The sequence below is a fragment of the Amphibalanus amphitrite genome, unplaced genomic scaffold (assembly GCF_019059575.1).
Source record: "Amphibalanus amphitrite isolate SeventyFive unplaced genomic scaffold, NRLGWU_Aamphi_draft 000193F_arrow, whole genome shotgun sequence".
NCBI classification, from domain to species: domain Eukaryota; kingdom Metazoa; phylum Arthropoda; class Thecostraca; order Balanomorpha; family Balanidae; genus Amphibalanus; species Amphibalanus amphitrite.
In genome coordinates, this window is record NW_024881688.1 from 221,972 (window position 1) to 498,389 (window position 276,418).

At 53.4% G+C, this 276,418-nt stretch overlaps 12 protein-coding genes and 2 long non-coding RNA genes across 22 annotated transcripts; 8 read left to right on the top strand and 6 right to left on the bottom strand.

Moving 5' to 3' along the window:
- The first annotated feature begins 241 nt into the window (after positions 1–241).
- Positions 242–13,260, top strand: LOC122384559 (protein KIAA0100-like). The gene is made up of 14 exons (XM_043372099.1): positions 242–324; positions 1,989–2,189; positions 2,566–2,685; positions 2,899–3,306; positions 3,660–4,076; positions 4,352–4,615; positions 4,917–5,132; positions 5,439–5,582; positions 5,804–6,625; positions 6,879–7,046; positions 7,222–8,177; positions 8,586–8,856; positions 9,186–10,397; positions 10,717–13,260. The coding sequence occupies exons 2-14, from the start codon at positions 2,082–2,084 to the stop codon at positions 12,181–12,183; spliced, it is 6,573 nt and encodes a 2,190-aa protein (XP_043228034.1). The 5' UTR covers positions 242–324; positions 1,989–2,081; the 3' UTR covers positions 12,184–13,260.
- A 453-nt stretch (positions 13,261–13,713) lies between these two features.
- Positions 13,714–21,912, top strand: LOC122384573 (microsomal glutathione S-transferase 1-like). Its single transcript, XM_043372111.1, has 4 exons — positions 13,714–13,990; positions 19,679–19,814; positions 20,089–20,319; positions 21,583–21,912. The coding sequence occupies exons 2-4, from the start codon at positions 19,686–19,688 to the stop codon at positions 21,670–21,672; spliced, it is 450 nt and encodes a 149-aa protein (XP_043228046.1). The 5' UTR covers positions 13,714–13,990; positions 19,679–19,685; the 3' UTR covers positions 21,673–21,912.
- Positions 16,604–19,179, top strand: LOC122384572 (galactose mutarotase-like). The gene is made up of 2 exons (XM_043372110.1): positions 16,604–16,786; positions 17,489–19,179. Exon 2 carries the CDS (start codon positions 17,498–17,500, stop codon positions 18,563–18,565), a length of 1,068 nt encoding a protein of 355 aa, XP_043228045.1. The 5' UTR covers positions 16,604–16,786; positions 17,489–17,497; the 3' UTR covers positions 18,566–19,179.
- Positions 21,906–25,522, bottom strand: LOC122384571. The gene is made up of 2 exons (XM_043372109.1): positions 24,559–25,522; positions 21,906–24,362 (listed from the first exon to the last, which is right to left on the bottom strand). The coding sequence occupies exons 1-2, from the start codon at positions 25,516–25,518 to the stop codon at positions 22,344–22,346; spliced, it is 2,979 nt and encodes a 992-aa protein (XP_043228044.1). The 5' UTR covers positions 25,519–25,522; the 3' UTR covers positions 21,906–22,343.
- Positions 25,523–28,527: 3,005 nt separating this feature from the next.
- Positions 28,528–31,631, top strand: LOC122384593 (transient receptor potential channel pyrexia-like). Of its 2 annotated transcripts, none has more exons than XM_043372158.1 (2): positions 28,528–28,657; positions 29,430–31,631. In XM_043372158.1, the coding sequence occupies exon 2, from the start codon at positions 29,441–29,443 to the stop codon at positions 31,349–31,351; it is 1,911 nt and encodes a 636-aa protein (XP_043228093.1). In that variant the 5' UTR covers positions 28,528–28,657; positions 29,430–29,440; the 3' UTR covers positions 31,352–31,631. The 2 variants fall into 2 exon arrangements, with proteins under 2 accessions (XP_043228093.1, XP_043228092.1); XM_043372157.1 differs by having other exon boundaries at positions 28,562–28,657; positions 29,414–31,631.
- Positions 31,632–42,702: 11,071 nt separating this feature from the next.
- Positions 42,703–59,470, top strand: LOC122384569. Its single transcript, XM_043372108.1, has 4 exons — positions 42,703–43,115; positions 50,211–50,493; positions 53,839–54,043; positions 57,125–59,470. Exons 2-4 carry the CDS (start codon positions 50,220–50,222, stop codon positions 58,629–58,631), a joined length of 1,986 nt encoding a protein of 661 aa, XP_043228043.1. The 5' UTR covers positions 42,703–43,115; positions 50,211–50,219; the 3' UTR covers positions 58,632–59,470.
- A 3,479-nt stretch (positions 59,471–62,949) lies between these two features.
- LOC122384554 (putative sodium-dependent multivitamin transporter) lies at positions 62,950–80,530 on the top strand. Of its 3 annotated transcripts, XM_043372092.1 has the most exons (13): positions 62,973–63,118; positions 63,867–64,004; positions 64,349–64,570; positions 66,987–67,110; positions 68,441–68,469; positions 68,559–68,630; positions 69,387–69,502; positions 72,902–73,172; positions 74,069–74,215; positions 75,070–75,288; positions 75,640–75,866; positions 76,538–76,718; positions 78,268–80,530. In XM_043372092.1, exons 2-13 carry the CDS (start codon positions 63,894–63,896, stop codon positions 78,349–78,351), a joined length of 1,803 nt encoding a protein of 600 aa, XP_043228027.1. In that variant the 5' UTR covers positions 62,973–63,118; positions 63,867–63,893; the 3' UTR covers positions 78,352–80,530. The 3 variants fall into 3 exon arrangements, with proteins under 3 accessions (XP_043228026.1, XP_043228027.1, XP_043228028.1); XM_043372091.1 differs by lacking the exon at positions 68,441–68,469 and having other exon boundaries at positions 62,950–63,118; positions 68,530–68,630; XM_043372093.1 differs by lacking the exons at positions 62,973–63,118; positions 68,441–68,469 and having other exon boundaries at positions 63,765–64,004; positions 68,530–68,630.
- Positions 80,531–80,775: 245 nt separating this feature from the next.
- LOC122384553 (serine/arginine repetitive matrix protein 1-like) lies at positions 80,776–86,843 on the bottom strand. Its single transcript, XM_043372090.1, has 3 exons — positions 86,758–86,843; positions 85,000–85,303; positions 80,776–84,672 (listed from the first exon to the last, which is right to left on the bottom strand). Exons 2-3 carry the CDS (start codon positions 85,297–85,299, stop codon positions 81,043–81,045), a joined length of 3,930 nt encoding a protein of 1,309 aa, XP_043228025.1. The 5' UTR covers positions 85,300–85,303; positions 86,758–86,843; the 3' UTR covers positions 80,776–81,042.
- Positions 86,844–87,625: 782 nt separating this feature from the next.
- LOC122384544 (chromatin modification-related protein eaf-1-like) lies at positions 87,626–166,155 on the bottom strand. The gene is made up of 13 exons (XM_043372075.1): positions 165,959–166,155; positions 147,711–150,071; positions 105,859–105,980; positions 101,080–101,209; positions 97,070–97,173; positions 96,106–96,283; positions 94,892–95,017; positions 94,055–94,172; positions 93,038–93,191; positions 91,804–91,930; positions 90,888–91,058; positions 89,492–89,574; positions 87,626–88,356 (listed from the first exon to the last, which is right to left on the bottom strand). Exons 2-13 carry the CDS (start codon positions 149,733–149,735, stop codon positions 88,164–88,166), a joined length of 3,531 nt encoding a protein of 1,176 aa, XP_043228010.1. The 5' UTR covers positions 149,736–150,071; positions 165,959–166,155; the 3' UTR covers positions 87,626–88,163.
- Positions 166,156–175,371: 9,216 nt separating this feature from the next.
- Positions 175,372–186,575, top strand: LOC122384545 (mannose-6-phosphate isomerase-like). Of its 2 annotated transcripts, none has more exons than XM_043372077.1 (7): positions 175,372–175,508; positions 176,271–176,609; positions 177,511–177,652; positions 180,342–180,521; positions 184,180–184,353; positions 184,797–185,008; positions 185,420–186,575. In XM_043372077.1, exons 2-7 carry the CDS (start codon positions 176,292–176,294, stop codon positions 185,624–185,626), a joined length of 1,233 nt encoding a protein of 410 aa, XP_043228012.1. In that variant the 5' UTR covers positions 175,372–175,508; positions 176,271–176,291; the 3' UTR covers positions 185,627–186,575. The 2 variants fall into 2 exon arrangements, with proteins under 2 accessions (XP_043228012.1, XP_043228011.1); XM_043372076.1 differs by lacking the exon at positions 175,372–175,508 and adding an exon at positions 175,761–175,791.
- Positions 186,576–187,732: 1,157 nt separating this feature from the next.
- Positions 187,733–189,620, bottom strand: LOC122384546. Its single transcript, XR_006257057.1, has 2 exons — positions 189,192–189,620; positions 187,733–188,114 (listed from the first exon to the last, which is right to left on the bottom strand). It is a non-coding gene; the product is annotated as an uncharacterized LOC122384546 (long non-coding RNA).
- A 9,648-nt stretch (positions 189,621–199,268) lies between these two features.
- On the bottom strand, positions 199,269–200,705 carry LOC122384575. Its single transcript, XR_006257061.1, has 2 exons — positions 200,116–200,705; positions 199,269–199,748 (listed from the first exon to the last, which is right to left on the bottom strand). It is a non-coding gene; the product is annotated as an uncharacterized LOC122384575 (long non-coding RNA).
- A 14,910-nt stretch (positions 200,706–215,615) lies between these two features.
- Positions 215,616–258,206, top strand: LOC122384591. Of its 4 annotated transcripts, none has more exons than XM_043372155.1 (6): positions 215,616–216,247; positions 235,524–235,729; positions 238,853–239,008; positions 239,389–239,516; positions 241,212–241,362; positions 254,628–258,206. In XM_043372155.1, exons 2-6 carry the CDS (start codon positions 235,608–235,610, stop codon positions 255,004–255,006), a joined length of 936 nt encoding a protein of 311 aa, XP_043228090.1. In that variant the 5' UTR covers positions 215,616–216,247; positions 235,524–235,607; the 3' UTR covers positions 255,007–258,206. The 4 variants fall into 4 exon arrangements, with proteins under 4 accessions (XP_043228090.1, XP_043228089.1, XP_043228087.1 ...); XM_043372154.1 differs by lacking the exon at positions 215,616–216,247 and adding an exon at positions 224,510–224,648; XM_043372152.1 differs by lacking the exon at positions 215,616–216,247 and adding an exon at positions 224,533–225,015.
- A 3,187-nt stretch (positions 258,207–261,393) lies between these two features.
- LOC122384568 (matrix metalloproteinase-24-like) lies at positions 261,394–270,104 on the bottom strand. 2 transcript variants are annotated; one of them, XM_043372107.1, is made up of 10 exons: positions 269,901–270,104; positions 268,460–268,580; positions 268,097–268,207; positions 267,013–267,190; positions 266,384–266,678; positions 265,920–266,228; positions 265,213–265,548; positions 264,787–264,904; positions 263,619–263,671; positions 261,394–262,669 (listed from the first exon to the last, which is right to left on the bottom strand). In XM_043372107.1, exons 1-9 carry the CDS (start codon positions 270,012–270,014, stop codon positions 263,637–263,639), a joined length of 1,617 nt encoding a protein of 538 aa, XP_043228042.1. In that variant the 5' UTR covers positions 270,015–270,104; the 3' UTR covers positions 261,394–262,669; positions 263,619–263,636. The 2 variants fall into 2 exon arrangements, with proteins under 2 accessions (XP_043228042.1, XP_043228041.1); XM_043372106.1 differs by lacking the exon at positions 263,619–263,671 and having other exon boundaries at positions 269,901–270,084.
- Between the last annotated feature and the right edge of the window lie 6,314 nt (positions 270,105–276,418).

Genomic DNA, 276,418 nt, shown 5'->3' on the forward strand with positions numbered 1-276,418 from the left:
GCGTTCGTTTGCTCATTCATTCATTCATTCATTCATTCATTCATTCATTCATTCATTCATTCATTCATTCATTCATTCATTCAGCTCGCCTCAAAATGATAAAAACAATTTCATGTAAATTGCGTCATAAACTCTGACGTAATTCACACAACATAAATACCACAGTAAAAATGCTCAACCTTGAATCGGTGGACGCGGCATAAGCGGCGCAAAAGAAACTTCTATTTGAAAATATTATTATGAAGATATTAAAATTATTCTGATTTATTTGTTAGTCAGCGGTCAGCAAGTCAAGTAGGTATCCTGAATCATCCAATTTAAATGGTATGCTAACATCAACATCTGCTGGTCAGTGGTCTCTCATATTATCTGGGCTAGCATAACAATAAAGTAAATAAGTAAAATGTTACGACGGTATACCTATACTGCCTTGATAAGTTGATACTGCCCTTGGATACTGCCTTGGTTACGACTGCCGTAAAATGCAAGTTCCTCCCTATGTCCCTATGTGCGATGTTTAATGAAAGTGAATTTTCATTTTTCGACTAGAGTCCGGCCGCAGCGGGCTTTCAGTTAAAATCAAGCTGGAAGACGGCTATTATTTATGAATGTTAGCAGGGAATTCAATGGCTGAAACGGTTGTCCTTGCATTCATATAGTCAATAGCTACTAATTTCACATTCCTGCTACGCCCATCTTCTTTCCGTTTCTGCTCGTATTTCAAAGCAATGTACGAATACAGTCTACCTCAACAGTCAATTGTAATAATCTTGTTGAAAGTTCCTACAGAAGATTGGATGGATATTGACAAACATTTGTTTCAAATTTAATTAAATTCCATCAGTAATGTGCTTCTGAATGCTATTGAAAAAATGAAAATGGTGATCTGAATTGGCAATTTATTTTCATTTTGAAATCAAATAAAGATCTTATTTTTCACATTTTACATAGGCTCATAACTCATTTTATATTTCTCAACTATCAACAATATGTGCTAAAAATGCCATGCTAAGAATGTCATGCTAAAAATATGTTAGAAATGTTAAAAGTGCATTAAATATGGCTATGTACCTAGGTAGAGTTGAGGAATTTTAAAGCAGTTTCCACTTCCTGCATTAATTTGAAAACACATACCTACCTTACCTTACCTTACCTTAGGGTATTGGGATATTTAGGCTAGTGCTTAACATGTCCAAATTTGTTAATTGATTCATTTCTAATTTAGATGCATTTTTACATGGCTGGCTTTTTTAGGACATGGGAGTTGGGAGGGTGGTGTTTGAAAATTGAAACCCTCTGGGCCTCTATAGTGTTTTGGCATAGGCGCCATCATATATTTTTGTGCAGGTTATTGAAATTGTAATATGGGTCACATAGTGTCAGGTCAACCTATCCTGACTGACCGGAGGGCTGTTCATGGGCTCTGTGTGCGATCGGACCGCACACAGCCTCGAAGCTCCGCCCACTGCGTCCCTACGTCAGCCTTCCGTCACCGCACACAGCGATCGCTGTGGCCGGTCGGGACTGGCCACAGCGGACCGTCCACCGCACGCAGCCGTGACGTCAGAACCGCCTACCCATCCCCTACCCCCACGCCTGCTGGACGCACCGCACACACCGCACGCAGCAGTGTGCGGTGCACGTGAACACTCCTCTGAGTGACTGAGTCTCCTCACCTTATGATATAAAATGCTTTTCCTGGCTAGCTATTCAGCAATTACTTAGGAGCTTTGGGCAGATAGTTGAGGGTAACAAGAAAAATGAAACATTTAAATACCTATCTCATATTTTTTGTGGTCATGACCTGTGCCTGTCTATCTGTGAGGTCAACTGGACCAATTTTGGTCAAATGGTCAGCCCCTCCTTTATGAGTCCGTCAGAAAAAGCCATCCTCCCTTCCATACAAAGCTCATGGCTACTAAATAGTTATTTGCTCAGGCAATAGAAGGCAAATCTTGTTTTTAATCTAAGCATACGTCTTCCACCAGGTGACAGAGTTCTGTCAATCACTACAGTCAAGAGCATAATTTGATAAGAGATCAGAACTAGGCTCTCGGTCTGTGTGAGTCCCAGGCGCCACCATGCACCTGGGCTCGGTGGCTCTCTGCCTGGTGGCATTCTACTACGTAGTGACCCGGCTGCTGCCCCAGCTGCTGTCATGGCTCCTCGTCTGGCGCTACAACCTTCAGGTAAATTAGCTGATATTCAATATTTTCAATCTCCATTCTCTATCGATCAGCACAGTTCGCTGTCCTCTAAGTCTCAAGCTGTTTTTGGTTATTATCTGTCTAATAACGTCCTAAGTGCACTCGTTCGTCAACCCCGTGTTTATCGCACTATCTCGATATATTTTCGGAAACAAATGCCTAGATATTTCAATCGTAAGTGAAGAGAGTGTCATGATGTTAGTTCACCGTCGCTGGCTTGTCATTGCCGTTTTTTGGAGCTGCCGTTTTCGTGGCCGTTACCGTGGTAGTGTGTCTTTCCGATGCCGTAGAGCGATGTACCGGCGCTCCTGTCTCCAATCCCTGACGTTGCCTCTCGATCCGGTCCCGTTCGCGGCAGATATCTCTGGGCAGGATCGGCCTCCACCCGCTGTGTGTGTACCAGCTGAGCCTGGAGTGGGGTCCGGTCCGACTGACCGCCAACGGACTGACCATCACCAGCAGCCTCGTCAACAGCCAGGTGAGCGTAAAGGCTGTATACATGCTGATTGATCCAGCTGGTACGTTTGCGTTCACGATACGGTACGTCGCCGAGGTCGGACGTTCGTGGATAGTACGGTTTTCGGTTGATAGTTGGGTAGTGGACATTCTGCTAACGTTTGGCGGTTCTATATTTGTGTTAGGTATATAGAGTATATTTGTGTATAGACTGTGTGTCTGTCTTTGCCCACAGGTCCACCGACCGCTGGCGCTGTGTCTGCACGGGGTCCGTCTGACGCACACCGGGGCCGCCTCCCCCTCCCCCTCCCCCTCCCCCTCCTCTCCCTCCTCGGCGGGCCGCTCCTCGGCCTCTGCCCTGCTCTCTTTGGGCCAGTTTGCCGGGGTATACGTGTACCAGGCCGGCGCCGAATGGGCGGTGGGCGGGGAGCGGCGCGCCCGCCTCCAGGCCGCCCGGGTCACCTTGGAGGGTACCAGTACCATAGACAACGGACTGATGCTGGTGCTGCGCGCCGCGGCGCTGTGTGCGAGGCTGGACGGCGCCGCACCGCCGGACGGAGAGGTGGAGGTGGAGACGGGGGACGGGCCGCCGCCGCTGGCCCGGCTGACCGCGGAGCTGGAGCTGCAGGCCACAGTGCAGCCGGTTAGTAGGGACGGAGGGAGTAAGGGGAGGATGGGAGGGCGCGTGAGGACGGTTCTTCAATTTGTTACGTCTTTTTCGCCATGCTTATATTCGGCTATATTTATACACCCTTTATTGCAGTTAAAAAGTACTAGCATAGAATTGCTGGAGGAAGCGATTCGTCTCCTTAACTAGTGGTTGTTTGCGAGTTTATGGGTTGTTTTGGTCATACAGCATGTGTAGTGCTGCGTTCAAGCTTGTTCCTTCGTGTTATTCTTCCTTGCATGTCATATCGCTCACTAGTTTTGATGACGCGTCAGCTGACACTTTCCTTATCAACGATCGGTACCTAATACCACCCTCCCTACTGCCAGGGAGACGAGCCGGACCAGCGCGGTCCGCCGCCGGCGCCCCAGCTGACGGAGGTGTCCGTGCGGCTGCTGCGGCCGGACGTCCTGCTGTCGGACCGTCTGGTGCCGCCGCTACTGGCCGCCGCCTCTGAGCCGCGCCCCGGCCCGCCGTCTCCTGTTCCCTCCCCTCCCCCTCCCGCCGGGGTGGAGCGGTGGCGGTGGCTGGCACCGCGCGTCCCCGTCTCCGCGGCTCTGACCTTCTCCGAGCTGACTCTGACCTCGGAACACGGGGAGCGGCGGCTGGCCTCTCGACTGGGCACCTGCCGACTGGAGGCGAGCAGCGCCCCGCGACTCACCGAGGCCAGCGCGTCTCTCAAACTGGAAGAGCTGGGGGTGGAGACCGCCGACGGAGCGCGGCTGGCCTCGCTCGCCAATCTGCAGGTGAGGGTGGTGGCAGCCGACAGGTGTGGGGTCTTGTGTGCGCTTTGTTGTTTCAATTTAAGCTGTGTGATGCATGGCATGTGCCGTGTTGAATTATGATGTCAGATGTGATGCTAGAATAAGGATGTAAGTACGGCAATCACAGTGTTGTAGGTAGATCCGTATCGTCGGCTGTAATAACTCTTTATTGTTAGTCATCGAGTGTTATTCCTGTCTACTGTTATCTGACCGCTGAGTTCTGGGCTTGCACTTGACGCCTCTTTCCCTCCCCTCAGTTGTCGGTGCGCGCCGACGACCTGGAGAGCCCGTCCCCGTCCCTGGAGGCTGCGTTCGGCGGCCACACGCTGCAGCTCACCTACAGCCACGAGGCGGTGTCGGACTGGCTGTGTCGGCTGGGGGTGGATCCGCTGCGGCGCCGGCCGCCCCCGCCCCCGCCGCCGCCGCCGCCTCCGTCAGCGGCTGGTCGCCGCTGGAGGCTGAGACTGGACGCCGAGCTGTGGGACGTGGAGACGTGTCTGCTGCTTCCCGCACTGCCGCCGGTCAGTGGAGAGAGATTTGGGGGAAGGGAAGATATAGGCTTCTGCGGCATTGGTTATGTGTGGGAGAGCCGGTGGGGTTTTCAAACGGATGTAGCGCGTTCGGAGATCAGGTGGGGATGGGCTGTCTAGAGGGGACCGAATGATAAGTTGGTGCTAATGTCGGAAATTAAGTTATAGATTCACCCCAACTTCTTTGAGGGACCTAAGCTTTCACGCTGTCTGTCCAGGTGATGGCGTGTCTGACGCACGGTAAGCTGGGCGGCAACCCAGTTCTCACCTCTCACCCCGCCCCTTTCACCAGGTGATGGCGTGTCTGACGCACGGTAAGCTGGGCGGCTCGCCGGCCGCCGGGGAGCTGGTCCTGGAGACGCTCACCTGCTGTCTGGGAGCGGCCGAGCCGGCCCAGCGCCGCCACGTGGCTGGTGCTGCGCTGGTGCTGGGCGCCCTGCTGGTCAGCCACCGGCGGGCCGCCGACGGAGCGCCGCCCAAACTCGGCCTGCTGCTGGAAAACCTGCAGGTATGTGGTAGGCTGGAGGGTGAATTAGTTGATGGCGAAATTACAGTATGATAACGTTTGTACGTTTGATATCAGTATTATAAGATGTTGAGAGCACTGCTGTTGTGTGCATGTTTCTATTCTTGCGGGCTCTCAGTAATCGTTCAAAAACCCACGATAAACTTTCGTGTTGAAACAATGATTCATAAAATATGTTTGTTAGGCACAATTTTCCTGATGTAGGCGGTATCGCTTGCGCTGATTTTCTACGGCCAAACTCCCTTGTTGCCGGACGCATGTTAAACTGGTATGTCGTCCGCTCCTCAGCTGGAGGCCAGTGAGTCGGCGGCTGCGCTTGCCCAGTTCGCCACTGACTCGGCACGGCGACTGCTGCCGCCGTCCGACCGTCCGGTCCCCGCCGCCTCGGCCACCAGGGGATCGGCCGCACAGCCGACGGACCTCAGTGTGCAGGTAGGGCAGATTGGTACGGTAGTGGGTCTGAGAGTGAGGCAATCGGTGAGGCTGCTGAGCAGTCTTATGGCCAATACTTGCGTCCTCGCCTGTGGTGGACAACACTTACCGTTACCCCTCTGTCCCCGGATGAAGTCTGAAAGTTAAAAGTAGTTTTGTCGAGTTCCCGCGACCGCGACTTGTCGGGACCGGCTCTGACTCCCCTCTGCCGTCCGTTCCAGGCGTCCAACCTGACGCTGCTGGCAGTGACTGGAGAGCACTGCTCGGCGCTGCGGCTCGACTCTGTGAATGGTGACCGGACGGCCGGCCTGCTCAGCTTCGTCGTGGAACGGGCGGCGGTGAGCGCCGGCCGGCCGACCGCCGCGCCGCCGCTGCCCTGCAACAAGGGCGCCGCGCTGCCCGAGCCCGCGCTGAACATAGCGCGGCTCAAACTGCGGGGACGGACGGACGGAGAGCTGACGGTGTCAGTGAGGGAGACGGCCGCGGGCCGGTGGAGTCCCACCGCTCACCGGCACCTCAAAAACACAGCCGACTGTCTGAGGAGGTGGGCGGCGCTGCTGAGACCTCCCTCCCCCTCTGCTACCCCCGCTGCGCCAACCGCCGGTCCGCGGCTGACGGTCCGACTCCGCGCCGAACTGTCGGTGGACGCCGCTCTCTCCGACCACTGCCGGTTCGGTCTGACCGCCTCCGAGCTCTGCTGGACCCGAGACGGCAGCCGGGCCTGTCTGACGGCCGCTGCACCGAAGTTTCTGTTCGACGGACATGAGATTATAGTACTGCGGGGTCTGAGGGCCGAGAGAAGCACGGCGCACGTGGCGGCGGCAGCACGGCGCGCGGCGTGTGAAGAGCTCCTCCTACCGCAGAACGACTGCTGGGAGGTGACCATCACCAGCCTGGAGGGCTCCGTGCCGTACGGATACGATTTCTCTGAGGCGTGGAGCGAGGAGCTGCTGACGACGGTCCGGTGGCTGCGCCGATTGCACGGGCGGCCCAGCGGTCCGGCCAGGGAGGACGGACCGCTGCCGGCCGACCTCTGCATTCAGGTACGGGCGGGGGGAGGAACATGGTGGGGTCCCGATACTGAAGTGTGTACATGGAAATGAGTTCAGAAGATTAGAATATCCACAACTTTGGATGACATGGACTGTTACCCTAAAATGCCACAACTTTGTGCTTTTTACTCCTATAATTATGAATCGCTTGCGGCAATGCTTCTGGTCTTTGCCGAGTGTGATGTACAACATGTTCATTGTGGGTGTGCTCCATCTTTGAGAGAACTGGTTCGTTTCTCTGCAGATCAAGCAGCTCTCGCTGGAGATCTGTGACGACCCGTTCGAGGTCAAACTGCGTGACAATTACGAGCTTCTGGAGGACGAGTATCACGAGAGCGTCAAACGGCGACAGACACTCGACCTGAAGATAGAGGAGCAGCGCCGCATCCACGGACTTCTGCAGGCCAGAAAGGTCAGTCAGTATAGATATAGGTATATCGGCAGCTGTGTGTAGAGAGTCACTGACATGCATTGCATTCATATCACGGATCTGTTCTGTTTCGCTGTTGTATTCCAATAGGTCGTGTTTCTTCATCCCTCTGCCGCTCAGGACGCCGACGCTGACCATCCTGTGTCCGCCGCCCCAGGTGGAGAGTCTGTACCAGCAGCTGCAGCAGCGGGACGCCCAGCTGTTCGTGCAGCGCGCCGCCCAGATGTACCGCAGCGGCGCACCGATGCGCACCCGGCTCCTCCTCTGGTCCATGGAGTCTCTGGAGTTCTGGGCGCTGGCCGACCCCAGTTTTCACGGCCGCGCCGCCTGTGTATCCGAGCTGCGCCGCATCGACCCGCTCTCCCCCTGGCCGGACGACGAGCCGGCCTTCAGCACGCTGTGGTGCCGCGAGCTGGTGACCAGCTGCCAGAGGTGGACGGTGACGCTGCGAGACTACCCGCAGCCCGTGCTGGACGTCCACCAGCTGCACCTCTGGGGTAGGATGGTGGGCGCCGAGCAGGTGGCCGTGCCGCGCGCCACGCGTCAGCTCCCCGTCCGCCTGCAGTCGCCGTTCGAGGACGACCAGGTGGACAGGTCGCTGATGAGTCTGAAGTACTACTACGACCTCAGCTCGGACGTGGACCAGCTGGTGGCGGCGTACGGCCCCTGCTGGGAGCCCGCCGTGGCCATGTTTAACCTCTGCCTGGAGAAGGTGCTCCGCCCCAGCACGGACCCTTCCCCTCCGCTGCCCTGGTGGGACAAAGTGCGCCTCAAGATGCACGGCCGGATCACGCAGAGCGTGCGGCAGCTGACGCTGCTGTTACACGCCTCGCTGGACCCCTACAACACCACCGAGGAGATGGAGCTCACCTTCGCCGACCTGGTCACCGACTGGACCGACGGCAAGATCGTCTTCAAGGGCGACCTCAGCGTCTACGTGCGCACCGCCAGCAAGTATGACGACTGTCGACTGCTGTTTGTGCCCGGCCTGAAGCTGGCCTTCAAGTTGGACTGGCTGTGTATGGGCGACCCGCGGGATCACCACGCAGTGATACCCTGTGCCCGGGATAAACTGCCCGAGTACTCGAGCAACCAGGAGCATGACTCGTTTAGGTGAGAGGACACAGGTGGAGGCGGGGCACCGCGGTGCGCTTTATCACTCCCACTCACAGGAATAACTAGGTCGAGGTAGATATGTGCATTACGGCTAGTGATTTGCGGTGGAGATCCATTGTAGGTGATGATATATCCCAAAAAAGGGCACTTACAAAGGTTCTTTGATCACGTAAACGGCTGGTATTGAGTTGAATCTAATGCAAGCTATTTACATGAAATGATCTAAATAATATATTGAAAGTGTACACTACATGACGCTTATGCTAAATTGGGTACATTTCGTGGTTGTTTTGAGATCTTGGTCTTGAAGTTCTACTACTGTTATTATTTTCTCACGCTGTATGCTCAAGTGCTAACATCTCAAACGACAGCGATACGCTGACGTCTCCGTCCTCTGTACCGCAGGGCGTTCCGGTCCCAGAACCTGAACATGTCCATCTCGATCGAGACTCGGCCGCTGACGGCGCCGGCGGCCGGCGGTCCGCAGCCCGTGGTGCCCACCATGCTGCTCTACGGGAGCACGCTGCGCTGGTTCGAGAACCTCCAGTTTATCCTGTCGGGAATGACCCGGCCCACACGGCGAGGAGCGGTGTTTAATAATGTCCGGCCGCGAAAGGCGCAGCTGTCGAGACACTACAAGTGTGTGAGACTGTCGCTGAACCTGCACGCATTCCAGGTGAGTTAGGCGAGCAGCGTGTCAGCTCGCAGTGCTTAGCGACTGGGTTCCCTAGGGAGTCTTATTTGTAATGTACCAGATATTTCGTGAAATGATCAGCATGGCGGTGATGTGCGAGAAAGACTCGCCTCCGAAGAGCAGATGGAAAGATATGCCTACAGCATCTGCACCTCAACGCTCTCCTTCAGTCATTCTCTTTTCCCAAGTGCCGTAAAATGAAAACGCAGCCATATGCATGTTTTGCCTTAGCTTCACTTTTTGTTGTGCGCCTTGTTGTTGTCCCTGGACGCCCTCGTTCCGCCATCTGAAGTGCCGCTCCCCGCCCCCAGGTCTCCTACTGGATGTCGTTCACGCGCCAGCACGGGCTGGACATCCGCGGCGGCCGAGTCTCGCTCAGCTCCGAGCACCGCCTCACTCTGCGGCCCGTCTGTGACGGCCTGAGACACCGACCGCGCGCCTGCTGGGCCATCGAGTACCTCAACTGCGAGCTCAACGACGCGGAGGTGTGGCTGCAGAGCTCCCTGCGGCAGACAGAGCCGGGGACCGCGCCCGCGCCGCCGCCGCCCCCGGCAGACGCCGGCCTCGTGGCCAAGTGGTTCTTCCTGTCAGTGGTGCGGGTGTCATACGGGAGGGCGGCGAGTGTGGCCGATACCACGCGCGAGTGTCCCACCCACCGGCTGGTGGTGCACAACATGAAGGCAGCCTGGACCAAGGACAACCGAGACGCCGGCTTTGCGCTGTTCGACAGCTTCACCAACAACCAGCAGCTGAAGCGGAACCTCTCCACCGCCGCCCTCAAGGGCATCACGTTCGACTCGGGCTCCGGAGGGGCGACTCGGACCCCGCAGAAACCCCCGCGGACGGGCTCTCTGGACGGCGCGGCGGCGGCGGCCACGGGCGGCCTCAACAGCTCCCTCTCGGCCAGCACCCCGTCACCCATGTCCCGGCTGCAGTCGGGCCAGGCCGCCAGTATGCTGCAGAAACTGATCGCCGAGCTGGGCGCCGCGCCGGTGGCTTTCAGTGAGGACGCCGCCGGCGGAGAGCTGGACGAGACCGCGCTGCGGGGCGTGGCGGCGTGCCACGCCACAGATGTGCTCCATAACAGCTGGCTGGTGGAGCTGGTCAACTGTCAGGTCCTCCTCAAGGGCATCGAGACACGCGGCTACGTCATCATCACCTCCTCCAAGAGTCAGGTCCTTCAACGACTTCACCGGCCCGTGTGGCGCGATCGAACACTGGTCAGTAAGACCTCCTGGGTGGGCCGGCTGGACGGCATGCAGTACTACGCCACGGTGAGCGCCGGCCACCCGGCCAGCGACCCGGCCACCGAGAACATCATGTGGCTCACGGTGGACAATATCGAGGAGCGGGACGATGACGACATTAGGGACGTGCCGGACCTGGTCGGCTCCGGTCAGTCGGTCGGCGGAGTGGTCACGGAGACGGTGGGAGCCGCCGGAGCTGACGAACACGACAGCATTCAGCTGCAGAGGGTGGTGTCACGGTGCCGCTGCGAGTTCTTCTATGCCAGCTACGGAGAGGTGAGCGGGGGCCGTCTCCGGGATTGGTGTCCAGTCTGTGATGGCTTACTGAACTGGCTCTAAAAATTGTTTTAAAAGAAGTATTAGAAAATAAAAGATCTGTCAAAACATGGCACTGCCAGTACTTGCAGTACCGGTACGATTATTTCCGTGGAAATTTCATTGCTGCTATCACTAATGCCGCAGTTTTTTTCTCGAAATTTATCAGATTTAACATGATCAATATGACTTATTTCAGGTACCATCCCTCACTTATTGATTCCGTGTAAAGCTGGCCTTTCAACTCGCAACTGACGACGTGTTTGTCTCTCTCCGTCAGGTGTCTGTGGACCCGGACTCTGTCGAGTCGATCCCTCCTCTGCCGACGGCCCCCTCCCAGCTGTGGCCCGGTCAGGAGGAGCCGGTGGACGCGCTCACCGTCACCCACCACGACCTGAACGTGTGCACCAACAGCCTCCAGTACGCCATGGTGCTGGACATCGTCAACAACCTGCTGCTGTACGTGGCGCCGCGGCGCCGCCAGAGCTCCGACCAGCTGCAGCGGATGCGCTTCCAGATGCAGCTGTCGGCGCTGGAGGACCAGCGGCGGCCCATCCAGCAGCTGCAGAACCGCTGCAGAGCCATGATGTCTGAGATCCGGCAGCTGGAGAAGGCCACCTACCAGCTGCAGCGACAGCGGGATGAGGCGCCAGACCGCGCCGCGGCGGTCCGGCTCCAGGCCGAGATGGCGGACAAGGAGCGCCAGACGCTGGATAAGAAGGAGCAGCTCAGCGCATCGGCTGAGGAGCTGGCCATGAGGATCCACATCTACAAGGAGACGCAGCTCTCCAAGACGCCCAAGCCGGCGGCGCGGAAGGGCGACGCGCAGCAGCCGGTGTCGATGATCCGGACGGCGGAGGTGTGCATCCGGCACGCGCAGTGGCGACTCACCGAGCCGGACGGCCAGCTGGGCCTGGCTGACCTGGTCATCAGCAACTTCCAGTACACCAAGCACACCAAGAGTGACGACAGCGTGGAGCACCTGCTGGAGCTGGGCTACATCAGCATGTCGAACCTGCTGCCGAACCCGGCCTATAGGGACGTCCTCCAGCCCACGGAGACCCAGAGCGGGATGCCGGTGGACCGGCAGCGTTCACTGCGCGTCTACTTCAGGGAGAGGCCGCCCGTCGGAGGCATCAGCGTCAAGGAACACCTCGAGATCAACATCACACCCATCAACATCGGCATGACGTACCAGTTCTTCAAGACGATGCTGCGCTTCTGTTTCCCGGAACGTGACACGGAGCATCTAGAGGAGGACGTACCAGCACCAAAGGAGAAGCTCTCCAAGAAGGAAAAGCGCAAACAGAAGAAGGAGAGCAGCTTCTACGTGGCCATCGAGAAGGATGACGTGGAAAAGATGAAGGAGCGCGCGCAGAACAACATGCTCTTCATCTACATCAAGGTGCCCGAGGTGACGGTGCGGGTCAGCTACAAGGGAGAGAAGGAGAAGAACCTGGAGGATGTGCACAACTTCCTGCTGACGGTGCCGACCCTCGAGTACCATAACGTCACCTGGACCTGGCTGGACCTGCTGCTGGCCATGAAGAACGACACCAAGCGGGTTCTGCTCTCGCAGGCCATCAAGCAGAAGCTGCAGATCGGCGGGAGGGGAGCGCCGGGCGCCGAGGAGCCGCCTCATGATGAGGAGGACAAGGCGAGGCTGCTGTTCGGGTCCATGATGGCGCCCGGCAGTGAGAAGGAAAAACCGGCCAGGAAGAGCTTCTTCCACCTGCACAGGAGCTAGGGGAGGCGGGAGATAGCCGAACTCGAGAGACGAACCGAGGTCGTGAGAGCGGGTCTGGTCTGGAGAGCCAGGGTGACCTACATTGGGTCTTGGATGCTGCTCTATCAGTGAGCTGTGCTTACTGGGGATTGGATATTCCCCGCCATAGCCAGTCACTGGCGGTAGTCAGACTGACTTCTATTCGCAGCTAGTCACTGGAGCACCGGTGTGGAACCGAACGCAGTGACTGGAACACTGCACCGAGACTGGAACACTGGTCCTCCGCGGAGAAAGAGCGATCAGGCAGAGTATCCAGAGTCCTCCCACCCGAAAGGTAATGTTCCTTTTTCTCCATAATCAATCTTTTGCATTCCTCTTTTTTCCAAGACGGCAGGTAACATTGTCTTTTCCCGCTCTGCACTATTTTCCAGTATCTAACCGTTGGCCACAGTAGTCCAAGTGGCGTTTGACCGTCCTGTTTCTGAGATTTTGAGTCAAGTCGCGCGATTAAGTGCTATTTTTGCTGTTGGTCAGTTTGTGATTGATGGAACAATGTGTTCACTCGCTGTTGGAGAGGTGTGATGTGTTCCTTCTCAACTGGTAAAGGTCAGTGTTTACCATCGACGCGTGCTGCTTCTTGGTCACTTCGTCACTTCACAGCACTGCATACTGCTCTCAAAGCAGCCCTGACTGCGGTGCAGCCATACTCTCGATACTTGATACTTGATACCGCAACTGACGGCTCCTTTTCAATGCGCTATTGGCAGACGTCCTGGGCTCTCTAACTATGTTTTGTCCCTCTGATAACCGTGAATAGCCTATTAGTTCCTGCGCGAGTTATAACCAGTGACACTCTTGTCTTTCACCGCTGCTGTCAGCTGTTTGTTGCGTGGAATCCGACGCTGATTCAATAGCTGATGACCGAATGATCTGTAGACGATCGTGTTATGTTATTTTGATGCAGCTCTTTTGAGCGTGACTAATTATATCGTATGCGATATATGATACCTATGCTGTGTGACATTGATGTTGGAACGTTAATGTGATCGCTGCAATCCTCGATCAAGTCAAAGATTAAAATATATATTGTGCAATATATCTGAAGTGTTTATTGCCCTTTAAAATTAGTTAAAAATTAAAATGACAGTGTCTTCAGTAATGAGCGCTGCCCTTTGTTGAGTAAGCATAGGGCCGAACATCCTGGCCGGTCCTCCGCGAATGCCTGTAACCTGTTTGGGAATTATGAAGGTCTGGACTATGGAGGCCCAGCATACTGAGACGGAGGGCATTGGTCGTGAATTGTGATAATGTCGTTGCCGGTATCCAAACTGGCGACAGGGGCAATGCAAGCAGGGGCACCAGCAGCTCCGAATGACCGGCGACCGCATCCATCTGAAGGCCACCGTTTGGCTGTGGCGCTTTTTCTGGGTCTAGATTGGAGGGTTGACTGTGCTGTGTGGTGTACCCCTTAATCTGACAGGTTGGTCCTTTTCTCCCAGCCTGTCGCCTCCGGATCGCCCGAACGCCTCCTGTCCTCCTCCCCTCGCTGGGGGCGGGGCTGCCTCTGCTGCCTTTGGTCCGAGGCCCGCGCCCCTCGCTGGGGGCGGGGCTGCCTTTGGTCCGAGGTCCGCGCCCCTCCGCCGGGGGCGGGGCCGTCCGCGCTGCCGTCGCCGTCGCTACTACCGCGACTCAAGGCCACGGTCGGTCGTTCTGCGCGTGCGCGCAGCGACTGCCCGGCGTCGGCCGCCGACGCTGCCTCGTTGAACGCCGGTGACGTCGGGGGAAGGAAGGAATCTCGCGACTGCTTCCTGAACCAGCACCTACAGCGGTGAGTTGAAACTCGGGCGGGTCTGGGAGTTGATGCTCGACTGTTTTAACCCGCATGTATTATGCATTTCCGCTGTTGAGCTGTGCAAGGCGTGTAGCCAATTTTTTGCGCGTCACTGGGCTCCGACGGAAGCGGCCCATAGCAGCGGCCGAGCTACGCCTGTGGGTGGGGACGGGCCGAAGGGTGGCTGTCAGTGGGCACTGGGCAGGTCTGAGGGCGGGAAGTGGCACGGATCGCGGAAGGCTTTCAGTCCTCTCACTTTTTTTAAACGGTTGGGATTTTTATTGACTTGGATTTTACCGTGCGCATTTTCCGGATTTATGCTTTACCGGTAATTGCTGAGCAGCTTTGGCCTGCTTCCTTAGTGCTGAATAATTTTAGCTTATCAAATAGGCTTAAGCCTACTAGTGAGCTTTTGCTATTTTCGGTCATCGAATAGTGTCATGGTCGAATTTATTTATTCACTCGGACTAGAAACATGGGTGGTAAATACGCCCTAGAAATACGAGCGGATGACGAGCTCATGCTTCACGTTCCTGTCAGCGTCTCATTGTCCAACCTCATCTCATGGTGATCCGCTTCAATCGCCCCTACCCCCCCCCCCCCCCCCCCCCCCGTCTCCCCGTCTTCCGCCCGTCATGGTGAATGGTGATCGTCGTGTACGACTCAGCGCCGACCTTACCGCGTGGCTCGTAACCGTGACGCTGCACAATCGGGCCGGTGCGCGCCGAGGAGTGTGCGGATAAATCGAAACTCATCGGGGGAAATGGTGAATCGCTCCTTTGGGGCATGCCTTCTTTCTGACGGACAATGACTTGACTGGCCAGGCGTGTATCTTAAACGTGGCTGTAAGCTAGAAGAGACATCTATTGCCAACGACTCTCTATTGGCAACAGACAAAAGTGCAACGTAAGATGATGTTATCAATGTCTGTCACTGGCCACAGAACGTTCCCCGAAAATTTGTTCGCTCCTCCGGTAATCGCGCACCTTCCCTGTAATCGGTATTTGACCCCCCCCCCCCCATGGTCTACCGTACATGATTTCGGGCGGGCGCTTTCACGGATCCATTGTCGTGTCTATGTAAGGACATTAGGAATAATGCGTGTTTAATAACTTACCCCCTCATTTACCCCTGTTCGCTAGCCAGCTGTGCCGCCGTTTGTCGACCCCTAGCCGACTGTGACTGACAGGGTGGCGGGGCTCATTAGCGTCTATAACCAGTCGCTCAGAATAGTCACGGTACCCCTATCCACTCCCCCATCCCCCAGAACACCTGTACGGACCAGGCGTGGGACGGGGGTGCCCGCATAGGAACACACTAGTGTGCCGCGTGGGCCCGAAAGGTCTGACTCATCTTCCTCCCCCCATATCGTCCCCCGTGGTGTACCTACCGTGTAGCAGCGGATGGTATCAGTATTCGATGGGACGCGGGAGTTTGGAGTCTGCAACATGCATGCACGATGGTATGCACGCTGAGGTGCATCATTAATTGGAGACGTTGTGTTTGTTTTTCCTCAACCGAGCTGCTCTATTATAAACACAAGGTGGCTCCATGGTCGGGAATGTTTATGCTACAGCTGAAACAAAACAGATTGCTACCGAGCATAGCAACGGGGTGACTTTTTGTCTATACTCCTACGAGACTGAGAAATAGCTATGAGCTATCTGAATGGTAATTTTCAGGTCTGACGAGCTCTCATTTTTGTTTATACATTGTTCGTTATGTCTGTCATTTGCGTAGTTTTCAATCGTGCTAATGTTATTCGAGTTGCCTCGGCATGTTGCTTTTTTGTGTTTGATGGGTGGTGAGGGATGGCTCAGTTTCATTGGGGAGGTTTGGTTTTATTGCTCGGTACGTTTTATGCTTTGCTCCCTGCTCTGTTTAGTTTACGATGATCAAGAAACCTATTTCAGTGTCTATTCGTATTTGCAACCTAGATGACTTCATAGGTGAGTAACCTGAACCTTTCTTTGGTGTGTGTTCATTTTTTTTTTTTTGTAAAAATGTACGCGGTCGGCACACAAATTTGTTTATTTTCTGACCGCTGTCAGGTTTCTGTCGTACTTCTGACAGTCTGCCAGTGGCACATTTCAATTTCATCCGGCTCTGTAGCGTGTTCTGTGCCTCTACCGGCCACTCCCCATCACGGACCCTCCTGGCCTGTCCGCTCACTGGCCTGGCTGGGTACGATAAGTACCGGCGTTATCGGTCGACCGATACCCCGACACGGGTCCTGTATCGATGCTGGGGAGGGGGAGGGAGGACACTAGGCAGATATGGGGCGGGGCGGCGGGCGGAGCCACACCCCCTCCCCTCTGCCCCGCCCGGGAGGCCGGGTCATGTGACAATCTCCTGTGTCAGAATGAATTACCGTCTCAGGCACGGATTGTGGATCGAGCAGCACACTGCTCCCGGCCTACCTGTGGCTTTGTTCTGGTTTAATTCATGTTTGGATGGCCCGCTGGCCCCTGTACTCGAGTGCCCGGGTGTCTGGTCCGGTCCGGTCCCGTGACACGACTCTCATGCCCCCTTCCCCCTTACCGTGCCCCCGCCGTGCCCCCTTACCGTGCCCCCGTGCCCCTGTCTCCATGGTCCCCCACACCTCAGTGGTGGTGTATGTTGACACAGACCGTCAGCTGACGGCGGCCGGCCGGGCGGCGACAGCGTCCTCACAGCCCCCAGAGGCTGTTTGAACAGACTCCCAACACAGTGGCCCGCGTAGCGTCAGTGGAACAGGAGCGTGCGACTGTGGTGGTGGAGCATTTGGGAGGGACGCTCTGAGCTGATCTAGAGGTATAGATACCGTCTCAATCTCATAATTGTTATTAGGATGTTATTTTTACCAGATAAGTCCTTTTTATATGACTGAAAACTATAAGTGTTTAAATGCTACTTTGTATGATGATGCTAAAACAACACCAATATCCGTGTTTGTATAATGCTGTCGCTGTGTAGTGTGTATGTAGAAAGTACCTATATTTGCTTGCGATTAGGTAATGGCCTTGGCCTGAATGGCGTGCCCTCTCTAGTTTTGGTAACGGTGACTGCGCGAAGCAGGAGGCACTATCGGTGTCTCCTCTCCATCGTTAAGCTACTCGCGAGCAGCTCTCCAAATCGATACTACTGCAATTGGACTCAGATCCCTTGTCAGTGTTCTGGTCCAAAGGCTTCAGTTGATCGGTTCTGCTCCTCTCATTATCGTCTTTCGATAGTGCAAATATCACCAATGTTAACCGGTGCGGCTCACTACCATATTACACAGATGAGCCCTGTTTTTTTGCTGTCTGTCTGACCTGACCTGACCTGACGCAGACCCCGTTCTCTAACATGACCTGACCTGGAGGACCTTTCTGCTGACCTCCGAATACTAATCCGTGGCCAGTACGCTGACCGTTGACGGTGAGCTAACGGTGACTCTGACCGTGACCCTGCTGACCTGACCCGCGACCTGACTGACCGGTGACCTCTGACCCTTGACCGTGTGGCTGTCGACAGGCCGGCGCCATGACCACGGTGGCGGAGGACAATTTCGGCGTGTACCGCACGGCTAACACGAGCCAGCCGGTGCGCCGTTTCACCCTCTCCAACTCTGCCGGCACCGAGGCCCAGGTCATCAACTACGGCGCGCGCCTGACCTCGCTCAAGGTGCGCGGCCGCTCCGGTCAGCCGGTGGACGTCGTGCTCGGCGAGGACACCTACGACGGCTACCTGGCGGCGACGAGCCGCTTCTTCGGCTGCACGGTCGGCAGGGTGGCCAACCGGATCGCCGGGGCCACGTTCACGCTGAACGGTCAGACGTACCAGCTGACCCAGAACCGCCCGCCGCTGCACCTCCACGGCGGAGAGCGCGGCTTCGACCGGCAGCTCTGGGGGTCCCATGTGGCCGGAGACAGCGTCACATTCACCTACATCAGTCCGGACGGCGAGGAGGGCTACCCGGGCCAGCTGACCACCCACGTGACCTATCAGCTGACCGAGGACAGTCAGCTGGTGATCCGGTACCAGGCCATGACGGACCGGCCCACCCCGGTGAACCTGTCCAACCACAGCTTCTGGAACCTGGCGGGGCACGGCGCCGGCCGGGACGCCCTGCTCCGACACCAGGTCACCATTAACGCCGACACTGTACTGGAGGTGGACGACGCGTGTCTGGTCACCGGCCGGCGGCTGCCGGTCGCCGACTCGGCGTTTGATTTCCGCCTGCCGCAGCCGCTCGGGGAGGCGATGGCGGCGGCTCCAGGTGGCGGATTCGACCACAACTTCTGCCTGGAACGGCCCGAAGACGGCGCGGTGGGCGCCGCCGCGGCGGTGCACAGTGCCGACACGGGTATAGCCATGGAGGTGTTCACAGACCAGCCCGGCATGCAGTTCTACACGGGGAACTTCCTTCCGGCGGACGGAGCCCCTGGTAAGGCGGGCGCCACCTACAGCCGGCAGGGAGCCTTCTGTATGGAGACGCAGAAGTTCCCGGACGCTGTGAACCGGCCTGAGTTCCCCAGCACCATCGTTAACCCGGGAGAGGTCTACCAGCACACCTGCATCTACAAGTTCTCCGTCCGTGATGTCCTGTAGTAGGTAGCGCTGCGATCAGTCTGGGAGGGCTGGTGTGTAGGTGGCGCTGCGAGCGATGTGCTTTGTAGATGGCGCTCTGGGAGCGTGTGGTAGTGAATTCCTGCAGCCTGCGAGATCGTGGATGCTCAGCTTGCCAGTAAGTCAGCTCAACTAGGAAGAGGGACTAACCTATCAAATTCAGTAGCTAGTCTTGCCAGCTGGTAGTATGGTTCCCAAGTAGACGCATCACCTAGAAAATATAGCCATCGGTCGCTTTGACAGTATTTTAGCTCAGGTAACCTGGTCCGCTCTTAGCTCGTGTAACGTGGGAATGAAAAGAAATTGTCACTGGCGATTTCGGTCCTGTGTTTCAGGAATCGTGTTGTAATCAGACGAAAATGTGCTTTTTGACTTGCTTTTTGATCACTGGTTGTTGTATTTTGGTCATGAGGTCGGACACCTTACGCCCGTTCCCGATTTGTGGAGTCGCCAGTCGGCGGGTGTGCTGGCTCACAGTGCGATTGTCGGGCATTTTTGTGAGTGTTCAGGGAGTCAGCCAGTTCATAAGTGTGCGTACTGCGTATGTGAAACGTCTGCCTGCCAACGTATTGTACAATACATACAAGTGACAGAAATATTGTTTTTCATACGGTGAGTCGATGAGCAACGGTTTCAAGAGGGAGCGGATTTAATTGTTGGAATAAGTCAAAATATTTAGATTGTCGTTTGTCCGTCTAAATATTTACTAATTAAAGTGAAACAAAGCAAAACTGGTTTTGACGCTGACCTAACTTGATTTATCTGCTGAAAGACGATATGTGTGTGCCGAGCTTATTGAAGTTAGGGTCTGAGGGCTAGCCAATTATAGACTTTCACGCCCAAGTCGAGAGCAACCACACACAGTCAATATACAGCCGATATCAACGATATACAGCCGATGGCTCGATTTTATTGTGTAATCACTAATCATGGCCTCTGGCCTCAAGAATCCCTTTACGTAGGAATTGCCGCAAATGAATAAGTAGTAGATGCGCCGATAAACCCTAACAAATGTATAAAAGAGCGGTTTTAACGACAGTGCAGTTCCATTCTCTGTTATCGCCTGGACTGACCGGCGCTCTCTCGTTCCTGCAGCTCCGCGATGGCCGGCCTCGGTGACCTGAACATGTCGAACCCGGTGTTCGTCACGTACCTGTTCTACGCGGCCGTGCTGGGTCTGAAGACCCTGTTCATGTCGCTGTTCACCGCCCGGCACAGGATGGGAAACAAGGTGAGGCGGGCCGGCTAGCTAGTATGGCTTCTAGCTAGTATGGCAATGGGCATCGTTTAATTCGCATAAGCTTAACTTGTTTTATCCTTTGATGTTTAGTTTCATAATCTCGTTGCGATACGGCCATATTGCTTGAAGCACATTTGCACGTACCGGCTGCAGTTCAAAGTGTCTATTTTTATTACCTTTTTCTCTCGTCAGCCCATAGCTGTCTCGCCCTTTCCTCTCCCGAAACCCTCTCTCACAAACCACCCCTCGTCATTGCTCTCACCAGGTGTTCGCCAACCCGGAGGACGCCAAGGGCCTCCAAGGCAAGGTCAAGTTCGACCACCCGGACGTGGAACGGGTGCGGCGCGCGCACCTGAACGACCTGGAGAACGTGCTACCGTTCCTGATACTGTGTCCGCTGTACCTGGCCACCGGGCCGGCGGCCGCCACGGCCACCACACTCATCAGGGTGTTCGCCGCGGCCCGGCTGCTGCATACCGTCGTCTACCTGAATGTGGTCAGTACTGGGGAGGCGCTGAATGTGGTCAGTACTGGGGAGGCGCTGAATGTGGTCAGTACTGGGGAGGCGCTGAATGTGGTCAGTACTGGGGAGGCGCTGAATCTGGTCAGTACTGGAGAGGCGCTGAATGTGGTCAGTACTGGGGAGGCGCTGAATGTGGTCAGTACTGGGGAGGCGCTGAATGTGGTCAGTACTGGGGAGGCGCTGAATGTGGTCAGTACTGGGGAGGCGCTGAATGTGGTCAGTACTGGGGAGGCGCTGAATGTGGTCGGTACTGGGGAGGCGCTGAATGTGGTCCAGGTCAGTACTGGGGAGGCGCTGAATGTGGTTAGTACTGGGGAGGCGCTGAATGTGGTCAGTACTGGGGAGGCGCTGAATGTGGTCCAGGTCAGTACTGGGGAGGCGCTGAATGTGGTTAGTACTGGGGAGGCGCTGAATGTGGTCAGTACTGGGGAGGCGCTGAATGTCGTTAGTACTGGGGAGGCGCTGAATGGGGTCAGTACTGGGGAGGCGCTGAATGTGGTCAGTACTGGGGAGGCGCTGAATGTCGTTAGTACTGGGGAGGCGCTGAATGTGGTCAGTACTGGGGAGGCGCTGAATGTGGTCAGTACTGGGGAGGCGCTGAATGTCGTTAGTACTGGGGAGGCGCTGAATATGGTCAGTACTGGGGAGGCGCTGAATGTGGTCAGTACTGGGGAGGCGCTGAATGTCGTTAGTACTGGGGAGGCGCTGAATGTCGTTAGTACTGGGGAGGCGCTGAATGTCGTTAGTACTGGGGAGGCGCTGAATGGGGTCAGTACTGGGGAGGCGCTGAATGTGGTCAGTACTGGGGAGGCGCTGAATGTGGCCAGTACTGGGGAGGCGCTGAATGTCGTTAGTACTGGGGAGGCACTGAATGTCGTTAGTACTGGAGAAGGTAAGGGAGGGGTAGCGGCAATGGCGTGCGTATGGTGGGCGCTGGTTGGGGGTCTGACGAGAGACATGTTTGGTGAAGTGGGTACTGGCTGTGTTTTTGGGCCAAAAATATAACTGGCTGGAGCTGGAGTTGCGTGTGTTTATGGGTGTTGGGGTAGGGGGAAGGAGTAGGGGAGACTTAAACTGTATGTAGACCTGCATGTGGTTGGAAGATGTTAATGTTTATTTCGTTTTGACGGTGAGAGTGATTTTGACGGAAGGGAGCTTGATATTGCCGACAAGCACCACCAAGTTTATTGTCGACTAAGAGCCGATTCTGACCGATGGTCCGCCCCCGCTCCTCAGGTGCCTCAGCCGTCCCGTGTGCTCTGCTTCACGGTGGGTATCGTCGTCACCGTCTACATGTGCGTCCAGATCCTGCTGGCCACCATGTAGAACGGAGCGTCTGAAGCTGAACGGACAACCGTGCCAGTAAGGCTCCCCAGCCGCTCCAGGCACTACTCATAAATCTACGCATCGAATTATACGCCTGGCCGAGAATCGCGCCCGGGGCCAAGCTACGCTCATGGATTTATTGATTAACCTTGTGCAGCAATGTGTTGAGTCTATGTGTTATCGCTTATGAAGAAACTACAAATGTGCTTGCAATAAAGACGAATATATATATTATTCACATTTTAACTTTGAAGTGCCTACGTGCGTTTTTTTTTTTTATTTTGTTCTCCATTAATTTGTTCGAGCCACCGCGATCGAAACACCGCAGTTTCCCTGCACGTTGTTGGTCACTTTCAGTTCCCCTCGATCCAAGCTAGCATCATGCCTCCCTCTTGTGAGATCTCTCCGCGCTGCCAGCTAGTTCTGATGGCCATCCAATACTAGGTACTACATGAACTGATCGTAATTGCCTGCTTAAAGACATTCAAAGTGATAGCGAAACTGTAGTTATTAACGGTAATTTGACAATCTGACAAATAATTCAAAAGACGTGTAATTAAAACGTTGGACCAGACAAACCACAGCCGGATTCTTACGTTTTGTCCTCTCTAAACACCGGTTACCATCACTGAGCCCCGTCCCTTCTCGTCCTGCCGCTCCTCGGCCGCTCCTCAGGTACCGGGCATGTGCGGCAGCTCGTCGTGTGTCCCCTCCCCGGTGACCAGCACGCAGACGGGATCCGGCAGGCAGGGCCCGCTCAGCTCCAGTGTGGCCGAGTACAGCGCGCAGCTGGCCGGCGCGAACGTCAGGCTGACGTGCTGTCGGGCGCGCGGCGCCAGCACCCCGAACTCGGGGCTCAGTCGGAAGGTGGCGGCGTCCGGTCGGCGTGGCGCCAGGCGCGTGCTGCGCCGCCGGCTCAGCCGGCTGGCCACGGAAGTCTGGGGGGAGGGCAGGCGGGCCACCAGCCGCGCCGACCAGCTCAGCTCGCCGATCGTCGGGTTGGAGATGTACAGCCCGCGCTTGGCCACGTCTCCTACGGTGACCTGTTTGAACTCGATCAGCTCGACTGAGACGCGCAGCGCCGGCAGCGCCAGTATACACTCGACCGGGAACGCCTGGACGTGCGAGTCCATGTACTGGAGCACCAGTTTGGAGCGGAACCGGACGCGCTCCTCGCCAGAGTCGGTGGTCAGGTGGACGACTTCCACCTCCCGCAGACAGAAGTCGGCCGCCCGCTGCTCGGCGGTCATCTCCGCCGACCGGGAGCAGAGCAGCTGCTGTAGGGAGGCGGACGGCCCGGCGGCGGCGGCGCCCAGGTCGGGCTCGGAGCGGGCCCTCGCCCGGCAGCTGCCGGCCGGGTCAGAGCCCGGCTCGGAGGGGGCCCGCTCGGAGCCGGTGAGCAGCTCGGCGGAGCGCGTCTCCTCCTCCATCGGCGCGTCGTCGGCCGGCGGACAGCCGTCACTGGCGTCCGACCAGTCGGGGTCGTCCAGTACCTCCACCTCCCCGCCGGGAGAGAACCGCACCCGGCGCGGCTCGGTGAGTCGCTCTGTCAGACAGAACCGCAGCAGGGCGCGGGAGAACACAAACTCTACCGTGAGCTGGGTGTGGCCGCTGTGGGGCACCACGCACCGGCCGGGCCGCTCCACGGCGCCGCGCGGCGAGGCGGCGCGCACCAGCATGAACGGCAGCGTGGTCCAGCAGATCACCTCCACATCCACCTGGTGTTTGTTGTGTATGGTGAGCCGGGAGAGGAGCCGGGCCACCGAGCGGCGCGGCCCCTCCACCAGCGCTGTGACCGGCGCCACCATCCGGACGGCCTCCTCGGCGCCGGCCAGCACCGGCGGCGGCCGGAACCCGACCGCGGCTGTCTCTGGGTAGGCCACGGTCAGGTAGGCGGAGCGCAGCTGGGCCCGCAGCTGCACCTGCAGCGGCCGCCGGCTGTAGCCGTCCCGCCGGGTCACCAGGCCGCCGGGTGGTGCGCGGTCCTGTTCCCGCAGCGAGCAGTGGGCAGTCAGCCAGGCGAGGACGTCCACGGGCCGCTGACGGCGCTCCCGCTCCCAGCGGGAGGCGGCCGGCGGCAGACAGACCGGGTGCAGCTGCAGCAGCACCCAGACCTTGGAGCGCGCCGGTACCACCGTTACCTCCGGAGTGACCGTGTAGTACGCCTGGCTCTCCTGTCCAAACACCGGCCGCAGTCCGAGCCGGAGCGTGTCGCTGGTAACCCTCCACTCCCAGAGCGGCAGCAGCGGCTCAAAGTCGGCCCCCAGCGAGAGGAAGGCGCAGAACGGCGGCGGCCGCTCCTCGACCGGCGTCTCCAGCGCCACGGCCATGTTCAGCTGGATCGGGCACGGCGACACGTTGTTCAGACACAGGTGTCTCTCGACGGGCGCGCCGCCGTACAGCTGACACCCGAACCGCACGTGGTTGGAGCCGGTGTTGACGGCCAGCAGCGGCGAGCCGGTGACGCCCACTCGGAGGTCCACCGTCAGGTCGGGGATGCCCTCCCCTGAGACGATCAGCTGGTCCGAGTACCAGCCCCACATGTCGGCGCAGCAGAACACCCGCACCAGGGTCTGGCTGTGGGCCGGCACGGCGAACCGGGCCGGCCGGACCAGCAGCGCCAGACCGCGTCCGTCCGAGAGCAGCTCCGACCATACGTCCTCCCGCTCCAGGTCGTTGATCCGGCGCTTCTGCAGGACGGATGGGGGGGATTGGTGGCAGTGGTGACGAGGGACTGCATAGGCGTGTGTGACTGTGGTCATCAGAAATGCCGCAACTGCGGTCAATGCTCGATTACACCGGAGTCAACGGATAGACATTCCAGCTTATCACCTCAACTCGCCCTTACTCCCTCCTCAGCTCACCCCAGCTCCCAGGTCAGCTCACCTCGACCGTCATGGGCGGCTCTCCGGCGCACCTCTCCTGCTGCAGGCCGGGAAAGTTCAGCACGCGCGCGCTGCACTGCATCGTTATGGGCGTGTTATTCCTCACATGTAGCTCCCGCACCACCACCGAGTGAATGTCCACATCGTGTCCAAACAGCAGCACCAGCGAACCACAGCCGGCCTCCGCCGACTCTACCAGCTCCCACTCGGCCACCAGCTCCTCCACCGTCGGCTCCGGGGTCGGAGCCCGCTCCGGCTCCGGCGGAGGCGGCGGCTCCGGCTCCGGCTCCGGTTCAGGAGTCGGAGGGCGGTCCTTGCCCTTCTTCTTACCCTTCTTGGCAGCCTTTGGTGACTTCTTTTTGTCCTTCTTTGATTTGGGTGACGGCGGTGGTGTGGGTGGTTTCTCTGGCTCCGGCGGCGGCTGGGCGGCCAGTCGGGCGGCCTCCTCCTGCGCCTCTCGCTGCTGCTGCTCCAGCTGACGGCGCCGGCTGCGGCCCAGCACCTGCCTGCCCTCGCCGAGGTCGGGCACCCCGGCCGGCCGGTACCCCCAGTTGGGCGCGATATGGACTGACGCAGACAGTGCCATCACCTCCCCGTACAGCGTCAGTGGCGCGGAGAAGGAGCGGTCCTCCAGCCAGCAGGGGATGCAGTAGTAGCCGTACGGGCCGGCGCGCAGACCGGTGATCCGCAGCTCGGACACTAGAGTGGCCCAGGGCAGCAGTACGCCGCTGGCCGGCTCCAGGGTCACCTGTACCGACTCACTGGCCGGCACCTCCCAGCGGAACGGCACGTCCATGTCGCAGGTGCTCGAGACGAACACCATCATGGCCACGGTGCCGCCCAGGTAGGCGTCCAGCTTGTGGAAGGCCGGGGTGACGGACAGCGAGAGGTGGCACGCCTCGGCGCCGATGGAGACGGCGCTGCTGCGACTGCTGCCGTCCACTCCGACATCCAACACCATGTCGTAGATGGCCGGAGCCGGCGGCTCGAACGACACCGTCAGCTGGGTGCTCTCGCCGGCCCGCAGCAGACCCGAGCACGGACTGACCGAGAACGGGTCCACCTGGCCGTCGAACCGCCAACCGCGCTCCGCCGGCCGCACCGGGGAGCGCTCCACGATGCGCGCCGTGCGCCACTCGAGCGGCAGCTTTGTGGGGTTGGTGAGGGTCAGCTGCCTCTCAGACCGGGCGCCGACGCGAGTTCGCGGCATCTCGAGCCGGTGAGTGCTGATCTGCAGTGCGGGCCCGAGGAACGCGGCCACCACGGGCAGGCAGACGCTGCGGCCGAACCGGCGGCTGGTGCAGCGCAGCTCGGCAGTGAGCTGCAGCTCGCGTGCCGACCACAGGGTGACGGTGAGCGGCAGCCGGCCGCGCGCCGGCACCTGGCCGCTCTGCGGGCTGACGCTGACCAGCAGGTCGCCGCGGCGCACCGTGCACCACTCGAACGGCGCCGCGTAGTCCGAGTCGTTCACCACGGTGACTGTTCGTGAGACTCGGCTCCAGAAGGGCACCGGGTCGGGCAGACGCAGAAGCGGCGGCTCCAGCCACAGCGGCAGCGGCTCGCAGCGGCACAGAGTCTGCACCTCCAGCGCCAGCGCGTCCCAGACGGGCGGCCGGCCGGCCGGCGGCACAGAGCGGGACCGGGCCGGCCGCCGGCGCCGCGGCGCGTGCAGGTCGAGCGGCGCCGGCCGCTGCAGACAACTCACCGAGGCAGAGCGCCGCGCCGCCGGCCGCCGCTCCAGGCGGGACAGCAGGCCCGGCCGCGGCCAGCCGGGCTCGAAGCGCACATCCTCACCGTCCAGCCCCGTCTCCGGCATGTTCTCGAGCAGCAGGCTCCAGACGACGCGCCGCTCGCCGAGCCGGCCGGTTGCGCAGCTGAACGTCACCCCGACCTGCTCGAACGGTCGCAGCGTGCCGCGCGCCGGGCTGGGGCGGGTGTCGCTGCCGGCCGACACGTCCGAGGCGTCGTGTCCGTAGGCGTCCAGGGCGCTGGGCCGCGGCTCCCAGCGGTAGGTGAGGGGCACCCCGCTGGTGTTCCTCAGCTGCAGCGAGCTCCGCACCTCCAGCCGTGGCAGGGTGTCGGGCAGCCGCAGGAACCACTGGCAGTATTTGTCAGCGCGCTGCCCCACCGCCGGCTGGTGGAACTGGCCGCTGGCGGCCACCAGACGCGCCGCGCCGCGCACACCGCTCCCACACACGGTCACATGGCGCACCTGGGCGTTGTCGCAGACCAGAGTGAGCGTCTGCCGGTGCGGGCCGACCGCCGCCGGGATGTAGGACACCTCCAGCTGCACGCTGTCGCTCGTATCCAGCGTGAAGTGGTCGGGCTGGACGGCGAAGCTGGCGCCCTCCAGGTCTGGCGCGAGGCCGCTGAGCTCGGCGGGCTCCCCGGGCCAGGCAGAGCGGCGGAGTACTCTGAACTGGCCGTGGCCGCCCTCGTTGGTGACGGTGACGAGCCGTCTCTTACGGCAGCCTACCAGCGCCTCGCCGAGCTCGATGGTAGCGTCCATGACGAGCACGGGAGGACGGTGACTGACTAGCAGCGGCACGGCCAGCTCGCCGAGCGGAGTCACCACCAGCAGACGGTCGCGAAAGGTGCGTCTCCGGCGCGCGCGGAACGCCAGCCGAGCCTCCAGTGAGAGACCCGGCGCCAGGGTGCACTGCGCGCCCGGGAAGGTGATCTTAGTGAGCTGGAACTGGGGTGTGACCGGCGGCACCAGCCGCAGCCACAGCAGCGAGCACGACACGTTTTTGACGCGCAGGCTCAGCTCGTAACTGCGGTTCACTTGGAAGTTGTCGAGCCGCACCTCGGCCGGCTCGGCACGGACCACATACGCCGTGACGTCCCTGCTGGCCGCCGGTCGTCCGGCCGACGCGCGGCCCAGCTGCGGCAGGATCATCTCCAGGCCGACCAGGGAGCTGCCGCCGGTCAGCGGCTTCCCCCCGCCGCTCTGGGGCTCCTCGGACTGCCTGCGGCGCGGCGCCGGCTCGGCCGGCCGCGGCGGCTCGCGGCAGAAATCCTCCGGCACGAGGAGCTGGTACTTCCTCAGCGCGGACGAGTCCAGCTCGGTGAGCAGTTTGGTCTGTCGAAGTACGTCCAGTGAGGGCGCCGGCGGTGCTCCGTCGGCCGCGGCCGTCGAGCCAGCGAGCCGGGCGGCGCGCGCTCGCAGCAGGTGCTTCTCGATGCCCTCCAGGTTAGCCCGCGTCTGCACGTAGTCATCGCGCAGCGCCGTGAGCTGGTTGACGAAGTCGGCGTGCAGTGGGTCCGGCTTGGTTGGCAGGCTGGTCTCCAGGCGGCCGATGAGCGCCTCGTCTGCAGAGCTCTGCCGCCGGTGCAGTCCGTACAGGTGGCTCAGAGTCGAGGACAGGTCCTGACTGCCGGCCACCAGTGGCCGGGGGATGTCCGGCCGCGGCAGGTCCCGCTCCATGGCCGCTGAACGCTGGATACAGGTGCAGCGGCCGCCTACAGTCCCTCTTGTTTACAAAATGACTTCATCATGGGCTCAACCATATCACCTCTCCCCTCTGCCTGACGTTCAATCGGACCCAAAGGAATATTTTATTTTATTTTTACTTAATCATTAATTGCTTTTATTTTATGTTAATTGACCAATTTGAAGCTAAATGCAACTTCTTCGTGTCTCCGTTTTCTTATGGGCGTCAAAATGGTCAAACTGGCATTGCGCAAACCCTTGCGCAAATCTCACAAATAAAGCGCCAAAAAAATAGTTGTTAAGCAATTTCAAAATATGCACGTGCCTACCATTCGTGGCTACCTGATTTAAATTCGTTGGATTTTGTAGCGCTAGGATAATTTTGAAATCATAGCTCTCTAGCGTAACCTGTGGTCAATCACTGCTCCAACCCCAGCGTCCCTTGGTCCGCCTCTGAGTTCGACCTCCCGAACTCGTGCACCTGGGACCGCCACTGATCGCCTGATGCCGTGTCAGACGGTGGGGGGATGTCCGCTGTGGGGACTGGTGGGGTGAACAGCACAGCCAGAGGCGGGCTGGGTCAGGTCACTGTCTGTGGGAGGGCCGCGTCAGAACAGCGCCGGGCGGCAGAGCAGACGGAGTTCGGGGAAGGGGATCGAGTGAACAGGTGGGTAACGCTTGATATTGTTGATTTATTGCCGTGTGACACCATGCAGTCGCCAGCGTTTGGTGGCAATACTGTGTGTTCAAAGGCAGTACCTTGTGTTTGGTATGAGTATCGTATGGTTAAATGCAGTCAATATTGTCTCGTGTCGGTGTCGTGTAGAATAATGCAGTCGCCAGTGTTTGGTGTTAGTGGCCTGTGAGCTAATGCAGTCGCCAGTGTTTGGAGTGTTAGTGACCTGTGAGCTAATGCAGTCGCTAGTGTTTGGTGTTAGTGTCGTGTCTTATAATGCAGTCGCCAGTGTCTGGTGTTAGTGTCGTGTCTTATAATGCAGTCGCCAGTGTCTGGTGCTAGTGTCGTGTATTATAATGCAGTCGCCAGTGTCTGGTGTTAGTGTTGTGCGCTAAAATGCAGTCGCCAATGTTAAGTGTTACTTTCGTGTGTTAGGTATAATGCAGCCGCTATTGTTTGGTGTTACTGACCTGTGAATGCAGTCCCCATTGTTAAGTGCTACTGTCGTATGTTTTAATGCAGTCGCCGGTGTCTGGTGTTATTGACTTGCGGTAAAATGCAGTCGCCAATGTTGGATGCATTCCTCGTGCTGATTAGTACGTATTTTAGCCGCCAGTGGCTGATGTTATTGTTATGTGGTCTACTGGAGTCTCCAGTGCCTTTGTGTCTGCCGTTGCTGTTACCCTCCTTCGTTGCTGGACCGAACCGGCCGTACCGCCACCGTCTGTCTGTAACTGACCGCCCCAGTCTCCCCCGGCCGCAGTGCCGTCCGCCATGGATCCGGACCGGCGCGGCTCGAACCCTCTGGTGGCCGAGCTGCGGCCGCTGCTGGCCGGCTCCCCGCCGCCGGCCTCCGGCGACTCCCCGGCCCCGCTGCGCGCCGCCCACCTGCTGTACGAGGCGCTGGTGGCCCGCGACCTGGAGCGCTTCTCCGTCCTGCTGACGGCCCACTCGGGCCGGCCGGCAGTGCTGGATCACTGTCACGGAGACGGCTTTACCTGTCTGCAGTACGCCTGTGAGCAGCGGCTGGCGGATTTCGTGGACGCCCTGCTGTCGGCCGGCGCTGACCCGTCAGTGGCCAGCCCGACCACCGGCCGGACGGCGCTCCACTGGGCGGCCGCGCGAGACGCCGCGTCCATCACCGCCCGCCTGCTGCGCGGGGCGCCCCAGACGGAGGTGAACGCTGAGGACGCGGCCGGCGCCACCCCCCTGCGGCTGGCGGTGCTGAGCGGCGGCTGGTCGGCCGTCCGGGAGCTGCTCAGAGCCGGCGCCGACGTCAGTGTGCGCTCCGACTCGGGCCGGCCGCTGCTGCACTCGATCCCCGCCGAAATTCTGGAGGAGTTCCTCGACAGCTGCGTCTACAGTAACGGCCGCTACGTCACCGACCGGGACTGCTGCATCCGACTCGACTACCGGCTCATGTTCCCGCGTCTGCCGGATGGACGCACGGTGTTCGAGACCGCGGCGCTGTTCCATTTGTCCACCTCCCGCGAGCACAGACACCTGCTGAGGCACCCACTGGTGGAGAGCTTCGTCGACCTGAAGTGGTGGCAAGTGCGGCCGTTCTTCCTGGCTGATTTGGTCTACTACGTGCTGTTTCTGTCTCTGCTGACGACTCTGGTGGTTCTCCGTGCCGAGGAAGGGCCGATGTCGACTGGCTCGCGTCTCCAAGGCCTCCGGTGGGCCACGCTAGCTGTCACAATCCCCTCAATGATCACAAAGCTCGTCCAGCTGACGGCGGCGCCCACCCGCTACTCGCTGAGTGACCGGAACGGTCTGCTGAAGATCCCGCTGCTCCTGATGACACCCGTATACCTGGGAGCGGACCTGGAGCGCGGCCAGATGCTGCAGCTGTCCGCCATGATGATGCTGTTTGCCTGGCTGGAGCTGTTTGCACTGCTCAGTCGTGTGCCCGTGTTCTCCATCTATGCACGGATGCTGCAGACAGTACTCTGGCGGTTCGTTTCGTTCGTGTTCTGGTATATGGCGCTGATTCTCGGTCTCACGCTCAGCACTTACATCATGTTCAAAGAGCGGAGCAGCACCCGGCGCCACCCGGTTGTGGCCTTCCTGCGTCCGTTCGTCATGACGATGGACAAGGTGGATCTCAAGTCACTACCGATTGACAACGACGCCTCGCTGCAACAGCTGCTCTTCATTGCGCTGTTCTTCGTCATGACGGTGACGCTGACGAACCTGGTGAACGGCCTGGCCGTCACAGACATCGCCGTCATGCGGAAACACGCGCGCATCTTCAGCCTGGTGAGCCGGGTGCACCTGCTGGCCTACACCGAGTCGATGATGCTGGACGAGCCGTGTGAGTTTCTCGGGCAGCGGCGCTGCGGGGCGGCCTGGTGCGTCTCCGGCCGGCCGCGCGGCCGCTCCTGTCGGCCCGGGTCCTCTCAGTGGCCAGTGCCGCTCTGCTGGGTGCGCGGCGCCCGCTCCTGGCTGGCGCGGGCCATCCGGCTGCGTCTGCGACTGCCCGAGGGTCGGCTGTGCCTGTACCCGAACCGCTGTGGATTGGAGAAGGCGCTGCGGCGCGGCCGTCCCCCTCCCACGGAGCCGGCGCTGCCGCGCTGCTGGCGGTTCAGCACGGAGCTGGTGGCGGCCGCGCGGCGGCTGGCGCTGCAGCCGACACCGCGCGCGGCCTGGCGGTCCGCCTCTCACGGCTGGAGAGTCGCCTGAGCGGCCAGCCCGATCACGGGCCGTGAGCGGCGGCACGGGAAACGACTCACGGGCCGTGACTGGTGAGACGACACGGCCGTGAGCGGCGGGACGAGACACATACCGACGTTTTGGTGTGTTCATCCGTCATGACTTGTCTGAGAAACGATGTTCAGCACTGGAGTTCCAAACAGCTCCCTAATTGCTACCTATTTATGTGTGGCTGTTGGTATATATTTTTTACAGCGTTTGCATGGTTGGTGGTCTGTTATTTTGCGCAATAAATGGATTTTCAAAGAAATGGCTTTGCTGTTATTCGAGATGGGTTTGATCACAATAGCACGGCTGATTCACGATAAGGAACATCGTTCCCTGCACGTCTCGCTCTAAAATCAGTGCGGCGTCCAGCCCTCTCCGGTATCCAATATCACGCGCTAATGGGTAGCACGTGCTCCCGGCTCCTGTCGGTCCGCTGATGGCGCCTCTAACGGGCCATCTCCGCCGGTCACCCAGCGGCGGCGTCTGCGGCGCACCGGAGCCCATCAGAGACCATTGTAGCGCGCTCAGAGCGAGTGCAGATGTCGCCGCACTAGTCACGTCTCCCAGTGTCGCCGATTCGCTCCCGGAGAGGAGGAATAGCCGATCGAGCCGCGCACCGGTCGCCAGCGCTCGTCACGTGCTCGCTAAGTGTGATGGATGCAGTCGGTAACGGTGACGCGTCGGGCACGACGTCAGTATGTGTGTCTGCGTGAGAGGATGTGTGTTCATCCCAGGCTCTTCGTGATCATTGATCAGCTCATTCCCAGCCCATTGCCATGATCCTCAGCTAGCGAGTGCTCCAAAAACAAGCAAACAGCGCCGATTTAGCACTAGTAACGCGTCATTATACGCACGCCTGTCGGTGCGTCCGGCGTTTGGTGAACAATCGCCTGGATTATTCACGCGGATGGTAATGTGCGTAGTTGCGTACTGTCCGGAATACATTACCATTGCATTCCGCGGGTGGTGGGGTCGGCGGGCGCACCTCCGCTGCCGTGGTTATGGTGGGAGGTCGGTCACCCCGTGCGCGGGCAGCTGCACCGACACGCACATGAACGGGGGCCGAGGTCAAACCTGGGCAGTGCCGGTGGCCATTGTTAAAAATAACTCTACTTCTTTCGTTTTTTTAGACTGTTTGGGCATCGTTTTTTTTTATACCACACCGTCTTGTTGCTCGCAGTAAATGAATGCATCTCATCGCCCTGTTCCTCTTGATTACCACCGTTTATAGTTGTCATACCCTCCATTATCCCAGCGTCCCGCAGTGTTATTTCTTCCGCCGTCTTGCACCGTTTTAACGGTCACTTCCACCGTCCTTCTGTCCAACATCTCCGCATTCCACAGCCCTTATTATCCATCCCCTCGTGTGATATACCGTCCTCGGCACCCCACCCTCCAGCCGAGTGGAATTCGGTCGCCCTGCCTCGCTCTGCCGCCGGCAGTGGTCAGCCCTCCCTCCCCGTCTGCTGACCTGCAGTCACCAGACAGTGCAGGAGCAATGTCCGGTCAAACGGACCGGGCGGGGCCGGCTGCCGCTGGTCCCAGACGACGTCAGCTCGGTCACAGGAAACCACAAATCGGCGCTGAGTAGCTGTCGATGCTTGAGTAGCTGTGTCTGAATGGATGATTGGTTGTTTTATTTATATTTACCAGCTATTTCATGCCACTAAAAATGAACAAGATTTTAACGTAAGAATTGCTTTTTTGATATACATGCTTATTTGGTCTCCATTTATTTTCCCCTATTTCACTATCTTTTTCCTCCTATCTTTATCTTTATTTACGCTACCTTCAATAATATCTCTCCATCTATCCACGCAAACTGAGACTGCGCCTCGCACAATGGTGTGCCGAGCGGTCCCACACCAACACAGCGCCACGCACAGTTGTCTATAGCGTGACGGGCCAGCGGCGCATCACTGTATGTACTGTCCACATACCCACTACCGGTGACGAATGCCGCAGCCAGGCCCGACCATTGTCCGTCTCTAACGGCAAGTGTGGACCCACATTCGGCAGTTGACAATGCTCCCCGGTCACGGTATGGAAGGCAGCCAGTGCGTGCGCCGTTCTTACCGGTCTCTCAGAGTGCGGTTCTGGACTTACGCAGCTGTCTCATTCTGCGGCCGTTTTGCCGAATACCGCAGAGTCGGCCGGCAGGTTGCCCGTCGAGCGGTGCACTAATGGAAATTAATGGAGGGTAACGGACGGCGGGGATGGTCCGTTCGGGAGAGAGACTCCGCCGGAACCGACCCAAAAAGGCTCTGCATTTAGCCATAGTTGGTCAGATCGAGATGACTTTACTGACCAATTTAGCAAGGATCCGCGGCGGAAGTAGAAAAAAAATAGCAACCGGATAATTATTCGATGCACTGGGGGGGGGGGGGGCTGTGCTCATGCAATACCTTTATGCACAGGCAGAAAAATGTTTCACCACAAAAGCTAGCAATATAGGATGAGAAGGTAACTATAGGAAAACTAGCTATAGGAAGCTACATGAGTCATCGAAGCACCTATGGGATATTTTGGCTTGGATCACATGTGGCCGACTTAGAAGCTGTGGAAGAGTCAACAAACATATAATTTTATGATTGGATAGCCGATGTGGAAGCTGGAATCTGTCCACATTAGTCCGAATTATGTAGTGAGAGGAGCTGCTATCCTTTGACAATGGGCTGATAGAGCTGTTTATGTTTGCCCACACCGGAAGACAAAGACGTGTTAGCCGTTTTAGCACCGTTGTACCTGGCGCCGCCGTAAATCATGTTCTCAGACTATGGGAAGCTAAGATCGGCGCAATATTTTGTGGGAGCTTCCCATCGCGGCGGCGCCGTCCACCGTTATACCAGAGTGTGGAACTGCACCCTCACCGGGCCGGAGGCGCTGCGCGCCGGGCCGGCCGGGCTCCGAGTGCCTCCGCCGGGCTATAAACGAAGTAGCGGGGACCCGAAATCAGTGCAGTGGACCACGGGAGCCGCTCGCCTGCAACTCATGCACCAATTACCCGCACGGAATGTAGTTTACCTAAAAACTTGGGAAGGTAGCCTGGGTGTAGGCGTGTACTTCAAAGCGGGTTCAGTAAACGAGGCAGACGAATAGTCGGTTTGGCTTATTTGGCCCGTTATAAATGTGACTGACATCCAAAACTACCTCATTATATGATTACACTGAGAGTGAGTGAGCCGGCCACTATTACTCAGACTGTTGTCGGCACATGGACCCCAGTATTACCACTGCATTTGCCGCCCAGTGAGCGACCACTCCTCCTGACCCATGACCCGAGCACCGCTATATCCCAGCAGCCTGAGCTGGGGTCAGCCCGGCCGGGAGGGCGTCACCTTTCACACCGGCAGCGAGGAGCGCTCAGCGGAGCCGGCGGTCGCCACCGGGTCAGCTTCCGTCTGGGACGGTGTTCGAGCGTCACGGGTTAGCTGGGAGCTGTTATACCAATGCACAGTTACCGTCCAATACATGACTACACGAGCGACATAGGGGACGACTGGAGGCTCCGTAGCTTGTGGAGATCCAGTCACTGAGCTGTGCTGGACTGGAAAGGTGATGAAATAGCCATCAGTCACCGATCACCACACACCAGCGAGCGACCACTACTGAACTATACCGGACATATACATACACGCATGTCACCAATAACAGAGCACGAGAGAGGGCAGTGACGCGGGGACAGTGACCGGTCACCGAGAGCACTGACCGGTCATCGGTCACTGGAGGCAGCAGCCTCGATCATCGGTCACCGAATCTGCCCGACGGCTGGTCACGTTCGCAGCAGGTGGACGAGCCGCATCGCCGGCAGACAGTCGGCGAGACAGTCGACAGTGCAAGCCGCCAGTCGACAGACTGGATAGCAGTCGGCAGTGCAACAGTCGACGGACGGAATAACCGTCGGAAATCGCCGCGACAGTCTGCGGCCGGGACAACAGTCAACAATTGAACGATGTGACGCCGCCGAGACAGTCTGCAGTCGGCCGTTCGACAGGTCTACAGTCAGCCGCAACAGTCTTGCACGAGCACGACTGCATGACTGATGTGCCTTGTCACTGCCCTTTGGGATCCGGTGAGACGGTCAGGTCACAGCGACTGCTTCGGCCGACGGTCTTCCGTCCATCGTTCCGTCGACCACTGTCAGTCACAGATGGGTCACTGAACGATGCAGAGGCTGGCAGGGAGATGGTTATCGTAACCCGGAAACAATCTGAATAAGCCCAGTATGCGGACGACGAACTGCTAACAATAGCTGGATTTTTTCGTTTCAGGACGTCTCGCAGTATTCACAGTTCACACATTTTTTCTTCAAAAGCGATTGCAATGTCTTTTAACGAAGAACAAGACTCGCTGGATAAATCGAGCCAGCGATTTTAGAGTTTTACCCAGGATGAATATGTATGTAAACAGCATTCAATTTATTACTTGTATAACTTACAAAAATATTCGCATCATGATAGCAAAATGCTGCTGTTTTTTCCTTTCTCTAAGGACGTTCAAACGACATTTATCAACTTGTGATCAACAGAGGGACACTTGTGTCACTGTCATCAGTTCCGCCTCGTTTTGCGGAACAGAGATTCCTTCACATATCGTCTTATTAAAACGGTGTGTTCATCAAGCCCATCGGTAGATGGTAATGGTCGGACCAAAAATGAGAACCGATAATTTGTTCCCTCGGTAAAAAAAAAACTTTGGAAGTAACTTGCCTACCCGACACGTCTGATTGCTTGCATAAAACACGCATGGTAAAGTACCTAATGGGCACATGCACTCAATGAGAGATGGTGTTTGATTTTATTTATTTGCGTGGCGAAGATAATATAATAACCTTGTGTTACCAAAAGCAAAACATCGTAGGCAACGATTCTTCTAGTTACGTGAACTCTAACACAAAAATAATGTGGCATCTAAATTACAAAAGCCGTTCTCATCCATAGAATTTGCACCATGAAAATTCGTGTGAACACTGTCGAGTCCCAGTGCTCCCGAATCCCTAACCCAAATTTCACCAGTTCTTCCTCCAAAGTCAGCCGTGGGATGACACAAATCCCGTGAATCGGTCCGTGGGACGCGCGCGCCGTCTCACGGCTCAGTCAGCGCCGCGGTCGTGTAGCCCCCCGCGGCGGGAGGTCGCCGGCTCTGGGCCGGCCTGCTGCTCGTGACACAGTGAACCCGGTGGCCGCGGTCGGTGGGAATCCTCGCGGCCGAGCGCGCGTCACAAAGCGGCCCGGACAGACCAGTTGTACGGGTGTCCCCGCAGCGGCGGCGGCAGCCTGGCGGCGCGCAGGACGTCACCGGCTATAGCCGCGGTCCGATCTGGACTCCATCTGAACCAAACCAGTGCCCGGTCTGTACCTCAGTGCATCGGCTTCCGAAGTTCCTGGTCGGAGTTGGATTGCAGGCGGAAATTAAAAAGGTTTTTTTGCTAGATGGTGGGACTTTGCAGCCAAGAGAAACTGTCGAGTTTGTTTCTCACCATACTGTTATTCGATATTTATTTTCATATTATTCTTATGAGAAATGGTGTGTCATACGGGCCCATCAGTCCTTGGCTATGTCATGGCATGGCCGTCTACCGGTCTCGGTCACCGGTCTCCGCGGGCCATCAGTCTCCATTCGGGTCGGCCGACTGGCAGGCCGGGGCCAATTATCACGGCATGCTGTCCAGAATGCAACCCCAGGCTGCACGGCTGTCTGTGTCCCAGGCGACCGGGCCGCTCAGAGGGGTCATAACTGTTCACAGGTCACACGACGGGTCAGTGACAGCAGCGGAGGCGTCCGAACGGCCGCGGTCACACCAATGAGCAATGACAGGTGGTAGAGAGGTGGTGTGGGCATGGGTATGCGTTCCAACATTCAAGATCTATTGTAAAACAAATCAACAAAGCATCTTTCCTCATTACCCGATGATTGAAGCCCCGCTTGGTGGCAATACCTCGAGCTGCTAAGCGTTAATTAAATGAGTCATGATTTCACCGGTATTCTAATCCCACGTCTCGCGTGTCTGAAGCTACCGTAATGTGTAATTCCCACGTAGTGCAGTAATCAGTGTCCAAACTGGGCTAATCCATCTCCGGCGGACCGGTACCGCACTGTTTGCGTTCCGCGCCGTCCGTCACGGACGATCCGGGCGGATTTGGCGCCGTGTTTTGTCAACTCCGGGCGGCGGTGAGCGCCGGCCGGTCCTCCGCGGGCGGTGGCGTTGACCGGAGAGCTCGCGGAGCCGCCCGTGACAGAGCTGAGCCGGGAGGAGCCCCGCCGCTCGTGTCACGGCCCATCTCAGTCCGGTGGTCAGACACGGGGTGTGCTCCCACAAAGCCGGCCCCCGCACAGTGATGCAAATGGGGTTCACGAGTGGCCATAAATACCCAAAAGTCAAGTTCACCAAACCGAGTTAATTGCGATATGGCCGAGTAGACAAATGTTTAGGGCATCTGAAATCACATGGTTTTCATGTTTTTGTCAAAACCGGCCTCGTGTATAATCGTCAGAAGTCGTGACATTTTCTAGGTCGTAAAATGACGGTCAGACACTCGCAAGTTCAAACGCCGCTGGTTTGCGTTCATTTCGTACAAATTGAAAAAATTATGCATGGGAATGATCCCCAAAGCCTTCTGCTTCTAATGCCGGGTCACAAAAAGCCGTATCTCATTCACTTTGGCGGTAATCTGACTATTTATCATCATGTTGCAATCGCAGTTTTTTACTAAGAAAAAAATGCTTTCGTTTCACCTACAGCACTTAACACAGTGTGTGCCCGTTAGTCCACCATACCATAGCCTTCCCTAATCATTTCTGAGTCGCATCGTGAAAAAATTAAGGCGCTAGCACAGGGCTGACCGGCGCTACAGAGGTTTTTGTCCGGGCGGTCGGGTGCCGCAGTGGGCGCGCAGTGGGCGGGTGGGTGCCGCCGCGCGGCGTCAGGGCGGCGCGGCGGCGCGGCCGCCCGGGCCGCCCGCTGCGCCGCGGCACCCGACCGTGCCGGACGAAAGCTTCTGTAGCGCCGGTCAGCCCTGTGCTAGCGCCTTAATTCTTTCACTATGCGACTCAAAAATGATTAGGGAATGTTATGATATGGTGCACTAACGGGCACACACTGTGTGAAGTGCTGTAGGTGAATTGAAAGCAAATATTTTTGGTAAAAAACTGCGGTTGCAACATGATCACAAATAGTTAGCTCACCGCCAAACCAAAATAGATACGGCTTTTTATGACGTGGCATTAGAAGCAGCTGGTTTCGGGGATCATTTTCATGTATAATTTTTGCAGTTTGTATGACATGAACGCACGCTAGCGGCACTTGAATTTCAAGTACCTGACAGTCATTTTACGACATCGAAAATGTCTCAACTTCTGACAATCATACACGAGGCCGGTTTTGACAAAAACATTAAAATCATACTTTTTCAGACACCCCAAACATTTGCCTGACTGACCATATTACGATTTATTCGATTAAGTGAACTTGAATTTTGGGCCTTTTTCGTATTTATGGCCACTCGTGAACCCCATTTGCATCACTGTGCCCCGCCGGGACGGACAGTAGGCGCCGGACGGAGCGGCCGCTCGGTGACGGTGTCGGACTCCGGTCACAGCGGGGGAGCCGGGCAGCCTCCGGAGCTGCCCGGGGCTGGTCACAGATACAGATGGTGGGCAGAGCCAACCGTGTGTGACCGATACGGTGCCCACAGTCAACAGTGGACTGCACCTGAAAAAAGGTTCAGATAAAGAAGCGCTGTGATCCAGTTTCGACAGTTACGCAATGGGTCATGCAGTAATGCAGTATTATTTCAGACGCGAAACCTGATGTTCCAGGATGCAGTGTCACAGAGCAGCGAAAAATGTCCGTTTTTCTCCCAGCAGAGCTGTGAACCAGCCTCGACGGTTGTGTAGTAAATACCGCCTGACTCATTGGCGGGTTCGACACTCGAGTCGCAGTATGGTGCTAAAAGCTTGTGGAGCCAACAGTTGCCACGACGTTCGGCGCCGGGGGGGGGGGGGGAGGGGCGGTGCTGGCCTGCGCCTGCCACCAAAGCACAGGCAGCTGTTGGCTGGACTCAAACACGGGCGTCCATCCCGGCACACCTCTCGGAGATCCACAGTTATACCAACAGTCGGATCAAAATAAACTGAGGAGATGAGGAAGGAACGACCAGAGAAGGAACGAAGGAGAATTGGGAGCGACTTTTCAGAGGAAAGCGAGAGGAAAAAGGGAACTGACCGGACCTGCCCCCATGGATTCGTCACATTTTTGTCTTAGCTTCTGTTATGCTCACATGCTCTGTAAGCTTGTGATGACAGAACAATTTTCCACTTCAAAGATAAGAATCTGTAAGGTCATTGCCATCTGAACCATGTCTAACACGTCATTACGCATATTCTTGAATACATTAACTTGGAATTGTCCGCGTGCTTCCGATAGTTATATCCGTATTCCCCTAGCCAATTGTCCGGTGTTACCGGAATCCGACTCACTGCAGTCTCCGCGATGTGATGACGCCACTCGTCGTGCGTTGCAAGTTCAACATTCTTTTTGCAGACATACACGCGTATTCTTACGGCCGCTACATTAGCATACCGGTCTCGGCGGATGTGAACTAAGCCTGTTTTGGTGTTTGGGGTGGACCACCGACCGGCCGGGGAGGTGGAGGCACTGCGGCGGCCCGTTACACTCGCGGGTACACCGTCCGGCGCGCCGGAGGTCCCTCCTCCCGTCCGTCAGCACGTGCGCCTCCGCCGGCCACCGCGCCGGCTGCAGGGAGCTGGCCGCCGCTCCCGAGCAGCTCCGTCCGTCCACTGACCGCGCCAATCCGCCGGTCATTGCTGCCTCGTTGAGATGTAGCGGTCTGATCAATGGGTGGCTGAGACAATGCTCCGATTGGAGACCTGTTAAACGGTATCGGAGAGGGGTGATGTTGGGCGGTGGGAGACTGAACCCAGCCGGACCAACAACCGTAACTTCAGACTGCGCTTCACGGCTGAATAGAACATTTGTGTCCAATCGTTTTACAACGGTAGTTACATTTTCGCAATTATTTTACCAGGCTTCACGGTTCGTGGTGCGTTTGGTTTGCTACAGTGCAACTGATTAACACCTCTAAATAAATCCTAAAGTGAGCAATAATGCTCTAAGTCTCGTGCTACTACCTGCATGAAACACCAATCTAATTGCTCGGAGTGACTCCGCGGGGCCAATTCCCTCGTCTCCAACACAGTGCCCGGTCGTAGATCAGTCTCGAGATCGTCACCGGCGCACCCGTGACGCCAGTTCGATGCTCTCTTCACGGTCCAGCGGCGACGGCGGCCGCTCCTCCGTTCCGCACTGGAACGACAATGGGACTTCTCGGACCGGACCGGGTCCGCACGGGTCCGGACCGGGACGGACTGAGACGGCATGGGTCCACGCTGGACGGCATTGGGCGGCGGAGAGGCCGAACGGCGGCCCATAGGACATTCTCGGATGGCGCAGACTATAGACCGTTATCCACGGCGGCTGGGACGGAGCCAAGGACGGAGGGGCAAGGAAGTCGGCCGAAACGGCATGATGATGCAAATAGAAATGGCGTGCGTCTTATTAGGCGCTGGTTTCTTCGATCAACACTAGGAGCTTCTTCGGCTTATAAACTTAGAAATATCAGATAATGAGAAAGGTACTCGTATTTGCAGAAATCGTTGCATGTTTCCTTCTAGGCACGTTTTAAGCGTGCGTGCTGAAGCCCCGGTTCAACCATCAATTCATAATCACATATAACTCGCACTTACTGTCTCTCCTGTCCTGCCCCATCCTGTCTATCCGTCCCGTCCCGTCCCGTCCCGTCCCGTCCCGTCCCGTCCCGTCCCGTCCCGTCCCGTCCCGTCCCGTCCCGTCCCGTCCCGTCCGTCCCGTCCTGTCCGTCCCGTCCTGTCCGTCCCGTCCTGTCCGTCCCGTCCTGTCCGTCCCGTCCTGTCCGTCCCGTCCTGTCCGTCCCGTCCTGTCCGTCCCATCCTGTCCGTCCCGTCCTGTCCGTCCCGTCCTGTCCCGTCCTGTCCCGTTCCATCCATCCTGTCCGTCCCGACCTGTCCCGTTCCACCCCATTCGTCCGGTCCCATCAGTCCCGTCTCTCTCGACTCCAGCCTGGGAGCCGCCGGCAGCTGTGCGCGGTGGGATTATGACCGCGCAGCCAAGCCGTGGCAAATGATGTAACGCACGGGTGCATCGCAGACGACGACATCCGAGTGAAAGATTCGTCCGACCACAACTGGCGCATTCCAGCAGTGCACCGGCACATGGAGTGCATCAGATATGCTGCTATTTAAAACGAACTGGAAGTAGGTACCAAAAAAAAAAAAGATTAAGAACCAAAGACGTTGCTCCACGCAGTTCATTGTTAAACGATCTCAGTGATAACATTGTCGTTCGTTAATTCAGTGTCCACTTCTTATTGTAGGTATCTAGGCAATAATTCACAAAATTGTATCCTATTGTTATGACGTAGTTGAAAGTTTATAAGGAGTAAGGACACCTTTTGCCACTTAGCTCGTAATAAAGGGACGTGTCTGACATGCTTAAAAATCAGTAATCACGTTTCAAACTCGATCGAACGTCAGCCTTATCATTATTCAACACCCCAAAAACTAACTTGCATCGGATAAAAAGGTAGGGTCAACACTCCGCGGCATAGGTACCTACATATGAAAACAGGTTGGTAATAAAAACTCGGGCACCTTTAGACTATCCAAGCTATTTGAAATAACTGCTTATCAGCTGAGAAAACGTCTGGGTTTAAAAATATCGACTCTCACGGAAATGAACCATGACGTTTGCTTTAAACACATTTTTAGTGGCACTCCATTTTTGTTCGTTTTGTAATTGTAACAGTTCCGTCACTTTGTTTACATCGGTCCCACCCCACTTCCAGTCGGCAGGTCCTCAGCGTCCCCTCCCGTCCCGCTCTGACCCATATCCTCCTCCCGGTTCCGCTCGAAGGTCGCCACTCGTCCCTTTCCGCTTCCCGCGCCACCGTCACCGCCGAACCACTGTCAGCTATGTGCCACCGAGCGGTGCTCATCATTAGCACGAGGTAGCCGACCTCCTCGACACCCGGGGCCGCGCGCAACAACGGCCCACATGACACAGCGGTCCCCGAGTCACCGAGACCGATCGGCATGGCAATGGGTCCTGGGTGCGTTTAATGAGACGCCAGCGTGGATCGATGCGCTCATCGAGTACCTGAGATGGTTTCGGCATTTTTCGGCGCTGCAGAAAATCGGTCAGCGCCCGATCATGACTTCCTGAACTCTGTGAAACCTTTGAATCGGCTGACATTTTTACGGCGCTGCGGTGATCTCAGAGTGGCGGGGTCGGCGGCAGTGACCCAGAGGGCGGCGTGGCGGCGCATTCCTGGCGATTTCTCCCTGATACAGGCCGGTCGGGTCATACCTCCGCTGCCAAACCAGCTGGGCCGCCCTGCCGGAGCGGCGGCCGGCCGAGGTACCGCCCGCATACCTGGCGGCGCGGCCGGCGCGGCGCGCGGGCCCTTGTTGCGCGGCGGCCCGGCGGCGGCGGCCGAGTAAAACAGGTGCGCTGCGGTCGGTAGCCACCACAGGCCGCTGAGTGACCGTGCCGGGCGGATCGGCAGACGGAGACGGAGACGGAGACGAGCGGAGAGGCACAGACGGACGGCTGACGGCTGCGGACCAGCAGCCAACCAGACTGCCACCAGCACTGCCCGTAGGGACGAGAGAACGCCCAGAAATAACTCAGGTCAGTCACGTGTGTAGCAGAAACGGGTGACCAATTTCGTTTGTATTTATATTTGTCTCTACTTATAACGTTTATTTCTTACTCCTTAAAAGTTTTCATGTTGATAACACGCGTTAAAAATAATATCCAAAAATCATATTGAACAGTGTAATGATTTGTTTCTAAAACGATTTGCTTATTGAATCGATGAAAAACATCATTACCAAGGCATTGGGTCGTGGGTGCGTTTAATGAGACGCCAGTGTGGAGTTAAAGATAAACCGTTTACCAAGTTCCAAAGCCATCAGGAAATCCAATGCCATATAATACTTATCGTAGGACAAAAAGTAAATAAAGTAAATGAATTATAAGCTCTTCGTCTTTATGCCTCCTTTTTTATGCTCATTTTAGTTTGTACGTGATGTTTTTTTATATCGTAATTTACAATAAATTATTAAATAATATAAAATATAGGGATAAGTAAGGGGATTGCAAGAGTTAAATGGGTCGAATTTGTGGATAAAAGGCTCCCGTAGTAGTCATCATACCGACGCATTCTCATTCACTCCAATTCGATTGAAAAACAGCAATAAGAAAATCTAAAAGCTTATTGCAAGCTACATAGTTACCAGTTAAGGTTGGGATAGATGAAAATCATATATCAAAATATGCATGTGAATTTTGTTCGTATATTTTCAAATATGCTGGGGAGCTGATTCTGTCGGCACCGTTTAATTTCTAAGTCAGCATCTCCGCCCGTTGAGACTTGCATCACCATGCTCGGTCGCTCGGTCCAATGACCTCAGCCTCCATCGACCTGTCCTCGAGTGACTCACCGCTGCACGATGGTGGTGCCTCTCCGTCCGACCGCACCTGCTCTCCGCCCGCATACACGGACGGTGGCGAAACACGCCTTGTCTTTGTTTTATTCCGACGAAAACAATCGGCTAAAAAGTAATTCATTTAGCGAGCTTGACCTTCAGTCATGACCGGAAGGTATTCAGTTGGAATAATCGTGCCCGTGGGCCGACTCTCTCGGTTTGATCTGCTGGGTCTGAAGGTGCGGCAGGGCGTCAGACGGCTCCGGAACGGGTGTGAGTGTGGGGGGGGGGGGTCCAGGTCACTGACACGGGCGCAGTCAAGGTGACGGAGGGGGCGACCCGCCTGCGGCTGATGTGAGGTGGGCTATATGACGGACGACATGTGACGTCATATCAATGTCATCATCGTTCGGGCGACGTCACCCGTCTCTAAATATGCGTGGCCTCGTGCCGCAGTGTGACCGGTCGCTCCCTGTCGCGGAGATGTCGCGGTGATAGCCGGCAGTCGCTCCCGGGCGGGGCGGAAACAATGCCGGTCCGGTCCGGATGTTTTCGTTCCGTTCCGTGAACTATGCAGGCGGCGACAGTGGCCACAGGTCAACGGTAGAGGTTTAGGGAGCATCTTATCGACATCTCACATCGGATGTTTACTGAAAACAATGCGCTGAAGGGTCATTTATTGCCAGAAGGTCTGGGTCTTTGACAATCAATTGATCTCACTATCTCACTATGTTCATACCTATCGTGCTTTAGGCTCTTCACTTAATCACGATATCGGCAATAGAGAGAGTTAATTAATTGTTGTACTGGCACTTGTAGGTGAGTGAGCTTGCAGGCTTAATAGGTATCAATTTGTTGCAAAGTTGCAAAATAACGTCAGACTTGGAAGGGCGATGCTACATACCGATAACGTCTCATCATATTTCCGCGAACATCTACAAAACCGTTCCAGTCACTGCTCTTGCAGAGCCTCGTGGGCGATTCCAATTACATTTCCGCGCGTGAAGAGACGCCTCTCGGCGCGTTACGCAAGGCCGGTCGGCGGATTAGTCAGCGCTGGGATGGGCAGTTCCGGACCCACGGAGACCTGACCTGTCGGGGTTTAAATTACACGCGTCGGCGCATCTCCCTCACAAGTGGTCTGACCTCTGCTGGCCAGAACAGGCTGGACGGAGTGTCATTCACCGAGTCAGGGTCCTCCCCAGTCACTGTGTCACCGTAAAAAGTACAGGTGGAGGGGACCTCACGACTCACGGCGGTAGACCGTCGCCGGCCTCCATCGAACGGCATCACGCCTGTTTTCCGATAGGTACGGAGTGGTTTGAGCGATTAAGGCGCGTGTGAAAAACATCCGCTGCGGCCGGGCTGATGTCGATTTATCACATTTACTGGTGACGGGGCGTCAAGTTCACGCCCTCCGCCGTGCCGCCCGGACAAACAGTGGCGGTACGGTCACCGACCCACCAACCACCGTGCCGTGGTCTCGAGCCAGAGATGTGAGGCCACGGACCACCAGCCGTGGTCCCGGGCCAGAGATGTGAGACCACGGACCACCGGCCGTGGTCCCGGGCCAGAGATGTGAGGCCACGGTCCACGGCAAGGGGCCGCAGACCATAGATTATACGAACAAGAGCTTATTGACATAAAGCACTGATATGCTGGCGCAACTTGCGCATCACAATCTTCTGGTGATCTTGTGTTGATTGTATTTGCTTTGGTGATGCCAAGGTTTCAAAGTCACGATCCCCATCACCCCTTTTGTCATCGCGTGGCCACGCGACACGGCTGATTGGGACCGCACGCGGCCGGCGACTGTCCCCTGCGGCAGATAACGGCGATCGGCCCGCTACCAGCGGTATAAGGGACAGATGGCCGCGGCTCGGCGGACTGAGGACCGGCCGCAGCTGGCGGCAGAGAACTCACGCGCAGACAGAGACGGTTGGATGGAGACCGAGACTTGTGTTTGGGCCGCGAACGGCGCTTCAGCTGTGATGGTGGAGTGAGTCCTTCGCGTGATCGGCTGGCCGCTAGCGCTGCTGAGAATTTCCTGCATTGCACGTCACTTTGCACGCCCGGGCAGTTAGATTTCTGGAAATATGATGCCACTTCAAAGAACGTGGTCAATATTATCTTGCATAGCATTGTATGCGTGCTGCAACTTGTTGCAAATAGCAGCATGGTAAAATATCGAGACTTGGAACAGCTCCAGTTTTAGCAGCCCACCCGCGCTCCCGTTCACCAGCGCACGTGGTCGGTGCCGGGACAGGCACGTCTCTCGGCCCGGCTCGGCGCACGAACGGTGGCTTCACTGGGGCGAGACGGGCTCGCTGGCTCGGAACACGGCCGAAAAACGATAGCCCGTCTCCGTGGCGGAGTTCGCACGCCGTCACACACGAAACGGCACGGGAAGGAAGGCCGGCGAGCGACCGAGAGATGCGTGTGGTGACCGCTGCCGTGGCTGGACTTGGAGGGCAGTGCTACCGGTGCCAAAGAAAGATGGAACCGGCGAACACATTACAAAGACGTCTGTAAGAACCAGCAAAGGACGAGAATCCATATATGCATAACGCTAAATAGTTCATAAGAATGTAGCAACCACACACACGCATCACTTGTTTTTGTGTTGTGACGTGTTGTGTCGAAACCGTTTGTTACCGGCTGGTAAACATCCTATGGTATGTGTATCGGCGTCCGACCGGCACCGTCAGACTCACGGCTGGCTGGGTGGGAGGGTATCATTACCCCGCCCCGGCCACGGTCCTGACTGTAATGAGACGGCCCGTTACCGACCACCGGTATCGACCGTCCTTCTCCGTTACCGATCACTGGTATCGACCGTCCCTCTCCGTTACCGATCACCGGTAAAGGCCGTCCTCGTGTGTCGCTCGGGCCAGCAGAGCGGTACGGAGCGCTCCATCGGCCACGGAAGGAGAATCTCCGTGACAGAGGTGCCAGCGCGGACAGACACCGTCACAGGCTGACATCCAGAGACGGGTGGAGCCTCCGCGGAACCGAGCCGCTCTGATCTGTTTATGTCAGGTGCTGGCAAAACACATTACGATCCGACGCATCGCTTCAAGATAATCCGTCAATTTCGTTACGCTTGACAGACCACGCTGCAACACATCATATAATGCAGGTAATGTGCAGATAAAATCCCTGTGTCACCCCAGTGCGCGCAGTAGGGCTAAATGAGGCTTACTTGCAGTATTTGTGCGCGCGAGGCTGTCGCGGTATGCACTCCTGCAGACCAGCAGGATGTTTGTAGCGGCACACTCACCGACCGCGGTACATTGCGGCACGGTGTCGGCTCTGGGACCCGCCGCAGGCGTCTGAGCGGTACTGCCAGTGGGACGGCGCCGACCCTGCCCCCGGGCCGCCTCCCACGGCTCCCACGTGTCCGTTAGATGCCTTCCGAGGCCGGCACGGGCCGATTCGGTTCCGCTCGGCTCCAGCCAGTAACCGCCGGCTATTCACACACACTCGGTCTTGCGTCATGTCCGATCCACCCGACTGTCGACGCGGTGGTTTGTCTTCACCGGACCGGAGCGCAGCAGCAACCTGTTCCGCTGGCCGTGACTAAGGCACGAGCTGGAGAATATCTGAGACATTCAGTGTTGGCATGCCGCAAAGATATGAATACCCACTCACGAATATCAGGCATGTGGCCGATAGGCTGAGCGTCCACCGGGTATAATCTCAGAGAAGCCTGTAGTCTATGCGTTCCTTGTAGCCTGTTGAAATTCCATGGCGTTCAGTCTCCGGCCTTCTGTCTTCTCTCAGTCCCGTTGATCAATCACTAGTCTCCACGTCAATTCGGTATTTCCCCCTATATATCGGGTCACATCCGTGTCAGCGCCCTGACTCAGCCGTTCCCTCAGTCCCGGCGCTCCGTCCGCCGGTATGTCTGCCGGCGTCCGGCGGGTCCCCGCAGTCTCCGGTGGGATGTACCCGACCTCAGACACCTCTCTGTCTGCAGGTCACTGGTCTGACCCACAGCTGATTCACTGCCCTCACCCCCTCAGTAACGGTGACCGGCATTGGACGCCGGCGGCCCTGCAGTCAGTACGGCCCTGCCTCTGACCTGTCTGACCCGGGCGGCGCCCTCCGACCGTTACGGGTCGCCCGGCCGGTCTCAGTATGGGTCACACGCCGAGACCAGCACGGAATGTCGTAAATATAGCGGCGGGGCGGACCGGCCAGCGCTGCATGGGGTGTGTGGTGAGCGTCTGGAGCGACCGGCTCCGCTTCCGGGCGGGGGAGGGAGATTCCCAGACACGAGCCGGAGGATTGACCTACTGAGCGGAGTGGGGCGAGAAAAAACGGCAACAGCTGGGGATTATCCCTCTCTGCAGCACTTGCGGAGCTGCAGCGACTGGAAGGAGAAGTGTTAGCAGGGAACCGGATCACATGGCTTAAGAGGAACTTAGTCTTTCTGTTTGTCCAGGAAGTTATTTTTTAACCAGCTCAAAGTCGCCTTACTGTTATCATGCATTGCGTATAACGTTTATCGGTATAAAGGCTTTATTATAAAAGATTTGTGGAAATATAAGGAAATATATGCCCCAACCGCGAGCGTCACTTAAAGTCATTCAGCCATAACGGAGTACTGTCGACAACCGTCACGGACCATGGGCGAAACTAAAATCCGGCAGACGTGGGCCGCTGTTGAGATTTGCTGGCGCGGCGACCAGTCCGTGTTATCGCCACATTAGTATTCTGTTGCTCCGCTGCCGCTTCTGTGCCAAGTCGCCGTGACTCCGAGAGGTGCTTCCTGGTGCCTCTGCCCCCGCCTCACGACCCGTGGGCCGCAGCAGCCGTCGGTCCGACCCGCCAGCTGACCGCGCCGGCCGCTCGTGGGCCCTCCCTGAGCGGGCAGCTCGCCGACGCTGTCCGTCGGCAGCACCACGCGCCGCGCCGTAACGGTCTCCGCCGCGACGCCAGCGCCGCATCTGTCGCGCCGCCGGTCAAGGTCAGCGCGGTCGTTGACCCCGTGTGGGAGAGTCAGACCGCCGCCGCCGCCGGCACCGGCCGACGACGACGCCGGATTCGGTTTTAATCAGCGTTAGATTGGCGGGGTGGTGAATTGGCTAAAACCGCGGCTTCACCACTAACGAGAGCAGATCAGCGGCGCCAGCTGCGGCCGAAACGCCGCGCCACCATCCGCGTCCCCACCGCACCGACCGAGCCATGGGCGACACGCCGAGCGGCACATCTTATTGTTGCACGCTGTCACGGTGCGGTTTTCACAACCAGAAAAACGTGCGCTCACCAGTGCAGAACCGCGACATTGTGAAGGATTGCGCGCGCCGCTGGGATCCGCCGGCCGGGCAATGACCGACAGTGACCTGCTCCGGTCCCTGCTCCGCCGGCCTGCATGGCAGCCGAGCGCGAGCGGCAGATACTGCAGTGCGGCAGTGCGCGGTAACACCACGAGCGGCCGCCGGGAACTGCAATGGTGAATAGGGCTGTAACCGACCGGCCGGGAAACTGTCGCGATGGAGATTGCAGTGTCGCATAGGGCGCAAACCGGCCGGCAGCGGAGACTGCAATAAGGCAGTGCGCAGTAACACCAGCAGCGGCCGCCGGGGACGGAGCGGCGGCGGAGACTGCAATGCAATATAGGGCTCTAACCGAGCGGGCACTGGAGACTGCGATGCGGCAGTGCGTGGTAACACCACGGGGACAGCAGTGGCGGGGGCGGTGTGGCGTGTCCAAGTCGCGGCCATTTGTCTAATTAATCGGACAGCCGCGCCGGCTGAGACGGCGGACGGTAATGGCTTGCATCCGGCGGGGGAGGGTCGGTCTAGAAGGAAGGAGGAAAGGGAAGGACACGGGGCTAGTGTGGGGCATATGGACGACCTTGGCTGGTCCAACGACATGGAGCGCCTGAACAGCCTCGAGGCTTTGAGGACAAATAAAGGCTCCGTCTGAGAGAGATGTAACAGAACAAAAGGAACAGCGGATTAAAAGCCGTTCAGAAACTTTTAGTTCCAGTCGGCCATAAAAGCTGGATGTTGGAAGCTATTCAGCCCACCAATAGCTAGCTCGTAAAAAACTGACAACAGTGATCTATTGATTTAAGAGCCAGATAGTTATAATTCAAGTGGAAATCAAATTAATTTGGATGTATGCTTTTCCCAATAAAATTAATCAGTAGTTACTTGATAATAAACGTTTTGAATTTGAAAGACTGCTGGTTTAACATTTTTCAGACGCTTTTGCCACCTCTTAGTCACGTGCACCGTCTACCGTCTGCCCTTCTCTGACCATCTCCCCCCGTCTCTGCCCACAGCGCCCGACGATGCGCTCCTGTATACTGCTGGCTCTGGTTAGCTGGGCCGCCCTGGCCGCCGCCCAGACCGACTCCTGCTCCGACGAGGACACCAACTTCGAGCTGGTGACCGGCTACGTCTACAGCGCCCCCTCCGACATGCTCGACTCGCGGGCCGGCACGCTGATGCTCGCAGAATGTATCGACATGTGTCGGCAGAACGCCAGCTGCCAGGCGTTTAACTACGAGACCGGACTCTGTGTGCTGATCGACTCCAACGCTGACGCCAATGAGGACGAACCAGGTGAGAAAGAGGAAACGGTGAGAGGGTGAGAGGATCTTACATCACAGAGAGTGAAGTCTTATCTCATCGAATGTGAGGTAGGAGACTCGACATACGATCTCACTTTAGCTGAAATGAGAGTTCAGAAGTGGGCTTGAATTAGTAATCATTCCTGGGGGAGGGGCAAGCTTGGGGCAGCTAAGGCTCATCCTATGGGATTTTCTTAATCGTCCTTCCAGCGTGGATGATCGATAGGCGCCACCTTTGTGTCAAAACTCTCATCTCGCCGTGAGACCTATTGTGTCCATGTCGGCACGACGGGCAGCCATGGAGCACTGTCGGCTCCTTTGATCACCTACAAGGTGAGATAAGGTCCTTTCCCGGCGGGGTTCGTCCGTCATTTGGCGAACAGCGTGTCATCTTGGTGTGATAAATCTTCCACGATGGTGTTCGCCCCTGACCACATCCCGACTATTACCGGGCCTAATGATAACAAACGCAGACGGCCGTTGGAGGAGCTCGGTGGGCCACTTACCTAAGGGGTATACGATCGCAAAAACGCCATTAAACAACCTCCTTAATCACAAATCAGCGCAAAACGCATGAGAAGATATGTCCAAGCTAGTCTGTGTTAGCTCAAAGGCACGCACACACCTTCGCTCTCTTTGGTTGCATCGACCTGTCACGAGGAGGCACGCAGCTAATCACCGGTTTGCGTGCCTTCCTCACGCGTTTTGTTCCTCGGCGCTCGCCTCGCATGCGACCTTCAGCTGTTCAGTATCGTCCGCACGTGACAACCACCGGCGACGGCCGTCAGTGGGGGAGACGGACGGTCAAACCGACCGACCGGGACTGCCCGGGACTGCCCGGGACCGGTCGGACGGGTCAGCGGCCGGCGCCGGATCCCGCCGCCAGCCTCTGACCCAGTTCAGCCTCCCTCCTCCCACCCGCTCCCCGCCCGGCGCGTAAAGAACCAGACAAACGACAACCATTTCCGAGCGGCGGCCGCACATTTTTCTCCGTGGCGTGACTGAGGAGTGACGATAAAGGAAGTGTGCGGGTGGTGAGACAGAACAACTGCCCTCTGTTCTCGATCCTGTTTCTGAATATGACGGTGATCTTGGCGGCACGTGAGGCTCCAAGTGGTGCGTGCATGCTGGACAAAGGGTACAAATTACGTCCAGCAATTACACGTACGGAGAGACGCCGAACAAATGGAAGCTGACGCTTCGCTTGCCAAAGTGCTCCTCATTACTCGTTTAATTTCGGTCGGCACCTGTCAGCGGGCAGCGTTTGACCTTCATGACGGGTGTAATTAGACCCTGGAGCGGCTCCTCTTTAGAGCTTCTGCCGCTGGTAGCCAAATGCCGCCTCTCCCGCCGCCAGACAGCGGCGGCCGAGACCTTGCAAGGCTCTGCGGCCGCCGCTCTCTGTATCGGCACAAACCAGCCGCGACTCCGCCGAGAGGTGGTCCAATCTGGGACGACCACGAGTGGCGGGCCACGCTCGAGCGCTCTGCCGCGGCCGGCGGCGGCGCCTCCGGTGGCCCCGGGTCGTTGCAGAGCGGACGGTAGACGGTGGACGGCGTCACCAGGCATTGACCCGGCCGTCGGGACCGGCAGATGGCGGCGCTCAGACCACATGGCGCGCCGGAGAACCGGTGACCAGCCGCACTCACACACAGAGAACGGTGATTACCGAGCGGGAACAGATGGTACGGAATCGGCACGAGGAACGGCAGAGATACGGGGAATGAGATAGAGGCGGAGCCATTTAATGGAGCTTAATGCAGGCATGATAGTGCAAGCAAAAGTCATCACTTTTAACTCATCAACACCTGATTCTGCATTCACGCGAAAGTGACGACGTGGCAGTGACCGTGCAGAGGCATTGACTGCAAATTGCAAACAGATGTTTGCGCCAGCATCTGAACGCATCTATAGCAGCCTACTGCCTTGCAACACTCACTCGAAGCTGAAAGCTGAGACGCGCCAGTTCTGTCGAACCATATGCAATATTCATCTGAAACATGCATGAACAGTGCGCCCTGACTCGGATCTGTATCGCATACATTAGCATAGGTCACGGGGCGAGCAGAAGTCTGTCCGGTGCCATCCAATGTCAGGTACAGAAGGCAGCGTGACGTCACGCCGTCTCGGCCGGATCTCATGAGGTCACCTGACCCGCTCCCCGACCTCTCCCGTACCTCAGCCCACCAGCCGCCCCGACCACACGCCATGGGTAAAATATGGGCATCGCCCGCTATCATCACGGTAAATGCCCATAAAGAGCGTAACCAACGCACAGCCTGGGGGTATTTATGAGCCCTCCCTCCCCTTCCCAGAGCGCCGGCCGTCTGAGGTCACTGACCGCGACCACAAACACAGTAGACATTGTGTTGAGCTGCGGCCATTGTGTCAACACACAGAGTGTGGGAGTGTTCCGCCCCGAACGGCAGAGGCCACTGCTCCGCGCCAGCAGAGGCATGCGGGTGTGTGCACTCTAACCCATTCGGCACGGCAAACACACACAGACACACAAACACATACGCAATGGGATCCAGTCATGGCATGCCACCAACTCGCTTTGGCTATGAACGCATGTGCTTTCTCCTTCTTTCTCTCTATCTCCTCTTTATCTGGCACCCACCCACCCGCTCGCCTCATTCACTAAATGAAAATTGCGAGAAAATTGTGTTGTGAGCCTTAGCCTCCTTCACAAAATGCCACACATTATCTCAACAAGAGCGCATAAGAAAGATACCTTCCCCATATCTCCAAATCCCAAGCTCCAGCCTTCACACTCATGCGTTCACTGTAGACGCTAATGTATGCGGCTGCTCCCGCTGGGCAGCTCCGATGCTGTTGGTTCAGCAGTCACCATGGGGTAGCGTCGCCCCACCCGGTCAGTCACTGCATTATGGATGGGTTACACAGGCGGTGACGGGGGCCAGCGAGCCCGCTGAACGGTCCCAGTGGTCATCGGTCACGGGGTATCGGTCAGCGGGGGTGATCGGTCAGATGATCCGATCACTGGTTTTACAGTGCAGCAATGGCGGAAATATGTAAACGATGCCACGTTCGCCATGTTCAAGCCACGGTCAATGACCTCTGGTGCGGCCACTGGAGATTTACTTAACCAGCCCGTCAATGCAGCCAACTGGTTTAGTCGGAAGTTGGGATGCTTCGGTCACACATGCCATTGATAGATTTGTGAGGTTTAATGTCAACGTTGCCATTCCTCGTTTGATGGGGATGATGTCACTCGCTGATTCGTCACCACTGTCGTGTCCAGCTACATGTAGACGCTGTGTCTGATGCGCGTGCTGAGCTCACCACTGACCGGTCTGCCGTCTGTGTGTTTCAGAGGCTCTCACCGTGTCCCAGTTCCCCGTCTTCACCATGTACGTCCAGAAGATGTGCTACGCCGGCGCCCCCAAGTGCAGCAGCGCGTGGGCCTTCGAGCGCGTGCAGAACTTCACCCTGGCCGGGGTGGAGAAGAAGTCAGTCCCGGCGACCAGCCGGCTGGACTGTCAGAAGGCCTGCCTCAGCGAGACCGAGTTTGTCTGCAGGTGAGAAGCGGCACAGATCTTCCACCGGTTCCTGAAGTAGCTGCCCTGCCGGTTTGGGTGAACTCTCACCCACCTCCTGTAATAGCTGCTCAGGGTTAGCGGTTCTGCGGGATAAACTAAAACACTCGGCCTAGTTCTGGTTAGGACTGTTATTAACGAAATAAGATCATGGTAAGTTTCACTACTCCATTATCCTTCCGATAGAAATTACCACCCTCAACTCAAGACTCGTCCGAATCACGCGATAGAAATTATAACGTCACCTAATGCCCTTAATCTTGGATACGGGCCCGAATTTCCCACTGGATATGAAACATGTAGTGGTCCATCAGAAATAATCGGGGTCCAAAACAACGCATTAGATAAAGCTGGCTGTCCGTTTCGACGAGTCTCACGAGTGGCTGCCTTCAACAGTTGCAAGCAAAATGTAATCGTTTCGAGATAAAACGACATTGGCGTTTAGCCAGCCCAAGGTCAAGTCGCTATTACCCGGGCGTCCCATAACTCGCTGTGGGGTGTTATCATTTGGACAGCTGGTCACGCGAGACCCATCCAATCGGCTCTCCAGCGGCCGTCGCTCCTCTGCCGTCTCGGCCGAATGATTCTAGTGGAGAGACTCCGGGAGGAAATCCCGGCCCGTCGAGCCGCCCGCCGGCTCCCCGGACGGTCATCACGCGGTGGTGGGCGTCCTATCGTCATCAGTCACTTCACTGTGACGTCATCAGTCCGCTCGGGTCACTGAGGGTCACCGACCGGCCGGCCAGTGCCTCAGCTCCGACCACCAGCACAGAACCTGGCTGTCCAGTTCCGTGGGAGTGGTCCGAAGCCGCGCTAAATCTGCGTCGGACAGGCCTGTCTATTTTGGGAGGTCGTGTGAGAGCTCCGTCTATCTGTTTAACTACGCCCTCAGTACGCGGGGAAGTTGAAGATAGAAGGAATCTCTTGTTTGGTCGAGTAGGATAAACATGACAGTCACCGTTGGACGAAGAAAACAAGTGCGCTGACCTCAAGTTACTTGCAGAGTCTGTGGTTACTCTGGTCATCCCCACTACATTGTAGGAGAAGAATGCACTTTTGTGTGACAGTCAGAGTCACCATTGTCGCGATGACTCCGCTGAGTGTACACTACAGTGGCTCCTCGAGTCATGTCGGCTGCTGCCGGATATACGACGCTAACCGACCGGCGGTGGGGACTACCTGTTTGGTGGAGACTCCAACGAGGCATAGGGCGCTAGCCCGATTGACGCAAGGACTGCAACGTCACATAAGGCCCTAACCAGGAAGCCAGTAGAGAGACTTCAGAGCGGTATAGGACCCTAACCAGCCATTAGGGAGACTGCAGCGTCACATAGGGTACTTCTGACCACCCGGAGCGGAGACCGCAACGTCGCATAGGGCACTAACTGGCCTACTGCGGAGACTGCAGTGTGGCATAGGCCTCTAACTGGCCTACCGCGGAGACTGCAGTGCGGCATATGACACTAACTAGCCTGCCGGGGAGACTGCAGTGCGGTATAGGGCACTAACCACCCGGTATGATACTTCTATGTGGAGACTGCAATGCGGCATAAGGCTCTAACCAGCTGGTGCAGTGAAGAGACTGAAATGCCGCATAGGGCTCTAATCAGCCGGTGCAGTGGGGAGACTACAATGCCGCATAGGGCTCTAACCAGCCTACCGCGGCGACCGCAGTGTGGAGACTGCATTGCAGTGTAGGGCACTAACCGACCAGTGACGAAGGTCGGAGACTGCCAGTAACCGCCGTCCCGCCCTTTTCGGGACCGGGCTACCGGGACCGAGACCTCACTGGACCGGGACGAAATGGGGACCATGTCCGAACAGTTAACTGGACCGGGTCCAAGCGGGGAGCGGGACCGGGTCCCAGCGGGGAGAGGGACCATGTCCTGAGCGAGAAGACACGCCCAGAACACATGTCTATCGGTACCGTCTAACGGTGAATGGCTGACCCTCGTTAGAGCCTCAGTAAAAGGCGACTCGATAGCCGCAGTATAGGAAGACTCTCACCCGTGGTAACGGCCCGCCAGCCCCACCCCGCTGTAAGGCTGGAGAGTCGGACGAGACGAACAGGTGGATGACCGCAGCTCGGCGTGGACGGGCCGAGCGGCAGCTGTGTGCGGCTCGGCCCAGCTGTCCGACCGACCGCTCTCCGTGACTGACGGTGGGGAATCAGACCACAACCTGGGCAGTCTGTGGGTGCCACGGCCGCCCCGAGCCGGCCGCGACACGTAACGTCACGCCGCGTGACGCCTCGGCCGAGATGTGACGCTGCCTGACCACCCTGTCACGCCGACCGCCGGGTCATAACGGTCACTGCCGAGCCAGTACCCAAAAACAGCACCCCGGGCGCGTGCGGTGGCGGGACGGGCTCCTCCCACTGCGCGACTTATGCACGGTGTGTCACATTGATAAATCAACAAAACAACGAGAATGCAAGACGAATACGAAAGAGCTGAGTCAGACTTCTGAGCGGTCGTCAGGCTTCTGAACACGGAGTGTTCCTAACTCTTATGTGACCGGTTTGGACGGGTCATCCCTCCCGCTCCACACGGTCGACGGGTCACCCGGTGCCTGTCGTTGACCCCGGCTCATCGTCCGAACGGTAATTTACGAGCCATTGTCGCCCGCGATGCGGAAATTGTTAGGCACGCGCAGCCGACCAAGCTTTACATTACGGCGTGATGGCGTCGTTAAAGTTGACCCGCGAGGTGTTGTCCATGGCAGGGGTGCTCGTAACTTCATTTGTTGGGGAGCTATTGTGGTGTTAATTGTATGATGGTGTCCCATATTTTGCTAATGACGGTGTGTCTATGGAAGTGATAACAGTACACCATTGTTGAGAGTATAGGAGAAAAAGTATTCAAGCGGCATACTTCCGGCAAGGGTGTCAGTGGTACCTATCTTGCTAAAGTGTAAAGTATGTATCGTGCTTTGGAGCCTCTCCCTCCTCCCCGGGCCGGGAAGAGAGGCTGGCGGGTAGCAGCCTACCCGCTCCGTGTCTCACAGCGCCCTCTCTGCGTCACCGCCCCAGTGTCTGACGGCGCCCTCTCTGCCCTTCCCCAGGTCGGCTGCGTTCACGGCAGCGGACGGCACCTGCTCCCTATCCGACATGGACCGGCACACGACCGCCGGCATGGGCGTGTTCCGACCTGCCGAGGGCACCGACTACCTCGAGAACAACTGCATCGAGGAGCCCGTGAAGCTCTGCGAGTTCCAGAAGATCGACGGGCGCATCCTGAAGACGGTCGACTCGGTGCACCAGGAGGTGGAGTCAATTGAAGCGTGCCGTGAGCTCTGTCTGTCGGCCAGTTTCCGCTGCCACACGTACGACTACAACGATACCGGGGACCAGGTGTGCCGGCTGAGCCACCACGCCGCCTCGACGCTCACCCACATCCAGGAGCCGTACCTGGAGATCCCCGGCTCGACCAGCTACGAGCTGAGCTCGTGCTACAACGTCACCATCGACTGCCGCGCCGGAAACATGGTGGCGCGCATCCAGACCAGCAAGATGTTCAACGGCAAGATCTACGCCAAGGGCAACCCCAACACGTGTGTGACGGACGTGGACGGCAGTCTGCAGTTCGAGCTGTCGATGAGCTACACCGACCTCGAGTGCGGCGTGAAGAGGGTCTCGGCCGGACAGTACCAGAACGACGTCGTGCTGCAGCACCACGACCGCATCGTCACCTCTGCCGACCTGGGTCTCAGCGTCCACTGCCGCTACGACCTCAGCAACAAGACGGTCAGCAACGACGTCAACCTGGAGGTCAAGGGCGACATCCAGCCGGTGCTGGAGGAGGAGGCCGTCGTCGACTCGCCGAATGTGCTGATGAGCATCACGGACCCCAACGGCAGCGAGCTGCAGGCGGCCTCTGTCGGCGACCCGCTCAGCCTCCGCTTCCAGATCATGGACCCGATGTCGCCCTACGAGATCTTTGTCCGCGACCTGGTCGCCATGGACGGCTCCAATAGCAACGAGATTCTGCTGATCGACGCCAACGGCTGTCCGACCGACGAGAGCATCCTGCAGGCGCTGCTGCGCGTCAACGGCACCAAGGACCTGGCCTCCGCCTTCGACGCCTTCAAGTTCCCCACCTCGGACGTGGTCCAGTTCCGCGCCATGGTCACGCCGTGCCTGCCCCGCTGTGAGCCGGCCATCTGCGAGACGCGCGACTACGCCGGCACGCTGGGCAAGACGGAGAGCTACGGCCGGCGCCGGCGCAGTCTGGACCGCGTGCGGCGCGACGCCTCCGAGGAGGAGCTGCTCGTCGTGCAGACGATCCGCATCGACGACAAGTACGCAGCGCGCCGGCGGACGGCGGCCGAGGAGCGTCCGAGCCTGGACGGTCCGCGGGTGGAGGCGGCCGCCGACGGGTTCTGCGTCAACACCATGGGCCTGGTGGTGGGCAGCGCGCTCTTCCTGCTGGCTCAGCTGGCCATTATTGCCGCCTGGATGTACGGCTGCCAGCGCCGGCGGCGCTCCAAGCTCGAGGAAACCTACCAGGACAACACGGCCAGCAGCCTGGCGCAGCTGTACGACACGGGCTACTCGGCGCACCGCGCCTGAGTCGCCACCCTGCCGGCCTGGGGCACTTCCCCAGGGTATTCGACAGTGGCTCAGCCACCAGCCAACGTGCCAGCTTCCAGTACAACAGCCGGCATGGCGGTCTCCAGTCCTGCTGTTCTCGCAGACTGAAGTATACCGCGTGGCTCCCAATCTGGCGCTCACCGCCAATTCTGCCAGATTGAAGCCAATATAAATCATTCCCGCAAATCCATCGGTTGCGATGGGCATTTTAGCATAATTTGGGACAACCTTGTGAATCGATGGCATTATTTTTACCCGATCACTTTTGTGAATATCACCAAAGCGTGTGAGCTGAGAGTCTTGCTTGGGAAATCGGTGTGCTGTTAGTTTTTTATATTCGGGAGATAACCCATTTACCAGTTTATGCGCGTTCGTATTGTCTTTGTCAGTATTTAGACCGACAACGAATCTCCCTGTTTGTTTCAAATTGTAGACGGTCTCCCGTAGTCTATAAACCGTTCTGTGTGAGTGACGGACGTCGGTCGGGCCTCAGTTCTGTGATTGTGTGGCCTGACTGCGGTGAGCGGCAGTGTGTGAAGAGTAGGACGTGGTTATTCAAGCCCATCGGCCAGGCGCTGCTCCGTCCGCGCCCCGCGCGTGTCGGACCAGCCGCCTCGCACCGCTTAAATGCACGCCCTTGTTTGTGTGCGAGCGTGAGCGTGACCGTCGAACGGGCTGCTCCTCTGTTCTGTGAGAGAGACACACTGTTAGTTGACCTCAATACCAGTGGCATTATTGATAGTGATTTTTTGTATTGTGTCTATTTATGTTCTGAACGCTGAGCTGCCGTTCAATACAGCTGATAAGATATTATCTTACATGAGTGTTGTTTTGGTGAGACGGCATTCCTGGATGAGTCGGCGAAGATAAGCTGATTTCGACTTAACCCGCGCGGGGCTGGGGGGGGGGTAAATTTTACCCCCCCCTCGCGAATTTTTGCGATATCTCAAAAACGGCGGCGCGCAGCGCCGCCAAACTTTCAGTACCTTTTCCTACATCAATTTGACACGTTCCCTGAAAATTTGAGCGAAATCCGTCGGAAATTTTTTGAGAAATTGATGTTTTAGTGACGTCATGTTCGCCATTTTCGCCTCAAAAACGGCAAAAGTTCAAACGCCGCTAACATCTTCATTTTTAAAGGAATCAAGACGTAACAAAAAAGTTTATACGTAATTTTACTTTGTCTATCAAATGGCTATCTCGGTTTTTTGAAAATTTTGGATTTTGGCCTAAATTTTTTCAAAAAACTGACTTTTTTGGGAAAATCATTATAAAATCCAAAATTTTGAGTCTATCAAAAAAAACGGAATATATGTCAGAGAAGTGGTCTATGTGCACCTACATACCAAATTTTAGAAGAATCAGTTCAAAAATGTGGGAGTTATTCAAAATTTTATGACGTCACGACACACAAAATTTTTGAAAAATGACTTTTTTGGAAGTTCTAGACCTCGTACGGAAACAAAAATAGCACCATTCGATTCGCCGTGAAAAACTGCATCAGATAGACACCTTTTTAGGCCTTAACCCGCGCCCCGTAGGGGGGGGCCGAAACGGCCCCCCCCTGTCCTTTTCGGTCGATATCTCCTAAACGGCTGGAGATATCGCCACCAAACTTTCAGAACCCCTCCGGGCATCAATTTTACACATTGTGACCAAAAATTTTTCCAGAGGCTATGATAGGTTGGCCACAAATGACGTCAGAGTGACGTCATGTTCTGTCATTTTCGACCGAAAAAAGACCTTCGCGAGAAGACCTGTCAGGACTACAGCTTTGAAGATACAGAAAAATGATCAAGACATAAAAGGTGTAGAATTGACAGGGCTACAAAACTGCTATCTCGAATTTTTGAAATTTTTGAGTTTTGACCCCCAAAAATCAAAAAAGCATTTTTTTGGATATATTCGTCAAAAAATCCAAAAAGTTTTTTGAATTTCGAAAAAAACCGGAATATATGTGATAGTGCCTACCGTCTTCTATCTACATACCAAATTTCAGATCGATACCTCGTTTTTTGGCCAAGTTATAGCGAAAAAACTGTTCAAAAATGATGACGTCAAATTTTCAAACTCAATTTTTGGCAATTCTAGAACTCGTAGAGAAAAACGAAGACCACCATTAGACTCCCCGTGACGAGCTGCATCGAATCGATACCCATTTTATGCAAAAATATCAACTTTGAAATTTGACCTAATTTGACCTGACCTTGACCTGACCTTCACAAAAACGTGACCTAGGCTGGCCCCAAAGGCTGCCTAACCCACATAATCGCATTTGTCATGTAAAATGGACCATAAAACATGTATCACACGACACATTCATATTGTGACCCCGGTGACCTGACCTCGCTGTGACCTGACCTGGTATCAGTGACCTCAGATAGCAAGGTATGTGTTTGACGAACAATATACCATCGATGGTTTTCAATAAATTACCAATTTACTTGCTTTCACAGCACATTTCTTGAGTTGCCTGTGAACGGTGAAAATCTGACCTTTGACCTGACCTGTGACGTCATCGGTTTGACCTAGGTCAATGAAATTTGGTCACAAGGTAGTTCCCGGGTGGGGCTATCGAACGCCGTTTGAATTTTGAAAATCCCTACGGGTGGTAGGGTCCGCCGGTAGCCCTACGGGGCGCGGGTTAACAACCAACTTCAAAATTTGACCTCACTTGACCTGACCTTGACCTGACCTCGACCTGAAATTCATCCAGAGGTGGTCCATATCACTTATTGAGTGTGCCTATTGAATTCTATGAGTAAAATGACCCATAAAACATGTGTCGCACATGCCCTTTTATATATTTTGTTTTTTGGTGACCTGACCTGACCTGACCTGACCTTGACCTTGACCTCTGAATGATATTGTATGCAACGAATATTGTCTTGGTAGCCTTAGAACACGTTTTGGGCGATCAGTCTCAGTCCATGACTCCATTCTTCGGCAACTACGGTGCAAGGCCGATACTGTAGAAACTTGCAATTTGTACCCTTGACCTGACCTTGACCTTGACCTCAAACTTTAAATTAAGTACATGTTTTTAGTATTTCGTGATGAGAGCTTTCGATTGGCGTTTGAATTTTCCAAATCGGACCATTAGTTCGGGAGATAACAGGGGGGTAAAATTTACCCCCCCCCCCAGCCCCGCGCGTTCGGCTGGAGACCCCAGCCCCGCGCGGGTTAAGTAGTTAAACGGTCGTGGAGCTAGGTGCTCTCTAATGCGCTAATTCATCTCCGGACAGTCGCTGAGATGGTCCTGTGTCAGCCTGACCTGAAAGTCGATATAAAATATGGTGGAGGTGACTCCCGCAATCGCAATGGTCGAAGTGAACTCAGCAAAGAAACTATAAAACGTTGTGCACTCTGCACAACATCAACAAGACACGATAGTAGGGAAATCATGGATTGGCACATTGGTTACAGCAGGTGGGCTTTTTAGAAACTTAAACCTATAGGTACCTACTGATATAGGACCGGGCCGCCGCGCTGGCCGGGAACTCATGCACACTGGCGCACGAGGCATTAGGCAATAGCAAACCACTTGGCCAACATGGGATGAACACTGGAAACATCATGACACATAAATATCACCACAGTAAGAAAACCGCAATAAGATAACGCACACGAATTTGTCCTATTTCTATAACAGCTAGACATTAGACTGCAACGCGCGAAGAAAGCAATAGCACGGCAGGCACGGCAGCAAGGAAACTGCAACGGCGCACATGAAAATATCCCATTATGATATGGAAATCGCGATAACGCATCGACGTGACAGTAGGGGACGCAGAATCAAGACTCTGCAGTGATTTGTAATTAGTTTGCTAACGGAAAGACCCTATAAACCACAATATTTCAGGAAATGAAGCAGCAAAAGCAATCAAGGCGTCGTCCAAACCGTCCAAACTCCAAAGGCGCTGTTTGTCGTTTCATACGGGCCAAAATAGATGCGGGCAGCCTCTTTCCTGATTGTGTTCGCTTTATGCAAAAGATGTCAACGCAGACACTCTGAAAACAAGAGATGCCAGTAAATTTCACGGCCCTCACACATTTTTTATAGTTGTTTTATTTATTTGCAATAGAGGTTTTTGATTCTATGTGTTGGTTTTTTTATTTATCTAGTTCTGAATGAACCAAAATACGAATTTTAACTAAATTGATGTAAAATGAATGCAAATAATGAGAAATATTCATTTCAAAGTTTTTGACTTAAAATGGGCATCTCAAATGTTCAACAAAACAATCAGCGCATGAGCAGTGGACGGGAAATATGAACACATGCCCTAAAGCATTTATGAAAGGCAGCGAAGCGCTAGCTTGAGCGCTAGGGGATGATTCAGGTCATTCAGGTTCATTTCTCGCCTTTATTTCGCGTGGGCTGCTTGTGCTGGTGGGAGTCGACAAATTTTATTACAGGCTAATAGGAAGCAGGGGTTGTGGTGCAGAGTGAACCTGAGGCCAAGGTATGTTAGGAATTGTGGTAGATACCGTGATTTTAAAGTTTTGCGGATCAAGTTTATTTTGGCCTAGTTGGAGTGCATTTTGTAACCATTTTAATACCAATGTATTGCCTTTAATAAATAGGACAGCCACCACATCTACCTGAAGCCAAAATTCAATGCTTCAATTTAATGTTTGTTTTCCTTGTGAAAAATAATTAAGTGATAAAAGGACAAATTTACGAGTCACTTGAGAATTAAGATGCCTAACACCAGGCTCCTCATCCTTACATTTTTGCAGGGACTGTGGTACCATAATGACATTAAAATCTAGACATATTTTACACACAGGGTCCAGGGATCAGGATGTGAGTCAACCCTGATTGAATCAAATCCAGGCTTATAACTTTCAAAACTTTGACTGTCCATTGACCATTTTCCCTGATGTGACTGATCCTGATACTGATCACTGACCCTTATTGACCTTAACCAACCCTTACTGGCCTCACTCTCACAGACCCTTATTGCCCTCACTGTTCCTGTTTGATGTCACTAACCCTTTATGACCTCACTGACCCTTATTGCCCTCATGCTAAACCAGAATTGGCCTCACAGACCAGTTATTACTTATTACCCTCACTCTGAAACCTGTATCAACCTCACACTCTACTGAATTTGCTAACCCTTATTGACACCATAGACCTTCTCTGACTCTTATTGATCTCACTGACCCTCAGAACCCTCACCATAAATCCTTGTTGCCACTTTCCAGGGGCATTGGCGGTAACGGCCCAGCACCATGTCTCTCTTCACGGCCGCCGACTATGTGGTCTGCGGCATGATGCTCTCCATCTCTGCCCTCATCGGCGTCTACTTTGCCTGCACCGGCGGCCGGCAGCGCAGCCAGGCGGTGAGTAAGGCCTCATTACAGGTGGCTGAAGGACTGGATACATGGAGTGATTTGTGTAGAAATGATTTGTCTGTTTGGAAATGAGATTAAGTTGTTTTTTTTTTAATCTGTAGGTAAGGAATTATTGAGAAAAAGTTGTGTGTGTTTTATTGCTTATGTTGTTTTATTTCGCTTGTATCTTGCTTTTTATGGCGCCTTGTCTATTTCAGTTCAGTATATATCTGCTCTGTGTATTTCTGTCAACATATTTCTGTTGGCACTGGCAGCTGATGGTAAGTGCCACCCCTGATCAGTTTTAAGTTGTCTCTGCCATCTCTGATCATTCCTCCCCCTGTATTCCCCAGGAGTACCTGCTGGCTGACCGCAGTATGGGCGCACTACCTGTCTCCTTCTCCCTCCTGGCCAGCTTCATGTCGGCCATCACGCTGCTCGGTGTCAGCGCCGAGAACTACACCTATGGCACCCAGTTTGTGCTCATCAACGTCTCCTACGTCATCGCCACGCCCATCGCGGCGCACTGCTACCTGCCGGTGTTCTACCGACTCTCCGAGTACTCGGTGTACCAGGTGAGTTCTACCACTGCTCACTGCTACCTGCCGGTGTTCTACCGACTCTCCGAGTGCTTGGTGTACCAGGTGAGTTCTACCACTGCTCACTGCTACCTGCCGGTGTTCTACCGGCTCTCCGAGTACTCGGTGTACCAGGTGAGTTCTACCACTGCTCACTGCTACCTGCCGGTGTTCTACCGACTCTCCGAGTGCTTGGTGTACCAGGTGAGCTGGTGAGTTCTACCACTGCTCACTGCTATCTACTGGTCTTCTACTGACTCTCAGCATGCTCGATGTGCTGGTGAGTTCTACTGACTGTCGGAGTACTCTGTAAATCAGGTGAGTTCTACTGCTGCACATTGCTATCTGCCGGTCTTCTATGTACTTCTACCGACTCTCCGAGTACTCTGTAAATCAGGTGAGTTCTACTGCAGCCCACTGCTAGGTATCTGCCGGTCTTTTACCGACTCCCCGAGTACTCGATGTACCAGGTGTTGTACCCATAGAGATAGTCGTACCTGCCCTTGTTCGACCGACTCTGTGTCGGTGAACAAGGGCAATAGAGTGTTCGGTCTATTAGCTAAGTTCTACTGTATTCTGTCATAGTGCCATTGCGGCCGTATTCTGCCATATTCTGCCGTGATAGCAGTGACAGCCGTATTCTGCCGTATTTCGCGGCACTTATGCTGCCGTATTCTGCCGTGATGGCCATATTCTGCCGTGGTGCCCGTATTTTGCCGTGATGGCCATATTCTACCAGGATGGTCGTATTTTGCCGTGATGGCCGTGTTCTACTGTGGTGGCCGTGTTCTACTGTGATGGCCGTAGTTTGCTGTGGTGGCTGTGTTCTACTGTGATGGTCGTATTCTGCTGTGATGGCCGTGCTCTAGTATGGTGGCCGTATTCTGCTGTGGTGGCCGTGTTCTACTGTGATGGTCGTATTCTGCTGTGATGGTCGTGTGCTACTGTGATGGTCGTATTCTGCTGTGATGGCCGTGCTCTAGTATGGTGGTCGTATTCTGCTGTGATGGCTTATTCTGTCGTGATGACTTCCAGTCACCTGGCATTGGCGCATTACCCTGGAATAGCCGCATAAACAGTGGCAGCCGAACAGCTGTCACCTGTTCCCCTCCCTTCTTCCTACCTGCGTCACAGACTATCACTAATCACACACGCCCGCTGGGTGGGGTAGGTCACCCCCCCCCCCTCCCCGCCCCGGACGGCTGCCAGTGCCACCGACGGACGGCTGACTCCGATCCTGCTGGGGGGGGGGGGGGCGGGGGGACGAGTAGACTGTCTGACCCAACACCACGGTCCGGTACCACCTGATGTCATCCTGCTGGGCAGGAGTCGCATGTCGAGGGCAAGATGTCGCAATGACCGGCATCCGAGCCAGGCGTGACTGAGATTGGTGGCCGCGTTAGGGTCCAGTACTGGGCTCGGATTGCCGAGATTTGAGTTCGCCGAAATGTTTATCCAAGGATGGCTATATTTAACATCTAGGGAATGTAAATTTGGCTATCTAGATTATGTAAGGACATGCACTTTTCGCTGAAACCGTGACACATATGTTCAGGGACACGGCGAGTTCGGGAAACATGTGGCTATGGGTGACTATAGCGAAAGTTAAACCGCTATTTGCTTTTGTCAGAAATGTACCATCTGGCCCGCTTTGTGTTTGCACTGTCGGGGCCCCTTCCTCTCACACTCCGGCTGATGTCAGTCGTCCAGGACCCCCCCCCCCCCCCCTCCCTCTCCCCCGCCGGACCGGGCATTACACGGCGTCTTCATATCGCCTGTCCCGACACAGATGGTGCTGAGGCAGCTCTGTAAATGGGATAGACACTATTTATACGATATGCTCTCCTCTGTTACTTCCAATATGTGTATCTTATTGACAACGATCCAATGGACTCGTTTGCGTTTAACTGTTGGTTCTCTGTGAAGGCATCGGTCTGAAGTTCCTCGAATGTTTCTGAGCGGGTCGTGACATCATTGTGTACTGTTGATCGCGTTCATCAGACGGCTGTGAGACTGCTGCTAACGGAGCGAATTCCTCGTCCCTGGCCCACGGAGTTATGAAATGTCTCGTCATGCTCGAGTGGAATGCAGCATCAGCCAGTGCTCCTAGAATGTTAGTATGCAAAGGCACGCTTACGAAACCGGCGCTACAACGAATGTTATTTCGGTCAACGTGTGCTTTAGCATCAATGTTATTTGCTGAATTTTGCATAACGACAAACGACAAAGCAGATTTTCGTTTGATTTTTATTTTGTGAAGCTCTTTGTAATGTCCTTCTAGTTTCTACAACGAGTGAGTTCACCTTTCTTCACCTTTCCATGGGTTTCGGTGCCTTTTCCTCAATCTTCGCACAAATATCGATACTGTAGTTGTTTCGTATGGTTTACCTGTGTTAATTTGTCTCCGTTTCAGTACCTGGAGTACCGGTTCGGCACGCTGACTCGGATGCTCTGTTCGCTGGCGTTCTCGCTGCAGATGATTCTCTACATGGGGGTGGTGCTGTACGCGCCGGCCATTGCTCTCAGCACGGTTACAGGTACGGCCCGGGGTGATACACCTGGGGACGGGAGACAGCTGGGGGCGCCGCCGGGCCGGGACACAGCTGGGACGCCGTACGGCTGACACAGCCTGCCTTACACAGCTGGACAAACAGGAAACACTGCTCACATGGCGGTTACTATGGATATGTTACGTAATACCACATCGAGTCGCATGCTTTGAGTCAGAGTCCCTGACTGTATGTTGGCGCACGTAATGCGGGATTTAGTCCGTACCGTGAGTCGGTCTTCTGGCACGGATATAAGGGCACGTGACAACAGAGTGATGAAGCCTGCATTGTTTTATTCAATGCCTTGTTGACTGTACGCGCATGTGTTTGTGCGTATTTGATCCTCGCACCTTTGCGTGGTCAGATAATCGTCAGCACGTGTTGTACGGTCTATTATCGATCCGCTCAGTGGGGCCACTTAGGACAATAATGAACGTCCGCTCGCTGACTCCAGCAGCTGGTCGGAATGGAGCGAGCGCCGGAAATAGATCAATAGGTAGAGGTACCCTTTATGCACGTAAGGAGACTGAAACCAGCGGCTTCAGAAAGCGAAAGTTTTTCGCGTCGCAGTTGGACTATTATCACATTCCGTCATTGTTTTGCAATCGGGTGGAGTCACTTTCCTTGTTCCTCGTCAAAGCAGCGTTGATTTTTAAGGACAGTCGTGTTGCCGTAATGCCGTATTTTCTGCGACACATGTCCATTGTTTCCGAGTATTAAATGAACAACACCACTACCGACTCGCGTTGGTCGGGCCGGGCCGTGCTGCCGCGCTTCTGCGCCTTTCCGTGCCTCCGGTCGGAATAGAGGTTATCTCCAGCCTCCCCCCTCCGCTGTGTATTCCGTACTATTCCGTGTGCCCGCATCAGCACCCTCTGATCCACGCTGCGCTGTGTGCCCGCGCACGGCCGTACCGCCCGACACAGCAGTCTGTGTACCGTACACGTGCTCTTCGCGTGCCTGACGGACCGGCAGAAATGCACAGTCATCGTGCGGGAGGGATTATTGGGGGATTTGTAGTAAAACTGGAGTTACCCTTTTGCTTGTTTTCTTCTACAGCTAAACAGATGGCATGCTTCAAATGCTTCATGTTGTTTGGGTTGGTATATTTACGAATACATTGTATCAGTTATTTTCAATGTTGATGCATAAAAGCGTGCATTCGGAGCGTTAAGGCCGATCTAATCCAGTGTGACTAAAATGACGGGTGGCTGCGACTCTGTCTGCAGGTATCAGTCGGTGGCTCTCTGTCCTGTTGGTTGGTCACCTTCTAGGTTTCTACTCTAAAATATCCTCATCTGACCGGTACTGTTGGCAGGTATCAGTCTGTGGCTCTCTGTCCTGTTGGTGGGTCACCTTCTAGGTTTCTACTCTAAAATATCCTCATCTGACCGGTACTGTTGGCAGGTATCAGTTTGTGGCTCTCTGTCCTATTGGTGGGTCTGGTCTGCACCTTCTACTCCACACTGGGAGGCATGAAGGCCGTCCTCGTCACCGACGTCTTCCAGGTAAGACTGTCTTCGTTTAACCGGGTATGGGATGAACCTGATTTGACCTCGGGTGGGCGTGAACTGACCTCAGGTGAGTCTGACCTGACCTTAGGTAGACCGGACCTCGGACTGGTGTGACTTCATTTTACCTTTTCATGACGCGGACGATACGCGTACTGGTGCGGAGACAAAACATTGTTTTTCACAAGATAAGACACGAGTTGGCGAGAAACGACCTTTTCCATGATCTTGGATAGTGCGGACAAAATGGAGATGGGTCTGAGGTGTCGCCAGATTTGTGGACGGGGATGACGCCGGCGAGTTTCCAAGCGGATGGGAAGATGGAGGAAAAGATGGAGTGATTGATGATGTGAAGAAGATGGGGTCCTATCACAGCAAAACTACGCACAATCGCGAATGAGAGCAGAGAGCTGCGTTATGTCAGTGCTAGCATTTTCCTTTGGTTGTTGCCCTATCGCTGTCCATGATTTTAAATTTAATCGCCATGCGGTCAAGAATATACTCGTCGTTGCGACAGGTATGTCAGGCTGCTCTTGCCGCTGTGTTTTCATCCCCAAACTGACCGTTCGCTGTGCGCCTTGCTATTCTCCGCAGACCCTGCTGATGTTCGCGGCCATATTCACGGTGTTTTGCCTAAACTATAGTTAACTCTGCCCCTTGCTATTCTCCTCAGACCCTGCTGATGTTCGCGGCCATATTCACGGTGTTTTGCCTAAACTAATAGTTAACTCTGCCCCGTGCTATTCTCCGCAGACTCTGCTGATGTTCGCTGCCATATTCGCGGTGATCGCCGTGGGCTGTGTGACCATGGGCGGACCGGCAGAGATCTGGCGAGTCGCAGAGGAGGGAGGCAGGATCGAGTTCCTCAAGTGAGTTCACATTTCACACTCTAAGGCACTCTGTAATTGTATGGGCACTGGATAGCCTGATGTGGTGAAACGCCCGCCCCAAAACTCATACAACACACCGTTCTTTCCACTTTTCACGGCTCATTCTGCCTTTTACAACTCTCTCCCGCCTCATCAGCTCGTTTCTTCTGTTCCTATTCCCCACCACAGCCCCGTTTAGTGTTTCAGTTCGCATCGCCGTCCCGATCACCATGTTCTGTCGTCCCCAACTTAGGCTTTCCTACGCCGGCACTGTAAGATCTGAACCCCAGGCTCCCCGGAAATGCCGCCTTATGGACCAGTATTATAGCTTTGTTTAGACTGTCGCGGCTGTCTGTGAGGGTGTCCGATTACATCTGAGAACGTCTCACTCTAACCACGTGGTGGTCTGGGTGGGCTGTTACACGTTACGGGTACAGTCGTGTACAGGTTGATGGTCCCCTACTCTTTATCCACCGGGTTCCTATGGCTCAGCATTGGCAGCAGCCGCCTGGTACCGGTAGGCTGTGCCGCATGACCGGAGAGTGAAGCGGCACAGTCTACCCACGCCGTTTGACATCGGCTCGGGTCGCCGGGTGGAGCGCTTTGTAGACCAGCTGTCACGTCAGACCAGCGCGAGGGGAGGGGCTCGTCTCGGTGGTTGGCGTGGGCTGGGGAGTGGTGTGGGGCGTGTTGGTGGACCATGGGGGCTGGGCGGGTTGTGTGGTCACTTGCTGCATTGCACATTTTGCGTCGCTTAACAATTGCATTCCTGTTTTTGCTAAGCACAATGCACGTAAGACCCAGCGAATATAATTGACTTGTGCATTGTGCAAAACGTGATTTGGCACGGTATCGAGGCAACCATAGGTCTTGTGCCACATATATGCATGATATTTAGGCAATACGCTTATGAAAATGGTAGATTGATCCTGGATGTCAATTCGTATGCTAAATGTCGACATGTAATAAATGAACGAATGAATCAATCAATCAATCAATCAATCGACAATCGACATGTAGATATAAAACCGTATAAATGGCTCGCAACCACTAAAATCAAACCAGATCCTAACTCGGAAAAGTAGCCGGAGCCCCGCTGAGGCTCGAACCGGGACTCCACGTTGAAAGTTTTGCCAATGATCCATCATCATTCCACCAAGCTAGAGCGACCGGCACCCGAAACCACAAAAACATTCATTGACTTTGCTGCCGACCTCCCGGCCCCGCTGCCCGCCCGGCCAGACTTTGCCCCGGCCGTGGCCACCATCCGGTGTAGCTCAGCGTAGGAGTGCTAGACTGTCAAACTGACCGATAGTGAGAGGCCCGGTTCGAGACGCTTCGCGTGCTGGATGTTTATTTCTGTGTCCGAGGCTATGCGATTAGTCCACTTTTCAGAAAGATTATTTGGTGACAGGTCTGTTTTCTTTCTTTGCTGCAATTCATGAGGAGACCGTATGGACCCTTACCTGTCCTTCCGCACCCCACTTGGGAGATGGGTGTTTGAACCCCCCTGGGTTTTGTGAATGTGAATTTTTGGAGGGTGGATTACGATCGGTTCTATGCGACAAGTGACCACACACACCCAGCCCCAGGTCCGCTCACTCCCTCCCCACATCACCCCCGCCCCACACCACACTCCAGCCCGCCTCATCCACCGAGCCGAGCTAAATAGACAGGCCTGACCTTTACCCCCCCCCCCCTCCCCCAGCCGGTGTAACGCAGCGTCCGGTCAAATCGCTCTACCAGGCGACCCGAGCCGGTGTCATACAGTGTGGGTAGGCTGTGCCGCTTCACTCTCGGGTCATGCGGCACAGCCTACCGGTACCAGGCGGCTGCTGCCAATGCTGAGCCATAGGAACCCGGTGGATAAAGAGTAGGGGACCATCAACCTGTACACGACTGTACACCACGCCTCTTAGTGAAATCGTGAACCGAACGAGATCATTGCTGGTACCGGGTGGTGCCGCTTAATCTGTATTTGTGTATGGTTTGCTGGTGCTGACTTGGTACGAGAATAGGCCGTGCACCGATACTGTTGGGCCCAGGGCTGCGGAGTCGATGGATTTTCGGCGACTCCGACTCCGACTCCGACTCCGGCTTTCAAAAACCAGCTCCGACTCCGACTCCGACTCCGGGCAGAATTGTCGACTCCGACCGACTCCAACTCCCGACTCCGACTCCGCAGACCTAGCAGGGCTGCGGAGTCGACAGATTTTCGGTGACTCCGACTCCGACTCCGGCTTGGGTTTCTAAAATCGACTCCGACTCCGACTCCGACTCCGGTCACAACTGTCGACTCCGACCGACTCCGACTCCGACTCCGACTCCGACTCCGACTCCGCAGCCCTGCTGTTGGCACTGCGTGTGTCTTAGTTTTTGTCCGAGACTTGAATCCAGTACGATCCCAGGAGATTCAGATGTTTTCCCAACAAACACAAATGATACAATGTGCCAAAACAGCTGCCTCAGTGAAAAACACCGGCAATGAAGCAACGCGACAGGATGGTTGGTTCTGGTCAGGAATGTTGTTTCGACATACTATTGTCAGAGGTTGGAAATGCAACAACGAGCTCCACGATCCGACTAGCCACGTCATTTCTTATCCATTAATGCGCGGTCATGCTCATCACTATGGTACGCTAGTTCAGTTGAGATTTTCGTCTTCACACAAAGGCAGCTTTTCATAAGTCACGCATGGTGATGGGACTCGCACATTTACTTGTAGTGTTGTGTATACCATGCTTCTGTCTTCACTTTTACCCGTGTAACTCAATATGCATCGTTTGTCGGATCCCACAACGGCCTTAGTTATACGCCGACTAAGTGGAGCACCTAATTCATGTACCGTAGTGACGTGTTGTTACTGGTTCCAATCAATGTCGCCCTACGTCGCTTATGCTTTCGTCGACATTTTATAGTATATACATCTGTACTAGCCGCACCAATCACATCTCTATTCTTCTATCTTTGACAGGATTTCTCTTTTGACCGAATGTTCTGACCCCCCCCCCCCCCCCGCCCCCCAGTATATCCCCAGACCCCACGAAGCGGCACACGGTCTGGTCGGTGTGTCCATCTGACACCCCCCCCCTTAGTTATATACTTAGTTATACGCCGACTAAGTGGAGCACCTAATTCATGTACCGTAGTGACGTGTTGTTACTGGTTCCAATCAATGTCGCCCTACGTCGCTTATGCTTTCGTCGACATTTTATAGTATATACATCTGTACTAGCCGCACCAATCACATCTCTATTCTTCTATCTTTGACAGGATTTCTCTTTTGACCGAATGTTCTGACCCCCCCCCCCCGCCCCCCAGTATATCCCCAGACCCCACGAAGCGGCACACGGTCTGGTCGGTGTGTCCATCTGACACCCCCCCCTCCCCCTCCCCCAGTATATCCCCAGACCCCACGGAGCGGCACACGGTCTGGTCGCTCGGTCTGGGCGGCGTGTTCATCTACCTGTCTCTGTACGCGGTGAACCAGGCGCAGGTACAGCGTCTGCTCTCCGTGGGCAGTCTGCGGCGCGCCCAGCTGGCGCTCTGGATCCAGTGGCCCATCCTGACCTGTCTCAGTCTGAGCACCTCGTTCGCCGGCCTGGTGGTGTACGCTCACTACCACGGCTGTGATCCGTTCGCCACCGGAAAGGTCAAACTGCCAGACCAGGTGGGTGTGCTTCCTAATCTCAGAAAAGTGGAGCGTTCAAAGTAAGGCATTTTTGCGCGAATATTTTGGGTTAGTAAGCAGTGTGTTGCAGCTACATAGCGGCTTGAGATGCTCTAGGATAGCTGCTGATTTGTAGCTTCCTGTTGAGAAGTAAGAATGTCTCAAGAACAATTTGTTTTCATGTTATCAATGTAACTTCGCGGAATATGATAACCAGCTCGCTTGTACCCTCTTGTATGATCCTACCCCGTACCCGGCTGTGTGTTGATACTAGTCGATGGCCCATGTCTGTCCGTCCATATCTCATGACTCACCGTCTGTCTGGCTCTGCCGCGCCGTGCCGGTGCCGGTGCCGGTGCCGGTCCCAATCTCAGCTCACTGGTCCGGTCTTCACTCCGCCGCCGCCCCCACAAAGCGTGCCCGCCGACACTCCACTAACACGCCCCAGTGGATGTGTGACCACAACTTAGCGATAACGTCAGTGGTGAAGGCATTGCAGGGTGGGTGCTTTCCACGCCGCCCGGCAAATCCGCCCAGTCAGATAGTCCGAAACTGGGCGGTGTTATCATACGTGCTTGTATTTGGTCAGAGAATAGGGTGATTCACAACACATGGCGATGCAGACAGTAAAGCGAGCCATATAAGATGCGCAGTTGTGTTTTCTGGTTTCCTTGCTCCGTTTTCTATCGCTCTCTCACTCCTTTCCCATCTTTTTCAGGTGTTGCCTTATGATAAATGCTGTTTAGTTCTATTGTCCCGTATTCCGTTCCCTCGGCCTTCTCACATTCCCCGTTCTGTTCCAGCTGCAGTGCCCCGTTTTGTGATGGACACCCTGCTGTGTTCTCTGGCCCCGTTGTGTGGTGCGGTCTGACCCTCGTTTCTCTCTATCTCTCCAGCTACTGCCACGTTTTGTGATGGACACGATGCGCGACATTCCCGGGCTGCCCGGCCTGTTCGTGGCCGGTATCTTCTCCGGCTCCCTGAGCACCGTCTCCTCGGCCGTCAACTCACTGGCCGCCGTCACCGTGCACGACTACGTACGGGTGAGTGGACCGCGGCCGGCGCCGGGGCACGCAAACTGACTCCCGCTGCTGCTGCTGCCTGGTCTACTGTTTTCTAGAGTCAACTGGCTGGGTCATTCTCAAACGATATCGCACCTTTGTTCGAGATGCCAACTGGCCAATTGGCTCCGTAGCAGCTTTGTTCAACTATACTCATAACTGATTGCTCGTCTTCCTATGTGATATCTCCTTAGTTTTGTTTGTTTGTTTGTTTTGTTGGGTTAGGCCCTTTCGGTCCAATGAGACCATTTCAGAGCCGGAAGGATGATAGGATATAGGGTGAGACATTAGTCTGGGCAGGCACCCTAGTGAGTCGCCGGGGCTGAGCCGATCCAGAGGCCAGACCATCCAGCCCCAAGGCACTCACTGCACCCGGCTACTGGGTGCGCTCCCTCGGGAGCAGCGGTGCCGCTCCAAGGGAGCAGCCCGCATGAGATAAAGTTGCCTGTCCAGCCCGGAGGGGGTTTCGGCGTGGAGGAGAAGGATTTCAGCATCCTGAGGATAGAAGCACGGAACGGTGATATCTCCTTAGGAAGCCTTTCGTGGTTCGTCTTGCTTTATTGATCTACGTAGAGTGTATGGGGTGACCTACGTTGCATCAGGCAATGTAACCCGTTCAGAACTCTTCATTTGACCCACCTCATATCTGTGCATCTGTTTCCGTGTCGATCCAGCAGGCCGCTTCCATTATAACCTGCCTTGGTTTGTTGCAGCTGTTTCCGTGCTGGTCGCAGCAGCCGGCAGTTTAACCCCCCCCCCCCTCCACAGCTGTTTCCGTGCTGGTCGCAACTCGCAGCAGCCGGCAGTTTAACCCGCCACCCCCCGCCCCTCCGCAGCTGTTTCCGTGCTGGTCCCAGCAGCCGGCCGAGTGGGAGCTGCCGCTCACCAAGCTGCTCTCGCTCGGCTACGGCCTGCTGTGCCTGGCCGTCTCCTACCTGGTCTCCAAGGTGGGCGCCAGCGTGCTGACCGCGTCTCTGACCATATTCGGTGCCGTGGGCGGCCCCCTGCTCGGAGTCTTCACCCTGGGGATGTTCTCCACCGGCGCCAACCAGCGGGTGAGATACCGGGAGGGGAGTGTCGGGTGCACTCCAAATGCCCGTTGGTCGTTGAGGGTGAGATAGGAGCTCTATGTAGACCATTATTAAGGAAGGGTCCATTTCCTTCGATTGTCGAGTGCTCATGAGGCTGGGGAATGGATGACTGATTAGAGGATGGGTAAGCTTTTGCTTGTTGTATGGGAGTTGGAATTAACGACCGTCTGCAATGCAATGACTGGAGTGGGGGTGTTGAAATCTTACGTCAAAGAGATGAGTTTTGACTTGTCTGGGAGCTCGATTGAACAACACGATGCGTCCTCTGGTGGTTGTTATTGGCACTGTTTTTACCCAGGCCCCCCCCCCCGTCAGGGCGCCGTGGCCGGTCTGCTGGTCGGCCTGGCCATCAACCTATGGATTGGGTTCGCGCCCAAACCGCCGGCGGCCACACTGCCAGTCACCACCGACCTGTGCCGGAACGACACCCACGTGGCCGGCGTGGTGCTGCCGGCCTACGATGACGTCATCGACGGCAGCAGTGACGTCATCAACGCCACGGCCGCGCTGGTGGAGGGCGCCAGTCCGCTCACCGACGACAGGTCAGTGTAAGGGGTAACTAACGACAGGTCAGTATCAGGGGTAATGGGCGCTGGTGGAGGAAGCCAGTCCGCTCACCGACGACAGGTCAGTATCAGGGTAACGACAGGTCAGTATCAGGGGTAACGGGCGCTGGTGGAGGAAGCCAGTCCGCTCACCGACGACAGGTCAGTATCAGGGTAACGACAGGTCAGTATCAGGGGTAACGGGCGCTGGTGGAGGAAGCCAGTCCGCTCACCGACGATGGGTCAGTATCAGGGGTAACCACAGGTCAGTATCAGGGGTAATGACAGGTCAGTATAGGGGGTAACTAACGACGGGTCAGTATCAGGGGTAATGGGCGCTGGTGGAGGGCGCCAGTCCGCTCACCGACGATGGGTCAGTGTAAGGGGATACGGTGGACTTTGGCAAAGTGGGACAGGGTGCTAGTTAGAGTTGCAGGGATGTGTCAGTTGGAATTTGTTTCACTGTCCTATCCATGGTGTATGTAAATAAAGCTTACATTTTTCTGGCATTTGAATATCTGAGGCCATCCGTGAACTAAAATGTCAGCTTTCAGTAAATGCCATTTCTACTCCACCCAGTTTATCACTTAATCTGACGCCGATCAGTTACCTGCACCTGACTCGGCTACCCTCCCGCTCACCCCTCCCCGCCCCTCTGTTTATTTCAGCGGCTCCAAGTACCTGTACCTGTACCGCCTGTCGTACATGTGGATCTCGATGGTCGGGTTCCTGGTGACGTGCCTGGTGGGTCTGCTGGTGTCGCTGATCGGTCCGCGCCGGTCACCGCCCACCCCGCCCGGTCTGCTCAGTCCGCCCGTGGCCTGGCTGAGAGGGAGGATGGAGCCGCAGGTTAGTCAGGGATAGAGAGGAGGTCACATAGAAAAGAGGAGTGGTTAGTGAGGATAGGATAGGCTGGCAATACCCAACTCCCATAGAGTAAGACAGGCTAGAGGTGTCATGTGGGAGCCTGGGCACAGCGCCATCTGTGTGGCGCCGAGTAAATAATGCTTCAGTTGCGCTGAACTTCTGTGTTTTACGTGGTAGGTAATGCTCTGTAATGCACCTTTGCTGGCCTGTTAACCCGCGCCCCAGTGGCGGTCTCAGCCAACTTCGCCCTAGTGAGGGGGGGCATATGTTACCACCCACCTCTAACTCAAAAACTAAGAGGGCTAGAAAGACGCGGTAAAAAGCAGTCGATAGCTCTCAATGCGTACGTTTGAAAGTATTTCAAACATTTTTCACCTTAGAGCAATATTGGGGTCACCAGAGGTCATCAAAGGTCAAAATTTGCCAATTGTCATTATATTTTTCAGAAAACATGCCGCTATCTCAGGAACTATGGTAGCTAGAATAACGCAGGGAAAAGCAATCGATAGCTTTTGAACTCTTCTTTTGAAAAGGTCATTATCAATATTGACCTCAGGTCAACGGTTTGGCCTCCAGAGGGCAAAAAGTCCAAAAATAGCTGTTTTTACGAAAAGTGTTTTTCGACAATAACTTTCGACTACAAAAAGCCACGACATTTCTATTGCCAGAATCGTGTTCCTCTCGCCGAGACGCGTCGAATGAACTGTAATTTGACCTTGAATGGTCAAGTTGAAAATTTGACCTCAGGTCAAGGTCATGACCTTACCGGAAAAGGTCATGTTGCATATCAGTCGATGCGTCTCAACAAGGCAAACACAATGAGACCATCCCCAGCGTTCTATCTCTTTCCAATCGCGAGTTATTGGCAAAAAACTGTTTGTAGCCTCAAGTGACCTCGGATGACCTGTCTAGAGGCTATCAGCAAAAATGACACCTAGGTCATCACGAGTGGACTAAATCATTGTGATTCTGAAATATTTGGACTGTTCCGATGCGTACACACGGATCTAGAGGCATTTTCATTTTTCTCCATTGACTTGTAATGGAAAGGTTTCGCCACTGACCTGACCTTAGGTCACGGATATAAAAAATCCGAGATATACAAATTGTAGGCGCCTATAACAGCATGCAATCCACCAAGTTTGAAACCTTTCTGACAAACACTGCAGGCTGGACATGATTGCAAACTTTTTTTAGGCTTGGTCAGTTAACTTGACCTGGTGACCTGACCTGACATGACCTGGGGTCAAAAATTTCACACATTGTCCAAAATTGATGTACCAAAAGCTACCCCAAGCGGCGCGGCGCTACGCGCCGCGGTTTTTTATTCACACGCAAAAAACGCGACAGGGTGGTAACATATGCCCCCCCCCCCCCACTGGGGCGAAGGTTAAGTGTCGAGGTGCACCTCATGTCTAGCCAATGGTAAAAGGTTGGTCATTCTCTGTCGTATGTGTCTCAGGCCTCGCTGCCCTATCGATATGCCATTAGATGTATGAGTATCCCTGACTGATTGTGTCTGCTGTCTCAGGACTCGTCACCCAGCCGTATGAAGCTGAACGGCAGCAATGTCGGCACGGAGATGGACCAGTTTGAGGCCAAGACCTGGCTGTGACCGGGCGCTGGGGCCGCCTTCGACACCGGAGGAGGAGAGGGTGATGGAGCTGAGCGCCGACCCCAGTGAACCGTACTGATGGGTCGGCGTCCATCGGGTACCAGCACAAAACTGCGAGAGACTCATCAGCGGCCATGTCAGACGACAGAGCGAACAAGGACCAAAGAACGTGGTGAGAAACACTTGAGTGCCAGGCTGCTCGGAAAAGAGAAACTCAGAATGGTAAGAAAGTCATAAGGAAAAAACTCAGTGGTAAAAAACTCAGCTGTGAGAAGTGGAAAGTGAAAAACTCAATCGTTGAGAATCTCTGAGCGGTGAGAAACGGGCCACGAAAGGCATTACCGTGAATCTGTGTTTCACCGATAGGACCTGTGGTGTTCATTCGGTGTTTTTTTCTGAGACAGTATTTGTTATTTGTTCTGAATTTACATCGAGTTATGTTTTGTAGCATAAATTTACCACGTTTTGAGCTTACCGGTTTTAATTATTTTGAATGCAGGCCATTTTCGCGCGTTTATGTACTGTGTTCTTTGTCAGTATTTGTGTACATTTATGTGCTAATGTACGGCAGCAGTGAACTGCTTGCGGCGTCGGCGAACGCTGACAGCCATTTGTTGTAGGCTTCGCTTCACCGTTGTTTGTTTAGTGGATACTGGACATATTAACCTACACTGGTGATAAGCGGGCTGACGGGGCTGTACCGGCGGTCCCCGCTAAACTGCTCCCGGTAAGAAACGTCGTGCAATTAGAAGCCGTCCTGCGGTCCTCTTTTGGCCGCACTGACTTTTGAGGCACTAACCAGAGTGTCGTGGGAGTTGGAGTTGTCCGTGTATGATGTCGGACTCTGTAGATTGTCCCATCCCCGGGCCGGACGGCGCGGCACATTGCGTGCCTGACCGGGCCACCCGCGTTGTTGGTACGTTCGCGCTGTGTAGATGTGCGTGACCCCTGTCTCGTGTGTCGTCTCCCTCTGTCTCTTTGTGGCGTCCCTCGTTATGGAGGTGTTAACCCGGTGAACCTGTGATCTGTGCAGCTCTGTGGACGTGTCCCACTGGTCCCCTGAGAGCGGCGCAGACCGGGGGTCTAAAGAGATTGTCGACGGTCAGACCCGGATGTTGCCGATACGGGACACCGGTGTTACGTGTTATGTGTAGCCTGGGTGTTACGTGTCGCGTAACTCGGATGTTACGTGTCACGTTACTCGAGTGCTACGTGTTACAGCACTCGGATGTGTTACTTGACCCGGGTGTTCCTGCTATGTGACTCGTGGGTGATTTACCAGGCCCCTCGGAAGAAGCGCACATGTCGCTGTTACAGATCACCAGTTGTATATTTCGTCTGGTTCCAGTCAGTGACCAGTAATTGGAGCATTGCCCGCGTTTCCTATATTCGCTCAACAGGGGCAGTCGCTGAACGACACGGTACCATTTCGATAGCGCCTTCCGTGCATCAGGAATCTTGTGAAAGACACCCCTTTTATACTGGCTTCCATGTCGTATGCCTGTCACCGACTAGCTACCTTGTTGGACTTTGCCTTGTTTCGTCTCAGCTATCTCTAAAACGGTGCTGGAGATAGGGCTGTCAAATTATCGAGAAGCGGTCGTGAATTGTCACTTCGCTGGCAGCCGAACGCAGTAGCAGTGTATACCATCTACTGCAATAGTTGTGTGAAGAAATGTGTGGTTTGAACGATAAGAGCTTGATCAGTGTGGCCATTAGACTGTGTTTTCGGTCGCTAGAATATGTTTTGTGATTATGCGGTCAGGTTTGTCTAACGAAGGCGGCTGTTTTGATTGGGCTAGTATTTTGTGTTCCGAGTTGGGTTGTCGAAACTATGCCATTTTCAAATTATACATGACATTTTCTCCAGTTCCGATAAGCAGTGTTTGATCTGTGCTTTCTTTGCAACCAAATCAGATCACATTGAGAGTGTTTAGTGCGATTTACGAATCTCATTTATTCGACATATTTAGTTGCAATGTATTCACGTGTGCAATGTGCGATCTGTCGGGTGCTCACCGTTGTGCAGTGGGATTACTGAGCTCCCACTTTCGCGCCTCTGTGTTTGAGTGCGGCATTTGTACTCAATGTCTTCCTCAGCGTGCCCGCGACGCGCCGAGCGCCGTACATATCTGTCGACTGGTGTGCCATTTACGCAATACAGCCACTGGCGTGTAAACTGACCCTCTGGGTGGCGAGAGAGCGACGGTGGTCTGCTGAGTTTGACCTGACTCGGCTAACTCGTGGGTGGCTGGTGAGTGGATCTGCCGTTGTTATGAAGTCTCACTGACTGTGAACTAACTGTGCTGATTCAGCAGCGGGGTGGTCTGGACTGTTTCTGAGTCGTATCCTCATATATCAACAGCTCACCCCTTTTTTCATTCAGACTGGTGAGATCCAGATTTCATATCGGTTATCTCACCGTTCGTCGATAACTGTGATATTTCAACAACAAAAAAGAAGACATCGCGCGGTTCCAGATATCCAAACCAACTCTAGACTACACAGACCATTTTGACGGATAGACAAGATATAAAAACAGCTGAGATTTGGTGGGCATCACTGTCCCACCCAGTACATCAAACAAATCACGGGCGTGCTTCGGTTCGCTCGTCATTTCCCACCGCTGACCGCACCTCTCTCTGCCCCCAGAAGCGGCAGCGGCGCTCCAGCTCGTACCGTCTGTGTCGATCACCTCCAGAAGGGTCGGCGCGGCGCGTCCGCCCTCTCGTGATCTCCGCCGTGCCGACCGCTCTGCCCGGCCATCTGCGCGGCTCTCTCGGCCCGTCTCCTCAGCAGTGAGTCCCGCCTCCTGCCGGCAGCCCGCTGACCGCTGTCCAGCCGGCGGCGCAGCTCGGCAGCCTCCCCGGAGCTCTGCTGGCGCGCCACCCAGCTCGGCTGACCGTAGGCGAGCAGGCGGGCCGGCGGGGCGGCTAGAACGGGCGGCTCCCAGACGGCGACCGTCCACACAGCACCGCCGGAGGGCGGGGAGGCGCGGGGCGGGCTCTCCGGGGCTGGATCAGAGGCCGGTGCGGGGCTGGAGTGGGGACAGACGGCGCACCCGGAGCAGGGTGTACCCTGGGAGCAGGAGGCGCTCTGCTGGCACTCGGGAGCGCATTGAGAGGCTGGAGGAGCTCCGTTGGTGATCGAAGGTGTTCCATTGGTTATGGGTACACCATTGGCCTTAGAGGGTGCACCTTGGGTGCAGGAGCCCTTCCTTGGACAGGTAGGAGCACACTGGGTAGCCGAAGTTCCACCCGGAGTGCCACTTTGTTGACCAGTCGGCACTCTCCCTGTACACTCCGGACACTGTCCACAGCCGAGGGCCGTCTCTGCCGGTGTGCTGACCCCGGGAGAAGTCTGCGCTGACCGTGACTGTCCGGCGGACGGCCCGGGTCGACAGTCTGCCGGGGAGGCGGACCGGGGAGACGTCTGCACACCCTGACACTGACTCGGGGAGGGCTCCCGCCGCGCCAGGGCTATCGCCAGGTCTCGGTAGCCGACGGTCGAGTGGCGAGCCAGGGCCAGCGCCATCTGCTGGTACCCCACCAGGGCCATATTCGGGGCTGGGGTGGGCGGCAGGGCCACGGTGCTGGTGGGGGTCAGCTCGGGGGAGGACTCGGGCGCAGAGTCAACCGGTGACGGCTCCTCAGTCGGCTGAGCTATCGCGTTTCGCGGTGTGGGGGTCGCTGAGGGGACAGGTCTGGCAGCCAGCCGGTCCAGCTCTGCAGCAGGCCGCGCCGCGTCCGAACTCATGGACGAACTCCGGGAGGTTCTCCGTATTCTGGCTGATTTCGGTGGAGATCTTTCCCTGGATGTGGACGGTTCTGAGTCGTGCGATGAGCTCAGAGTTGCCTGCAGTTTGGCTCTGAGCGTCTCAGCCACCGTCGCCATCTCGTGCTGGATGTTGGTGAGGTAGGCGGGCAGCCTCCCCAGTTTGGTCCCGGGCGGTGGGACGGACTGCGCCCGGCGCTGACTCCCAGTGACCTCGGAGGTCGTGTCACGGCGGCCGCGCCGGTCCTCCGGTGGAGGGGTGCTCCTCGGACTGAGACTGGGACACTCCGCTGGTCCGCCCTCCGGGCTGACGGTGGCTCGCTCTTCTAACGGACCGGCGCCATCAGTCGTCTCCTCTGCCTCGTTAGCACAGTGCGCCTCGCTGTCTTCGTTTTCTAGGGAGCTGATCGCGGCTCCAACCTGTTTATCCGGCGATGTTGAACGCGAGGTAGTTGGCGATTTATCCGGGCACCCTGCTCCCGAAGTGCTGGCTATCTGTTTATCCGGTGATCCTGCTCTGGATGTGCTCGGCTGCCTGTCTGGAGACCCAGCTCCTCCTCCCACCGCTGATGTGCCCGCTGCCGTCGACCCGGTCCTGTCTGGTGGACTACTGCTAGTGCCGGCCTGCTGTCCCTCCCGCGTCCCTCCGCTCCCCTCCCCGGCACAGCGGCGCGGCGTCGGGCACTGGGACGGTCTGGGAGAGGGCGACCTCGACCCGCCGGTACCGTACTCCCTCTCCAGCCTCCTCTCCGCGTCCTCCAGCATCAACTTCACGCAGCGGGAGGTATTCAGCAGCGGCACTACGTGGTCATCATCCGCGGCTTTCTGTTCGGGTGCTAACACCTCGTACGGGTCGGCGCCGCAGAACTCCTCGTCTCGGAGGTGCTGGGCGCGCTCATCCACCTCGTGTAGGAACTCTTTGAGAGATACCTCAGCCACGGTGGCTCGGCGGCGACTGAGCGCTCGCCGGTCGGCCGTCGGGCCGGCAGCTGCCTCCGGGCCGGCGGTGCGCTCAAACCAGGTCGGATGGTGAACCTCATGGTCCTCCTCAGACGGAGGAGGAGCGGCGGCGGGCGGTGGTTTGACGGGTGCCGGTAGCGAGGGACGCCGCGACTGACCGGTCGGCAGACCCAGCAGGCGGCTGAGCAGGGAGCCGCGCCGCCGGCGGTCGGCGGCGGGCGGCGCGGGCGGCTCCACGCGAGGCGGAGGGCAGCTGGAGGCCCGCTGGGTCGGAGATGACTGTCTATCGGCGCTGGGGTCGACCTCAGAGATAAGCGGGGGCACACGGGGCTCCTCTGCACTGGGTTTCGCTGCCCTTTCGGAACAGGGCTTCACTGGGTCTTCTGATGCCTCCGTTACTGGTGGAACAGACACTTTCTCCTCAGTTTCTGCCTTTGGCGGAACAGGAAAGTCCTCAGATACCACAGCACGCTCTTGGTCCTTATTACCCTCCTTCTGACACTCTTCGCCATGCTCGGCCCCGCTGGCTGGTTCTTCTCCGGACGAGGCCATCTGCTCCGATCTGCGTCTTCTCCGCTCGTTCTGAACACACCGCCGGGACACGGACACTTTCCTGGGCCGAATCTTCTCAGCCTGGGCGAGCTTCAGCAGGAGCTGCGCCTCCAGCGCGTCCGGCACCTCCTCCTCACTGGACGAACTGCTGATCGGCGACTGCTCGTGCAGGTGCTCCGTGTACGTTTTGGCGTCCACCTTCTCAAACTCGGTCACCACCGACTCCAGGAAGCCCCAGTGCTCTGTGAGCGGCGCGTCCAGGTCGAAGTTGGTCCTCACCAGGTCCCAGTGTCGGGCGGCCTGACTGCGGTCGGTGCCGGCGGTCTGTGCCGCTGACTCTGAGGGCTGTTCGGGCGGCTGATCGGCCCGCAGAGCGGTGCTCGGTCTGCCCCGGGACAGCCGCCGCAGCCAGCTGCGCTCTCGGCTCTGCTCTCGGCCTGTCGGTGCTCCGCCGCTGTCCGACGACTGTCGCCGCTGGGAGGAGCGCCGCCGGAACCTGGCGAACGTCAGCCGGCGCGGCGTGCCCAGAGAAGCGGCGCGGGTCCGAGCTGGTCTCTGAGGACTGACCGAGGGACTCGCGGTCCGGTCGGCGCTGGGAGATCCCGCCGGGACGACATCGTCCTCCCATCTCACCGAGTGACCCGGCGGTACGGACTTAGACCGCTCACACGCGCCCCCCGGGCCGCCGTCTGGCCGCGTCTCGCCCTCAGTCGTTGCTCCCTCGCCAGTCACGTTAGTCTCACTCGTCTCGGGGATGTTATCCAGGAGGCTGACGCGCCGCTGCGGGTCCAGCACCACGAGCTCCTCGGTCGGCCATTCCGTGTCTAAATCACGGTGATTCGGTAGGAACGGTCCCGAACCGACGGCCGCCGGCGGACGATCCTCGGAGGAGCCGAAACCGAGCCAGGCGGCCGGGCCATGAGGAGACCGTGAGCCGTTCGGAGACCGGCTGAGGCGGGTCTGTTTGGTGGAGCCACGGACTAGGCCGGGCCGCTGGTCCCGCAGGTCGCAGATCTCCCGGAACTGGGGCCGAACCTGCGGCGGAGGGACAGATACAGCGCTGTTAGACAGGTTACAAACGCACGGACAACGCCCAGTTTCCCGGAAAGGAGACATTGAGCTGCATACCTCACCCCTGTCAAATTAAACATGACACTGGTCCAGTGGTCACATGAATGAACAATGCGCTTGCATTTATGCACCTCCTCATTTCTGAACACTTGTTTACATATCCAGATAGTCATATCTATTGACCGGCCACCGTCAACTTAGCAACAAGAAGCGTTAAGGTCCCTCGGCTGGCGTGCCTCAGCTACCGTAACCCTTTGAATATGCCCAAGGGAGATGACACGGTTAGCTTACCAGTTGTCGGACGACTCGATACTGCTCTGCGGTCGGTGACTGTGAGGGTGGTTCGCTCGCCGACTCTGCAGTGACTCCGCCGAGCTGCTGAGACTGCTGAGGCTGCTGCTGAGGCTGCTGCTGAGGCTGCTGGTCCGGCGGCGGCGGCGGCGAGGTCACCTCCTCGTCCCCCAGAAAGGCGGCGTTGTGGTGTCCGTGCTGCGGCGGCGGCGGCGCGGCCGGCAAGGCGGCGCCGTGCCGCCGCGCCGGAGCCATGGCGCGCCGCTGCAGACACTCGCAGCAGCCGAGCCAGCCGCTCATCCCCCTGCCGGAGGCGCCGGGCCCGCCCCCTCAGATACCGTATCGGCGCCCGTGCGCCGTATCGCGCTCTAAGCCGTCGCTCGGTAGCTCAGGCGACGTGATAGGTGTTCGGTCAACAAACAGGCCGATTGAAGTGCATAAAATTTGAGACGGAAACATGCACTTGAAGCATTTCGAATTATTCGTGTCATATTGTCATAGAAAAGGGGCATTATCGAATTGGAAATACTTGAATCTGGTTTGCGTACGTACCGTACCTATAAGAAATGATTGAAACGTCATTGCTTTTGCCTTTCAGTGTGCAACGTTGTTGCCCTGCTTTTGAAATCTTAATCAGAACCGTTTAGGACAACAGGCAAAATTTAATGAGTCTGAACCCTTGTCACTAAAGAGCAGTGGTGCCAACTGCCAGAACTACGTTGTTCATTTACGTCCTATAATTAACTAGATGCCGGCAGCGCTCGTGCGTTGCCTTGGGCCAGAATTGGAGGATCCATAGCCCAATGACTTCATTAATTAACTGCACGTGCATAGTTCATGTCCCAGGCACCCCAGTGCAGTCATTTTCATAACATCATGTAGCGTGTGTCTAGTTCTATCAGTGTACCGACTTTTGTGTCGCTAGATCGACGCTTCCCGGGATCAGAGGATCCCTCGTCAAAACCGTTATCCACCCCCCGCACGCGCAGCTTGCACCCCTCGGATATTATCTCGCCGGAATGTCGTGATCAAATGTATTCTTCTTATGACCTGCAAGTTTTGAACCAGTTAGAGCTGCCGTTTACCCTGCAGGCGTGGCAACGTACGAAGGGGTGCAATCGGCTTGCACGTGCATAGCTCATGCACCACAGAGTTTAGCTCAACCAAATGTGCATTATTTTGGAGGCCTTGCCTGGGACTACCATTGAACCGATTTTGAGGTTGATAGCTTAAAATTTCTTTGAGCCAGAGGACCTCACGTCAAAACGGTTTTTCGACCCCAGCACATGCAGCCTGCACCCCTCGCAGACGGTGACCCCCCTGGAAACGGGTTCAAGGTGTTACCGATGTGTCCCGCCAGTATGGCTTTGCCCGTGACCTCGGGTTGACCTGTAGCCTTGACAAAAAATTTCGTGTCACCGAAACTTTGAAGCGGAATAGCATGTGCCACGAAGCACCGAGCGAACCGAGGCCAGCACCAAAAGTTTACCTCGCCGGAGACGAATCAAACGGTCCCACTTTCGTCCCGATCGGTCCACCCATTTTGACTCCAGGTCCAAAAAAGCTTGGACAAACTCACACACATACTCACTGACAAACAGGTTCAGCCGAACTTTTTTCAGCGACCCACCAATGGGAATTTCCGGATGCAAAAGCATGCTATCGCATGCTTTTGATCCTCCAATTCTGGATTAAACACCCGTGAGAGCCCTGCGGTCGGTGCCTCATCCCACTGCCAGCTGGTCGGCCGCCACTCACCCGGCGCTGTGTTCCCGATGTCGGTCACATCCGAGTCCCGTCTCTGTCGAGCTGCTGTCACTGCTCCCGAGTCTCTCACGCGACCAACTGGCACATTGACCACGGAGCTGCCACTCGAAAAACCGCACCATCTCTCGTGGCCCAGTGCCGGCTGCCGCCTCCGGCCCAGCCGACAGAGTCGTCCGTATATATTGACAGGCCGCCACTTGTGCCTGCCGCGTGGCGGCTGAAAAATCGATATTGCTGTCCGATGTCGTTCGGCTCTCCCGATCGAGTCGAGTCGCCCTTTTCGCGTGGTTCGACACCTGACAGCTTCAATAGCCGCGGTGCGTGTAACCTCGGTGGCCCGAGGCTCAGCCAACCAATCTGCTAGACACAGAGCTGGCGAAATATTCAGCCCACTTAGCGGTTTCTTATCATACCCTGAAGGAACCGTTGTGTGGGTTTATTTCAGGTGTTCGTTGTGAAGGGGCAATTCGTTTAAATGACGCGGCCTAAATTGCCTGACGCACTGCGCCGCTGCTACGGTTTGTCGCAGATGTTTTTCTGCAGTATCAGTGCCAATCAGCGCCTACACTCTGCAAATGAAGCGGAAACCGTGGGCAAGTCAACGACTCAACGTATTACGAGCTTATTTGACACTCGCTTATTTGACAAGACATCTATATCCTGGGCAGAACGATTGAAGTTAGAGTGTCAAATGTGTAGGCCCTTCTGTATGTATCACTAGTTAAACAATCACAAATTCGTCATGAATTGGTGATTGTTCAGTATCTGTCCCTTCAATCGCAATGTTTGATGTTCGTCACCGTTATTCCTTATCATACCTTCAGCCTCGAGTCACTCAGGACCCAGTCAAACGCCGATCCCATATTAGAGATTTAATCATCGAAAGCATGTGGTTGTTAGGTATCAAACTACAATATTTGGCAATCTCACCACAAACGGATGACAATATGTACATGAGCTATGTACACAGATGAATGCAGCTCGTCAGTTCATTGGAATTGATCACGAAATACACTTCAAACACAAATAATCCACCTGCGCGCAAATTGATTGGCGCACACGCAGCTGACTAGCTCGATGTCGGGTATCGAGCTCAACTCGATGGCTATCGAGTACAACTCAGTGGCCAAACTCACCAGAGAACTCACACTTACACTCACACACTCACTTTACGCCGCAATTGATCTGTCGCGCGCACTCGCTCCGGTCAGTTGATCCATCTCGCGGGCACGCTTCTACTGAATCACACACGGCGTCCTGCGCCCACTCGCCTCTCACTCACACCTCACTCTAGTCTACATAAATAGTTGTATGGCATCGCATCCGTCCGCCACTGTAAGTGTCTGTCGCCCCGCCGGGGGGCAGCTGCCGAGTGTTGAGCTGGTCGCCGCCGGCCGTTACACCACCTTAGCCTGGCCGTAGACGGGCGAGCCGGCCGAGTCGGAGATGTACGTGTAGTCGGCGTCCGTCTCGGCGTAGTCGTCGTCTGCGTCGGGCGGCGGCCGGGCGGGCTGCTGCGGCCGGCCCGGCTCCGAGATAGAGAGACGCTCCAGCGGCTCCGTACCCGGCTCCGGGTCGTCCTCGTACAGGCTGAGGGGGAGGAGGGAGGGTCAGCGCGGGAGGACTAAAGGGAAGCTGTGAGGGAGAGGGAGAGGAAGTTCATACCAGGTCGTCAGTACATATAGTAGGATCACTGCTATAGAACGGACGGCGCCACCACAAGCCAGCAGCGGAGGTGCGAGACAATTTTTTTTTTTTTTGACAATATTGATACACAGCCACACACGACACTGCCTAGAACAAGCACTCGGCAGTGCCACCAGAAACTAAGGACCGCACACTGCACACTTATGTAATGCTCAAGTCGCCAATGATCAACGATGGAGAACGGCATATTTTGAAAGTATGGCACCGAGTACTGAGTCATAGTCACGAGGTGGGTGATTCACAGATACAATAAACAGTTTCGAGTGCGACAGCTTTAAACACATGGGACTAGGCGGGACTAGCACGCGTCTCACACTGGCTGAAAGCGTGACCACAAGGACTGTGGCAGCTGTTAGAAGACCGATCCATTCGGCATTCAGTTTAGGGGTGGGATCACCTTGCTTTCATGCAGTTAAGGGACTAATTGACTTCATAATTTAGTTTTTTGTCAGAAATGAAAACAAAACGACTGACACAGGGAAACCTAAGCGGTACAACGCCAAGTGTTAGCGTAAGACGAAAACAGCAAAACAACACACCAACAAAAACGTGAAATAAAAACAACAAAACAACACACCGGCAAATAAAACGGAAGACAAACCAAACAAAATGTGGACGAGTTATTACGGAGACGGCACACTGACTCGGTAAAATCCGTACTCACTCCTTATCACTATCACTGAGTCTCTTCCACAACAACTCTGCAACCCAGGTATTTTACAATTATAGAAAGCCTCGCTGTATCTCCGGGAATTACTCATTACTTTTGCTGGAAGCCGCTTACAACTAATCGCAACCCGCATAATTGAATATATTTGTGAGGTGAATGGGTCTAATCGGATTATATAAGACCAAACAAAGAAACAATGATTAACATCAGTTGAAAGTAACTACTACCTACGCAATACCAGTACACACTGGTCATGAGTTCATAGCTTTGCGGTCTCTCCTGTAAAGGCAGCACGCCGGCGCGTTGCAGCACGTTTTATCCCTCCGTATTCGGGGCGCGTGTACTCACAATTCGGGATCCTGTTCGGCGGCGCCCTCCTCCGCCACCAGCAGCTCGTACTCCTCGGCAGCGAACCGGTCCCAGTCCGACATCTGGCGGCGGGAGAGAGAACTAACGTCAGACGGCGGGGGAGAGCTAACGCCAGCCGGCACGCAGGGGGTGTGTCTGACCTCCGTGTCACAAACAGCCCACAAAACACCGGCACAGGACCGGCGGACACACAGCGCACATCCCGCCCGGTCCCTCGGGACGGGCTGTCAGCCCGGGTCACACCAACAGAGCGCTGACCAAGGCCAGGCCGACCAGGCGGCCATTCAAACCCCCACCGGCCGATAACAAAGGGTCATGTCCACCGCGGACATAACCCAGTCCTACCAGTTAACCGTATCTGTCAAATAATAGGGTGAAGTCGTATAAGAGTACGCACTTAGTGGATTTCTTGCTCTCATTTGTTTAATATTTGAAGGAAAGAAATCGCAAATAGGGAATATTAAAGTTCATTGAATTAGCCATCAACCCATGGGGCAACGATCCTTCAGCGTAAATGGAAGTGGTCTAAAACTGACATTTTCTGAACCGTTGCACTTGCGTACTCTTACCGTATGGGGTGTGTAAGAGTACGCACGCCAGGCGGGTGGAGTACGCAAGCATATGAACACACACCTATGCAGCTTGCACTGTCCAAATGCTTAACTTCAAACTCAGAAGGCATTTAAGTTAATTCTAGTATCCTAAAAGAAAAACATAAAATAAATCTTTCAAGTCTATAAATCAGGAAATAATTATGTCGTGTGTTTCTTAAAAAAATGCACATTCAAAAAGGGGAATAGCTCGTATTTGGAAGAATTTCGGGTACGCATCTGCATCACAGTGCTCCACTGATGATATACCTACAAAACAAACGTCATTGAGCGATAGATTAATAATTCTATATTTCTGTATATTCGATTTAATGTATAATTCTGCGTACTCTTACCCTCCTGAACAGTGCGTCCTCTTACCGTACATGTAATTCGCGCACAAAACAACCCCGAAACGTTGTACAAAACTTCGCAAACAGAATATTGCACTGTACAGTATTTCCCCAGATAACCTCACAAGTTTCCCACAACAATCACGGAAATGTACCTTAACTCAACTGCCAAGTATCAAAAGTATTGTACCATATCATAATAATATCATAACGCTCGAAAATAATATTCATCGCCTTAAACTCAACAGCGTCGCCGCACAACGCCCACGTTCCGTTGGTGACATGCACGCACTGGCGGCTTCATGTCACTTCATGAACTCGACAAACCCGCGTTGCTAAGCAACCGAAACAGCTGATGCGTACTCTTATCGCCCGCGTACTCTTACCCGCCCTTACCCTACCCCGCGGACCGCCCCGGCGGCGAGGACTTACCGTCTGTCCCGGCTCTCCGTCCCGCTGCAGAGCGAACGGGTCTCGCTGGTCGTGCTCCAGGTACTTCTCCAGGTTGAAGAACGTGTCGAAGAAGATGTTGCTCATCTGGCACTGTTTGAGGTCGCTCAGCGCGATCTTGCCCGGCGTCTCCGGCTGCACCATGTCCAGCATCTGCGCGAGAGGAATTGAAACACATCGTTATGCAATATCCTCACCACGGAACAAACACTGTATCAGCATTCAGTACACAGAAGCCGATTTATTTATCCAAGTTATCCTCCTTTGTTTAAAACAGACAGCTTAGAATATCACATTGTGCAATGCGCAGATAATATTTACAGAATAACTGAACTGAAAATACATCTGCACAGCGATAACACCCGCAGTGAAATCAGCAAAATACAGCGCCAGAGACGCGTCAGGATGACATTGCTGTTGATCACATAGGTCGTCGGCACTGGTGTTATGTTATATGCCAAGCTAGCGCGACAGATGAGATGTATGAGCAGCGAAAGGGGGCAAAAACTAGTGGGTCAGCATCAGATGGGTGACGTGCCGTCTACTTCAAGACCGTCTCCGTCGCCGAGGGTGCCCCCAGCTGTGTAGTATCAGACCAGTCCCCACCCCAGGCGCTGCAGAAGGGTTACAAGGTGTTTATCTTATACCTCCCCAGGGATATAACAGGCGGGTCAGAGCACCCTTCTGCAAGCTGCAGCCTGAACAAACTGACACTAACCCGACCACTAGGGACTGCTCCCAGCGGCAACCAGCTTTGACGAGCTTATACTGCACCACCTACTTCTGACAGTTCTCAAAACATTGCGGTGACCAGCTGGAAACGCTACCAAGCCTAGTGATAACCCTCACAAAGGACTCTGCCCGACCGCCCACACATGGGATCGGAGACACGACTCACCCAGCAGAGACAGTCCTCGAAGGGCAGCGCCTCGATACCGAGCGCCTCCATCCGCTGCAGCTGCTCCTCGTAAAAGTACTCCAGCTCGTACATCGACAGGTAGCCGTCACCGTCCAGGTCCATACACCTGAAAACGAGAGGTCACGGTGTCAAACACAGAAGTCACAGCACGCACCTCATACACAGCGGTCATGGCGACACACACGAGACAGGGCACTGTCTTCACTCGCCGACTAAGGTACGATAGGGCTCTTCATCAGCTAGTCTAGTGATAAATCACTTAAGGGGAAGACTACTGGCTACCAGTGGGTTCGGTGAGTGTTTCCCTATCGTCAGTATGCAGGCCGCGCGCCAGTTTGGATCACGAAGTATCTGTTACACCAGCGGTGGATCAAACCAGCCACAAGAACCGCGGTGGGGTAGAGAGTCGCCCCTTAAACGGCGATACCACATCAGCACACACGTCAGAGACAGCGCCAAGAACGGAGAGCCATCCGACCGACACAGGGTTCGGACGCTGGCCCGAGAGGGACCAGCGCTGACCAAACAAGGCGCTGAGATGGTCAGACCAGCACAGCACAGCACAGCACGCCGGGTGCCGATAGTCGCGGCGCAGCGCTGAGCTATTGGCGGGCTCCGGTCATAGACACACTGCGTGACTGGCGCCGGTCAGATAGACCCCAAATCGACCGGCCGGCGGTCAGATAGACCCCAAATCGACCGGCCGGCGCTCCTCCGGCCGACCGAGGCGATCGGTCGGCCTTGGCGGGCGCACGTGTGGCGGCGCGCGTGCAGACGCCATAGACAACATCGCTTCCGACTGGCCAGAGCGGTGGGGTGTCGGTAGGGTGATCGGGTCTTAGAGGGTCACGCTTCACTAGCGACCGGGGATGAAGCATGATAACGCTCTGGGGCCCAGACCCTGACTTCTGCACCGAAGAGCGCAGCGGTGAACGGGCCGGGGACGGAACCAAGCGCTCGATGGTCCACTCAGGGTAGACAGCACCGTACGAGCGTGCGTGCAATGTGCATATTATGAGCCCGCGTACGTGCGGGTATGTAAGTACCGGCCCTTCCGGCGAGATCACGCGATCTCACACGCACGAGACAGACCGTCAGTCAGTCCGGAGTGATTTCCGTGGCCCCCTCACGCACAGACTCTCACTCTTAACTCCTACACTCTGTCCGACATTCCCTTGCCTTTCTTTGCTGAAGTGTCATAAAGTCTCCTCACCTGAACCAGTATTCGATGGCGGTCGGGTGTTTCTTGTCCTCCTCGGAGAGCAGGAACCACACAAACTCCATGTAGGTCATCTTCTCCTGCTTCCGGGCACTGCCGCGCGTCACCGCGCCGCTGAAGATGCGGTCGATGATGCGGGACGAGACGGCTGAAAAAGACATGAGGGATAGTTAGACGGCTTAGTCATCAAAGAGCCGGTGGAAAGTAAACGAATACTGACGTTTCGCAATGAAGTCTCTCATAAGTCGTAAGACTTACGACAATTCTGAAGCCGTCACTAGGCAGTCTCCACGACTGCCCGGCCGCCAGGTATGTAGTAAAAGCCTATGTCCACGCAGAAACCACCCGATACAATACACGTGTACCGACTGCGCTGTTAGAATTTTGATTTGCCGCTATCGAGGACAGCATCCCGGTAAGGCTATCTACATCGGGCCGAGCGGCGGAGAGAGAGAGAGTAGCCGTCCAGGGAGTCTTGACAGTGAGTTTGAGGGAGTTCGGAGTCCAGCGGAGGCTGACAGAGTGAGGGAAAGTCCAGAGTCTGAGGCTGGTGGAATCGACAGGTCCTGGGAGAGTCCAGATTGGGACAGAGTGTCTGAGGGAAAACCTGTCTCCGTGGGGACCGATACGCCATCTGAGTCTTTGGCCAGGGAAGTTCCAATGTGAGATTCATGAATCCAGTATGGGCAGACAGTCCTCCGTCCAGTTAGGACTACCACCTATCCCAGGTCAGGCCACCCACCCACACCTCCCCACCACCCAGGCCTCCCCGTGCCAAGGTCAGTACATCCGGGGAACAGCCATCAATCGGCACCTGGGCCTCTGTGAGCGCTCCAATCGCAGCTCCCGCCGGCCGACCGGCTCCTGTCAGCGCCACAAGGTCAGGGCCGCGCCGGCGCCAGATGGCCACAACAGGGGCAAACACTGCGCCGATACACACAACAGACAGACAGACACGCGGCGGAACAGATACACATCACACACAGCACACAGCGTGTGTGTCACACTCACCATGATCATTGTGACGAGCCACGTCCGATTTGTCGATCAGAAGATCGTGATCTTTGTCCAGCTCCCAGAACTTGCAGTAGATCACGTAGAAATGCTCGTAGGAGAAATAGTCGGTGATCTGAAACGCGACAGACGCCGTCAGAATAAAACAAATATTGGCGGGTGTGGGTAGATAAGATGGAGCTGATAGATGTAATCTACGTGTTTTAGCTGAATTTTCGTTGACATATGTGCCGGTTTTTATAGCCGATTTTCACTGATATGATCCACACCATCAGCAAACGACTCGTACTGACGATAAGATATACCACAGAGCTGCGGAAAATACACACCACACCAAATCTAATGCCATATTGCTAAACACATCCCTAATCCGCAGCAGATGTCTGAACTCCACGACCTGAACTAATCGCATCACAGCAGACCAGGAGCCCAATCCAATCTGTGCTCTCCTAGTCATCCTATTGCACAAGACGGCGCGAGTGCGCACAGCAGGTGCGGCGTGGTTTCGTCAGGCCGACACAGTGCTACAGTTTCGCCAGGGCCCGGCCGCCCCATGTGTTCGGTGTCGGATCAAGGCCGTGAGACAGGGAGATCACACAGCCGCCGTGGGACGCACAGGGCCGGTCTGGTAACACAGGCGGGACCGGGGCGGGCCGATGATAAATGGCCCCCGCGGCGTCCTCTCATCTCCGTCTGTGTTTGTTTCGGTAACGAGCATCTGTGTTCTCCGCCGCTGTCAGGTAGTCTCCTGCCGGCTGTTGGTCTCCCGACTGTCCCAGGGTTTGTCTATCTCCCCGATAAGCGCATCTGTCTGGTCGCCGGTGCCGCACATACCTGGTTAATGTCCTCCTCCTGTTCGAGCAGCTGGATGGTTTTGAGCAGGTTGGAGCGGCGCAGCTCGGCCACTGTGATCCGGCCGCTCCACGACCGATTGACGCAGTAGAAAATACGCGCTATCACCTGGAGACGCATACAGTCACAGCGTTACAACACCGCCCATCCACGCTTAGCACATCAGGTCGCAGAGGCGAACGTGGACTTCACACACTCACGAATTTATAGAGCCGGGATTCACAAGGTTAGCATTTAACACTTAGCAGCACAGTCTCTAAAACATTCCATCATCCCCAGGGCTGAATATCTCGGCACCATACGTCCGCACCGTCTCGGAACAGGCGATACTCAGCCGATAATCACCGGGAACTTATGAAGATTGACGACTAATTACAGGTAGTAAATGTGATAATCACGGTGTAGACCCGGCTGTGCCAGGCGATACTCTGTTCGCGGTGGTTAAGGTTACATGGGTCATCTCACTGGAGGTCCTTTCGTGAGAGACTCAGAGGACTGGCTGCACGCGGGGTGTGTAGGAGGGGGATGGATGGGAGGCTGGATTGGGGACCGTGTCCGGCCGCGGGGAGGGTGGGCGGAGGAGCACCTCACCACACACCCGGGCCCGTGTACCCATCTCTCCAGGGGTTTAGAGAAGTCGCCCGGTACAGGACACACCCCCAAGCTACACGATCTGTCCGTCTCAGTTGGCCAGCCCTTCCCGTACACCCGGACTGTTGGAGCTCACAGAGACAGTAAGACACGACACGCCCCCAAAGTAGCTCCACTCACACCACCGGAGGACGGAGGGCAAACGGACGGGGGCAGACGGAAATGGAAAATACCCAACGAACCCGGGTCACCGCTCTTGGTAAAACACCAGAGCCAAGCCCCTCGCCTTATTATTTCAAATCCGAGGTGTTGTTTATAGGACTGTTACATAACGTCTGTTACATCAGACAGTTTAAAACACACCCATGCTACAAATGCCATAAGAACGCTGACAGCAGGGCCTGAATTAGCCCCGGCATGTCGGGGCTGATCCCCGGCCACCCACCTCGGCACAACAGCATAAACAACATGGGCCCAGACCCCAGCCAACCACACTCTACCGGCCCCCTTCAGTCTCCAACCCTGCCCAACAACCACTCTCTACAGTATCCAGTCGATCCAAACCCGTCCTCTTCAACTTCCCACCGTCTGTCTCATCATCTTACCGTGTGCACGTATCGGCTGTGAAACTCGATGGCCTCTTTGAGGAAGTTGAGGCCCGGGTGCGTCTCGACCACGTCCTGCACCAGCGGCACCAGGTCCTCGGGCACCAGGTGGGTGCGCTGACCGGCAGTCAGCACGCGCACGAACCGAGACGCCTGGTCGTGAGACGTGGCCAGCAGTCTGACGGAGAGAGGGGGTCAGAGCGGGTCACACAAGGTCATAATACTACACCCTGCTAGAGAGGGAAGTACTTGTGATTAAACAGCATATACGTAGGTGTTGAAAACCCAACAAAGTAAAGCCCTTCATGAATGCTGCTACAATGTATAAGTGCCGTTGTGGTAGCGTTTTGTGAAACAGTTTAGTCGCTCGTTACCCCACTAAATGTCACGGGCACCGCCCGACCCCTGCGGTTACGTTACCGCCCGCCCCGCCCTGGGAGCGGCGACCGCAGCGGTTCCCCGACCGTTCGCCCCGACCGCAAAGCGTTCACACCGTGAGGCAGGCCGGCTGGTTCCCACCACGGCAGAGCAGTGCGGGGGCGGCGGACGTTGGTCCTAATCGTATCCAACCGTCAGACTCTGCCACCAACGGCCGGCGTCACCTTGAGCCGAGCCGCACCCCGGCCCGGCCCGGGAGGTGATCAGTGACCCCCCGGGGGGCAGCCCGGCACGCGGAACCGCCGGTCCGCCGCGCGCGCCGGCCGCTTTTTGGCGCCGGCCGGCGTCATCCGGCGGCGCGCCGTGAGGGTCACGTGACCTGTTGTGCACGCCGGGCGGGGTGCCGCTGCCGGCCCTGACCCGGTTTTTGTCCGCACCTCAGCCCGGTATTTCCTTGGCCAGCGGCGGCGCTGAGTTGGTGGGAGTGGGTGAGCGAGCGGCCCGGTCGACCCCCATTACCCGGGACGGTAGAGCTGCCCAGCGAGACGGTAGAGGTACACGGACGGTAGAGCAGGGCGTCACTCACCTCTTCCAGAAGTCGAGGAAGGCGGCGGCGGTGACGTGTCCCGTCTTCTCGCCGCCGGCGGCCAGGAACAGCGGCACCTTCCAGTAGAGCGGCAGCTCACAGGCCTGCGGACGGGGGAGACGGGTCGAGTCAGACGGGGCGGGGTGCGAGACACACACGGGCGGGAGGAGCGAGGTAGCGGCCGCCGCGGTAACTGACACTCCTGAGTGAGTACTCACAGCACAGACCCGACACTCCGAGTGCGTGGGCGGACACTCCTGAGTACTCGGTGCGCGGGTGGACGCCTGATCAGCGATGGCACCGAACAATGCCCCACCGCCCGACCCACCGCGAGCGGCCCACCACGCTCACTGAGGCTACGCCCGCATTGTTAGCCTCCTCCAGCAACAAACGCCCATCCGGCCGACCAAATCGGACCATCGCCCAAATAAAAACGGCACAGCGGCGATTAATGTCGCCCATGCCCAGTCTGGCGGGCGTGTTTATCATGTGACGCGGCGGTAGATAGCGGTATGAAGTTCGCATGCGTCACCCGCGGCGGCGCCGGCCGCGGAGCCGCTGTTGCTGGGCCGCGAGGTGTTGCGCTCGTCGGCCGATTATCCCTCTGTGAAGGGCCACGCCGGCAGTCATGTCAAGGTCTGCCTTTGTTGTTCACCTTCGCATGCACGCTGCCGGCGGCGTGCGGTGGTTAGCGCCGAGTAATTCCCTAAACGGCGGCACCTGGCGCTGGGGCGCCGAGCTGATCAGCGTCTGTGATCAGCGTCAGCGGCGCCCCCCCCCCCCCCTCCGGGTCCGGTGGTCCCCTCAGCGACGCTGGCGTGTCGACCAGCAGGAAGTACCGGAGAACACGATTGGCACGGCAGCAAAAACGGCCGACTGATAGAGCCGGAGCCGGAGATGGACACCGCGCGGCCGACTGGCGCCGCGTGCTCGGCCGAACAGACGGCTAATCAACCGACACCCCGAGACACGGGATCTCAGGGATCTCCCGAGGAGAGGGAGGGAGCGGCGCTGGATGGCGTGCCGACTGGCTGGAGAGAGTTCCGGTCAGCAACAAAAACTGGCGGCGAGTCGCACCCGCGGAGATAAGGCACGGGTCTCGGATGGATGACCGCGGAACTAATGAACACCTGAAAAGGACATCGCAAAGAAGATCAGAAACATGACAGAATGCTAATCACTGATTGGAATGCTAAGCCCTCATGTCTCCTGTCAAAGACCGTTGAACAAGCCCCTGCAGTCAATATCACACGGTAGCAACACTGGACAACACAAGCCACGTCGGTGACCGGTCGCATCCCGTCCCCATTCGGCCAGTCCAGCTCCGGCCCGTCGACGTATTTGGCGCGGCTGGCGCCGATCGTGCCGCATTTGGCGGCCGGTCGTCTGCGGCGAGTGTGGCGCTGTGTCTGCGGCGAGCGTGACGCTCTGGCGGCGGCGGCGTGGTGTGTGGGAGGACACTGTCACCGAGCGATCGACAGATCGACGCAGCCAGACGATATGTCGCGACAGCCTCACAAAACCCGAGCCACGGCGACTGACTGCCAGATACCGGCGGCTCCGAGCCAGGAAAACAACGGCTGCTTTTGTCACAGACTTCCGTCAACCACAAATCTCAGAGGTTTTCACGAGCCAACACAAAGGTTCGCCCGCAGACGAAAAACTCCGCCTGTAATCCGGGCTGCCGACCGTCCTCGTCAGCTATGGCAACTTTAAGCCGAGCTGCAGCGACCGCTGCCGATCGACAGGTGTGATCCACATGGGTTCAACTCGTGACGAGACCGGGGTGGGCTGATCAGATCCAGCCACGCACGCACCACCGCTAGGGAAAACCGTCACTGGGCGTTACCTGAGCCATATCACAGACAGCTCCCGCCGCTCTGCTTGGAGAGTCCGTCCGGCTGCGGAGGCCCTGCAGAGGCGCCGGGCGCGCCCCTCAGTCACACCGCCGTCTCTCTCACTGTGTCATGGGTTATTCATCTGCCGTCCGTTTGTAATGCGGTGCCCGGCCCGGCTGCGGTGCGTCTACTCTCACCCCGACACCAGGCATCCATCACGGCAAACGGCGGACGGCCGCACACGCCCGGCCAAATCGGGAGCCGGCGCAGAGCTCCTTTCTCCCGGCCACGGCGCAAGGTGCGCGGCGAGAGGTATGTGCGTGTGTCTGAGAAAGACGCATTGCACAGTCGCAGCGTGCGGTTTATACGCGTGTCTGAGACAGACAGACGTCCAAAGACATGTGTCCGCTGGCAGAGCAGAACTGCCGGTCCATAAATCAACGCCGCCTATGCGCCTCATTGCTTTTCATTCAGCCGTTCTGCACTTCTTAAGCATTCCTATTCACCTTACCAGCCAGCGTGTCTCATCTTTCTGATGCAACAATGAGCTCCCCGCTCAGTGCAGACATCACAGCCCAGCCGGCAGACCAGGTGAGTCGCCAGTGCCCCTCCCCGTGCCGTGTCTCCACGCGACAACAGTGACGAGTTATCCCGCGCAGCATCTCCGCCGCTGTCTGCCGGCCCGGAGACAGGCGGAGTTTCTGAGAACGGCTCTCTCTTGCCGCCGACAGAGCTGCTCAGACATCGACCGAACATGATAGACGCCGCTCCGGGAATGACACGGCGAACAGACCCAGCTGGCCGGAAAACAATGCAGCAGTTCGCCTGATTGGCAACATAGGAGTCGCTTACGAAGTACTGACAAAACAAAGAGCCTTCGCCGCTTGGTAACGCTCATCCGCTGGTCGCTGAGAGAACAAAGCAGCTTCACAGAGGCAGTCGGGGTCGTTGGGAACAAGCTCTTGGGATCGAGATGAAAACAGCCTCGGAGAGGCCGGAGCTCCTTCCGTGACGCGGCTGGGGGTTATCCACAGTCTGATACCCGTTAAAGCCACTCAGCGTCCGATGCCTGCTAAAACCACTCAGCCCCTCAGACACCGAGAGCCGAGATTGGGCCGCCGCGTCCGGCGCTTAGGACGGTACCGCACGCCACCCTGCGCCGCTGTCGTGGTAGCCCACCCCAAACCCGACAAATCCTCCGATCACCCGAGCGAGAGCTGCACCCAACAGAGGCCACCGCAACTGTCACGGACAGCGGGAAAACCGCTGCGTGACCACAACAGCAGCTCGGCAGGTCACGTGAATAGCAGAGTGCAGAGCATGGTAGACCACACCAGCTGGTCACGCGAGGAGCCGAACAAGGTGCTGAGAGGTCAGCTGACAGCCCTTGACCTTGGGGCTGTCGATATCTGTCGATAAATAAACACCGCGCGCCTGCTACCACTAAAATAAATACTGCACCGCGCGCTGTCGATTCCGATCGACTGCTACCCTTCAGCTCAATGTTTGTCCATATGCAGGCGGTGGGATGATCACGAACTGCTCGGCAACCATCCGGCACAGCCCGGCACCGACCAAGGTCAGGCCAGGGCGCCGCGCGGCGGGCGCTCACTATGCATCTGATGGGGCGGCGTCGCCGTGCGGCCGCTGCCGTCAGTTCGGGACCCAGCAGCCGTCTGTCACTGGCACGGGCCGCCGGGCCACGGCACGAGCGAGCGGGAACGTTAGCCACCCAGCGGTGACGAACGGTAAGATCAGGTGACCGGCGGCTCGGGTGACACGGCCCTCCGGCCACCCACTCAGGCGGTCACCGACTCTGCACGAACAAGACTTAGCGCTGCCATTCACAGGCGTCAGTCCAGTCCTTGACATTTTAGCCTCACGATTGGTGCCCGTTCGTACCGTTTCCATGGGCGAGTCAGTGTCCACCGGACGAGGAAAACCACGGAAAATCAACAGTGACGAAGCACCAGACACGTCATAGCATCGGAAGCATAAAGTGACACCGCTTCGTGCAATTCATGCACAAAACTCCGGAGAAAGAAAGCACGTTTCCAACCGCAGCCCTAATACCCAGAGCACCAACTACAAAACTTTCCCATGAAACCTTCTATCGACCCCTCCCCTTCAGACGGCAAGCAGTGTTTCGTTGAGCAGCGAGTGAAATCTCACCTTTGCGATGGCGGCGAATTTGTCCTTGGGCACCTGGCCGCCGGGGTACGAGTTGAACGCCTGCTGAATCCGCTGCAGCTGAGCCTCCACCTTGTCACGGCTCTCCGGGCGGCCGTACGGAAAGTGGAACCTGCCGAACACACCGGGTCACGAGGTCAGGTCACAAGGTCGGGTCACAGAGTGACACAGACTGCGCTAACGGGTCGGACGATCACAGGGCAAATTGGACCGTTCGACATAAAGGAAGGGGCCGTACGGTAGTTATATAAACAATGGGTGTGAACAGGGTTTTCGTGCGGTGAAACTATTTGTTCTGTTGATGACTTAAACGAGCTAAATAAATGGTGACAGACAATGAGGGAAAATGGCCCAGTGGCACGGGCGGGGAGTGGCAGTATGGCGCCGTTACACGACCGTCAGTCACGGATAGAGGCACCGGGGTGACGCACCCTAAACAACGGCCTAGCAGTGCACACCAAATTCAGACAAAATAAATGAGGCATTAAAATAATAGGGTATTTGCTGCGCTGATTTTTCCTCGGCTGTTTACTATTTTGGAATTCTAGATTTCCTGGGTTGACCATATGCCTCCAAATAAGGCAGTAAGGCGCAGCGTCACTGGGTGCATGGTCGCATCAGCGCCCATTCAGCGGTCGAGCCCACTGCTCCCGCCGCAATACGCAGTACCGTACCAGACAGCACGATATCTCGATACCACAGCGGCGGCACAGTCCCGAGCAGCTGACTGGCGCCAGTACACAGATCCGTATACACGGAGAGGGCACACCCCCGGAACGACACACCCCCGGGTCCCCCCGACCCGCGGCGCCGGCGGCGGGAGGAGGGCTATTGCGTCGTACGGCGCTCGGTGCTCCCGAACGGACGGACGAGCCCCGCGCCGGTCTGAGGCCGATCGGCCGCCGCTGAGTGGTCCAAACTAACCACATCCGAGCTCGGCCGGCCAGACAGTGGAGCTTGTTGGGACGGGAGAGGAGCCAATTGAGTAGGAAGAGGAGCTAATACGGCTCGGAAGGGAGCCAGTTGAGCTAGAAGATGAGCTAATAATGTTCGGAGAAAGTGAATACAATTGACCTTAGAAGATGAATCGACAAAGCAGAGCCACTTGAGCTCGCACGTGAGCTCACGGCGCTGCAGCCACCTAAAGAGCTACACCAGACGCCAGTAGAGCTACCGTAGCAGTCTCCCCGCAGCCACGGCAGCGTCAGAGTCCGGTTTTGATGCCGGAAACATTTCGCCTCTATCGGTGATGCCGCTCACGTAAGGTCAGCGGCGGGGCCATAAACCCGGAGCGGCCGTCACCTGCCAGCCTGCCCGGCGTGGCCCACTCGACAAAGCAGAGCTCGAGTTCCTCAGTTCCTCCAGTTGTGGCCAGTCAGCCGGTCGGTCTATCGGTTGGCTCGGTCCCTCTGAGGTTTTAATTGAGTCGCCCTGCTCCCTGCCGGCGACAGGCGGACTCGGCTCGGTCCGCTCACCATTACCGGCCGTCCAGGAAGGCCGCAGTGCGCCGCCGAAGGTCTCGCTCTGCCGGGACGTGCCGCCGCCGCCGGCACCGGGACGCCAAGGCCGGTGAGCGGCCGTCACCGCTGGGCGCGGAGCGCAGTGACCCACATCGGACCACGCCGGGACGGGACGGGAGGGTCGGCGGCAGGGCAGTGCAGGTCGGACCACGACGGGACGGCACGGGAGGGGGTCGGCAGCAGGTCAGTGCGGGTCGGACCACGACGGCACGGGAGGGGGTCGGCAGCAGGGCAGTGCAGGTCGGACCACGACGGGACGGGAGGGTAGGGCAGGTCGCGGGTCAGGTAGGTCGGGTCCGGCTCTGTCAAACGGAGACCACTCGGAGCACTACAGTCCAGACACTGACAGGAGCGACACAATCCCTAAGGCTTGGCAGATTCAACTATCATTACCTGCATCTGCAGCATTCACCAGGTGAAGTAGGTAAGGTTGGGCTGGACCCACAAAGCCTCGAGGGCGAACCACAAAGCGTCTACGACGAATAACTCAGACATAAGCGGGAGCGCCGGACCTAGGCTAACTACCATAATGTTCTCGAGAGTCAGCCTTGATCTATCTCTCCTGGGGCCTCACAGTGTAGACATAACAATGTAAAGAGGAGAGCTGTGGTTGTATGAAGATCAACAGAGCCGTCACAGCCGACCGACCCGTCATAACAGACACCTGAATCGGCGCCGGGTCGGGCGCGGCCCACACGAGGATAGACGTGATACACGTGAGAACAGGCGTGGTAAACCCGAAGGCAAGGCGTGATCCACGTTAGGACAGGCCAGGACAGGCGTGGTCCATGCGGGGAAACCGTGATCTTCTCGAGGATAGACGTGATCCACGTGGGGACAAGCGTGGTCAAGTACGAAGAGGCGATGTCCACGCGGGTACGGCCGGGGTCGGAGTGTGCAGTGGAGGGAAACCATCACGCTGAGGCGATACGTAACCGCGTGATGGAGCCGGGCCGATGAGTGCGTCACAGGCGCGGAACCGTCCAACGCCGATCAGCTGAAGGCCGGCGGCGGCTGACGACCCCTCTGCGGCTGTACCGCCCGCTCAAACTGTCAACAGTGTGACTAACTGGCGTGTCGGTCCATCCACTCAGCCGGCGCAGTGCGGGGGCTGACACACTGCAGGCCCTGCGCTCGACACTGCGGCACAGCGGCCGCAGAGTGCCGGGACCGGATGGCAGAGTACAACATTTTGAGCAGCTGAAGTTCGAAGAAAAGTAGGTAATGATCTATGCAGGCGGCAGGCCGACGAACTTGAGAAGCGTCAAACGCATCTGACGTCTAAAACACAGCGCTAAACACAACGCTGTTCTTCACATGGCTCTTCGAGGACGTGCGATGCACAAACACTAACGATTGTGCTTTATGCTCTTTGTGCTGCCTTTTTGCGATCCTCTGGCTGCATCTGCACAGCCGAAGACACTAGGCCTCAGCACCGTCGCGTCTTGTAAGTCGTTTGTGTACCGATCTGTAGGCAGTGTGGCCGATCAGGTGACCGGTTTGTGTACCGATCTGTGGGCAGTGTGGCCGATCAGGCGACCGACCGAGTGGTGAGTCAGCCGTCACGAGTTCTCCTGCAGGCCCTGTTTACTGCCGGGGCCGCCGAGGGTACAGCCGGGATCGGCACGGGAACCGCCAGTACATGTATACAGGGTTGGTATTGGGGACACTGCACGACCAAGAGGTGACCTCAGACCCTCCATGAAGTGCCGCAGCTCCCGTCTGAGATAAGGCCGCCGCACATCTTTAAGCAAAGCCCATGTGATAGTAATGTGATAGATTGGAGAGCCACTTGAATCACAGATGAAAACAAGCATGATGAAAGAGCGATAGGTACGATTCATAAAAACATCCTACTGTCCATAGCTCACATCCATCCACGAACATCTCTCAGAAGATGCCGATCACTCTGTTCCGGTCCCTGGCCCTCCCGGTCGGGGCCTCTGACAGGCTGATCAGCCCCGCCCGGCGCCGCTGCACTGCATTGAAAGTAAGAGTGGCGTGACCCACCCTACTGCGGTCAGCCGGCCGGTCCGTCGGCGGCGCCGCTCGGTTCTGTTTACCATGCGGGGGCTCGACGCGGCACCGCCCCCGATCAGTGGCCTGCCAGCCGGCGGCTATTGCGTCGTACCGCCGCGCCGCCGGCTGCACATACCGGTACTATCGGAACCGGAACGGGTCACAGCGCTCCGTCTGACCGCTACAGCCGCGCTGCGGTGTCCCGTGTGACCGCCAGCCACCCCGAGGTCAGAGTGCTCAGTGTGACCTCAGGAGCCCCGACTCCTGAGGACCGCTCAGGACAGCTGTTCACGTTCATGTCAGTTCAGAAGAAGGAGAAGATGGCGGGAGGAGCCCGGGATAGTCCACTCAGCCACGGTCGGCACACAGACCTCCCTATCTGCGAGGGACTGGCAAACTTGACCTTGTGCAGTCACCGGCCGAGACGGTCGTCTCCATCCGGCTGGACAAACAACTCGAGCCGCTGCAGCCAGTGCAGCCAGCTGTGCTCTACAACAGACCGTGTATCCGGCGCAGACCTCTGGTTCAGTACAAAGCCCGCCGCGGCGTGACACCACCCGTCGCCGCCTGTCACGACCTGTCACTGGCCGTCACGGGTCACAGCGCGTCCCTGTACGGCCCATGACAGCTCCTCCAGCCGTCACTAACGTCAGCTGTCCGGCCAGCCGCCTTCAATGATGCCGACAACATTCGATTCTCGACCGGTCCGTCAGGGCACGGTACGGAACAACAGGTGACATCAACCTGCCATATTCGAGCGGTGAAATGAAGCGGCTGACCTCGGACGGCTCGTGCAGCTCCGTCCCGGCCGCCGGGACCCGTCGCCAACGCGGAAGCCATCAGCGAGACACAGGAAGGCATCAGCAGCCACTCAGCGTCACGTATCTCACAGCACGCAGGGCGAGGAGGACGGCCGCGCTGCGTCTCAAAACAGCGCACAGACGCAGAGGACGGGACGGGACGCACAGTTACGGTGTCTAATTATACACAGCGCTGAATGAAGAAGTCGGTAAACCTCCCAAAGATAACAAGCGTGTGAGCGAATGATGATGACAGCCATCTGGGATCGTTCATGCATGGTGACTATTTGACAGATCGTCAGAAAGGCGCGGTCTGAGCCGCGGAGACGGAGCGTTGTCAGCACTCACTGGACCGTGTCCCATCATCGGGTCATGTTTTACCGTATACACAGCCACACGGGGTGGGGGCGGCGGCCACTCACTTGGGTATGAGCGCGCTCTTGTTGGCGGGCCGGGCGTTGGCCGTCCGGCGCGGGGGCGACTTTGGTGACGAGGCGGGCGGCGACTCTGTGCTGCTCCTGCCGTCCCGCTCCCGGCCATAGGTCTGTAAACAGCCGGCGGCACAGGTCAGACGGGGTCACCGGCAGGGGTCAGATGGGGTCACGGAAGGGCACAGAGGTTACCAGAGACACGACACGCTACGAACAAAGCTAGGCAATGAAATGACCATTGGGAACTCGACAGCATAACGAAATGATAATCGCACTTAATGTAGAGTCGCATTGTTATATCGTAATCACAATGAATGTACGCAATAGTGATGAAATGAATATGAAGCAACTGTCAAGCTTTCGTCTCGTTAAGTTGATAAACTGCCTACATCTACATACTTGTACTGTGATTGTCGACGGGACACGTCATATGTAGGGGCTCCGAAAAAGAAAAACTTCTGCAAATACTGCTACACTGTGACTACACACATAGCTGTATCTTTTACAGGCACGGACAACTAGCTATAAGAAGAAAACTTGATCATCAATTTTTACTCGTCTAAAAATGTTAATTCTACCGAGATCACCACACACATCATCTTCCTTGGTAACGCACGACTAGGACTACACGTGACCTCCCATGGGACACACACTAGACAGCTAGCTCTACCACAGCCCGGCCCTGCTGGACTCCGCGTGGCCCGTGGGCGGGGGACTCGTGCACTGAGATGTCCCCGCCGGGTCGGGTCACTCCCACCGTGACTGTCCCGGGGGACAGTCCGGCGTCAGAGAGGAATGTATCCGGAAAGATCGGTGATGAGCCGAGTTCAGGATTCGACCGACCAGGACTGGAGTGGGAGGATAACGAAGGGAGCGGAAATGGGCAGACCATGTGGCCGCCAGGAGACCTTCAGCGGCGGGGGCTGGTGCTCGTCTGAGCGTTATTGTTCTGTGGCGGTCGTCACAACTGTCAAAACGTCACGACGGGGTGGCCGCCGGAAGTGACTAGGTTCCGGTGCGACCTGTGCCCGTCCGACGCATCGGCTATGACCCCCCTGTGAAGGACAAGCAGTTCCCACCAGCCCACCATCCGGTCTGTGTAAAGCCACATGGTTCGAACAGAACCACATGGTTTGGCCAGTCACCATCACTGGCCAAAGGTCACACCCAGGAGCCGGCGGTGGCCGATTCAGGCCCTTTCCATTCACCAGGCAGGCGAAGACCAAGGCGAGGACATAATGACCTCTAGACCTCCAGACGTCTCACTGATGGTTTTTCCACTCAAACAGCACTCAACGGCTTAAACAGACGTCGCCAAGTCGCTGGACTTCCCTTCGCAGAAGCGCACTGGCGAGGATTGAACGCTCGACCGACAGGCGCCAAAAGCCAGTCATGGTGCATGGTTCTGCAAGATTATACGTCCTACTTTTCACCCGCCAGAGCCCACGCTGACGTTATCTGATATTTCCAATGTCGAATGAATGCGTGATATTTAGTTATCTGCCATATGTAGGCCAAGGGCTGGATGATATTTTAATTTACGCAGTGAGACCTGCAGGTGAACTTTGTTTTAATAAGAAGATAAGCTCCAGACTTCATGACCATGGAGTCCATCGGCGTAATTATCCACATATTGTACAAAAGGTCAAAGAGAACACCTGCTCATGATAGACACTAACCAGACACTATTTTATTTACATCATTAGTGACTTGTCAATAAAGGACATTCATCACACGTGTGGGAGACTATATGAACCAAGCCAGATCAGGTGCCACGGCGAATGTTAAGTGATTTGGGAGACACGTCTGACCTGACCCTATTCAGTGCCGTACCCTGCCAATGTATGACCCCGCGACCGTTGACACTTATAGCCATGTGACCTTCGCCATTCAAACCGAACAGCATATTTGCGCACTGACGCATGGTGTGCGACTAAACACACCGACCGTCCCGGTCCCCCGGGATCATTGCGGGGCCGAGTCCTGGGGCCGCTCCGTCCCCGCGGCCGGCCTGGACGGAAAGTTCCCAGGGAGCACCGGCCACTGCACAGGGAGCGTGGATAGCGCTCACGTGGACTCAGCCATCCTCACACTACTACACCACCTGACTGAGCCCAACACTGACCAGATGGCAGTAACACGGTACATAGTGGTGGTCGGACCGCGCTGGCCTTGCAAAGAGTAGGAACTGGTAAACAGACGAGCGGCTGGGGACGAATCGACTGCGCAGTAGCACGGTGCTTCGAAAATTACAGGCAGTTCATGGTTACGACCTCCCCATGGAAATGGTAATATTTTGGCATACGAAGCAAAAAGAAACATGTTTTGTTTATAAAACAATCCGTTAACTTTACATTCCATGATTGGTTTTATCTCAAGGAAGTGGACATCCAAAGCAGTTAGTCGTTATGAGATAAAATCGCTGACCTAATCCAAACAATCTACCCTAATGTTGACCCTCCGTGGTTTTGTAACATCGTCATTCGTCAGTCATGTCAGCACACGACGCAGGAAGGTGTCGCAAGTGCGGGTGGCAGCTGGCCGGGAGGGCGTTACCCATCCCCTGACTCCTGTTTTGGCCCTGAGTAAACCCAGCAGTGCAGTACCCCCGGCGGTGGGCACAGCCGCCCACTGGAGTCCGGTGACGGTCACTACAGTAAACACGGCCCCCATGTGACCGCCCCGTGAACGTGACCGGCGGACACGGGTTGGTGCCGACCAGAGTCGGACACCCCACCGACACCCCCGCCGGTGGGGAGAAATGATATACACAACCGGCCCAGTGCAGGACACGCTGGCTGCCAACAATACACAGACACCCGAGCGGCGCCGTTATACAATGGGTGCAACTGCAATATACATCATTATATAAAGAATGTGAGCAATCCCGAGCGGGTGATTTTTATGCAAGGGTTTGGTGTCATATTTTCGCTGTTTGATTTCAGCGCGATCCGTGATTAATGTGTGAACTAAGGTGGAGATAATGCGTAAAGAGTGCGAAAACCACCGAGTTTCTGCCGGCCATTCTCAAAAAGAATAGAGAAGAGAAACAAGGTATCTTTTCATTATTGCGCACAAAATCAAAAGCGCTTTGAAGTAGCAAAATCTGTTTTATGGATCTATTATTTCATTGTTCACAATCTCTGACAAACCGCTTCGATAAAACTGAAATTCACAAAAAATAGATTATGGTTTGTCCAACCATCGGTGATTATTTTCACAGCCAGGCCGTTATTAACTAGTGTCAAGATGTCACTCGTCGACATTCAAATTTTCAAAAACAAACATTAGCACCCGTGCACTGCAAATTCAAATCCCAGTATAAACATCGACCAGACAAATGCCAACGCGCAGTTAAATCTCTCATGTCTGGATTCAAAACCAGTTCCATGCGGTGCTGGATTTTATCACAATACAAAAATGATTTGACAGGTTAAAGGGACCCTCCCACCTTCAAAAATGTTAATGAATTGGCATGAAAGTGATGTCGCTCGGTTCAGAAAGAGCGAAAACGAATATCTACCAAATTTCATCGAAAAATATTCACCGGTTTTCAAGATATTAGACTTTTACTAATGTTTACTTTTTGGGATCTCCGCTGTTCCTAGCGACTTTATTTGAAAGTGCGGCATTTGTTGCGCGCAAAGCAGCATATACCACCGCGTGCTACCAAACGTTTTAGTAAAAGATTTAAAAATCGTTAGATCTCCGCTGACGTCACAAATTCTAAGGGGGCACACCAATGCATTAGCCCCTTAGAATCCGAAAACTGCAAGTTTGAAATTCTATATCTCCGAATTAAAGCATTTTTCGATGTTGTGAGTGCCCAAACCGGTATTTTCAGGCCATGGCCACCAATTTGGCTATCTCAACTCAAAACTAATGTTAAGGTGGGATGGTCACTTTAATACAAGTAAAACAGAGTCAGCCTTTGACGCATCAGCATATATCCTATCGCGCCACCAGCGTCCAGCTAAGCGGCGCTCTCCGGAGGGACAGTTTCAGTTTCAATTTCAGCGGCACTGCAGAGCCACCCGGTTCCTGGAACCGACCAGACCCGCCGCCATCGGTTCACCGAAACCCGTCCGACCGACCGACCGCGGTACAGGCACCGACCGGGGCGGGCGCTGCCGGGAAGGTAGGTACATACACGTGGCTCATAATGCTGTAGAAATGATGATCGGTGATTTCCAAATATACTATGATTCAGAAACCTTGGCTTTAATTGATGTGTTCATTCAATGGAGAAGATAAAACCGTTTACCCATCGGCCCTTTTGACATTTGTCCGTCTTACACTAGCTTTACAAAAAAATCACATTATCATATAACAGGATTATTAAACACATTCTTATTCTTATATAGTTCGGCTGAAAGCTCACAAAGGACGCATATGACTTGTGCTATTGACTTTAATGACACCTAATCAGATAATCCAATCGATGATGTTGGTAGCCAACAATAGCTCATCAATTCGGAGAGCTTGCGTAGGCAACATTCTTAAAACTGATTAATTGACTAGTGAAACACTCTTGTATGCCCTTAATTAATTCAGATTTATACTAAATCGAATATTTCTAATTTGAACCGTTACGTTCTAGGAGCATTTGTTCTTGAAGCTTATTCAGATGATGATAAATTGGGCTATTATAAAGCGCATTAGCTTCGCCGAGCACGATATCCCAGATAACGAACAACGTGTTCAGCTCGCGGCCGCCCCGCCCTTGCTGTAGTCACATTAATGCTAGTGTAATTACATATTTCACCGTGACAGGTTCATCGATTCGATAATTCCGGCGAGACCCAGGACATCGCCCGTCAACATTGCCAGGACGACCGGGAGCCAGCGAGAGGACAGCGGCCCGGGCACTGCAAGAACTCCGTCCAAGAGGGGACGATTTAGGGGAGGGGAGAAGCTCCCCGCCACACATCTCGCCTCACCGGGCCGAAGATGGCTTTGAGCAGCAGCATGATGTCCTGTGCGCGCGGTGACAGCGGCGATGCGACTCCGGTGGCGGTGCGGGGACACAGCACTGGAACGCTGGGCACTGAGGAATCCGTCCTGCGGACCTGCGACCGACCGACTGACGAACCGACCGACTGACTGACTGACGAACGGAAGAACTGACCGACCGGCGGGCGCAGCCACCGCCAGTGTCGCACTGAATGGGTGCCGCGAGTCTCGCGGAGATTTGAGCCGACCGGCCGGCCGGCGGAGCGTCACTCGTGTTTACCCGGTGCCGGACCGGGGCGGGGCCTAACGTCAGCCCGCCGGGACACATCTGTAAACTTACATCAGAGCGAGACAGCGCGAGGTCACCGATGGACCGCCCGCGCCCGGTTACCGCCGCATACGCACAGCGATAGGGGACGATCGACGGAAACCAGAGACTGACGGCGACGTCATCAACGTCAGCAGCGTCATCACAGCCGCCAGACTCATCATTTCTGCCGTCAGCCGCGTCATCCTGACCCCGATGGCGACCCAGCAGCTGACCAAGAAGCCAGCCGTCTGCCGAGCGATACAAACTAGGAGTGAGCTCGAGACAGGCAGGGCCATTCCGGACGTCACCAGATACTGAGTGCGTCATCCTGCGATTAGCGGTGACCTGAAATGCCCAATGCGGGCAGCGGCCAGTCCAAATGTGATTGATTATAGACCAGTGATATTAAAAAAGAAATTGATCATGAGTTGGAGTTCACTTCGGCGGTAGCTTTTACTAAAAATGCAAAGAAATCTGACATTAGTAATACCGTCAACTTTCCTATGCAAATAAAATTATTAGATTTATTGAGCGAGTTTTTCCGTACTAACCTACCGGTAAAGGTCTGCTGAGAGACCCTTGCCGGTGCCCCAGAGCCGCGCCGAACCAAAAGCAGTTCGTCGTTAATGTTGGACTCAAGAGGTCGTCAGCAAAGATCGTGCGTCAAACGCACTCATCACTCAAACGTCACTCATGAGTCAAAATGCGAATAAAATAGCACAACTACTGAAACTCCGAGACCGAAGTGAATCGAGTCACATACGCGACAGCTGAATCCATCATTACAGCCCAAACATGTTGAACTACGTTTAAATATATTAAAACTGCTTTTCACCTGCCTTCGTGTTGGGGATACATAGAAAGATGGGAACTTCCAAAACTAAGGCCGCAGACATACCAGTTAGGAATACAAATTCACTTGGCATGTGGAATGGACAGCAAACTACTGAGAACCGTCCTTGGGACGTCCCATGGCATAAATGAAACGCTCCACACCGTACGCAAATCGACCCGGAAAACCCACGTCAGGCTCTTCAAACACAGATGTTAGAGCTCTTGACAAGCCCATCACCATTCAGCAAGAGCGGCCCTCCACACGAATAACAAAACGCTCTTACAACTGCGGCCCACAACAAAGCGCGCGCGCATCTCGTCCCCAAAACGTCCCATCAATTCCACCAAATGCGCATCTCTGTCCTCCACTAATACAGCCGAAAGCAGCTGATGCTATCAGAGAAAGCCGCGCTCACAAAGTATGCCGGTGTGAGATAGCCTCCCACGGAGGTGCTCCCACGGGCGCATAGCCCAGCCGGTCATGGCCCAGTGGCACCAATAGGTCAGCTGATGAGCTGAGGAGGCAGACAGTCCGTCTCCGGCCGGGGCGGGGGCGGGGGGCGGGGGCGGGGACGAGCGAGGGCGAGGACGGTCGTTATAGCGGGACAGCACGGTCATCAGTCAGGGACCAGTCGCAGACCGTTGCCGGCCGTCACTGCAGGGAGTTGTGTTGAGACCGGTACAATCCGGACCTGACCGGCAGTATCAGCATCACAGAGGACAGGGACGGGGCGCGGACTTCAGCCGTGACAAAAGTGCCGGGCAGTTGGATTGACGTCACAGAGGGCGAGCTTGGTAACGCGCCGGCAGACCGCGCGGGGCCGCCTCCGAGGGCAATCTGCTGCCGGGAAGGAAGGCAGCTGGTCCAGCCGAGAACGCTCCCCTGGCGGGGAGGCCGGGAGGCAGTTGGTAGAGAGTCACGTCTCGCAGGGCACGACCAGATGGAAGAAGACAGATGCAGAAAGTACAATCTGATCTAGCGAGACGCTAAAACGAAGCGGCGAGGATCTCCTGTCTGGCCTGTTCCTGCTTTCTCATCATTGGGTGGTCAAGCTATAGCTTACGATTGAGAGCAGCGATGACCACCGCAGACAGTTCGTTCTCCTTAGAATAAGATGGTGGGTCATGTCCACCTGTCCAGCGACAGTCGACATCAGCAACGCCCTTCGATAGGAAATCGAACCGGGTCGGGGGACTGACCGGAGAAGAGCGCGCGCGCGCGCGCGCGCGCGCGCGAGAGAGAGAGAGAGAGAGAGAGAGAGAGAGAGAGAGAGAGAGAGAGAGAGAGAGAGAGAGAGCTCACAGGATGTGGTTTGGAGGCGGATACCGATGTGCTGATATCAGAGGAGCTGAACACAAAGCGGACGCAGCTGTGGGCCGGACCGACACGTGGTCACGTAGTGTCGCAGGTCACGTAGTGTGCGTGGAGCGGATATGCGTGCCGACATGTGTTCATCGCGGGAGGATGATGTGAGGATGGGCCGGGAGAGGCGAGAACGACCCAAGACGGGTCAAGACGTTAGAATGGCTAGGCACAGCCTTGAGCCGTCAAAGTCACTGTTGTGGGGTGACAGCCGTCGACAGGTCTCCTGTCACCGACATCGTCTGGAGCTCCACCCTGAGAAGGGCTGCGATCATCCCGTCTATCCGAGCCGAGTACTGGACGCTACCATCTCAGGGTCAGCCACCTTGCCAAATAGCCCGAGCCCTGATCAGCTAGGAAGATCAGGCTGTGGATTACGGTATTAGACCTCTGCCTACCCCAAACCCTCCAAATGTCGTCCGAGAGGCTGACTCATCTCTCTCAGTTGAGACACTGCCCGCTGACACAGTCGGTCCCATAAATAGTGGTCCCTGCGCCGTCCGTGGCGGGTGTCACAGCGCACCCTGTGCTGACGTCACGCGGCAGGCCGGCCACATGACCCAAATCGGCCGGGCCAGCCGCCGCTGCGTCTGTCTCCGTCCGGTGGTCAGTCTCCGGAGCCTCTGGTGGGCCGGCCAGCACCTTGGAGTGGTCCAGCTGGGCCGAGAAGAGCAGCCATTTCCGACAGACCATTCACCATTTCCGCCCGTCTGGTTAGCATCGCACGCAGTCGGGTGGACAGCCGAATGGTGTCACACCCACGAGTTTTAAAATTATTTCATTCTCTGTCCTGAATTTAGCTTTCAAAAACCTACAAAACGTTTACATCCATCCTCGCTCCCATATCTTTCTCCTTCACCTCCATTCCTTCTTTCTATTCTTCTCTCCGTCTCCCGTCAGGGGCGGAGGGAGTGATAAGTCTCCCCCACCGCGTTAACCCTGGCCGGCGCCGCGGTGCCTTCTGTCGGCGGCGGCAGCGTGTTACTCGGAGGTGCGGCGCCCCTGTCCGCCCTCTGTCCGCCCACCCCACACCCACGGCGCACACCGGGCCGACAGTCTCTCCAGCCGACTCTCCACTCAGCTACCTTGCAGACGGCAGAGAGGCAGAGAGAGCGCCAAGGCCCTCAGAAGCAGGAAGCTGTGACTGCAACTCAGCAGTAAACCCGAACGGTAGCACATCGCTTCAATGGCTAATGAGCGCCCGACTAATTGACATGCAACTCAGTCGTGCATACGTGACGATCGGTCACGAGCACTTTAAGGTCAAACACAGTCATCCACTTGAATCTGAGCCATACAGCGCATGTCTTATATCCATACATGGCGAGATTTTGAAAATTGTATATAGCACTGGGTGTGTTAATATGATAAACTATGACGTCGGCCGGCCGTTGCGTGTTCCGGTGCAGGCTCCGAGTCCGTTGGCCGTTAGTGAGAAATCCCGTATCGCGGACTCAGCTTGTTTTCAGCACTGGACGTCCCTCGGGGCCAGCCCGGCGGGTCAGTTCTGGGACCATCTCCCAGTGGACCGCCGTCGCCGCCCTGTCTGTCGGCCGCGCTGCTCCGACCGCAGTACAGCGGACAAAGACGGCCGGTCATGTGACTGTTTACCCGGAGGGTACCGCGGCACCCTGTATGCACCGACCTGCTCTGGTGCTGTCCGTATACCACCGCGCCCCCGGCTGGTCCCCAGGGACCACGGACCGCGGCCCGGACCGTGTCAGCGTGTGACTCAGGACGGACACTGCCCTCTCCGCCGGCCGGCGCGGCGCCACGGCGGCTGTACGGTCCGACCCAGCGACAGCGCGACCTGCACACCACACCAGAGACAGAGCTGATAAATGGGCCGGGCCGTGTCCACCACCCGGCAACCGGCCGTCCACATCCGGTTAGAGCTGCCCCGGCGGTGTGTGTCCGCCGGATGGAAGTCCGACGAGGCCGGACGGGAGCTCAAACAGAGGGAGACGGAGGAAGGCGCCACTACCTTCCGGCCAGGGCACCTTCCGGCCACGGTCAGGCCAGGGCCGGGCCGGGTGGTGGCAGGCGCCACAGGAAAGGCGCTGCCGGACTGAGCCAGACACCGGCCGACAAGGACAGGGTCGTCTACAGGAGGCACAGGACAGGCAAAGTAGGTCGGCTCTGTCAAAAATGTGGCAAAATGCAGCCGCCCGTATACTTACTGTCAATGAAATCACCACATGTAGACCTTACCGGCGAAGGCCGAGCCATGCACGCGAGCTTGACTTACAGAAAGAAAGGCAGGGAGCGATGACCCCCAACCACCATGTCAATCTGACATCATTGCGATTCTGATGACAGGAGAACAGTCACGACACATTAGACCACCGAATTTGTCACACATCGCCGACCACAGGTGGTTCCATGACGTAACGCCCTTGTCCACCATTAATGACGTCACAGGACCAATCGTAGCCGATAGGCTGCGGACAGCGACGTGTGGGTGTTCTCTGGTGCACGCCAACTCCAAGGGCGCCGCGGTGTTACCCCATGTATAACTGCGCCGTCCTGTATTTATTGCTGCTCGGTCGGCCATTAAACAGAGCTATCGTTAGTTACCGAGACCGAGTCGCCTTCACGGTTCGATGAACATCATCAAAACGTTTCATACGACACGTGTTGACAGCACACATTATGGAGCAGGTATCAGAACGAGCTCTAATGAATGAGGTGAAGTGAGCCGAGACGGGGAGTAAACCAGCCGCTGAATAGGGCAGATCAAAACATTGCCATTCACCTGCGACAGACGAGAAACGCGAGCCTTTTAAACAGCGAGGGAAACACGAGCCACATGTTCAGCGTCCTTACTCCTTACACCGATGTAACAGGCAGCAGTAGCGTACTGCAAGATTCTCATCCGGCCACCAGTCTTCAAACCCCTGTAGTATCTCGTAGAAAGATCCATCTCTCGGCCCCCGTATTGTCACGGCCCACTAGCGTGCTCTGTCGTCAGAGCGGACCGGGGCCGGACCCCCCACAGCCGACCAGATACAGCTGCATCTGGCGAAAACACCCGGTGACCGACACCGGCAAAAACCACACGCCCCGCCTCGGTGACGACCGAGAGCGAGCCGGGGCGCCTCAGATACATCACCCGCCGATAACAGAACAGTAAAAACGCAGGCATTCCACCGATTCTGGAAACTGTACTCCAATTCAAAGGCACATCTCGCAATTCATCATTACCCGGCGCCGCGGTGATTTATTTACATTATCAGTTTTTAATCTGGCCGTGTTGTCCGCAGAGTCAGCGATGGACCATGTTCTCTACCATCCGGTTGTCAGTTTAGAACAGATCAAACACCGTCATCTGGCCAGTCCGTCTCCGCCCCGCCTGGTAACAGGCCATCTGGACCTGTCATTACCCCACACACGGCGCGGCGCTAAACGGCCACCATCGGCACAACACCGGTCATCGAGAGGACGCCAATCACGCCCCGTGCGGCGGACCTTCGCCGGACCGCGGCGGCGGCGGCACGACCTGCGTCCTGACCCCGAGACCAGGCCATAATGACACTGTCTGAGCATCAATCATCCCCACAGCGACCTCGGTGGGGTAGACGGACCGGCCGGGCAGTCAGAGACACCGCGGCACGTGACCGATGGGTCAGCTGGTGTCGAGGTCCCCAGAGAGCCAGAGGTGCCGAGGGCAGAGGGGAGTAGGGAAGTTGACAAAGTACCAGGAATTAGACGACCGTTTGCAGCCGCACCCAGTTCTTGGAACTGACGCCCCCTGTGCCTCCTACCCTGACAGATAGACCGGGGGTGGAGTGTTCGGCTTAAACGCATCCTTGCACTGGGTTTGATGTGCGTGACTAGGGTCTCGACTGCATTCGGATTGACCACAGGGACATGGACGGCGAAGCTAGCTCACAGGTTATTTGTTCCCAATCCCATCTGAGGATTGGTTGAGCGACAAATCTCGCACTGAGTCGAAACGGGATCCATTCCGACCATCCTGGCGACCGACAGCAGGTTCAGACCGGGCCAGGGACCAGACCCGGGCTACTGCACTGGACCGACGGATCACGTGCGGGTCGGGGCAGCTCGTTGGCGACACGCCGTCTCCGGGGCCGGCAGTCCGTCCCACGGGACCCTGTCACCCAGCAGAGTGGGATGATAAACAGAGGTCGGCCGGCGAGGGAGCGGCCGCCGCGCCGCCCCGACCTGGCATCATTCGCCGACACACACATACTGAGAAACAAAAACATCCGCCGATCCACCAACGCAAAACACTCCGCCAGAGTTTTTCAACCGTGTCCTACAAACGCCAATGATGTAGAATTGATTGTATCCATGCGAGTGAGTAGCTATGTGATTGCATCTCTCAGCATTCAAACAATCAATCATCAAGCAGTGTCGATTCGTGGTAAGAGATAGTTCTTGTACAGAAAGATATTCCCCATCGTTATCAGTCAACAAGGATAAAAACGAATCCGTGACAAAGAAAACAGACCTGTCTTGCCTAATCTGGCACGATGGTTGCAGATGTTTGATGGCAGTACGTCGCCAAACAAATGACTTCATCGCGGTTCGCGTTCCGTAATCGGCGACCGGCACGGGTGGCAATAACTCACACAGATACACAGCTTTTCCATAAACAGGGTGAGTCTGAAGGACATCATAAGTCCACCATGCAGTACGCATCAGTATTCAATGATAAGCACGACGATTCCTAATGTATTCAGCAATGCTGATCGCCTTCAAAATTATCGATCCCGGAAATCGTAAAATACAACCGAGAGCACGGCAAAATTGAAGATCTGTGACCGCAAGGCGCAGAGGCACCCTGCTACCGAGCCTTCATTCATCAACCGATGCAAAAATGTTATCTACAACGGTAATCGTGCCTTTTTCAGTCAAAATCCCTCATCCAAACCCCTGCGGGTGCCATCTGATACCCACCAGAAGTCGTTGCGGTCATGTCAATCTGCATAAAATAAGCGGCAGTCAAATCCTCGACACAGGACGATGACAGACTTAATGACACTCATATTTCAGGAAAACGCTGCAGGAATATGCCACCCAGGTGGCTCCACTTAAAATCCCCCGAGCCGCCTGATCCGATAAGATCAAAACCCCAGCACGCTCCGTAACCCACGGTTGGCCGGTTTAGCTCAAGCCAACTCACCACGTCGCGACCGTCAGGCCTTGGTCGTCTACCGTGACAACCTGGGCAGTAAGCGAAAAATGTCGTCGTGGTCAACAGGTGTAGGCATACCGGAACTAGCGTCCGACGGAGTCGCTCCATCAGGCTCCAGGGTCGACCGTTTGCCTGTCCGACTCGCCCGCGGCCGGTAGAGACGTGACTCGGTCGCTGATGAGAGGTCGAGTCGGAGAGATTGTGTGCATACGAGTCGCCCAGAGAGTCCAGAGTTCAGACGAGTCAACGAGAGTCGGACCAGCGAGTGCACCGGACTCGAGTCAGGAGAAAGAACTTACTGAAAAGCCTGGAATAGACTTCATTCACACTGACCCGATCGGATCAGTGGAATCTAACTAAAGCACGTGGGATACAGCCAGGACGATCTCCTATGACCAACACAGCTGCCGGCAACACCTTTCGAAGACAGCAGGTGTTGCCAGAGACTCGAGTGGGAGTGCGTGCATGATCGACGATGAGCCCGCCGCCGGCTGCAGTTCGCCACTAACCGCCCACACACCCGACCCGAGGTCACGGCCAGTACTGAAAGCAGCGCCCGCCTCTCAGTCCGGCCGACCACCCTATGTAGCCGGTTTACCCAAACCCTCTCAAACAGCGCCCGGGTCCGTTCGGTATCCGTCCACTGACGTCAATCGGAGGCCCGCACGGCGCAGTACCGCTCCGGATCGAAGGACGCAGAGAACGTGACCGGCCTGCGAGACTGGCAGGTTTGACAGGATGCCGGAGATGACAGAGCGTCCGCTGAGGGTCTGTCCGGCAGGTCCGGCTGTCAGTGGCGGCTGTCAGACTGTCAGACTGTCCGGGTCACGACTGAGGGATCTCAGAGCGGTGACCTATCTGGGACCGGCAGTCAGGCGGCGGTCTGTCAGTCACGGCAGACGGATCGGCCATCAGAGCCCCGGTCTCTGGACCGATAGGCCGTCGATAGGGTGACCGATAGCGGCCCGAGGGAGGTCTCTCCGGTGTGGGGACACGCCATCACCCTACAGTATCAGTGCATCGATCGTCGTACCTATCGAGCATGACATCAGGGTGATAACACGCCGGCGGCGGACCGACAGACTGATACACGGCCATTCAACAGGGCGGGCTGATTCAGCCTGTTGTGATACAGCTGCTCAGGCTGCATAAAACAACAGACGAGACCGTGAATATCGTGATGTCAGTGCCACTTTCAAATAATCCGCATTGCATAATGCAAATGACAAAGGGCAGTGAGCAGTTGTTTGTTGCCTCGCTTCCGATTTCTTTCAGGGTATTATCAATTCATTGTGAGCTGCATGCCGTACAAATGCAGCAGGCGAGGCGTAAATCGGGAGCAACATCGTTCCTCATGCGGCTAACCTAATAACTATGTAGTTTCTTGGCTGACGAAATACTCATTAGACCCGCCCCTGTTGTGTCGGGTATTAATACAATCAGCATGTGTCAGTAATCAGTGGCACCACACGGCGACCCGGCACTGTTGGAAAGGGGCTCCTACTGTGAGGTGCCGTACGGAGACAGCGCTGGCGGCGCAATACCGGACAGAACGGTGCCGGCAGGCTGGCACGGCGAGGGAAGGAACAGGTCATAGGTCTCCAGAGCTCACAGCGCAGCAGCCGTGCTGAAAAAAAACGGTCCCTCGGTGGGCCGAATCAAATGGGGAGGGAAGCGCGAGGCTCGATGAGGCCGTACGACTGCCGGCTAACACCATTATGACCCGCAGTGACTCCACTCCCCACGGCTGACTAATAGGATCATTGCTACAGACACCCATGGATCGACGAATGATCAGACCGTATTATATAGGTCAAAATGGTCCACTGTCGTAGCCGTTCCACAACCTAGCGCTCGGCCGGCGTCAAGTACATACATGGCGCGGCGTCCCCGTACAAGACGTGAATCAGCGCCTGGAGACTTCCACAAACCCAGCGGGGGGCAACACAGGAGACTGCACGGTCGAATAACACAGTAACACCGCCCGGCTGGAACCGCTTCGAACAGGATCTGTCCGCCGCGCCCGGCAGGAAACTGCACAGTCCGCTAACCTTGTGGACATTAGCAAAAGTCGCGACGAATGTTCGCCGTGTGCCGGCGCTTAGACAGCGCTCACGATTCAGCGGAGCTGTGTCGGAAGTCGCAGACGTGAAAGCCGCATAAACGACAAAAACTTCCACTTCCGTCAGCGAGCTGACTGCAAATGAGCTTTCGTATCGGTTTACGATACCTCAAGGCAACCTCAAGGTATGGGAGGGACTTATCAAGGAGCTGCATCGTACCGAGAGTGTAGTGAATCAGACAGCCCATCGAGCTATCGATCTCTTATCAGAGGAATGTCGATAGCAATTTGTCAGAGTTGTTGTTCTACGTATGTCGAGGAAACGCTTCGATCTCCGACCGCAGCACTGCGTATGCTGGACCATCCCGGGTCGACCTGCCCGTAGCCAATATGCGGCTGCTTAGTGGAGATGCAGCACAGGTGTACCCACTCTCAGCCGACAGCTGGGGGCCATCGGCACACGTCGGAAGCGGGCAGCCGGCGGACGGACCGCTCTGGCACCGCGCCAGCCTCCAGTGGTCTGAGCGAGACACTGGGGCACTGCGGGAGCACTGCAGCCTACCCCTCAACTCAGTTCCCGAGTTACAGGGTAACTTGTCCAACTAAACTTATATCCTTCATTCATGTTTAGGGTTCTTTGAATCATAAAGGTACTTGGATTATATGATGAGGATGGTGCAGCTCGGTCATGGGGCGAAGCTATAGCTTACGAAGCTTATGGGGCGTTACCATTTGAAGTGATGCGTTTCCGTTTAGAGTGAAGAGACGTCGTCTCTCTGGTCCTACCTTGTTGTAGCTGCGCGGCAGCCGGCGCGCCGGCGCTCTGTAAGGGAAGCGCGGCTCCTCGGCTCCTGTCGGCACCACCAGCCGGCTGTGACCGCCGCCCGAGCCGCCAAAGTTCACCCGGCACCGTACCAGGTTAGAGGTGGCATTGTCCAGCAACACGCGGTACTTGTCCTGGCAGGCCAGACAGCGCACATTCACCACTACATAGGGTCGGAGACGACCAGCGCCCCGCGACGGACGTCCGCTTCCCTTGGCGACGGGCGGCACCGGCAGCCGCAGGCCGTTCGACTTGGAGGCGGGTACGAGGCACATTGCAGCCACCTCACATGGCGCGTTGGGGGCCAGAGCGGGACGCACCGTGCGGCCTCGGCGGGCCGGCGGACAGCACTGGCACGCGCCGCCGCCGCCGATCGGTCGCGCTCGCTGGCAGGCGGATGCTCGTGCTGTACCGGGGCTGCCAATCAGCTTCAATCAGCGCCCGGCTGAGTGCGTTCCTCTGTCGGAACAGATGGCCGGCTGGGCGCGTGTCGTCGGCGGGGCGGCGGCCCGCTGAGAGGAGAGCGACTGACCCGGACACGATACACCTGTCACCGGTGGACCCACTGCTCAGCACTGCTCACAGGTGAGCACCGATCGAGCGCAGCACCACACACACACACACCTGTCCCGGCAGGCGGCGCGGCGGTATCTGAGGAGGCGCACCGCCGCCGCCGCCGCCCCGGCCGTCTCGGAGTCAGGGGCGGAGTCAGCGCCGCGCACCTGGCGGGGCGCTGGATCCGCCGCTGGTAACGATACCCTCAACGCAGCTGCTGATTTACAAACAGGCGTCAGGAGACACCATAGAAGAAAAACGATGATATTGCGAATGTTGAGCGCCGTCGGAGCAGTCCTCCCTGGGCGCGCCTATGACCGTCGTCAGGAGTGGGCGACCTTCGTCGCTCCTGCGTCGCCGTCAGCGTCAAGGTGCGAACGCCGGCACAAAAGATGGAGAGAGCCCCGGCAGGGAAGGGATAATAGATCTGCGCCGGGCTCGCGGGTTGCGGAAGCGATGCCTGGTCGGCCGGAAGGTCACATCTCCATTGTGGCGGCGTCGGTGCCGGATACAGGACAGGGCTTCCGAGTTCCGAGCGAGCCACGTGCCACCGGAGACCGATCGGGCCAGCTGGAGACGGAAATTATCCATAGAAAGAGCGCGGTTCGCTCCGCAGATTGAGAAGCGATGACATACCAGCAGCAAAGAATAGGATAATTACCATTCAGGGAGTTGGAATTAAAACGATTCATAGCGATACAAAGAAGACGTCATAAGTATCAGTAACAAGACATTATCTATCACAACGTTTTGTATCAATAGCGAAAGTGGTGACTCCATCCAAAGGCTTACTTTATGGTCTCTGTCTACGCGCGATTGGGGCAGAGCAGAGGCCGGGCGGAGAGTTTCAGCCAAAGATGCATCTGACCTCCCCGTCACAGTGGCCGTTAGACTCCCTGTGGTGAGCTGTACCTAACAGCCTCCATCTCCGCGCCGGTGGCTCCCTTTTAGGCCGCGTTAGGCGCTGCCGTGGGGTGGAGAAACTGGTCCCGCGACAAATGGGCCGAACCAGCCACACCGTCCCTGTCCTCACAGCGGGACCAGGTCCTAGAGGGGACACTACTTAGTCGGCCCACAAACCAAACTCACAGCGGCGGTCGCCACCACATACGGTGAGCGGCCGACCGGTGCGGCGCCTGTCGGCGATCCTCTGATCCCGGCACTGTGTTTATGTAATAACACCGTTCACAGCTTCCGCGAACCGCTGTCTGTCTCCGAGTTACAGTTATTACCACTCGCCAAAGGCCGCTGCACGGGGGAGCACCCCCCGTGACCGTCAGACGGGGGAAGCAGAACTGCGCCGCTGCTGCAGGGCCGTGGGTGTCGCGGAAAACACGGTCAAAGGCGGTGCCCTGGTTCAGTGGAGCATGGTCATCAGCCGGCGATCGGTCCGGGGGGCGGAGGGCGGGACTTTCTGAACATTCACAGCAGACGTATTGGGACATTTTTACGCACCATTGCAAAAATATTTCAAAGCAAACGGAGGCAGCTCTTATTTGTCACTATGGTAACACACAAGAAAAACTAGTTATGAATTAATGTATGAAATTAAAGTTGCCAGTGTTTATAAAGTTGCGAAATACAGCCTGACCTCGCCTGCAAAGTGTCAGGGTCAACAGCATACAAGCGCCGTAGTCCGTAGTGTAAGCAGTGAAGCCTCGCCGCATCAGCTGAGCTTCTCAACAGCTTAGGTCAGCGATGTCGCGCAATAGTGCATCACAGCCAGCTTACTCAACAGTGCACGGCGCACAGTGGGCCGATATGCCATTCTAGCGCGACAGGGCCTGAATCTTCGAACGGAACCCTTGGTTTTTCGCGAGTAATTCGCGTAAAAAGCGGCCGATCGCAACGAAACTTTCAGTACCCTCGCGATAACTACTTTTACAGCTAACCTGAAAATTTCATGACCCTGACCTTAATGATCTTTGATCTGTGACCTTCTTTCGAGACCATGTTTGGCCGGAATCGCGATTCAGCGTATGTCGGCTCGCATTAGCCGCGGGTTTGCAGTCTTTTCTTGGTTTAAAGCGTTCAAACATGGGATATTATGCTGCTCCCATGCATTAGGGTGGGTGTCAAGGTCACCAGAAGGTCAGTTAAGGTCACTGACCTTTGATGAACTTGGTTCACTTTTTCGAGTTTTACATGTTTCTAGGGTAGTTTTTGGAGCTGAATTCGAATCTAGCAACCATTTGAACATTTACTATGTAGATTTGGTGCCTTCCGAACATGTTACAAAGCTGTCAGAGGCGGTTGCCACCTACTGTAAATACCCGGCCAAACCCTTACTGATTGACCTGACCTGACCTGACCCGACCTGGCCTAAATGTATGAAGACATCATCTATGATCGTAAATAACATTATATTCGTGATCAGCACCCAAAAAAACTCATAGCAGCCACCCTTTACGACGTTCTAACAGGTCCCGATTTTCCCGACTTTTGGGTTATTGACCTGACCTGGAAGGTCAACCGATGACCTAGGACCTTACAATTGGGTATCATCAGCTTCCTCTTGTCACGGGCAACACGCTCGTCTTTTCCGCGAAGCTCTAGCTCGATCAGGGGCGAAGCGGTGGGGTGGGGTCCAACGGACCCCTTATATACGTTCGTGGCTGGAAAAACACCACTAGGGGCGAGGGTTGAGCCAAATCTGAGGGTTTATTTCAGAAAGACCGCTAAAAGAGCAATTGAATGCACTTTGCCGCGACGATGTAGCTCTATTGGTCCCCGAGGTATGGGCCGATTTTCGAGAAATGTTGATATATGCAACATTTTACCTTTGATAACCTCTGGTGACGTGACATTTGACCTGACCTAGAAATGACTGATTACTCCATCTGGAATTTCGAGCGCTCTTTCGAATGCCACTTACTACGTGTCGCTATGTGCCCCAAGAGCCGAGTTAGAAGGGGAGTGTTCAATCAACACCTCCCGGCCCGGCGCGTTTGACGCCGAGCACCGGTCCGGCGCGGGTTGATGTTTGGCAGCTACATCAAAAGTCGCAAAAAGTCGCAAAAAATGACTGTTGGATCTTGTAGTGCAATGAATCATTGATATGTAGCGAGATTTTCGAAGCGGTACTCTGCGGTACTTTTTTTAAAAGTCTATTTGTGTGTGACATCAATTATGTAAAATTATATTTTTGTCTTTAAATCTTTGCGGTGCCAATACATCATAACCAAGTAAGAGTTCGCCATTTTCATGTGGTTATGTGTGTTCTGCAGACCCGGAGCTATCGTTTGATGTATATAAATGTGGAATTCCTCCTCAAATTGTGATTGTTTTCGTGGATCAAAGATACGTCGTCGAAGAGTGCGGGGGACGAGTTCGGTCCAAACGATTCCGAAGTTCGTGTTTAAGCTGAGTTTTCGCCATGAAATAGCAATTGTGTTGGAAAACAAAGACCACAGCAATGTAGTATAATCATTTTTGAACAAATTGGTATAGGTTTCATTGCACATCCACAAAGTTCGATTTTTTACCCATGTCGTGCTAGACCTGGCGACCGGCCCAGTGTGCGGCGGCCGGCATTACGGCGACTGAGGTGAGCCGGGGTGCCGGGGAGGCCGGGAAGTCGGGAGGTCGGGTGAGGCTCGGGGAGGCGCCGGGGCGCCAGGAGGTCGCCACCGGCGCCGCTGCGATGCCAGACCGATTACTGCTGAACGGCTCGGTCAGCGGCTTTCCTGGAGACATGCCACCGAGCCGCCGCCGAGCCGCCACCGAGCCGCCGCCGAGCCGCTTCAGCCACGTGGCAGGAAGATCGGCAGACCGCAAAGGGACGGACCGCGAGTCGGCAGACCATTGGCGGTAGACCCCAGACCAGTGGACATTGGTCGATCGATCATGTACAGACACACCACGGGCAGATAGGTCCATGATTCACAGCAGACTTGCTGCCCGCGAGACGACAGGAATTTGATGACTGGCTAGGAGTCGGTCACCAGAAATAAGGAAAATAGCATGTTCTGGTAGTTTTCGCTCGCTCTTTGCATATGCAAGAAGGTACGCTGAAAATGCTTGGAATATTCCAAAGATTTTACACTTTGACTTTTGAGTAAAACTTCTCAGAAAACTGACCTATGCTGAATCATGAACAAACTAGACTCGAACACCCAGAAACCCCTGAGCAGCTCATGTATCAGAATATTCTCACATTTCCCGCAGTCGTCGGTATGCACACACACCAACACCTCTGGGAACCCGGCCGTATCGATATGCCGCTGCCTCACCCTCTGCTGCCCAGCTAGGCTATCAGAGCTGGCGTGGCGTCTCCCCGCGGCGTGTTGACAAAGTGATTCCGTCCGACTCCAAGGTGCGCGGTGGGGCCTGTCCCGGTCAGAGCCGGGTACGATGAATTCGGATTGTGTCATCAAGCAGCGCCACCGTCGGCTTATTGAGCCGCTCGACTGGGTATTTTGAAAGTCGACACCACGTCAAGTGATTTCGTAAACGCTGACACTTTTAAACTCAGACAATCGAAGAGAAACTAAACGTAAATATGACCTAAGTAGATCCAAGTGTTGACGCTCCCGTTTTAGATGCTGGGAGATATTGTCTCGGCTGCCCACTGTCTACCTGGGTGTGCTGAACCAGTTTTAAAATGTCCCCCGACCTGCTCAGAGTTGTCGGTAACGGGGTCAGGAGGTCACGCCCCCGGGGCAGACCTTGAGACGGCCGGCACCTCGACTAAAAGTGCCGCCGTCGGCACCAGCCAAGGTCACCGCTCCACATAAAATGGCGCACGTATCCCCAGATAAATATTAATGATGTGTGGTACTTCAATTTCAGCGGTAATCGTTACGTAATGCCTTTATTTGAAGGTGCTTTGTCATACAGTATGTTATCAAACTGTCGGGGAAATAGTCAGATGTTAGGCCACCCATGTAACACTATAGGTGCGACGAGAATCCATCTTAGCCGCTGAAAAGCAGCAAATGTTCGTGGAACATCTCAAGGCGATGCTTGACGGTAGAGCTTCATACGCAATAAGTTCAGAAAAGTTTAGACCAAAATCGGTCGTGCAAAAGTAGCATTGAAGCATGAACTAGTTCGCCCTTAACCCTATTAGTGGCAGGCTCCTGGCTACCCCATATTAGTGGCAGGGGGGGCTGTTTACGACCCCCCTTGATATCTCGAGATCTAACCGGCCGATTTTCAAAATTCAAACGGCATTCGATTTGGCTCAACGAGATCTACATTTCTAAAAAAAATAAAATTAAAAAATGTCAATAGGGGGGTAGAGGGGGGTAAAAACGGGCAAATTGCAGATATATTTTAGACTGTTTATCACGGCCAGGTTTCTGAACCAATCTTAACGCAACTTTTGCCGATCGATAGAGAATGAACCAGGAATTCACATGGATCCTAAAAATATGCATTTTCAAAAATCATAGGCGGATACAGATCATTGAGATTGGGGGTACACAAAAAGTATAGTAAATAAGGTTTTTGTTGGTACTGTTTCTAAAAAGGGTGGCAATGGTCTTGTTATGTTACAATTTTCTTATGAGAGAACGACTAAAATTGTATTGGTCATGCATAGGCGGTGTCAGGGCACCTATGTTGGGAGGTAAAAAATAACCCCCCTTTTTGGACGCCTGGATCCGCCTATTATAGCAAAAACGTGTCAAAAGAGGATGCACAATAACTTTGTATATGTTATCACATGATACCTTTCATTCACTGTTCGTAAAACTGGTGCAGCATCGTGATCTTCGCCCAAATGACTCGCTTCACGAATAGGACCCCCCAATTCCCAGTGCTCTGGAGCCGCCCCTGGTAAAGTTATGAACTTCAAATTTTCAGGGAATGTGCCCAATTTAGTTTTAGGAAAAGTCAGAAAATTTCAGCATCGTAGCTTCAGCGGTTTCGGAGATATTCCCGAAAAACCTGAGGGGTGGATAAAAACAATAGGGTTAAAATGCTGCAACTAATAGGGTTAAAATGCTAAAATAAAATCGGTTACTATGTGGGCGTCCTTGATACCTACGCAGTTGGCAGTAGTCTCATTACACCGGCAGCAGGCCTTGCGGTGCAGTCTACCTTCAGGCGCTCACCACTGCTGCCATCTATGGGCAATAATGGGAAGCAGAAAACCCTCCGTAGCGGAAGAGGAAGGCCATGGGATAAAATCCTCCTAGGGCAAGTCCAAGGCAGCGGTAACCAAATAATATCTAAACATGGCCAATAGTTACTACCCAAAACGACTTTGTTCTGACCTATTCGTTATAGCATCCAAGCTGTCCTAATACACGATAGCTCGACACATGATTGCAGATCATGCCTTCCTTCCTACCGTTTGTAAGCTAGGTATAAAGGCGGAAACAAAACGGAAAACAAAACGGAAAGCACTAATGGTCCGGAAAACTTGGTGCAGCATCGAATGACCTCGACAGACCAACTCTGAACAGTATCGGGTGCATAAGCGTAGGAACCATGGGTGCAAGGGTGCAGCTGCACCCACAATATTTATCCAGTGGGTGCAGACAATGTATTCTGCACCCACAATAATCTGAACCAAAAACCCCTTTTTCATCAACACTACTTCTCATGCAGCACGGCAAATTCAGGATATGTTGCCTACTATTCATCTTTCGAAGCATTTGCTACTGTGATCAGTGATGGTCTTCAAAACTTACATTTGTGCTGAAAAAAAAAAGGAAATGGAGCATGTGATTGAACACATACCGAACCGATAACCCACTGTCAAAAATTTTAGCCCGATATCTTCGAAAATGGCTAAGTTGGCCGCTTTTACTTTTTGCGGTAGTCAATATTGACAATATTAGCCCTCGAATGAGTGCAGCGTTTTCCAGCTTCTAATGTGTAGGGGGAGGGGGAGGGGGTCGGTCGGACCCCCTGCCGTTCGGCCCCTGATCGAGCTAGAGCTTCGCGGAAAAAACGAGGGTGTTGCCCGTGACGAGAGGAAGCCGATGATACCCAATTTTAAGGTCCTACTTCATTGGTTGACCTTCCAGGTCAGGTCAATATTCCAAAAGTCGGGAAAATCGGGACCTGCTAGAACTGCGTAAAGTGAAGCTGTTATCGTTTTTTTCGGGGTGCTGATCACAAATATCTGATGTTAGTTTTGATCACATATGATTTCTTCATGCATTTAGGCCAGATCGGGTCAGGTCAGGTCAGGTCAACCATTAGGCGTCCTACCGGCTATCCATAGTAGGTGTCAACTACCACTGACGGCGTCGTAGCATGTCACGAAAGCACTAAAACTACTTCGTAAACGTTCAAATGGATGCTAAATTCGAAATCAGCCCTATAAACTACCCTAGAAACATGTAAAACTCGAAAAAGTGAACCGAGGTCATCAAAGGTTAATGACCTGACCTGACCTTCAGGTTATCTTCACACCCACCGTGATGCATGGGAAGAATATCATTTCACATGTTTGGACGTCTACAATCATAAAAAGACTGGAAACGCGCGGATAATGTGAGCTGACATACGCCAAATCGCGATTCCGGCCGAACATGGTCTCGAGAATCAGGTCACAGGTCAAAGGTCTTTTGGGTCAGGGTCATGAAATTTTTAGAGTAGGTGTAAAACTGATCAACTCGACTCTCGAGGGTACTAAAAGTTTCGTCGCGATCGGCCGCTTTTTGCGCGAGTTATTTGCGAACAACCATGGGGGGGGGGTTCATCCGACCCCCGTACACATGCGAGGGTCAATGCTTCCAAATGCACTTATCGGTTGGTACCTTTTCGACATGGTACACCCCCAAAGCTCGTAACGAGCCTTCGCTCGGGTGTCGCCCCCCCCCCCCCCCCCCGCTTCACCGGCCATGGCTGGATTTCTGCACCCATGCACCCACAATGTTCCAGCCGTTCCTACGCCCATGATCGGGTGTCATCAGTAAAAGAGGTGCGCTCAGCAGCTCTTTTCCTGTCCAAGTAGAGCGGTTCGATGGTTTTCCAGTAGCAGCTGGGTCGATTTTCACCTGAGTGATAACGGCGACGTTGGCTCGGGTCACGCGATTGCCGCTGAACACGGACAGACAGACAGACATATACCACACCGGCGTCCCTACCGCCAACAGGGTGGCAGTTTTCCTCAAACATCGGCACCGGTGGGCTCGTTTTTACGGCCGCACTCTGCTTGAGAATGCTGGACTGAACCCACACATAGCGCCACCCAGCGCTAAGTAACGGAACTAAAGCTTCTCGGCTCCCCTCCATACGTCATAGATGTCGCCCCAGTAGCGGCACCATCCGGCTCCGCCGAGCCAAAATCGGGGGCGTCATCGGACGACGTGTCGTCTCATGGGTCAGAAATACCTCATAACAGCGCGGCAATGACCCTGTCCACTGCTGACACTAGCCCCCGACTTATCACTGGCCATAACTGACCGGCAGGTGACAGTTCCCACCAGTGACGGGCCGGACAGATGACCGACGGCCCCGTCAACCACTGCTCGCCAACTGACACCTCCACTCAGCTGTCAAGGTCGGCCATCTGCGTGAGAGCTAAGGTTGGCAGGGTCAGAGGTCAGGCCGAGGACCATCACCTGCCGCCAGCGGCGCCAACGGCCGCTCTCGATCACAAATCGCACCGCGGCGCCGCCGGTCTCGATTACAGGAGCGCCGCTCATGAATAGACCGGCGGCGTGCGGCGCGTGAGCAGTGGGCGGGCCGTCCGCCCACGGCACTCCGGCGGCGGTCCAGCAGGCGCCGAGCCTGACCTAAAGTCTGCCGCCTGCTGAGAGGTTAACAGGGCTGCCCGTAACTGCTACCATGATGCACTGCTAACTGATCGAGCCATAACACCTGTTACCCCCGAGGATGGATACGAGCCTGCATTGGAGAGGGGTCGGTTGCCAATCGACTATGATGATAACGACGAGGTAAGGTATGATCACACTGGCCGGGTAACCTTTCCCTTCTATGTATGCCCTCACGTCCACAGCGAGCTCACGCAGCGCCGCCCACACCGCCCTAGTTCCATACTCTGCCGCGGTGCGGCGCCACCTGGCAGCCCGGGCCGCCTGAAATAACACGGAGCGAGCGGAGCGGGCCAACGTCCTGCTCCGTCCCTCCGTCAGCACCGGGCCGGACAGGACACCTCCTACCGTCACTGATTTGTCAACCGGCGGCGAGCACAGCACCCTCATCTGCCACAGAGAACGCACGGAGAGAGGGACCACTCTGTCGGCCGCCGAGAGCAGCCGCTCCGTCCCCCGCTCTGGCGACAGGTGGGCCGTCCGACCGCCGCCAGCCGCCGGTTTGGCAGCGACCGGCGCCGGGAACGGGCGGCCCGCGGTGACATCATCCCCGGTTTTATTCCTCCGTGCCCGGCGGCGGCTCTCCGCCCGCCTCCTCCCGACATCCAGCCGCTAATTATCCAAGAGCGGATGTCCTCGGCCGGTGCTGAGCGATTACCAAACTAAATAAGGCGGCCGGGAGGCGGCTGAGCCGCATAATCAAACAATTACTCCCACGCAATCCGGGAAGACGACATATTTTTAGGTGCGCCTCGGAGTACCCAATGACCCGAGCCTCTATAAGCTTCAGACGAGGCAGGTGTGTTACAATAACCGGTGAACTTGGCTATCAGGTATACTGCAGATAGAAAAGCCTGTCAGTCAGCGAAGTCAGACAGTTTGTCGTTGCAGCGCTGACCACAGTCCAGCTGTGTTGACCGCGTGTCCACAGCTGCGAGCCCCGCGAGGCAGCGCGGCACGGCCGGCCGCTCGGGGCCGTCCAAGGCCGGCGCGGTCAAATCAATTCATCGCCGGGGGTTGGGGGCGGCCGTACGCCGGTCTGGGGTGTGGGCGGGCACGGAGCCACCGCGCTAAGGGCGGGGGAGAGCGGCTGAGGAGCGCACGCACCTGGTCAGTGTCTCACAGACAGGTTATAAACTCGCGTATCGGTAGATTGGCCCCTACCAGTCTCAATTGGTCTACAGAATTTACCGCGGAGAAAGAAGGTGAAAGTGGAGGACGCTGTAATGACAACAGCTGGGCATTGGGCAAAGGCTGCCAAATATAGTGGTCATTGGTCAGGAAAACGTTCCTGGGGTTGCAACTTTCACTATCACTTCTTTGTCATGTTATCCAGCTCCCAAATTTCATATGACAACGACGTTAACGTTTTCCTCCACTAGTTCAGCGGCCAGTGCCTCGCAAAACTCCAGCACCTTGTCAACAGCTGCAAGAAAGACAATAAATCATATATCCGAAGGAATCCACGACACGACAAACTAACCCCACACCTCTGACGGCATTCGGCTCTGGGTTGGCACACACGAAAGCTCATCACCGACCCCTTGGAGCGCCAGTCAATGGTCCGCTCAGACTCAGACGAGTCAGGCCAAAGTGCGCTCAAACAAACACCCTCGGGCAGGGGTCCAGAGAGGAGGTCAGCACCACCTCGAGCGGTGTGGGACGGGGACTGAGGTCTGAGAGCTGACCATCTGGTGAACAAAATAGCTGGAAAGATCGCTAAGCAATGCCCCTTCGTAGCCACTTCAATGAGGTAACTAGGTGACTCATTTTACAACTTCCGTCCCATACTGATAGATATGGACCCACCCATTTTTTTCCGCACGTCCCAGCCGAGCGGATCAGGCTCACAGCAGCCCTGCTCTGCCGCAGCCTGCCCCTCTGAGACACCCCCAGCGCGCACTCGAAACAGGTTAGAGCGTTACGCAACTGCGGGCGGCGGCACGCGCGCTGCACGATCTGCAGTACCGAGCAGCGGGTCTGGTATAGGCCACCCAGCACAGCCAGGGCGCCGGGAACCTCCGGCCCCGGTGCCACTGAGCACACTGGCGATTTAGTCGGACGATACAGCCCACCGGAGTGGACAACAGCGTCAACAGATGCCGTTTATCGCCGCCGACCATGGAAATTGATTCCACGGGCCGGCGCCGAGACGGCCGGTCGGCCGCGATTACACTCACTGATTTACGGACAATGTTTATGAACGATGCGATAAAGCCAGGGTTAGAGAAGGTATAGGGGCCTTTACTCAGCACAGGCATGGACATTCCGTTTACCGATTCATCTTGCCAATTCGATATGGCAGACAGGGAACGGCGACTGGGCCGGCCTACAGGACAGCAGACACGGACCGAGCAACCCAGGGCGACGGGAGGGCGGGCATGCATCGTCACACTATATGGATAACCACCAGCTAGTCACACTCCAACTAGGATCTAGGAGCTCCAGCCATATGCGGCTGGAGGAAAGGTGTCTCCAGCCACAGTGGCTGGAGAGAAGACGTCCACAGTCCCCTGTGGCTAAATGCACGGCATTCACAGTCACCTGTAGCTGGAAAATCGTCTCCTCAGCTCACAGACTGCTTGCACCGTGTGCAGTCTAAGTCCCCTCAGCCCTTCGCCTTGGTCCGATCGGACGTCGACGCAGCGCACTTCTCGCATGCAGAGCGCGTACCCTACACACCACTACGACACCAACACACGGACACACAGCCAACCAGAGGGACACGGCACGCAGACAGACATACAGACGGGGGGAGGGAGGGGCGCTCGGCGGCGCCGGCTGCCGCGGAGCCGCTCTATTTACCCCTGGCCCGCCGGGCTCCGCCTGCAGTCGCGATACCAAACTCCAAAACTACAAACAGCAGAGAGAAGAACAAAAGAAGCGTTAGAGAGCGCTGCGGTGGCGGCCGGCCGGAGTGAGGCGGGACACGGCCTCAGCGCGGCAGGTCAGCGCACGGGGCGGGCTGTGGGCGTGTGGGAAGTGAATAGTGCTGTGGTGAATGTGAAGTGTGGCTCGTGAGGGTGTGTGTGCGCTGCAAAACTGTGTTCAGGTTGAAAAGTGATCAGTGGCTGAACATGAAGCTTAAAACTGAGAAACGCATTTCTTTACAAAACTTATTTTCTTGCATTTGATCTACCTAACCGATCCGATCGATTCCGATCGATAGGTATGACAAGAAATGCATATTGTGCAAGTAAAAGTCAAAATCACACCAAATGAGTGGACATTACAAGGCATAAACAACATAAATTTAACGTTAAGATAGTGTAGACAATACTGCGGACCCTAGCTTATAGAACTGAAACACATACCAGGGTGCACTGCGTACACAATACACGCTCAAACAACACTTTAGACCACCGGCATATAGTTTGGGCTTGGCACCAAGGGCCCAGCAACCGCTCGGATCACATTACATTCACCGGTACCACTCACACAAAACGGACAAACCACATTACATACACTGGCAACGACAGCGTCTGATATTAGAAAATGTTATTGCATCACGAACCGAGATCACACAGCTACGCACAGCGAGACAGACACAGTTACATCACATGTTGCAAAAAGAGCAGCTATACCTATTTAAAAAATGCACACCACAAAATTCTGAAAACTGACTGCACAAGCCTACCAAAGACGAACCCCGCATCTTGCGCCACTGCGGTCACCACTGGATTCTAAAGCAGCTACTACACTGAAAACAATTTAACCCAAGGCCGGCGAGTAAACCGGTGTTTCACGGGTACCCCTATCCGCAACCATTTTTAACCACCTTCCCAGGAGTAGTGCTAGATCCCATTGCGGTGTAGTCGTACGTGCTCTGAGCGGATATAACCGCTCTCAGCGAACATGTCCGCTGAGAGCAGGGACGACTACACCGCAATGGGATCTAGCACTACTCCTGGGAGGGTGGTTAAAAATGGTTGCGGATAGGGGTACCCGCGAAACACCGGTTTACTCGCCGGCCTTGGGTTAAATTGTTTTCAGTGTATGGACATTGGCAAAACTGTTTTCCGTAACATCACTACCTTTCATCTATGAGCTGCAGCAATGCACTTCGTATAACTAAAACTCTAGCGGCAATAAGGCTACTGCAAGGCGGTTTTTAAACGTCTACGTGAGACAAATGTAGACGTAACACCAAGTTTCTTCACCTAAATACCGCTCTGGTGTTCTAGCACCGGGACGTCTAACAAATATTAACTTTGATCGGATGTGCAACGAACTGTGTTTAATGAAATGGAATTGTGTCAATGAAATCTCAATACTGTGTTTTGTTGTAGACCAAGCATTAAACCACAGCGATATACGGTACTACATTATTACAAGCGAAATATGCACGCCCGTAAGCAAGATATTATTGCCGGTAGTTCTGAGGGGTATAACTCCGATCGTAAATTCACCGTGTTGATCTTATGTTTCTTCGGTGTCTGTTCACAAACAACATGCGCAGTAGGAGTGCGCTGTGCACAGTAGACGCTGCCGGTCGGTGCAGGCACGGACCGAATGCAAATGAGTCCCCGGCGGTCAGGCTTCACTAATTTCTCGGCGGCCTGATAGCGCCGTCTGCAGCAGGCGATAGGGGCAGGGACAGGGTGGTCTGCCGTCCGTCCCCGCTGTGGCGGAGCCAGTAGCAGATGACCTGCCCAGCTGTCGCAGCCTTCAGCAGTCACCGCCACTGTATCCGCCGTGAGGTCACAATGAAGGGATCACGTTACTCACTCGTGAGGAGCTCTCTGACAGTCGGCAGCAGGTGTGCACGGTACTGACCTCAGACCCGCTGCACTACCTGTCTCACGGGCCACGGCAGTATCAAACCAGCACTCAAAGCCGAGGGAAGGTATCCCAGGCTCGGCCACGGCACAGGGTGATGATATCAGCAGGGACACTTTAGTCAGGGAGGCAGCCGCAGAGCCATGTATCAGCAGAGACAGTTCGGGGAGGCAGTCGCACGGCCAGGTGGTCAGGGCCCAGTACGTCACCACTGCGCCGCCCACGGACTCTGGCATGCATCATTCATCATCCCGCATCGCTGCATCTATCTGCCAGTCTCCATCAGGCCATCGGGCCTCCATTCCGCAGGCCGGTCAACCGACCAGCCGGGGATTCGCCCACTCGAGACCGGTCCACACTGGCAGAAAGATGGCACAACACTCAGCCAGCCAAATTCAGCCAGAGTAGCTCACAAAAGCGGTCACTCGGCACTCAGGGTAGCCCATAGTCTGTTGTAATCGCAGGCCACCTCACCAGTCACGTTCACGAAGACGGGCCGGTTTCAGAGAGTATTTGAATGATGTGACTCTTGTCTCATGTCTGTTTATGACTAACTTCACTGAGACGAGGACCGGTCACTGTCTGTCGGTCATGTCCGTCGCGCCGCACAGTCGGGTTCGGTCTCCGCACGCCCGGTGGCCACCGGTCTCCCTTTCACCGCCTACCACTCAAACTCCTGACGGCGGCGGAGCGAACAGTTCGCGGAGTACGCCGTCTGAATGCTGATGCCGTGTCTAATGACTAATGAGCTGCAATGAGCCGCCGGCAGCAGCTCTATCCCACCGCCAGAGAGCTGACCCGAGCTGGACGAGCTCTGAGAGCTGCCACAGCCGCGGGCCGGAGCCGACAGAATCCCGCGGCGGCGCCCGAGCTGCCGTTATGAGGTGGTTACACGGGAGATGTGAAGTGCCAGAAGCCACCCGCAGGCAGTGCTAACTCGTCAGGAGGGATGTGGTCGACCAGGTGGGCCTGGTGCAGGGTTACACCGCCCGCCCGCTACCATTCGACCACCGACAGCCAACATATGCTTGGGAGATCCTCAGTACAACCACACGTGTCAGCGTTACCGTGAAGTATGAGCTCACCGTGATTCATGCCCTGACCGAATCATCACAGCGGTAGCGACTGGTGACACGTGGCAGGCTCGGGCCGCGGCGACCACAGCCGGCGACCACAGCCGCGTCGCGTCGCGAGTCGCCACGGCAGGGGACGGACGGCTCGGTCGGGAGACAGGACTGCTGGCAGTGAGCCAGATGCCGCCGCTGCCGCCGCCGGAGCTGGCAGTTGGCTCGGCGCTCAGCTGACCGCCCCCTCCCCATCCCCCTCCACAGACAGGGGTGAGGTGCAGGCTGGTGAGATGGCCACACCACCACACCAAAATGGCTAGTGCGGCAACCACAGGGACATGAAGAATTAGTGGGCACTCTACTAGGGAGGATGTCTTTCATTACTCGTCCATGCCGAGCCAGACTTTTCAATTCATGAGGACAGATCTGTCCTTCATCTCATTTGAACATCAATCGAACAAAAGCCAAGACGTCTGGCTCAATTGGTGCAATTTAGTCCAATAAGCCTGTATGTCTGTTCCTTTTCAGCTGTGCTGTGGCTGAACATTTGAATTCTCTCCATGTGCGGGCTGAGTCAGCTGTTTTCCTGACTCACCACCTCTAGTGGTGGCCCGGGTGCAGCTCCCGCGGTGGCCCGACCCAGCCTGGCTGCCGTTGGCAGAGGGCAGAGGTCAGGGGTCGCCAGCCTCTGACCGCTGCCACGTGCAGGGGGTGATACTCACGGACAGGAGTTCACAGGATGTGTCGGACCAAGGTCGGAAGCGTCACACGTTCGAGCCCGTGACATAGCGGACGGGATTGGTTGGCTAAGAGAAAAGCAATGTGAACACTGAGTACGCCTCCCAGTCCCGAAAAGCTTCCCAAAAAATGTAGTTAGAACTCTGATTAACCTCACTCACTATTCTCGTTTGGTTTCAGGCGGATTTCGGCTGACGAGAATAAGACTCGCCTCTTATTTGAGAAGAGAGGTTGTGAAAACCGTCTAACTCCACAAAGTGCCCCTCCCGTTGTTTTTTTTTTTCTTCACCTATCATCACAGGACTTCAAAGAGAGGCGGACGCTAACATCTGGGCACACCCAGCCTCACTAATGAAGATTGTTTCCATACGAATTCAAATTGAATATTTCCACCGATCTAAAGAAAAACTTAAATATTCGTAACCACGAGGTGATGTAACTAACAAGGCTTTGAACATGATTCCCGAGTAGTTCTGTCAGGCTTTGTTCACATAATGAGAAATTAATGACGCGTTCAGATTACAAGCCTAGGCGTGATTATTCTGCACAAATGTTTTATTCATGAGCATATGAATTCAAACAGAAGCTCCAAATATGTTCACCTGTACCGCCAAAAAACGGTCGGCTGAAGCCATTCCCTCTCCTTTTTATACAGGCTGCCGTTCAGCGAACCAAAACGGCTGCGGAATTCAGAAATGTCACGCGTCTTTGGCATGCCAGCCAGCGGGGTTATTCGACTTCACACAACGAGCAGCGGCGGGCCAGCCGGCGTCCTGCGACACCGCTGAATCCCAAACAGGCAATCACCTCGGCCTGCCTCTACCAGCAGACACAGCCCGCCACCCGCGGCTACCAGAATCACAGTCCGTCCGTCACAACACCGCGGCGGTATAGCGAGAACACGCGACAAACAATACCCCCGACTGGACACATACATATGACCGCACCACCAACCCGTCATCTGCGATTGAGCGCGGCAGGGTTCAGAGGTGTGGGTGATTTGAATAGCATATTGGTCTCCCACGGTCCACTCGATAACAACATTGCAGTTGTGCAATATTTGGTCAGCTGAACGCCCGTGCAGTGGTGAAAATAATGAGCAAATCGTATTGCATGACTGGTAAAAATAGCCACCGCCAATTAATGAGGCATGTAATCAAACAAGCCATTCGTAACAGGCAACACTAATCCGTTTGGTGGTGTCATCGACGATAAGTCATACCCGCATCTTGGTTTCAATTATTGTCATAGCCATGTTGAAAGCTATGATAATTATCATTTAACAAAGCCGTTCAAATTGGCACGATGATAGGGGCGGTGACCCGGTCCGGTGTGACCCCAGAGCGTGTACATACGGCGCGGTGTGACCTCTGACTTTCAGTCGACGCACCTCCAACCCAGGCAGCTGCGGCGGCTGATAGGGAGTGCCGAAACGGCGCCGACCGACTCTCGGCGAGGTGTGAGAGGCTGGTCCTGGAGAGTTGAACGACGCGGCTGTATCCTACGACCCTTCTCGCTTGGACCTGTCTCAGCCTTGGGTTATCTAGCACGGCGGCTCTAGCTGTCTTGCGTGACTCGGACTCACGGAACGCTGAGTGCCCTCGGCATAATCCCCTTAGCAGCAAATCCTGACGTCAGTCCTCAGAAAAACGGTCTCTAGCTAAGCATTGAATCTTGTCAGAGCTGTGTCACTCATCCTCGAAACTCATAAAAACGTCGGAGCTGACCGACATTTCACAAATTTGAGGATTTGCTCCCTACGTCTCTGACCTCTGTACCCGACCCCGATCACGAGAGGTGTGTCTGGACTCTGAGGTGGACCGTTTTGCCTGGGGTCAGCCGTCTGTGGTCTGTCACGAGTCGTGCAGGCAATAGACCTCAGAGGGAGGGGGCGGGGCCACAACAGGTCACGACGGGGGGACACCGTTACATGGAGCCAGACCCTCCCCTAGCCAGGAGGGGGGGGGGGGGGACAGGGAAGACAGCACCACTGACTGGACATTGTTGTGCCATTGGTAGCTATGGATACTGGATAGGCCGTGCTGTAGACCACCCATTGGCACCGCCGGCTTTTACATTTCAAATTTAACTTCTGTTATCATTTGTGGTCAACTAAATACAATTTATGAATCATACAGCAACCAACCGGACACTGTCTCCGTCTGCGGAACAGGGCCGGTTTGGCCCCTTATCTCGTCCCGGCGGCCGCTCACAGAGCCGGTACAATGTCGGTAGGAGAGGCGACTGCAGTGTCTGTGACTCATCCCTTGTCCTGGAGCATATCGCTAGTCACATGGCAACATAACGGTGCGGTGGAAGGGGAGTCCGGGCCGTGGAGATGGTCATGACAGCGGTGCAGTGCAGCGGCAAGGCAAGGAGGGTGACAGTATGGTGGCAGAACGGTGACAGGACAGTGACAGTGCTTACAGTGACAGCACGGTCCGACGATAGGCGACAGTGCGTTGTTGGCATGGGACACTGTCGTGAAAGGGTATTTGGCAAGGTTGGCTAGATTGAGAACAGACGTTGCTAAGAGGTTCGTTGTTCGGATTCATCAGTAAAGCAGCGTTTCATTTCCTTTTGAGTTTTGATGCCGGCATCATTTTGACTCAGACGGTCTATTGCAGCCGTTTTGCCTACCGCGCCAGCTTCGGTCGTGCCCAGCTCGGTGCTCAGATCACGACAGGCTTGTCTCGGCCGTCTGGCAGCTCTCCGCAGCTCTCGGAGAAGCTGCAGGGCCGCCGGCGGCCGCGGGATAGCCGGCGGAATGTTGTCTATTGCGCGGCGTCTCCAGCCGAGCGGGCCGTAAGCCGGGTCTCCGCAGCCGGGCCCGGGGCGGCCGCCGGCGGACACAGACGTCCAACTGCGCACCTCCGCCGTCAGCGTGCGCCCGGCGCGAGCAGGAGAGAGAGCCGAGAGAGCCGAGAGAGCCGAGAGACGGTCCGCGGGAGGGGCACGCCCCACTGGCCTTGGCCAGGGCGACAGCGCGGCATTCCGACAGCCCACTTCCCACGCAGGCAGCCGCCCCGTGCGACTTTCACTGGCGCCGTTTCCGCACAGCTGGCCTGCCGTTCGCCGGCCCGGCTGCGAGGTGGTGGGTGGGAGACACGGCGACACCCACACCACAAACTGAACGATGAACTGACGAACAGACGGTGTAGTAGAGCAGTGTGATGCTCAGTCTAAGGAGATGCCCTACGGATGGATCCACTCACTCGCAGGCAGAGGATCATGGAGGGCATCGACCGGGCCGAGGTCGGTAACCTCACCACGCCCTCTGAACGAAACAGACTTCAGCTTCAGGGCGGAGTAGGCTTGGCAGCTCGAAATAGGGTTGGGACCTATCTGCATGCTCTGTATGTTTTGGTAAAATAAAAAAGCTCAGAATTTTTAATGATTTAATTTAAAATCACTTTGTTAAAAAAATGCTTAGTTAGTTCAGAAATTAATTATTTGTGGCTGAAAACGACTTACTTCTGATTGGTCGGGCTAATCATGACGTCACATGTAGGTATATAACTGTCTGTATATTTGGCGCAGTTGAGACATACATTTTCTATGTATTTTCCTATGGTAAATCGGAGTGATTGGTCGTGTTTTCAGTGTCTCTTTATTTTGCGCTGGTATTGCATGGCTAAGAAGTTTTATCAAGAATGGCATATACTAAAATGTTCCTTTAATAATGGAGCTTCAATATCTGTGAGTTTTATTGGCAAGCGAAAACTGATTTCGCTGTTATTTTATCTGGAAATTACTCATTTTTTTAGGTCAATATTCAAAATATTTTACGGGAACAAGTTGGCACTTTTCTTGATTTTTGCACTCAAATCGCGTGCGATTCAACTGTATTGGAACTTGCAAAGAAGCTTGGTGATTAATTAACTGTGTTGTTATGGCACTGTTTGCAAAGCATGGATAATGAAACTCTGCTACATAGCAATGCCTCAAGTAATACGCAGGAGGGACAGAATTCAGAGTCCGATCGAGAAGAATCGGTGCAAATGCTACGAAGACCAGGCAGCTCTGATACAATAGCTAGTCGTCTCACTACTCTCACTCCATTAGACCAGCTGATTCCTGACAGCACCGACTCGGATGCAAAGATGGAGCTCATCTTCCAAGCCAGAAACCAGTTCTTTGATGGAAGATGTGATGCTGCCTCTGTCTCTGCTTTGTTGGCCACTTTGGACGGGGCGGAGCTCCGCTCCTTGCGTGAGCGGTTATTCGCCTGTCATCCAGAAATAGTTCCTTCGTTTGCTGGCCGTTCCCTGATTAGGTGCAATACGGGGAGCTGTAATCAGGGAAGTAACTTTCCATATGAAAGGGGTGCAGGTGCACCCCCGTCCCCCATCCACTAGAAGTGCACCCCCATAGGCTAAGCGGCGCCCCACACGCCGCCCCACACGATTAGCTCTAGAGCAGATGGCGAGGGTGATTTCTCGGCTACATTCCATCTCGGCGTCGTGATGCTTGTGGGCTTGGAAAGCGTCCAGTCGTATGTAGGGTAGTGTAGGGGTAGGGTTGAGTTCAATAAGGTCCTTACATTTGAAAGGTTTGAACAACCCGCAATCAGCACAACATACCACAAGTTAAATAAAAAACTACCAAACTCCGCCCAACTAATATTAATAAACATTACAGCCAAACTAATGGCCTAAATAATAATATATCTCAAATCCTAACAGTTATCGCGGGTGATGGCGCCATAAGTTGCTATTATCCAAAACAGATGCAAATAAACATGTTTGTATGTCCTATGTATGTTTGTTTTAAAAACGTTGCAGCTGCGCTGGGAACTGCAGTCTTAGATCTGGGTATGTTTGGCATCTGCAACTCTTCATATACACATTAACCCTATTTCGGACGGGGAGACCTTTCAGGATTTTCTTGTACAATTGCCAAACGCCGCGAGACATTCAGCTCATATTTGGTGACTTTTCCTAAATGCTCATTGCGCACATGTCAGCAAAAAAGAAAAAATGCCGGGTCAGGTCAGGTCAGGTAACCAGAGCGGGTTTGTTGACCCCACCTCAGAAAAGTTTGCAAACACGTCAGAGCTTGAGTTTTTCACGAAGTTATTTCCTCTCATCAAGTCTTCAAAACAGTACCTGCAGTATGTGTCGTTTGTATATCTCAGAATTTTTTATCTGTGACCTGAGGTTAGGTCAGAGTCGTGACCTTTACATTGCAAGCCTATGAAAAAGTATTGAAATGCGACCTGCACCTCGAGTAAACGAGTCAAAACCACCCAATTCTTTAAGAATTATGACAAATTATCTTATCTGTAATGATCCAGGTGCCATTTACTGACAGGGACACCGGAGAGGGTTATCTGAGCCGAGATCATGTGAGGTGATATCTACCATACATCAATGCTCACAATACTTACAATATTGACAATGCTTTTGCTTACAACACTTACAATACTTACGATGAGACCAGCAAGCACCCTGCCGTTACAGTTCTAACTTCTGTTTCGAAAAATGACGTTACACACATTCGCTGCCAGCATAACATGTATTGTTTGACAGTAACAAAATACAATTGACATCTGAACCCCAAACGGACCGCCATCCACTCAAATTTTATAACCCTGACCGGTCAGGGGGCGAATGGAGGTCATTTCCTGGGCATCACACTCAGCCCTTGCACAAAATATCTCACCTCACAGTGATCATTACAACAATAGCACCGACTTGATAGTGGATTTCAAAGTACTTGCATCAGCTCTTCCTGCTATTGCAGACGATCATCTCCTCAGGGTAATGTTGTTCGGGACATGAACGAAGATCGTTTTCGGAGTTTCATAAGTGCTACTGCAACAGCCTGGCACAAAACAGGACTTGTACGCTCTTCTCTGCACTTTGCCCTTCAGTATATCACAGAAGAATTGTTTAGAATCCATCTTACGCTTCTTTCACAGTCTCCCTTGCCACCGTAGGGCGTAGATAGATTGCTGTTGCTGGTAAGTTAAGGCACGGTAGATAGAAACCAGTAAAACGCCTTTTGGGCGAAGAACGAGCGAGCGAGATAGTGAGCCCTGCACGTGCGGAAGGGCGAGAGGGTGCTTCCAACGGGCTTGTGCAAAGCACCCTTCTAACCGGTCGCTAGCGGTGTGCCAAATTTGAACGCAATCGGCCCAGCCGTTCCTGAGATCTAGAAGCGGCATTCTGCACGTGCGCACGTGCAAACGGGGTCCAAAATGACTTTTGCACGGCACCCTACTAACTGGTCCCCAACCGTGTACCAAATTTGAGCGCAATCGGCCCAGCCGTTCTCGAGATCTGGAAACGCCCCCTGCACGTGCGCACGTGCAGTAGCACCCTAACCGCAACACATGGGAATGCAATGCCTGGTGGGTGCCTACCTGTATGCCAAGTTTCAGCGAAATCGCCCCAGTAATTACCGAGTTACTGAAATGGGAACAAATTTGGCACCTCTTATTGTTGTATTTTGCACGTGCACTGGGGGTGACCCACATACATCGAGAGTATCCTATTTTGGGTAAAAGGGATGCTGCTACCCTACAAAAATTACCGCAAGTCAATCGCCCAAACGGCTGCTGAGATATGAGCCTCTCAAAATCACTACTTTTGCAAAACAGCTTGAACACCCTTGACTTTTCACGTGGCACGTGCCACGACGGTCACTGAGATGTATCAAAAGTAGTCAATTACGGGGTAGAAGGGATGGGGCTACCCAACAAAAAAGACCGCAAGCCAATCGGTCCAGCGGTTGCTGAGATATAAGCCTCTCAAAAGCGTTACAGGCCGGGCCGGGCCGGGCCGCTCATACTGAGATTTTTCCGTTATATTGAAAAGACTCACTTCGCTCGCTGCGCTCGCTCGCTCGTAATTACCTCGGTTCTCAACGCCTTAAGTTATTTTCATAAAAAAAGAACAAATAAATGATCAATAAGATGACAGGAATGTAAACATTTTAATCGTACAGTAGTCCAAATATTGGAATGAGCTTTTGCTTTTCAGCATCCTCCGATTCATCATCTTTATCATTTGAAAATTCGAGGTACATAAAATGTTTATCACGCGCTCATGTTAAGTGGGAATATAGTACACGGCAGACACATCAATTTTTGACACTGAACATTTCATCCGTAAATGTTTTAGCATAATTTAAAGTTAAAAACAGCGCGAATGGCAGAGTGAAGCAAACAACATCTTTCACCCATTGATATAACATGTAATCTGTGGTGCGCCAGATGCGCCATTATTTGTCAACCGCAGAAGGTGACATGTGACGTAACAGCATCAAGAGCATCTTTTTTCAAGAACTTTTCAAAACAAGTTTCCTATCTTTCTTCCCCCATTTCTCTCAGCTTATTGATTTTACGAGGCAATGGTATGCACCATAAATTCTATGAAAATGGTTTGATCATTTTCATGCATTCTTAAAAAATCGAGTTCCCAACCCCATTGGCGGTACGCGGTCTGAATGTTTAATTCCTATATCTGGGACACTAAAAGAATAATTATTTCATCTTGCTGCCGTCCGTGCCGAATGAGGCGTGCTAATTCGATGTAACAGTACCTACTAATGCTCCTTAGGTCATGTATCAAATGATGCGGCATGATGTTCGGTATACATAAGTGTGTACTGTGAATGTCCTAGCCAGAAGCCACATTGTTGATGGACAAAAAAAAAATAAAGATAAGCACCTCGCACTGAAGTAGAGTTGCAAAATTTCCCTACCGCACTACCGGCATGCCGGTAATTTTTCACTACCGCAGGTTTTTTCGTGGTATCTGGCATGTCTTGCCGGTAGCATGCCAGTATTTTTGATTTTGCACAAAAAATTATCAGCATATGATTCAAACTTTGGACACTAAGAGGCTATTGAATTGTAATAAGTTGGACAATGGGTGGCTGTTGGGTGGGGCGGTTACTGAAATTGCCAAAATGTGGCATCTCATGTAGGGGTAAGCCAGAATCAAGAATGCAGGTTTTTTAGTATGCCGGTAATTTGGCGGTTTTTTTTTTTTTGCTTGGGGCGTGGTAGCATGCCGGTATCCCAGAAAATGTTTGTGGGGCGGGGCGGTGCCGGTAACAGCCCATTGGGAAAACTTTGCAACTCTACACTGAAGCATCTATTCATCATTGACAGTAAGCGAATAATCGGTCACCCAGACGACCGGCCACCTCCGCGTCAGACCAATCAGACGGGCAATTTCCGGCCAATCAGCTAATTTGACAATCTGGCCGCGAAATATCGGGCCATATGACTAATGGCAGCCGCCGCGGTGGCTCCTGGCCAGACGTTTGTCGACTGTTTGGCCCAGTTGTGGCGGCTGTGAGAGTCAGCCGGCAGCCGTGGCGTGGCGTGCAGCTACGTCAGCACGCGCCGCCGGCCGATCACAGACACCGGTATGGGCTGGATCAGCACCGCGGCACGACGCTGAGACGGTGATATAGCCCGGTCCGCTCGGTACAGAGACGTGACGGGACATAGACACAGGGTAGGGGACTGGTCGGCCGGCGACACGCCGCCTGGATGGACTGTCCAGCGAGCACGGTACGCCTCTGGTGGACCAGGGAAGAGGAGTGCGGCGGAGAGGGATATTCCAATTTCCGAAGCAGCGAGGGACATACAAGGGCAGGAAGGGACACATCAGGGGGATAAGGAAGTAGAAAGGGACACATTAGCGACATACGGAGGCAGGAAAGGACACACCGCCCGAGGGAAGTACCCATATGAACAGAGTTCAATGGAGCAGGCAGGGATTCACTTTATCGTCTTCGTAACCGAGCCGTCCGCGGTTTCATTCAGTAGGCCGGCATGGAGGGATTCAAGGTATAGCTCAGGGTACTGATCCAAGGGAAGCGATGAAAGGCACACAGACATGTCGAACGAGACTGCAGCGAGGGCGGACACGGTGGTCGTCTGGCCAGTACAGACGGGAAATTGGTGAAAAATCTGTGTAACTCGGGTTAACACGGCATTTAAATAGGTCAGGCAGTTAGACAAGCGGCTGGGCTAATGTTGTGCTTCCTTGGAATGGGGCATGGGACATGTGCTTTCGAGAGCAAGTCAACAGAAGTGGAAGATACTGCATTTGTACTTGAATTAGCCTAAGGTGAGAAGAAATGCGGCCCTCGCCGTTCAAGTTCGTCCGATTGCAGAACATGGGTCCGCCTTTCTCAGCGCCGGTACCAAACAGTGGTCAGGATAAACAAAGCGCCCCTCTGCACGTCAGAACAGCACATTCCGAGCAGAGTTATCCTGCAGACATGTCTACAAACTTCATGATTCCGGGAACAGCAGCCTATTCTGGCCTGCAGACCATTTAAGTCCAGATGCTGGTGGATGGGGTGCAAAGGGCGACCTCTCCTGTATGCTGCAGGACATAGAGGGCTGTGGCCACCACTGATCACTCGCTCCAAGGCAGTGGCTGTGACACCACAACACGACCTTCAAAGTCTAGTATGGGCGCCAGGAGCTCACGTTAGAGAAATTATCTCCGTCTCGATCGTATGAGGCGGATGCTCATACGTATGGGGCAGACAAAAGCAAGCATACGGTAGTTCATAAAAGCAGATACGAAGCAGAGCATACGGAGAAAATACAGACCGGATAAGGACGAGAAAATGATATGGAGCGGATCGAACACGAGTAGTGGAGCGGACATAGTAGGTACAGAGCGGACCCGAAGAGCCAGCAGTGCCCACACGACACTGGCCCTAGAGACAGCCACTTCGATAGGCCCTCCAAGCACTTCAGAGTCAGCGCCCGGTGCCCTCTCTACCGGACGCCAGCCGTCACCAGCGGCGGTCGAACTGGCCGCCAGCCAACACAGACGCCACCCATGTCCGTCGGCTAGAGTCCGCGAAAAATAAACAACAGACGCCATTTGGCCACGTAGAAAAACTCAGCCAAAAAGCGGGCCGTAAAACCGTCAGCCGCTCGCCTCTAACCGTCATTCCGCCGGCCAATAAACGGAGCAAAAACCACGGTAACGACGTGCCGGATGATGCGCGCCGTCTACGGGAGACATTCTATTCGGCGAGAGGAATCGCAGTTCTCTGAATGGCGTCTGAGGGCGTTCTTTAGAGCGATTTCAGACATTGCATCCAGATAAATACAGATGACTCTCTGATGAGCCACCGTCTCTGTAGGTACTTTGCTGTAACTATTGAATTTATAAGAAAACGAACTAATCAGTGTTCAATCCATTGTATCGGGCGGATGTGATGTGCTTGTGATAGTCATGATTTGTAGTGAGCCCTACCCGTGTCGGTGTGTTGTGTCCACCCGTGCTGCCCGTGTCCAGCTACACAAAACGGAGCACCCCACAAAGCGACTGGCTCGCCGTGGGCACTGCACGGCCGGGGGAGGGGGGGGGGCAGACCCGGTCAGTGAGGGGGGCAGACCCGGTCAGTGGGGTCACAGAGACCCGGTCAGCGGGGTCACGCGGGGCACACACGAGCCATGCACGGGGACCCACCTGAGCCTTGTCCTTGACCTCGTTCTGGGCGCGCCAGGCGGCGATGGCCGGCTGGCGCATCTTGTCCTGCAGCTCGGTGCTGGCGCCGCGCTGCCGCAGCTCGGCCGGACACTTCTCGAAGATGGAGACCCGCTCGGCCACAGAGCCCTGCGTCAGGAACGGACGGATCGCCACGCCGGCCGCGTTGTACGGCGTCGGCGAGAGAGTGCGCTCGCGGATGTGCGCCTTCTGCTCCTCGGTGAGCTGCGGGTGCGGCAGCGGCGACACGGTACGTGGCGCGTCACCGGCGGCCGCCGCGGCCTTCTGCAGGGCACGCTTCCTGCGCCACGACTCTGGCGGCAGCAGCACGCCCGAGTCCGGGTCGACGGCGTACCGGCCCGGCAGCCACTCGGCGCGCCACTGCGAGTCGCTGATGTTGATCTGACCGTTGTCGTAGCGCGAGCGCGCCTCGGTGACCTGCGCGCCGGTGGCGCCGGCGCCGCGCGCCATCGAGCGCGAGTCCTCCAGGCGCTGAGCGGCGCGCGAGCGCTGCTGCGGGTCCTGGAAGCGCAGCTTGGCGTAGTCGACCGTGGACATGGCCAGTCCGTCGGGGCGCGGACTGAGGTCGCGGCGCGGCGCGATCAGGGAGCCGCTCTGCAGGGCCGAGCGCAGCTGCTCCTCCTGCTGGCGGACCTCGGCCAGCGCCGCGTCCGCCGCCCGCTCCGCCTCGGCCGCCGCCGCCGCCGCTGAGGAGGCGGCCGGGCCGGCGGTCTGCTCGGGCAGAGCTGTGCGCGGCTGGTCGGCCGGCCGGGCGCGGGCCTTCAGCGGCCAGGTGGCGGTGCTGCTGTCCGGCTCGTCGCCTGCCTCCAAGACCCGCCGCTCGCCGTTGGTGCTGACCTGGAGCCGCGAGTTGAGCAGGTTCGGAGCGGTCTTGGCGCCGCGGTAGGCGCGCTGCTCGCCCGGCCGGGCCGGTAGCGTCTGATAACCGGCCGGCGGGGAGCTGGGAGAGCTCGGACCGCCGCGGCGCGCCTTGTCCTCCTGCACAAAGTTTTTGACGAGCTCCTCGAGCGATCGGTCGCTGTCCGGCGATGCCAGTAGGTCAGCCGGTGAGATAGCGCCCCGCTGCGGCTGCGGCTGCTGCGGCTTCCAGCGGTCCGGAGGCGGCGCGGTGCGGCCGTGAGCGGTGGGCTCTCGCCGCGCCTGGCCAGCCGCCTGCTGCTGCTGCTGAGACAGCGGCGGAGAGTGCTGCTGCTGGTGCTGGACAGCATTGGGACTGTGCGGCTGCGGCTGCGGCTGCTGCTGCTGCTGAGGTGCCGGTTTCTGCACATGCTGCTGATTGGTTTGCTGCTGGCTGATAAACTGCTGCTGTTGTTGCTGTTGATGCTGCTGTGACTGATATTGCTGCTGCTGGGGCTGTTGCTGTTGTTGCTGCTGCTGCTGCTGCTGAGGCTTCCAGCGGTCCGCCGGCGGCTGACGTCTCTCTGCGGTCGGCGATTCGGCTCCGTTGACCCGCGGCTGAGCACCGCCTCTCTCCAGCCGGATCGGTATCGTGTGCTCCAGGGGCTGCGGACTAGAGGGGGAAGGCTGAGAGGAGGGCGCAGCGGCGGCGCGGCCGGCCGGAGACGGGGTCGGGGTGCGGCAGGAAGGGGTCGAGGCGCGCGAGCCGCCCTCACGCAGGTGCCGAGACAGAGTCTGCGCCGCCTCACTATTCAGCGAGGTGGTGTTGTGCGACTTTAGCACATCAGCCGGCGCCAGGCCACGTGCCTTCCACGTCTGGTAGAGCGTCTCGGCGTGGTCGGCGATCTGTTTGGCGATGTCCTCCAGCTCGTCACCGGCGGAGCTGGAGGGCGGCGGCGTGTCCAGCTGCCGGGCGGCCTGCGCGCGCTGCGCCTGCTGCCGGCTGATCAAGGTGCGGATGTTGTCGGTGGTGGCGGTGAGCTGGTCGGCCAGCCGGTTTACCTCGGCTGGCGAAACGCCCTCGCCGCCGCCGCCGCCGCTCAGCTCTCGGAATAGGTCACTGGGGTCGATCACGTTGTTGACCGACATGATGCCGGCGCGAATCACGCAGTTATCGAATCACTCAGTGTCACCGTACGCGCACGTGAAATCACAACCGACGCACTCGTCACTCGGCACTCGCTGCCGTTCGGCGCCCGCCTGGCGCGGTCACTGCGGGTCACTGGAGGTCACTGTCTGACCTAATGTGGGCCACTGCGGGTCACTGCCCGTCACTGCGGGTCACTGCCGGTCACTGAAGCGGCTCGGTCGGGCCGGCGGCGCTCACTGGCGGCCTGGCATGCCTTTGGGCCGGCAGCGGCGCTCCACACCTGGTCCCCACCAGAGCCGGGCGTCTCGTGCGCACGCGCGCGTCCCGCCAGAGATCTAAAATAGCACGGCACACGGTGAGGCGAAGTCGTCGGTGGCACTGCGCTCTCGGCGGCGGCGGCGGCGGCGGCGGCGACGGCGGAGAGGTGGGCCCGATTTGGGCAGGCTGAAGGTCGCAGACTCGCAGGAGTCGCCGGGAGCGGAGGATGAGGATGGGGTGCCGACCCGACCCGGCTCAGTTCGGCTCGCGCCCTGAACACCCACAGAATGATTTACAGAAATACATAAAAAGCGTGTGTTTTACCTCTCATTGTAGACCTTGATGAATTGCCCATTCCTTTCAAATTCAACCCGAAAGCTGGGTATGCAATCTTAATGGAAGTGAGCTTGACTTGAGGGCAGAATTGAATCAGATAAAAATGACATAACTGAATGGGACATTACCTAGTGAAAACAATATCATCTAGAACGGTTATTAGCAAATACTAGTTATATAGATTGGAAAGTTCCTAAGAAGTGAATGCAGATTTCATTGTTAAATTTATCCATAAGAGGGACGCGAATCCCGCCACAAAACTGCAGAAGGGTTTATGGACGTTCAGCAAATAAAAAAGTTTTAAGTTGCGAGTCCGGCAAAATATTACAAAAAAAAATGAACGCTTACACCTTGCATGCTGCTGCCAAATACGGTTTTATGTTGCAAAAACAAAATGATTTATGAGGTAGACGTTGAAGACTCGGGTCTCGGTGTCGGAAGTAGCACATCACAAGATCGTCATTTATCATGCCGTCTAATTAGTTTTGCAGACAACCAAAATAAAATAAAATCGGATCCATCTGGATTTTTGGAGCGAAAACCAGAGTTATATGGTGATGTTCAGGCAGAGGTCAGGAAGTTTCCACAGAAAGAGACGAGCCAAGGAGAGATTAGGAGCGTCGCCATGCCAACCTCGCAGCGCCACACGCAGCTCAGTGCAGAGAGCAAAAGAAAACAAAACAACACAACACAAAACAAGCAAGGAGTGACCGGTCAGTCGGCTGTCCGGCCGGCCGGCGGACCAGACGCAGCCCGGAGTGACGGGGTGGCGTCGGTGACACGGGGACCGGCACACCCCGCCCTGCCGTCGACCGTCGACCGTCCGACCGGCCGGCCGAGCCGCCAACACAAACAGCGCCTGCCGACCGCCGCGGCCCGGCACCTGCACGGCACGGGACCGGTCGGCCGGCAGCACCACCCACCTACGGCGCAGCCACGGCAACCGGAACGCGTAGTTGTTCATGGTCGGAGACGGGGCGGGAGGGCGGCGCCAGCCGAGCGGCCGGCCGGCCGGCACTGCCGGTACGCCGCGGGGCGGGGTCACTACACGGTACACGGTAATCACCAGCTGGGTCAACTTGGGTCTACGTCTGAAAACCCGAGACACAACCGCAACACTGCACTGTCACCATTTCCTCCCCAGCATCCCCACTCCCACCATTCACTCTCCCGAGCCTCAACCCTTCCTAGACAGCCCGCCACCCCGCCACCGCCAGCAGCTACCACACCGCCTGCCTCGCGGGCCACTGCCACATCGTCAACTGCCCGACCCAGAGCCCAGAGCCGGAGCACTCACTGCCAGACCCCCATCACGTGGCTGAGGGCGTGCCGCCGGCGCCTCTGAGAAGGCCTGGTTACCAAGCATGCGCCCCTTGACGCCGCCAGTAGCCAGTAAAGACCGGCGGCCAGACGGACACCAGACCAGACGAGTCCTGGCTATAGCCGGTTATCAACAGCGCGGGACTCCATATAAATGCCAGCGCACCGCACCCAAATTCCGTAACTAAAACTGTATTTGGTTGTATACGGTTGTCATTGAACACAAAATTATCATGTGTCATATCAACCAATAAATCCTCACAGCCATGCCTCAGGACCCAAGTCGGTGTGATTATTGCAGGGGCCTGCGCCATAACTCCTCGTTCACCATTCATCTTTCAGCCCATCTGGCCGAGCTCACCCGGTGCCAGCCTCAGTTCCGTCGGTCGGCCGCCACCGCCCAGTGAGCGGCCACCGTGACGCACCGGGCCCACCCGGCGCTCGTCGCTCCGCCCCCCCCCCCCCCCATCGACACCGACGCGTCGGTCGACGACTTCCGGCGTGCGGCCGCGGCGCTCACTCGTCGCCCGCGGTCGGGCGGCGCGGGCGAGGCTGTGTGCGTGCCGCCGCAAAAAGAGGGCCGCAGCACACCGCTCTCCGCGCGCCGCGTGGTGCCGGAGCCAGAGAAAACAACGCGCCGACCGCGGATCGGATATCGGCGGTACGGGCGGGCTGCGGACGGGGGCGGAGCCGGTCCAACCGAGCGGCCGGCACGGGGTAACCTCAGTCGTCAGCTGTCAGACCTCAGCGGTCACCAGAGAGGGCTGAGGTCACACGGCTCTGAGGTCAGCGCCGATCACAGGCAGGCAGTGCCGAGGCGGGCAGTCCCTAAACACCTTGATTGGCAAGATGGAAACCACTGCACAGCTTATCATCCACAGCCGGCGGCCTGGCTGGCCATCTGAAGCGGCCGAAACTCATACTTCGGGAGTCAGCAGTCTGCACCCTGCACTGAGTGCACACTCACAGTGCACAGCACAGCCGCCAGCTGGTCGGTCAGCTGTCCCGCCTCCCCCCCCCCCCCCTTCCCCCTCGCCCCCACCCCCAGCTGTCCCGAAATCGAGCCCAGCCGGCCAGCTCAGGTGGCTAGCTCAGCCCAGCGCGGCCCGGGAAACCGAAAGTTACGCGTAACCAAATAAGCGCGCGCGGGCTGGGACGTTTCGTCAGAGCCAAGGAGTAGGAGCCAGTTGGCGCGACAGATCATACAGCAGAGACTGAGAGACGCCGCGCTCTCGGCTCGATGATAAACACAGGTGAACTAGCCGCCAGCCGGTAACACATAAGCCAGGGGATAACCAGGGTGACTGGGTTCTCCAAAGATAAGTCTGATGGGACGGCCGTGTCGCAGGAAATTGTTCAATGTTCATCTCCCGACCTGGGCCAGTAGCCAGCAGACGGTCAGACCCAACCGGCCGCCGCCCGTCACGTCCTGGCCAGGGAGGGAGGAGGGAGAGGGAGTGGAGGGAGGAGAGAGAGGGAGTGGAGGGAGGAGAGAGAGGGAGTGGAGGGAGGAGAGAAGGCGTCGCCGGGTGGACCGCTCCACTCCAGACCAGCCGGCCCACGCAGGCGGTATGTCAGAGGCCAGAGCCGCTGCGCGTCGGCCGAACTGAGTGAGCGCCAGCCGCCCGCCCCCAGCAGCGCCCGGCGGGGGCGGGGGCGGGGGCGGCGGGGAGCTGAGTTATGGCCCGCCTGATTGGACCGGGCGGAGGATATGACGCGCCGCTCTGCATACACGCACACGCAGCCATGGCGCCGTCCGCCGCCCGTGCCGATAACGATAGGGGTTATTGGAGCGGAGAAACGATTGGGGCGCGGGGCGCAAGGTCAGGTCACTGGAACCGTAGCACCGAGACGGGGCCCAATCGGTCGAATGAGCAGGTGACAGCCCACAGTTCCTCTAGGAGACCTTGTGGCGAAACTGTGACAAGGTTTCTGACTGTTTAACCAGCCCAGGGCCTTGTGGTCGTCAACTCCAGAGTTCTTGAACTCCGCCGCGCCCCTATTCTGCCCCACAAAAATGGGGTGAGTGGGTAAACGTCCGAGCCAGGGCTCTGATCTCTGGCGGACCCGAGGTCGGTGCCAAGACCCCGGCCCGGCAACCGCATGCAGTCAGACCGGCCGCTGGCACCGGGCGGACCTTTGTACCGGACAGGGAACGACAGGCATCAATCCGGCGCCGTGCACACAGCTGACCCAGACCCTACGTCACACCTGTGTAAATCTGGAGCGAATAGCGCGGTCGGACGCCACTGATCTGCGCTGCTTATTTGCCCAGCAGCTGCGATCGGCGGTCTACGGTGCCGCCCCGTATACACAGACACGCCGGCCGGCTGTATATGAAGCAGGTCTGCGCGCCGTGCGTCTCTGCCGTGCCGTCGCTGCCAGCGCTGCGACCACCGGACCAGAGCGGGCACCGCGAGCGTCAGACGAGCGGGTATCGGCGGCGGTCCCTCTGCTGTCACCGCGTCCGGCGGCACTGCTGTCACTGCTCTCTGTCAGCGGCGCCGTCACGCGGCCCGCCCCCGCCCCGCCCGCATCGCAGCATCAGCCGCCGCCGCCAGGCATGAATACAATAGCGGGAATCCGCTGCAGGAGCGTGGAGCACGAGATCAGCAGCCCACTCAGGTTTTCAGAGATTCCAAGAACGACGAGAAACATCCGTCCCAGACATAAATCATAGGGGGATCAAACGATCGGGCCGATAGCCGGCCGGACCACCGTGCCGGCACGGGCGGCACGGCACGGGCGACGGATCACCTTCCCTGCCACTGCGGAGAAGGCACGGTTCTCAGGTCAGGCGGGTCACTGTGACCTTCTCAGGCGCAAGGTGACCTGGCGGCCAGACCGTGACCTGGTCAGGGGACCTGGGCCACTGTGACCTGATCAGGTGACCTCGTCAGGTGTAATGTCGCCGTGACCTGACCGCCAGTCCCCGCCGGCAGCCCGGTGGCCGTCGTTTGTTCAGGCAGACCATGTCAGACACATCTCATGGTGTTTGCCAACTGAAGTGGCCCTACCTAGCAAAGTGTCGGATGATGACACAGTGGCACCGATGTCCCATCTCCGGCTGACGGCCCTCAAGGTCGGACGGAGGCCGAAGGTGATCCGTACCACAACGCCGCGGCATATAGTCCCAGCAGGTGTGTGAAATGCTCAAAGGACTGAAAGCAATAGACTCCGACGGAGTTGGGGGAAGAAATGGGATCACTGGTATAATCGAGCATTCAGAGCTGCAACAAGGCAACGTTCGAAACCACAAGGATAGCAGAATCGAACTAAATCAACCGGTTGATAACGTTGAGAAAGCAAACGACGACGGTGAAAAAATAACGTTTGAGCCCCAAATGTAGCCCCGTTTGTCCTCTGGCTTGGAGCCCAAGCGCGTCATACACCTACGCTCCACGACGATTTACAATACTAATCCACCATTAAGGCCCCGCATGGGAAAATAAACTGATTTCTGATATCTTGACAGGTCATCCACTAGATCGAGCTGGTGGCCTTGGAATAAGCACGCAATCGACGACCCTGGGATTAGACTGACGTCGACCGTAATAAACTGAACTAGGAATATCCGATAACAGCATGCCATTTATTTGTTTCACATACAAGATAATGGTGTGTTTCCTTACACGATGGCCGGTTTCCTTCTAATAGATCCTCTCCGCATTCTATTCCCCAGTGATCGAGTCGATCGGCGGGCTCATTATATCCGAGACAACCCGGGTGCCAGTGCCGCCCACACAGCCCAAGGCTATCTCGTTTTCTTTGGTAACGAGTCGTGGCCATCATCTGGCCGGACCGAGTCAACATCCAGCCGGTGGGGGCGGGGGCGGGGGCGGACCATTACCCGCTATCGACTGCCCCCGCTGTCACGCACGACCAGCTGCCGCAGCCGACCTCGGCGGGCGCGGAGTCCATTACACCACCTCACCCAGACTACTCGTGACGGTGACGGCGCGTCACGGTCACCAACACACTCCGACAGACGGAGCGTGACGTCACAGACAGCGTGACGTCACACACATGTCAGACGGTACGTCACCGAACCATCCGTCAGCGCGGCTCAAATAGTGCCAGTAAGCCACTCTGGAGGCCACCAACACGAGCCCGACAGAAAACTAATGACGACTCCAGATGATGCCAGAGGGATGAATCAGGGAGACAGATGTGACACGGCTCTCCAAACGAGCCACGTGGAGGTGAACCGGTGGGGGATGGGCATTGGGCGGGGTCAGTCTACCGCAGCACACTAGCCCACACCCTTCTGCCAGCAACCAACCCACCAGCCCCGGTCGGTACTGACAGCACCGGTCGTCGAGACGCCACAATCAGGCGTCTCACGCAAAAACGGTCACTGACGAACGGTCACAAAACAGGCGGCACTTCTTCCACCGCGCGACAGGGCGCCGTGGGACTCTATGGCTGGGACCATCGGTCTCTCCATTGTTCCGCCTTCTTTTCACTCATTAATCAATCGTTCATCACCTCCACTGTCGGAGATTTCAGGCTATATGTTACCGACTCATTGTTCACAAGATTTGCACATCCCGAAAAAATGTTTCTAAGCTCCCCCGGCAACTACGTGCCAATGGAATAATTATGAATCATGAGAACACGGGCACGCATCTCGACAGGAAAAAAAATGAGTTTTGCGTATCAGATATCGATATCGACCACCACCCGCCGGTGGAGCGCACCAGGGCACCCTCATCAGACCCATCCCGAGCCGCAAACAAAAACACCCGGAGAAAACGAAAGTGAGACAATGAAGCAGAGCCAGAAGAAAAGAGAAAGTACACCATAAGATGTGGGCTCGTTTCGTCGACCGGACGGCGAACAAAGAGTGCGACGACAGGCCAGCAGTCGGGACGACGCCACAAGTGGATAATGGCGGCCAATGTCGCCGTGGTCGGACGGCGCGCGGGCTGTGTCGCTGTCACCGGGCCGGGCGCGGCGCGTGTCGGTTCTCTGCTACAATCTGTGACCCCAGAGGGCCGCACAGAGTGGCCGGGTCGCAGAGGACCGACCGGAACTCTCACTGTTCCGTCACCGGCGCCGTGATAGCCGTCTGCGCTCGACACAGTCGATAGTGCCGACTTAGCGGGGAGGAGTGAGATGCTCGACCGGAGGTGTGTGGCGTCTCAGCCACACGAACCGGGGCTTACAGCACAGCTGTGAGCGCTGTGCGATACATGCAGTGTGTACGCACAGCTCACGCTAGGATCCTGGCCGGCTCAGCTTTATGGAGCAATCGTCCGCACAGTCCGGCAGACGGCTTGTGCATTGCACAATGCCGCTAAATCACACATACGGCACCAGGACAGGACGGACGGCACGCATCAAGCCGGTGGCTGATCAGAAATTGTGCCTGAAGCACCCCGACAGCCAGCAGCGTTCCTTCGCGTCGACCTAGTCAGGTCATTCCACCGTGGACCCCCGTATCCGGTCTCGGCCGTCCTCTGACCGACGACCCCTGCACGGCGCCGAGGCCGGCCATGGCCCCGGGCCGGCCTGGCGGGCGGACGGGCGCCTCCACCACGCCAGACGGGCACCGTAACATATACAGAGCGCGCGGGCGGCCGCGGAGGTCACCGACCTACCGCCCCCGCCCCCGCCGCCACGCACACACACGGGCGGCATGTGTGCGCGTCCGTCTCGTTATACAGGAATACACCCCAAACAGGCGGGCACATCCGCTGCGCGCTGTCGGAGCCGTCTCCCGAGTTCGTGCCGCGCATGCCAGGCGGACGTCCCCCATACAGACCACAGCCGGTCCGAGCCATCTGTTTCAGCTACCGTCTGCAGCGACCGGCCGAGGTCCACAGCCGAGGACGGACCAGTGACACTGAGGGTCCGAGACGAGTGACCGTCCTGAGGGGTGCGTCACGCGACGGCGGTGACGTCACGAACGGTGTGACGGACAGCATCCGTCAGCGGAGGCGCCAGCGCAGACGAATCACTGGCGGGGTGCAGATTTACCCGGCGGTATAGGGACGCCGGGGTGATGTCAATGCTGTAAATACTGTGCCCGGGGGGGGGGGGGGAGAGTAATGAGCTGCGCATTCGACGTGCACTTTGGAGCATGGAGTCGTTCATGAGGTTCCATGAAAAAGCATGTACGGTAATAAACATAAATAAGGAAAGAAGTACTGAGGCGCTACATCCCAGCGCTCTCAATGACGAACGTTGTGAAACGAACCAAAGCACATACCGACATGGTACAGGATAAAGGGACTGAAGACAGAACAGTAAAATACGTCCACCAAAAACTGGGTCAAGGACATGTATTCATGGAATTCTAAACCTGCCAAACGCACAGCTCAGCCGCGAATCCTTGGATTTCGAGAATAGTTTCATTTCAATAATCATGTCAGTCAGAGGCTCTGAACCGCCCGCTCGGCCCAGTTCTCCGCTCGCTTCGTGCCAAGAGTGCCACCCATGCTGGCGGCGGTATGACGTCAGGGGACCTGGACCGGGGGACGGGGAGCACGCGCTGCCTGCCAGCGGTGTGGCTCAGCTGCAGAGCCGCTCCTGCCCAGACGGCAGGCGGCAGCTGATACAGCGCGAGTCGCGCCTGTCGATTAAACACGTCTAACACACACCCACAGCAGCAGGTGGTCGCTCAGGCTCTTTCAGTCTCTCCTCTTCGACCATTCCTCTGGTCGTTCTCTCTTGTCGGTTTCTCATATCGGTATCTCCTGTCGGTCTATCGTATATCCTGTTCGTCTCTCCCGTCCCTAGCCCGGCGGCTCTACTGGACACTTGACAACTACCGTCATTCATCCGTCCAACCTCCGGGTCCGCCCCAGTGACCCTGGGGTCACTCGTTTCCGGCTGTCCATCCCCACCGCCCATGACGCCGCCGTCCCGGGCGCCACGGAGACGCCCTCGCAGCGCCGCCGGCGGCAAACGGCGTCATCAGGGCCAAAAACAGCACCGCGCCGGCACCGTGTTTATGGACACCGGCCTATCAAACTGGCGTTAAAAACGCGCCACGGCCGGGCCCGGGGTGGGCTTCTGAATTTGGCCGGGAGGGCGAAGCAGGGTCGTGCCTATCACAAGGCCCGGAAGCGCACAGTGGCAGCCCTGTGGTCGATCTTGCACAGAGGCGCACCAGCTGGTTTCCCAGCAGTTCGTTCAGCGATTATTTGCAGCCTACCACCTGCCTGAGATCAGTTCACAGAGTACATCAGCCAGCCCGTTCTCCAGTCCCCAGGTAGTCCAACAGGTGCTAACAGCAGCAAGCTCAGGCCTGTCCGACTCTGGAGTTCCAAATCAGATTGCTGGGCTGCGGGGCTTTTAGCGGCGGTGTCTTTATGCCGCTAGCCGTGACAGCGAGCTCACTATAGCTCTGTCCGGCTGTTGTGCTAGTCCAGGTGCGCGCGGGGGCGGTGACCTGACACCGTACGAACAGTGACGGAGCCGTATGGACGGTTACGGACTTCGTACGGGCGGTGGCCGGCTCGGAGCACGTCCGACTACCGCAGGGACGTGCCTGCCGCCCGGCAACCGCCGCGCCCTGCCCGCTCGACAACCGCTAGTGGCCAGAGTCGGACAGCCACGGTAACGCTGTCCTGAGGCAGGCTCAGTAGCAGATGCCATCAACTCCGTACCACCCGGAGAATTCCAGCGGAGCGGAGTCCAGAGTCCAGCGGAGCAGTCCGAATGGCCAGTTCACCAAGACACGACATCCAAACGATCGAAGTAACCCAAGGTCGCTTGCCGTGTGTATGAGTCCTTTTGAGGCCACCCAGGTAGCTGCTGAAGCTGTGAAGATTCCCTATAATGTCGCACTAGTCGTCGAACCAGTAAATCAGTTATGCTGACGGCTCCCGTAGCCGGCGGACCACCTACTGTAGAAGTGTCGTCACAGAGCAGTCACTACGGCCGCCGCCGAAGCCGAGTTTCATTCACTCATCATGCCTTACCTATTTGACATCCAATGAATAACGGCCGTCGGACTGTGTTCATAAATATTTGACATCATGTGTGACGTCACAACTTCCACAAGACCTGACGTCACAGACAATGACATTTCGTCATCGATTCCACCACCGGCTGGTAAGCGTGAAGCGTGACGAAACGTTACGGGTATGGCGATACATACCTCGTCACCAGATGTGCGACATACATCTACGGGGTCTCAGGCCGCCGGCCGTTTGCAGGGCGCCACCCCAGTGCCCACATGGGTCCACCCGGTGGGCCGCGTGCCAGGCGTGACGTCACAGTGCCGAGATGTGACGTCACACAGAGCTCTGCCCACGCGACACGGGCGGAGCGGGACTCACTCATTGGCCGGGTATGACCTTTGGTCTGCAGTGTCGAGTGAGGTACGATAATGGCATGTTGCGGTGGGCGTTTGCGGTGTGATAGGTAGGCGGGGTCGCTATTCACATAGTCCGTTATCACCGGAACGCAGCTGTGAATGAAAATGGGGTAGGTAGGTAGTGGATGGAATTACCAATGCATGGCTAACCCGATTTCTTATCAGTATAATTGCGCTACCAATGTGCCTTTTTTGGACCATTGTTCACCAAGCATCCGTTGACATGTAACGTGCATTAACCACACCTTTCATCATGGCAAGCAACCACATGGAACAAAGTGAGCCAACATTACAGCTTACCACATGCCCCGCCATAATGGGATAACCACGCGGCGGCAAGGGATAACCACGAGCCGGCCGCTGTCTGTAGGTCAGATAATGGAGGGCCGTGGCCGGTCAGACCACATATCGGCCGTCAGTGAGTGACCCGGCACGTGTGGAGTGGTTACAGGGAGGTGGGACGAGTGGCGACCCTCGGCGCGACAGGGGGGGGGGGAGTTCATTCATTCGTCTGTACCAAGCCACATGACAGGAGAGGTGACCAATGGGTGACCAACGAGTGACTAAAAGAGAGGTTATCCACGGGACGGACACAGCGGAGGGAGGCGGGATAGACAACGTGTCGGCTCAGCCATGTAAAATGGCTGGTTGGTTACATGGCGGTCGCTCAGACATGGTCAAGTGACTGCGACACTGGGACACATGACTGACGGACGGACCGCAGCCCAACCGCCATACATGAGAGGGACAAAACGAGCGCAGACCATATATCAGCCCCCAGAGTCCAGACTACAGATCACACTGCAGGTACAGAGTCGGCAGACACAGCGGCGCGGCGGTACCGTCCAACAAAGGGTCGACAAAGCCCACCTCGCTGACACCGCATCCTCTCCGACCTCTGAGGTCCCAACAAAGGCCCGCGGGGGGACGGCGGACGTCCAAACACAGTGATAAGGCCCGGCCAGCGCCGCGGGTACTCCCGCTGGCGTGTCCCGACTCAATCAGACCTCGGCGTGCTGACACACGGCCATTGGTTATCAATCTACGGTGGCTGGCCGCGGCGACAGCAGGCAGGCCGCACAAGGTCAGCTGCACAAACCGAGTGCGGCGTAACAGCCGGGCCCACAGCCATCCATCAGCTTCATTGCACCGAATCATGACGCTGCAAACGCGGTCGATGAGGGACCTTGGTAAGTCCTGAGGACAGATCTCTTCCCACTATAACCCGACCCTCATATCACGACTGATCTATCCACGGGGGACGATCTGGGTTCACTCTGTTGCCACCGGGTGTCAGAAAAGGCTGCTGAGAGCACACCTCCTGAAGACAGCCGCCCCTCCCACTCCCATGCTGACCGGGAGGGGCTGGTTCGGCGCGGCCGACACCGACAGTCACGTGCGCGCGCCGCCAGCGCCGTACAAGGCCGCGGACGAGGCGCCGACCGGGCGGCCGGCCGACCGGCCGACCGGCCGACCGGGCGGCCGCTCACCTGGCGTACCGGCCGGCCCGACCGCGCCCGTATAAGGAGCCGCCCGCCGTATGAATGGCTGGGCCGGACGCGACGCCGATGGCAGTCGGGTATGTGGCCGGGCGGACAGCCGTACCGGGACCGATCATGGACCGTGGAGCGGCCACTCGCTGGGCAAGGGAGAGATGACGGTCGTCGCGGCTATAAACGCCTGCTGCCGAGCCGGTGTTCAACCACGCGGCCCGAATAATTGCGTCAGATCTCAGGGGGCGGTGGCTGTTCGGCACGGCACACACCTCTCAAACCAGGAGGCCTGTAACACCCGGTCCTCAGCAGAATCCTCTGTCAAATTCTGGAGATGGCGCGGAAGGACACGGGCGTCCCACATCCACAGGCGCGGCGATCTGTCCGATCACACCGGCTGAGCACTGAGCAGCCGATCGAGTGAATCCGCCCCAGATCCGACTGACACCTGTAAGGTCTCCGAGCCGACAGAGCTCAGTCGATTGACACGAGATAGTGGGGAGACTTGGCCACCGCCCGTACGGACAAGGCTCCCAGTTGAACAGCTGAACCTACACCAACCCTAGGGACGGCGCGATGGATCGGTCAGTGGTGTGCCGCCGCGCGCCGTTCGAAGTACCGCCCGGAGTACCGCCCGGAACTCCGCCCGCAGTTCCGCCCGGAGCTCCAGCGGAGTCCGCCGGGGACGGTGACAGTCTGTGTGAACTGGCTCACAGCCGTGAGTCGCGCTCCCGCGGGCGGCTCCGGCCCCGGCGTCGGTCGGTCCGAAAGGAAGCCCGTCACGCACAGCGCGACCTCGATATATTGAAACTAATCAGCGGTCCAGCGCTAAAAACGCCCATTCTCACGGATACAAATCACCGGGCTCTTCTTTTATGTGCGGCGCTAATGCTCTCTCCAACTCAATCTCGGCGTTTGGTGTTGCCGACACAATTCGCCACTTCCCAATGCTCTGTTCGGTCGGTTCGGTGCCGCTGTTTCCTCACAGTCTGGGAGAGACACTGGTGTCTTGTCAGCGGCCGTGCCGGACGACCCCGGGCGCCTCTCCCTACCAGCCCGGACAGCGGAAAAGGAGCGGCTCGTCACACCAGTCACGTGCCGCCCGACAGCGCCGCCGCTGTCTGTCGCCAACACCAGCTCGTCTGTTGTCTTGATCGATGAAGAAATTCCGAACGACGCTGGTCGCGGCCAGAGTGGGACTGATGATTATCTCATATGGGCTCACAATGGCCGAAAAGTATGGGTGCAAAACTCGATTAGTGCGACGTATGCACGGTGCATACTAATGACTCTGGTAATGCGATTTGGAGCCGCACAAAGAAGGCAATGCGGGTTGCAGACATGCAACTGATCTGCATGATACCTGGCATTAGCTCGCGCCTGACAATGATCATTTCGAATTAGATCAATGTCAGAGCGCGATGCGCATTTGCTGCACAGAGTCTTTCATAACTCGGCCGAGTTGAGAGCGGCGAACCGAGGTTGAACGGAGAAGACCTACGACAAGTTCACGTCAGTGGATGCCACATGTCAGTGAAACCCCAGTAGACATGCCAGGCCTCCTACTCAGCCCACTACAGACACATGCCGGCCGATCAGCTGACCTCCCAGACCCCTGCAATGAGTGCACACGGTCCGCCAGCTAACCCGCCACCCGTCAGCTCCGGACGGCGGCGCCGGCCGCAACACATGACTCGCGTATGTACGGCGTCTCGGCCGCGGGTACACAGGAAACAGTCGGCGATATCTCGGTCTGTGAGGCCGACGGGCGATAGTCGCCGCCGCCACCGTGTCCGGACCGATAAACGACACGATGTTAGTGACGTCATAGTCACGGGGTCGCTGGGAGGGAGGGAAGGAGAGAAAAAAGAGAGAGAGAGGGGGGAGAGAGAGGAGACAGAGAGAGACAGAGAGAGAGAGAAAGAGAGAGAGAGAGAGAGAGAGAGAGAGAGAGAGAGAGAGAGAGAGAGAGAGAGAGAGAGACGCAGAGCACGAGCCCAGCCGAAGTACCAGGTTGACACAGCGTAGATACTGAAGATACCAGCGCATCTGAGGGGTCCCGCTCGGGCCGTCGAACCCAGCGGACCGGGCGGTGACTCATGTCCCGTTCATCGTTCACATCACGGGTCAGCGTCACTGACCGGGGAAACGAGGAGAGCACGATAGCCCTCCGGAGAGGTGGCTAAGAGCTGCTCTGCCGCCACGCGCCGGGTGAGAAACGGGGCCCTGAGTGACAGCACGACATACGTCACCTGTCCGGTAATCAAGACAGACGGACAGGACCAGACAGAACAGACTCGGACAAGTCATCTGTGAGAGACGGGAGTCCGGGACAAATCCAGGGCCTGGCATGGCTCAGCCTGGACAACACCGACGTCCAACTGAAATGAGCTGGAGAGTGGAGGTGTTGCATGTTCACCGCTAAAATAGGGAGACGGTGTGCGTTTCCTGTTCACCACCAGCCAATTCACCTCATAACGCCCAGCTCACAACCGGCCCAGAACAGGGCAGGCAAAGAGCCCCGTCTCGCCCAGATCGGCGCCGCCTATCGGCGCCGGTCTCTCCATACTAGAGCGGCACTGGCGTGCAATACTGACCGCCGCTGGCGGGGGCGAGGGGCGCGCCCTGGGGCCATCTGTCTGTCTGCTCAATAGGGATCGATCCCCTCGCACACCGGGGAGCGCCGGAGAGCGGGGTCGGTGCCGTGATGAGGGAGAGGGAGAGTGATGATTGGGGTGGCGTATAGTACGAGGGTCAGGGACGATCTGAAACGGACAAACTTGCTTTCGGGTACACGAACAGAAAAGTATGTAATACACGCACTGGCAAAGGCAATTCAGTCAAAATACAACCAAATGTTCAATCAAAACTTATAAATGCTCTAAACACGGGTCAAATCCGACCCCAAACGCCCCGAGTAATCAGTTTTGTTTTCGTATAACCTGACTCAGCGGTGTTTTCTCAGTGAGCGTCACGATATTGTTTGCTTAGCCCACTCATCCCCGGGGATAGGGCGCCTATCGCCGCTTCCCCGCCGCCCGACGCGCCTCGCACCCCTCTCACATCAATCGACGACGCCCCTCGTCGACGGCGTCGGCCGCGACGGAGGGGATCGGAGCGACGGGACCGGGAGAGTCGTACGTCGTCTGGCTGAGGCACAGACATCTTTGGAGGTTCTAGGAAATCTGCGAATATCCACGTGGATTGAGGGGGATCTACGGGGATATTCGACAGACAAACGATCCCTTCAAGATCGACAGCTGAGGAGAACGCTAATCGCGTGACATGAGTGCCATGGTCGTCTGACGGTTCAGGGAACTTCACACCGATAGTACTGCGCATTGTGACGGCACGAGGTTCCGCCGAACGGCGCCGGTATTCCTGCACTCGGCGCCGCTGTGAATACCAGCCCTGTTGACTGCTGTTGACTCAAATGTTGACTGTGCACCGTGCGGTCACGGGAGAGAGGCGACACCTGATCGGTGGCCCGGCACGGTGAGTCATACCGATCGGCTGACTCGACCCATCGGCCCCCATACAGGCCACCTGAAGTCACGTGAGCAGAGGGTACGCCTCAGGTCGGCCGGCGCCGGCACAGCTGGCAGCGAGCACGGCAGACTGCGCCAGACGCTGCGTAGTTCGCACCGGTCTTTGTTGGCCGCGGAGCCGCAGACACGTGAGTCGGATGCGCCGTGCGAGCCCACAGCTGTCGGGGATGATCTTCCACCGAACTACGGTGGTGTGAGAAGGCACCAGACCAAAGTCAGGGAAAGATCGGAAACGGACATGCCGTCGCAACGATTCGGACATAGTCAAGAGCATCTCCCAGAAGTGTAGCGGAAAGCTCCTCTTATAGTTAGCCGTGTTTTTAGTTCTGATCGGTTTGATTTGGTATTTCGCCTCGCCATCAGAAAGCATCAGCAGCCCCACCCTCGGTCGTTAGCTGCCAGCTCTGGCAGGGAACCGGGTCCAGGCTGGCGAGCCGTGATAAACAGACGGCGGTGGGGGCAGGCAGAGGCTGGCCCAGCTCCGAGCGAGGGGCGGCCCGTGCCAATCCATAACAGGGGGCATAGACAGTCGGTAGAACTATCGAGGTTCGGACGGGTGGCGATCATCGGATAGTAAACATTCCTCTATCGCACCTCAATACAGACCCCCTGCAACCGTCCAGAGGATGGCAACAGTCCCTGAGTGCCCAGTGACCGCTCCCTGCACACCGGGCAGCTGCAGTGCCACTGGACCGGACGGCGCTCCCTGCTCTGAGCTCGGCACGCGGCACGCGATCCGACACCGACTCGGCAGGTCTTACAGTACAGTCCTGAGTCCCTCCCTCTGCAGATGTGACCCGCCCGCCCACCCCTCTCCCGTCCCCACCCCCACGCACAGCGGCGAGCGGCGTCCATCCGTCAGCAGGCAGCCTCACAAGCAACCCACACCCCTCGGCCCTCCCCTCCCCCACACAGACAGCCAACTCTCCCATACACACCTGTATCGGGTCTCTGCGACAGTTCCGGCAGACTCACTGGTATTCCCTGCCGTCAGAGCGTCTCACACCTCACAGTCTCCACCGACAAACTGACCGACACGGCGGCACGAGCTGCACGGCGCGACGGTCGCCACAGACGCGACCTCCACCTACCGGGCGACGCGGCGGACTGGCGGCGGGCGGACGGCGCGCCGGCCGCGGGTAGGAGCCGGCCGGCGAGACAGGTCCGCCGGCCGCACCGACCAATTACCGTGCTCGGCCGGCCAGCAGGCCGCCGAGCTCGGCACGCCGCTGGCACGGCTGCCAACTGCAGGCGGCCGGCGCGCGGCGCATCCAGTAAACCCCACCGGCACGGGGCAGCTAACCCGCTCTGCGGGCCTGTAAGAACGGTCCGCGAGTCGGCAGCATCAAGGCTCCCCGCGGTAGTACCCGCGCGAGGCCAGCGTAACCGCGGTATGACGTGTGCTGTGCGGAGGAGGAAGACCAGCCGCCGCACACTGGGCCGATCGCCAGGTCTAGCACGACATGGGTAAAAAAATCGAACATTGTGGATGTGCAATGAAACCTATACCAATTTGTTCAAAAATGATCATACTACATTGCTGTGGTCTTTGTTTTCCAACACAATTGCTATTTCATGGCGAAAACTCAGCTTAAACACGAACTTCGGAATCGTTTGGACCGAACTCGTCCCCCGCACTCTTCGACAACGTATCTTTGATCCACGAAAACAATCACAATTTGAGGAGGAATTCCACATTTATATACATCAAACGATAGCTCCGGGTCTGCAGAACACACATAACCACATGAGAATGGCGAACTCTTACTTGGTTATGATGTATTGGCACCGCAAAGATTTAAAGACGAAAATATAATTTCACATAATCGATGTCACACACAAATAGACTTTTAAAAAAAGTACCGCAGAGTACCGCTTCGAAAATCTCGCTACATGTCAATGATTCATTGCACTACAAGATCCAACAGTCATTTTTTGCGACTTTTTGCGACTTTGGATGTAGCAGCCAAACATCAACCCGCGCCGGACCGGTGCTCGGCGTCAAACGCGCCGGGCCGGGAGGTATTGATTGAACACTCCCCTTCTAACTCGGCTCTTGGGCCACATAGCGACACGTAGTAAGTGACATTCGAAAGAGCGCCCGAAATTCCAGATGGAGCAATTAGTCATTTTTAGGTCAGGTCAAAGGTCACGTCACCAGAGGTCATCAAAGGTAAAATGTTGCATATATCAACATTTCTCGAAAACCGGCCCTTACCTCGGGGACCAATAGAGCTACATCGTCGCGGAAAAGTGCATTCAATTGCTCTTTTAGCGGTCTTTCTGAAATAAGCCCTCAGATTTGGCTTAACCCTCGCCCCTAGTGGTGTTTTTCCAGCCGCGAACGTATAGAAGGGGTCCGTTGGACCCCCCCCCCCCCCGCCGTTTCGCCCCTGATCGAGCTAGAGCTTCGCGGAAAAGACGAGCGTGTTACCCGTGACAAGAGGAAGCTGATGATACCCAATTGTAAGGTCCTAGGTCATCGGTTGACCTTCCAGGTCAGGTCAATGACCCAAAAGTCGGGAAAATCGGGACCTGTTAGAACATCGTAAAGGGTGGCTGCTATGGGTTTTTTTGGGTGCTGATCACGAATATAATGGTATTTACGATCATAGATGATGTCTTCATACATTTAGGCCAGGTCGGGTCAGGTCAGGTCAGTTCAACCAGCAAGGGTTTTGCCGTGTATTTGCAGTAGGTGGTAACCGCCTCTGACAGCTTTGTAACATGTTACGAAGGCACCAAAGCTACATAGTAAATGTTCAAATGGTTGCTAGATTCGAATTCAGCTCCAAAAACTAGCCTAGAAACATGTAAAACTCGAAAAAGTGAACCAAGGTCATCAAAGGTCAATGACCTTACCTGATCTTCTGGTGACCTTGACACCCACCCTCATGCATGGGAGCAATATAACATCCCATGTTTGAACGCCTTAAACCAAGAAAAGACTGCAAACCCGCGGCTAATGCGAGCCGACATACGCTGAATCGCGATTTCGGCCAAACATGGTCTCGAAAGAAGGTCACAGGTCAAAGATCATTAACCCGCGCCCCACTGGGGTCTGTGTATAACACGCCCTACTGGGGGGGGGGGGGGCTATTCATAGCCCCCCCTCCTAACTCCGAAACTACTGGGCCGATCGTCAAAATTCAAACGGCGTCTGATAGCCCCGGAAAAACTGTCGAGCGAAACCTAATTTCATTGACCTCGAGGTCACCGATGACGTCACAGGTCAGGTCAAAGTAAAAATTATTAGCACTTTGGCTTGTTCACATTTTGGGCTCTGGCCGCCGTCTTACAAGTCAGATCAGGCTCATTTTTGGTTTCCACACTCGTGAACAGATGCTCTAGATACCTTGAGGGTACCAAACTTGTTCTTTGATTTTCAGGTCAGGGTCAGGTCATCACAGGTCACGAAAATATTATATCATGCGTCGGTCACGTGACACATGTTTTATGGTCCATTTAGGCCATAGATTTCGAATTTGATGTCATCTGTGTCATTCGAGGTCATTTTGAGTCGAATTTAGCTTAGGTCAGGTCACTTTCAGGTCAAAAAAGGTCAAATTTTGAAGTTAAAAATTTTTCAACAAAAAAGGTGTCTATTGGATGCAGTTTGAGCTCAGGAACACGATGGTGCCATTAATATTGGTGTACGATGTCAAATACGTACTGAAAAAGTGATTTGAAAAATTAATAATTGTGAATTTTTTTGCAATAATGCGTATAACTTGGCCATTTTTGAAGATATTTAGCTAAAACTTGCTAGAGTTAGTCATAATCATGCGTTCTGTCACATATATTCCGGTTTTTTCGAAAAGTCAAAAAATTTTTGAAAAAAATATAAAAATATAAATTTTGAATATTATTATATTAAATTTTCGAAATTTTTAAAAATTTGAAAATCCGAGATAGCAGTTTGATAGCGCGGTCAATTTTGAGTCCTTTCATGCAAAGAAATTGGATCTAGCTTAAAAACTGAGCTCTTGGGAGCGATTGCCGTGGTTCAATGTTTTGCGTCGAAATCGGACGAACATGACGTCACTCTGACGTCATTTTCGGCCGACCTATGGTAGCTACGAAGTTCAAATTTTGACACAAGGTGTCAAATTGATGCAGCCGAAGGTACTGAAAGTTTAACGTCAATACGTCAAGCGGTTTGGAAGTTATTGCAGAAAAACGGGAGGGGAGCTATAAATAGCCCCCCCCCCCAGTGGGGCGCGGGAGTCAGGATCATGAAATTTTCAGGTTAGCTGTAAAAGTAGCTATCGCGAGGGTACTGAAAGTTTCGTTGCGATCGGCCGCTTTTTACGCGAATAACTCGCGAAAAACCAAGGGTTCCGTTCGAAGATTCAGGCCCTGTCGCGCTAGAATGGCATATCGGCCCACTGTGCGCCGACCGTCCCGGATGGCCGTATAAGTACGGCCCCGGCGGCACGGCACGGCCGGGGAGGGGGAGCGGGGAGGGCACGTCTGGCGCCGTGAGCACCCACGTGCCCGGCGTGCGCGCTCCTCCGGCGCAGCAGCAGCACGCGCGATCCGACCGCGCCCGACAGTAAACGCACCTGAGGACGACACCTGGAGACGTGCAGGGCCGTACCAGATGGTATGGTAGGGACTGACGGAAAACACGCACCGCATGTGCGCAGTGGAGGAATGTCGGACAGGCATGTGTATAAACAAATGTCAAATTCACCGGGCAAGCAAAAATGAATCGTGAAGTAAGCGCAACCGATGGCCGCAGTAAAATCAAACTCAAGTGTGCAGTGCGAACACCGGAAGGATACGGTAAGGATGCACTATGAATGTATGTACGCAAGCGTGCATTTTACTCCTTTGTTTTTACGACCATTAATTGTTCGTCACCAAGCATCTACGCACTCATTGTGCTATTTTCATTCAGTATTACCAAAGTCAAAGAGTGCGAGTTTTCTATCCCGCGGCGCTAGCTTCCAGTTGCACGCGGATAACCATAGCTGAACCATTAGTTCCATATCCATATCAGGCGCCAAAAATTGATTGAGAACCGAAACTGCGACCAAGCCGTCCATCCTCAGGAAAAGTGGTACGGAAAGAAGGATCACAGCGCATCGCGTTACGGAGGCAACACCAGAGCGATCGGATATGCCACACCATGAACATACGCCCAGTTCCGCTATCGTGCGCCGTGTCAACATATCCTATGGGCAAGATGATTCCCGAGGCACACCGCCACGAATTGGAATAGACGGACAACCGATAATAGCCACGAGCGAATTTGATAGCGACCAGCGGCACCAGCCACTACTCCCTGATCATCACAATCGTCACATTCACAGCGTCTCCCCGAACTTACCTTTATTAGGGTGGCCGACTTGGTCTTTTTGGGCGCGTTGGGGTGGATGGGCGCCGCGGTCAGACAGGAGGCGCTGAGCCGAGGGGAGGTGTTGGGTGTGATGGGTGAGCCGGGCCGCGCCGCCGCTGCCAGCACGTCGTCCGGGTCCTCCCCTGGCCGGCGCGGCGAATATACGGAGGGACGCGTTAGGACGGGAAGTGCACATACGGTGAGGCATGTCAGTCGTCAGGTCAGAGGGCGTACATACGGAGAGACGTCAGGTCAGAGGGCGTACATACGGAGACATGCCAGGTCACAGGGCGAGTACATAGGGAGACGCGTCATGTCAGACGGCGTTCGTACGGAGAAAAAAGATCAGGTCAGACGGCGCACTCAGGGTCAAATACGGTGAAATGACCTTTACCGAAGACATGTTACAAAAAAAGGTGTGGTAATGCTTGGATGGTCAATATCAATGACATATTGTGGTAGGCCAGAGAGTAACTTGACACGTACTTAGAGCCCTTGTGGGTAGTCATACTGCTTCCTGACCTGACCTCCGACTGGGTAACGTTACGATGAACGTGACATAATAGCTAACCTTTGTAAGGACAAGGTTGTAGTCATTCTAGCTCCCATCCGAAATGTGCTCATTTGTATTGCGGTTTTCCCGATGCGCACGCATATCAACCTACCTCTTGCGATGGCTTCGAGGTCGAGCTGCAGCTGCTCTAGCACGCCCGGTGAGTTGTACCACTGCGGCACAAACTCGTCCACTTTGTCGCGAATGTCCGGCTTCAGCAGCATGTCGGCTACAACATCGGGTCGGCAGAACGCAGACTGACGGCACTACTATGCATTTCAGACCCCATGAGACCCTAATTTTTGGCGATAATTTGTTCAATATTTGTCCAATTTGCTTCAAATTTTCACAATGCACATTTCAGCTCAAGCGCCAATTTTCGCCAATATGGTCTCTTAACAAAATATCAAATTTTAGGGTACTTGTCGTTGCCTCGTAATGTTAAAATCGGCTCCGTAAATCCGTCAGTGGAGTAGAGGCTATCCGTGCGTAGGTGTGACGTCACAAACACGTGACCTTTAAGCTCCGCCCTCCCGGCGAACGGGGTAGTGACCTTGGCCGGTCAGTCGACTGCGTGGAGCGGGCGGGGCAGAAGCTGTCGCACCGGGGCGGCTCGCATGGACCGTAGCTGCCGTGCAGTTGGCGTTGCAGCCGTAATTTCATCGAATGAGCTAAATAGCGCGCATAAGTAACGCACCAGCTGAAGCCCTCGACTAATTGTATCTATCACAAATGTACGTACACCTTGTTCAGTCACAAAAAAATTATATTTCCACACAAGATTCGGGGCTTGTGAAAAACGCGCATAAAAGACGCTGTTGATTTCAAATGATTGCGTAAGATTATGTACCCATCGCGTCAGACTACGTCAAAATTGCAAAACAGAATCACCATTAACATGATGCAATTTATGTGTTTGATATATGAAATTTGATTAGGAATGTATGCCGGCGTGATCGATTTATATCATCCCGGTGCAACTAAGCATTGAACACCTTCAGGACTAATCCATTTGATCATCGACTTAGGTTGATGAGGTCGCCAGACTAACTTTGCCCCCAGAGCTTGTGTGTTGAAATGCAAACATGAAAAGTAAAAGCCTAGAGATAGTTTCCTCGCCATTGAGGACATACCTACTGTTACCTAAGTTTTACAAAAAAAGATACGAGTTTATTGATGATCGTTCTCGTGTAGTGCCCAACGTCCGCCTGCCACATTGCTATTTCTTTTTGTGCACGTCTTAACAATATAGCACACACATGACACCGCGTTAAGGCCATTTCTACCATACGACACATTACGCTTCTGCCCCACCCGGCGCCCCGCACCGCTCCACGAATCACGAATACGGTCGTTTCGCTGGAGCGATGCTCCAGGCAATCGGCCGTGCCCGAGACTCTTCATCCTACTTTGTTGCTTTCTGCGCCTTCCTCAGAAACATTTATTGGCACTGCCAAATATATCAATATTTTTGGGTTAAGCACAGGCTTACACATGATCTTATAGGTAATCGGGTAGTGACCTGACCCAACCTGACCATGAGATAGGTGCAACTCCGGCTTAAATAAATGTTCAGAGTCCAAGAGTCTATCCCTCTTACCTTCATAGGGCCGGTTCCGTTCCAATAGATCCTGCCTTGATTTTGATCATTCTGAATATTCTGAGCTGGTTCGATGTTTAAATACCAAAATAAGGTGAAGAGGATACCAAATGCCCTCAAACAGATAATTTTTTTTTGGCTTTCGTCCCGAAACAACTTTGCCAGCTTCCACTTGTCTCCAGTATGTGGTCCCGCTCCGACCTCTCCGCGGTGCTGACACCGACTGAAGCGGCATAGACCCATCCCGGTCACGGCCAGTGGGCGGAGTTTAGTTGGGCCCGGCGCAACGTGATTGGCCAGCGCTCCTATCCAATCCGGTGCGGTAGCGAGCGAGCCTCTATCCGGGTGCAAAAACTGATTAACATTACGAGCCAACGACAAGTGCTCTAAATTTTGATATTTTGTTAAGAGACCATATTGACAAAAATTGGCGCTTGAGCTGAAATATCGTTTGCCAAAATTTCAAGCTAATTGGACAAAAATTGAAGAAATTATCGCCGAAAAGTAGGGTCTCATGGGGTCTGAAATGCATAGTAGGCATCAGTCCCAGACAGAGGTAATAGTTACACCTACGGACTATGGCGTTGGTATCTGAGCTATCCTATGCAATGGATCACGCACACTCGCACTGCGCTTCACTTCTCTTACACTGTATTAAATCACGGTCAACAAGCACTACACGGAACTCAGCAGTACCTTGATTCACTTGATTATGTGCGAAAAACAAACTAGCCAAAAAAGCGACACTCACAAAGAATGCCTCATAGTTATCACCACGCACTAATCATGTTCTCGGCAGGTCATCGTAGGGTTCGCTTGCAAATCAAGCTTGTTGCACACTCTGAAAAAGAAACGAGCAACCAGCAGTTAGAAACGGACACTGGACAGGACTCAGGTAGCATGGGTAAGACTTGGGCCACCACAGTTGCGGCCCCAGTCGACTCCAGGAACATGGGCAGACCGCAGAATCAGGGCAACTGACCACTGTTAGGCCCAGCAGTTGGGTAGGGGTGTGGCAGGCTCAAGTGGGACACCGTATACATCGGGCGGCAGCCGCCCGGTTATTTGGCCCTTGATCGGGAGTTGCGCGTGGTCGCTGCATCATTCATCCTCCCGCCCCACCGGCCTGACCCCGCCAAACTAAAATGGACTCTTCGGTTACAAACCTACACTTGCCCTGATACTAATGCCCATAATGATCAGCATAAGTGTGTCATGCCACAGGACACTGCGCTATTGCTCTTCAGCATTTCTCACTCGGTTCAACGATACAGAACTTAACAAAAATATGCACTGGCCACTGGCTCTGTAAAGTTTCAGTTTCAGAGCTACTGCCGGTCCCGTAGCTCAGTTGGCAGAGCGGGCAGAGCGTTGGACTCCGCGTGGTGAGAGCACGCGTTCCTGGTTACAACAGTCCGGGTTCGCAGCGCGACAGGCGCTTGACATTTATGGGCCTCCTGACAGGTATGGTTGCGGTTGGTGGCAGGCCGTAGCCAGGTGAAGTCAGTGGGGGGACCGGCCGTGCGCGGCTATGCGCGCGCGTTAAAGGGACCCTCCCACCTTAACATTAGATTTGAGTTGAGATAGCCATAATGGGGTCCCTGGCTCACAATTACCGGTTTCGGCACTCACAACATCGAGAAATGCCTTGAATCGGAAATATTGAATTTCAAAATTGCAGCATTTTGATTCAGAGGGGCTAATGCTTAGGAATACCCCTCTGAATGTGTGACGTCAGCGCAAATATCTAACGATTTTTAAATGTTTGACTAAAACGTTTTGTAGCACGCGGTGGTATATGCTATTTGCGCGCAACATCTGCCGCAAACGCCGCACTTCTAAAATAAAGTCGCTAGAAACAGCGGAGATCCCAAAAAAGTAAACAAAAGTAAAAATCTAATATCTTGAAAACCGGTGAATATTTTTCGGTGAAGTTTGGTAGATATTCGTTTTCGCTCTTTCTGAACCGAGCGACATCACTTTCATGCCAATTCATAAACTTTTTTGAAGGTGGGAGGGTCCCTTTAAGCTTTGGACTCTAAATTCTGCCATAGAACTGGAATTGCGCGATCGGAGGGTAGAGGGCAGGGTCACCGCAACAAGCTTCGCTTAGCGGTGGCTCTGTCCTAGTGAATCCTTCCCATCAAAAGGTTCGGACTAAATTTATAATAAAAAAAATCATCGAGTTGCGAGGTTCGGTTTGAAATTTAAGGATAATCCTGCACCTAAAGCTCCAACTTGAGAATGCCTGATCGAACTATGAACTCCCAGGCCGCGATCAAGGCCCTATATACCGCCGCGATAGTTATTAGTTTGATGCATTTGCACTCAGGAAAGACTGCGGTCGACATTCAATATCATTCTTTCAATTTAATTATTAGATTGTATTTCAATCTTTCCCGTGGGTTTGAATAAACATTAACGTACAAAAGGCAAAAGCCAACTTGAACTGCAAATGCGCTAAACCAGCAGGTGTTCCCATGCCTGCATTGTTTAGGCCACTGACAAAGTTATTAGAAATCTGAAACCTTTGCATTTATTTTTCGTCGACCATGCATGATGAAATCACTTCTACTCAACAACAAATTAAATATTCAAACTTACCAGTGCAGTGTGCCGGAAGCATAATAAAACAAAACAAAACCACGCGTATTTTGTAAATCCATGACGACCTTGAAAAAGCAGAAACCTTTTTTGATGTGGCAAATGCTGCTTTTTATTGATGTATTTCGAACTATACTTAGCATAATATTATCATATTTAATTAAACCTGGGGTTAATTTAAATCTAATAATGCGAGATATTAAAAATTAGATCGTTAAAATGCATTTATATTTTATATCCCTCTTGAGATGTCATTGAACTCAATAGCATGGATGATAGTGCGCATGAGTGACATTTGTGGACTTTCTTGGGACTTTCACCGGAAGGGCAGTGGCGCGCGGGGGTGTTTAGTTTATGTGCGCGCGGGAACTGGCATCTGTGTGGCAGGTAAATATTTTTTACAATTTTGCATTTTTGAATCAGACTCATCTCAATTGATTATGGAATATGACATTTAACTATGTCACTAAATAGCAGTGTTGGCCAAGGCTGGTAGAGCACGGCAGAACAAGAAAGGCAAGCTAGCTTGAGCTCTGGTTTATGGTTTAACTTAATTTCTACTTTCAAATTGAAATTGAATGAAAAAAAAATTTAAAGACAATGAATAAAACTTGTTAGCTTTTGAACCAAGCTTAGGCCAATAAATGAGATGCACATCAACCTTAGTTCAGTAAATAAGAAAAGCAGATCACATGCCTGGATTGAAGCTTGAAGGACCATGGATGTTTCTTTACGACAGGACTTAGGTATCCTGTGATACCTTATGTTCATCAAAGTCAGCTTATTGAGTTTTGATGGAGTGTCGGCTTTTTTTTACTTGCACCCTTGCTTGTATTTTGATATTCCAACAATTTCAGGAGAAGATAAATAATGCAATAAATCTCATGATTGCACATTGACATACCATACCAATAATGAAAATGTTGGAACTTGGAAGTTGGAACTACAAAGTTGGGAATAGCCCTAGCCCTGACATGAGAGGATTTAGAACAAGACTGAAGACCTTCAGTGTTAAAGACATTCATTTCATACAATAGTTGTGATTGTATTGAATCTTTAAAAGCTGATAATTAGAAGTAAAGTGTGTATTATTATGGCACTCATGCTAATGCACTTGACCTCACATGCTCTATCGGCCATCTCTGACAGTGTCTGCGGGTCTGAACGAAGATGGAGCTCAAGTGTGCCTACCAGACGTACCACTGGGGCCGTCCGGGCTCCAGCAGCACGGTGGCTCGTCTGGTGGCTGCCAGCCAGCCGGGATTCTCTGTCAGTGAGGATGCCCACTACGCTGAGCTGTGGATGGGCACCCACGGCAGCGGGCCGTCTGTGCTGGCCGCCACCGGTCAGCCGCTGGCCGACTACATCCGGGAGCACCCGGAGGTGCTAGGTGAGCGCGTGGCGGCCCGGTTCGGCACCCAGCTGCCCTTCCTGCTGAAGGTTCTCTCAGTGGATACGGCACTCTCCATCCAGGCGCACCCATCAAAGGTGAGAGGGATAGGCGAGCTCTGAATTCCATCCCGGTGAGAGTGACTAATGAGGATATAGGATACATCCTCTTGAGGTTATAGGAAGATGGGGAGCACAACGGTCCTGCTACCGGGACAAGAGAGGGGCAGCTGAGCCTTAACCCTGAAGCTCTGCCCTCACGCGCCATGTATCGGTGCTTGTTAGTTACTGAAAGTCGGCCTACATAACTGAAATCTTACTAGTCAACACATAGACAATGTTTCGTGTCAGACATTGTGATACTTATTCACATTCGATGACAACACAAAAGCAAATATTCTAAATAGCCAGACGTTTCGGCCTCAGGGTGCATTCGTCAGTGACGATGTTGAGATACTAATACATTGATAAATTAATCAATATCTTTTACACTTTCAAAGTACACATGACTTGGACATTTTTCAACCATTCTGCACACGAGACTAGCTCGAGATTATCAAAAAACTAAATACACATTCTTGAAACGTGCAACTTTCAATCGAAAGGTCATGCTTTCAATCGAAAGGTCATGCTTTAAAAGTTGAACGTTTCAAAAATGTGTATTTAGTTTTTGATAATCTCGAGCTAGTCTCATGTGCAGAATGGTTGAAAAATGTCCAAGTCATGTGTGCTTTGAAAGTGTAAAAGATATTGATTAATTTATTAATGTATTAGTATCTCAATATCGTCACTGACGAAGGCACCCTGAGGCCAAAACGTCTGGCTATTTAGAATATTTGCTTTTGTGTTGTCATCGAATGTGAATAAATGTCACATAGCCATTGTCATTCATGTCCATAGTGGCTTTTCTGCAGCCAGCACTCATTGAAAATTCATCACTTCTTGTAATGAATTTCTGCACAATCTTTGGTCGTATTCCACGTTCTGTGTCCGTTTGCAGAGCCACGCTGAGGAGCTGCACGCCGCCCAGCCGACCGTCTACAAGGACCCCAACCACAAGCCCGAGATGGCCGTGGCGCTGACGCCCTTCGAGGCGCTCTGCGGCTTCCGGCCGCTCGAGGAGATACAGCACTTCCTCAAAGGTGGGCGGCCGTGCCGGCATCTGGTGGCAGAGAGGGTGAACTGTGCACGTTCATGGTGTGCTCTGCGATAGAGGTCGCTGGCATGGAGTGCACGCTGCACTGCACGGTATCGTTGTCCCACAGAACTTGTCGCGTCGCACACGACATTGTGTTCGGAATCGGCTTGGGTACTCTTTGTTCTTCTCGTCAGTGTATCGATTCTACAGAGCTACCTACGAGTTTGAAAGCACACCGACAACATCGGCACATAAAAAAATCAAGGATGAGACATTTTGTGTATTGGGTCAGCATAAAAAAGAATGCCACCAATGAGTTCATTAAGTTCTGTTGCTTGCACTTGGGTTATAATGGTTTGGGGTTTTTTATAATAAATTTAGTCCGAACCTTTTGATGGGAAGGATTCACAAGGGCAGAGCCACCGCTAAGCGAAGCTTGTTGCGGTGACCCTGCCCTCTAACCTCCGATCGCGCAATTCCAGTTCTATGGCAGAATTTAGAGTCCAAAGTTTAACGTGCGCACATAGCCGCGCACGGCCGGTCCCCTCACTGACTTCACCTGGCTACGGCCTGCCACCAACCGCAACCATACCTGTCAGGAGGCCCATAAATGTCAAGCGCCCGTCGCGCTTCGAACCCGGACTGTTGTAACCGGGAACGCGTGCTCTCACCACGCGGAGTCCAACGCTCTACCAACTGAGCTACGGGACCGGTATACTGGTGGAACTTTATGTGGAAAGATCATGTTGGCCAGCTGTTGGATAATCACGTCGGCAGTTTGAAAGATCTTGATTTCAAGAAACAGACACGTACCTGAAGATGACATCCGGTGGTGGCTAGACGATTTGACCACTGGGTTGCCGGAGCAATCTCTGTTGGAGGCTTTTGCTCCTCGTGTGGTTGATTTTCTCTGCTTTTCAACTTTGGTGATTCGGCCCATTAAGTAGCATTTATATTGCTTGATTTTCATATGTGAAATGACTGTTGGCCCTAACCGTTGTGCGAGTGGTATAAATATTTGGCATGTCACGGGTTTTGATGCGTGGTAATTTGAGGTCCCGTGACGAAGCATGTTTGTTACTATTTGACGGTTTTGCACCCAACTAGCAAGCAGTTTAAATTGGTTTGTTAAAGTATGCACGAACTGTGCCATGCTTTAGGTAGTGAGCAATTTTAGTAACCACTTATGTACTTTGCGTGTATCTTTTATGAATGCCGTCATAGAAAAACCCGTTACTTGAAGCGAATAATGTCATGGGTGCTTGGAATATGTGTCCTGTGACGTTTTGTCTATAAGTCAGTGTCTATTTCTGTGTCTTGCTGTCTCTGTCTCTATCCCCGTATGTTGACCCTCTGGCCTCCGCCTCTCCCTCCTTATATCCCTCCCCCTCCCCCCTCCTCAGTGGTACCGGAGCTGCTGGCCGCCGTCGGTCCGGAGCCGTGTGTCCTGTGTAACTCCCCCCTCCCCCCCCCCCCCCAGTGGTGCCGGAGCTGTCGGCCCGGAGCCGTGCATCCTGTGTAACTCCCCCCCCCCTCCACCCCTCAGTGATCCCGGAGCTGTCGGCGACCGTCGGCCCGGAGCCGTGCATCCTGTGTAACTCCCCCCCCCCCTCCACCCCTCAGTGATCCCGGAGCTGTCGGCGACCGTCGGTCCGGAGCCGTGTGTCCTGTGTAACTCTCCCCCCCCCCCCTCCTCCCCCAGTGGTGCCGGAGCTGTCGGCGGCCGTCGGTCCGGAGACGTGTATCCTGTGTAACTCCCCCCTCCTCCTCCACCCCCAGTGGTGCCTGAGCTGTCGGCGGCCGTCGGTCCGGAGACGTGTGTCCTGTGTAACTCCCCCCTCCTCCCCCAGTGGTGCCGGAGCTGTCGGCTGCCGTCGGTCCGGAGCCGTGTGTCCTGTGTAACTCCCCCTTCCTCCTCCACCCCCAGTGGTGCCTGAGCTGTCGGCGGCCGTCGGTCCGGAGACGTGTATCCTGTGTAACTCCCCCCTCCTCCCCCAGTGGTGCCGGAGCTGTCGGCCGCCGTCGGTCCGGAGCCGTGTATCCAATGTAACTCCCCCCTCCTCCCCCAGTGGTTCCGGAGCTGTCGGCGGCCGTCGGTCCGGAGCCGTGTGTCCTGTGTAACTCCCCCCCCCTCAGTGGTACCGGAGCTGTCGGCGGCCGTCGGTCCGGAGCCGTGTATCCTGTGTGACTCCCCCCTCCACCCCCAGTCGTGCCGGAGCTGTCGGCGGCCGTCGGTCCGGAGCCGTGCATCCTGTGTAACTCCCCCCTCCTCCCCCAGTCGTGCCGGAGCTGTCGGCGGCCGTCGGTCCGGAGCCGTGCATCCTGTGTAACTCCCCCCCCCCCCCAGTCTTTCCGGAGCTGTCGGTCCGGAGCCGTGTATCCTGTGTAACTCCCCCCCCCTCCACCCCCAGTCGTTCCGGAGCTGTCGGCCGCCGTCGGTCCGGAGCCGTGTGTCCTGTGTAACTCCCCCCCCCCCCCCTCCTCCCCCAGTGGTTCCGGAGCTGCCGGCCGCCGTCGGTCCGGAGCCGTGTGTCCTGTGTAACTCCCCCCCTCCTCCCCCAGTCGTGCCGGAGCTGTCGGCCCGGAGCCGTGTGTCCTGTGTAACTCCCCCCTCCTCCCCAGTCGTGCCGGAGCTGTCGGCGGCCGTCGGCCCGGAGCCGTGTATCCTGTGTAACTCCCCCCTCCACCCCCAGTCGTTCCGGAGCTGTCGGCGGCCGTTGGTCCGGAGCCGTCGGCCGCCCTGCTGGCCGTCTCGCCGTCCGACCCGGCCAGTCGGGACCGGCTCAGGGACTGTCTGCAGGCGCTGATGACCCGGGATCCCGCCGACATCAGCCGTCGGCTGGACTCACTGGTGGCGCGACTCTCGGCGACAGGTCAGTGCGCTCTGAGGGGACCGGGAGGGAACACGGTGGGACGGGGGTGGGGTGGGGTGCTGAATTTATCGGAGAGAGGGTGTTATAGGGGATGCGTTGATCGGTTTATGAAAATGGGGTGAGATCGGTTACTTGTGTTTGTGCCGTCTCGGTTGGCATAGCGTACATGCTCGAAGAGTACCAGGATTTGAGGCTCGGAAAATGAGATACGTCAATCGATGACAGTTTCGACCCGCTAACTGTTGCATGCCTTCCTTCCAGGAACGCATTCACGAAATTTACTTTAATCAACCTACGTGGTCTAGAAAAAGTATGTCGTGCTGTGCAACTATTGTCTCGTATCTTAAGAGATGCTGTATTTACGGACTCCTGGTCCAGAAATGGGGAATGAAGGGGAAATTCACTTCACAGGAAGTTCAAACATCGATACATACATACATTGACAAATTACCATCCATACAGAACTTTTGACCACATCTTCCTGATCGATGATGTACAAGCCAGATCACTACAGACCAATGTAGATATGATACGATTATCTGACATACTAATTCGTGACAGGAAATTCCACACCGATTTGCGGCGAGTCGCGTCATAGCCATCTACACTTTGCTGCGCGAACATTTCGGACGCACTGCAATACCGGTCGTAACCAAAAACATCCTAGCTGCATTATTAAAACAAACCTTAAATTTCCTCAAATCAGACATGTGATAGGAATGCCATAGGTGCATGTTACTAATATTCGAACAATAAATGCTGTACAAATACTTCTTCACATAGTGTGTGCACAAAGCAAACTTACGAATAAGGGAATTCGCTCTACAGCATAGTAGCCTGTACTGTTGTCGAATTTCAGAATCATCAGCTCTGGCAAAGTCAGAAGATATCTGATATCCAAGATACTTATAATCATTAACAAAGCTAAGAGTCTGGCCACAGAGAAAAATCGTGGGTAAGGTCATGTCGCGAAATTTCTTGGGTAACATTGCCATACAAACAGACTTCTTGGAATTAAACAGAATATCGTGACTCACAGCATAACTCTCGCATATATTCAGCAATTTCTGCAGGCCAAATGGAGACGGAGATAACACAACCATATCGTCTGCATAATAAAAATGATTCATACTGCCCTGATAGTGGCATCCATAACCACTCTGATTAAGCGCCGTAGACAGATCATCCGTGTACACATTGAAAAGGAAGGGTGACAAAATGCCACCCTGTCTGACACCGTTAGACACATGGAATCCTATAGATACGGACTTGCCCCAACGAACCTGAAACTCCTGAGACTTATACCAAGAAGAGATTAGCTTCACCAAGTGGGGGTCAATACCCCTGTCAAGTAATTTTTCAAACAGAGTCCAATGGTTCACACGATCAAACGCCTTCCTCGCGTCGAGATAGCAAATGAACACCGGGCTACTGTTACGCAAATAATAGTCAGTGATCTCTTTCAAAGCATAAATAGCCATATCAGTCGAATGATTTTCTTTAAAACCAAACTGGTGATGACCAGTGCCGAGTTGCACAGAGCAGCGGTTTAGAATTACTCTTTCCAGGACTTTGGAGCAAACGCTTGCAACAGCTATCGGCCTATAATTATCCTTCTCATTCAACTTTCCATTTTTGTCCTTTACAATCGGGGTTAACAAAACATTCGTGAGAGAGGCAGGTAAGAAGTTGTGACGAACAAACATTGTGAAACACAGAGACAAATGAATCACACAAGGAAGGCCGGCAAATTTAAAATGTTCGGAACATAAACCATCCTTGCCACTAGAACGTCCTGATGATAGTTCACCAATAGATTTGCTAACTTCAGCGACTGAAAACGATGGGAATGCGCTTTGAACATTTGAAAGTCTGTGCACGACAGAGGCTCTCTTCTCGTTATTCTGAACTGTGTTCAAAATTTCCGAGAAGTGGTCTTTCCACATATTTGCGATATCTTAAAGGTAGACTGCCACCTTTTTTCCACAAAACGGTTTTCACTAGAGCTGAGCCACCTATGTCCCAGACTGAAGTCGGTTTTCCGAAATTCGAACCCGTTTGCGAGAAATCGGAGACCAAAGTTCAGTTTGATGCCATTTTTTTAGTCCAAGAAAACCGACATCTCTACTGTTTATCGATAACTTTGAAACATGAATTTTCTTATCTTTTGGTAAATATATGCCAAAACTTTGATTGTTTCGAGATCAGAGAAGAATTTTGGAGTGTCAAAATAAAAGTTAAACTTATATATTCAGTAGTTCATTTTTTCCAAAAAAGTGTGGGAAATGGGGTTTAACATGGGCCAGACCCATTCCAAATGAGCCATGATTTTTTTAATGTTTTACGAACTTAAATGCAAAATAAATTAAACATGGCCAATTTCTCATGAAATCATATATTAGTAAATTATAAAATACCTTACTTTTTCAAATAAAATGTAATAATCTTATGACCTTGAAGTCTAGTGATGTGTAAACATTGTCGCTAGACATTAACCGATTGATAATTGTATGAAAATCGACAATTTTTTTCGCGATTCACGTGATGATACTTTGTCAGGTGAATTCTAAAATTTTGTTTTGTCCAGGGAATAAATCATAGGCCGATCTGAGAAAACTTTTTGAAGGTGGCAGTCTTCCTTTAAGTGTCCCAAAATTTGTTTATTTGGGTGGGAAACGATATCCAAATGAAAATCATTTCGCACTCTCACAGGTCCGATTTTTAAGACCAACTCCCAATTCCACTCCCAACTTCCACTCCCAATATTACGAAGAAAAAGCATTATCGTGGATGGTCGTTGTACATCTCATATTTAATCATGCATGTATAAAAACTAATGCTATTGAGTTTTTCCCACTCTTCTTGGGCCTCATCTTGGCCAACAATTTTCCACTCTTATCCCAATTTTTTTTAGAGGAATTTCCCCTCTGACACCCAAGCCAAGGTACAGTTTTGGGACACTGCGTATTTTCGGCTGCAGATCATAGTGTACGACAATTTATGTGTAGTACTGCTCGCAGTTTACAGCCACTTTAGCTGCGGTGCCTCTGACCTCATCCGTGGCCTAACCTTCGCACCACAGCACGGTCCGTCACACACGTGATATATTCACCAATTCGGCCCGGCAATCAGACATGTTGCATCTCCCATTAACTTTTCATGATACCAGCATCCGCCATACGGGCCAGAGTGTTTACTGTTTATGACCGTGCGGTATCTGTGCTAAAGTATCTCGCCAACTTTAGCTCTAACTGGGGGTTAGATAAGATGTGTCTCCCTTGCCTCTTCTGCATGGGGCCGGTCCGTATTCGTTCAGCCTCTGTCCGACCTGACTCTCTCCCTGCTGAGAGAGTGGCCTATGTCTAGTCCTTATTTGTCGATGACAGTCATCTCACATCCCCCATATGACCCATTCCTCTGTCAGTGGTACGGTCACAGCGCAACTACCCTTTCATGGTGACTGTACCTTTATGGCCCCTCCCTGTCTGTCTCAGATGAGAGTGCTGCGATCTCCCCTGTCATGCTCACACTCTGTATATGACCCATGAATCCCTCCGTCTCTCGCAGGTGACAGCGCTCCGTCGGACCCTCTGCTGCCGGCCGACCTGTCACAATGACACTGCCCTCTGTATATGACCTATCCCCCTGTCTCTCCCAGGTGACAGCGCTCCGTCGGACCCTCTGCTGCCAGCCGACCTGATCCTCCGTCTCAGCGGCCAGTATCCGGGCGACGTGGGCTGCCTGTGCGCCCTGCTGCTCAACAGGCTGGTCCTGCAGCCCGGCCAGGCGCTCTTCCTGGGACCCAACGAGCCGCACGCATACCTGGCCGGAGGTGAGAGAGAGGAGAGAGAGAGAGAGAGAGAGAGAGAGAGAGAGAGAGAGAGAGAGAGAGAGAGAGAGAGAGAGAGAGAGAGAGAGAGAGAGAGAGAGAGAGGATGGGGCTTCACTGCTTCTTGTTTAGCTGCCTCTGCCAAGTGGCGTCGGATGTTTTTCATGATTTTCGGATTTTTGTTAGATGGAATCCAATATGTTTATGGAATTGCAGGTAAGGGGACTGGTTCAAGCACCTTTAACAAATTATGATTAAGTGCAGCCTAGCTAGCATGTTCTGCACTAGACAGGCATGGGAAACATTTTGCATGAGGCATGTAATATGTGAAGTTTTTCTCAACATTTATCCTTCATTCCATAGGCAATATTGAATATGTGAGGGTGTGGCGATTTTTCCCGTCCCCAGACTGTGGAAATGTCAGTTTATTTCTATTTGCTCGGCAGACTGTGTGGAGATCATGGCCTGCTCGGACAATGTCGTCCGCTCGGGGCTGACGCCCAAGTTCAAGGACGTCTCCACACTGGTCTCCATGCTCACCTACGAGTGTCGGCCGGCCTCTGAGCAGCTGTTCCGCCCCACCTGCGCGGCCGGCGGCGGCGACTGCGTGCAGGAGTTCCGGCCGCCCGTGCCCGACTTCAGCCTGGCCAAAATTCAGGTATGTACGTGCTGTGTCGACGGGAAGGGCGCGGCCGGACTACCGTGGGTATGTGCACGGCGCTTCGGTACGTAACTACATCGTAATGGCGTGTATTAGGGAGGGTAGATTGCCGGTATAGCGTGGGACGCGTGCCGCCGGCGCCGCGGCGTTGGGCAGTTATCACGGCTGGCTTGCCATGTGATTTTACTGTGGGATAGTATTACCCTGACCGGTCGGTGCTGGACGGACTGAAGCGGACTGCGGCTTTCCGAGCTAGCTGCTACTGAAACTGGCGGGACTGGACTGATGGCTCCTGGTATTGACAGAACCAGACTGATGGCTCTGCCTGGAATGACGACTTCCCGCGCTGACTGCTGTATCCGAACTGACGTCTGTAGTTACTAACGTCTCGGCCCGGTTCCGTTTCAGTTCGTGCCGGACTCTGTCGGCCCCCAGTACACGGTCCCTGTACGGGACTCGGCCAGTCTGCTGCTGGTGGTGTCCGGCGCCGCCACCAGAGGCGCCACGGTCGTCGGGCGCGGCTCCGTCCTGTTTATACCGGCTGGTGAGGAGGTGACGCTGACTCTCACCGACCGGGCGGAGGTGCTGCTCTTCCAGGCCTTCTGCCAACTGTGATCACCGCGCCGAGGTGAAGGGAGGGAGATGATACGCGATAGAGGGATTTGTGATGGTAACAAAGTGCACAGTTTCCCCTTCAGTGAGGTGTTCTAAGGTTACAATAGTTTTCCAAACCAGTAGGGCTGTGGTATGAACAACGAATTACGTTTGATACATATTCTTTATACCATTATCATAAGAATAGTTGTTTGGTCCTGTTGCACAGTAATAATATTTTGCGACCATTCAAAAACTATTATTTTTATTCGGTGATGTTACGTTTTGACGCCACGACTTCGTTATTGAAGATATGACACATTTTACGACTGTTATGTCGTACACGTTGTTAGTGCGTAAGTCCCGCCGCCGCTACACACGGACGGCTGTCGGTGATGGTGGCACTCGTGGTGTGGGGTCCGGGTCACCGGGGGGTCCGGGGGATCACTGGGGTCACTGGAGGTATCTCGCAGTCACTGAGGTGATATGGGGTATCTCTTCAATCACCGGGGGATTCCCGGAGTCACTGAGGGGATCTCGGGAACCACGAAGGGGCCTTGGGAGTCACTGAGGGAGACACCGAAGGCGAACCCCGTATCTACCACTGAGCGATTGAGCTGGGATTCGAGCACTGCCTGGTGGGCGGAGTCCTCCGTTAGTGATCTGCGGTTATAAGCGAGATGAACTCGTCAGTATTAAAGACGGGCGATGCGCGGTCGTTTTAGGTGCGTTTGGTACTGTTCGCCGATGTTTGGGAGGAGAGCTCTGTCCCTTTGAGATACTCGGTGCTCCTGGCTCTACTCGCTTGGTTTATACGGTGTTGCACGGGTTACTATCGGATGTTATCGGAACATATATGCTTTGAAGCTTTAAAACTCCTCAGTCGAACTTTTAGTCCTTTGAGTGATTGCATTTGGTCAGTTGACAAACTGATGCCTGTTTAATTTCTGAAATACATTATTTACACGTATGACTTGTGTACTACGCAGACGGGGTGTGGAACAGGTAATGATGCCTAGCTCCAGCTTCGCTAAAGCCAGCTGTAATGGGATCTCGTATTACAGGAAATGGCCGCGCCGGTACGTGTATATGCGCACTTTCCCAGTTTTGCGGTAGTGCAGTGTTTGGTCGTCCCGTCTCATGCACTTACGGACGTAAATAAATGGACACTACGTGACGCTGAAAATATTTTACACACAGTGCAGAATCATTGGAACTAAACTGAATGTGAAAATAGCTGCGTGATGACCGGGATCGCGCACCGTGAAAGGTTGTACTACAGCGAACGGAGCAACCTAATCGGCAACCGGCCGGCCGCCATGCATTTTCTGAGCGTCGTCCCGAAATTCTAGGCTAACCACGGACTGGCGGTTTTTTGTTATTAAGTTACCTGGACAGTGAAGGATTTATCTTGACTGCAGTAAAAAGTTTTTCGTTCACTTGTATAGAAAGCGTTGATCTTCAAAAAGTCCTGTTGAATATTGTGCTAGATCACCAAAGCATTAATTGAAAAGCTAAATTTGATATCACGCCATGCATAGGAATAAACAAATTTACCATGGACTAATGAACCCCTAATATCATGCTTTACTCCCTGTGTGTATGATTTACGGCCGGCGTGCCGACATGTAATGGTCTTGCATCAATAACCCGGGAAACCAGCGGCGCCGCATTAATTCTGTTTGCGGCTCCTATTTATGGACGCAAATGGCGTAATTAGTCGGCCGCGCTGAATGTTTGCAGAAAATCATCTGTCAGACATGAGTTACGGTCCCACCGTAACATCCTGCACATATTCTGTTCGTGATCCAGGCCGCAATGTAATTTCACTGACTCGCTTTTCTGTGCAGTTCTGTAGAATCTATTGTTTACACAAGAGTCTCATGAACGGGCCACCGGAAGGGCCTCTGAACTTTTTTTACGTTCGCTTCATGCTGCATTTCAAAAACCCCGTTACATTGTGTGCCATAAGCGACTGCCGAGAGATGAAAAGAATCCGAAATTACGCTATGTTCAAGCACGAATCACATTGGGAAACATACCTACCAACAAGATGTGTGGCAATAATTACGAAATGGAGGCTTCTGATAACACTACTGGCGCCGATGTGTTTATCCAAAGAGATTGTTAATAGTTATAATATGTATACAGGTGTGTGCCTTGAAGTCCTGGACGGTTGTCGAAGGGCTTGATGGTAACGACGTTAGTGCAAAATGCGGCCTGGACGTGCTTGGTAAACTAGATATCTAATGATGTTCATTTTCCTGCGCTGCTTTTTTAGTGGCCACCATCACAAACAGACATAGAGGGTAGGCATTGATGCTGCTAAGTTGAATAACACATCCAAATACATGTGGCCAGTTTTCACGCCGTCTCATGGTTCGGAGTTATACAAATTCGCCGCTCAGATCCGCCGCTCAGACTTGTGATGCGATGACCGGCGACCGGACGAAAGGCGGCGTCGCCTGGTTGGAAATGTGATTTTTCTTGAGCCAGGTGATACGGTGATCTGGGGAAGGAAATGCACTGGTTAGTCACACGTGAAATTAACTCCTTGGATGACTGGTTGGCTGACATATCAGGTATCCAGCAAATATAGTTGTTTGTCGTTTAATGGCAGTTCAAAGGCTGAGTGTTTAATACGTATGTAGTCTCCCGCTGCTAATGCATTGATCCTGTAACCCATCCTATAAAAAATATGCAAACAACTACAACTACAACAACAACAAAGATGAGCCTGGATATGTCAAATGCTTAAAGATACTTCACCTTCGCATTCATCTCTAAGATGAAGATAAATACTTCGATAGTTATTGGCTCAGGCCAATTAGGTAGGCATATCGAAAGCAGGAGTCAGCAAAGGTCAAATGTCCAGATTAGAATATTTGGACAAATGAGTCAACACTTCGTATAGTAGATGGCTCGAGTATAGCGTAGGTATGGGGCAGTTGATGCTACCTGTTGTGCCTCAATACCGGTTTTGATTTGCTAGTGTTATTGTGATGTGCGTTAATGCAGTTTCCGCGTCTAAGTGGTGCTACTGTTATGTGCGCAACTGCAGTTTCCACGCAACTACTATAGTGCTTTCTCTGTGTGCTACATCGCAGCACGGTGACCATCGCAGTTTCTGTGCAGCGGGTGCTACTGTTACTTGCGTCAACGCAGTCACTACCGGTCACTTCTTTTGGCATTGCTTTTGCGTGCATGAATGCAGTCTATGCAGTGAAATTCGCACGGTGTGATCTCACAGTGAAATTGTGATCAAGTGAAATTCGCTGAACAGTGACCTTAATTGATCAGAAATTTATTATGACTTTTATTGGTTGCATGTGACCATACACTCCTAACCAGCTAGCATTTTTTTTTTTTTTTAGAAAAGGGGTAATCATCTCATCACTCATCAGACAGTGTCGTATGAGTCAGTAGGTTTTGAATCGTACTTATGCTTGGCTATCACCGCTATATTATTTTAAGCATGCCGCACAGGTAAGTACTGATTCATCGGGATATTATCAACAATTTGCAATGAAAATCATAGAGCATATAATATTCTACTTGGCGACTAAGATAATCCCCTTTTACTTACCAAAAACTGGTTGCTATTTGGATCTTCTTTCGCAATATCCATAAAGTAGTTCTTCTTTTTGTTTTTGGGGTGAATGATCGACAGGATTCTCATTGTTAACAGCATTTTGGAGGTCTCGGACAATTTGGAGCTGGTCTGAAGAACATGCTTAAAACTGTGAGCAGAACACCGAAGCAGTTGAATACAAAGTGGATTGTGCAACAGACGATTTTAAGAATTTTATCGTGAAGGAATCGGTGGAGGCAAAATAGTGTGTCGAATAGCCAATCAGGGAACAGAACTAAAATGAATATAAGAATCGTGACATAGGCGCAAATTGAGGTGTCATCCATGGCTATAATTTGAAGCTGCAGCGCTTGAGACAAACATTAATTTTAATTCGATGTGCACAGTGGCTGCTAACGGTACGCCAGGCATTTCAGTGAATTTAATTTTTGCCATCTCGCGCTAGACTCGTGCTTTTATAGAACATATTTTTCTGACAGGCGTGACTTTCCACTGCGCGTATGATGGAGATTGCTTACGCACGTTTTGGATGCTGACGCCACTCAAAAAGTCGTTGATGGATTTTTAGTTTCAGTTTTTTTAACGTAAACCGGGCCCTACTGGGGTCTGCGCATAACGCGCCCTACTCGGGGGGGGGGGGGCTATTCATAATCTCCCCCTCCTAACTCCGAAACTACTGGGCCGATCGTCAAAATTCAAACGGCGGCTGATAGCCCCGGAAAAAACTGTTGAGCGAAACCTAATTTCATTGACTTCGAGGTCACCGATGACGTCTCAGGTCAGGTCATAGTAAAAATTATCGAGAATTGGCTTGTTCACATTTTGGGCTCTGGTCGCCGTCTTACAAGCCAGATTGGGCTCATTTTTGGTTTACACACTCGGTGAACAGATGCTCTAGATACCCTGAGGGTACCAAACTTATACTTTGATTTTCAGATCAGGGTTAGGTCATCACAGGTCACGAAAATCTCATGTCATGCATCGGTCACGTGACACATCTTTATGGTCCATTTAGCCCATAGATTTCGAATTTGATGTCATTGGAGGTCATTTTGAGTGGAATTTAGCCTAGGTCCGGTCACTTTCATGTAAAAAAAGGTCAAATTTTGAAGTTTGAAGAAGTTGAACAAAAAAGTGTATCGGATGTAGTTTGAGCTCAGGAAGACGATGGTGCTATTTATATTGGTGTACAATGTCAAATACGTACTGAAAAATTGATTTGATAAATTTATAATCGTGAAATTTTACTATAATGCGTATAACTTGGCCATTTTTGAACATATCTGGCTAAAACTTGCTAGAGTAGGGGAAGTTGGGGCAATGCCGGAGTTGGGGCAAAGCCGAAATTTGAGATATTTCGAAAACCGTAAGACATGGATGCCACCTGTCAGTGATGCTCTGAAGCTTAAGTGACTACAATTATCGCATGTTTGTTACGAGTCGTCATTCGGAATACTTCGGCTGTGAGGGCGCCAAGAGCGTTTTCAAGGTACGCGTTCCTTGTACTACATGCGCCTTTGAAGCTGCATTTCTTACTCATTATGCTACCGTTTGTCTGGCCAATTCGGTCAAGTAATCTTCAGCATGTCTTTGCATATAAGTGTGCTGCCTATTTGAAATTTATACGGCACGTTGAAAAGTTATGGGCCTGCAAATGAAAGTATGCTGGCTGGGGTAATGCCGAAAACGTGCAATTACGCACGTTAAAGCATGCTACGTGGACTTTACTGCTGTAGAATAGCAACGCGAATTTTTAGTCACACAAATTACACTTTCAACCGACACAACGGCCGGTTACCTATGAGGAATTATTTAGGCCTGGCATTTTCTTATTATATCACACAATTATAACTTCCGAGTGTGCACCAAGCGTCCTCAAGCTCTTAAAGGGACCCTCCCACCTTCAAAAAAGTTAATGAATTGGCATGAAAGTGATGTCGCTCGGTTCAGAAAGAGCAAAAATGAATATCTACCAAATTTCATCGAAAAATATTCACCGGTTTTCAAGATATTAGACTTTTACTTTTGTTTACTTTTTGGGATCTCCGCTGTTCCTAGCGACTTTATTTGAAAGTGCGGCATTTGTTGCGCGCAAAGCAGCATATACCACCGCGTGCTGCCAAACGTTTTAGTAAAAGATTTAAAAATCGTTAGATCTCCGCTGACGTCACAAATTCTAAGGGGGCATACCAATGCATTAGCCCCTTAGAATCCGAAAACTGCAAGTTTAAAATTCCATATCTCCGAATTAAAGCATTTTTCGATGTTGTGAATGCCCAAACCGGTATTTTCAGGCCATGGCCACCAATTTGGCTATCTCAACTCAAAACTAATGTTAAGGTGGGAGGGTCCCTTTAAAACGCGTGTCAGCTTTGATAAATTCTGGATAAAGTTTGAGATAAAGTGGCAAAACATCAATGTCGGCATTCCCCGTAGATCATTTCTCCCATTTTCGGCTTTCCCCGCAGTCCGGGGCAACGCCGAAAAAGTCACTTCTTTGATATTTTTAGTTTGTGCGCTTAACGGTATGCGAATTCATCAAATGCGCCTGGTAGGGGAGAGTGGGGTAAGATGCCCAGGGTGGGAAAGACGCCCCACCCCCTCCAGCGGCGAAACAAAGAATCGAACCTGGAAATTAATGTTCTTAGCGTAAAGCGGAAGCCTGCCTTGTTAACAGCACAAAAATTTGCGAAGCTCAGTTGGGCAACGGCTGGCTGGTGATTGCATGCTTTTTATTTGCTGCTTTCAAAACAATATTTTGGTGTCAAAACATTGTAAATATCAAAGAAGGTAGATAATTTTTGAGCCCCTTGCTATAGTGGTGATACATTAACATGCGTGTACTGTGTCCCGATTAGTTTGTTTCAGGGTGTAGTTTTATGGCTAACAAATTGTACTGATTTAATGTTGCTTCGGTACCTTGGGGTAAGATGCCCCCTGTCCTGATGGGGAAAGACGCCCCCCTAAATCCGTAGGCTGTCCTCCAAGCAGCCCGTCAAATCATTTATTACATACTTGTCATGAGAGACAAAAGCCGATCTGGGACTATTGAGAGTCCAGTACGGTCGGGTGCTCCCCATGCCGGTCTCTCGGCACACACAGCGACTTTTGGGCGGCATCTGACTCTGAGAGCCCTCACGACGGCCTCTGTGGGCCCCATTATTGGCTCCAGGGCCCCTCATGACATCTTTTGAGGGCTCCCACGTTGGCTCCACGGGCCGCGCTGGTATCTGCGGTCCCCACGATGGGCTCGAGGGCCCCCAAGCATCATGAAGACCTATAAGGGCCCCCACAGTGGTCTCCGAACGCCACCACGGAGGCTTGTTTGGCCGCGCTGGACTATGATGGCCCTAACGATGACCTCTGAAGCCCCTTACGACTACTTTTGAGGGCCCTTACGATGACGTTTGGTGTCTACTACAGTCTCGAAGGGACTACTGATTCGTTCAGGCGATTCACGTGCCCATTTATGCCACTTATAGTGCAGGGGGCATCTTACCCAACGCCAGGGGGCGTCTTTCCCACCCTGTGGGGTAAGATGCCCCCTTTCACTTCTTCAGAAAAATGCTTAATAGCAAAAAAAGTTATCATATTTCAGCCACGAAAGTGTGATATTTTTGGAGAAAAATGATGTCGGCTTCCGTTGAAACTCCAAGTTTTTGCTTTCCGATCGTCATTTTCGAATAATATATGACATAGTAAAACCCTGGGCATCTTTCCCCACTCTCCCCTATGTTTGAAAGGCAAAAGACTGGCCTCTCGAATGACGCCAACAAGAATAGTTTATGTTGTCTACCTTGCGTGCTACGGGCGTCAGAAAAAAAGTATTCGGCGTTCCCCCAACTTCCCCTAAGTCATAAGCATGTGTTCTATCACATATATTCCGGTTTTTTTAAAAGTCAAAAACCTTTTGAGAAAAGAAGATAAAAATATAAATTTTGAATTTTTAAATATATAGGTACTTTTATTTTTCAAATTGGAAATCCGAGACAGCAGTTTGATAGCGTAATCTATTCTGAGTCCTCTCGTGCAAAGAAATTGGATTTAGCTTTAAAACTGAGCTCTTGGGAGCGATTGCCGTGGTTCAATGTTTTGCGTCGAAATCGGCCGAACATGACGTCACTCTGACGTCATTTCCGGCCGACCTATGGTAGCTACGAAGTTCATTTTTTGACACAAGGTGTCAACTTGATGCAGCCAAAAGTACTGAAAGTTTGGCGTCGATACGTCAAGCGGTTTAGAAGCTATTGCAGAAAAACGGGAGGGGGCTATGAATAGCACCCGCCCAGTGGGGCACGGGTTAACATCTAACTTGACCGATGCAAAATACACGGTAGAAGCTGTTGACTTGACTAAAGGCTGAGACAGTCTCTTTCCGCGTTCAGGAAATCGCATGCGAGAGCCTATTCAAATACATTATAATTCTTCCCGCATCAATCGCATCCGGGAGGTGCGTGCGATTGATGCGAGCGTGCTTCCATGTATTTTAATAGGCTCTCGCATGCGATTTCCTGACTGTGCAAATGGTCTGTTTCAGGCATAAGACGAAACTTGACCAAATCCCGATACACCAGCGTCCCAACCCTTCTTCGCTCGGTAACTCACATCACTATGTGTCAGGCGGAAACCTTCATCTTTTCATCATCGTCTACCCTGCAGAGAGCATTTTGCGTGTTGCATGGAAATGCGGACTGTGGAGGTAATAGGCCGTCGTTATTTTCATCCCTAACGTGATGCTACGTTTCGGCACGACGACGCGAACCTGCATCAGATCGATCCGCTTTGACTGCATCACTCTTTTACTGATCTTTATTTGATTTCAGATTATGCCGATTTTGGATTTTTTATTCGGTATGTAAGTGGGTGCTTACTGCTTAGGTGAATAGCCTAAATAGAATAGAACTGCTTGCTGGACTAACCTACCGGCCACATAGGCAGAGAGATAAGTATTGACAATATTGTGGCGCTGCATATTCAATGAGACTTTTGCAAACGGAATGAGTTTAGCCATAGGAAATCGTGACTGGTATTCGTGATTGCGCCGTTTTAGATGGTTGCCGAAAGACCTGAAATGATTGCTATTATAATTGTGTCATTACGTTATTGGCTGGGCTATGTCACGAATGCATGCATCTTCAGCTTCAAAGCCGCCCCGAACGTTTTCCACGGTGTGTCATTATCTACGAGGAGCTCTGCCATTTGCATGCTTGTGATGAACAGCATACAAAGTGCAAAAGCTGTGCATGTGATCGTTCGGAACAGAGATGCTTCAGGCATCAAATTAAACGTAAAAAAATATTTGCCAGTGCTGCTCGAAACTCAAAAAATTCACAAGGCTGACTTGTGTTTTTTTTTTCTTGCTGCTTACGAGACACCACAAAGCCTTGCATTTGGGCCCGGTCAAAAGGCTGATTTCACCGATGCTTTTTGTTAATTTTGGCCAATAGCGATGTTGGTTTAATGAAGAGAGTATCTCTTATTGTCACGTTTAGGGTTAAATCGCCTCTATGTAATCTAAATGGTCGTGTGGGTCACTCGATAAGTGACCCACACGACCCACTCGCCGTATGGCTTTGCCATACATATGTAAAGCTGCTTATACCCGAACACTCTCTAGCTCCGGTCATTTCACATGCCTACTATGATTGGCGCCGTTTTCGTAATCCCATCGTTTGATCCGTCACTATCCAGGCCTTTCAGGTGTCTTATGATGAGTCAGGCGCGCACACAGGATTTTTGAATGGGGGGGGGGCACGACCTTCGAACTGGGCCCCCCATGCCGAAGGCCCCCCCCCCCAAAAAAAAAAAATACGGTCCACGGGGCTATATTTCGGTTGGTTTGAAGCTTGAGCAATTGGTTTGTCAATGCATGGTAAAACAATTATTTCGGTACCAGCTTAATTTTCAAAACATATATATTTTTACGCTAGGCTGTTTTTTTCTCAAATGCGAATCAGAGCCGGTACATATACCTAATCATCTAATTTATTACGTAAAACATTTCATTAATAAACATTTTTGCAGGTCCCTCAGAAATCAGCCCCGGGCAGCGACTGACTGCCGGCCGGCCGACCGGCCCCGGGTGGCTAGAAGCAGGGGCCGGTCACTGTTTGGCCCAGATGTGTAGGAGCGGGAGCAGCACTCCTTTTTCACGTATATTCGCATATTTTTTTAGGCACATCGACATGAAATGTCATTATATCTGATACGATGCGGGATCACAGACTAGAGATCCAGCTTATAACTTATATTTAATGCTTAACCAATGAATCAAATCAACAGGACTATGTACGATGCATGTCGGACACGTACCCAGAATTTCGCCCAGGAGGGGGTCACCTGCTGGTCACCTGACCCCGGGCCCGCGAGTCACCCGGGCGCCCGGGGTCAGCTCAGGCAAGGATGTACCCAGGACCTTTCGATGGGAGGAGGGAGGCACGGTGGGTCCAGTCTCACTGGCAGACGGGTCTCTTTAAAACGGTCTTTGCATGAGAAAATGTGGAAAATTGGCAAGCAAAAGTATCATTTATGCCCGAGGAGTGTGCCTAATGTACACTAATGCCTAATTTATATGGTATTTTACGAGCGAGCGAAGCGAGCGAGCTCCTCAGAGTCACCGGTGTGTGGCGCGTTCAGAGGTGCCAGTGAAAGGCCGTCAGATGCGCTGGTGTTGGGTCCTCACAGGCGCCGTTGCGGGGTCTTAGGGCTTAGAGACACTGGTGGGGCCATCATTGGCATGTGTGTGGCCCTGCAAAATGGCCTGCAAGTGGAAAGTGGCCCGTCATAGGCTGGCAAGGACACTCGGAGGCTGGTAAGAGGCCCTCAGAGTCGCTGGTACGTGGCCCTCAGAGGCGTCGGTGTGGGGACTTTCAGAGCCGCCGATGTAGGCCCTTAAGATGCGCTGGTGGGGGTCCCTTGGAGGTGGGGCGAGGGGCCTCGCAGTTGCCGTTGTGGGTGCCTTTAGAAACACTGGTGTGGACCGTGTGTCTATCACATACGGATGTGGAGCCATAGCAGCCAATCCCTCGTTGGCCGTTACTACTTAAGGCCCTGAGCGGCCGGCGAGGTCTCTCAGAAACCGGCATTGGGCCTTTATGAAGAAAATTGTGGCTACATAGGAGCCAATGACGTCCCCCCACAAGCCCTGTGGTGTCCTTCCGAGTTGAAGTGCGGCCAGCGCGAACCCTCTGCTACCAACTGGCGCCGCAGGGCCCCTCGGTTTCGAAGGAACCCTAAACCCGAGAACGGGCACGTACCCCCTCGCTCCCTTGCTATGTCACTGAATCCAAGTGATGGGACCCTTTAGGTAATCAGGGGCGTTTCAGATGACCAGGGGTTTTCAATTGATCAGGGGCCCACCAGGTGACCATGGGCCCCTCTGGTAACCAGGCGCCCCTTAAGTAACCAGGGACCCCATCAATAACCAGGGCCCCTCAGTAAACAGGGGCCACTCAGGTAAGTGTAGGAGTCCCGCAGATAACCAGGGCCGGCAAGGTTTCTCAGGTCCGTTTTTTGACAAGGCTCTTATTGACTCAGGTGCGAGCCCTTTGCCATCAGCAGAGGGCCCTTTCAAGTCTTTTGAGTTCCGTTTAACGTCTCTTGAGTTCCCATTGAGGCCTTCTAAATGCCCTTTGAGCAGTCGAGGGGCCTTTGAGGCCTTTTGAGGGTCTCTTGACGTCAGATGAGGACCGTTGGACGCCAGCTGAGGATCGTTTTTGGGCCTTCTGATGGCCATTAGACGCCAATGGATGACCCTCTGACACCAACTGGGGCCCTCTGACACCAGCTAAGGGCACTTTAACCCTATTCCTGGCGGGCTCCGCCGGGACAAGAAACTGGCGGGGGGGGGGCCGATTCGGCCCCCCCTTCAGATCTCAAAAACTACACATCGCAGCGACAAACGGTAAACGGCATCGGATACGCACGGTCAAGATCTACAATTTTTACAAAGGTCATTTTCAGGTCAGGTCAAAGATGACGTCACAGGGGTCGAAAAAGTGAAAATGGCGGCGCTAGATATGGAGAGAGTTTTTCTCGAATAACTTTCGAATTAGTCAAGATAGGAACAAACTAAGGGCATCATCGTGATCCTCTCGTCAATCCGCATCGAATGATATATATGTTGACCTCGAAAGGTCAAGGTCAAAGGTTGACCTCAGGTCACGTGACCTCGAGGTCATCATGTATATCATTCGATGCGTCTTGACGAGCTGAACACAATGAGACCATCCACGCGTCTGTATCTTGTTCCTGTACGGAGTTATTGGCCAAAAACCTTTGGTGACCTTTGATGACGTCACATGACCTCACAGCTGCCCAACAGCAAAACAGACCTCAAGATAGTGAAGGTTGATCGTATATGAAGTCATGTATGGTATATGGGGCAATTCCGACCCGTTTTAGTGGTAAAAACAGGGAGTTGATTTTTCCCCCATTGACTTATAATGGGGAGGTCGCGAAACTGACCTGACCTTAGGTCACCGATATCAAAATTTCGAGATATACAAATTGCACATACTGGTACCCTAACTAAAGCCTGAAGAGAAGAAATTGATCGGTCAAAAACTCTAGCTCTGGCGTGATTGCAAACTTTTCTGAGGTAGGGTCACCAAACCGCCTCTGGTGACCTGACCTGAGGTCAGATCAACTCAAAATTTTCAGACATGTTGCGTAGAAGCCTTTTAGGAAAAGTCAGAAAATTTGAGCTTCGTAGCTCAACGCGTTTGGGAGAAATAACCAAAAAACCTCAGGGGGGCTCCTGAGGCCCCCCCCCCCGCCCGCCAGGAATAGGGTTAAGTTTGACGCTAGCTCAGGGCCCTCTGACATAAGCTGGGGGGTCCTCTGACGCTAGCTCAAGGCCCTTTGACGCTCTTTAAGGCCTTCTGAGGGCCCCTTGAGGTCTTCTAAGGGCCCCTTGAGGCTTTTTGAGGGCCGCTTGACGCCAACTGAGGACCGTTTGAGGCCTTCTGATGGCCATTTGGCGCCAGCTGGGGCCATCTGGCACCAGCTGGGGGCCCTCTGTCACCAGCTAAGGACCCTTTAGAGCCTTCGGAGAGCCATTTGACGCAAGGGCATGGCCCTCTGACGCCAGCTCAGGGACCTTTGACACCCTTTAAGGCCTTCTGACGTCCGTACTCCGTTTGACGTTAGCTGAGGGCCCTTTGAGGCTATCTGAGGGCCCTTTAAGGCCATCTGAGAGTCCTTTGAGGTCATCTGAGGGCTCCTTAAGGCCATCTGAGGGCCCTTTGACACCATCTAAGGGCCCTTTGACACCAGATGAGGGCCCTATGACGCTAACTGAGGGCCCTTCGAGGCCATCTGAGGGCCTTTTGAGACCATCTGAGGGCCCTTTAAGGCCATTTGAGGGCCCGTTGTACACGGTCTTCGGTGGTCTAAGGATTAGTTAGAGGCCCATTTGAGGCGGCCTTCGGCCGCCTCAAATGGGCCCCTTCCTTCGAGTTGGGCCCCCCAACTCGAATGGGGGGCACGGGCCCGTGTGCCCCCCCCCCTTGTGTGCGCCCTTGCGAGTCGTCGACTCGTCAGGCTAGCGCTAGACGTCCTCATCCCTCATTGGCTATTATCACCTCCTAGCCGATAAATGTCAAATTCGTTTGATGAATACTCTCATTCACTCTATAATTCACACGCCTGCCAGTTTGCATCCTTGTTTGACTGTATAGCTATAATTTTCTCTTTGAATGTCGATCTTAATAAATCATGCTACAGCACAGGCACGGCCTTGCCATACTGATGTGGGGACGTAGTTAATTAAGTTAATCTCAGACCTATGAGTCGCAGCTGATGTCATATAATCAAAAGCGGACGAATATATAAGAAGTTAGCAAGCGTTCAGTAGAAGCTCTCATTCAAACAACTGCCCGCTAACAATACACGTGTGGCCTTCTTAGATAGGTAGCATCCGGATCAAAACATAAAATTAATGAGTGTCTTGGCTGTATAATCTACATAATCTTTACTTCCATGCCTGGCCCGGGGTCTGAAAATAAGCTGATAGACATTCAAAGGAAAAATGGGTGTGATGCAATTTTACTTAGCGAATATTATACGTTATTTGGGGCGCGTTTCGGGTTTTATATTTATTCACATTTTTTCGGAACATGGGTATCAAAATCGACAGAAGATAGTAGGTACACGACATTTCGTCAGGTATAACCGAAAAATGCATTATTTTTGCCCATGTGAATCACTGCTCAGCACACATTATGGAACACCATCGGTAGATCTGAGATGGAACACTGCACTGCATAAGTCGAAATTGAATCCGTGCCTGCCGTCTCGCCTTGGCAAACGTCCTCCGTTCGACCTCCCGCAATGGACCGCTGCTGGCTGGCGTGACTTCACCGGCGTCCCATCACTCCCTGCTTCGCCCTCGCTCGTTCATCAGCAGGTGCAGGCGATCGGACTGCGCCCTCCACAGTCCGTCCCATTCGCAGCGGTCCGCGGTCTGAATCGGCAGACTGATCCCATCGTCCGCCGGCAGTGCCACTCGCGTCACGTGATGTGACGGCCCCCGACAGGCCGGAGGTGCCTCTGCAACACGTTACGGTCGAACAGTGACGACCGTCACAGGTGTGACGCAGTGACACGAATATAAAGGCGTTAGGCGGTGACCGCCAGCCGACAACAGTGACACATAAGAGAGATGACACATGCTTGTTACAGTGTGGGTGGCACTGTTGTCAGTTGGGCCTATCACCTATCACACAAATGAAAGGGATGCCATTTTTAGCGCATTCAGTTTTAGATATCCTAGCCCGCCAACGTCGCTCCAAGCCAGGAAAAAAATGAGAGCACACCATAGGTAGGTACGCTTAGCTAACTAAAGGAACAAGCTCGACAGGGAACTAAAGAGTTAAATGCTATCAATGCGCGACGGTATTCGCTGTTGTCTACTTACCAGTGCTTGAAGATACATCTCCATTGTCTAATGGCAAACTATGCCATTTATGCCTCAGTTCTAAAGTCTTAGCATGGAAGAAGATGGAGGAACAATAGACATAGCTCTTGAAAAACGTCGTCCAACTCTGCCACTCAGCGTATCAGGAACGTCCAGTGAGTTAGCGGTGAATGACCCCTTCCATTCTTCAATTTTATCTTGCACGGGAGAGAAGTCAACCATAAAGAACACTAAAGACAAGACGAATACGAAAAATGTGAGGATGTTTAGTAGGCTTTTCTTGATGTTATTTGAAAGAGACAACGTAACATCGGAACACCACGATATGATGTAGATTAAAATGTCTGGAATTAGTGTCGGAAAACAACCCAGCAAAAGAAAGATCGCTAATCCTGTCCAATGAACAAGAGTGATTTCACTTAATATCTCATGAATTATGTCGAAATCGGTCATGTTGGTCTAGGTTATCATGATATCAAAACATTTCGGTTAAAGGCAAAAATATGAAAAATCAAAACTGTTCCATAGTGGTTGACTGTGATTTGGAGCCAGACAGGTGAGGTTAACGACATTACAAATTTTGAGACACTATTTTTATTTTGGCTGCTCGATAAGTAGAATGGAGACACGTGAGTTTTGCTTGTGGGCTTTTCCATGCAATGGGCACTTGCAATGGACATTGATCAATGAGCATGCAATGAACATTTAATTTCTGCATGACTGATCTCAACACGATGCAAAATGAGCCGATATGGAGAAAGTGTGCCGGCTGTTGTGTGAAATTTTTCCGATTAAATGCAAAATGCATTTAGCACGAATAATTCAATCGTACCTGTTCTGGCCATACCCTTGACTGGCACAGGTGATCAGTCTGCACATTGGAAAAGGCAAAGCAAGGTAAAATGAAAAATAAAATGGTGAGTTTATGTAGCCCAACAGGATTTTTGTGCATCCAGAAATTGTGTCGGGCACCTTATTCAGACAGTGCTGAAGTTCTGAATGCTGATTTATTACATTTATCTTATAAGTTACTTGTAGTTTCTTCAAGCATAACATATGTGGGGATTCTCCTTATTGCTTTTAAGACATGACAAAGGCGCCAAGGCTGATGCCACTTCTTCATGGAAATCTTTAACAATAACATTGCAGAGCAATGCATTGTAATTACTAGATCTGTGGGTGCACAATTATAGCTGCACCACTGCGTCTGAACATCAGCCACATCAATTTTAGGAGCTTGGCAAACACGAGCTCTGCATGCAACCTGGGCCCCAGTAATGGCCGCCACATGGCTGATGAGGCCTCACACAACGCAAGAACCCCCGGACGGTGACGGCTTGCATTTGAAGAAAGCATTCAGTGCACCGGTGGGCGGAGGAACTATTTCTCGCATTGACTGCCTGTTCGCCTTTGTGGCTGCCGGAAGCCATTCTGTACAGGAAATGCCCATATAGATACTCAATTACAGAATGACAATTTAACGCGAAGCTGCACACCGTCCTCTGTTTACCTCCCGGGACAAATCGGAATCGCCGCGTTAGGTCGACTATAGGTATGCTTACATCGATGCATTTAACTACTAGCGGATGTTCAGAGTCGTCGAGCAGTACACTAATAGCTGGTGTACGGATACGGTATCCGACCGCACGGGGCACCACTGACCCCACGATCTGTTGTACCCTGTGAACTGTTGACGGTCGGGACTTTCCACATCCCGATCGTGAGGTGCCGTCGATAAACTCTGCTGTCGACGACGATTATGTTGCATGTTCGGCTGGTAAGTGCATCATAGAATAGACCGAGAGATCACCAAATTACCTGGCCGCTATTTGTGCACACACCGCTCACTATTTCATGAGAAGGCACTCGTTGCTATCTGCGTTTCATCGACTCCGCCTGCAGTTGCGCATATACAACATGAACAGCACGGCCAATGATGCAAATTTGTTTGTGGCTCAATCTCTATATGTTTATTATGGACGTCGTTACCATCAACTGTATAAGCGCCGGGTTGAATATTTATGGAGCCCGGCACTGTTAAGATGCCGGGTTCCATATGAAGGCAGCAATGAAGGCTGATGTAATTTTATGACCAGCAGGCAATAATAGCTAACGCATGTGTGCTGAACCATTCAAAAGGTACGTTATTGAGAAGTCTGTGAAGAGAAAAGCACCGATCCAGTTTCTCATAGACATGTGACTGGACTTCTCATGGACTGTGCATGCAACACGCTCAAAATATGGTACATGCACAGCCTTACAACACTTCCGATACCCTAAACGCCCTCCCAAGCTTCCCGCTCATCTGATAGGTCCCCGTGTATAATCGGCTGTATGTACTTGACGTGTATGATCGCAAGTGAGATTGTTCTGATTGTGACAGTGTCCCTTTGACAAATGGCAGTAAACGCGGCCGACTGTGAACAAAGATCAGCCGCGCTGCATTGTTTCCCTCCCCCTCGTGTTATCTATGCTCAGGAGGGTGTGACGTGATGGTCATTTGCCAACCGAGTGAATGCTAGAACTCTGTTTATATTTATGCAACGTGAAATTGCATAGGGTGCTGTAAGTAAGAACAACATTGTCTGAAGGTGTTTGCCACGGAATGTGTATCCATTGTTCGCAAGCCTGTCGTTTGTGAATATTTAAATGCAACTATTGAATATCATCAGGAGAGGCACAGCATGAAGACGCTCACAAAAGCAAGAGAATCTGTTCAGAATTGGCTATAGGTATATGAAACAACTTCATCGCAAAGTCCTAGCTGGGTCCCATTTTCTAACAGCACCTTTCAGAGGCCACAGCATTGTCAACTCTTATCACATATTAAAGACTGTATGTCATGTTGTAGTAAAGCTGTTTCGTGTTAATTACGTGTGTAATGCATATGTATTGTAGGTTTGGACTTTGGTCACAGCTCCCGCTATCTCACTGTTGATGTCTGATGCGAGAGTCGGAGACGCCTTCTGTGAGAATACGAGACCCCTGCTGAAGACAAATCACTCATCGGTCAAAGGGTTTATAAATGCCAGTGGTTTTGTCCTCATCAGGGCGCATTATTTCATGCTCAAACGAAATGCATTTGCTTTCACAACTTTCGCCGTTTCGCGAATGTATTGTTTCATGACGTAAGAAAAGAGTAAAAAAGACATGCGATAAACACAAGTTTCGAAATTAAATACTCTTTTGGTGCTAATCGTTCAGCTGTCAGCATGGTGGGTGACATGTTACCAGCTCCTTGTACCTATCACGATAACGACAGAGTCTGTTACAGCTGGCACACTGCACTGTAGGCTGCATCCCGCCCCGCAGCTGCGGGCGCCTGGGTTCGCCGATATTTTTGTACATACGGTCCTCGTTTACCAACCCACTGTTTATCGAGTTATATGATCGCTTTACACGATGCATCGGTGGATTGTTTTCATTGATTGTTTGCAGCAGCACATAAAACAACATAAAAACGCCATAACCTAACACACTTCTCTATATATGTATAGAGAGAAATCTCAACATATACCTAGTGAAGTCTGTGGCTAACATAACAACATAACAATATAACAAAATAATAAACAACATATTATTAACATATGGCACATATAACTTATATAAACGATACCTATAACATAACAACGTAACATGCCATAAAAACGCTGCAGAGATATAATTGTCAAGACCAGGGCTAAGTGCTGGTCACCCATGGGGGCTGAGAGAAATGCTCACCATAAGCTGAAGATAAAAGCAACATAAGCACTAAACACCCCCGCCTCATCTGCAAGCTTTAGATGGCCGAACCTAGCGAGGAAAGGTATGAAAAGGTAAGGTTTAACTCTGGTCTACGCGAGTCTGTGCGGCGATTGGTATACGTTCACGGTTCTCTTTCTCTCTCTCCCTCTCCCCCCTCTCTCCTCTCTCTCTCTCCCTCACGTGTAAATCTGCATTGCGGATGCAGCATGCATTACGCACGTGAGTGTGTTTCCCTACTTTTCCTTGCAGTGGCGGGGAGGGGAGGGGGGTCGCAGTACCTCCCGCGCTGAGGGCGGATCCCACCTGTCTCGGCCCGCTGATTTGTATGGGTCTGTAGGCACAGCGGCTCGACCCTGTCCGTCGGCTCAGGCCGGTGGACCGTAGTCTGGACGTCTGGCCGCGAGGTCTGGAACCGTCAGCGGCGACGTTCAGCGAGCGACGACTGACAGAGGACGGGAGCTTCCAGCTGCTCAGCGGCTGAGCCATCAACCTCTCACACGGTAAACTTTTTAGTAATACCGCGAGCTATGCCAGCCGTTCACTGTGTGAGCTCCACCAACCATGCAGCACCAGCGGCTCACAGGAACAGCCGTTTAGCCATTTTGCACTAACGTGCGAGACGGCGGAGTGGCCACGCCGACCACCGATGGTAGCAGTAATTGCAATACGGCAGTACTGAATGGGCCATTCGCTGGATATGAACTGCGGCCAGTGACAGCTTTTCCGCAAAACTGTGCCGGAAGAGAGCGGCAGAACGATGCGGTTTTGGCAAATTGCGCCACAGCGTTACGATTACTGGATATAAATAGCATGTACTCGGTGTTTTCAACAGAAACGGTCATAAATGTCCCATTGGATTAGCGAATCTATTAGCGCCTCGCCAAAGGTTTTTCCAAAGAAGCTGAGTTTTTCACACGATAACCTCGATTGGCTATGATTTGGAGAAATGTTTAGATTAATTTGGAGGGATTCAAGGAAGCGATGATTGCATGCATTGTATAACGTGTTTTCTCTCTGGGAGAACCAGCATGGTTCTAGCACAAACTTCCACTTATCGCCGGTACGCTTTCCAAGAGTTAGATCATCTGGATTTGTTTTACACCTCTGCATAACTTATTTTTTTATACTAGGTATGTAACATATTAACAGCAACCAAGCTATGTTTTTCCGCCCATAGGTAATTTTTTTCTTTCGGCATTCTCCGAACAATCACCAAAAGCGATCAGTCCCCCTATGATCAGTTTCACAATGCCTGTATCTCTCCTCGCCCTATCGGTGCACGCGGTGACGAACGGTTGGGGTACCGCGGCGCCGCCGCTGTCTGCTTCATGAGTGACGCCGTCCGCCGAGGCCCCCGGCGCCGAGCGGCCGCCATTTTAGATAGCCGTAATGGACTGCTAAATCACCGCCCGTGAGAGCAGACGTGATTGCTTCCTTTGACACCGGCATATTCTCATTGCTCGGGCCAAGGAAGGGAAGCGAAGGCCAATGGGAGTCACTCACTCATGCCGATTTCTCATACGTGATTTATGATCCAGTGCGCATCAGTCTTTCACGCACAGCCTAGATTAAAATGCTGCATTTAGCTGCAATATGGAAATGATTTAACTCTTTAACGTATTATTTAGTTAGTCCTACCTGAAATATTGCGTCTGAATTTCGTGGCCGAATGATACTGGGTATTTTCTGTCGACCACACCCATTATACTGTCCGACCGCCGCCGGCCAGTGCGGCTTTCCGGGCGCCAGATATTCTCTGAAGCTGCTGAATTTTCCTCTGAATGACTGCTGCTGGCCGCGACCGGTGACCGGCCGATGGCACAGCATCTCTGCTCTCCTGGCGCTGGCAGAGAGCCAGCCGGCCACCATCCCGGTGCCCGCACTGTGCCGCGACGCGGGGCAATACACTCCCTGACCCAGATTCCGGCGATGGTGACCGTATAGAGTCTCACGGAGCGGATTGGACTCCGTTACACCTACCCGAAGACGCCACGCTCGGTCCGAGTGACTCGTCTGGAAGCATGCGTCGGTTCACGGTGGAGGACCGCATTTAATTAATTCCGTGACCTCACCGCACGTGAACCAGGAAGCGTGACGTTCTGCCTCGTTTGTCTTACATCAGCACCTGCAGCGTCCTGAAAAATATTTCAGTGCAACTAGCAGAGCTATAAGGAAAAATTATTATTTGATGCACGATCAGCTCTGTTGGGCCCCGCATGATTTGATGGCATGTGCACTGCACAGCACACATTCAAAACAATCAATATTGATTAATTGTAAACAGTTGCAACCGGGCGGCCTCTCTCTTTTCACCCATCATTCAAGTCGGTAGTCTCGAGTGTGAATGACGCCTGATTCCTGTACCTCGTGTTCACTATACACCCACTATACAGACGTCCTGCAGTGCCGCTCCAGCGATGGCGCGTCGGTAAAAAATCGGAGACACGCTCCGCTCGATACGGCCCGCTCGCTCCCCGCCGCCGTTTTGCCAACCGTGTGACGATTATTTTCGATTCCGGTCGTGGCTAAATGATGGGTTATCAGCGCGCTCCAAATGCAGCGGGCGCATGCAATGGCGCTGATAGACGAATGATGTCGTGAATTCGGTGTCTGTAGCTATTTATCGTGTGTCTTCATGGCGGCTGTGACGGCCCGTATGCAGCACAGATTACCTACAACCGCCTGTGCGCGCCTTGCAGTGCAGCGGTGAGCGTGCACGAATTTAGTGCACTCAGAGTGAATTTCGATGGCTAATGCGTGTAGGTATGAAGGAACATGCCTACTTTTGATTCCCTGCAAGTAGCGTGTAGCCTGACGTGGCTACGCCTCAGGCCCTCGAACCCACACCAGTGAGTACGTTTAGGAGCCCCATGGTTACAAATTTACGAGCCGCGTATCTAATACCAAATGAATGTCTCATAACTTATCCCGTGCAGCGTCTACACAAACTGGTTTGTAAAACTTTGAAACACTTCAGCATCTGATCTGATTGGACGGGAGCGCTGCGCGCTGGCCAATTACGTGAAGCCCGCTCAGTTGACTCCGCCCGCTGGCCGTGACCCCGCCTGCGCGCGGCGTTCCCGTCAGCCGGTCTTTGGCTGGCGCGTGCGGGCTGCTCGAGAGTGAAGACGAGGCAACGCAAACGGGAGATCGGCTTTAGTCAGGACGTGGGTTTTAGTCTGTGCACTCTGCAGTGTAGATGACTTTGAACTAGACGTGGCAAAAGGTGAAAATTTTGGAAACCAGACCCGAACCAGACACGACTGGACATTTCTGGAACCAGTCGGACCCCGCCCAAGTTGGAATCGGAACCAGTTGGACCCGTTCCCCAAATTCAATTAATACAAACTGTTTGTAGGTACCATTAGTTGCGTTATGTAAAATAGCCTTTTCCCACTGGGAATACTCATGAGCTACGGTGTGCAAAGAAACATGCATGCGCAAATATTTTTTTTCCACTCACTTCATAGATTGCAACCATGTGTAGTGTGCAAGACGTATGGTTTATGGTAGGACCCGGGGCCCGTTGGGCCCATCATAAAATTTCCAGGAACCGGTCTGAACCCATGTGGGTTCAGACCGGTTCTTTGGACCGGGTCATCGGGTCCACATTTTGCCACCTCTACTTTGAACTCGTCTCCAGGAGATAACAAAACATGATCCGATGAAGGTGACCCCCAAGACTAAAAATGTACTACGCAGGCGTTTTCACCGGCCTGCTGCTGGTAGTGTGCCATGCTCAGTAAGTAGTGGGGGGGGGGGGGGCGCCGCCAAATGCCCAGCTCACCGGGCGGCTCGGGGCGCCGCTTTACTGGCGGCCAGGCGGGCCCGGGGCGTCCGAGGGCGCCGCCCGACCGGCGACAGCTTGCATGCAGCTCTCTCGTAAACATATACGAGCTAGCCGAAGGGCAGAGGGGATTTACAAACGGTTGGACATGGGCCGGCAGTAAAACAGACGCATACAGACCGACAGACAGACAGACAGACAGACAGACAGACAGACATGGACAGATGAGCATCTGCGGACGGACGGACGGACGGACGGACGGACGGACGGACGGACGGACGGACGGACGGACGGACGGACGGACGGACGGACGGACGGACGGACGGACGGACGGACGGACGGACGGACGGACGGACGGACGGACGGACGGACGGACAGACAGACAGACAGACAGACAGACAGACAGACAGACAGACAGACAGACAGACAGACAGACAGACAGACAGACAGACAGACAGACAGACAGACAGACAGACAGACAGACAGACAGACAGACAGACAGACAGACAGACAGACAGACAGACAGACAGACAGACAGACAGACAGACAGACAGACAGACAGACAGACAGACAGACAGACAGACAGACAGACAGACAGACAGACAGACAGACAGACAGACAGACAGACAGACAGACAGACAGACAGACAGACAGACAGACAGACAGACAGACAGACAGACAGACAGACAGACAGACAGACAGACAGACAGACAGACAGACAGACAGACAGACAGACAGACAGACAGACAGACAGACAGACAGACAGACAGACAGACAGACAGACAGACAGACAGACAGACAGACAGACAGACAGACAGACAGACAGACAGACAGACAGACAGACAGACAGACAGACAGACAGACAGACAGACAGACAGACAGACAGACAGACAGACAGACAGACAGACAGACAGACAGACAGACAGACAGACAGACAGACAGACAGACAGACAGACAGACAGACAGACAGACAGACAGACAGACAGACAGACAGACAGACAGACAGACAGACAGACAGACAGACAGACAGACAGACAGACAGACAGACAGACAGACAGACAGACAGACAGACAGACAGACAGACAGACAGACAGACAGACAGACAGACAGACAGACAGACAGACAGACAGACAGACAGACAGACAGACAGACAGACAGACAGACAGACAGACAGACAGACAGACAGACAGACAGACAGACAGACAGACAGACAGACAGACAGACAGACAGACAGACAGACAGACAGACAGACAGACAGACAGACAGACAGACAGACAGACAGACAGACAGACAGACAGACAGACAGACAGACAGACAGACAGACAGACAGACAGACAGACAGACAGACAGACAGACAGACAGACAGACAGACAGACAGACAGACAGACAGACAGACAGACAGACAGACAGACAGACAGACAGACAGACAGACAGACAGACAGACAGACAGACAGACAGACAGACAGACAGACAGACAGACAGACAGACAGACAGACAGACAGACAGACAGACAGACAGACAGACAGACAGACAGACAGACAGACAGACAGACAGACAGACAGACAGACAGACAGACAGACAGACAGACAGACAGACAGACAGACAGACAGACAGACAGACAGACAGACAGACAGACAGACAGACAGACAGACAGACAGACAGACAGACAGACAGACAGACAGACAGACAGACAGACAGACAGACAGACAGACAGACAGACAGACAGACAGACAGACAGACAGACAGACAGACAGACAGACAGACAGACAGACAGACAGACAGACAGACAGACAGACAGACAGACAGACAGACAGACAGACAGACAGACAGACAGACAGACAGACATGGACAGATGAGCATCTGCGGACGGACGGACAGACAGACAGACAGGCAGGCAGACAGACAGACAGGCAGACAGACAGACAGACAGACAGACAGACAGACAGACAGACAGACAGACATGGACAGATGAGCATCTGCGGACGGACAGACAGACAGACAGGCAGACAGGCAGACAGACAGACAGACAGACAGACAGTCATACGCTTCCGCGGCTTCCCACTATATTCCAAAGGGAGTAGTCCAGGCAGCAGGAGGCACCTGTATACTCATATGCCCATCCAAAGCGCTATGTTGATGTTTGTAAGAGAAGAGGACACCAACAACTGAATACGTTGCTGGTTATTTGCAGTGCACTTGATCACCATTTATCCCACGAGCCGCTGGGGAGGGGGAGGGCATAAAGTTGCCCCCCCCTCTCTTTACGTTTTGTAAAACATCTCCGAACTCGAAACCCGATGAGCTACGAGCTTGAAACTTGGCATAGCTTCAAATGAATACCTAGGCAATGTTTGAGGAAAGTTTGGTGGTTGTAGCTTGGCGTCACAGTGGCGCCATAAAGTGTTGTCGTTTTCTGATATGGAGCGTTTCTGATGTCGCTGAGTATAAAACTGAAATGTAAATGGACTAAACAGCTCCTGATGTCATCCTGGCGCATCTAAGTACACTTCCAGCTAGTTCCTGGCCAATTATCGGTCCTTTATAATCGGTCCCATGTATCGGATATATCGTGAGGAAACTAGGAGTCGCAAATCTATGATTTAACTTATGACGTCACTGTGACGTCATTTTAAGTGAGATCGACACCAAAATTTCGTCTCTTTATCTCTTCGCGTTGCGTCGTATCGTCGCTGAAGTAAAGGGGGGCAACTACATATATGCCCCCCCCCCCAGCAGCCGGTGGGGTGGCGCGGAGGCCCAGCGGCCGACGCACTGTGGGGATTTTGCCCCTCCTAGCACGACTTTACTCCTGCGGCGGTACGCCACAGTCAGCTGACCGCCGCGGCGCCGGACAGCGCGGCGGAGCACTGGGAGCCACGCGACATCTTCTGCTTTGATGTCTCGTAGTAGCTGTTTGGGCAAATTTGGGCAAAAGATAAGAGTTGATTCCAATGCAGAATTTATGGGAGAATATTTTGATGTGTGTTTCCACACGTAACTCCTGCGGCGGTACGCCGCAGTTAGCTGACCGCCGCGGCGCCGGGCAGCGCGGCGGAGCGCTGAGAGCCGCACGACATCTTCTGCTTTGATGTCTCGTAGTAGCTTTTTGGGCAGAACTGGGCAAAAGATAAGAGTTCATTCCAATGCAGAATTTATGGGAGAATATTTTGATATGTGTTTCCTCACGTACCACCGCGTATCAAACTTTGTAAGGCTATGATTTGCCGAGTCAAATCTCCGAGACAAGGGCATATTAACATTTTTCGTATTTCATTCAAAAATCATACCTTTAGATTATTTTTTCGAGCTTTTCATGCATATGCTCATATTCCTCATTGAATACAGATTATAAAAACATGTCGCAACATAGAATTGGTGCTTGATTAAACGAGTGAGCAGGCGTTTCGTTGTCATGTAATGTTTCGCCTTATCCTAGGAGCACGGTGCTAGTCAGCGCATCCCTTCACTTTGTGACGTATTTTGATTTATAAGTCATCATTTTTAAAGCGATTTAAGGTCGGATTCGGATAGACTGGACAATTCTGCGTAGAAAGGATATAAAGAAAGTGGAAATCAAAATACTCGTATTTGTCACTTATGTCGTGCTAGGATCGCAAAAGTCCCCATGGTGCGCCGGAGCCCACTGTACATATAGCATAGTAAGGGACAGTGGGGTAGGATGCCCAGGGTGGGAAAGACGCCCCACCCCCTCTAATGGCGAAACAAAGAATAAAGCCTGGAAATGAATGCCAAAGCGAGCGGTGATTAGCGCAGCTCTGTGGATATGTCCCGTGCTGCGCGCTTTGTCCAGTCATTAGCTCAGAACCAAGCGACGCGGGAACGACGCACACCAAACGGGACAACTTTCTCCGCCGCGGTAACTGTCTGACTTGGGCTAATTAGGCTCTATAACCGAGCGGCTCCATCGCAAAGGCCATGGGTCAACAACCCCACTGACAGACAGAGCTAGGAACAACGCCGGCGCCGACCATGGCTTTAATCTTGCTGATCGAGTCATGACTGAGTTGGCGGTGCAGCACACAGTGACGACTTATCGGGCACAGTTAATTTATTTCTAGGTTCTTCCGAGCGGCTGTTCGATTCATGTTTGTCAGATTCAGGCCTGAGTGATGAAAAATGAGCTTAGTTCCCTGTCAAGTGTCAACTAATGTGAAAAATGGGGTCGTTGGTAGCCACTAGCTGATTCATATGCACTGGCACTGCAGTGAGCAAAGTACATTGTGCATAAACCAAAATTGAAAAGCTGTGTGGAGCATATACGTAAGAACCTATTGGTCAAAGCCTCGTGCATTTACGTACAAATCATCGTCGCCCGCTCTGAAAATTGCGGTGTAATATCATAAGCATCAGGTTATGCGACGACGAGATCCCTTAAATAACGTTTCGAAATTTAATTTCGATCTAAGAATCAGTCAGTGTCATTGGTGCGGGATATTAAATACATACAATGATTTATGGTTATTACTGGTTGCCAGCCCTCTGAGCTCATGTGTAGGTATTATTCACTGTCATTATCAGCGTATAAGCAACCTCTTAAAGCTTATCTGTAAAGTTATGTTAAGAACAGTGAAGATGCCACTGAGATTAAACTCATAGGATTGTAAGGGAAAGCTCAACGAGATAAGGTAAAATGTACCGAGTGCTTGGCTGAATGTTGGTGCCGCCGTTGGTAAATAGATTTGCAGCCATGCCTGTTTACCCGTGCCAGTTTTCCTCAGCTGACGAAACCCGTGTGGTTAGCAGCTGAGCTCGCAGGCCACCGATCGTGGCGGTCACTGAGTCTATATCTAAGATGGCACCCGCCCTGCTGTAGGTATATGTTATGTGTACTCATTGCACACACCTGGTTCATACATAGGTACACACGTGCAGCGGGGGGCTGTGAGCCCCGGGTAAACAGAGGCCAGAGCTGGACTGTGGGGAGCTGGCTACCGCGGTATACCGCACGGTATAGCAGCTCACCAAACGAGCGGAACGCTTCGTGAGAGCGGCCCGTCTCAGGGCGGTGGCCGTCCGCCTCTCAGGGCGGGGTGATGCCCGTCTCAGGACGGGTGTGGTGCCCGTCTCGGGGTGATGCCCGTCTCAGGGCGGCGGTGGTGCCCGTCTCAAGGCGGGTCGGTGCCCGTCTCAGGGTGGCGGTGGTGCCCGTCTCGGGGCGGGGGCCGTCCGTCTCTCAGGGCGGGGCGGTGCCCGTCTCGGGGTGGTGCCCGTCTCGGGGTGGTGCCCGTCTCGGGGCGGCGGGGGCCGTCCGTCTCTCAGGGCGGGGCGGGGCGGTGCCCGTCCTGGGGCGGGGGCGGCCGTTTTCTGAGCAGGGGCGGTGCCCGTCTCTGGGCGGGGTGGCTCATCTCAGGGCGGGGGTAGTGCCCGTCTCGGGGTGGTGGCCATCTCGGGGTGGTGCCCGTCTCAGGGCTCTGGGCAGTGCCCGTCTCGGGGCGGGGCGGCCCTTTTCTTTGCAGGGGCTGTCGCAGGTCGGGGCGGTCTGTCTCAAGGCGGGCAGGTATCAGAGGAACTTCGCCGAGGCAGCTCGGAACTCGCTCTGGGCACCTGTGTGGTGTTAGTTTGTTCCGTTTATGCCTGCAGAACGGTTAGTGGCCGTCACTTGGTGTAAGATTAGGTGCAGCTACGGCAGCGCAGCCCGGCAGCTGAAGAGGGTCTGATGACTAACGAAATGCCTAGGTATACCTTGTTTTGTAGCTTGCTAATTTTACATCTTGCAACCTCATATTTAGTTTTATGGTGCAATCGGTACGCTGTTATATGTTGGATGCAAACAGTTGGTAGTGAAATGCTTGTGAGGCCGTGCAGGCCGGCCATGGAAAAGCGCATGGGTGTTATGCCGCCGCAAAACAAGATTCACGTCACCATCAAGGCCGCAAACCCCCATTTTGTCCTTGCTCGTACGTTACCGCCTGCAGTGAGGGTCGTCCAATTTTCCGTCCAATTTTCCCGGCCGTCACGCTACGCCACCGGTGCAGTGGTTACAAACACTCTCAAGCAGGTTAAGCGGTTTAGGGCATGGGCTGTACTTCGTGGGGCCAGCCTTTTAAAACGACTTTTTACAGAAAGTAATGCAACGGATAGCAGTGTATTCTAAGTGATAGCTTTCAGAGAAAGATCGGAACGTGTAGCTCTTATCGAATTACAAATCGTCGCACGCAACTTTTCGAGGTTGTAAAATATCGAATCATTAATCACGCTAAGAGTTGAAACCGTAAAAATGGAATCGCGGAATATTGACCCACGACTATATTCAAATGGCTCCATTAACCCTCGCCGGCACAGGCCATTTTGCGTCCTTCGACGGCACAAGGGGGGGGGGGGGGGGGTTGGTACGACCCTCCTCGCGTTTGGCCCCTGATTGAGCTAGAGCTTCGCGGAAAAAAACGAGCGTGTTGCCCGTCACGAAAGGAAGCCGATGATACCCAATTTTAAGGTCCTAGGTCATCGGGTGACCTTCCAGGTCAGGTCAATGGCCCGAAAACCGGGAAAATTGGGACCTGTCGGAAAGTCGTAAAGTGTGGCTGGTATGTGGGTTTCCGGGGTGCTGATCACGAATATCATGTTAGTTTTGATCAGAGATGATGTCTTGAAGCATTTAGACCAGGTCGGGTCAGGTCAGGTCAGGTCAACCGGTAGGGGTTGTGACGGGTATTCGTAATACGTGTCAACCGCCTCTGACAGCTTCGTAACATGTTACGAAGCCACCAAAACTACTTCGTTAATATTCAAATGGTTGCTAAATTCGAATTCAGCTCCAAAAACTAGCCTAGAAACATGTAAAACTCGAATAAGTGAACCGAGGTCACCCGAGGTCACCAAAGGTCAATGACCTGACCTGACCTTCAGGTGACCTTGACACACACCCTAATGTATGAGAGCAACATCAAATCACATGTTTGAACGTTTGAAACCACGAAAAGCTTGCAAACGCGCGGCTAATGCGAGCCGACATACGCCGAATCGCGATTCCGGCCAAACATGGTCTCGGAAAAGAGGTCACAGGTCAAAGGTCATTTGGGTCAGGCTCATGAAATTTTTAGGGTAGGTGTAAAATTGATCAATACGAGGTTACTGAAAGTTTCGTCGCGATCGGCCGCTTTTTACGCGAGTTATTCGCGAAAAACCTTAGGGGGGTTGCATCAACCCCCCCCCCCCCCTGTGCCGGCGAGGGTTAAAAAATCGTTAAACATCCCGTGCCTAACATAATTCCAATGTAACTAACAGCTCATCAATAGGCAAGTTATCGAATGGCAATAGTGAAGGACTAAATACTGAACGCTAAATACCGTAAACAAGTTTGCCGTTACCCCGTAGGACACAGTTCAGGGCGGCGAGACACCCAAAGGCGAGGCTTTAGGACTTACGACTTTCTGAAAATGTAGTCATGCTGTCCGATGGACCAATATATACTTAAACTTATTTTAATGGTATCTATCTACTAGTACAGATATAATGCATGGTCCATGGTCCTTAAGCTCATCTAAAGGTGTCAATAGCCGTTTTCACAAGGGGCTTTCTGGCGAATGCACCCAATTTGGCTAGATCTGCACCAAATCTCTTTTACAATGAATATCTTCGTATTATGAATTTATTTCAGTGTTTTAATAGAAAATAATGTCTGATAGTTAAAAAAATGAGGCATATTATCAACTGTGCAGCCCAAACTGATAACTTTCAAGAAACACACTGAACCTAATTTGACCAAATCTGCACCTAATCTGCACCTAATCTGCACCAAATGTGTACCAGACGGCCGTTGTGAAAACGGCTATTGCTGGTCTCTGAAAGTGTCACCGGCCGATCCATGCGCGCAGGACGGCGCGGTGACACGATGCCTGTAATGTATAGTGTGTGCGGGTATCGCTCGGCGCCGCGCCGGGCCGGGCCGGGCCGAGGCGGGCGGGCGGCGGGCGGTGGCGCCGGAGCCGCTGTCTGACGGCGCTGGAGCCCAGTCTGACGGCCGACGGCGCCGGCGGAGGGTGTGTACGAGACGCGAGGACGTCAGACGGACGGACCGGATGAGGGTGTCTGTCGACAGCTGGTGGCCGCAGGTGGAAATGTGATAGGAGGAAATCGTGACACTGTGGAAACAGGAGTTGGAAACCGTGACGCTGTGAGGGCAAAAGCCGGAACTTGTGATGCTGTGAGGACCGGCGGTGAAAATCGTGAGCACCGGAGGTAGAATCTGTGAGGACCGTCGGTGGAACCTGTGAGGACCGGAGGTAGAATCTGTGAGGACCGGAGGTAGAATCTGTGAGGACCGGAGGTAGAATCTGTGAGGACCGGAGGTAGAATCTGTGAGGACCGGAGGTAGAATCTGTGAGGACCTAAATAATCTGTGAGGACCGGCGGTGAAATCTGTGAGGACCTGTAGAAACTGTCAGGACCGCAGGTGAAAGCTGTGATTGTGGGGACCGGAGGCGGAAACTGCGACAGGTTGAGGAATGGATAGTAGGTGACAACTGTGATACTGTGAGGGACGGAGGTGAAAACTGTAATACTGTGAAAACTTAGACCAAGCACGGATCGGAATTGGTCACGGGATTTTAGCCTCACGGTCCAAACGTTTGGTTAACTCAGGTGAGTTTTCTACATTGACATGGGCCTCACATGAGCTGGAATAGTGACATTTCAAGGTCCCCGGTTGTGTTAATCATTGCCGTTCCTATGATTTTTATTTTTTCCTTTAAAACGTCATGTTTATTATGTTTGTATTAGCTCTAGTTCTTGTGATTAATGGTTGATTGGACGACTACCCTTATCATAATAAGTATGCTTTGAAATTATAGAGTGGTTGTCCTTTCAGCGCAATTCAATAGAAAAGATGCAACGAAATGTATATTTGCCCAGTTTTTCGAAGCATCATCAGCCGAGCTAGAATGTAATAAATACCTAAAGGCTAATGATGCCTACCAGTGATGGCCGGAACACTTAGAATTTCAGAAATAAATGGCTGAATCAGTTGACGATGAGAGCAGCCGCAGCCCCTACCAGTTACTTACCTAACGCACTTCTAAAGCCAGCCAGTTAACGATTAAACCCTGTTCAAAAATAGTTAAATGTGGGAAAACTGTGTCTCCTCAGAGTGACATTCACCAAAAATCTTCAGATACCTACAATTAAATTAGACATGTGCTTATGCAATGTTCATGGATCTGAGAAAATTGATCTTGGGTCTGATCTGATCCCACGGATTTCGAGCTCAGATCCAATTGAATCATGCATCCAACCCCTTCATTTTATCCAGAGATCCATTGCATCATAAACCTAAGCATTTTTTTTTGTCACACATTTCTTACATTTTTGTCTGGAAGCAATTCGTTGCAACTCGCAAATATTCCTTTTTAGGGCTCTTATCCCATTATGTCTCACAATTCACACAGTTTTACGGCAGTAGGTACCAGTTATTTACATGGAACCACCTGGGATTATGGTTTCATAAGTTGTCCGTTGATAGGGGATCGATTCGGACAGATCTGTTATCGATTCGGAATTCATTCTCCAAGCAATATCCATTAGGGTCGTAATTCATAGATCCCAGCTTTCAATTGGCTTCAACATCCTCTGACTGAAGTCACAGATCTATCACTCGGAACGGATCTATGCAATTAGCGTCCCCACGGGGAGGGGCAAGTGGGGCAGATTGCCCCTCCCCCCCCCTTCAGCCTCCGACCAGGCACCCCCTGAGATCGATACAGATCCGATGATATTTGGGGATCCAGCAAAAATAAGGGGTTCTTTCCTAAGAATGCCTATGAAGTCGGATCCGCTCGGAGCTTGCAGTTCTTACCAGAATCTGAGTCGGAGTGGTCAAAATCTTTAAGACTCCTACTCCAGACCCAAGATTTAAACGTTTTGATTCAATCCATGTTCCTATAGTTGGTTCTTTATTCAGTTTCTCAGCCGATCTTCACTAGTTGTGTATGCTGACACAAAACTTTCATTCAAAGCGTGACGCGGGAACTTCGGGCCCGTTCAGGATCTTTCCCGGGGTTTTTGGGGGTGCTGATCACGAATATCATGTTAGTTTTGATCACAGCTGATTCTTAATGCATTTAGGCCAGGTCGGGTCAGGTCAGGTCAGGTCAGGTCAACCAGTATGGGTCCTGCCGGGTATTCGTAGTAGGTGTCAACCGCCTCTGACAGCTTCGTCCAACCTCAGCTCAGCGTATTTAATATAACGTTTGGTTTTGATTTTATTTGTTTGTGGAAAAGGTCAAGGATTCTTCGCATATTTATGCTCGCTATGTTCCGAGCAAAAGCACCTTGCACCTTTTAAGATGAACAACCTCCGATTCGCACTTCCAACTTTTCCTCTCCGCCGAATGCCTACTTTATACACTAAAATTGGTGGCTGTCATAAATAATCCCTTTGCATTTCACGTAAGAACTCCGATTATAAGAGCGTTTTCAACTTTTTTCTGGGTGAGGATCATGCACGTCTGCAAGGGGGCTTGTCAGAGGGGTCGGCTACCGCACTTTCTGTGCACTCCACATTAACAACCGTTGTCCTGCTAATACCTACGAAAGGTCAGTTTCTGGTTCTACCGAAGTCGTTAAAAAAACATGTCATAGCTAGAAAAAAATTATCACGATCGCATTCCTCGCACCTTGGTGCGTCGAATGATATATAAAACGAGTGAAACCAGTAAAACGCCTTTTGGGCGAAGAACGAGCGAGCGAGATAGTGAGCCCTGCACGTGCGGAAGGGCGAGAGGGTACTTCCAACGGGCTTGCGCAAAGTTGTTCTTACTGGTCGCTGGCGGTGTGCCAAATTTGAACGCCATCGGCCCAGCCGTTCCTGAGATCTGGAAGCGGCATTCTGCACGTGCGCAAGTGCAAACGGGGTCCAAAATGACTTTGCACGGCACCCTACTAACTGGTCCCAACCGTGTACCAAATTTGAGCGCAATCGGCCCAGCCGTTCTCGAGATCTGGAAACGCCCCCTGCACGTGCGCACGTGCAGTAGCACCCTAACCGCAACACTTGGGAATGCATTGCCTGGTGGGTGCCTACCTGTATGCCAAGTTTCAGCGAAATCGCCCCAGTAATTACCGAGTTACTGAAATGGGAACAAATTTGGCACCTCTTATTGTTGTATTTTGCACGTGCACTGGGGGTGACCCACATGCATCGAAAGTATCCTATTTTGGGTAGAAGGGATGCTGCTACCCTACAAAAATTACCGCAAGTCAATCGCCCAAGCGGCTGCTGAGATATGAGCCTCTCAAAATCACTACTTTTGCAAAACAGCTTGAACACCCTTGACTTTTCACGTGGCACGTGCCACGACGTTCACTGAGGTGTATCAAAAGTAGTCAATTACGGGGTAGAAGGGATGGGGCTACCCAGCAAAAAAGACCGCATGCCAATCGGTCCAGCGGTTGCTGAGATATAAGCCTCTCAAAAGCGTTACAGGCCGGGCCGGGCCGGGCCGGGCCGCTCATACTGAGATTTTTCCGTTATATTGAAAAGACTCACTAGTCACTTCGCTCGCTGCGCTCGCTCGCTCGTAATAAATTGAGTGCGTACTGGCTGTGGAAAGGTAGGGGAGAGTGGGATAAGATTCCCAGGGTGGGAAAGACGCACCACTCCCTCTAGCGGCGAAACAAAGAATCGAACCTGGAAAATAATGTTCTTACCGTTAAGTGGAAGACTGCCTTGTTAACTGCACAAAAATTTGCGAAGCTCAGTTGGGCAACGGCTGGCTGGTGATTGCATGTTTTTTATTTGCTTCTTTCAAAAAATATTTTGGTGTTAAAACATTGTAAATATCAAAGAAGGTAAATATTTTTTATGTCCCTTGCTATGGTCGCGGATACATTAATATGCGTGTACTGTGTCCCAAACAGTTTGTTTCAGGGTGTAGTTACGGAGCGAGCGAAGCGAGCGTAGTCTTTCCTTAGATTAACGGAAATATATATAAAAAACGACAATATATTCAAATACACAATTAAAAAACAGAGCTTTCGGTAACAAATACCTTGATCACTGTGTGTATGATCAAATATGTAAGGTATTTGTATACCTTACAAATATGTAAGGTATTTGTTACCGAAAGCTCTGTTTTTTAATTGTGTATTTGAATATATTGTTGTTTTTTATTACGGAGCGAGCGAAGCGAGCGGAGTCTTACGTAGAATAACGGAAATTTCTGAGTATGAGCGGCCGGCCGGCCGTGCGGACGCTTTTGCGAGGCTTATATCTCAGCAACCACTTGACCGATTTACACGCGGTAATTTTTGTAGGGTAGCTTCATTCCTTCTACCAAGTATTGGACTATTCCCGATGCATGTGGGTGACCCCGTATGCACGTGCCACGTGCAAAACGAAGAGGTGTCAGTTTTGTAATTGTTGCAATATCTCGGCAACTACTTGGCCGATTGCGCTGAAAGTTAGCATACCTATAGGTAGGCACCCACTGGGCAATGCATATCCATGTGCCAGAGTTGGGGTGCTGCTGCACGTGCGCACGTGCAGGGGTCGTTTCCAGATCTCGAGAACGACTGGACCGATGGCGCTCAAATTTGGTACACGGTTAGGGACCAGTTAGTAGGGTGCCGTGCACAAGTCAGTTGGGACCCATTTTGCACGTGCGCACGTGCAGGGTGCCGCTCCCAGATCTCGAGAACGGCTGGGCCGATTGTGCTCAAATTTGGCACATCGCTAGAAACCGGTCAGTAGGGTGCCGTGCACAAGTCAGTTGGAGGTACCCCTCAAAATTTCGCACGTGCAAGACTCACCCCCTCGCTCGCTCCGTTAGTCGCCCCAAAAGGCGCTATACTGGTTTTATGGCTAACAAATTGTACTGATTTAATGTAAATTCGGTACCTTGGGGTAACATGCCCCCTGCCCTGATGGGGAAAGACGCCCCCTAAATCCGTAGGCTGGCCTTCAAGGAACCCGTCAAATCATTTATTACATACTTGTGATGAGAGACAAAAGCCGATCTGGGACTATTGAGAGTCCAGTACGGTCGGGTGCTCCCCATGCCGGTCTCTCGGCCCACACAGCGACTTTTTGGGCGGCATCTGACTCTGAGAGCCCTCACGACGGCCTCTGTGGGACCCATTATTGGGTCCAAGGCCCCTCACGACATCATTTGAGGGCTCCCACGTTGGCTCCATGGGCCGCGCTGGCATCTGAGGTCCCCACGATGGGTTCGAGGGCCCTCAAGCATCATGAAGACCTATAAGGGCCCCACAGCGGTCTCCGAACGCCACCACGGAGGCTTGTTTGGCCGCGCTGAACTATGATGGCCCTAACGATGACCTCTGAAGCCCCTTACGACGTCTTTTAAGGGCCCTTACGATGACGTTTAGTGTCTATTGCAGGCTCGAAGCATAGGCGCGGGAGCCGGGGGGGCAGTGGGGGCAGCTTGCCCCCCCAACTCTGGGGCCGTGGGGGCGGTGCCCCCACAGCTTTGAGACGAAATACCACACTTTTTTTGCAAATGTTTTCTTTTTTGTTGAAAAAGCCGAGGGGTGAAAAATAAGTGGCCTAAAACCGGTGAGAAAACTAGATTTGGGGGTACCCTAGGTTAATCTCTATTATGGTGTGCCCCCCCAGTCGGAAAGTAGTTCCCGCGCCCCTGCGAAGGGACTACTGATTCGTTCAGGCGATTCATGTGCCCATTTGTGTCACTTATAGTGCAGGGGGCATCTTCCCCAACGCCAGGGGGCGTCTTTCCCACCCTGTGGGGTAAGATGCCCCCTTTCACTTCTTCATGAAGATGCTTAATAGCATAAAAGCTATCATATTTCAGGCTCGAAAGTGTGTCATTTTTTGGAAAAAAATGATGTCGGCTTCCGTTGAAACTCCAAGTTTTTGCTTTCCGATCGTCATTTTCGAATAATATGTGATATTGTAAAACTCTGGGCATCTTACCCCATTCTCCCCTAAAACTTTACACCAAAATTGATTTTGCCCAACCCCCAAAACCCAAAACCTCTGGCGGTGACGCGCACTTGTCTGAATGCAATAAAGCGCTGCGCAGTATCTAATCTAAGCCTTGTTACTGGTGTCAACTGCCAGTCAGTAATGCATACCAATTGAGACCTCGTCATTTTCTCTCGCCTGATCCAAATTCATGCAGCATCCATGCGCCTCACATGAAAGAATATTTCGTGACGCGGCGTGTTGGCAATGTTTACGATAGTGATGTGTGTTGCACACATCACGCCCCAAGACTATACCTTGTTCCATTTGAGTAACGACATGCATTGCAGAATCGTGATGGATGCGTATACGCATGGGTGTAGGAGCGCCAAAAATATTGGTGAAGGATGCCACCTGAACCTTATGAAAAGGGACAGGACCGTGCCAACCAACACGCACAGTGCAAGCGGGGGGGGGGGGGGGGCGAATTTCGCCAACCCCTTGTTTTTCGCAGATATCTTACGCCCTTATCATCCCATTAACGTCAAATTTTCAATGCCTGCCTAAAACTGAATTGTGCATCTTGCCATGACAGAAAGATGTAAATCAGGGCCTCGGCTAAGGAATTTTGACTACTGGGGCAAATGGTCAAAGTGTGTTAACCCGCGCCCTGCTGGGGGGGGGGAGGTTTTTGAACATCCTCCCCCCTGCAGTTTTTCGCGGATATCTGAAAAACGGCGGCACCTTATCATCTATCAATTTTATACATTTTGTGAAAATTTCAGACCAGGGTCCTTCAAGGTCAGGTCACCAGGTCGCTACAAGTGACCTCACCTCATAAACACATCATAAAATGTTTCAATGTATGCCATAGCTACACCAAGTGACGGATCGCTTTGAAGCTTTCAGCAATTGATAAGTGCAACAGTATGTACAAAATTCGGAATTTTCATATCGGTGACCTAAGGTCGGGTCAATTTTGCGAGCTCTCTAGGTATTATAAGTCAATGGGAGAAAATTCAAAACCGTCTTTTTCGGACGAAAGTCATTCTAAACACTCTCAAACACTAAATTACAAGTAACTTTGACACACTGAACATGAAAACGGCACCCGTGACCCCTGTCTATGCCCCTAAGGTCATCTCAGGTCACGAATGGTATCTAACAGTTTTTTTGCGACTAACTTTTGAAAGAGGCATGCTAGAGCGATGAAAACGCCTTATATATGTTCAGCTCGACGATACAGATCCACTAATATGCAACATGACAATGTCCGGTCAGGTCATGACCTTGACCTGAGGTCAAATTTTTCAAGTTGACCTTTCAAGGTCAAGTTATAGTTCATTCGATGCGTCTTGACGAGAGGAACTCGATGCCGGTGAAAATAAGCTCGTACAAGGCTTGAGTCAAAAGTTATTGCAGAAAAACTGTTTCCGAAAAAAATCGGCTATTTTTGCAGTTTTTGCCCCCTGCAGGCAAAACCGTTGACGTTAGGTCAAATCTGAGAGAATTATTCAGAAAGGGCGTTAATAGGGCTATCGAATGCGCTTTTCCGTGGCGCTGTAGCTCTATTGGTTCCCGAGCTATGCGTTGGCTTCTTGGAAATTGTCGACATTCGACCTGGAAATCGGCGAAATTTTGCCTTCAATGACCTCTGGTGACCTGACCTTTGACCTGACCAAAAAAGTGACCGAAGTGATTTCGTCATTATTTTTGGCGCTCTTTCGAACGCCGCCTTCTGCGTATCGCTACGTGGCCCAGGAGGCCGAGTTAGAATGGGGGGGGGGGTGTTCAAACACCCCCCCCCCCCAGCAGGGCGTGGAAATCCAGGACCCCCAGCCGGGCGCGGGTTAAAAAAACAGACATTTGATCAACCGTCGAATCCAGTAGTTCTAAGCATAGGTAGGTGAAGACCCTCCCTTGCATTGTCCAAGATTGGTGAAGGATCCTTCACCAATCTGAAACTTTGGTGAAAGGTATCCTTCACGAAAGAGATACGTTGCTACACCTATGCGTATACGTTCACGGCTGCTGCCGACGAAACCGTTACGGCCATTGCGGACAATGCCGCTGGCCTTAAGGCTGAGCTACACTATGCGTGACCGTCCAGGAAATTCCGTGCGTGATCTGCAGATCCGTGATTGCGAGACTCCCTTGACATCGGTTTCTGCGATTTTCCAGAATTGCTGTGAATTATTGTACGCTGCCGTAATAATAACAATTAATAAATGGTTTCAGTGGCGGATCCAGGGGGGGGGGGGGGGTCAAAATGGTCATTTGCTCCTCCCAAACGGCATAATTTTAACATTACGCCTATGGACGAGGCATGGAAAGAATCGATAAATTGTTATGGTTTGCCCCCCCCCCCCCCAACTCTGAGCTGGATCCGCCTCTGAATGGTTTCGCAACAAACGCTTAACTTTGCTATCTTCTATACTATTTTATCGATAAATGATTTATTTTGTTAATAAAACATCAAAAACAGATGAAAATTAAAGAAACAATTATTGATTACGTCACTTGGATTCATACGGTGCGCCACCAAGTGCGCCCACAACTGTCTCATATCACGCAATCTCGCAGATTCTGCAAAAAAAGTTCGTAGCTTTGAACTTTATATCGGTACGGAACATCCTGATTCCTGACCGTCCTGACCATCCGGCATTTCCTGTACTGAACGTCCGGGATTTTCTTGACTGAATCCATGTGACCCCAGTGTAGCCGACCCTGTGCATTTCCTATCAGCTGAACTTGGCCTGCGTACCGATTTCCCGCAAAACCAGACAAAATGCAGATCACGGACGTAGGATCCCGCATAGTGTAGTTAACCTTAAGTGCGCTCACGAGGGTCACCTGTCACGTGGTCGCATGGTCGTCCAATGAGATGATGGTAGGATGAGGCTCTGACCAATCAGCGCGCGGAACGGCCGTCCAGCTGCCTGACCGGTGACCCGTGACCGGCCACGGCGCAATAGTGAGTTAGTATCTATGACCGTGTCAGTGTAGTGAGTGTTCTGCGTCTGTGAGGTGCCGGGGCTGCGGCTCCGTCCCTAACTGACAGAAAAAGCAACGGGCGTGCAGGGTCCCCGGTCCACGGAAACTGTGAGACATTGGGTCGGCTATTCTTCTCAGGTTCTAATTTTGGTAATTACGTGCGTTATTGCTTGCTTTAGCTTCAGTTACATGTTATTTTTTATCAGTCCATTGCTGAATGCAGTCTGTCTGAGTGACAGTCTGACCCTCTGCGAGCGGTACAAGTCGCAGAGCTTTCGCCTATTCTGTTCGGTGGCGCTAGGGGGGGGGGGAGGAATGGGGCTGTAGAAAGGGGGTCATCAGGGCCATTCTACCTGAGATCCAGGTTTTAACATTACGCCTGCCGGAATGGAATACTCGACCATCGATTTCTACGGCTGCCGCTCTCTCTCTCCATCCTTTCTCCATCTGCTAATGGTCTAACGTCGTTTGGCTGGTGAGTGGTGGTTGAACAGACTATAGCACTCCCAAGTCTCAGGTCTCTCCCTTCCCTCTCTCTCTCTCTCTCTCTCTCTCTCTCTCTCTCTCTCTCTCTCTCTCTCTCTCTCTCCTCTCTCTCTCTCTCTCTCTCTCTCTCTCTCTCTCTCTCTCTCTCTCTCTCTCTCTCTCTCTCTCTCTCTCTCTCTCTCTCTCTCTCTCTCTCTCTGTCTTTTTCTCTCTCTCCTAAAATATTCTGTAATGCCTACACTGAATGAAAATGCACGATATCAATGACAACAGATTAATTGGGTAATATCTTGCGGTTTATAAATCACCCCGTTTAGCCTGGTGTTACGTCGTCGCCAAAGTGGAAATTAGACACTGAAAGCCCCTCATGTCGGCCTTCAGTAAATCATTCGGCTCCAAACGCCGCTGAATAGCAACAATTACCGCATGGCGACTGTTTATTATTTGTAATCGAGCCACTTCTCAAGTTTCAAGAGAGAGAGAGAGAGAGAGAGAGAGAGAGAGAGAGAGAGAGAGAGAGAGAGAGAGAGAGAGAGAGGAGAGAGAGAGAGAGAGGAGAGAGAGAGAGAGAGAGAGAGAGGAGAGAGAGAGAGAGAGAGAGGAGAGAGAGAGAGAGAGAGAGAGAGAGAGAGGCAGACGGATTGTGCTGCTTTCTCGCTGATCAGTGTTCTGTCGGTCCCGCGATTCCATTAAACTCGCTCCGTCAATCAGACAATGAGAAAACGACAGCCGCCGCCACAGGTCAGCTTTAGCGGAGTGTGACGCCATATCAGTTGGGGAAACTACGAGGAGCCAAACAAAAATTGGATTAGCCAATCAGCGGCTGGAGTGAGCGGGGCGATGACCATATATGGTCATAAAATCAGACAACTTCATCTTTTCAATGAATTTCAGCATTCAAATGAAAAAATAAGGCATAATAATGTTTTTTAACCACACAAGACCTACACTCACCCGGTGCATAATTAACTGGCGGCTCTAAATCGCAGAGTTACAACGCAAGGTCAAACCGTGATTGGCAAATATGGCGGATTGAAACAGACGCGCCAAGAAATGTAAGCAGTACCGTGGTTTAAAAATGCCACTATTTTTATTATTTTGTTTATGGTTTTTCTAATTGTAGTTAAGTTATTATTCTAGAATTAAATATTTTTGTTTATTGTAATTAAATTAAATCTTTTAACAATTTTCTTTCATAAAACCAATCCATTTATTGAATGGCAAGCTGATTGTGACGCCCAGAACCTGCAGAAAAGCCGTTTTCCTATCGCCATTTTCGAGTCAATTCGCCGAATGTAATCAAATCACACTAATTCCTAGTGAAAAATGGAAGCCTTTTCTCTCCAATAAGTGGACGCGATACCGCAAGTACCGGCTTGTTATACCGTTTTTCACCCTTAGTAGCGGGGGCTGCATTTATGCCCATATATGGTCATCAAAAGTCCATTTATTGACCAATCCATTTTTTGACATTCGCCTCGTAGTTTCCCCAACTGATATACGAGTAGCTCAGCCGCGCGGAGTAGGGGAGAGTGGGGTAAGATGCCCAGGGTTTTACAATCTCATATATTATTCGAAAATGACGATCGGAAAGCAAAAACTTGGAGTTTCAACGGAAGCCGACATCATTTTTCTCCAAAAAATAACACACTTTCGTGCCTGAAATATGATAGCTTTTATGCTATTAAGCATTTTCCTGAAGAAGTGAAAGGGGGCATCTTACCCCACAGGGTGGGAAAGACGCCCCCTGGCGTTGGGGAAGATGCCCCCTGCACTATAAGTGACATAAATGGGCACGTGAATCGCCTGAACGAATCAGTAGTCCCTTCGAGCCTGCAATAGACACTAAACGTCATCGTAAGGGCCCTCAAAAGTAGTCGTAAGGGGCTTCAGAGGTCATCGTCAGGGCCATCATAGTTCAGCGCGGCCAAACAAGCCTCCGTGGTGGCGTTCGGAGACCGCTGTGGGGCTCTTACAGGTCTCCATGATGCTTGAGGGCCCTCGAGCCCATCGTGGGGACCTCCGATGCCAGCGCGGCCCGTGGGGCCAACGTGGGAGCCCTCAAAGGATGTCGTGAGGGGCCCTGGAGCCAATAATGGGGCCCACAGAGGCCGTCGTGAGGGCTCTCAGAGTCAGATGCCGCCCAAAAAGTCGCTATGTGGGCCGAGAGACCGGCATGGGGAGCACCCGACCGTACTGGACTCTCAATAGTCCCAGATCGGCTTTTTTTCTACATCACAAGTATGTAATAAATGATTTGACGGGCTGTTTGAAGGACAGCCTACGGATTTAGGGGGGCGTCTTTCCCCATCAGGACAGGGGGCATCTTACCCCAAGGTACCGAAGTAACATTAAATCAGTACAATTTGTTAGCCATAAAACTACACCCTGAAACAAACTGTTTGGGACACAGTACACGCATGTTAATGTATCACGACCATAGCAAGAGACATACAAATTATTTACCTTCTTTGATATTTACAATGTTTTGACACCAAAATATTTTTCGAAAGAAGCAAATAAAAAACATGCAATCACCAGCCAGCCGTTGCTCAACTGAGCTTCGCAAATTTTTGTGCAGTTACCAAGGCAGTCTTCCACTTCACGCTAAGAACATTAATTTCCAGGTTCGATTCTTTGTTTTGCCGCTAGAGGGGGTGGGGCGTCTTTCCCACCCTGGGCATCTTACCCCACTCTCCCCTACATACATACAGAGTGACCCCTACCCTGTCACAGAGTCGGCGAGTGCTCTGCTCGACTCTCCTCCGAATGCAGGAGTTTGACTAGTCGTGCGGCGAATTTTCCTGTAGGTACAGGGACCCGCAGTTGCTTCTGTACACACTAGTATTTCAGCGTATTCTTGGCCTGTGACACCGTTGGAGGCGAATTGGGAAATGATTGTGTGCTTATTAAAACCACCATCTAACGGGCTTTAAACTGATGTGCTGCTCTCCTAATTCAGTGAACTTTTTATGGCTGTATCAGCAAAACATTGTTTTCAGCGCTTTTTCCTGCCCCATTCCTTCTGAAACCTGGAACCGCTTATTCCATTCACTCCTGCCATCTGACGATGGTCGTGCTGATTACTAGTTCCAGCGCTAGTTACTGCTCCAGTTTTGCACCCGGCACAAACTCAGGCGGCACCGGGCCGTGGCTCGACCAGTGAGGGTCGGAGCGAGCCGACTGCCTGGGGCGCGGTTAGATCGGACGCCTTGCTGGGGAAGGGGACGGGAGTGTGGGGGAGGGGAGGAGGTGGTCACGTGGTCCGTCCAAGCTCGCAGACGACCTGTCCCGCGCCCAGCCATGTCCCGTGATCCAAAATGGCACTAGAGGGCTGTGGAATGCCTGGAGGAGACGATTCGAAAGCGAACTTCAGCAGCACTAATTGAACATATTCTGTGGAGATAAATGAATATTATCTTAATGCAGAAAAAAATGTATGCCTAAGCTGTATAAGCTGTATCTTTTTAAAAGCTGTAAATAGGATTATTTTTAGGGACTTATAGGTTTCGTATACACACTGAAGTGTTACATTAAGCCGTTTCACTCTTATGGTTTGAAAACTGAAGAGTTATCCTTTTTTCTCACAGGGAATGACAAGACAATAACAATACGAATAAAACCAGACGTTTCGCACAAAAAAGTGCCTCCGTCAGTGGCGAGAAATAAGTAACCAGGCATAGATGTTTTCTTTCGATAAAATCGATGATGTGGTTATCTTTATTTTTTAAATATATATTTTCAACAGTTTTTTTTTAAGCACATCATGGAAGCCTATAAACATTTGTGTATTTTATCGGCAACCCGGCTGGCCAGACCGAGACGGTGCCGCATATAGTTCTCATTGATGTTAACCCTCGCCGGACCTATTGGTTTTCTACATACGCGCCGGCCGAGGGGGGGCGGGTACGACCCCCCCCCCTCGCCGTTTCGCCCCTGGTGGAGCTAGCGCGTCGCGGAAAAAACGAGCGTGTGCGCCGTTACGAGACGCAGAGATTGGTACCCGATTTTAAGGTCCTAGGTCAACCGGTGACCTCTGAGGTCAGGTCAAGTGCCCCAAGGTACGGTTCAGTTTTTGGTGAATAACTTCGCAAAAAACGGCCGTAGAGCGCCGATTTTGGCAGCATCGTGTTCGCCTTGCTCAGGCGCGTCGAATGGTATACTTTTTGTCCGGGTCAGGTCAACTTGGGGTGTTGACCTCAGGTCAAGGTCAGGTCAGCGCCCCCAGGTCACGAAGTTGGTCGAAAGAGGTCATGTCGCATATCATTCGATTCGGCAGGCCTTCCTGAGTCCATTGGTGGCTTTCCCGACTCGCTAGCTCAATTTGATCAAGAGTTATTGACGAAAAACTAATATGACCTTGATGACGTCATAGATGACGTCACGTAAGGTCAACATTGCAAAAGTGACGCATCTAACCTTGCAAGGAGTGCATCAAATCACGATTCTGTGTGCTTGAGATAGTTGGAGATCGTTCCCGGCGCCAGAATAGCAGTTTTCATTTTTCCCCATTGACTTATAATGGTGAGGTCACGAAAATGACCTGACCTCATATGAGCTTTAGGAAAAATCCGAGATATACAAGTTGTGGGACTCGTAATGGATACTAGATCCTGCAAGTTTCATTTCCCTGTGACATCTCCTCTGGCAGTGAGGGCGTTGCGAAGTTGCGACATCTGAAGACCGTGCAGAGGTTCACTTATGACGTCATAGGTCAGTGACCTGACCTGACCCAAAAATGCGGTTGGTGTCAAAAGATGAGGCTTGGATCAAAGGTCAGGTATGCCAAGTTTCAGCTCTCTATCGCCAGCGTGTTTGGAGCTATCGCGAAAAAACCCTATGGGGGGGCGGCACCCGCCCCCCCCCCTCGGCCGGCGAGGGTTAAACCTACACTTATTTTTCTTCACTGACGAAGGCATGTTGTTGTTCGAAACGTTTGGTTTTATTCGCTTTGTTTTTATATTGTCATTGTCCGTGAGAAAAACATGCTCATATGGACTGGTTTCAGTTCATGTAGAAATTGTCGCACATTCATCAACATGGATAAAATGAATATTAACCCTCACCACACATATACCTAAGTAGAGGTAAGTAGACCGCGCCCCCTGTTTTTCACCAATAAATCGCGGCAAAGCGAAGGATTGTGACGATTCTTTGGTGCCCTGGAGGTAATCAATTTTACAACTTCCCGGAAAATTAAATAGCCCTTATAATTTTTGCATCTCCTTCGCAGGGGCGGATCCAGGAAAACTCCAAGGGGAGGGTCATGAATCGAAGTGGTGCCCCTACCTATACCCAAAATTAAAAACTCAACGGATTTCGTCCACTTCATTTTGGTGGTGCCCCCATTTTCAGTTTTTTATTTTTATTTTTTATTTTTAGTCAGTATCTTAACTCTTAGCCACAACCACATTTACCAATTGTAAGCAAGTATATATGAATATGCTATGTGTATATGTATATGTTGTGGACGCTGAGTAGTGAGTACTTACCAGGAACGTTATCAGGTAAGCAAATCGTTGTCAGTCCGACGAACTTGACACTGGCGTCTAAAGGGTCTGTCCTTGACACTTCAGGCTTGTCAGGGGCACCAAAGTCCTTCCAGGGACACCACAAACCTGTCAGGGGCACCTATGGCTTTGTAGGGGCGCCACAGGCCCGCCAGGAAGCAGGGGCACCACAGGCCTAGCAAGGACACTACAGGCCTGTCAGGGGCACAACGGGCCTGTTGGGCCCATGAGCACCCCTAGGGGCAGGGGCACCACAGTCCTTCCAGGGGCACCGCAGGCCTGTGAGGGGCACCAGCGGCCTAGCAGGGGCACCACTGGTCTATCAGGGGCACTACGAGCCTGTCATAGCCAGGCATCTCAGGCTTGTCAAGGCCCAGGGGCACCACAGGTCTGTGAGGGGCACCAGCGACCTAGCAGGGGCACCAGTCAACACAGGTCTGCCAGGGGCGCCACAGACCTGCCAGGGGCACCACAGACCTGCCAGGGGCACCAGAGGGCTGCCAGGGGCACCACCGGCCTTGCAGGGGCACCTTGGGCCTGTCAGGGGCACCACGGGCCTGCCGAGGGGCACTTCAGACTTTTCAGGGGCACCAGTCCTCTCCGGGCGCAGGGGCACCAGAGGCCTGCCAGGGGCACCAGCGGCCTAGCAAGGGCACCAGAGGCCTGCCAGGGGCACCACAGGCCTAACAAGGGCACCACGGGCCTGTCAGGGGCACCTCAGGCTTGTCAGGGCCCAGGGACACCACAGTCCTTCCAAGGGCACCGCAAGCCTGTCAGGGGCACCAGAGGCCTGCCAGGGGCACCACAGGCCTAGCAAGGGCACCACTGGCCTGTCAGGGGCACCACAGTCCTTCCAGGGGCATTACAAGCCTGTCAGGGGCACCAGAGGCCTAGCAAGGGCACCACAGGCCTGCCATGGACACCACAGGCCTGCCAGGGGCACCACCGGCCTTGCAGGGGCGTTACAGTCCTGTCAGGGCCCAGGGGCACCAGGCCCGTGGTGTCCCTGCTAGGCCTGGGGTGCCCCTGGCGGTCCTGTGGTGCACCTGTCAGGACTGTGATACCCCTGATAGGCCGGTGGTGCCCCTGGCAGGTCTTTGGGCCCCCGGGCCTCAAGGGGGGGGCCATGACCCATGTGACCCCCCCTTGGATCCGCCCCTGCTCCTTCGAGAATTTTATGTAAATCCCTGAACCAAATTACCTTTGACCTGTGATTATTTTTCTCAAGATCATGTCAGGCCAGAATAGCAATTGAAAGTCAGCGCACATCTTCTGTGTGTTTCCATAGTCGTTTCGTAATTAGGGACGTGACAACATGTGATTGTGAAATATACTATCTAGTGATTGTCTCATTGATTGTTGTGGGTGCCAAGGTCACGTGAAACTCAGGTTAAGGTCATTTACTTGAAATGATCTCGGTTAACTTCCTTAAATTTACACCTTTTTACTGTGGTTTTTAGGAAGTGTTGGTTTGAAATTTAGCACCCATTTTAGCATTTGAAAACTAGGCATACTTAGGTATCAGTTATAGTGCCTATGCAACATGTTGCAAGGCTGTCAGAGCTGGTTAACATTATATGGATGGCCGGCGGAACGCCTAATGGGTGATCTGGCGTGACCCGTCCTACCCCAAATGCTTTGATACATCATCTTTGATCAAAGCAAGTGTAAATTCGGAGTCAGAAGCAAGCCAAGTCCCAGCAAACTTCACTTGTAGAAATTCTAGCAGGACCCAATTTTCCGTGCTTTTGGGTTATTAACCTGACCTGGGAGGTCAACCAGTGACCTAGGATCTCAGCATTGACCAGGACATAAAAATAATTGGCTTTCTCTCGTCAGTGATGACCAGGAGTCTCAAATCATCGGATTTCTCTCGTCACGAGCAGCTCGCTCTTTTTTATTTTTCAGCGAAGCTCTGGCTCTTTTTATCAAGGGCCGAATGGCTGAAGGTTTCTACGCCCCTCCGCTACATGTAAGACGCTGAAAAGAAATGCCTAAATGGGTGAGGGTTAACCCTCGCCCGTATAGGGGGGGGGTCGAACGGACCCCCCCATGGTTTTTCGCGAATAACTCGCGTAAAAAGCGGCCGATCGCAACGAAACTTTCAGTACCCTCGCGTTGATCAATTTTACACCCACCCTGAAAATTTCATGACCCTGATCCCAATGACCTTTGACCTGTGACCTACTTTTCGAGACCATGTTTGGCCGGAATCGCGATTCGGCGTATGTCGGCTCGCATTAGCCGCGCGTTTGCAGTCTTTTCGTGGTTTCAAGCGTTCAAACATGTGATATGATGTTGCCCCCATGCATTAGGGTGGGTGTCAAGGTCATCTGAAGGTCAGGTCAGGTCATTGACCTTTGGTGACCTCGGTTCACTTTTTCGAGTTTTACATGTTTCTAGGCCAGTTTTTTTAGCTGAATTCGAATTTAGTAACCATATGAACGTTTACGAAGTAGTTTTGGTACCTTCGTAACATGTTACGAAGCTGTCAGAGGCGGTTGACACCTACTAGGAATACCCGGCAGGACCCCTACTGGTTGACCTGACCTGACCTCACCCGACCTGGACTAAATGCATAAAGACATCATCTGTGATCAAAACTAACATGATATTCGTGATCGGCGCCCCGAAAACCCCCACAGCAGCCACACTTAACGACGTTTTAACAGGTCCCGATTTTCCCGACTTTTGGGTCATTGACCTGACCTGCAAGGTCAACCAATGACCTAGGACCTTAAAATTAGGTATCATCGGCTTCCTCTCGTGACGGGCAACACGCTCGTTTTTTTCCGCGAAGCTCTAGCTCGATCAGGGGCGAAACGGCAAGGGGGGGGTCCAACGGACCCCCCCCCCCTTATACGTTCGCGGCTGGAAAAACACCAATACGGGCGAGGGTTAAATATCGATTGGTTTTCAAGTGCCGAAGCCCGAAGCACTTTAATTTACTTCGATAGCAGTTTTTAAGACCAACGAGCTCGAATACTATAACTTCTTGAACAATGTAAGCACCACATAAAATGAATCGTGAGAGAAGCGGCTCAAGATTAAGGAGCTATGAGACACTTAATAAAAAACGGCATAGATTAGAAACTGCACCTAACTTGCACTGGTTTTTAAACCTTTTCGTTGCAGACTGGTAGATTAAATTTTAGGATTGATTTCAGCTGATGCTCGAATGGAGCTATTCATTCGTTCATTCATGCGACCATCCATTCATAAAAAAGGCCAGTGATAAAAATTTTCATTTTAGATAAGTGTGAAATACAAACTCAATAAAAGTTTAATGATACGGCAAATTTGACAGCTTTTATAATGAATAGACAAATAAATTTAACAAAGCAAAGTTGAGAGCCCCAAATTACGTAACACAATTGAGGGCATTTTAGGCCATCACAGTATTTGTCAACAATTGCTGTTGTGGGGACTGGGGAGGGTGGTTGCTGGCTCATAACCTGTCACCCCCCTCAAAAAAAAAAAAAAACGAAATCGATCATCCGCGAAAAGAAGAGCTCGAACCGAGGTGACGAATCGATTTATATGGTATGCAGGATGACTAACGATGCCACTTTTGGACTTCTTGTGTCATATAAATTCCATCATCTGGATAGCACGTCAACATTCTATTTGATATTTTGCAACAAACGTATACTATTTGGCGCGACTAGCCTCAGAAATGTTCTCAAACTAAAACCGTTTCTTCGCAACTAACTTGGCCCACGTCACCCCAGCTTATGCACGACAAAAATAAAATAATGCTTCAGGATCACTGGCCTGAATTTCAATGCTTTAGGTTTACTCAAAACTGGTGTGGCTGAGGCACTTCTACATCTCGTGACGGCCTTGTGTTGCATTTTTTCGGTAAGCTATAACTTAATAAGGAAAAGATTGATGAGCCTCACCCTCCACCCCCCTTCTTCTGGAAACATAAGTAACCGAAAGATCTTGCGATGGTTTATCCACCTCGTCTGCCACCGCGCTGCGAGGCCTCGATTCGTTCGGTATGTGGATTCCTGAGCGGTCCTCCCCGGAGGCAAGGTGAAAGGTCATGGCCTGTATCAGAAATTAATACGTTCCTGAATATGTTTTACAGTTCTTCCAAGGCCTTGGACACCGTTTTATTATATCGGATAAGCATTGCACTTTCTTGTCAATCAATACATCTAAAGAAAACCTTATCATAATCTCATACTGCGGCAATTGTAGTTCTGCTTACGGTTGCCTCTTTATGATACGGGCCACCACCACCTCCACTGCGCTGGAGCTCTGGCGTTCTACCCCTCCCCGCTACGGACCGGCCCTCGGGCTAGGTGTGTTAGTACTGAGCGCAAACGCGTAGTAGTCACGTGACTTTCATTCACGTAGCGGGAACGGAAGCTATAGGCGATACCACGGACGGGCTCTGGGGAGGCAACCGGCACAGAAAAATAGCACGATTGTAGTTTTGAAAGAATATCTGTTGCGGTAAGAGGAATTATACAAAACATACGTCCTAGGAGCAAACATGTGGTATTCCTCCATACTTTGCGCTACATTTCTTTTCTCCAATGGCCAGCACTTAGCAAATAATAGCACAATTCTAAATTGGTAATATATGTGTACAGTAGCAACTGCGGGTCCCTGTACCATGTTCCGTCTCTCCGTACGCCTCTCTGTCTCCGTACGCCTTCCCGCCTGCCTCTCCATCCGCTGTACCCCGTGTCTGGCGCAGCATCTTTTTCCGTGCGCTGCTCCAATGCGCGTATTCTGTGCGAGGCTCCTACCCGTCGTGTTCCATGCGCCGCTCCTATCCGCCGTGATCGGTGCGCCGCTCCATTCCGCCGTGTTCCTCGCCCCGCCCTGCCTGCACAAGCTCTGTACCCTGGCGGTGTCCGGCCTCCCGTGCAGGTGACGGATGGGTCATCTGGCGGCTGTCGGAGCGGCCGTCGGGCGCCGTGCAGAGCGGTCCGGATCTGCCCCTGACTCGGTAACCGCTCTGTGTTTCCAGCTCCGGGCGGCTGGGACAGCCGGGACAGCTCGAGCCGGGACAGATCGAGCCGGGACAGCTCGGCCGGGACAACTCGGCCGGGCGATGGCCGTCTACCAGTGCCGAAAAGGCCGCTCGCTGGGCCTGCTGGCCGGCGCAGCGTTCCTGGCCGTCTGTCTGCTGAGCGGCAGGCAAACGGAGCCCTCAGAGGATGCCGTCACTGTAATGTTAGTGCCGTGTGGGATGTTAGCACCGTCACTGTAATGTCAATACCGTGTGTCGGCAGGCATCGTATGGTATCGCGTTAATACTTGCAGGCACTCAACAATCCTGGCGCAGCTCTTTCAAGTCCATAGCCAAGTACAGGGTGTCCCATAAGTTCCTTCTCACCTAAATTTTTCTTTAAGAGGCTCTCTTATTTAAAGCCACGCTTAATTTATTTTGAAACTGAGCTTTTGGGGTTGCCATGGCAACTGTGAATGTGCTCCACGGTAACTAATTCGTCTAGACAAAATATTTTTTGCCAGAGAGTTCGCTTCCTGTGGAGACGGCTTACGCCGCAACATAGAGGTCTCCGATACGGGAACGTCTCGGTATTTAGTCCGCACTGGGCCATTCACGACGGTTGAGGGTGATTGAGGCCATCCAGTATGTAGCCAATGTCTGTCGCTAACTGGACGCACAGTCAACAAGTGACGCCGATGATTTGTCGGGAGTCAATCGCTGCAAGTTTATGCTCTTTTTTTGTCAGCTTTCACGAGTGAGCCATGTGGCCAAAACTGTGTGGCGCCAAAATGGCCGTCAAAAAGGTCTTAGCGTTAGAAAGTTGGTAACAGGCTTTCCAGGATGTATTACCAGCTGTCTAAGAGTATCATTTCGGGGTACCTAACTCAAGGTGACTTAACCCGCGCCCCGCTGGGCTATTCTGCCATACGCGCCCTGCTGGGGGGGGGGGGCAGATTCTGCCCCCCCTGTCTAACTTCCGAACCGATGGTCGTAGAAAGACGGGGAAAACGGCAATCGAAAGCTCTCAACAAGGCGGATCTTAAGAGCCCATTTTTTTTTTGCTTAAGTAGGTCAGAGGTCAGGTCAAGGTCAGGTCAAGGGTACAAAATGCAAGTTTCTACAGTATCGGCCTTGCACCGTAGTTGCCGAAGAATGGACTGAGACTGATTGCCCAAAACGTGTTCTTAGACTACCAAGACAATATTCGTTGCACACAATGTCATTCAAAGGTCAAGGTCAAGGTCAGGTCAGGTCAGGTCAGGTCACCAAAAACAAAATATAGAAAAGGGCATGTGCGACACATGTTTTATGGGTCATTTTACTCATGGAATTCAATAGGCACACTCAATAAGTGATATGGACCACCTCTGGATGAATTTCAGGTCGAGGTCAGGTCAAGGTCAGGTCAAGTGAGGTCAAATTTTGAAGTTGGTTGTAAAGGCCTAAAAAGGTGTCTATCCGATGCAGTTTTTCACGGCGAATCGAATGGTGCTATTTTTGTTTCCGTACGAGGTCTAGAACTTCCAAAAAAATCATTTTTCAAAAATTTTGTGTGTCGTGACGTCATAACATTTTGAATAACTCCCACATTTTTGAACTGATTCTTCTAAAAATTGGTATGTAGATGCACATAGACCACTTCTTTGACATATATTCCGGTTTTTTCGATAAACTCAAAATTTTGGATTTTATAAATAATTTCCCAAAAAAGTCAGTTTTTTGGAAAAATTTTGGCCAAAATCCAAAATTTTCAAAAAACCGAGATAGCCATTTGATAGACAAAGTAGAATCACGTATAACCTTTTTTGTTACGTCTTGATTCCTTTAAAAATGAAGATGTTAGCGGCGTTTGAAATTTTGCCGTTTTTGAGGCGAAAATGGCGAACATGACGTCACTAAAACGTCAATTTCTCAAAAATTTTCCGACGGATTTCGCTCAAATTTTCAGGGAACGTGTCAAATTGATGTATGATAAGGTACTAAAAGTTTGACGTCGCTGGCGTAACGCGTTTAGAAGTTATTGGCGAAAAACGGGAGGGGGGGCAGATTCTGCCCCCCCCCCCCAGCGGGGCGCGGGTTAAGCTCTACTTACCGGAGGGCTAAAAACAGTCAAAAACGTCTTAAAATGGCCAAACATGTGTTTCGTTATGCCTGAGGCTAAAAAAACTGGAGGGTCGATGACATCAATGTGGTCATCTGGACTACCTAGTCCGTGCTCGAGATAAAACACCCGTCCAAACCCCAAAACGGTCCCATATGGGCGACGGAAAAGGCCTTTGTATCATCCAGCTTTATTCCTATGCAAAAGGCCAGGGTCACGGTAATGTGGGGTAATATGCGTCCAGACACTGATCACGTTGCGAATGATGCTCCAGGAACAGTCTTGGGACGCAGAATGCTTCTCCAAGAAGATCTAGGAGGAGTTTCAGCTTTCTAGCTTAACTTGAACCGCAAGTATGACAACATTTTTTTAGTAGAAAATGGCATCCGGGAGGTCGTAGGCCCATCTTCAAGCAAGACAGTGCATCAGTGCAGAGGTCAAGCAAAGCATAAAAGCAGTGCCAGGAGACTGTGATAGGCGTGTGTGGCAAGATCACATCCCAGGCAACTCATGGGATCCAAATTTCATAAAAATGTGTTGGGAATATTGAAATCGAGGCTCGTCGAAGAGAAGCGGTGTTCCAGCATTGAGGAGCTCACGGCGCATGCCAAGTCCGTCTGGGCTAACTTCAAGCCTGCTATGCTGCCAAACATGCCGGTTGGCATGTCGCAGCATGTATTCAAGTGTTTGCCTATGAAATGGGGAGCACATTGAGGGGTTATAAACATATCAAAACGCAATGTACTATGTTTTACATGCAAATAAAAGGTGAGAACGAACTTATGGGACACCCTGTAGATATAAACGTTAGTGTTGACAGTAGTGTGACATTATTATCGTCTGAGTGCATGTGTCCTTACTAATGACATCGCAATGGGCGGCACCTTCTGTTGCTAATTGTAGACTATGCTATATTTGCATACAATAATGCAGTTAAATCCAGCTGCATGTTGCGTAGTCACAGTCTATTAGAAGACCTTGACTTCATGGCACATTTATTTGAAACTGTCAACCGGTACGATAGTCAATTGAAACCCGGTCAGCCCGCCCCTCCCCCCGTTCAGTGACGTATCTGTGACCGCTGCCGGTGCCGTGTTTCAGTCGGGCGGTCAGCCCCGCCCCTCCCCCCGTTCAGTGACGTATCTGTGACCGCTGCCGGTGCCGTGTTTCAGTCGGGCGGTCAGCCCCGCCCCTCCCCCCGTTCAGTGACGTATCTGTGACCGCTGCCGGTGCCGTGTTTCAGTCGGGCGCACCTGCAGCCCACCTTCTCCTCCGCCGGCGCCCGCTCCCCGTATAGTCCCCCGGATCTCTCGCTGAAGGAGGCGCTCGAGGCGCGCGTGCTCGCCCTCCGAGCTCACTGCGAGAGGAAGGAGAAGGACGGCGAGACCCTGCAGCACAAGTCAGTATACCGTGTTCAGAAAATGTACCCGTAACACGCACAATGGTCATTCCACTTCTGACCGTCTATTATTTTTCTGCGTTATATATGCAGCTCGTGTTTTATCTACAGGCGTCATAATGTGCACTCCATGGTATAACTAATTGAGACGCCTGATATCTTAAATTATTCCGAAGCGCTTTTTAACTGCATGCCTGCGTATTTTCCTAATGCATCGCCCGAATTCATTATGTCAAACGCTGTTGAAATATCTCATTTGCCCAACTACACAAAGTAACATTTTAGATGAATGAAAGGCAGACGCTAGTTTGCTTTATCTATATAGTCCGACCTTCTACAGTAGTTGACTGAGCTGTTTACCCTTCCGTCTCACCTTCCAGGCAGTCAAAGCTGGAGTCTGCCCTGCGCCGACAGCGGGGTCAACTCGCCTGGTGTGCTCATCCGCTCACCATGGACACACACATGACGGACAACCTGGAGCGGCTGGCTGACGAGAACAGTAACACAGGTAGGGGAGCGAGAGAGAGAGAGAGAGAGAGAGAGAGAGAGAGAGAGAGAGAGAGGGAGAGAGAGAGAGAGAGTGAGAGAGTGAGGGAGAGAGAGAGTGAGGGGGAGAGAGAGAGTGAGGGGGAGAGAGAGTGAGTGGAGAGAGAGAGAGTGAGGGAAAGAGAGATAGAGAGAGAGAGAGAGGGAGAGAGATAGAGAGAGAGAGTGAGGGAAAGAGAGAGAGAGTGAGGGAAAGAGAGAGAGAGAGAGAGAGAGAGAGAGAGAGAGAGAGAGAGAGAGAGAGAGAGAGAGAGAGAGAGAGAGAGAGAGAGAGAGAGAGACGGCGAAACGGACAGACGGACAGGACAGACGGACAAGTCACGACTGTTCATTTCGGGACCTAAGGACGGGACGAGGTAGAGGGAAGCCGTTCCATCAATTTTATAGGCCTCTTATTGGGACTAAAATGAGGCCCTTCTCTTCCACTGTAATATTCCGGTCGTTGATTCTATTGGTAGTCATGTGGACACTTGAAGTTGACTTGAAACGGGTGCATTATTTCACATCTGATCAGGTGGAGTGGCCTACTAAGTCCTTACCTACCACGCATGAGTGGCTATGAATTCAATTCCGTAACTCTTGCTCTGCTGCAGTTGATTTATGAAGATAGGACGAGCTGCATATCATTCATGCGCAGTTCTAATGAGCTATAAATTGCCATCAAGTCACTATCCTGCGTTTAAATCTACTGCTCGTTCTAATTATAGCAATTTGCCAGATGGCGCACGTTGCGTGCTGAGTACCTAGGTATATCGTGTGAGGCCGCGGTCTGTAAGATCTCCACATTAGGAACGTCATCTGTTACTGCTGCAGTGAAGACAGCGGTACCTGTCACTGTCAGAGATCACTGAGGTCATGAGGAGTCACTGGGGCTATCTGAGGTCACTTGAATCACTGAGGGTTCACCGGGATCATTGGGGAGGAACCCGGGGACTAAAAAGGTCGGCTGAGTCGCACATATATCTGTCCGGCGGGAGAGGCAACTGCAGGGGCACCGCTCCATATCGGGGACACCGTGCAACACAAGAGAAGGAGTGCATGGCCATGCAATGCTGAGAAATTCATGCCAACCTCAAAACATGGCCTGTGATGCAGCCCGGCGCAATTTCTGTGTGGGCGACCAACACTTGTTTTAACAATGGGGTTCGAAATATATGGCACAATTAACTACTATGCTGGTGCAGACCACGGCGGCTCACATATATTTCCGTGTTGTTTATCACGAGCCGAGCATTCTGTTGCAGCGCCGTTAAATCACGGCCTGCGCGGACCGGCTGCAGTCTGCACTCTGCACCCAGTTCGGTCGGTCGGCTGGTGTGTGATGAATGGTGGTGATGCCGCCAGATGTTTGTTGCTGTCTCTGCGTCCCATGGGGTCAGAGTGTAACACTTCCTCTCCCGGGCTGACCGTTAAACTGACCCGCTGCACCCGGCCGAGTGAGATCAGCTTAACATTACTGGGTGCTCTGTGCTCATCTCACTGCACCCAGCTAAGTGCACCCAGTCCAACTAACCCCAGCCCACCAGCCCCAACCCACCTCACTTAACCCACCGGAGTTAACACACTGCACCCTGCAGTCCACTTCACCTAGTCCACTGCGCACAGCTCGGGGTTCCCCCGCTCTGCAGTCTGACGTCTGTATCCCCGTATCCGACAGAGATCCGGATAGACCGGGATAACTACTTCTCCATGCCGGAGGCAGAGGACGGAGGAGACAGAGGGGCCGCCGGCATGGCCTGGCACATCGTGGAGCACCCGCTGCTGGTGCTGACCCGGGCCTACCTGGAGCTGAGGGACGGACACACCAGGTCAGTGGGATACTGCCAGGTCAGACCTGAGGGACGGACACACCAGGGGCCGTATTCACGTCGATCGTTTTCGTAAGAATTTTCTTAAGTTTGACCTACTTCTTAAGTAAATTTTTTTAATCACGTGAACTCCGTCGATAAAAACTTAAGAAGTATCGACGTGAATACCAAATTACACTTACGAAAGAAAATCGACTTACGAAGTCGACGTGAATACGGCCCCAGGTCAGTGGGGAGGGCAGTGGACAGTACAGTACCAGACCTGAGGGACGGACAGAGCAGGTCAGTGGGGAGCGCAGGGGACAGTACAGTACCAGACCTGAGGGACGGACACACCAGGTCAGTGGGATGCTGCCAGGTCAGACCTGAGGGAGGGAAAGACCAGGTCAGTGGCGAGGGCAGGGGACAGTACAGTACCAGACCTGAGGGAGGGACAGAGCAGGTCAGTGGGGAGGGCAGCGGACAGTACAGTACCAGACCTGAGGGACGGACACACCAGGTCAGTGGGATACTGCCAGGTCAGACCTGAGGGACGGACACACCAGGTCAGTGGGGAGGGCGGGGGACAGTACAGTACCAGACCTGAGGGAGGGACACACCAGGTCAGTGGGATACTGCCAGGTCAGACCTGAGGGACGGACAGAGCAGGTCAGTGGGGAGTGCAGGGTACAGTACCAGACAGACCTGAGGGACGGACACACCAGGTCAGTGGGATACTGCCAGGTCAGACCTGAGGGACGGACACACCAGGTCAGTGGGGAGGGCAGCGGACAGTACAGTACCAGACCTGAGGGAGGGACAGACCAGGTCAGTGGGATACTGCCAGGTCAGACCTGAGGGAGGGAAAGACCAGGTCAGTGGGGAGGGCAGCGGACAGTACAGTACCAGACCTGAGGGAGGGACAGACCAGGTCAGTGGGATACTGCCAGGTCAGACCTGAGGGACGGACACACCAGGTCAGTGGGGAGTGCAGGGTACAGTACCAGACAGACCTGAGGGAGGGACACACCAGGTCAGTCGGATACTTTCAGCGGAGGCCACTGGAGCTGAGGGATCGTCAGACGGTCAGTGAGGACAAAGTCCGGCTCACCGATACACATACACGCACTCACCCAGCACTCAGCAGTAATATACACCACCATTTAACCCTATTAGTGGCAGGCTCCTGGCTACCCCTATTAGTGGCAGGGGGGCTGTTTACGACCCCCCCCCCCTTGATATCTCGAGATCTAACGGGCCGATTTTCAAAATTCAAACGGCATTCGATTCCGCTGAACGTGATCTATATTTCTAAAAAATAAAAATTAAAAAATGTCAATAGGGGGGTAGAGGGGGGTAAAAACGGGCAAATTGCAGATACATTTTAGACTGTTTATCACGGCCAGGTTTCTGAACCAATCTTAACGCAACTTTTGCCGATCGATAGAGAATGAAACAGGAATTCACATGGATCCTAAAAATATGCATTTTCAAAAATCATATGCGGATACAGATCATTGAGATTGGGGGTACACAAAAAGTATAGTAAATAAGGTTTTTGTTGGTACTGTATCTAAAAAGGGTGGTAATGGTCTTGTTATGTTACAATTTTCTTATGAGAGAACGACTACAATTGTATTGGTCATGCATAGGCGGTGTCAGGGCACCTATGTTGGGAGGTAAAACATAACCCCCTTTTTGGACGCCTGGATCCGCCTATTATAGCAAAAACGTGTCAAAAGAGGATGCACAATAACTTTGTATATGTTATCACATGATACATTTCATTCACTGTTCGTAAAACTGGTGCAGCATCGTGATCTTCGCCCAAATGACTCGCTTCACGAATAGGACCTCCAATTCCCAGTGCTCTGGAGCCGCCCTTGGTAAAGTTATGAACTTGAAATTTTCAGGGAGTGTGCCCAATTTAGTTTTAGGAAAAGTCAGCAAATTTCAGCATCGTAGCTTCAGCGGTTTCGGAGATATTCCCGAAAAACCTGAGGGGTGGATGAAAACAACCCCCCCCCTGCCACTAATAGGGTTAACACTAAGTCAAATGTGTACCCAATTCTTCTTCGCATCGTCATGACTAGCAGTTCATGTGTAATGTGCATGTGCACTGTGCAGTGTGCAATTGTGCGCTGCACGCTTACACCTCCGTAACCACACAGCAGCGGTGAAACGCATACCCGAATGTCCAGTGGCGGATCTACGTTGGGGCAAAATGGGCAATTGCCCCCCCTAAACGGAAAACCTCTGGGCAAACATATCTTTTTGCCCCCCCCTAAAAAAACTACAACTTGAATACTAAAAATATGGTGTATGAAAAGAAAATGTGAAATAAATGGAGGACTAGAAGGTTGACATATTCGTGATATTAAGTTGTGAGCTGATAAAAAGTCCTCCGCCCCATGAATGTCAGTCCATCATCCATCAGCAGTACTACTACTGCTACTGCTACAAAAAAAAAAAATAACGCGATTTATTGAAACCTTGAACCAAGTAAACAAACCGTCAACAGCAGACCGCCAGACGCCAGTCACTCCAGTGGGGTCAGGGGTCAACACACTGGTGAGCGGTTGGACAGTGGTGGGTTTGCATGGGTATATAAGAAGTGTTTGCATAATATTTTATTGCTAGATAGCATGGGTGTAGGAGCTGAAAAAAATATTGGTGGGTCTAAATATCCATTAGTACCTAGAATTTCCACTGTGGCTACATTAGTTATGTCCAGAGGCGGATACAGCCATTTCCAAAGGGGGTGCCAAAAGGGTGCCAAAGTCCGAGAGTCTCTACAAGAGCTGCATATGTGTATGCATGAAGTGCGTGATAGGTTTCTGAGAGGAATAACGTAAAGAAGATTACCAATCGCGGCTTTTTCATGAGCCATACCGTTATCTAACGGGGACAAACACAGAAAGGCTCAGTCAGAGCTTTTGGTTTGCGAGGTGTTGGAGAAGCTCAGTATGTTGTGGGAACTTAACGCTGTTCAGTGTGATTCCGTTGGCTGTTGCGCTGTGGTCCTACAGGGTGTCTCAAAAGTTCGCTTACACATTTCCCATGCCAATAAAGCATATAAGAACCGGCCAAAAGTATAAGGTTTTGGTGTCTGTGTGTACACTAGACAAATATGCATGCTTTGACAACTGATTAAGAAGGTTAGAAACCAACCCCTTTGCTGTATCTCCAAAAATATTTGCCCATACCGATTTTTGTTGCTCCGTCAGCTGCCGGAGGCTGATAAAAGGTTACCAGCTTTCAAGCTCTTGCAGGGGAATCTCCTGCAGTTTCTGCGTCGGATTTAGGTTTGACTAGCTCCCTGGCAACATCTGATTTTCCCTGAAAGTCGAAGTTTGCATCAACACCATTCATGAGTATTTTGTAGGCATTCTCTGGCGCTAACTCCTTCATGAATGACTGGCGCCGACATCCCAAGCGCCATTTTCCTTTTTAAAACGACCCCAGTCCTGAACAAACGGGAAGTGCCAGGAGTAAATTTTTTCGCATCATATGGTAGCAGAATGTGTCGGACGTCTGTTTCTCAGACACATTGTGCAAATTTTGCAAATTCCAAGCGCTCGTCATTCCCCATGCCAAGACCTTCGCTCGGTTGCGGAGTGCTTTCCTCGGGAGAGGTTCTGCTTTGTAAACGGCCCAAACCTGTCCATCGTGTGGTTTTATCGGGATTTTGTGTTTAAAAGAAAATTATTCGCTGCAGATCTGCCTCTTGAAACTTCGTTAGATAAAATTTTACAATAACTGACACTTTTGGAGGGTCAGGTGTCCTTGGCATTGACGATTTTTGTGTTATTGTCCCCAAAAATTAGCGTTATAGATATTATAAACAATTTTAAATTATAATTTGCCTTTATTTTACGATGACCTGCACTTTTTGAAAATGGGTAACCTCTGTCTGTGAGCTTCTTGCCAGTTTTCAATAGTTATGACCGCATTTTCAGCTGCCTTCCCGGAACACGAGTCTGCTGCCGTGCGAGGGTCGTTCAAAACGCCGTTAGTCTCGCATGGTTTCGTCCTTCAAAAATTTTAGCCACCGTTTTTATGAAATGATCATCATGTTGCACTCATCCTCGCCGACACTTAGCCATGTGTCATTTCCGACTTAACCATTCCCATTACTCCTGAAACAGAGAGTTTCACAACATACCCGACTTTGCAACCTACATTTTCGTGCCTGACCCATGGTCAGAGGTGAACCCTTTTTGTGAGCTCATGAAGGGTCGAATACACTTGAAAACAATGAGACTGCTTGAGGAAGGTTGTCACCAATGCCCATGCAAAATTTCGACTGTTAATTTCTTGTTGATTCAGAATTATTGGCAAAAAAGCATGGCTGGTACCTGTAAACGAACTTTTGAGACACCCTGTATGTAGTCTGTAGAAGCATCGTTTATCTCCTCTCGAAAGTAACACTTATTGTATAATTTTGCTAGCTCGCGAAGTTTAGTCCCAAAGTTAAGGAATGTTCATTGTAATTGCATCAATAAATGCATGACCGAAAACAAATGCGCTGTTCTTCGTCTATTTCTTGTTGGGATTCTTAATCGACTGATCTCATTTTCTATTACCGGAAACAACTGTTAATACGTTTAACTACGTGGCAACCCTGACTGCGTATAGTATCGCAGGTACGCTGATGTGGCCTTTGGTCGTGGGCATTTACACATGAACCTGCTGCTGCGACCCTTATCGGTCTCCGGATACAGAAGCCCTTGAGAACCGGCGCGGGCGGACCTTTCGGACGAGGTCTTGCCGAGGTGATGCGGGAGGTAGAGGACGGACCGTCCATAGCGCCGGTGAGCTATTCTCTAACACCCGCGCCGGGCCGGTGCTCTGAGATTCCGCGCCGGGCCGCGGGGGTGTTTGAACACCCCCCCCCTTCTAACTCGGCTCCTGGGCCACGTAGCGACACGCGGTAAGCGGCAATCGAAAGAACGTCAAAAATAAGGACGAAAACAGTTCGGTCATTTTTTGGGTCAGGTCAAAGGTCAGGTCACCAGAGGTCACCGAAGGTAAAATGTTGACTATTTCAACATTTTGGAAACTGCCAACGGCTATCTCGGGAACCGGTAGAGCTACAGCGCCGCAAAAAAACGCATTCGATAGCCCTTTTACAGACCTTTCTGAGTAATGTTATCAGATTTGACCTCAGGTCAACAGTTTAGCCTCCAGAGGGCAAAAACTCCAAAAATAGCCGTTTTTACGAAAAACGGTTTTTCGGCAATAACTTTTGACTCAAAAGAGCTATGACATTACTTTTGCCAGCATCGTGTTCCTCTCGTCAAGACGCGTCGAATGAACTATAATTTGACCTTGAAAGGTCAACTTGAAAATTTGACCTCAGGTCAAGGTCATGACCTGACCGGAAAAGGTCATGTTAGGTCATGTCAGCGGCGCAATGTTTGCCCCCCCTAAACTCAAATCCTAGATCCGCCACTGCGAATGTCTGTGCCGTTTCCGTTAGGGCGGACTCGCATCCTCCTTCTGTTTCGACTCGGAGCCCTCGGGCGGAGGCGTGCGGTCTGCGCAAACGACCCACCGCACAGCTACCGTGGGACCGTTCACGTCCGTGCGTGGTGGAACGGAGAAGCATCCTGCTGTCACTAACCTCCGGGTGTGTGCGCTCAGTGCAGCCGCTCCTACGAGTCATCGGCTCAGCGCGGCCGGAATTTACACTGCATCTTTTCACCGCTGTCGGCACGCTTTGCGCTGTCCGAACAGACAGACAGGTCCACAGACGAGCGGCGCAGTGGAGTCTCAGCAAAGACAGCCTCACTAGCCGGCGGGGCGGGCAGTCCACCCTGCCGGCCTCACTGGCAGCGGCGGGCCGTCCGCCCTGCCGGCCTCACTGGCAGCGGCGGGCCGTCCGCCTGCCGGCTTCACTGGCAGCGGCGGGCCGTCCGCCTGCCGGCCTCACTGGCAGCGGCGGGCCGTCCGCCTGCCGGCCTCACTGGCAGCGGCGGGCCGTCCGCCCTGCCGGCCGACCGGCGGCTCCAACCGCGGGCTGCTCAGTGCTCATGCCGCCTGCAATTGCTCGCCCGCACGCAGACCCCATTCGGTCGCTCGTAAACCAGTACGTAATTGTTGCGAGCATTGTACCGTTCGCGGAGTTTCGCAGAACGCCTGAGAAGGCGGTCGATGGCGCCGCGCCGCGGCCGGACGGGCTGAGCAGTGCGGTGATGGATGTGGGCGGCTCAGATTTGTGGCAGAGCCCGGCTCTGTTCTGCAGAGCTGCCGGCAGTGGTCGGTGGTGGTGGCACCGGCACCCCACGCAAAGTTAAACGGGTAGTTGGCTGTCCAGCGGTGGCTTGAAATTGAAGCCGCTAAAACCCCATTCATCGTAATATGATCGGATTTGAATTGCTAATTCCTACCGCGCAGTGCAGTGCTCAACGACGTGCAATTTTATGCGTCTATTAACGCATAATACGTATTGCTACGATCAGGGGCCAGAATAAAGCGTATCAGAAAAGATCGAATGCGCACATCAGTGCTCGTCGACTTGGGAGCTATCCAATTTGTCACTGCAGTCGTAAAATCTGGTAATGTTGCCAGTCTTGCTTCGATAAGCTATGACGGATCCCCCAATGGCCTAATATTAGTTATAGCAATGATCAGCAAAGTCATTTGCCGTCAAATGGTAGTTCAATGTCCTCTTCGCTCTAGCTTTGCGTTCGACATTGAATACACTTATGCTAATGATAGCAACTATCTCTCTGATTCGTTGCTGAGCCAAATGCAAATGTTTGATTAAGCGGCCTAATTGACCCATAGTCTGGTAAATGACGGGAAGCCCCGTCCTGGACCGTGACACCGCAGAGGACCCGTTGCGTGGGGAACCATCAAACCATGACCTCGCCGACGCGTCTGGCAGTTGGCCAGCGACCCCTGCCGAGAAAGGTTTTCAGCGGTCATTAAGGAAAATTTATGAATTCTCGGAGCGTCTCTCAGTCGGCATGGCGATCTGCCTCTTATAAATCAGTCCGACTCCGGGCCACACAATTAGCGCCCGTTACCTGTGCGTGTGCACGCCGCACGGCCGTCAACTGGGCGAACAGCTATGAACTGGCGCAATTTGACATTGTTGGCGGTCACACTCCACCGTTCGGGTAAATTACGCTGGCCGTGTCTGCGGCCGGTGTGCCGCCTGTGGTTGGAAAACCGAGCCGCTCCGCGGGAACCAGCAGCGCATCGAACTTACACGCATGACGTGATCAGTTTGTATTTATACATGGAACTTTGGAATGTTATTACGCTCGATACCCATTTATCTAACTAATGACGGTCACAGCCACTGTGAAAGAGGGCGTGCTGTCCCTGTCTGTACCATTCTATAGATGGACAATGGACATAAGTTGACTCGCGCCTGCCACCCATGACACTCAACCTCTGTCCAACAATGGCATAAAATCTCAAAGATATTTGCTTTGGTGCAGAAAATGCGTTATTACCAGCTCCGATAAATTCCTGCTGCGTCCATCAGAGTGATGTCAATTTCAGAAAACATGTGTCCAATGTCCGTCCAATGTCCAATGCTGGCGTCGACTGTCCGTCCAAAAATATCCAAGCCAGCCATTTGTCCAAAGATGTCCGATATTTACGCAATAATTTACACTCAACACCGTTATTTAATTTGATGTTAATGCATCGTTACCAGCTCAAAAGTGTTAATCATATCGAAAGCTGGGCTTTTTAATAGCCAATCAATGTTAAACACGATTATTTTATGAAAATGTTGAGGTGTAGCAAACGATTGTCCAAAGTTGTCCAAAGCCTGCTGTCATTGTCCAACCGAATTCCGAATTGGACATTGGACAAAATCGGAATTCCGAAGATTCAAGTTCCGATTGACACCACGTTAGTCCATCTACCGCACAAATTGCCACTGGCTGGTGCCCCGGTATTCCCCGGCGCCGCGCTAAAAGGGCCATCACGGCGCTTTCGTCTGTTTTTTTGTTTTGTTGGGTTAGGCCCTTTCGGTCCAATTAGACCATTTCAGAGCCGGAAGGATGATAGGAATTAGGGGGAGACATTGGTCTGGGCAGGCACCCTAGTGAGTCACCGGGGCTGAGCCCATCCCGAAGGACAGGCCGACCAGCCCCAAGGTACTCACTGCACCCGGCTACGGGGTGCGCTCCCTCAGGAGCAGCGGTGCCGCTCCAAGGGAGCAGCCCGCATGAGATAAAGTTGCCTGTCCAGCCCGGAGGGGGGTTGCGGCGTGGAGGAGAAGGATTTCAGTATCCTGAGGATAGAAGCATGGAACGGTGGCTTTCGTCTTGTCCGAGGGGCGTTTTATAGGCGGTCGTGAGCGGCCAGCCGGCCTCGTATTTGCAGAGGGGTATGTAGGACAGGGATTCACCTGGCTGGGACAGGCCCGGGGCGCCAGTCAGCTGCCAGAGCCGCCGAGTGGCGCCCTTTTACTGCAGAGTATGGTCCGAAGTGGTGCAGACTGCGTAATTGGGTGACCCCCCGAATCTCCGACCGTAGACCTCTGGTACACGCATTTGCAGAGTGGTTTCTGTTTCTCCTTGTAGCCTGAAAAAATATTTTAAGCTGTTTTATTGTAGCATAATGTATTGTTATCATTTATTTTTAAGTGTTTTTTTTTTACGTTAGTGCTACATAACTAGGCACCTGCATATAAATGATTTCCGACATTTTTTGATAAAAATCTGCCAGTTTATGCGAGCACCCTTTTAGTCTTCAGCAAGCATTTATCCCTTTATTCGTTGCCGCAGTTATTTTTAGCTGATCTGACAGTGTTCGGCCGCTTTTTAGAAGTAGGTCGTAGCTGGGAATAAAATCACCGAAGACAGCCATAACTTGTGCACTGGCGGCGCTGATCGAGGTCACCAAAGCACCTGCGGCGAGCCGATCGTTGCTCTGCTGGTCGTGGGGACGCCATAGGCAGCCGCCGGACCCGCCATAGGCAGCCGCCGGACCCGCCATAGGCAGCCGATGAACCACCGTCCGCGTGCCTGCCATAGGCAGACGTCGTGTTCACTATGGGCAGTCACCGGACCCGCCATAGGTCGACCTTATGCACCGCCGTCCGTGTGCCTGCTATAGGCAGCCGCTGTATACGCCATAGGCAGCCGCTGTAGTCAGCAGACCTCCCGCGGCGGGGCGGCAGTCGACCGCCGTCCTCGTGCCCTACATGTGGCAGCCGCTCTATTCGACTGATAGCCTCACGGTATTCGCCAAGAAGTCGCTGTAGTAAGCCGGAAGGTTTCTGTATTCGCCAGGTGGTCTCTGTTTTCGCCACAGGCAGTAACAGAGTGGTCAGAGGTTATTAACCGTGGCTCGGCCGACCCGCCACCCCTTCCCTGCGTTTGTAGTGCGTATGTAATTATGCGGTCTTCCCACCGGCTTTCCGAGCCCCGAGGCCGTGCGAAGGCCGAAGACGCAGGAACGTTGGAGAGCGGTCTGAATTTACATGACCGGTAGTTTTCCGCTTGAAAAATCTGCAGACGAGCGGCTGCAAAATGAAGACCTTGCTCGGCCACCGTCATTGGGAAGTGATTCAAATGGGTTTGATGAAGCTAATGAATAAATGATTGCAAGGATCGCACGTGAAATGTGGATTATGGAATAATGGATGCATAGCTGTGCGTGGCTTTAGTGTATGGCTTAATTGCCGTCTAGAAGTTGACTTTGATTATGACAGCTCTGCTTCCGTCCTCTTTCTTAAAGGTAAACTCTTTCTCCCTTTTTCCTCTCTCTCTCTCTCTCTCTCTCTCTCTCTCTCTCTCTCTCTCTCTCTCTCTCTCTCTCTCTCTCTCTCTCTCTCTCTCTCTCTCTCTCTCTCTCTCTCTCTCTCTCTCTCTCTCTCTCTCTCTCTCTCTCTCTTTCTCTCGCTCTCGCTCTTGCTCTCGCTCTCTCCCCTCTCTCTCTCTCTCTCCCTTTCTCTCTCTCTCTCTCTCTCTCTCTCTCCCGCTCTCTCTCTCTCTCTCTCTCTCTCTCTCTCTCTCTCTCTCTCTCTCTCTCTCTCTCTCTCTCTCTCTCTCTCTCTCTCTCTCTCTCTCTCTGATTTCGCCCTCTCTCCCTGAGTCACTTATCAGATGCACGACAGCTTGGCTGTTTACACTCGGCCGAGTTCAGGATGCAGCTTGTCCAAACGGCAGCTGGTTGGTTGGTCACGGTGTCACCCACCCGCAGGACAAGCTGCAACCACGCGTGCAACAAAATGCAGGTGGCCATCGCAAACACTCGGACCAAGCCGAGTTTGCCTAGGAGGGAGTGCTGTGGCTGTTATAGCCTCCTGGCTTTATAATGAAGCTGTTGCAGTTTCCTCTCGCGGTCTCGAGATCGGAGCTCGGTATCTGTGAACACACTGAACAGCCAAGGGTCTGAATATTTTCCTCTCCCTGGTCTCTCTGAGTATTTACACGTTACCACGGCGGTAAATTACCCGTCAAGATGATGCCACCGTAAGCGGTGTCGCGTGTCATCTATTTGACTGACACTGATGTCGGTGTCATCGGCATCGGCCGTCGGGGTCACGGAGAACGGAACTTCGTCATCTACATAGACCGTTATTGTGACATCAAATAATATGTACCTACAAACTGCTCAGCAGAAACGAGTCCTCAGAATGCGGCACACGACCTCATTTACCGAATACAAATGTCCCCGTGATGCATTGATTGTCAGCAAATCAGCCAGGTGATGCGATACGCTCCTTTCCTGGTGCACTGTGATGCATAGCCAGAGAGTGAGAAGAACGTCATGAATTTTGTCCGTATCAGCGAACATATCACAGATGTGTCCGCCCCGTAACTATCAGTTAATGTCTCGATCTCTGCAGAGACGTTATATATCTACTAATGACCGTTCTAAGCTCTTCCCTATTACTAAGCAAGTGCTTTGACCTTGTTGGTAAACGTATGTGACAGTCGGCCTGTAGTACGATCATGTGTCACATGTGAGTTCCGCCGACACCGAGGGCCTCAGATTGAAGGGAGGTGTGTGTATTTACGACCCGGTCAGGGCGTTATTTGTGCTCCAGCCGCGCTCTCACAGCCGCAGGACAGGCAAGAGAGCTATGCCCTAGCCGGCTGCATATTACATGTGATTATCCTTACGAGAGCTTCATAATTGCTTAGTGCAATAGTGAACCGAACCGACTTGCTGACGCGGCGCCCCATGGGGATGACCTTCGGCCAGCGACAGTGCGCTGTGCAGTACCATGGTGGCGATAGGTCCTATAGGACCTCGTGCATCGTTGTGCAGTGGTCCTAGTCCTAGTTAGTCATCCTATCCTAGTATCCTATCCTAGTTAGACATCCTAGTCAGTGCTTCGCTTGCATGTGGTTGCTCGACCCTCGATGCTGAATGCTGCCCGAACTCATCTCCATAATAGGTGACAGAAATAAGAAGATTATGGCAATAGGCCCTATCTCGAATTAGTTAAGACAGGCTCTACTTCATCATTCATTATTCCACCTCATAATATGGTACCTACCCGATTTGCACTTCTGAAATAATGGATTAATTTCCGATGTAGCACAATATAAGATAAATGGGGTCTTTGGAAGAAAAATGCTTTTATTCGTGCGCTCATTAAGATAGGATACCGAGATACTAAGGGAAAGAACGTCCGTTTACAGCACCTCAACTACTGAATAAAGAATATTGAGGTGTCATCGTTCCAAAATAAGGCAATGCTAGCGTCATGAAGAGCACGATGATGCCGGACATGCCTGGGAGAGTAGTGGTCCATGCTGGGAGACATAACCGAACATTACCATCCCATCGGCTCGTCTTTCATCTGTGCATTGCTATGCGAGAGATTAGCAGAGCCATTTATAAGGAGCTCTGTTTCTCTATTCACCGGCCGCGTCCATTGAGACCGCCGACATATTGCCGCCGCTGCCACAAAGGCTCGGTACGCAGGGCCCTCATTTGGGGCGGCGGCCGTGCGCTCTGCCGAGAGCTCGCTGTTGGTCCACGCGATGACACGGCAATCGGTACAACAAAGGCCTAATTGGCCGCCAATGTAACAGAACGCGCCGTCATTGCCTTGATGAAGAGGGTGCTAATTGCTGCGGGGCGAACTTTCCGATCGCGGCCAGAGTGGTGTCTTCATTAGGCGAATCATGAGGGCTTCACTGCCGTGGAAGAGCAGGTGTGGAGCCGGTTCATTTGTGTGTGGCACAATTGACGATAACTTCATACGAGGGACGGACTGTACCGCTTCATCTATTGAAGGCTGTATGCTGTCTGTTGTCACAGACGTTCCTAACACTTACACACGGAATTAAAACTGGCCGCCCTTTCTGTGCTGTATGCAATAAAGTGACGGCAAACAGTGATAGGATAGCAATCCTTGGTGTTAGCACCTAACGTCCGAGTTCCTTATGCATAGGTAAAACCTAAAGATAGAACGAGTGTGACAATGGACTATTTCAATCGAGATAAACAGAGGATGCCTCATAGGATGTCTTATACTCGAACACATCATCATCATAGTCCTATAAATGCAGCATATTGCCTGGGCCACCCTGCTGCAATGGACGGCGAAAAAAGCTGCCACAGCCGTCGGACAAGCGTCAAGCGTCATAGACTTGCCGGAGGTGCGCGTTAGAGCAATCACTCGCCTTTGCCTCCCAGGCACGACATTTTAGAATGTTTCGACTTTGAGGTAGCAAGTGTCTTACGCATACCATGACTTCGATATTATAAAATGCCCCGAGGTTCGATGTTCCACGGGCAATGTTGATTCACCTTGTCTCAACATGTATAAATGTGGATCTAAATGCAGCTTAAAATTAATAGGGGGTGATCTAAACTCTCATTGCACCAGTAAGAGACAACGGGACGGGTAAGTAAGCTGTAGATTGAAGTTCGGGGCATCAACCGGAATAACTTATGTAATTTATGGCGCAACTCGCTTGGAACCGTTGTTCTCATCGTCAACATTCAGAAAACACCATGTCACGCTACGCTACTTGCGTGCCTTCCGTACTTAGGCATGTGGCAAAGATCTTAGAAAACCGATAGGTACAGGTCGTTGACGAAAACATTAAATTGAGGACGCAATTGTTATGCATGATAAGCGGCTGTTGAATTGCTTGTGTTCAACTATGAGACCCATCACATGCTCGCCATACTGCACTGCTTTAGAGTTTAGTATCATATTATGTTATTTTCGACGAATGTTTGGTAGGAGCTCGCTCTCCCTGCCTCTGCCAGGTGGCAGCACAGTTGCACGCTGGCTCCCTGTCGCCAGGCGGCAGCACCTGTCTGACTGGTGGTCCGTGCCGCAGATGGACGGTGCCGGCCGGCCAGAGGACCGGGCCCGCCGTCTCGCTGGCCGAGGTGCTCGAGCTGGCCGTCACCGACGACCCGCTGCCCCCTGCGGCCGACACCTGCGCCGTCTGCAACCACCGGTACGACTTCGTGCTGCACGCCGCCGAGCTGGACACGGAGGTGGCGTTCCTGGCCTCCGAGATGGGCTGGCGGAACACGTGGAGGCCGCTCCCGGAGTCGGCGGACTCCCGCGAGACGGTGGTGCGCGAGCTGGCGCGGCAGCTGCCGCTGGTGCCGCGCCACCTGCTGCGCCGCGTCAAGCAGCGGTTCCGCCGCGATCTGAGTCTGTACGGGTTCCGGATGGACCTGGACACACTGCTGGAGGCCGCTCAGTGAGCCGGCCCAGTGTGTCCGGCCCGGATGGACCTGGACACACTGCTGGAGGCCGCTCAGTGAGCCCCGGCCGGTGGCGGGTCCGCGGGACGGCGGGACGGACGCTCCCGGGCCGGTGCAGCTGGTGATGGCCGGGCGGAACCCGAGATCTGTGAACGCTCTAAGCAGAATGGACCGTAAACTGATGAGACTGTAGGGAAAACGGCACGTTTGACGTGCTCTCAGATGGTGTTACCACTGTATATGCATTTATGATGTCGCAGTACTTTGTCGAACTGCAAGTCTTAAGGCCCAAAATGTACTTCAGACAGCATTCTTCCAAAATTTGCTTCACAAAATACTCAAATAATGACCGTTCCAAGACAACACATACCATCGAGACAGTAGGTACCGGGAGTTCCTAAATAAACAGACGATTTTAAAAGTCATTTATTTCCAGTTCCAATGACAAAATCCAATGAAAACCATAACTGTTGTATAGCACAGTCAATGCTATTTTATATTGGTCTGATCACTGTCTCACTGGCCACTCACTGATGGCGGCAGAGCACATGCTCCAGATGCTCTCCCTTCCGCTCCAGGCACAGAACGGCGCGGCTCCGTGCCGACTCCAGCGCGGCCCGGCATATCTCGGGTCGCACTCGGCGGACTGCACAGGTCACAGCTTCTTTGAGCTCCTCTAAGGTTCCCGGGTTGTTCCTGTACACCTGGTCCTTAAGGTGACCCCAGAGGAAGAAGTCACATGGCGTCAAGTCGGGTGAGCGCGCGGGCCAGCTGTGCACCTCTCCCCGTGAGATCAGCCTCTGACCAAAGCGGTCGCGCAGCCATTTCCGGGTGGCGCCGGCCGTGTGCGCGGTGGCGCCGTCCTGCTGGAACCACTGGCTGTCCAGCTGCTGTGTAGCGCCGCCCAGCTTCCGCCTCAGCGCAGTCCAAAACCTGCTGATGACCTTCCGGTACCGCTGTGCGTTAACCGTTACAGTGGCCCCAGCGCTGTCCTCGAACCAGAAAGGGCCAATCACGCCCCTGCTGCTGATCGCACAAAACGCAGTGCACTTGGCGCTGTGCAGAGGGGCTTCAGCGACGACATCTGGCAGGTCGGTCGACCAGAACCGAAAGTTTTGAAAGTTCACACGTCCATCGAGGTGAAAATTCGCTTCATCGGTGAACCAGATCTGGTGGAGAAAGTCGCTATCGTCGTCGCAGTTCCTCAGAAACCAGCCGCTGTACAGCATTCGTGCCTGTTTGTCGGACTCCGTCAGTGTTTGGTGAACAGACACCTAAACACTAGCTGACAGTCAGTCCTGGCCAGCCGTTGAGCCGTTGTCTTGCTGCAGCCCAGCTCCTGGCTCAGCCGCCTCAGGGACTTGTTGGCACTCCGCTGGAGAGCCTTCTGGGTCTTTTCCACGTTGTCAGGTATTCGTTTTGTCTTCTTTCGGCCGCATCGACCCTTCCTGAGGTTCTCAACACTGCCATGGGCCAGAAACTTCTCCACCAAACTCAAAATAACATTTCTCGATGGTGCTTTCCGGCTCTTAAAAAACCGCCGATATTTACGTTGTGTACCGACAATAGATTTTGTCTCAATATATAAGCGTATGACTTTTGTTTTTTCGTCTGTACTGTATGGTTTCATGGTGACAAGTGATTGAAACTGGTATCACACAAAAAGCAATGAACGTGCTTTCAGCACGTGCACTTTTATTAACATAATTTTAATCACAGCCACCGCCAGAGGGAAATTAAAATCGTCTGTTTATTTAGGAACTCCCGGTATTATCCAGTGTGACGAGGCAGTATTATGACGTGTGCGTGTTCGAAGAGTGTTATCGACGTGCTAACAGCGCTCGTCTGGACTCCGACCGCCTGGCAACGGAGCCTTGAACGAAACAGACGCCAGCAGTGGCTATACATTATTGAACTAGTTACGACGCTATCTGGCCGCTCAGTTGGCTTTGAATGAATTTAGCATAGCTGTTGTGCCCAGTTTCTTGTGTAAGCCATGTCTATACAGATATATACTGGACAGGGACCTTCTATAGTGGTATCCAATGTGAACAGGGCCACCGTTTGAGCAGATAAGGTCTGTTGATTGTGGCAACACCCATTTGATGGGCTATGGATTTGATTTAGGTGGTATAGCCGCTGCGAATTTCAAGTGCCGTTTGCATAACAGTGTCGATTGTGGATTTCCACATTTGTAGGCCGTTTGTGGACGAGGACCGTTTGTGTACAGGGAGTGTTTGTGGACATGGACTGGTTGTGCACGCCGGACGGGGACCGCTGTTGTGGGCAGGACCCGCTTATGGACATGACTGGTTGTGGTTACGGGTTTAAAGTCGCGGGTCGTGTTACGGCGAGATGGCTCTAAAACTGGAGAAGAGATTGTGACAGGGGTGGAGCTTCCTATTCACTTGGTGGGGCGCCTGCCCCACCAACTTGCCATTTTGCCCCACCAATAAGCGTTTTGCCCCACCAACTTAAGCCGATTTGCAGGACTTTACTGCTTAGCAAACCTATGTTTTTCGCATTGAGGAGCTTTGAAATGTCTGTGTAATGCAAAATATTATCTCTGTAATGAAAAGAATTGATTCATTGTTGAATTTTATCTAACTTAACAATCGGACATTGTAGGTTTGACAACTTTTTGCCCCACCAACTTTCCTGGAAAAGCTCCACCCATGGATTGTGATACGTTATGTGATGCGCTATAGGTACATATACATATAAGCCGTCTCTATCGTGAAATGCTGCTGACTAGTACAATAAGAACTCTCTAAGAGTACTTCTAACTAAGTGAAGCGGCGAGGGCGCATGTAAAGTGTCCATTGGTGATGCTATACCGTGTGTCTGTCGTCTGACACTGCTTTGGACGGTCCCGAGGTTCGCCCCGGAGGACACTAGCTGTTAGACCCGTCAGCCATTTACACTGTATCAGCCGTCTTGGGTATCGACTGTTACGGGCAATGTGCTTACTCGGGCAGTACATTCACACTGTATCAGCCGCTGCCGTCTTGGGTATCGACTGTTACGGGCAATGTGCTTACTCGGGCAGTATGCGACTGCCATCTGCTGAGAGAGGGGCCCGACCCCCTGGCTTAACCTTCCGTCCATATTCGACCCAGTGAGTGGTCGGCTCGGCTGCTGCGTTATCTCGTGATTGTGTGATTCCTTATTATTTATTGAATACATTTTTACAAAACGTTGCGAGCATATCACATGGATGGATTTAAGGTGAAGCAGGTATCAGGCAACGTTAATTCACGCGCCTTTTTATTCTGTCGATTTTTTCCGTTTTTCTTCCACATTAGGTCTGTTTGGCTTAATTTTTTCCATTTTTAAATGGATATTGCCTAAAGCAGCCGATGGATATCAGCAGCTAAGACGATTGGACGATGAGAGATCGTGGAGACAGACGACTGCGCTGGCAAATTTAGGTACTCTTAGCCAGACAGACGACAGACAATCAACTCTCGAACAGCCAGCAGCCAGTTAACTCCCAACCAGACTGACGGTAACCAGTTAACTCTAGGACAGACTGTGAGCGTTGGGGCGAGCAGACTGATTACCTTGAGGACAGATCGAAATACACCGTGTGGTGGATGTGTCAGATAGGACCGAGGCCAGCCGAGGCAGTCGCTCAGGACTCTATCTAGCCGGCGAGGGGACGGGGCCGCCGCTCCAGCGGTGTCACACCTCGGCACCGACACCCCTCCCCCTCCCCTCCCCTCACGGCACGCTTCCCATCTGGCACCGTCACGTGACCTTGACCTAGTGCAGTCGCCGGGCGGCCGACTCGGTCATCCAGCTGACACAGCATGGGCCAGCACTGATCCCGACAGCTCAGAAAAACCCGGCGCCGACGGCGAGGTGGTGGTGCCCGGTGCCGGACATACCGCGGCCAATGTTGGCCACCCAGTGATATCTGGTGACTGTCCGGTGACCTCTGTGACCTTTGTGACCTCTGGTGACCGCATCACAGACGCGACTCTGGTGGTGAATAATATCCTATGTGGGGGAGAGGGAACGATCCAAGCGGGTGGCAGGCCCACGCCTGTGGCCTTTCCGGGCGGGCATGTCCCAGTATTTCCGGTTTATGGTGTTGACTGTGCTGAATAATATCAGTGGTGACAGAGCGTATTTGAGAGGGCAGGCTGAGGACCGACTCTGTGGGGGCAGTCCGGGGCCCGAGTGATGTTCAATGCGCTGTCACAACGGAAGTGGTGCGATTTTCGCAACGAATCCCACCCTGAATCATTGGGAATTCGGTCAGCTTCAAGAACACAATGCAGCGACATTCATTCACACCTTGGTGCGTTAGGTATGACTCAGTACAGCTTTGTTTACCAATTTCAAATTCATGTGTTCACAAGACTGCTCGTGAAACCGGCGTATAATAAATAACTGGGAAGATGTCTAGCAATACCTACCTAGTTACCTACTGCTCGACGACATTACAGACCAGGCCAGGCTCTCACGCTAACTTTTTGTAAAATGTAGGGAATATCGTTCTGCCTTTGGTAATTGCTAGCAATAGGTATGCACTATAGAGCGAGCACAAGTTCGCTACGCTACATGCTTGGCAAATAGACCAAGACCGTCCGATGTCATTATTTCCATACAACGCTCGTAAACGTTTACCTACTCTCACACACGGAGAACTATTGAAGAGGAGGCACCTTTTGAGTCTCTTCAACTCATCTGTCTTCACCTAGACTCCGTGCACACCAGCTAAGAGTAAAACTTGGTATAATGTGTTACAACGGAAGCGTGTCTTCCTGGCTGGACGCTGGTAGGCTGCCGCAATAAATATCTTCCTGGGCCCTGGCTGTTAGACTACCGCAATGCCTTCCTGGCTGTTAGACTATACCGTAATGCCTTCCTGGCTGTTAGACTGTACCGCAATGCCTTCCTGGCTGTTAGGCTGTACCGCAATGCCTTGCTGGCTGTTAGACTGTACCGCAATGCTTTCCTGGCTGTTAGACTATACCGTAATGCCTTCCTGGCTGTTAGACTGTACCGCAATGCCTTCCTGACTGTTAGACTGTACCGCAATATCTTCCTGGCTGTTAGACTGTACTGTAATGCCTTACTGGTTGTTAAACTGTACCGCAATGCCTTTCTGGCTGTTAGACTGTATCGCAATGCCTTCCTGGCTTTTAGACTGTACCGCAATGCCTTCCTGGCTGTTAGACTATACCGTAATGCCTTCCTGGCTGTTAGACTGTACCGCAATGCCTTCCTGACTGTTAGACTGTACCGCAATATCTTCCTGGCTCTTAGACTGTACTGTAATGCCTTCCTGACTGTTGGACTGTACTGTAATGCCTTACTGGTTGTTAGACTGTACCTACCGCAATGCCTTTCTGGCTGTTAGACTGTACCGCAATGCCTTCCTGGCTGTTAGACTGTACCGCAATGCCTTCCTGGCTGTTAGACTATACCGTAATGCCTTCCTGGCTGTTAGACTATACCGTAATGCCTTCCCGGCTGTTAGGCTGTACCGCAATGCCTTCCTGGCTGTTAGCCTGTACTGCAAGGCCTTCCTGGCTGTTAGGCTGTACCGCAATGCCTTCCTGGCTGTTAGACTGTACCGCAATGCCTTCCCGGCTGTTAGACTATACCGTAATGCCTTCCCGGCTGTTAGGCTGTACCGCAATGCCTTCCTGACTGTTAGACTGTACCGCAATGCCTTCCTGGCTGTTAGACTATACCGCAATGTCTTCCTGGCTGTTAGCCTGTACCGCAATGCCTTCCTGACTGTTAGACTGTACCGCAGGCGCAATGCCTTTCTGGCTGTTAGACTGTACCGCAATGCCTTCCCGGCTGTTAGGCTGTACCGCAATGCCTTCCTGGCTGTTAGACTATACCGTAATGCCTTCCTGACTGTTGACTGTACCGCAGGCGCAATGCCTTTCTGGCTGTTACACTATACCGTAATGCCTTCCTGGCTGTTAGACTGTACTGCAAGGCCTTTCTGGCTGTTAGACCGTACTGCAAGGCCTTCCCGGCTGTTAGGCTGTACCGCAATGCCTTCCTGGCTGTTAGGCTGTACCGCAATGCCTTCCTGGCTGTTACACTATACCGTAATGCCTTCCCGGCTGTTAGGCTGTACCGCAGTACCTTCCTGGCTGTTAGACTGTACTGCAAGGCCTTATACCTAATGGACTCGGCTAGCAATCGTAGATAAATACTGTGAGTTGGCTGTCCCATTTTGCTTGTTTATCATCGACTTACGAACATTTGTCGTATCAAACGTTATCTTATGAAAAATATAGGCATCAGATTAAAGCGACTTTGGTACCTACTGGGCGCTGGCGCATAATCAATAAGCTGGAGGTTAACTCATCCAAAGTGATCAGCATCTTCCATAAACACATGATAAACACGGTATTTTGTGTAATGTGTATGGTGTTAGCATGTATTTATCATGAATATGCATGGATAATCGCTGACATTTGTTGTGATAATGGCCGGAACTCCTACAGGAGATTCAGTTTCGATAATTAACATACACTAATGACACATAAACACATATCTCAAACATTTCATATAATCCAGCAGTGATATTGACTAAATAGGGCTGTAGGTGTAGAATAGCACCAATAGCTCCGTCGCCAGCGCCGTTTAGTCGGGGCTTGTCTCTGTTCAACTATGTGTTTACTGGTTCGTGATAACTATCGACACACATACACAAGCACACATACATACACACAAGAGCACACACACTACACAGTATGGTTTCTATCGTGAACATGTGAGCCGTTCTGCGTCCACCGCGAGCTCACAGCTCGCCTAATCGGCCGACGCGCCGGACACATATTCTATCACAGAAGGCGCCGGTTCGGCCGACTCCTAATGCCCGGATCCCGTTTGCCCCTCCCTCCCCTCCCTTCCCCTGACCTCACGGAATCACGTGCGCTCCAGTCCGCCCCGTGAGCCGACTCTTCCATTCATTGTGCGGGCAGCGCACCGTGAGCCAGCTCGGTTCCCGGTTCAATAACATATCCACTGACGAGTCACGTTCCTGGGATTCGAGCGCCGTGCCGTACTCCTTGACTCAGCTTCCGACGACTCAGTCCAGCTGAGTCAGTCCAGCTGAGTCGGTCAGCTGAGTCAGCCCCCCCCTCCCCTAGTAGGAGTGTCTCTGTTCCGCTGGGATACTGGACAGGGCGGTGGGATTGTAAACATTACACCAGTCAGCTCCGCTGTCCGACGGTCGGGGCGGCCGGTCCGCATCCCACCCGTCCTTGTACGGAGGCCGCACGGCAGGCGTAGACAACACACTGACTGACACTGCTCAGACGAGGTGTCAGCTTACTGGCCGATATCCGTCACTGTAACTGCTGTATCGCCAGGCACCGGGGGACTGCCCTCGACAATAAGTCTGGAATACTGCCGCCGCGACACTGGCTCCGAAACTGTGACTACGTGACACTGCGGCAGACACACTGACCGTGACTTCGTCTCCGACAAACGTCTCTCTCAGAGTCTTTGATATGCTCCCGGGAGACTGCACTTCCTAACCAGCAACAGACCGCTGATCAGCCGTCTCAGCAGCGCGCAGCAGCCAGCACGGCTGAGCTCAGCAGCAGCAGCAGCAGGCTGGGCAGAAGACCTCCGGCGCCGGAGCCGCCGATCCTCGGCAGGAAGTCGCCGAACCCCATCACTGTCGGAGGGATACACGGGTCAGTTAGGCACACACGTCACCAAGCCGACACAGAGACACGATAGGTCGACTCGACGGGACGAGGTGCAAGAGGTGAATAAATAGGACACAAATAAACGACAAAAAAAGCAAATGTGTCGCCTTGACTTCAATGGATAATGTGCAATTTTGCACAAACTTATCTAAAATAGATGCAAATAAAACAAGAGTATCTTAAAACAGAATTTCAAAGAAGCTTGCTTCTACTGTTCCTATCATTTACCAGAATCATGCACAAGTGATTGGCTTATTCGCTGACCAGAATGCATACAGAAAAAGGGAACATTGTGACATTAATTAACACAATAGACGCTCCATTGGCATGCTGACATAACAAACATGGCCGCGCCGAGTGCAGTGGGTGCAGTGCGGTTAGTGTGTCACCACTCACAGTATTGACACGACGCTGCCAAACCCACTATTTGAGTGCGACCGGTCGAGCGCGTGTGAGAAAAATAAATGTTGGCTCAGCAGAGCGCTCGACGTCCGTGCAGTCGGCTGCGGCATGCTGGGCACGGCGCAAGGTCAGCAGTGCGCCGCACGTGCTGGCTAAAATGACTATGGGTGCCTACTGCCTAGGCCTACAGATTAGAGAAGACCACAATACTTCTATTGTACAAACATACAAATAGGTACTACCGCTGGCTGTTATTCATTCAAGCTGGGATTTCATGTGCAAAATGGACATGCAGGAAGTTATGAAAGAGAGGATGGGATGAATCGATCCGTTAGTAATACAAATTGCGTCGTATACTAGTACGTTCTGATTCTGCTTGAATTCCAGGAATGCCTTGTGCGATGGTTAGTGGTGTGATTATCTAGAACTACGGTTAGTTTCCACCAAAGCTAACTACGTAGTTAGTGTGTCATGCTAGTTAGAAGTTAGAAACACGGTACTACGATGTCGTACCTCGCACTGAGTGGAAAATTACGAGGAGAAAATCGTAGACGATTGCCAGGGACCTGGGAAGCAAGTGCATGTTGAAGGCATTGCTAAAAACGAACTTAACCAATAAGGTGTTCCATAAATCAAGCAAAATGAAAATAAAATGTGATCCACGTCAATCAACGACACAGCCATGGACATAGGTGAAATACAACACTCAGATTAGCGTGTTTCAGTGTCACCAGATCTGTAACGTTTACAAACTGACGTCCTAACCCACTCGCTCGAGCCATGTCTGAGGTCATGATGTCTCCATGACCCTCACAAGTTCCCGTTGCCCTCTGAGCACCCCACACGGATCCCACAGTACAGTGCGGGCAGCCGCCTGTCTCCAGAGCCTACAATGACACCAGTGCCCCGGCTCTGGCAGTGAGCACACAGTATCTGCGGACCGTGCTCTGTCAGCAGGGCTAATCGGTCGACCGGGACCGGCACGCGGCGCCCGTCATAACACAGCTCGGCTGCGGGTCGGGGCAGGGTCGGAGGAGCGCCCTGAGGTCTCGACTGTTGTGAGCCGAAGGTAAACGCGCGCTGGTGACACTGACACTGTTTGGTGACACTGACACAAGTGGGTGACACTGCAGGCGTCCTCATTTGCCCCGACTATCGCGTGCCACCAGTAAACATCGAGTCGACATTCGTGGACGCTGGCCTGGCCGGTGGGCTCTCCACTTCCAGGTCAGACAGGCCAAGCCAAAGGCCTATCTGACCTCGAGGGATGGGTATAGTTTTTGTCCCATATTTCAAAATTGGAATATCCAATTGAAATTGTGTACTGGTGGGTGGAGAGCATTCCCATTTTGAAATCAATAATGTTTAATATCAATGATCACCCGTAACCACCTGAAAAGTGAGCTATAAATGCGCCGATTTACACAAATTGCACCGTGGGATCGGATTAAACCGCACAATATCGCGGCCTTGGGTATATAAGCCGTGACAAAATGAAATTAATTTAACTGGAGACACTGTCGGTCAACCACCATCTGTTCCCTGTTCTGTGCCCTAGATTGTGTGTCAGGGACACTGTCTGAGACAACAGATGTCACCAGGCAGGGGCGGGGACGACGGGCGGCGGGCGGAGATGGCGGGGAGCGGGCGGAGGCGGCGGGCGAGGGGGGGGGGGGCTTACCTTCGTCATTTCCGCTGTAGTCTGACGGGTTGTCGCTGGAAGGTGTCACCAGATTGGAGATCTGGCCCGTACATCCGAACCAGTACTCGGCTGTGGAGCGGGGGTAGGAGGCGTCCACCTGCGGGGAACGGGTCGGCACGTCAGCCGGTGGGTGACGTATTTCCCAGTCTCACCCGAGCTCAGCATGTGGTATGGCCAATGGCATCATGACACCGATGTGAATGCTGGCTTAGCAGACTAACTTATTAGCAGAAGTTGCGCGGATGTGAGAACAGCCAGAACACCCACTGTACGTTGTTCTTTTCGTAAATTTACGCAATAGTTACATGATTGTGTACTGAATAGCGTATAGGGCCAAAACCATGGATCTTTTCATTGTTTCAATTTTCCGAAAGAGAAAGGAAATAATTATTTCAGCCCACTTACCGAGAAGGCGGCGTCGTTGAACCGATAGTACGAGTCTCCCTTGAAGAAGTAGGTGCGCTTGTTCTCGTAGATGAGCACGCTGTCGATGTTGTTGGGGATGCCCTTCCAGATGCTGATCGGCTGCGGGTACTTGTCGCTGACGCCCGGCCGGCCCGTGGTCTCCAGCTCGCTGTCAAACCGCCAGTACTGCGAGCCCTTGAAGAAGTACATCTTGCCGTTGGCGCGCCATTTGAAGGCGGCGTCCAGGTTGTCGGGGATTCCGGGGAATCCGGCCGAGATGGGTTTCGGGTAGCCGGGGTCCAGCTTGAGGCCGGTCATCCGCCAGTACTGGCTGCCCTGTATTGGTGGAAGGCGATGGAATCGTCAGACGACGAACGACTGGAGCTCGACTTTATACGAGTAAATATAATGTTCTAACTACGTATAATGATTCTGTCTGGCGTCTACTGGGTTCTGATTCCCAAACGAAATTATAGCCGCAGGTTGAATGTTGTTTGAAATAGAAAACACTATCGGTTAGATGTGTGTTTTATATTGACAGCCGTGAAAATTTTATCTTTGTCCTCATTTTTACCGATTTTATCGACCCTAACAACCCTTGAGCAATCTCAACCACGCTAATCGGGGTTCCACCAGGTTACCAGAACACAACAAGTCATGCATGTCATCCGACATAGTTCCCAACTCCTCAGTTCTATTCGTCTCACCTTGAAGAAGTAGATTCTATCGGCCTCCTCGTAGGGCAGGATGGCGTCCAGGTTGTCCGGCAGGCCTCCCCACATTTCCCTGATGAGGCGCGGATAGCCCTTCTCCACCCCCGAGCTGGTCAGACGCCAGTAGTGGTCTCCCTTGAACACGTACGTCCTCTTCTGACCGTTGACATCGATGGTGAGCATGGCGTCGACGGCGCTGTCCTGGCAGAGGATCGGGTCCGGGTCCTGGCGGTCACCCGGTGAGGACGGCTGGCGCGGCCTGGGCGCCGGCGCCGCGTCCGCCGCCGGAGGACCATACAGCTCCTGAAAACGGGAAACGGTGAGAGAGACGGTGTGACAGAGACAGAGAAGGAGGGAGGTGGCGTCTGAGTGAGACGCAGGGACACACGATGACGTGCTGGATTTTCTATCGTCACAGCAATCTCTAAAAACTCGGCCTATTTGTCGCCGCCCCTCACCTGAATGGCCTTGATGTCGTCCTCCTTGATGACGTCCCGGTCGAGGCTGGGTGGCTTGTAGAAGGGAGCCATCAGTGCCTCGTTCACGTCCGAGTGAGAGAGGCCCAGGCTGTGGCCGAACTCGTGGGCGGCCACCGTGAACATGTCGATCCCGCCCCGCTTTCGCGGGTCCACCTTCCAGTTCTCGCTGTCGTCAAAGTGCGCGTCGCCGCCGTAGATGGGGAAGAAGGCGTGCGCCAGAGTGCCGCCGGGGCCGTCGAAGGCGTCACCGTCGCCATGGTCACCGCTGGCGAACCTGCGGAGCAGTAGCGTGGTGTCAGGTCAGGTCAGGTCACAGGGCCGGGTCACGAGGTCAGGTGGAGATCTGTGTGGGACATGACGGCACGAGGATAAGCAAAGAAGTGGGGTCCCTAGTCAGAGCTGCAGTTGTGTCGTTAAAGCTGCCTATGCGTTGCACTGACTAATCATGCAGGGTTAAGACGATAAAGCTATTTGTATAATGCATGTCTATCGTGATCGTCAAAAACTCGATGGGCAAACCAAAAATGTTTGTGCAAAGGCGAGTGCAGAGGCGTCGAAAGGGTTCAAGTGAACCGATAATTAACGGGCCGTAGTGTTCAGCGGCTCACCTGATTTCGATGTTGGACTTGGAGCCGGTGCCCACCTCCTCGAAGGACAAGCCCGAGACGTCCGACCAGGCCTTGAAGGACTCCAGAATAACGTCCCGCACACCGTCCTTGTTGTCCAGCAGATTCGACGGCCAGCTCATGATCTTGTACCTCAGGGTCTTGGTCCTCCAGCGGCTGCCTGTGGTAGCAGCGTCAAATTATAAACAGCACTGTAAGAAAATAAGTCCAAAGTAAGTGTAGCTAAAAGATGTGTCCGTGCGCTACAATTGTTAACAATGCTCCAAAGAGTATGAGGAGCGCTTTGTTCAGCTGTCATACAATGAACAACTTCAGCTTTGCTTGCACCTCCAAGTTGCCGGTCAAGGAGCGTCGCATCTTCCGTTCATAGTGTGCCACTGTTTCCGGTGCCCCTGCCGGTGACCTGATTTCAGCCCTCGTGACGGCACAGCGGCCGATACGGAGCAGGCACCCGGGTCACGGCCTTGAGGGACCTCCAGAACTGCGGCCTTCGTCCTGTGTGCCTTTTTCTATTTGTCTGTCTGTGTGAAGTGTGTGCGTTTGTACCTATGTCTGTCTGCCCGCGTCCACTCGCTTGTCTGTTGTCTGCACCAGTCTATTAATTGTGTATGTGTATGTGTGTCATTTAAGTCCAATTAAAACATAACAAACGATATGAATCGGTTTGCATGAATGCCCGGCCGTGTGTCCACAGGGCCAGATGCGCCATGCCCTGTACGGATTGTTTCTCATCCCGATGTGCCTTTGCCCGGCGCCGGAACGTCGGCTGAGTCCTGAATTTCTGCACCACACGGAAGTACGTGGGAGGAGAGGAAACGGACGCCGGCCTTTTCTCGTTTCCCAGCCCCGTGCTTCCTCAGTCCTGCATTTACAGTCCGGATCAGGCGATAGAGCCACAGTTCCTGGTGCAGTTACGCTACCAAGAACTAGCGCATGTTACTCGACATCCTCTTCCTATCATACATTCCATGCAAAGAGCGGGGCTCAAAGTTCAAGCACGTTATTACTTAGTGAAAAAGTGGAAAAGTGAGGGCCTGTGGACGTGTGACCGGTCCGGTTCGCTTACCCTGGAGAGCGTATCGCTTCCGCCGCCGGGCGCGGTAGCTCGGCCCCAGCTTGTCCTTCACACCACAGCGTGGCTCGCGCATTTTCTCTATTGTCGCCTCGTCCAGAACACCTGAGAATGCAGAAAATGTTATACCTACAGGGCTCCGAAAAATCACAAATCAATTATTGAGTCAACAGTCACAACTGTTATGTCTTCCGCCATAAAGACATCACGGATCGCTATTAGAAACAATATTAGGTGCGGCCATCAAGTGCGTGACAGTTCAGCCCGCGATTAACCACCCAACTGATTGTGGGATCCCAGCAGTGGGAACCCCGAGGGGTCACCCGATCCCCCATCCTGTCAGAAGTGAGCACTCACCTGTCACCTTCAGTCCGGCGAACCGCTGAAACTCCTCCAGATTGGAGGAGAGCGATACCAACGCGCCCGACTTGTCCTCCGTGGGACTGGATGACGAGTACCCATACCGAGCCAGGTAGGTCTGCCGACACGGGAGGGGTATGGTAAAATTACAGCTGGGGGGGGGGGGGGCAGTGGCCAGTAAATACCCATACCGAGCCAGGTAGGTCTGCCGACACGGGAGGGGTATGGTGAAATTACAGCTGGGGGGGGGGGGGCAGTGACCAGCAGCTAGGTACTCATACCGAGCCAGGCATATCCGCCGAAACGGGCCGGGTCTGGTATTTACGCTCGGGGAGGGGAAATGTTCAATAGTCCAATACCATTGTAAGGTTTATCTGTCGAATTCGAGCTCGCGGGCAATAATGAGTTTTACTTTATTTCATTATTACAGTCGATGCCCATCGGGAGGCTATTTTGAGCCAATGGAAGCGACTGCAGGTATCCGCCGATCGACCATTCAGTGGTTCAATCGCCGTCCCGTCCTAACGACTCTCTCACATGTCAGGCCCTCCGCTGATATAAAGTAGAATCGTTTGGAAATTGACATTTGGCGTGCGCGGGTTAGCAGCGTTTGGGCGCATTCATACTCGCCGTCATTCATATTTGCCGTTTCCGCAACGGATGTTTGCTGTACTGAGTCACTTTGAGGACAATTTATGCTCCTTAGTTATTGTGTTGAAATAATTTTCATACGCTGCCATTGTAACATTATACTGAGAGATTGTTTTGTAGTCCCGATTTGAGTGGCACTGGCGCTCTATATTTACCTTTTCCCGACAACCCTACATAGATCGGGCCCCTGAGGACAGCGCCCGAGCAACAAGTTTTGCCTAGAGGCGGGCTTCGGTTTCGTGAATGCGCCCATTCATAACATTCGAACTGAATCTCTAGTAGGAACGGCATTGGATTTTGATGGGACACAATTGATAGAAGGTAGGCAATAGCCGTTTTCACGACGGGCTATCCGGCGAATGCACCTGATTTGACCAAATCTGCACCTAATTTCTTTTACAGCAAATATCTTCATTTTGTGAATTTATTTCAGTGTTTTAATCGATGATGCTCTCTGGTAATATGACAAAGCAGGCATATAAGCAATTAGTGCAACCCTATAGGAGCTGATAGCTGCTAAGAGACACACTGAACCTGATTTGACCAAATCTGCACCTAATCTGTAGTCTGTACCAGATGTGCACCAAATGTGTACCAGATATCCGTCGTGAAAACGGCTTATATGCAGTGACGCATGTCAGTAAAGGCAAGCGAAAACGCAAATGACACCCCTCAGCCTGCTGCTCGATAACACCAACTGGATTACAACGTAAGGTAAGCGGTTCTGTGTCAAATCCTCTCAATACTGGGCTGGTTGTCCTACAATGTCGAGTCTGTTTGAACTTACCGCCGCCTCGATGATGCTCTCGGGCGGAGAGTCCTTCAGCGTCGGGTTGGCACCAGTGGTGTGGATCACCAGCACCACTGCGATCACCACTCCCAGCTGCAGCGGCGCGGCCATGGTGGCAACTGGAGCGGTTCTCGGTGTACCACCTCCGACCGCCGGCGAGCGACTGTGGCCGCCGCCGCCGGCCCCCCTGTAGTCATGCTGGCAGTGAATCATCGACCCCAGCCACCTCCTGCGGCGCTCGGCGCCCCGTCCGCAGCACTCGGCCGTACCTACCCCACACGCGCACCCAGGTTCGGCGGCGCTCCGGGAAGCCGCCGGGCCGGTTCGCCGAAAATGTGTGACGTCAGCTAGCGTGAATGGCCCGCCCAGCTGCGCAAGTGCGCACGGAGGCACGCACTGCGCGTGCGGGGATGTGACAACAACGCGTCACAGCCGCGATTATTTGCCAATCACGCGCACTGCACAGGGCCCGTGGGACGGCGCCGGACAGTCCAGAACTGTCGAACACGTTACAATGTCCTATTATACTCGTAGAATGCGATGCCTGTGAACGTCTATTCACGTTCTTGTATTTATGATCACATGTAGCGTATGCATTGCAGTTCTGTTTATCCCGTGGTTAGATCATGCGCGCGCAGTATTTATTTAACAGTTCATTGACTTGTAGCCCAATATTTGTATGGCTGACTCCAGAGCGCTCTGGTTCACAGGACACTGGACTGAGGGTATACGGCGAACCGGTACCTTAATTATTGCATGCGGGTAGCGACTAGCGGCGACAAGTCGCAGCCGCAAAAACGTCAGGCAGCAATTTACAGGATATTTTATATCATATGATTGCACAATGCACAGCCGTGCTGAGGCTCTGTTTTGGTCTAGTGCGTTATGAAATCCTTTTCTTCTTGAACGGACATATAACGGAGAACTTATATCACGATGTCACGACTCACGAGAAGGTGAAGTGCACTAGTCACGATATACTTAAGTGAATCTTAAATGTAGGGGGATTTCGTTGACGCTCTTCGAATCTGTCTCGGAAGATGCCCTCCCGATAGGATATATTGCTTCTCTCTAGATCAGAGAGGAAAGAACAGGCCTATTCCCTCAGCAGATAATAAAAGCAGAAATGGCACATAAAATAAGGAGCATCTCACCATTGATCAATTTTTAGTTTCATGGTAATATACGTCCTATTGTAGGCATCTACCTCCTACATTCTCCATCAAAAGACTTCATAAAAAAATATGTAAAAACGACGTCAATAATGCAAATAATAATAAAATCCTACATGAGGAGTGAAACCAGCATAACCAGTTGGCGGATCATGGTTCTGCAGTTCTGAACAGTCCATTGTTTCTGGGTACACTGGGGACACTTGAACCGGGCTCCGGCGCCCAGCTCCAGTGATTCCGCCATGAGTTCACGCCGCGCCGGCTGTGTGAGTCCAATCACCGTGAGCTGGCGGTCACGGGCCGGGGGCGGTGTACCGTCTGGCTGCATTCCGACCCCACCCTCCCTCAGCACTGCACCGGCACAGCGCCGCGGTCACGGTCGGTAAGTGCCGCCGGGGCTGGCCCCCAGCGCCGCCCACGAGCTCGGTATTATGTTACACGGGCCGTGGGCGGTTTTATTGACCAGCAGCCGGACTTTGTTGATACTCAACTGCTCCATGCCATTTAGACGAGGCACGGAAGACGTGTTTGAACGAAAGGAACCAGCACTACACCCGGTGGTCGGGTAACCATGTCCTCGCCCACACGAGTTCTCAGAGCGTTCTGAAAACACATACAACTGCGCAGTAAACATGGTGGTTCATAATTCAGCCGGAACTTCAGGAGGAGTGTACGGGGACCCGCAGTTGCTACTGTACAGCGACCCTGAGTAAATTGTCCCAGCACACTCACAGGGAACAAAAATAAGCTGTCAGAGGGCACGCACTAGTGGTGTCAATCGGAACTTGAATCTTCGGAATTCCGATTTTGTCCAATGTCCAATCCGGAATTCGGTTGGACAATGGCCGCAGGCTTTGGACAACTTTAGACAGTCGCTTGCTACACCTTAACATTTTTAAAAAGCAGTCGTGTTTAACAATGATTGGCTATTAGAAAGCTCAGCTTTCGATATGATTAACACTTTTGAGCTTGTAACGGTACATGAAAAGCAAATGAAATAACAGTGTTGAGTGTAAACTATTGCGTAGGTGTCGGACATCTTTGGACAAATGGCTGGCTTGGACATTTTTGGACGGACAATCGACGTAAGCATTGGACATTGGACGGACTTTGGACATACGTTTTCTGAAATTAACACCACTAGCACGCACATAAAACCTCAGCTGCTCTTGTACAGGGACCGGCAGTCGATATCAATGTTATCGGTTGTTACTGGACAGACGGCTAGAGTTGGGGTTCGTGTACAGTAGCAACTGCGGGTCCCCGTACCAAAGGCTCAACAGAAATGGTCGCACTCGGCAACATTTTACCGGCAACGAAAACCATAAACTTTGCTGGATAATTCGATAAAAACAAATTCGTGTTTCGAAAAATTTGAACAGTGAACACTAAAAATTTTCTTTCAAATATATTTACATACGAATTCGCGCTGCATTGTTAAATATGAGCGCCTAGTCGTTGCTTAGTCACATTTCCATGATGCATCTAAAAACTGGCGCTCCCTTATTTCAGGTCCTTTTGAAAGACGAATGTAAAAAATCCCCCAAATTTGTGTCCTAAATATGTCCAATTATATTATTTGGATATGTGAAATAGCACACGCTCAAGATCACGTTAGAGGTCTGGAAAAGTAGGAGGAGCGCCTCCTGTAACAGTGTGTCCGATCGTTGTCCCCTGTCGCCCGTCTCGCTATTCGTGCCGCGGTGTTCGGACGGTCGAACCCCCGGTGCCGGTCGATCGACGACCGTCGGCCATTCGGACCGTTCAGCGCCGGTACAAGAGACGCGAGTGCTCCCGTCCGCGGTGTTCGATATACGCGATATATACGGCGTGTCGATGCTGATGACACTAATTGCGCTGTCCTGACAGATGACCTTGAGGGTGTGAGCGCAGTTTGGCCGGAGTAGGTGAAGAAGATATGTACACTGCAGCTTTAAAAACGCTCCTTGGGTCACCTGTCTTCTCTAGCAGGTTATTTACACGCCCCTTCTCTTTGGGCGATTGGTAGCCCTTCCCATCTCAACAGCCGACCTGACCCTGGCAGGGGTCACCACCGCCGTTCCAAGTTACCCGACAATGACAAAACCCACGATGATCGCTGGGACGTAACCAGCCACCCCATGAAAGGCGAGTAAACCCCAACACCGCCCGTCGACAGCGATTTACCAAACAGGTCTTTAACGAGGATTAATGGCCGGTGACATTGCAGTGTGTTGTGCTTTCTGAGATTGCTCAGAAGCCATGACGAATTGCGTTGCCTACGCATGCGTTACGTGACGACACATGAAGTCAAAATGCCAGTGGCGGTAATGACAGAGCATGTTCACCAGCTTCACCCGCATTTGTGTATTTCTATCGTGGGGAGAAGCATATTCGCGATGGGCAGTATCACAGGAAGACGGTTAACATTTAAAACCGTCTTTCTTCAACCAATGCACCTATGCAGTAGGTATCTTCGCTAATCCGTCAAACATTCGCTAATCCCAGAAAGAATTCCAGCTTTAAAAAAAGAGCACAAAAGCCACTTGACTCCGTCCCCCATTACCTCCAACCGCGGAGTGCACGAGTTCCCGGAACCCGGTGTATGTAGTGTACCGTACCCTCGCTGGGACCTGTGCAGTGTGCAGGTGCCTTCGACTGGCCCACTGCTCTGTGCGAACCACTGATGACGTCATCGGCCGAGTGTGTAACGTCAGACAGCGGCGATAACCGGTTGGGCGTGACTGCAGTGCAGACGATTTGGCGGCACTATTTGGCAATGGTCCCAGTGGGTGAAGCGTTCAGCTATCAGCAATGCATCCACCTGCTGCACCATGAGGGCTGATCTAAGAGACCGCGCCGATCAGCTGGGCGTGGACGGAAGCCATCCGACAGCCCACCTCCCCGCCCGTATAAACCGGAAGGAAGTGAGTGAGTCGCCAGGAGTCAGCGCGGCCAGTGAGTCATGACTCTGACTCTCAGTAGAGCGGCCACTCTGGTTACCGAGACACTGGTCAGACGGAATTGCGGAATAAAACTCCCATTTCACGGCGGTCGTTGAGTGATTCAGGAGGCACGCAATGCGTCACCATCACGGGTTTCCAAGCCGACACCCGCCGCCGTCTGATACTCTGTGACACACATTGTTTGGCCGGATGATGGTACATTGGCACACTGTTCCGGTATCGATAGATAATCCCAGCCTTGCCGTTCGTAACTCTGAAACGAAGCCATTCATTGGCGAGTGACAAATTCATTGCGCTTTGTTAAGTAAATTAATAGTGGTTTCAAAGCAATGAGGCCTACTCTTCTTAATCCGGTTTTTCGGCTGGCACTCGTGGCGTCTAAAACTGAAGTGCTTCATTAGCCCGGCGAATTCATTACGTTTAAATGAGTCTCGCTCGGATTTCTTTGATTACATAAGACGAGTTATGCCAATTGCCAGCCAGCACTGCTCGAATATTCTATATTTCACTGCATAAATAATACGAACCGTCGCAAAGCAGGCGCGGTGCGGTTATTGAAATTTGTAAGGTATTAAGGATTCACGGTCTTTTTAAGTTACATAACCGCCTTCTGACGTGCGGCCGGTGCGCCGGCTGCATTCCTCCCCCCCCCCTCCCCCCAACATCCACCCCCAGCATATCGGCTCGAGCAGCGACACGACACATTTCCAAGAACTGGCCGCCGTTCAGGCCGGTAACGACTGGAGGATCGATTGTACCGCCCTGGGTCACTGCCATCGCCCCGGCGGCGGGGTCGCCCCCCCCCCCCACGGCACGCGCAGCCGAGGGGGAGGAAGTGCGTGACAGCTCCCAACGCGTGCTCTCTCGGGCCCGCCCGGCTGGCCAGTGACGTCACAGGGGTCTCGAGAGGCCCAGAGAGGTCCAGAAGGAAGGCGATTTTGGGATAGCGTTGGAGGTAATGTGTAGGTAGTGCAAAACTTACCATGTCAGAGTAAAACCGATTGAGATATTAAAATAAAAGATAGGTGGGTACTGGGTATGAGAGACGCTTTTCCTAGTTGATTCAAAATGGCAGATCACACATGTAATATTGATATATAGGTATAGATAACTTCTTTGAGCGAATTGTTCCTCGCGAGGACATAAAGCATGGACTTGGACATTGAATTGTGGTTTTCAAGTCACGGATGTGAAGGAACGACGGTACCAAATGTTATGTAGGCGCTTAGTTTAATGCTATTTAACCGCTCTAAGTGCCTGGAAATATGTTTGCTATCACGGGGACCGATCTCTGAAGGACCAATCTCACTCATTATAAATAAAGTAGCGCATGCCGCCCGAACGATTATGTAATATTATATAATCGCGCAAGGCTCGAGAATGTCGCATTGATTTCCTTCACGTGCTCCTGGACTTGGACCGAAATGAATGAGACCCGATAAATTTTAACTATTATCACGGACTGCAAGTATGTATGTACAGTCGTGTACAGGTTGATGGTCCCCTACTCTTTATCCACCGGGTTCCTATGGCTCAGCATTGGCAGCAGCCGCCTGGTACCGGTAGGCTGTGCCGCATGACCCGAGAGTGAAGCGGCACAGTCTACCCACGCCGTTTGACATCGGCTCGGGTCGCCGGGTGGAGCGCTTTGTAGACCAGCTGTCGCGTCAGACCAGCGCGGCGCGGGGGAGGGGCTCGTCTCGGTGGTTGGCGTGGGCTGGCGAGTGGTGTGGGGCGTGTTGGTGGACCATGGGGGCTGGGCGGGTGTGTGTGGTCACTTGCTGCATTGCACATTTTGCGTCGCTTAACAATTGCATTCCTGTTTTTGCTAAGCACAATGCACGGAAGACCCAGCGAATATAATTTACTTGTGCATTGTGCAAAACGTGATTTGGCACGGTATCGAGGCAACCATAGGTCTTGTGCCACATATATGCATGATATTTAGGCAATACGCTTACAAAATGGTAGATTGATCGGATTGATCCTGGATGTCAATTCGTATGTTAAATGTCGACATGTATTAAATGAACGAATGAATGAATGAATCAATCAATCGACAATCGACATGTAGATATAAAACCGTATAAATGGCTCGCAACCACTAAAATCCAACCAGATCCTAACTCGGAAAAGTAGCCGGAACCCCGATGAGGCTCGAGCCGGGACTCCACGTTGAAAGTTTTGCCAATGATCCATCATCATTCCACCAAGCTAGAGCGACCGGCACCCGAAACCACAAAAAGCATTCATTGACTTTGCTGCCGACCTCCCGGCCCCGCCGCCCGCCCGGCCAGACTTTGCCCCGGCCGTGGCCATCATCCGGTGTAGCTCAGCGGCTCAGCGTAGGAGTGCTAGACTGTGAAACTGACCGGTAGTGAGAGGCCCGGTTCGAGAC

Excerpts from the sequence above, each read along its gene's own strand:
- LOC122384559 (XM_043372099.1), top strand. The coding sequence starts at position 2,082 with ATGCACCTGGGCTCGGTGGCTCTCTGCCTGGTGGCATTCTACTACGTA. Across the intron at positions 4,616-4,916 it reads TGCTTCCCGCACTGCCGCCG|GTGATGGCGTGTCTGACGCA; the intron begins GTCAGTGGAGAG and ends CCCTTTCACCAG. Across the intron at positions 5,133-5,438 it reads TGCTGCTGGAAAACCTGCAG|CTGGAGGCCAGTGAGTCGGC; the intron begins GTATGTGGTAGG and ends TCCGCTCCTCAG.
- LOC122384572 (XM_043372110.1), top strand. The coding sequence starts at position 17,498 with ATGACCACGGTGGCGGAGGACAATTTCGGCGTGTACCGCACGGCTAAC.
- LOC122384573 (XM_043372111.1), top strand. The coding sequence starts at position 19,686 with ATGGCCGGCCTCGGTGACCTGAACATGTCGAACCCGGTGTTCGTCACG. Across the intron at positions 19,815-20,088 it reads GGCACAGGATGGGAAACAAG|GTGTTCGCCAACCCGGAGGA; the intron begins GTGAGGCGGGCC and ends TGCTCTCACCAG. Across the intron at positions 20,320-21,582 it reads CCGTCGTCTACCTGAATGTG|GTGCCTCAGCCGTCCCGTGT; the intron begins GTCAGTACTGGG and ends CCCGCTCCTCAG.
- LOC122384571 (XM_043372109.1), bottom strand. The coding sequence starts at position 25,518 with ATGGTGTTGGATGTCGGAGTGGACGGCAGCAGTCGCAGCAGCGCCGTC. Across the intron at positions 24,363-24,558 it reads AGCCGCCCATGACGGTCGAG|AAGCGCCGGATCAACGACCT; the intron begins GTGAGCTGACCT and ends TCCGTCCTGCAG.
- LOC122384593 (XM_043372158.1), top strand. The coding sequence starts at position 29,441 with ATGGATCCGGACCGGCGCGGCTCGAACCCTCTGGTGGCCGAGCTGCGG.
- LOC122384569 (XM_043372108.1), top strand. The coding sequence starts at position 50,220 with ATGCGCTCCTGTATACTGCTGGCTCTGGTTAGCTGGGCCGCCCTGGCC. Across the intron at positions 50,494-53,838 it reads CGCCAATGAGGACGAACCAG|AGGCTCTCACCGTGTCCCAG; the intron begins GTGAGAAAGAGG and ends TGTGTGTTTCAG. Across the intron at positions 54,044-57,124 it reads GAGACCGAGTTTGTCTGCAG|GTCGGCTGCGTTCACGGCAG; the intron begins GTGAGAAGCGGC and ends GCCCTTCCCCAG.
- LOC122384554 (XM_043372091.1), top strand. The coding sequence starts at position 63,894 with ATGTCTCTCTTCACGGCCGCCGACTATGTGGTCTGCGGCATGATGCTC. Across the intron at positions 64,005-64,348 it reads GCCGGCAGCGCAGCCAGGCG|GAGTACCTGCTGGCTGACCG; the intron begins GTGAGTAAGGCC and ends TGTATTCCCCAG. Across the intron at positions 73,173-74,068 it reads AGGTCAAACTGCCAGACCAG|CTACTGCCACGTTTTGTGAT; the intron begins GTGGGTGTGCTT and ends CTATCTCTCCAG.
- LOC122384553 (XM_043372090.1), bottom strand. The coding sequence starts at position 85,299 with ATGAGCGGCTGGCTCGGCTGCTGCGAGTGTCTGCAGCGGCGCGCCATG. Across the intron at positions 84,673-84,999 it reads ATCGAGTCGTCCGACAACTG|GTTCGGCCCCAGTTCCGGGA; the intron begins GTAAGCTAACCG and ends CCTCCGCCGCAG.
- LOC122384544 (XM_043372075.1), bottom strand. The coding sequence starts at position 149,735 with ATGTCGGTCAACAACGTGATCGACCCCAGTGACCTATTCCGAGAGCTG. Across the intron at positions 94,173-94,891 it reads AGGAGGAGGACATTAACCAG|ATCACCGACTATTTCTCCTA; the intron begins GTATGTGCGGCA and ends GTCGCGTTTCAG. Across the intron at positions 91,059-91,803 it reads TCGAGGACTGTCTCTGCTGG|ATGCTGGACATGGTGCAGCC; the intron begins GTGAGTCGTGTC and ends CCTCTCGCGCAG.
- LOC122384545 (XM_043372077.1), top strand. The coding sequence starts at position 176,292 with ATGGAGCTCAAGTGTGCCTACCAGACGTACCACTGGGGCCGTCCGGGC. Across the intron at positions 180,522-184,179 it reads GGCGCGACTCTCGGCGACAG|GTGACAGCGCTCCGTCGGAC; the intron begins GTCAGTGCGCTC and ends TGTCTCTCCCAG. Across the intron at positions 185,009-185,419 it reads TCAGCCTGGCCAAAATTCAG|TTCGTGCCGGACTCTGTCGG; the intron begins GTATGTACGTGC and ends GTTCCGTTTCAG.
- LOC122384591 (XM_043372155.1), top strand. The coding sequence starts at position 235,608 with ATGGCCGTCTACCAGTGCCGAAAAGGCCGCTCGCTGGGCCTGCTGGCC. Across the intron at positions 235,730-238,852 it reads GAGGATGCCGTCACTGTAAT|TCGGGCGCACCTGCAGCCCA; the intron begins GTTAGTGCCGTG and ends GCCGTGTTTCAG. Across the intron at positions 239,009-239,388 it reads GGCGAGACCCTGCAGCACAA|GCAGTCAAAGCTGGAGTCTG; the intron begins GTCAGTATACCG and ends CTCACCTTCCAG.
- LOC122384568 (XM_043372106.1), bottom strand. The coding sequence starts at position 270,014 with ATGGCCGCGCCGCTGCAGCTGGGAGTGGTGATCGCAGTGGTGCTGGTG. Across the intron at positions 268,581-269,900 it reads AGAGCATCATCGAGGCGGCG|ACCTACCTGGCTCGGTATGG; the intron begins GTAAGTTCAAAC and ends CCGTGTCGGCAG. Across the intron at positions 262,670-264,786 it reads CTACAGCGGAAATGACGAAG|TGATGGGGTTCGGCGACTTC; the intron begins GTAAGCCCCCCC and ends TCCCTCCGACAG.